A 288,358-nucleotide genomic window follows, 5' to 3' on the forward strand; every position below is an offset into this window, starting at 1 on the left:
CAGAATCCGGTTGAAGACTAAAGAGACTATTGCTGATTTCCAAAAGACCCTGCAGGACAGGAAACGCCAAAAGTTCATCCGTGACCAGGAGGATTACTCCAAGGATCGTGTATACAGGTGGCGGTCATCAGACAACTACCCCAGACGACCACCCGGTCCCTCTCGATATTCAGCTTCTTCAGGCTCGGACAGTGAACCATACTTTTCTCGACCCTCCAATTTTTTAGAACAAAGACAGACATCAAGAGGGCGACCAGGAGGGGGAAGAGGAAAAGCCTACACACCATATCGAGTACAGACTCGTTCACAGGTATGACCAATTTGGTGTTTAATATTTCTTCATACAACCTTTCTTTTATCGAGACACAGGTATTACAGAAAGGCTTGACGTTTTGTCCTACCCCTTCTTTTGACACCTTCCAGTTAGATCAGGAGCTTAGGCGGTTTTACAGGACATTGCGACTTAAGGCCCACTTTTCGAAAAACGAGACTGACACACTGCCGTCTAGTACCAACAACAACCTTGGCTCTTTTACTCTACATAATCTCAATCTCAGACAGCCGAGCAAGTTTAATCCCCCCAAACATTATCATCCCATAGAGACATACATATCACTGGTTTCTAGGGACATTGATATGACACTTAGGTCAATCGAGAAAGGAGATTACAGAGTAAAAAGTAACATCACGCCGGAGGAACATGAAGCTATACGTACATTAAAAAACAACACAAACATCATCGTAAAACCGGCCGACAAGGGAGGAGCCATAGTAGTCCTAGACAAGTCATACTATGTCTCCGAAATCCTCACACAATTGGAGGATAGGACTACGTATTCACCTATTTCTAGGGACCCTACTAGAGAAATACAAGTTAAGATCAAGGACATAGTGGACTACCATTTACTACACGGCTCCATAGATAACAAACTAGCAGAATTTCTGATTAAATCTGATCCGGTCATACCAGTGTTTTACACCCTACCTAAAATTCACAAGAACCTGCGGTCACCCCCTGGCCGTCCTATCGTCGCGTCCACGGATTCTGTATTGTCACCTTTGGCCATCACCATAGACAGGGTCCTCACACCATTAATCCCTACTATACCATCATACCTTAGAGACACATCAGACTTCCTCGGGCACTTACGCCAACTATCTACCATCCCAACGGACAGTTTACTAGTTACACTTGATGTAAATAGTTTATACACTAGTATCGAACACACAGACGGGATTCAAGCGGTAGACTGGTTCCTTGATCAACAGGGTTCTTTCACTACCATTCAACATTCGTTCTGTATGGACCTCATCCATCTAGTATTGGGTAACAATTTTTTCATGTTTGAAGATGCGTTTTTTCTGCAGCGCAGGGGCACTGCCATGGGGTCCAACATGGCACCCCCCCGTACGCCAACATTTACATGGCGCATTTTGAGGCCCTTTACATATATGAGAATCCCTTATGGAAGAAACACTCAGTGTTATGGAAGAGGTTCATAGACGATATTTTCATGATCTGGCATGGTGATTCCTCCTCCTTGGACACCTTCTTCCAGCAAATTAACACATACAGGACGGGCTTGACGTTTACCATACACCATGACCCAGGCTCCATCAGCTTCCTTGACACTCTTATACAACTCTCACCCGAAGGCCGGATTGATACCGACCTTTTTGTAAAATCAACAGACAGGAACAGTCTCCTTCATTTCTCGAGCTGTCATCCAGCTCACACCAAAAAAGCTCTTCCCATCTCACAACACAAAAGAGTGGAAAGAATTGTGTCCGACCCTGACAAGCGTGAGTTGAGACTCCAGGAAATGGGCTCCAAATTCATGTCCAGAGGCTAGCCAGCCCACATAGCTAACAACCGTGGGTCAAGGTCTGACACAGTACGAGCCGAAACTCCCCGTCTGGCGTGTGTTAACACCTACCACCCATTTTCACCGTTGATCAAAGGCATTATTGCAAAACATTGGCCACTACTACATACCTCATATCCCACAGTGTCCGAGTTCTCTCAGCCTCCTCTATTTTGCTACAAGAGATCCAAGAACCTAAGAGACAACTTAGTGAGGGCCGATATTGGGTCATCCACAAGAGTATCACGCCAAACCTTCTTAGGAACCCCTAAGGTTGGTAATTATCCCTGTTTACATTGTTTACAGTGTAATAACTTGACTCGGGGAGACACGTTCACCCATCCTCATACAGGCAAAGTATTTCATATTCGTGATTACCTGAAATGTGACTCCTCATTCGTGATATATCTTATTAAGTGTCCCTGTGGTCTCGGATATGTTGGGGAGACCACCCAACATATCCGAGACCGGATCAACAAACACAAATCGACCATCCGCTGCCAACAGGTATTATTACCTATTCCACATCACTTTGTAACACATGGACATACCGTGGCCCAACTCAAATACCAAATTATTGAACATGTACCTCTGATAAGAAGGGGTGGTAACAGGATTAGAACCCTCAAACAACGTGAGGCCTTTTGGATACACACTTTGAGAACCCTGGAACCCAATGGGTTAAATAGGGAATATGATGTAATCCATTAGCCTCTTTATTATATTCATGTTTGCTACCTGCTGTGCTTATGTATCTCACCTCTTATGGTTGAGTGAGAGATATATATACATATATGTATGTATGTAGATGTATAGATATACAATTATGTAGGGATGTAACTGTTTAACTGTATATGCCAGTTATAAATCACTAACTCTTCTCTTTTCACCCTTAGGTCTCCCATGTCACCTGATCGCACCTGTTTCCAGCACGTCACTTTCACTATGTTGTTCACCCCAGCATTTGTTTGTATAGTGACACTATCCCCCACTGCTCCAAACTCACGCACACTGTAGCGCGTGCACGGGGTGCCCTGCCCTGCGCGTGTTCACGAGACGCGGCATCATACTGGCGCCCCGCCCCGTTGGGCTCGCGCCGGCCGTGTGCCCCAAGATGCACGCGCTCAGGCTTCTCCAGGCGCCGACGCGAGCGCTCTGCCTTCCGTGCATGCGCGGGGCGGGGCGCCGGATTCTCGGCGTCCTGCTTCACCGCGCATGCGCGGGGCATTGCGTCATCGCGCCGACGCTCACATGATGACCACAGGTGCGTTCCACGCCACTCAGTAAGTGGACGCCCCTATTCACATTATAAATAGCCCTCTCACTGGCATTAACACGTCACCTGACGCTCCACCTGAGGCTCCCTCACCGTTAAGGTATGTACCTGCTTCCACAACTCCTAGCTCCCATACACATTTTGTCTAACTCCCTCTCCTTTCTCCACATAGTGCCTTTGGCCAGCTCACGATTAATGCTACTTGCATAGCCTGCTAGGGAGGTATGTTATGTTTCTACCTATGCACCTGATATCTCTTATCATCTCATGCTCCTTACATTGTCCTCTCATCAGTTATAACAGGTTGCATCCTCACAAAAAACATGACCCCTGATACATGACCCTGAACCTGCTTCAGACCTATATTCTATGACATTCCTAACATGAATGTCATCATTTGAGGTATGCTGTATCTCTATCCCCCCCTTTTTTTTACAACCCTTTTTTACAACATTTTGAGCTCATTAACTAACCACCTCCTCTTTTCATTCTCTCTGTTATCAGCCAATTCATGACCCTTGTGCATTTATCCTGAATACTTACGGTAACTACGATATTGCATGTAATATTTAATTCATTTGGGACCTCTCTCATGGCATCCATATTTGTAGTGGTGTTCAATCTACCCCATGTGGGATCCATTGTACTTGTTTATTGGTAGTGGTACTTCTTTCCACCCCATGTGGGAACTAACTTACCTGTTTATTCTTATTGCTACAGTAACATAAATACGGACCCACAAAGGCTCTCCCTTTGGTGAATAATACAATACTCCAGACCTTAGGTCCACCTTTCTGTATACACAAGGTAGACCCACATATGATACTCATATCACAGTAACTTTATACCATATTGTGTATTCATATATGTTTCGGTTTGGTGCATTAGATGGACTTGGTCCTTTTCTCCTCTACATCCTACTACTTTGCTTGATCACTTGACATCTAGTAAACACTGCAACAGGTATGCCCTTGATACCCCGCTATTTCCCCCCCCCTTTCCCCCCCTTTTTTTCCCTCTTGTACTCTATCTAGTGATATGTATTGACACTATGTACCTTTTATCCTCATAGCATAATTCTGATATGAGAATCGCCGTATCTGCCTGATACACCTGAGTGCTCCTCTGAAAACTCATTTAAAAAAATTCTACTCTAATTTGACATAGGTATGTCACCCACCTCTGCTCTTTGTTACGTCATAACATACTCTGTGATCTCATTAGTGTGATCTCTGTTTCCATGGGAACTCTCTATGTATATACCTGTGGAGAGCTCTTTTTCTTTTCTTTTTTTCTTTTTTTGTTCTTTTGTTTTTTTCATCTTACTAATGTAATATGTATGTCTTCCTTTCCTGTAAAATATCCATGTATATTGCATATGTATGACGATGTGTATTCTTCTTTTTTCTTGTTTTCATATGTAAAAAATCAGTCCTTGAAGAAAACCTTCGGGTTGAAACGTTGGACGATGAATACTATAAGAATATAAATTAATAAAAACGATTTTTGAGCACCATTTTGGACTTCTCTCATACATTTCTCTCAGTGTGCCGGAGTATATTTGCTATTATAGAGACTGATACAAAGACTGATACAGAGACAGACAGAGAGACTAATACAGAGACAGAGAGACCGATTATATATATTTTATATATATATATATATATATATATATATATATATATATATATATATATATATATACTCGTATATATAAAAAATGTAATTTAATTATAGATAAGATAGAAATACCTTAGATCATACTTCATCATTTTATATACAGGTATTTACTCACAGTGTTGACAAGTACATAGTATAACACTAATAAACACAGTGGTTATGTTAGGCACAGAAAGAGTAAGAGACAGACAGACATTTTATATATTTCCTCTCAGTGATTACAAGTTTACAAGTACATAGTAGATGCTGAGATTAGAGATGAGCCACCCCCCTAGCATTCGAGTTCGGTTCATCGAACGGAGGCTCCGTTCGACGAATGTTCGACGAACCGTTCGACGAACCATTCGAACCCCATTGAAAACAATGGCAGGCAAACACAAACACATAAAACCACATTATACATGTACACATACAGTTCATAAACATTGCCATAACACTTACAGGTCCCCGCAACGCGTCCTGCACTCTGTCTCCCGCCGCTTTATCTTCCGATAATCGCTGCGTCCTCCCGGTAACCAGCACTGATGATAGGACCTTCCGTGACGTCAAAAAAGCATGTGATCAGTCACGTGTCTATTATCTCATTGGCTACAGACTGGTCACATGGCTAGACATCATGCTAGGTCCTGTCAGTGCATCTCTCCGGTACACGGTGATCGTTCCAGCATCTCTGTGTACCGGTGAAATGCTCTGGCACATGGTCGGCTTCCCCGTTCTGGTACATGGTCGGCTTCCCCGTTCGTGCATGTGGGCGCTCTTTACAAAGTCAGCTTACATGCAGGGACTAGATGCCACAGCAGGTGAATAGCGGCATCTGGAATCACGTGATCGGAGATTGCCGTTGCTATAGTAACGGTGGCAGCGGTGACATCACCACTTACAGCCCGCAGCCTCTGCTCACTCACTGAGTGATTAGACTGCACAGAGCAGCAGCATTCTTCCTCCCATGCAGTGCTGTCTGATGTAGCAGAGCTGCATGGGTTGAAGGAGAAAGCAGACAGAAGACCAGGATCGTGGAGGGCTGACAGGGAGTAATAAACATGGAGTCTCTAAGTGTGTCTGTGTATTTATTTCTATTAAAGTATTTTTTCTCTGGGTGGTGTCTTTTTTTAACTCTTTATTGGAGATTCTTAATGGCCGGGTCAAACTTGCCTGACATTAAGAATCTCTGGCTTAATACTAGCTAGTAAAACAAAGCTAGTATTAACCCATTATTACCCAGCACGCCACCCGGCTTCAGGGCTGCTGGAAGAGTTAGATACAGCGTCAGATGATGACGCTTCTCTGAAAGCACCATTTTCTGGGGCAGCTGCGGACTGCAATTCACAGCAGAGGGGCCCAGAAAACTCGGGCCAAGCTGTGCTGCGGATTCTAATCCCCAGCTATCTAATTGTCCCTTGCTGGACACAAAATGGGGCGAAGCATATGTCAATTTTTTTTTTTAATTATTTCATGAAATTCATTAAAAAAGGGCTTCCCTATTTTTTAAGTTCCCAGTCGGGTACAAATAGGCAGCTGGGGGTTGGGGGCAGCCGTACCTGCCTGCTGTACCTGGCTAGCATACAAAAATATGGTGAAGTCCACGTCATTTTTTGGAGGGCAAAAACTCCTGCATACAGTCCTGGATGGAATATGCTGAGCCTTGTAGTTCTGCAGCTGCTGTCTGCTCTCCTGCATACACTAGTGATTGGAGCATGCTGAGCCTTGTAGTTCTGCAGCTGCTGTCTGCTCTCCTCCATAGAGACAGACAGCAGACAGCAGCTGCAGAACTACAAGGCTCAGCATACTGCATCCAGGACTGTATGCATGAGTTTTTTGACCCCCAAAAAATTACATGGGCTTTGCCATGTTTTTGCATGCTAGCCAGGTACAGCAGGCAGCTTCGGGCTGCCCCCAACCCCCAGCTGCCTATTTGTACCCGGCTGGGAACCAAAAATATAGGGAAGCCCTTTTTTATTTAATTATTTCATGAATTTCATGAAATCATTTTAAAAAAAAATGTCGTGGGCTTCTCCCAATTTTTGTGTCCAGCCAGGTACAACTAAGCAGCTGGGTAATGGAATCCACAACTCAGGGTGCCCAAGCTTTCTGGGCACCCCTGCTGCGAATTGCAGTCAGCTGCCGCCCCAGAAAATGGCGCTTTCATATAAGCGCCATCTTCTGGTGCTGTACCCAACTCTTCCAGCTGCCCTGGTGACGTGTGGCTTGCTGGATAATAATGGGGTTAGGGCTAGCTGTATATTATCAACTGGCCCTAAGCCCGAAATTCATGGTGTTACGCCAATATTAGACATGGCCACCATGAATTTCTAGTACAGATAAAAAAACACAACACACAGAAAAATATTTTTATTAGAAATAAAACACAACACAATTAGTGACGCCATCTTTATTGATATAAAGACCCCCCTCCGCAGTAATCCTGGGTCAAGGGTCCCGCGCCATCCAATCCGGATCCAATATCATCTGATCGGTTTGCTGGAAGGCAAAGCGATCAGATGATATGTCAGGTTCAAGAGCTTGAATCACATGACACAGCAGCTGATTGTAGAAACGGCTTTTATACAATCAGCTGATGCATCAGTGCAAAAAAAGCCCCCAAAAACTACACACTTCTGTGCAGACTCCTGTCCGACAGCATCTGATAGTTTAACCGGCCGGGCGGTAAAAAGCCGGCCTGACCGCTCGACTTATAGTGTCAGCTGATTGCGTCAGGTGACCGCATCAGCTGATCATCACCAGGTCTGAGAGACAGAGAGAGATAGAGAGAGAAAGAAGAGAAAGAAAGAAGATAGAGACAAGAGAGAAAAAAGAGAGAGAGAAAAGAGAGAGAGAAAGAAAGAGAGAGAAAAAGAGAGAGAGCGAGAAAAAGAGAGAGATGGAGAGAGAGAGAAAGAGAGAAAAAGAAAGAGAAAAAGAAAGAGAAAGAGAGAGAGAGAGAGAAAAAGAGAGAGAGAAAAAGAGAGAGAGAAAAAGAGATAGAGGAGAGAATGAGATGGAGAGAAAGAGAGAAAGAGTGAAAGAGAGAAAAAGAAAGAGAAAAAGAAAGAGAGAGAGGAAGAGAGAGAGAAAGAAAGAGAGGGAGAAAGAGAGAGAGAGAAGAGAGAGTGGGAAAAAGAGAGGGAAAAAGAGAGAGAAAAAGAGAGATAGAGAAAGAGAGAGAGAGAAAGAGAGAGAGAAAGAGAGAGAAAGAGAGAGAGAGGGAGAGAATGAGAGAGAGAAGAGAGAGAGGGAAAAAGAGAAAAAGAGACTGAGAAAAAGAGAGAGAAAAAGAGAGAGAATGAAAGAGAGAAAAAGAGAGAGAGGAGAGAGAGACAGTGGGAGAGAGAGAGAAACACAGAAAAATAGAGAGAGAGAAAGAGAGACAGAGAAAGAGAGAGAGAAAGAGAGAGAGAGAGAAAGAGAGAGAGAGAGAAAGAGAGAGTGAGAGGGAGAGAGAGAGAAGAGAGAGAATAGAGAGAGAGAGAGAGGGGGGAAAAAAGAGAGAGACACTGGACACTGAAGGAGCAGGACACTGTAAGATGAGCTCCTTATTGAACCAGAGTTTATACCTCATAATCAGCAGATTGAAGGACATAATATGGAAAGCTACAGATATGACGGAATATTAAGCGGAATACTAAGCACACCGGACAAAAATTTTAAGGATTTTAAGCAGTGACAAGAAAAATCAAAAGAATAATGAATACAAAGATGTAAAAGCAGGACAAGATTGCCTAGTGGAAACCCAGCAAACAGACCACAATCAAACCCTACCAGCACAGCGCATCCCCAAGGTAAGGGCTCCATGCTAATACACTGCTAAAATAAGAATTGATTGTATAACACGCTTTAGAAGATATAAAAGAAAGACCTTTAAAATGAAACAACATGGGGATTGCACTGTAGTCAATCCAGGAGACCTGGAGGAGGCAACTGGAGCTAGCAGGGGTCCTGACTAGAGATGAGCGAACCGGTCGCGGTTCGGCTCGAGTTCAGTTCGCCGAACGGAGGTCTCGTTCGAGTTCGGTTCGTCGAACGTTCGACGGTCCGAACTCGAACCGCATAGGAAACAATGGCAGGCAATCACATACACATAAAAAAACCTAGAAAACACCCTCAAAGGTGTCCAAAAGGTGACAAACAACTCACAACACAACACAAACACATGGGAAAGTGACAAGGACATATACTCATGCGAAAACAAAAGAGCTGGACAAGAAAAAAAAGGAGGAGACAAAGATATAGGAATAGCACGCCCTTCTAAAATCATGTAAAACACCGCAAGGTGACTCCAAGTGGAATCTCCCTTTTTTCCAAAAATTGGGCCACACACACACCCACCCCTTCAGTGGCAGCACTTGTGCCCCAGTTGTACACTTCACAGCTAGATTTGCATCAAGCACATTCAAAAATACGCCATACTTAACCGTCCCCAGGATGACACCGGGGTAGGTAGCAAAGTCTTTCCTGATCCCAGCGCTGTGCATCTTGGATCATTTTTAAAAACACAGCAAGGGTTACTCCAAGAAAAGTCTCCCTTTTTTCCAAAAATTGGGCCACACAGACATCCCATCAGTGGCAGCACTTGTGCCCCAGTTGTACACTTCACAGCTAGATTTGCATCAAGCACATTCAAAAATACGCCATACTTAACCGTCCCCAGGATGACACCGGGGTAGGTAGCAATGTCTTTCCTGATCCCAGCTCTGTTCATCTTGGATCATTTTTAAAAACAATGTAAGCAAGGGTTACTCCAAGCGGAGTCTCCCTTTTTTCCAAAAATTGGGCCACACAGACACTCACCCCTTCAGTGGCACCACTTGTGCCCCAGTTGTACACTTCACAGCTAGATTTGCATCAAGAACATTCAAAAATACGCCATACTTAACCGTCCCCAGGATGACACCGGGGTAGGTAGCAAAGTCGTTCCTGATCCCAGCTCTGTTCATCTTGGATCATTTTTAAAAACAATGTAAGGAAGGGTTATTCCAAGCGGAGTCTCCCTTTTTTTCCAAAAATTGGGCCCCACACACACCCACCCCTTCAGTGGCAGCACTTGTGCCCCAGTTGTACACTTCACAGCTAGATTTGCATCAAGCAAAATTGCAAATCCACAAGCATTTACTCTCCCCAGGATGACACAGGGGTAGTAAATTCCTTGTGGATCCATGACTTGTTCATTTTGATGAACGTTAGTCTGTCTACATTGTCACTGGACAGACGTGTGCGCTTATCTGTCAGCACACACCCAGCAGCACTGAAGACAAGTTCAGAGACAACGCTGGCAGCTGGACACGACAAAATCTCCAAGACGTAAGTGGAGAGCTCTGGCCATTTTTCAAAATTTGACGCCCAAAATGAGCAAGGCTCCATTTGAAAAGTCATGGCATCGATGTTCATTTGGAGATACTCCTGTATCATCCTCTCCAGCCGTTGACTATGTGTCAGACTTGTTGTCTCTGTTGGCCTTGCAAAGGAGGGTCTAAAAAAATTATGAAAAGAATCAATAAAATTGCTGTTACCAGCACCAGATACGGTGCTACTGGTTAGAGTTGAGCGCGGTTCGTGGTTCGTGGTTCTCCAGTTCTAGGCTCGAGTGATTTTGGGGCATGTTCTAGATCGAACTAGAACTCGAGCTTTTTGCAAAAGCTCGATAGTTCTAGAAACGTTCGAGAACGGTTCTAGCAGCAAAAAACCAGCTAAATCCTAGCTTGGTTTCTGCTGTAATAGTGTAAGTCACTCTGTGAATCACACTATTATGACATTTCAGTGTATAGTGTGCGTGAACAGCGCCTTCAGATCACTGCTGTTTCTATAATGGCGATCGCCATTTTTTTTTTTTTTTTCTTGTCTTCCTTCCCTAAGCGCGCGCGTCTTGTGGGGCGGGCCAGCATGTCAGCCAATCCCAGACACACACGCAGCTAAGTGGACTTTGAGCCAGAGAAGCAACGGCATGTGTGATAGGATGTCCATGTCACATGTCCCTGCATTATAAAACCGGACATTTTCCTCCAGCACGCCATTATCTGCCTTCTGCGTCCTTGGTGTCAGACATCACTGTCGCAGCTCCGTCCTCCTGAGTCCTATCGCCGATACAGTTGTATGCGCTGCATACACAGCGTTAGACAGCTTAGGGAGAGCACTTTATAGCAGTCCTTTTAAGGGCTCAAACCGGCAGGGTCAGAGAGCCATAGGTGACAGGTCCCGAAAACAGCGCCAGCGTCTGTGTAGCCAAGGTCAGGGATTTCCTCCCTGCATTTCACCATTAGGAGGGAATAGAAAGGCAGGCTTCCATTCCTCTACTCAGAGCACCACAATCCTGCCACTGTACCCTCCTGTCCTCTGCACACTCCAACTCATTATAACTAAGCCATTATACTAGCAAACACTCAGTGTACCTAGTGGCATCCTAAACGTGGCTATTGGACTTTGCTATAGTCCCACTAGTGCAAAGACATTTGCAGAGCACGTCTGCCTGCATTGCACACTCCAACTTTTTTAAACTAAGCTATTATACTAGCAAACACTCAGTGTACCTAGTGGCATCCTAAACGTGGCTATTGGACTTTGCTATAGTCCCACTAGTGCAAAGACATTTGCAGAGCACGTCTGCCTGCATTGCAGACTCCAACTCTTTTTAACTAAGCCATTATACTAGCAAACAGTCAGTGTACCTAGTGGCATCCTAAACGTGGCTATTGGACTTTGCTATGGTCCCACTAGTGCAAAGACATTTGCAGAGCACGTCTGCCTGCATTGCACACTCAAACTTTTTTAAACTAAGCCATTATACTAGCAAACACTCAGTGTACCTAGTGGCATCCTAAACGTGGCTATTGTACTTTTGTCTATTCACACTATTGGAACGATATTTGCAGCACGTCTGCCTGCATTGCACACTCAAACTTTTTTAAATTCAGCCATTATACTAGCAAACACTCAGTGTACCTACTGGCATCCTAAACGTGGCTATTGTACTTTTGTCTATTCACACTATTGGAACTATATTTGCAGCACGTCTGCCTGCATTGCACACTCAAACTTTTTTAAACTCAGCCATTATACTAGCAAACACTCAGTGTACCTAGTGGCATCCTAAACGTGGCTATTGTACTTTTGTCTATTCACACTATTGGAACGATATTTGCAGCACGTCTGCCTGCATTGCACACTCAAACTTTTTTAAACTCAGCCATTATACTAGCAAACACTCAGTGTACCTACTGGCATCCTAAACGTGGCTATTGTACTTTTGTCTATTCACACTATTGGAAAGATATTTGCAGCACGTCTGCCTGCATTGCACACTCAAACTTTTTTAAACTCAGCCATTATACTAGCAAACACTCAGTGTACCTAGTGGCATCCTAAACGTGGCTATTGTACTTTCTTCGGCGCTCCATTGGGAGACCCAGACGATTGGGTGTATAGCACTGCCTCCGGAGGCCACACAAAGCAATTACACTAAAAAGTGTAAGGCCCCTCCCCTTCTGGCTATACACCCCCAGTGGGATCACTGGCTCACCAGTTTTTCTGCTTTGTGCGAGGGAGGTCAGACATCCACGCATAGCTCCACTGTTTGTAGTCAGCAGTAGCTGCTGACTATATCGGATGGAAGAAAAGAGGGCCCATATAGGGCCCCCAGCATGCTCCCTTCTCACCCGCGGTGGTGCTTGTAAGGTTGAGGTACCTATTGCTGGTACAGAGGCTGGAGCCCACATGCTGTTTTCCTTCCACATCCCCTGGAGGGCTCTGTGGAAGTGGGATCTTGCCAGCCCCCAAGCCCTGAGGCCGGGCTCCATCCACAGACCCAGAGAACCTGCTGGATTCGGAGCATGAGTACAGTCAGGGACAAGGCCCTGCATCATTCAGGTACTCGGTGTCCCCGGCAGGCACGGACACTCTCAAGGCTTGCTGAGCGTTATAGTGCGCCGGGGACAGTAGCGCTGTGCGCTGGGGTTAGGTCACTGCAGCTTTGCTGAGTGACGTTACATGTTGGGAACTACTGCGCCGACCGCTCCTGGAGCGGCGGCGCAGCTGCGACTTGTGGTGCGCCGGGGACCTTGCGCCGACCGCGCTTTTACGGCGGCGGCGCTTCCATACTTTAGTACCCGGCTTCTGCGGCCTAGCGCCGCTTCGTTCCCGCCCCCACCCTGTCAATCAGGGTAGGGGAGAGACGCTGCTCAATTGGCAGCGCCGAGGGCTGGAGCTTTATTTACATGCTCCAGCCCTCTCACTAGGCACAGGGGGAAGCAGGCTTCCCGCTCTTCGTCTGTATACGCCCAGGGCCCGCCCCCCCTCTCCACAAGGACGCCGGCAGCCATTACACATGCAGTCTGGCTGGGGAAAGGCAGCAGGCTCTGGGAGACCCAGACTAAAGGGATTTCGGCGACCACACACCCGCTCTTAAGCGGGCGGTAAGCAGCATTTTAGTGCTGGCCCCACTAGTGCCTCAGTGATATATTAGTGTACTTTTTTCTTAGTACCATATATATATATATATTTATATAGTTGCACTGTAAGGTCGCTTCTTGGCTAGACACCCTGTACTGCTCTGAGGAGACAGCAACATGTCATCCGCAAAACGCAAGGGTGCCAAGGCACAGGCTGTGTACACTGTTTGTACTGCATGTGGGGCTGATCTACCGGCAGGCTCCAATGACTCACATTGTGTGCAATGTTCAGTCCCAGTGGCACTTCGCCAGCCAGAGCCTATTGTGGTGGTAGCCCAGGCAGAGCCGCCTGTGAACCCTGCCCCGGTGACGGGGACAGATTTTGCAGTTTTTGCTGATAAAATGTCTGTGACTATGACAAAAATCCTTGAGGCCTTGCAGTCCAGGCCAGTTACTCAGACCATGGACACTGCTGTGTCTATGCTCCCTGGTCCCCCTCAGTTGGAACTAATCCGTACTTCAAGGGGGTCTCAAGCTTCACAGGCTGAAGTCTCTGACTCAGATGACAGTCCCAGGCAGCCTAAGCGAGCTCGCTGGGAAAGACCCTCGACGTCATCACACTGCTCAGGGTCTCAGCGACAAGAGTCTCTCTGTGATGAGACTGAGGACGGTGCTCAGGATTCTGATCCTGAGGCCCCTCTCAATCTGGATGCCCCTGATGGTGACGCCATGGTTAATGACCTTATATCGGCAATTAACAGACTGTTGGATATTTCTCCCCCAGCCCCTTCAGCAGAGGAGGCAGCTGCACAGCAGGAGAAGTTCCATTTCCTGTATCCCAAGCGTAAACTAAGTGCTTTTTTGGACCACTCTGACTTCAGAGAATCAATCCAAAAACACGACGCTCATCCAGACAAGCGTTTCTCTAAACGTTCTAAGGATACCCGTTATCCTTTTCCCCCTGAAGTGGCCAAACGCTGGACCCAGTGTCCAAAGGTGGATCCCCCAATTTCCAAGCTTGCGGCTAGATCCATAGTCGCAGTAGAGGATGGCGCTTCACTTAAAGATGCCAACGACAGACAGATGGACCTTTGGTTGAAATCTGTCTATGAAGCTATCGGCGCGTCGTTTGCTCCAGCATTCGCGGCCGTGTGGGCACTCCAAGCTATTTCAGCTGGTTTAGCACAGGTGGATGCTATCATACATCCAGCAGTACCGCAAGTGGCGTCCCTAACTTCGCAAATGTCTGCGTTTGCGACCTATGCTATCAATGCGGTCCTAGAATCTACGAGCCGTACCTCTATGGCGTCCGCAAATTCTGTGGTTTTGCGCAGAGCCTTGTGGTTAAAGGATTGGAAAGCAGATGCTGGTTCCAAAAAATGCTTAACCAGCTTGCCATTATCTAGAGACAGACTGTTTGGTGAGCCATTGGCTGAAATCATCAAACAGTCCAAGGGTAAGGACTCTTCCTTACCACAGCCCAGAGCAAGTAAACCTCAACAGAAAAAGTGGCAGTCGAGGTTTCGGTCCTTTCGAGGCTCGGGCAAGGCCCAATTCTCCTCGGCCAAAAGGACTCAGAAGGAACAAGGGAGCTCAGATTCCTGGCGGGCTCACTCACGCCCCAGGAAAGCAAATGCAGGAACCGCTTCCAAAGCGGCTACCTCATGACTTTCGGCCTCCTCCCTCCGCATCCTCGGTCGGTGGCAGGCTCTCCCGCTTTTGCGACATTTGGCTGTCACAGGTCAAAGACCGGTGGGTAACAGACATTTTGTCTCGCGGGTACCGAATCGAGTTCAGTTCTCGCCCTCCACTTCGGTTCTTCAGAACCTCCCCACACCCCGACCGAGCAGATGCCCTGCTGCAGGCGGTGGACTCTCTAAGAGCAGAAGGAGTCGTGATCCCTGTCCCCCCTCAGGAACGAGGGCGAGGATTTTACTCCAATCTCTTTGTGGTTCCAAAAAAGGACGGCTCCTTCCGTCCTGTTCTGGACCTAAAACTGCTCAACAAGCATGTGAACGCCAGGCGGTTTCGGATGGAATCCCTCCGATCCGTCATTGCCTCAATGTCTCGAGGAGACTTCCTTGCCTCAATAGACATCAAAGATGCCTATCTTCACGTGCCAATTGCTACGGAGCACCAACGTTTTCTACGTTTTGTGATAGGAGACGACCATCTTCAGTTCGTAGCTCTGCCATTCGGTCTGGCGACAGCTCCACGAGTTTTCACCAAGGTCATGGCGGCAGTGGTGGCAGTCTTGCACTCTCAGGGACACTCGGTGATCCCTTACTTGGACGATCTACTTGTCAAAGCACCCTCTCAAGAGGCATGCCAACTCAGCCTGAAGGTTGCGCTGGAGACTCTCCAGACGTTCGGGTGGATCATCAACTTCTCAAAGTCAAATCTGTCACCGACCCAATCACTAACGTATCTTGGCATGGAGTTTCATACTCTCTCAGCGATAGTGAAGCTTCCACTGGTCAAGCAGCGGTCACTACAGACTGGGGTGCAGGCTCTCCTTCAAAGTCAGTCGCACTCCTTAAGACGCCTCATGCACTTCCTAGGGAAGATGGTGGCGGCAATGGAGGCGGTTCCGTTTGCGCAGTTTCATCTGCGCCCACTTCAATGGGACATTCTCCGCCAATGGGACGGGAAGTCAACATCCCTGGACAGGAAAGTCTCCCTTTCCCAGACGGCCAAGGACTCTCTGCAGTGGTGGCTTCTTCCCACCTCATTATCACAGGGAAGATCCTTCCTACCACCGTCCTGGGCGGTGGTCACGACAGACGCGAGCCTGTCAGGGTGGGGAGCAGTTTTTCTCCACCACAGAGCTCAGGGTACGTGGACTCAGCAGGAGTCCACCCTTCAGATCAATGTTCTGGAAATCAGAGCAGTGTATCTTGCCCTACTAGCCTTCCAGCAGTGGCTGGAAGGAAGGCAGATCCGAATTCAATCGGACAACTCCACAGCGGTGGCATACATCAACCACCAAGGGGGGACACGCAGTCGGCAAGCCTTCCAGGAAGTCCGGCGGATTCTGACGTGGGTGGAAGCCACGGCCTCCACCATATCCGCAGTTCACATCCCCGGCGTAGAAAACTGGGAAGCAGACTTCCTCAGTCGCCAGGGCATGGACGCAGGGGAATGGTCCCTTCACCCGGACATGTTTCAGGAAATCTGTCGCCGTTGGGGAAGGCCGGACGTCGACCTAATGGCGTCCCGGCACAACAACAAGGTCCCAACCTTCATGGCACGGTCTCGCGATCACAGAGCGCTGGCGGCAGACGCCTTAGTGCAAGATTGGTCGCAGTTCCGGCTCCCTTATGTGTTTCCACCTCTGGCACTCTTGCCCAGAGTGCTACGCAAGATCAGATCCGACTGCAGCCGCGTCATACTCGTCGCCCCAGACTGGCCAAGGAGGGCGTGGTATCCGGATCTGTGGCATCTCACGGTCGGACAACCGTGGGCACTACCAGACCGACCAGACTTACTGTCCCAAGGGCCGTTTTTCCATCGGAATTCTGCGGCCCTCAACCTGACTGTGTGGCCATTGAGTCCTGGATCCTAGCGTCTTCAGGATTATCCCAAGGGGTCGTTGCCACCATGAGACAGGCTAGGAAGCCCACGTCCGCTAAAATCTACCACAGAACGTGGAGGATATTCTTATCCTGGTGCTCTGCTCAGGGAGTGTCTCCCTGGCCATTTGCATTGCCTACCTTTCTTTCTTTCCTGCAATCTGGGTTAGAAAAAGGTTTGTCGCTCGGCTCCCTTAAGGGACAGGTCTCGGCGCTATCCGTCTTTTTTCAGAAGCGTCTGGCACGACTTACTAAGGTGCGTACGTTCCTACAGGGGGTTTGCCATATCGTACCCCCGTACAAGCGGCCGTTAGATCCATGGGATCTGAACAGGGTACTAGTTGCCCTCCAGAAGCCGCCCTTCGAGCCTCTGAGGGAGGTTTCACTTTCTAGACTATCACAGAAAGTGGCTTTTCTGGTAGCGATCACATCTCTTCGGAGAGTGTCTGAGCTAGCAGCGCTGTCATCCAAGGCTCCTTTCCTGGTCTTCCACCAGGACAAGGTAGTGCTGCGTCCCATTCAGGAGTTTCTCCCGAAGGTGGTATCCTCTTTTCATCTTAATCAGGATATCTCTTTGCCTTCGTTTTGCCCTCATGCAGTTCATCGGTATGAGAAGGATTTACATTTGTTAGATCTGGTGAGAGCACTCAGAATCTACATTTCCCGCACGGCGCCCTTGCGCCGTTCGGATGCACTCTTTGTCCTTGTCGCTGGTAAGCGCAAAGGGTCGCAGGCTTCTAAGGCCACCCTGGCTCGATGGATCAAAGAACCAATTCTTGAAGCCTACCGTTCTGCTGGGCTTCCGGTTCCATCAGGGCTGAAGGCCCATTCTACCAGAGCCGTGGGTGCGTCCTGGGCATTGCGACACCAGGCTACGGCTCAACAGGTGTGCCAGGCAGCTACCTGGTCGAGTCTGCACACTTTCACCAAACATTATCAGGTGCATACCTATGCTTCGGCGGACGCCAGCCTAGGTAGAAGAGTCCTGCAGGCGGCAGTTGCCTCCCTATAGGGGAGGGCTGTCTTGCAGCTCTAACATGAGGTATTCTTTACCCACCCAGGGACAGCTTTTGGACGTCCCAATCGTCTGGGTCTCCCAATGGAGCGCCGAAGAAGAAGGGAATTTTGTTACTTACCGTAAATTCCTTTTCTTCTAGCTCCTATTGGGAGACCCAGCACCCGCCCTGTTGTCCTTCGGGATTTTTGGTTGTTTTTCGGGTACACATGTTGTTCATGTTGAACGGTTTTCAGTTCTCCGACGTTACTTCGGAGTAAATTTGTTAAAACCAGTTATTGGCTTTCCTCCTTCTTGCTTTTGCACTAAAACTGGTGAGCCAGTGATCCCACTGGGGGTGTATAGCCAGAAGGGGAGGGGCCTTACACTTTTTAGTGTAATTGCTTTGTGTGGCCTCCGGAGGCAGTGCTATACACCCAATCGTCTGGGTCTCCCAATAGGAGCTAGAAGAAAAGGAATTTACGGTAAGTAACAAAATTCCCTTCTTTGTCTATTCACACTATTGGAACGATATTTGCAGCACGTCTGCCTGCATTGCACACTCAAACTTTTTTAAATTCAGCCATTATACTAGCAAACACTCAGTGTACCTACTGGCATCCTAAACGTGGCTATTGTACTTTTGTCTATTCACACTATTGGAACGATATTTGCAGCACGTCTGCCTGCATTGCACACTCAAACTTTTTTAAACTCAGCCATTATACTAGCAAACACTCAGTGTACCTACTGGCATCCTAAACGTGGCTATTGTACTTTTGTCTATTCACACTATTGGAACGATATTTGCAGCACGTCTGCCTGCATTGCACACTCAAACTTTTTTAAACTCAGCCATTATACTAGCAAACACACAGTGTACCTAGTGGCATCCTAAACGTGGCTATTGTACTTTTGTCTATTCACACTATTGGAACGATATTTGCAGCACGTCTGCCTGCATTGCACACTCAAACTTTTTTAAACTCTGCCATTATACTAGCAAACACTCAGTGTACCTAGTGGCATCCTAAACGTGGCTATTGTACTTTTGTCTATTCACACTATTGGAACGATATTTGCAGCACGTCTGCCTGCATTGCACACTCAAACTTTTTTAAACTCAGCCATTATACTAGCAAACACTCAGTGTACCTACTGGCATCCTAAACGTGGCTATTGTACTTTTGTCTATTCACACTATTGGAACGATATTTGCAGCACGTCTGCCTGCATTGCACACTCAAACTTTTTTAAATTCAGCCATTATACTAACAAACACTCAGTGTACCTAGTGGCATCCTAAACGTGGCTATTGTACTTTTGTCTATTCACACTATTGGAACGATATTTGCAGCACGTCTGCCTGCATTGCACACTCAAACTTTTTTAAACTCAGCCATTATACTAGCAAACACTCAGTGTACCTAGTGGCATCCTAAACGTGGCTATTGTACTTTTGTCTATTCACACTATTGGAACGATATTTGCAGCACGTCTGCCTGCATTGCACACTCAAACTTTTTTAAACTCAGCCATTATACTAGCAAACACTCAGTGTACCTACTGGCATCCTAAACGTGGCTATTGTACTTTTGTCTATTCACACTATTGGAACGATATTTGCAGCACGTCTGCCTGCATTGCACACTCAAACTTTTTTAAATTCAGCCATTATACTAGCAAACACTCAGTGTACCTACTGGCATCCTAAACGTGGCTATTGTACTTTTGTCTATTCACACTATTGGAACGATATTTGCAGCACGTCTGCCTGCATTGCACACTCAAACTTTTTTAAACTCAGCCATTATACTAGCAAACACTCAGTGTACCTACTGGCATCCTAAATGTGGCTATTGTACTTTTGTCTATTCACACTATTGGAACGAATATTTGCAGCACGTCTGCCTGCATTGCACACTCAAACTTTTTTAAACTCAGCCATTATACTAGCAAACACTCAGTGTACCTACTGGCGTCCTAAACGTGGCTATTGGACTTTTGTCTATTCACACTACTGCAAATCTATGTGCAGCACCTCTGCATGACAACCTCCTGCTCTGTTTTTAATAAGCTATTGTCGCGGGCGGGGAGGAGGGTGTCAGCCCACCGCGCTCACCCCTTCTGCTCGGGTCCGGCTGCCGCTCCTGGTGGCTCGAGCCGTAGGCCGGATCCCGGGGTTTCTCGAGCGACACTCCTCGCCCGTGAGTGAAAGGGGGGGTGTTGTTGGGGTGATGGGGATTGTTATAGTTCGTGACGCCACCCACGGTTGTGGTGATTGCACCACCGCTGCTCAGTGTGGGGGTCCCGGGGATGGTGATGCGGAGCAGCCAGGTGTTGTGTTGCCCCTCCGTGGGTAGGGGTTGGTGATCCCGGGGCCCAGTGAAGAGATGATTAGTGTAGGGCCTGGAGGGCGCAGGGACGCGGGGGCAGCGCTGTGCCTTGCGGCACTGTGGTACTCACTCAGCCTGAGACACGGACACAGTTTGTACGGTAAACCAAACGGCTGGTAGGACGGTCCCACAGACGGCTGCACCTGCACTCCCGGTAGGTGACGATGACGTCTCTCTTCCTTGCACCTATGTTGACTGATGGTAGCGGTGGATTCCCTCCGGTTACCCGCTCCCCGACTACAATCTGGGCCGGAGGAGCCCTACACTTTGCCCGCAGGCGCTGGCCCTGAGGAAACTGGTGCCTTGGCGGTGGCGGTGTCTCCTCGGTAATGGTTGAGCTGTTGCCGTCAATCGGGACTTTGTTGCTGGGGGATCTACGTCCCCTTCACTGACGGATTCGGCAAATTGGGCGACTCCTAGCCTTGCCGGGGTCCGAGAGGCCCCTGCCCTGGTGCTGACTGTCCTTCGGAACACTGCTCCAGACCACCGGGCACACAGCCAACGGGGTCCTTCCAGGAACTTCCGAACCGTCCCACTCCGGACAGTCACCGCCGTCGCTGACCTTGCTGTTCTAGCCCTACACACAGCTGGGCTCTCAGGCTTTGCACACTCTCTGCGCTGTCACCACTTCTTGCTTTCCTCCTTTTCCACTTTCTCCTTTCTACTTTCGCTTAGCTGTTTACTTTCCTCTAGTCCGACTACTACTCCTCACTCTTGCCCTGCCTGGGCTTCACTGCCTGGTTTCCTCCCTCCTCCAGAACTGTGACCTCCTCGGTGGGCGGAGCCAACCGCCTGGCCCACCCCCTGGTGTGCATCAGCAGTCTCTGGAAGAAGGGCAACAAGGATTTCTGTTTAGCAGATGTGCCTACCTGGAGTGTGGGGTGTGGTGGTGTTGTGACCTGTGTCCCCTGGCTTGCCCAGGGCGACACACTATAATGATAGCACAAAATACTGCCATTTAGTGGCATCATAGAACTGGCTGTTGTATTCCATTAGTGCCCCACTGGTGACAAGCTATTTCTAGCACCTCTACATCACACCCTCATGCACATTTTGCTACGCTAATGTTATAGCAAACTCATGGAATTCATTGCTGCATTTCATAATTCGGAGGGATAGAAAGTCAGGCTTCCTTTAGCTTTTCCTTCTGTTCATAGACAGCATCTCCAAGAGCAATTTCCCCTCCACGTCTAAGTGTGGAGAGGCAGCTAGTGCGCATGCGTGTGCCGATGTACCCCAGCTGCAGCATAATTACAGTGTTTTGCGTAGTGAGTATGCTCAGCCTGACTGTGTTATTCCTGACGCTAAGTCTTCTTTTCGGGATACAGCGCATGCTCCCACACTAAGTGTGAAAAGCCTCTTTGCACAGGTGCTTGCATTCCGTGCCGGGTCTAAGTCCTGTTTTGTGCCTAGACACCATGCTAAAGCTGATAGTCTTTTTTCAGAGACTGTATTTCATGCTACTGAGCATGCTCAGGCACTTCCTGCATCAGAGACTAGGTCCGGTAATGAACTCTTTGGCCCTGGCCCTGATGTGGGGGTCCCATATAGACCACAGGGCATCAGGTGTCCTCCCAAATGGCTTGCAGAGGCCCACACCTATGACTTGTCACCGCATTATTGATGGTCAGACGATGACTGGTGAGGTGTTTGGGTCATGGCAGCCATGAGGTCATCATTGAAGTTGCGTTTCCAAATAGGACGCTAGTTATGCCACTCATGACGTGTCACTCTACTTTTGTCTCCAGGAGGTGCATTGTGGTTCACCCTGGTTTGGGGCGGACCCAGGTTATAAAAGGGGCTGGAGCCAACAAGGAGGTGCGCAGTCTTCTATTATGCTCCGAAAGAGCACACCTCCATGTGTTGAACCCATTGCGGCTTTAGGCCAGAGGTAGGCAGGGATAGGGTGGTGGATGCAGGCCACCACCACAGTTGGTAACGCAGAACGGTTAAGACCAGCTCCTGTCCTACCAGTCCTGCTTGTGCAGCCCAGTGGCATTAACAGGCCTGCTGCTGCTGATGCGCCTGCTGTCCACAGGTGTGGCCCCTACGCACACGGTCAGCGTACTCAATGGCCCCTGTGTTGTTAACAGGGAGTTCCTGGGCTGGGTGGGCATGTGGACCCTGTGACGCTAACAGGGCTCACAGTCTCCAGATCCGAATGGCGTCTAACTCGTTTCAGGCTACTATTAGTTTCATAGCCACACAGCTCTGTATCCTCCACCAAACCTTCCAGTTGCCAACCTCTCCTTTTCCAACTGGGAGCACGGTGGACACTGACTGCTGATGGGGATATATACCTTTCTCTTTCTTTTCTTATTAATTTTCGTTATATAGCGGTCACAGATTATATACCACTTTATCCAAATCTGCCAGTCCCACTGTAACAGATGGTGTTTCTTCAGCAAATGTTACAGTTGCTTAACCACCAAATCCACGGACCAAAACTTTTTTCCCTTTTCCAACACACCTGTTCCCCTTTCCACCAGCATCTGTCCTTTTTCAACTCATTTTGGGATATGACCAAAAGTGCAACTGTGCAGGGACACCGTACTCAACGCCATCTCAGCACAGCAGCCATCCCTCGGTCCCTCCGATGTGGACAAGTAAAAGACCATTTCCTCCTATCCATGACAAAGCGTTGAGATTCACTCTGTGCAGCACTGGTGTTTAGTGGAAAAGTAGATCTAAGATTGCGTACCACATTCTGCAGATACTCCTGTATACGTGCGTCCATTTCTATGGCAGGAATTAGTTCGCCAAATTTTGTCTTGTACCGGGGATCTAACAGTGTGGCAACCCAGTATTCAGGATTACTTCAAATTCATACAATCCGAGGGTCATGTAGGTAGTGCAGCAAGAAGGCGCTCATGTGTCTTGTGCATCCAGGAGGACCAAGTCCTTAGTGTGTTGGTGGCAGAGAGGTGAGAATCGTGCATCCTTCCTCTGCCCTCTCCCCACAACCTCGCACAACCGAAATGTGAGCAAGCTCTCACTCATCTGCTGAGTCTTCCATGCCCATCGCCAGTTCGTCCTCCATTTCTTCATGGGCTCCTGCACTTTCATCAACACTTTTTGCTGATACTATGCGCCTTTGTTAATCCCTCTCCCTCACCATGACTGCCGCATAGGTGCCGCTGACCATCTGGACCTCGTAGATCTTGTTATCCCTTCCGCATATGACTCCTCCTGTACTTCCTCCCCTTCCTCTTGTCCCAACACCTGACTCCGAATAATAATTACAGTGTGCTCCATCATGTAGATGACCAGAATTGTCACGCTGAGAATGACATTGCCAGTGCAAAACATCTTCGTCGACATTTGTGAACTGTGTAGCAGGGTGCATAGGTCCTTGATCTGACACCACTCCAGCAGCGTGATCTGCACCACCTCTTGATCAAGTTATCCCAGGATATATGTCATACCGTATTTCAGCAGGGCTCTGCGGTGCTGCCACACACGCTGCAACATGTGCAGATTCCAATTCCTGCGTGTCGGAACATCGCATTTCCGGCGTTTAACTGCCAGACCCTAAGACTTCCGGAGTGATGAAAGTTGTTGAGCTGCTGTGTGCGCACGATGGAAGTGAGCACATAGCGAGCGTGCCCGCTGCACAAGGCCATGTAGGCCGTGATGGTGTTTTAAAAATTGCTGGAGAATTCGGTTCAACACGTGAGCCATACAAGGCACGTGTGTCACATTGCCCTGAGGATGGCCCGCAGCCAGGTTTGCATCATTGCCGCACACGGCTGTTAAGTCACCAACGGAGTCCGCTCCGTCAATTTGTACTCCGGTCGCCAGGTGACAACGTGTTCCTTTCATGAATAGTGCTGATGATGGGAGAGGAGTCGATGCCAGCGGCGCAGGTGGACGCAGGTTATGCTCACCCACTGGGCTGCATTACCTTGACAGATGCAGAATCTCTGGCTGAATGTAGCTGGTGGGTATCTCACAGATGAAATACCATCATTCAGCTACAACCAATGGGAAGACACCACACCCTTTTTTATGCCCATCCTGTCTGCAGACCACTGCCAGACATAGCTATGAACCTCTGGTTAATTTTACCCCCAGTTCAGTTTTAGGATTTTGTGTGCTTGTTACCTGACTACTTTTCCTGCTTGCTGTTTATGTACCTTGTTGGCCGATCCGCATTTCACCTCTGCTTGTTTTCTGATTAAGTCCTGGCCATCCCATTGTGTTCCTGTTCCTCAATTAATGTTTTGACCCTGCCTGACTACTATTCTCTGGAATAGCGGTGTGACTCACATTTCCCATACATTTCAAAGTAAAACTTTGACCGCCTGATGGCATTGAGCTCTGCTGCCAGCAAGGAGGTGTGTGGTAGTCCTTGTGCGCAGTTGCAAGGAAGGGTGGCCTGACCACACAGGGTTTGCGCCAAGGTGGAGGACCCACACGAGGTTGAAGAGGCTGAAGCAGTGTATTAACTTCTACATACAGAAGAAGGATTGAAACAACTCGTGGGGACGGCAAGACTTGTACAGCAGACCCTTCACCATCTATCACCATAGTTACCCAGTGCCCAGTCAGCGACATGTAACGTCCCTGTCCATGCTTACTGGTCCAAGTATCGGTGGTGAAATGCACCCGTTCACACACAGAGTTTCTCAAGGAAGCGGTGATGTTGTGTGCGACATGCTGGTGTAGCGCGGGCACACCTTTCTTAGAGAAGTAGTGGCGACTAGGCATCTGGTACTGGGGCACAGCGACAGACATAAGGTCTCTAAAATCCTGTGTGTCCACTAGGCGGAAAGGCAGCATTTCGGTAGCCAACAGCTTACAGAGGGATAGAGTCAACCTATTAGCTTTGTCATGGGTCGCAGGAAGTGGCCTTTTATTTGACCACATCTGAGGGACAGAGATCTGGCTGCTGTGTGTAGACGGTGTTGAGTAGGGTGTCCCTGGAAAAATGCAGGTTTGTGAGGAAAGTGCAGGCGGAGACATGATGTTGCCTTCATCCAACGTTGGTGCTATCGATGTTTGAGAGAGCTGTACACAATCACTTGTTTCCCCTTCCAAACCAACTGACGATCTACCAAGCAAACTGCCTGTTGCGGTTACAGTGGTGGAAGTTGTGGGTGGAAAAACAGGTGTGACAGCTGTCCCCACAGTCCTAGAAGATGACGAGCGCGCGGATGCACTGGAAGGGGCAGGCGGTGGATGGTTGGCTCCGCTAGGCCGCATTGCAGCACGGTGAGCTTCCCACCAGGCCATATGATATTTATTCATGTGACGATTCATGGAAGAAGTTGTCAAACTGCTGAGGTTTTGACCTCCAGTAAGATAACCATGCCAAATGTTACAGATCACATAATTTGGGCGATCTTTTTTTATGTCAAAAAAGGACCAGGCTAGGCAAGGCTTAGAGGCCATGCGACCTGTTGATCCACCCCGAATAATGCTCAGAGGCAGAGTGGTGGCTGAGGATGCAGTTGTAGACGTGCTACCAGTGCTCCGACTGTGTCCAGGAAGGCGCAAGGTTACTTCGACGTCGGTTGCATCCTCCTCCACCGCCTCTGTTGACCTCCTCGAGTGTCTGACTGTGGGTTGACAGTAGGTGGGATCTAGAACTTCATCATCAATTGTTGTGTTTGCACTCCCCTCCCCCTCAGACCGAGCATCTTCTTGCCCTGACCGAATATTTAAGTTGTCATCCCAATCGGGTATCTGCGTCTCATCTTCATCAGTATGTTCCTCATTGTCTATAACCACAGTTGTTGGAAAGGCAGCATTTTGGTAGCCAACAGTTTGCAGATGATGAAAGTCAACCTCCAAGCCATGTCATGACCTTCTAAAAGCATGTAAAACACAGCGAGGGGACTCCAACCACAGTCTCCCTCGTTTCCACTAACTGGGCCACACACACCCCACTTGACTGGCATCGGTTGAGCCCCCTTTTGAAAAAGAAAAAGATGCTTTGCATGAAGCACTCTCAAAAATACGCGTGCCTTTCCCGTCCCCTGGCTGACCCAGGGGAAGAAAAGTCCTCTGAGAGCCATGACTTGTTCATCTTGGTTCTTTTAGAGACACAGCGAGGGGACTCCAACCACAGTCTCCCTCGTTTCCACTAACTGGGCCACACACACCCCACTTGACTGGCATCGGTTGAGCCCCCTTTTGAAAAAGAAAAAGATGCTTTGCATGAAGCACTCTCAAAAATACGCGTGCCTTTCCCGTCCCCTGGCTGACCCAGGGGAAGAAAAGTCCTCTGAGAGCCATGACTTGTTCATCTTGGTTCTTTTAGAGACACAGCGAGGGGACTCCAACCACAGTCTCCCTCGTTTCCACTAACTGGGCCACACACACCCCACTTGACTGGCATCGGTTGAGCCCCCTTTTGAAAAAGAAAAAGATGCTTTGCATGAAGCACTCTCAAAAATACGCGTGCCTTTCCCGTCCCCTGGCTGACCCAGGGGAAGAAAAGTCCTCTGAGAGCCATGACTTGTTCATCTTGGTTCTTTTAGAGACACAGCGAGGGGACTTCAACCACAGTCTCCCTCGTTTCCACTAACTGGGCCACACACACCCCACTTGACTGGCATCGGTTGAGCCCCCTTTTGAAAAAGAAAAAGATGCTTTGCATGAAGCACTCTCAAAAATACGCGTGCCTTTCTCGTCCCCTGGCTGACCCAGGGGAAGAAAAGTCCTCTGAGAGCCATGACTTGTTCATCTTGGTTCTTTTAGAGACACAGCAAGGGGACTCCAACCACAGTCTCCCTCGTTTCCACTAACTGGGCCACACACACCCCACTTGACTGGCATCGGTTGACCCCCCCTTTTGAAAAAGAAAAAGATGCTTTGCATGAAGCACTCTCAAAAATACGCGTGCCTTTCCCGTCCCCTGGCTGACCCAGGGGAAGAAAAGTCCTCTGAGAGCCATGACTTGTTCATCTTGGTTCTTTTAGAGACACAGCGAGGGGACTCCAACCACAGTCTCCCTCGTTTCCACTAACTGGGCCACACACACCCCACTTGACTGGCATCGGTTGAGCCCCCTTTTGAAAAAGAAAAAGATGCTTTGCATGAAGCACTCTCAAAAATACGCGTGCCTTTCCCGTCCCCTGGCTGACCCAGGGGAAGAAAAGTCCTCTGAGAGCCATGACTTGTTCATCTTGGTTCTTTTAGAGACACAGCGAGGGGACTCCAACCACAGTCTCCCTCGTTTCCACTAACTGGGCCACACACACCCCACTTGACTGGCATCGGTTGAGCCCCCTTTTGAAAAAGAAAAAGATGCTTTGCATGAAGCACTCTCAAAAATACGCGTGCCTTTCCCGTCCCCTGGCTGACCCAGGGGAAGAAAAGTCCTCTGAGAGCCATGACTTGTTCATCTTGGTTCTTTTAGAGACACAGCAAGGGGACTCCAACCACAGTCTCCCTCGTTTCCACTAACTGGGCCACACACACCCCACTTGACTGGCATCGGTTGACCCCCCCTTTTGAAAAAGAAAAAGATGCTTTGCATGAAGCACTCTCAAAAATACGCGTGCCTTTCCCGTCCCCTGGCTGACCCAGGGGAAGAAAAGTCCTCTGAGAGCCATGACTTGTTCATCTTGGTTCTTTTAGAGACACAGCGAGGGGACTCCAACCACAGTCTCCCTCGTTTCAACTAACTGGGCCACACACACCCCACTTGACTGGCATCGGTTGAGCCCCCTTTTGAAAAAGAAAAAGATGCTTTGCATGAAGCACTCTCAAAAATACGCGTGCCTTTCCCGTCCCCTGGCTGACCCAGGGGAAGAAAAGTCCTCTGAGAGCCATGACTTGTTCATCTTGGTTCTTTTAGAGACACAGCAAGGGGACTCCAACCACAGTCTCCCTCGTTTCCACTAACTGGGCCACACACACCCCACTTGACTGGCATCGGTTGACCCCCCCTTTTGAAAAAGAAAAAGATGCTTTGCATGAAGCACTCTCAAAAATACGCGTGCCTTTCCCGTCCCCTGGCTGACCCAGGGGAAGAAAAGTCCTCTGAGAGCCATGACTTGTTCATCTTGGTTCTTTTAGAGACACAGCGAGGGGACTCCAACCACAGTCTCCCTCGTTTCCACTAACTGGGCCACACACACCCCACTTGACTGGCATCGGTTGAGCCCCCTTTTGAAAAAGAAAAAGATGATTTGCATGAAGCACTCTCAAAAATACGCGTGCCTTTCCCGTCCCCTGACTGACCCAGGGGAAGAAAAGTCCTCTGAGAGCCATGACTTGTTCATCTTGGTTCTTTTAGAGACACAGCGAGGGGACTCCAACCACAGTCTCCCTCGTTTCCACTAACTGGGCCACACACACCCCACTTGACTGGCATCGGTTGAGCCCCCTTTTGAAAAAGAAAAAGATGCTTTGCATGAAGCACTCTCAAAAATACGCGTGCCTTTCCCGTCCCCTGGCTGACCCAGGGGAAGAAAAGTCCTCTGAGAGCCATGACTTGTTCATCTTGGTTCTTTTAGAGACACAGCAAGGGGACTCCAACCACAGTCTCCCTCGTTTCAACTAACTGGGCCACACACACCCCACTTGACTGGCATCGGTTGACCCCCCCTTTTGAAAAAGAAAAAGATGCTTTGCATGAAGCACTCTCAAAAATACGCGTGCCTTTCCCGTCCCCTGGCTGACCCAGGGGAAGAAAAGTCCTCTGAGAGCCATGACTTGTTCATCTTGGTTCTTTTAGAGACACAGCGAGGGGACTCCAACCACAGTCTCCCTCGTTTCCACTAACTGGGCCACACACACCCCACTTGACTGGCATCGGTTGAGCCCCCTTTTGAAAAAGAAAAAGATGCTTTGCATGAAGCACTCTCAAAAATACGCGTGCCTTTCCCGTCCCCTGGCTGACCCAGGGGAAGAAAAGTCCTCTGAGAGCCATGACTTGTTCATCTTGGTTCTTTTAGAGACACAGCGAGGGGACTCCAACCACAGTCTCCCTCGTTTCCACTAATTGGGCCACACACACCCCACTTGACTGGCATCAGTTGATCCCCTATAGAATGTAAGCCCGCAAGGGTAGGGCCCTCTTCCCTCTGTACTAGTCTGTCTACTGTAACTTGTATATGTATTTTTTATGTAACCCCCTTCTCATGTACAGCACCATGGAATTAATGGTGCTCTATAAATAAATAATAATAATAATATTAATCCCCCTTTTCAAAATGAAAAAGATGCTTTGCATGAAGCACTCTCAAAAATACGCGTGCCTTTCCCGTCCCCTGGCTGACCCAGGGGAAGAAAAGTCCTCTGAGAGCCATGTCCACATTGTCAGTGGACAGACATGTGCGCTTATCTGCCAGCAGACCCCCAGCAGCACTGAAGACAGGTTCCGAGAGAACGCTGGCTGCAGGACACGACAAGATCCCCAAGGTGTACGTGGCGAGCTCAGGCAATTTATCAAGATTGGAAGCCTAAAATGAGCAGAGCTCAAGTTGCACAATAATGGAATCGATGTTTCCTTGCATATACTCATATATCTGTGTGTCCTCCTCCTTTTCCTTGTCCTGCTCTTTTGTTTTCACATGAGTATATGTCCTTGTCACTTTCCCATGTGTTGTGAGTTGTTTGTCACCTTTTGGACACCTTTGAGGGTGTTTTCTAGGTGTTTTTCTGTGTTTGTGATTGCCTGCCATTGTTTCCTATGCCGTTCGAGTTCGGTTCGTCGAACGTTCTACGAGCCGAACTCGAACGGGACCTCCGTTCGGCGAACCGACCTCGAGCCGAACCGGGACCGGTTCGCTCATCTCTACTACTGGTACAGGTAGACTGTTGAAGATGACGAGACCGTCCCATGCTCCACGCTGGTGGCCTGACCAGGCAGGCTTGGGGCGGAGGTGGAGGACCCAGATGAGTTGGAGGAGGCAGAAGCAGTGGCGGAACTTGGACAGACAGAGGATTGACACACAAGTCGTGGGGACGGCAAGACTTGCGCAGCAGACCCTTCACCATCTATCACCATAGTTACCCAGTGCCCAGTCAGCAACATGTAACGTCCCTGTCCATGCTTACTGGTCCAAGTATCGGTGGTGAAATGCACCCGTTCACACACAGAGTTTCTCAAGGAAGCGGTGATGTTGTGTGCGACATGCTGGTGTAGCGCGGGCACACCTTTCTTAGAGAAGTAGTGGCGACTGGGCATCTGGTACTGGGGCACAGCGACAGACATAAGGTCTCTAAAATCCTGTGTGTCCACCAGGCGGAAAGGCAGCATTTTGGTATCCAAGAGCTTACAGAGGGATAAAGTCAACCTCTTAGCTTTGTCATGGGTCACAGGAAATGGCCTTTTATTTGTCCACATCTGAGGGACAGAGATCTGGCTGCTGTGTGTAGACGGTGTTGAGTAGGGTGTCCCTGGAAAAATGTAGGTTTGTGAGGAAAGTGCAGGCGTAGACATGATGTTGCCTTCATCCAACGTTGGTGCTATCGATGTCTGAGAGAGCTGTACACACGCACTTGTTTCCCCTTCCAAACCAACTGACGACCTACCAAGCAAACTGACTGTTGCGGTTACAGTGGTGGAAGTTGTGCGTGGAAAACCAGGTGTGACAGCTGTCCCCACAGGCCTAGAAGATGAAGAGCGCGCGGATGCACTGGAAGAGGCAGGCGGTGGATGGTTCGCTCCGCTAGGCCGCATTGCAACACGGTGAGCTTCCCACTGGGACATATGATATTTATTCATGTGACGATTCATGGAAGAAGTTGTCAAACTGCTGAGGTTTTGCCCTCTACTAACAGAACCACGACAAATTGTACAGATCACAAAATTTGGGCGATCTTTTGCTATGTCAAAAAAGGACCAGGCTAGGCAAGGCTTAGAGGGCATGCGACCTGCTGATCCACCTCTACTAGTGCTCAGAGGCACAGTGGTGGCTGAGGATGCAGTTGTAGACATGCTACCAGTACTCCGACTCTGTCCAGGAAGGCGCAAGGTAACTTCGTCGTCAGTTGCATCCTCCTCCACCGTCTCTGCTGACCTCCTTGAGGGCCTGACTGTGGGTTGACAGTAGGTGGGATCTAGAACTTCCTCATCAATTGTTGTGTTTGCACTCCCCTCACCCTCAGACCGAGCTTCTTCTTGACCTGACCGAATATTTAAGTTGTCATCCCAATCTGGTATCTGCGTCTCATTGTCATCAGTATGTTCCTCATTGTCTATAACAACAGGTGTTACAGTTTGTGAAAAAGGGTCAACATTATGCACAGAAACTTGGTCCTCACGGCCTGAATCAGAGTCACAAAGGTTCTGGGCATCACTGCAGACCATTTCTTGGTCTGTAATCACTGTAGCTTGGGAGCAAACCTCTGATTCCCAGGCTATAGTCTGACTGAACAGCTCTGCAGACTCAGCCATCTCAGTTCCACCATACAGTGCAGGGCGGATGGAGACTTCAGAGCTGGGAGAAAGCAAGTTTGATTGGGATGACAACTCAGAGGACTGGTGTTTTTTGGATGCGGTAGTTGAGGTGGTGGAGAGGGCACTTGTTGGACCACTTAAGATCTATTCAAGCATTTTCCTTTTTTGGCCATCATCTACCTTTGTTCCAGTTGTTCGTGTCCGTAAAAAAGGGAGCACATCGGATTGTCCACAGAAAGTAGTAGTCATCTTACTTTTGCTGAAAGATGGTCTATCTTCAGCAGATGTTAATGGAGCTTTGCCACCTTCCCCACGGACAAACCCTTTTTTTCCTTTTCCAACACACCTCTTCCCCTTTCCACCAGCATCTGTCATTTTGCCACTGATTTTGATTGCGACAAGATTGTGCGCTTAAAATGTGGTAGTAAAAATTGAGAGGTGGTGTAAATTGCAGCGGTGGTCTATCTTTATTAACAGCAGAATAAACAACAATAACTATCCCTGACAATGCAACTATGGCCCTTAAACTGGCAGCATAGTTTGCTAGTATAATGGCTTAGTAACAATGAGTTTGAGTGTGCAATGCAGAGGTGATGCACATAGATTTGCATCAGTGGGACACTAATGGAAGTCCAACAGCCACTTTTAGGATGCCACTACGTTTACTCAGTGTTTGCTATTATAATGGCTTAGTAACAATGAGCTTGAGTGTGCAATGCAGAGGTGATGAACATAGATTTGCACCAGTGGGACACTAATGGAAGTCCAACAGCCACTTTTAGGATGCCACTAAGTTTACTCAGTGTTTGCTAGTATAATGGCTTAGTAACAATGAGTTTGAGTGTGCAATGCAGAGGTGATGCACATAGATTTGCACCAGTGGGACACTAATGGAAGTCCAACAGCCACTTTTAGGATGCCACTAAGTTTACTCAGTGTTTGCTAGTATAATGGCTTAGTAACAATGAGTTTGAGTGTGCAATGCAGAGGTGATGCACATAGATTTGCACCAGTGGGACACTAATGGAAGTCCAACAGCCACTTTTAGGATGCCACTAAGTTTACTCAGTGTTTGCTAGTATAATGGCTTAGTAACAATGAGCTTGAGTGTGCAATGCAGAGGTGATGCACATAGATTTGCACCAGTGAGACACTAATGGAAGTCCAACAGCCACTTTTAGGATGCCACTAAGTTTACTCAGTGTTTGCTAGTATAATGGCTTAGTAACAATGAGTTTGAGTGTGCAATGCAGAGGTGATGCACATAGATTTGCACCAGTGGGACACTAATGGAAGTCCAACAGCCACTTTTAGGATGCCACTAAGTTTACTCAGTGTTTGCTAGTATAATGGCTTAGTAACAATGAGCTTGAGTGTGCAAAGGGCAGGAGGGTACAGTGGCAGGGTTGTGGGTCTGGGTAGAGAAAAAGAAGCCTGCCTTTCTATCCTTCCTAATGGGGAAATGCAGCGAGGAAATCCCTGACCTTAGCTACACCGACGCTGTCATCTTGTGTAGCTGTTAAACTCTGTTTTCACGGACCTGACTGTCACCTATGGCTCTGACCCTGCCGGTATTAGCCCTTAAAAGGACTAATAGAAACTTCTATCCCTATTCTGTATAGCGCTGTGTATAGAGCGTACACAGCAGTATCGGAGACAGGAGCTACGCCAGCGGTGACTGACACCCAGACGCAGAAGAGATAATGGCGTCCGGACGGGCAGATACTCGTTTTTATAATGCAGGGACATGTGACATGGACATCCTATCACACATGCCATTGCTTCTCTGGCTAAAAGTCCACTTAGCTGTGTGTGTGTCTGGGATTGTCTGACATGCTGGCCTGCCCCACTACACGCGCGCGCTTAGGGAAGAAAGACAAGGAAAAAAAAAAAAATTGCGATCGCCATTATCCATACAGCAGTGATCTGAATGCGCTGTTCCCGCACACTATACACTGAAATTTCATAATAGTGTGAGTCACAGAGTGACTTACACTATTACAGCGGAAAGCCAGCTAGTAATTAGATTATCTTTTTGCTGCTAGAACCGTTCTCGAATGTATCTAGAACTATCGAGCTTTAGCAAAAAGCTCGAGTTCTAGTTCGATCTAGAACAGCCCCCAAAATCACTCGAGCCGCGAACTGGAGAACCTCGAACCGCGAACCGCGCTCAACTCTAGTCCTGACTAGAGTTGAGTGTGGTTCGTGGTTCTCCAGTTTGCGGTTCGAGTGATTTGGGGGGGTGTTCTAGTTAGAACTCGAACTCGAGCTTTTTGCTAAAAGTTCGGTAGCTCGAGTTACGTTTGAGAACGGTTCTATCACTATAAATGTGGCTTTTCACAGTAAGGCTATGTGCACATGTTGCTATCTGCATGTGTCATGCGTCCCCAGCACAATCCCTCTCCCTGTCCTACTCATCGATTACGAGCGTCTCGCTCCCCGGCTGTCACAAATCTGCAGCGTCTTTTCCTCTTTAGAAAATGGCTGCCGCTTCATTAGTCAATTAGTTATTCAGTGCTTTCCCCGCCCACCGGCGCCTATGATTGGTTGCAGTCAGACACGTCCACAAGCTGAGTGACAGCTGTCTTACTGCAACTAATCACAGCCGCCGGTGGGCGGGTCTATATCGTGCATTAAAATAAATAAATAAATTTAAAAAAAAATGCGGTTTCCCCCATATTTGATACCAGCCAGGATAAAGCCGCACGGCTGGAGGCTGGTATTGTCAGGATGGAGAGCGCCACGGTATGGGGAGCCCACCATCCTAACAATATCACCCTGCAGCCGCCCAGAATTGCCACATCCATTAGGTATATAAACAAAATCCCAGAAAACCATGCTTAAAGAAATCCCGGGGGTCCTAAGTGTCTGAGGGCCACACTGGTAGCACAAACTCATAATTACGCATAAACAAGGAGAACAAACCAGTTTTTAAAGTGCAAAGTGTACATATTTATTCAGGATGATGGTGACACAACTTGTAAGCATTAATAAAAATATATAAAACCTGGACCGCACCAGGAATTGTGTCTATGTCAAAACTAGATCACACTAAATTAGGAGAGAAAAGGTGCAATAGGGTCTTATCCGATTTACTGGGTAAAAGGTATAAGGAAATGGTGCACTCACCTGATCGGGTTGTGCCAGTCACAACCCCTTTAGTGGCATGAGCGAGTGCTTAAGTGGTCCAGCAGCAGCCCTGTTGTACAAGCGAGACATCAAATATGGAACTGGAGGAAAACAGGTTTAACACCGCGCTTGAAGACCACGGACATCAGTGTTGAACACACAATTCTTTTATTTCATTTCATTCCTACGCGTTTCGGAGACCACAACTGCCTCCTTCTTCAGGGAAAAGAAGCTTCTTTTCCCTGAAGAAGGAGGCAGTTGTGGTCTCCGAAACGCGTAGGAATGAAATGAAATAAAAGAATTGTGTGTTCAACACTGATGTCCGTGGTCTTCAAGCGCGGTGTTAAACCTGTTTTCCTCCAGTTCCATATTTGAAAACTAGATCACAGTCATTTGAAACAGTCAATTGCATATGTGCACTCAAATGCTCTATATGAGACACTGGCACTATCCCATATGTGGCAAAATATAATATATTTACCATGTGTAAGGCTTAAATAGCATAAAAGCCACATATGATTACAATGTATGACATTACAGCAATATACTGACAATGGCTGCGACACAAAACAGCAGTACAAGGCATGGCAAAGTTAATCCACCTAAGGAGGTCCGAAAATTTTCCCTCATATAATGTCACTCCTACATGTCAGGAGTCAAGCCCATATTTGCTAAATAGAGTCCTGCTTAGCTACAACATATAAGCCTTAAAAGACATAAAATTCACTGATGATTATATTATATTGCAACAATATTAAAGCAATGACTGTGGCCACCTGGTATACAAACCAGTAGTGAAAGACATTACAAGGTTAATAAACCTAAAGAGGTTCGGACACTTTCCCTCATAAGTTGTCACTCCGATAATCCAGGAGTCATACCCTTGGTTGCTGTATAAAGTCCAAAAGATGAACGGTAGATACACACTGGTGGTCCAGGGTCGTGGTCCCCAGGCTGCCCGACGTACGTTTCGATTGAAGCGTTCTTTTTTCTTCTTCAGGGGATGGGGTGCCGTGGTGTATGTTCCAAACCTGCCGGTTTTTAAATGGTGGCGCCGGTTACCGTACCCGGAAATCACGTAGTGGCGCATGCGCAGATCCGTCCAGCAAGTCTCGCGTGATGCGGTGCCGTCTCGCCAGTCCGCGCATGCGCGGGGGCGGGGGACACGTCACCATAGCCCCCGCGCATGCGCGAGGCACCAGACAGCCTCAGCAACACGGAGAGACGCAGAGGACCCGGGCATGCGCACATGAATGCCGGGAGCGGGTAAACTATATGCAATGATGGTATACATTTATCTTACAATTAAAGGGGCACCACACAAAGGGTTTTCCAGAGGATCCATGTAATTACATAATGATTTTGCCTATGAATAAGAGGAAAAGCCAAATAAAAAAAGACCGGCATTAGAACAACAGGACCAGAGAAAATTAAAATCAATAATTAAAAATACAAACAAGAATTACAGTGGGGCAATAGTGATCACTCGGAAGACATCACAATTAAGCTAAATGGGCAGCAAGCACATATTGAATCACAGGAATGGAGCAAAACTGACGGATTCATTAAGGCCCATAGGGGTCATGGTATTCAATGTAAGAATCCATTTTGTTTCACATTGCGCCAACCGCTTTCTAAGGTCACCACCCCTGATCCCCCCATCTATCACGTCAATACCTCTGATTTGTAACTGTGAGGGGTCACAGGAGTGGTGAGACTTAAAGTGCCTTGGCAGTGTTTTCAATAGTGTGGTATCTGTTATTGCCCTGGCTGCAGAAATGTCTCTAACGTGTTCCCTTACCCTAATGCGGAGCTCACGTGATGTGAGCCCCACATAGGTCAAGGGGCAAGTACAGGTGGCAAAATATACCACGTGTGTAGTTCCACACGTGATGTATTGTTTGATGTTGTAGTTTTTCTTGCCATCTGAGGAGTGGAACTGTGTACTACGAATGACATTTCTGCAGGCAAGGCAATGACCACAAGGGAAACAACCCTGTAACGGTCCCCTAGAGCCAAAGATGTTAATTTTGGGGGGAACATAATGGCTTCTGACCAAGAGGTCTCTCAAGTTTTTTGCACGCCTTGATGTCATCGATGGGCGGCCTGCGAGGTTATGGGCCAACACTGGATCGGTCAATTAGACCGACCAGTGTTTAGTTATTATATCACGCATAGTGTTCCACCTCTCATTATAAGTACCAATGAATCGTATCACTGGATCATAGGCTTCTTGTTTTTTAGGAGCCTGGACAAGTAGTTTTGCCCTCGGGGTAATCCTGGCTCTATGGTAACCATGTTTGATGGTTCTATTGCTGTAACCCCTGTCCAAAAATCGGGCCCTGAGATCGGACGATTGTGTTTCGAAGTTGTTATCAGAAGAGCATATCCGCTTCATTCTAAGGAATTGACCGGTCGGGATAGCACGGATGGTGGATGGGTTATGGGCAGAAGACGCATGCAGTAGCGCATTGACTGATGTATCCTTACGGAAAACATCAGTCTGGATTGACCCCCTGTCATCAACTGTGATTTTGACGTCCAGGAAGTCAATCATGCGACTACTGCATTTATAGGTAAGTTTGATGTTAAATTTGTTCTTGTTCAATTGCCCCATAAATCGATCAAGCTGCTCCACCTGCCACACAAAAAGAATATCATCAATAAAGCGATACCAGCACTGCACATGGGCTGAGGCCTCCACACCTCCGTCACCAAACACCAGCCTCTCCCAGTATCCCAGAAAGAGGCCGGCGTACGAAGGCACACAGGCCGCGCCCATGGCAGTGCCGCGCTTCTGTAAATAAAAATAATCTTTGAACACAAAAAAATTGTGTGTCAGGATGAAGTGGAGCAGCTCTAAGATCAATTCACCCATGTCGTCACCCCGACCGGATGCTTCCAAGAAGAAGCGGACAGCTCTCAACCCATCTTCATGTACAATACATGTATACAGACCTTCTACATCAGCAGTGACAATGGTCATATCTTCTTCTAAAAAGATACCGTCAATGCGCCTTAGGACGTCCGTCGTGTCACGGACATAGGAGGGAAGTGTTTCCACCATAGGTTGGAGATAGTAATCAATAAATTTACATATGGGGTCACACATTCCCTCCATGCCGGACACGATCGGGCGCCCAGGCGGGTTGACGGCATCTTTATGTATCTTTGGTAAGATGTAGAAGGTCGGTATTTTGGGATACTTCCTGCAAAGTCCATCATACATTTTCTTATCAATCAGTCCGATCTCAAGGGCCCTGTCAAGGATCACAGCAAGTTCACTAATATATTTCTCTAGGGGATTAGATGGAAGCCTCATATATGTTGCCTTTTCACGCAATTGTCTTGTTACCTCTCGCTCATATTTTTCAACTGACATGATTACAATGTTCCCCCCCTTGTCCGCAGGTTTTATGACAATATCTGAATAACCCTGCAGTTCAGTGAGGGCTTTTCTCTGTTTATAGGTGAGATTATCTCGTCTCCGTTTAGTGTCAATTTTCCTAAAGTCCTCACTGACCAATCTTACAAATATGTCTACTGCAGGACACAATGACAAGGGGGGGAACTTTGTAGATCTAGGTAAGAGCGATTGGGGAAACGCACCTGTTGACGGGGCCTCTTGCTCCTGGAGTAATTCTTCCAGGTTATTGATGGCTTCCCTTTCAGCTTGGCTATCCGTTACGGAATCCTTCTTGTGAAAAAGTTTTTTTAAAATTAATTTGCGTGCAAATAAGTTAACGTCTTTCAGGGCTGTAACAAGATGGAAAGAGTTAGATGGAGCAAATGTCAGGCCTCGGGAGAGGACCTCAATCTGAGCACCGGAGAGAGTACGTTCAGATAAATTAATTACCTGTAGTTTGTTCCCTTGCTTTTTATTTTTGCCAAGAGGGACGAATTGTCGATTGCGTTGTTTAACACGATCTCCCACTGTTTCTACAGGTATGTTGGAACTCTCCGATGCCCCGGAAGAGGACCCCTCACCCGAGGTCTGAGATGCCAGAGATGTAGATCTGGAACGTTGGTTCTTGCCGGGACGAGTGAACTGACGTCCTCTTGTATATTCCATTTTCCATCTATATGCCTTATTAGAAGAGTAATCTAATAAATCCCTGTTAAGTTTTTTTATTTTATATATTTTAATTTCCTTCTCCCATTTCTCTATTTCTTTTTCCATCTCTGAGTTGAATCTAGTTATAGTTGGAGTGTCACATTTATCTGTGATCATTTTATCCAAAGATTCCAGCTCACTTTCAATTTGGGTCAAAGAACGGGAATTGTGGTCACATAATAGGGCAAGAAACCCTTTTGAGCAAGTTCGTGCTAGTGTTTCCCATTTTGTTCTAAATTTATCATCTTCAACTGGGAAGGACGGGAATACTTGCACCCTAAGGCCCCTGGGAACCAAGTCCCTTTCCAGATATTTATTCAAAAACGCCCGATTCCACCATAGCTTCATTCTCTTTTTAGAAAGATCTTTATATTTATGAATAAGGACATCATCCGAGTGAGCACCAACTGACCCACTGGTAAGGTCACCATCACTTTTCATTACATCATCCAATATGGAGAGCCAGGTATTGTCTCTGGCCCTGAAATTCATGCTGGTTCTGGTATGAGCTGTGAAAAACATAGAAACAATCAGTATATAAACAAAATCCCAGAAAACCATGCTTAAAGAAATCCCGGGGGTCCTAAGTGTCTGAGGGCCACACGGGTAGCACAAACTCATAATTACGCATAAACAAGGAGAACAAACGAGTTTTTAAAGTGCAAAGTGTACATATTTATTCAGGATGATGGTGACACAACTTGTAAGCATTAATAAAAATATATAAAACCTGGACCGCACCAGGAATTGTGTCTATGTCAAAACTAGATCACAGTCATTTGAAACAGTCAATTGCATATGTGCACTCAAATGCTCTATATGAGACACTGGCACTATCCCATATGTGGCAAAATATAATATATTTACCATGTGTAAGGCTTAAATAGCATAAAAGCCACATATGATTACAATGTATGACATTACAGCAATATACTGACAATGGCTGCGACACAAAACAGCAGTACAAGGCATGGCAAAGTTAATCCACCTAAGGAGGTCCGAAAATTTTCCCTCATATAATGTCACTCCTACATGTCAGGAGTCAAGCCCATATTTGCTAAATAGAGTCCTGCTTAGCTACAACATATAAGCCTTAAAAGACATAAAATTCACTGATGATTATATTATATTGCAACAATATTAAAGCAATGGCTGTGGCCACCTGGTATACAAACCAGTAGTGAAAGACATTACAAGGTTAATAAACCTAAAGAGGTTCGGACACTTTCCCTCATAAGTTGTCACTCCGATAATCCAGGAGTCATACCCTTGGTTGCTGTATAAAGTCCAAAAGATGAACGGTAGATACACACTGGTGGTCCAGGGTCGTGGTCCCCAGGCTGCCCGACGTACGTTTCGATTGAAGCGTTCTTTTTTCTTCTTCAGGGGATGGGGTGCCGTGGTGTATGTTCCAAACCTGCCGGTTTTTAAATGGTGGCGCCGATTACCGTACCCGGAAATCACGTAGTGGCGCATGCGCAGATCCGTCCAGCAAGTCTCGCGTGATGCGGTGCCGTCTCGCCAGTACGCGCATGCGCGGGGGACGCGTCACCATAGCCCCCGCGCATGCGCGAGGCACCAGACAGCCTCAGCAACACGGAGAGACGCAGAGGACCCGGGCATGCGCACATGAATGCCGGGAGCGGGTAAACTATATGCAATGATGGTATACATTTATCTTACAATTAAAGGGGCACCACACAAAGGGTTTTCCAGAGGATCCATGTAATTACATAATGATTTTGCCTATGAATAAGAGGAAAAGCCAAAAAAAAAAAGACCGGCATTAGAACAACAGGACCAGAGAAAATTAAAATCAATAATTAAAAATACAAACAAGAATTACAGTGGGGCAATAGTGATCACTCGGAAGACATCACAATTAAGCTAAATGGGCAGCAAGCACATATTGAATCACAGGAATGGAGCAAAACTGACGGATCACTCGAGCCGCGAACTGGAGAACCTCGAACCGCGCTCAACTCTAGTCCTGACTAGAGTTGAGTGTGGTTCGTGGTTCTCCAGTTCGCGGTTCGAGTGATTTGGGGGGGTGTTCTAGTTAGAACTCGAACTCGAGCTTTTTGCTAAAAGTTCGGTAGCTCGAGTTACGTTTGAAAACGGTTCTATCACTATAAATGTGGCTTTTCACAGTAAGGCTATGTGCACATGTTGCTATCTGCATGTGTCATGCGTCCCCAGCACAATCCCTCTCCCTTTCCTACTCATCGATTACGAGCGTCTCGCTCCCCGGCTGTCACAAATCTGCAGCGTCTTTTCCTCTTTAGAAAATGGCTGCCGCTTCATTAGTCAATTAGTTATTCCGTGCTTTCCCCGCCCACCGGCGCCTATGATTGGTTGCAGTCAGACACGTCCACAAGCTGAGTGACAGCTGTCTTACTGCAACTAATCACAGCCGCCGGTGGGCGGGTCTATATCGTGCATTAAAATAAATAAATAAATTTAAAAAAAATGCGGTTTCCCCCATATTTTATACCAGCCAGGATAAAGCCGCACGGCTGGAGGCTGGTATTGTCAGGATGGAGAGCGCCACGGTATGGGGAGCCCACCATCCTAACAATATCACCCTGCAGCCGCCCAGAATTGCCACATCCATTAGGTGCAACAGTCCTGGGACTCTACCCAGCTCATCCCGAATTGCCCTGGTGCGGTGGCAATCGGGGTAATAATGAGTTTAATCATGGCAGGCGTCTCCCCGAGATACCTTCCATGATTAAACTGTAAGTGAAAGTAAAGAAACACACACCGCGAAAAGTCCTTTATTTGGAATAAAAGACAAAAAAACAACCCTGGTTCACCCCTTTATTAATCCCAAAAATGCCCCTCCAGGTCCGAAGTAATCCACACGACAAGGTCAGCTCTGCTCCCTCGGGATGTAGTGGCTCCGTAGCAATGAAGCAGAGACTTCAGTCAGCACAGCAGGCTTTAAGATTAGAAAATCTGCCTATCTCTTCCGTAAGAAGCAATAGACTAGTGGATAAAGCACCTGCCTAAGAAGCATAATGTCAGGAGTTCTACTTCCAGTAAAGAATTTTTTTTTTTTTAATTTCAAATTATAATTATTATCTATTTATAAATTGAAAGTAAATAAACACACACCGCAAAAAATCCTTTATTTGGAATAAAGACAAAAAAACACAGTTTCACCATTTTATTAAAATCCTCCAATACCCCTCCAGGTCCGACATAATCCACACGACACTGTCATCTCTGCTACAGAACACGAGCGCTCTGCATGAGCTTCACATAGCTTTAAATGAATCACGTGGTCAGCTGAGACTTCAGCAATCCAGACTTCAAGACTACCAAATGTGCCTATCATTCACATTAGAAGCAATAGCTGAGTGGATAGAGTGCTCACCTAGGGAGCATAAGGTTGTGAGTTCTAGACCCGGTAAATGTATTTATGTTTTTTTATTTTTAATAAATTATATTTATAATATATTTATAAATATAATTTAATTATATACTGAGGGGAGGAGCTGGACATCAGCTGTGAGCTCTCTCTCTCTATCTCTCTCCTTTCTTTCTCTCTTTCCCTCTCTCCTATCCTTCTCTCCTTTCTCTCTCTCCTTTCTTTCTCTCCTTTCTCTCTCTCTCCTTTCCCTCTCTCCTTTCTCTCTCTCTCCTTTCCCTCTCTCCTATCTCTCTCTCCTTTCTTTCTCTCTTTTCTCTCTCTCTCCTTTCCCTCTCTCCTTTCTATCTCTTCTTTCTCTCTTTATCTTCTTTCTCTCTCTTCTTTCTTTCTTTCTCTCCTTTCTCTCTCTCCTTTCTTTCTCTCTCTCTCTCCTTTCTCTCTCTACTTTCTTTCTTTCCTTTCTCTCTCTCTCTATCTCACTCTCCTTTCTTTCTCTCCTTTCTCTCTCTCTATCTCTCTCCTATTTTTTCTCTCCTTTCCCTCTCTCCTTTCTTTCTCTTCTTTCTCTTCTTTATCTTCTTTCTCTACTTTCTCTTCTTTCTCCTCTTTCTCTCCTTTCTTTCTCTACTTTCTCTCTCCCCTTACCCTATGTCTCTCTCTCTCTCCTTTCTTTCTCTCCTTTCTCTCTCTCCTTTCTTTCTCTCTCTTTCTCTCTCTCTCTCTTCCTTCTCTATTTCTCTTCTTTCTCTCTCTCGTTTCTTTCTTTCCTTTGTCTCTCTCTTTCTCTCTCTCCTTTCTCTCTCTCCTTTCCCTCTCTCCTTTTCCTCTCTTCTTTCTTTCTTTTCTTTCTCTACTTTCTCTTCTTTCTCTTCTTTCTCTTCATTCTCCTCTTTTTCTTCTCTCCCTTCTTTCTCTCTCTTTCTTCTCTTTCTCTTCTTTCTCCTCTTTTGCTTCTTTCTCTCTCTTCTTTCTCTTTCTCTCTATCTTCTTTCTCTCTCTCTCTCTTTCTCAGACCTGGCGATGATCAGCTGATGCGGTCACCTGACGGAATCAGCTGACACCATAAGTCGAGCGGTGAGGCCGGCTTTTTACCGCCCGGCCAGCTAAACTATCAGCTGATGCATGCTGTCGGACAGGAGTCTGCATTGAAGTGTGTAGGGTTTTTTTTGCACTGATGCATCAGCTGACTGTATAAAAGCCGTTTATACAATCAGCTGCTCTGTCATGTGAATCAGGCCCTTGAACCTGACACATCATCTGATCGCTTTGCCTTCCAGAAAACCGATCGGATGATATTGGATCTGGACTGGACGGCGCGGGACCCTTGAATCAGGATTACTGCGGAGGGGGGTTCTTTGTTTCAATAAAGATGGAGTCACTAATTGTGCTGTGTTTTATTTATAATAAAAATATTTTTCTGTGTGTTGTGGTTCTTTTTATCGGTACTAGAAATTCATGGTGACCATGTCTCATATTGGCGTGCCACCATGAATTTCGGGCTTAGGGCCAGTTGATAATATACAGCTAACCCTAACCTCAATATTACCCAGCAAGCCACCCGTCACCAGGGCAGCTGGAAGAGTTGGATACAGCGCCAGATAATGGCGCTTCTATGAAAGCGCCATTTTCTGCGGCAGCTGCGGACTGCAATTCGCAGCAGGGGTGCCCAGAAAGCTCAGGCCAACCTGTGCTGTGGATTCCAATCCCCAGCTGCCTAGTTGTACCTGGCTGGACACAAAAATATGGCGAAGCCCACGTCATTTGTTTTTTAATTATTTCATGAAATAAGAAAAAAAGGGCTTCCCTATACTTTTGGTTCCCAGCCGGGTACAAAGAGGTAGCTGAGGGTTGGGTGCAGCCCGTAGGTGCCTGCTGTACCTGGCTAGCATACAAAAATATGGCAAAGCCCACGTCATTTATTTTTGAATTATTTCATGAAATTCATGAAATATTTAATTAAAAAAGGGCTTCCCTATATTTTTGGTTCCCAGCCAGGTACAAATAGGCAGCTGGGGGTTGGGGGCAGCCCGTAGCTGTCTGCTGTACCTGGCTAGCATACAAAAATATGGCGAAACCCAAATTTTTTTTGGGGGGACAAAATGTCCTGCATACAGTCCTTGATGGAGTATGCGGAGCCTTGTAGTTCTGCAGCTGCTGTCTGTCTGTATGGAGGAGAGCAGACAGCAGCTGCAGAACGGCAAGGCTCAGCATGCTCCATTCACTAGTGTATGCAGGAGAGCAGACAGCAGCTGCAGAACTACAAGGCTCAGCATACTCCATCCAGGACTGTATGCAGGAGTTTTTTGCCCACCAAAAAAATGACGTGGGCTTCGCCATATTTTTGTATGCTAGCCAGGTACAGCAGGCAGGTACGGCTGCCCCCAATCCCCAGCTGCCTATTTGTACCCAACTGGGAACTAAAAATATAGGGAAGCCTATATTAATTATTTCACTTATTTCATGAAATAATTAAAAACAAATGACGTAGGCTTCGCCATATTCTTGTGTCCAGCCAGGTACAACTAGGCAGGTGGGGATTGGAATCTGCAGCACAGGTTAGCCCGAGGTTTCTGGGCGCCTCTGCTGCGAATTGCAATCCGCAGCCGCCCCAGAAAATGGCGCATTCATAGAAGCGCCATCATCTGGCGCTGTATCCAACTCTTCCAACAGCCCTGGTGATAGTGGCTTGCTGGGTAATAAAGGTTAATACTGGCTTTGTTATACTAGCTAGTATTAAGCCAGAGATTCTTAATGTCAGGCAAGTTTGACCCAGCAATTAAGAATCTCCAATAAAGGGTTAAAAAAAGACACCACACAGAGAAAAAATACTTTAATAGAAATAAATACACAGACACATTAGAGACTCCCTGTTTATTACTCCCTCGCATCCCTCCATGATCCGGCTCTTCTGTCTTCTTTCTCCTTCAACACATGCAGCTCTGCTCCATCAGCGCTGCATAGGAAGAAGGCGGTGCTATTCCCCGAACTGCTGCTTGTCAGCGGTGACATCACCACTGACAAGCGCGTTGCTATAGCAATGGTGATCTCCGTTATCGACCGGCTGTGGCAGCCGGTTTATAGCGGAACGGGAAAGCAGACCGGGAACCCGACCACATGCCAGAGCATGTTCTTGGTGCACTGCGATACACAAACGATCACTGCTTACTGAAGAGATGCACTCGCAGGTCCTACATGACGCGTCATTGTCATGTGACCAGTCTGTAGCCAATGAGATAACAGACACGACTGGTCACATGGCTATTTTGACGTCACGATAGGTCCTGCATCACTGCTGGCAGTGCTGGTTACCGGGAGGATTCAGCGATCATCGGATGGAGTAGCGGCAAGAGACAGAGAGCAGGACGCGTCGCGGGGACCAGTAAGTGTTATGGCAATGTTTATTAACTGTATGTGTACATTTATAATGTGTTTTTATGTGTTTGTGATTGCCTCCCATTGTTTCCTATGGGTTCGAGTGGTTCGCCGAACTGGTTCGCCGAACCGAACTCGAACGAGACCTCCGTTCGGCGAACCAAGCTCGAGCCGAACCGCGACCGGTTCGCTCATCTCTAGTCCTGACACATTAGTGATAACCTTCCCTGAGAAAGCCAGACCCAAGGAAGCTAGAAAAGCCATAAAAATGGACACTATCAAGAAAAACCCAGAGACACTACTAATAGACTTTAATGAACAGGGGGAAAAAACAAATCTGTTATTCTACTCAGGGCACCATGAAGCCTAGGACCAGACTCTCAGCAAACATTACAAGAACATTAAAACGCGGGGCATTAGCAGGGGCAAACAAATTAGAGTACAGGATGAGGAGGACCCTGAGACCTTTAATCTCTCCATAAATATTTATAGCAATGGAACTATCATGGTCCAAGGAACGGAACCAAAAATAGAGGAATTTCATCAACAATTCCAGCACATTAAAAACCAAGGGAAAACCCTAAGGCAGAAAGGAAGCATAATCACAAGTGACCAGATCACAGCAGACAGAATCTCCAGCCACACCCGAGCCCCATCTACATCCCAACCATCATAACCCCCCAGGGATATACTCAGAGACTGCTTGTCCCAATTAGAAAGCGAGCTTATTCAATTCAAAGAAGAATTTCAAAGAAGCCAAGGTGAGAAAAATGCAAATGATCAACTGAGGGGGGAAATATCAAGGGTGAAAACAGACCTGTGGGAATTGCAAAGGCCACTTCAAGGGCTGCAGAAAGAAAATGCATACCTCAAAAAAGAAAAAAGCCAGCTAAAATCCTCAACCCTACAACAAAAAACAGAGAAGGAACCTCAAAGTATAAGCACACCCCCAAAACAAATGGGGGCAGCCGTACCTGCCTGCTGTACCTGGCTAGCATACAAAAATATGGTGAAGCCCACGTCATTTTTTTGGAGGGCAAAAACTCCTGCATACAGTCCTGGATGGAGTATGCTGAGCTTTGTAGTTCTGCAGCTGCTGTCTGCTCTCCTGCACACACTAGTGAATGGAGCATGCTGAGCCTTGTAGATCTGCAGCTGCTCTCTGCTCTCCTTCATAGAGACAAATAGCAGACAGCAGCTGCAGAACTACAAGGCTCAGCATACTGCATCCAGGACTGTATGCATGAGTTTTTTGACCCCCAAAAAAATTACGTTTGCTTTGCCATGTTTTCGTATGCTAGCCAGGTACAGTAGGCAGCTTCGGGCTGCCCCCAACCCCCAGCTGCCTATTTGTACCCGGCTGGGAACCAAAAATATAGGGAAGCCCTTTTTTATTTAATTATTTCATGAATTTCATGAAATAATTTTTTTAAAAAATGTCGTGGTCTTCTCCCAATTTTTGTGTCCAGCCAGGTACAACTAAGCAGCTGGGGATTGGAATCCACAACTCAGGGTGCCCAAGCTTTCTGGGCACCCCTGCTGCAAATTGCAGTCCGCAGCCGCCCCGGAAAATGGCGCTTTCATATAAGCGCCATCTTCTGGCACTGTACCCAACTCTTCCAGCTGCCCTGGTGACGTGTGGCTTGCTGGATAATAATGGGGTTAGGGCTAGCTGTATATTATCAACTGGCCCTAAGCCCGAAATTCATGGTGTTACGCCAATATTAGACATGGCCACCATGAATTTCTAGTACAGATAAAAAAACACAACACACAGAAAAATATTTTTATTAGAAATAAAACACAACACAATTAGTGACTCCATCTTTATTGAAATAAAGAACCCCCCTCCGCAGTAATCCTGGGTCAAGGGTCCCGCACCATCCAATCCGGATCCAATATCATCTGATCGGTTTGCTGGAAGGCAAAGCGATCAGATGATGTGTCAAGTTCAAGGGCCTGATTCACATGACACAGCAGCTGATTGTATAAACGGCTTTTATACAATCAGCTGATGCATCAGTGCAAAAAAAACCCCAAAAACTACACACTTCTGTGCAGACTCCTGTCCGACAGCATCTGATAGTTTAACCGGCCGGGCGGTAAAAAGCCAGCCTGACCGCTCGACTTATAGTGTCAGCTGATTGCGTCAGGTGACCGCATCAGCTGATCATCACCAGGTCTGAGAGAGAGAGAGAGAGATAGAGAGAGAAAGAAGAGAAAGAAAGAAGATAGAGAAAAGAGAGAAAAAAGTGAGAGAAAAGAGAGAGAGAAAGAGAGAGAGAGAGAGAAAAAGAGAGAGATGGAGAGAGAGAGAAAGAGAGAAAAAGAAAAAAAGAAAGAGAAAGAGAGAGAGAAAGAGAGAAAAAGGGAGAGAGAAAAAGAGAGAGAGAAAAAGAGAGAGAGAAAGAGAAAGAGAGAGAGAGGAGAGAGAGAGGGAGAGAGAAAGAGAGAAAAAGAGAGAAAAAGAAAGAGAAAAAGAAAGAGAGAGAGAAAGAGAGAGAGAAAGAAAGAGAGGGAGAAAGAGAGAGAGAGAAGAGAGAGGGAAAAAGAGAGGGAAAAAGAGAGAGAAAAAGAGAGATAGAGAAAGAGAGAGAGAAAGAGAGAGAAAGAGAGAGGGAGAGAATGAGAGAGAGAAGAGAGAGAGAGGGAAAAAGAGAAAAAGAGAGACTGAGAAAAAGAGAGAGAAAAAGAGAGAGAATGAAAGAGAGAAAAAGAGAGAGAGGAGAGAGACAGTGGGAGAGAGAGAGAAAGAGAGAAAAATAGAGAGAGAGACAGAGAAAGAGAGAGAAAGAGAGAGAAAGAGAAGAGAGAGAATAGAGAGAGAGAGAAAGAGAGAGAGGGGGGGGAAATAGAGACTGACAAAAGAGAGAGAGAGAAAAAGAGAGAGACACTGGACATTGAAGGAGCAGGACACTGTAAGATGAGCTACTGATTGAACCAGAGTTTATACCTCATAATAAGCAGATTGGAGAACATAATATGGAAATCTACAGATATGACGGAATACTAAGCGGAATACTAAGCATACCGGAAATTTTTTTAAGGATTTTAAGCAGTGACAAGAAAAATCACAAGAATAATGAATACAAAGATGTAAAAGCAGGACAAGATTGCCTAATGGAAACCCAGCAAACAGACCACAATCAAACCCTACCAGCACAGCGCATCCCCAAGGTAAGGGCTCCATGCTAATACACTGCTAAAATAAGAATTGATTGTATAACACGCTTTAGAAGATATAAAAGAAAGACCTTTAAAATGAAACAACACGGGGATTGCACTGTAGTCAATGCAGGAGACCTGGAGAAGGCAACTGGAGCTAGCAGGGGTCCTGAATAGAGTTGAGCGTGGTTCGCGGTTCTCCAGTTCGCGGTTCGAGTGATTTGGGGGGGTGTTCTAGTTAGAACTCGAACTCGAGCTTTTTGCTAAAAGTTCGGTAGCTCGAGTTACGTTCGAGAAAAGTTCTATCACTATAAATGTGGCTTTTCACAGTAAGGCTATGTGCACATGTTGCTATCTGCATATGTCCTGCGTCCCCAGCACAATCCCTCTCCCTTTCCTACTCACCGATCATGAGCGTCTCCCCGGCTGTCACAAATCTGCGGCATCTTTTCCTCTTTAGAAAATGTCTGCCGCTTCATTAGTCAATTACTTATTCCGTGCTTTCCCTGCCCACCGGCGCTTATGATTGGTTGCAGTCAGACACGTCCACAAGCTGAGTGACAGCTGTCTCACTGCAACCAATCACAGCTGGTGGGCGGGTCTATATCGTGCATTAAAATAAATAAATAAATTTAAAAAAAATGCAGTTTCCCCCATATTTGATACCAGCCAGGATAAAGCCGCACGGCTAGAGGCTGGTATTGTCAGAATGGAGAGCGCCACGGTATGGGGAGATCACCATCCTAACAATATCACCCTGCAGCCGCCCAGAATTGCCGCATCCATTAGGTGTGACAGTCCTGGGACTCTACCCAGCTCATCCCGAATTGCCCTGGTGTGGTGGCAATCGGAGTAATAATAAGTTTAATCATGGCAGGAGTCTCCCCGAGATACCTTCCATTATTTAACTGTAAGTGAAAGTAAAGAAACACACACCGCGAAAAGTCCTTTATTTGGAATAAAAGACAAAAAAACAACCCTGGTTCACCCCTTTATTAATCCCAAAAATACCCCTCCAGGTCCGAAGTAATCCACATGACAAGGTCAGCTCTGCTCTCTCGGTATGTAGTGGCTCCGTAGCAATGAAGCAGAGACTTCAGTCAGCACAGCAGGCTTCAAGATTAGAAAATCTGCCTATCTCTTCTGTAAGAAGCAATAGACTAGTGGATAAAGCACCCACCTAAGAAGCATAATGTCGGGAGTTCTAGTTCCAGTAAAGAATTTTTTTTTTTTTTTTTTTAATTTCAAATTATAATTATCTATTTATAAAGTGAAAGTAAATAAACACACACCGCAAAAAATCCTTTATTTTAAATAAAAGACAAAAAAACACAGTTTCACCATTTTATTAAAATCCTCCAATACCCCTCCAGATCCGACGTAATCCACACGACACTGTCATCTCTGCTACAGAACACGAGTGCTCTGCATGAGTTTCACATAGCTTTAAATGAATCACGTGGTCAGCTGAGACTTCAGCAATCCAGACTTCAAGACTACCAAATGTGCCTATCATTCACATTAGAAGCAATGAGTGGATAGAGTGCTCACCTAGGGAGCATAAGGTTGTGAGTTCTAGACCCGGTAAATGTATTTATTTTTTTTATTTTTAATAAATTATATTTATAATATATTTATAAATATAATTTAATTATGTACTGAGGGGAGGGGCCGGACATCAGCTGTGAGCTCTCTCTCTCTATCTCTCTCCTTTCTCTCTCACTCTCTCTCTCCTTTCCCTCTCTCCTATCCTTCTCTCCTTTCTCTCTTTCTTTCTCTTCTTTCTCTACTTTCTCTTCTTTCTCCTCTTTCTCTCTCTCTTCCTTCTCTCTTTCTCTTCTTTCTCTCTCCTTTCTTTCTCTCCTTTCTCTCTCTCTCCTATCTCTCTCCTTTCTTTCTCTCCTTTCTCTTTCTCTCTCTCCTTTCTTTCTCTCCTCTCTGTCTCTCCTTTCCATCTCTCCTATCTCTCTCCTTTCTCTCTCTCCTTTCTCTCTTCTATCTCTACTTTCTCTTCTTTCTCCTCTTTCTCTTCTCTCTCTTCCTTCTCTATCTCTTTCTCTCTCTCCTTTCTTTCTCTCCTCTCTCTCTCCTTTCTTTCTCTCCTTTCTCTCTCTCTCTCCTTTCCCTCTCTCCTATCTCTCTCGTTTCTTTCTCTGCTTTCTCTCTCTCTCTCTCCTTTCCCTCTCTCCTATCTCTCTCCTTTCTTTCTCTCCTTTCTATCTCTTCTTTCTCCTCTTTCTCTCTTTCTCTCTCTCTCTCTTCATTCTCTCTTTCTCTTCTTTCTCTCTCTTCTTTCTTTCTTTCTCTCCTTTCTCTCTCTTCTTTCTTTCTCTCCTTTCTCTCTCTCCTTTCTTTCTCTCTCTCTCTCTCCTTTCTCTCTATCCTTTCTTTCTCTCCTTTCTCTCGCTCTATCTCTCTCTCCTTTTTTCTCTCCTTCCCTCTCTCCTTTCTTTCTCTTCTTTCTCTACTTTCTCTTCTTTATCTTCTTTCTCTACTTTCTCTTCTTTGTCCTCTTTCTCACCTTTCTCTCCTTTCTTTCTCTCCTTTCTCTCTCTCTTTACCCTCTCTCCTATCTCTCTCTCCTTTCTTTCTCTCCTTTCTCTCTCTCTTTCTCTCTCTCCTTTCTTTCTCTCTCTCCTTTCTTTCTCTCTCTTTCTCTCTCTCTCTCTTCCTTCTCTCTTTCTCTTCTTTCTCTCTCTCGTTTCTTTCTTTCCTTTCTCTCTCTTTCTCTCTATCTCCTTTCTATCTCTCCTTTCTCTCTCTCTTTTCTCTCTCTCCTTTCCCTCTCTCCTTTCTTTCTCTTCTTTCTCTACTTTCTCTTCTTTCTCTACTTTCTCTTCTTTCACTTCTTTCTCTTTTTCTTCTCTCCCTTCTTTCTCTCTCTTTCTTCTCTTTCTCTTCTTTCTCCTCTTTTGCTTCTTTCTCTCTCTTCTTTCTCTTTCTCTCTATCTTCTATCTCTCTCTCTCTCTTTCTCAGACCTGGCAATGATCAGCTGATGCGGTCACCTGACGGAATCAGCTGACACCATAAGTCGAGCAATGAGGCCGGCTTTTTACCGTCCGGCCAGCTAAACTATCAGCTGATGCTGTCAGACAGGAGTCTGCATTGAAGTGTGTAGTGTTTTTTTTTGCACTGATGTATCAGCTGATTGTATAAAAGCCGTTTATACAATCAGCTGCTGTGTCATGTGAATCAGGCCCTTGAACCTGACACATCATCTGATCGCTTTGCCTTCCAGCAAACCGATCAGATGATATTGGATCCGGATTGGATGGCGCGGGACCCTTGACCCAGGATTACTGCGGAGGGGGGTTCTTTATTTCAATAAAGATGGAGTCACTAATTGTGTTCTGTTTTATTTATAATAAAAATATTTTTCTGTATGTTGTGGTTCTTTTTATCGGTACTAGAAATTCATGGTGGCCATGTCTCATATTGGCGTGCCACCATGAATTTCGGGCTATGGGCCAGTTGATAATATACAGCTAACCCTAACCCCATTATTACCCAGCAAGCCACCTGTCACCAGGGCAGCTGAAGAGTTGGATACAGCGCCAGATGATGGCGCTTCTATGAAAGCGCCATTTTCTGGGGTGGCTGCGGACTGCAAATTGCAGCAAGGGTGCCCAGAAAGCTCAGGCCAACCTGTGCTGTGGATTCCAATCCCCAGCTGCCTAGTTGTACCTGGCTGGACACAAAAATATGGCGAAGCCCACGTCATTTGTTTTTTAATTATTTCATGAAATAATAAAAAAAGGGCTTCCCTATATTTTTAGTTCCCAGCCGGGTACAAAGAGGTAGCTGGGGGTTGGGTGCAGCCCGTAGGTGCCTGCTGTACCTGGCTAGCATACAAAAATATGACAAAGCCCACGTAATTTTTTTTTAAATATTTCATGAAATTCATGAAATATTTAATAAAAAAAAGGGCTTCCCTATATTTTTGGTTCCCAGCCAGGTAAAAATAGGCAGCTGGGGGTTGGGGGCAGCCCGGAGCTGTCTGCTGTACCTGGCTAGCATACAAAAATATGGCGAAACCCAAATAATTTTTTGGGGGGACAAAAAGTCCTGCATACAGTCCTGGATGGAGTATGCTGAGACTTATAGTTCTGCAGCTGCTGTCTGTCTGTATGGAGGAGAGCAGACAGCAGCTGCAGAACGGCAAGGCTCAGCATGCTCCATTCACTAGTGTATGCAGGAGAGCAGACAGCAGCTGCAGAACTACAAGGCTCAGCATACTCCATCCAGGACTGTATGCAGGAGTTTTTTGCCCACCAAAAAAATGACGTGGGCTTCGCCATATTTTTGTATGCTAGCCAGGTACAGCAGGCAGGCTGCCCCCAATCCCCAGCTGCCTATTTGTACCCGACTGGGAACTAAAAATATAGGGAAGCCTATATTAACTATTTCACTTATTTCATGAAATAATTAAAAAACAAATGACGTAGGCTTCGCCATATTCTTGTAATGCTGCCACCAGGGGGAGCCAGAGCTCTGCAGCAGACGACACTACACAGAGCACTGAGAACCATGAAGGAAATGCACAGCGTTCTCATGCACTGCCTAATCAGCACAGCTGAGAGGCAGAACTGCAGGGTATGTGAGGAATAGTCAGACAGGCTGGGTCAAACACCGTACGGGCAGAAGCAGGACCGGAGGAGCGAGCAGAAGCGAAGTCAAAGTCAGGCTAAGGTCAGTACCAGAGGAAGCAACCGAGTGGGGAAATATGAGGGGGGACACAGGACAGGAGGGACGACCAGGGGACAGAACACAGACAAGGGCACGGGGACACAGGAACAGACAGATCAGGATATCACTCACAAGACCAGCAATCACAGGCAAAGCAGAGCTAAGCTTATAGCCGGCGCTGGTTCACTGGAAGTGTCAGCTTTTAAGGCATCCAGGGGCCGGAAGTGAGGCCCGAGAGAAGGCTTCGCCCCCTAGCCATGTGGATAGGGAGGCGAATCATGATAGTACCCCCTCCTCAAGGGGGGGGCTACCGAACCCTCAGGCTTCCCAGGATACTTTCGGTGGAAAGCCGCAATTAACCGATCGGCCCGCACGGAACGAGCCGGCACCGAGGACCGATCCTCCGAACCGTAACCCTTCCAATGAATCAGATACTGGAGAGAACTATGAACCCAACGAGAGTCGATAATACGCTGAATTTCGTACTCCTCCTCACCGTCCACCAGTATCGGAGCCGGAGGGGTCTGAGAATCCACCACCGAAGGAACAAATGGCTTAAGCAAGGAGGTATGAAACACATTGGAAATACGCAAGGTCTGGGGCAGTTGCAACCAAAAGGCCACCAATTTGATCACTTCGATGATCTCATAGGGCCCTATAAACTTAGGACTAGAGTTGAGCGCAGTTAGCGGTTCGAGGTTCTCCAGTTCGCGGCTCGAGTGATTTTGGGGGCTGTTCTAGATCGAACTAGAACGCGAGCTTTTTGCTAAAGCTCGATAGTTCTAGATACGTTCGAGAATGGTTCTAGCAGCAAAAAGACCAGCTAATTACTAGCTGGCTTTCCGCTGTAATAGTGTAAGTCACTCTGTGACTCACACTATTATGAAATTTCAGTGTATAGTGTGCGGGAACAGCGCATTCAGATCACTGCTGTATGGATAATGGCGATCACCATTTTTTTTTTTTTCCTTGTCTTCCTTCCCTAAGCGCGCGCGTGTAGTGGGGCGGGCAAGCATGTCAGCCAATCCCAGACACACACACAGCTAAGTGTACTTTTAGCCAGAGAAGCAACAGCATGTGTGATAGGATGTCCATGTCACATGTCCCTGCATTATAAAAACGGACATTTTCCTCCAGCACGCCATTATCTGCCTTCTGCGTCCTTGGTGTCAGTCACCGCTGGCGTAGCTCCTGTTTCCGATACTGCTGTGTACACTCTATACACAGCGCTGTACAGAATAGGGATAGAAGCTTCTATCAGTCCTTTTAAGGGCTAATACCGGCAGGGTCAGAGCCATAGGTGACAGGTCCGTGAAAAAAGAGTTTAACAGCTACACAAGATGACAGCGTCTGTGTAGCTAAGGTCAGGGATTTCCTCGCTGCATTTCCCCATTAGGAGGGATAGAAAGGCAGGCTTCCTTTACTCTACCCAGAGACCCACAACCCTGCCACTGTACCCTCCTGTCCTTTGCACACTCAAACTCATTGTTACTAAGCCATTATACTAGCAAACACTGAGTGAACTTAGTGTCATCCTAAACGTGGCAGTTGGACTTCTGTATAGTCCCACTAGTGCAAAGATATTTGCAGCACGTCTGCCTGCATTGCACACTCAAACTCATTGTTACTAAACAAATATACTAGCAAACACTGAGTGAACTTAGTGGCATCCTAAACGTGGCTGTTGGACTTCTGTATAGTACCACTAGTGCAAAGATATTTGCAGCACGTCTGCCTGCATTGCACACTCAAACTTATTGTTACTAAGCCATTATACTAGCAAACACTGAGTGAACTTAGTGGCATCCTAAATGTGGCTGTTGGACTTCTGTATTGTCCCACTAGTGCAAAGATATTTGCAGCACGTCTGCCTGCATTGCACACTCAAACTCATTGTTACTAAGCCATTATACTAGCAAACACTGAGTGAACTTAGTGGCATCCTAAACGTGGCTGTTAGACTTCTGTATAGTCCCACTAGAGCAAAGATATTTGCAGCATGTCTGCCTGCATTGCACACTCAAACTCATTGTTACTAAGCCATTATACTAGCAAACACTGAGTGAACTTAGTGGCATCCTAAACGTGGCTGTTGGACTTCTGTATTGTACCACTAGTGCAAAGATATTTGCAGCACGTCTGCCTGCATTGCACACTCAAACTCATTGTTACTAAGCAATTATACTAGCAAACACTGAGTAAACTTAGTGGCATCCTAAACGTGGCTGTTGGACTTCTGTATTGTCCCACTAGTGCAAAGATATTTGCAGCACGTCTGCCTGCATTGCACACTCAAACTCATTGTTACTAAGCCATTATACTAGCAAACACTGAGTGAACTTAGTGGCATCCTAAACGTGGCTGTTGGACTTCTGTATTGTCCCACTAGTGCAAAGATATTTGCAGCACGTCTGCCTGCATAGCACACTCAAACTCATTGTTACTAAGCCATTATACTAGCAAACACTGAGTGAACTTAGTGGCATCCTAAACGTGGCTGCTGGACTTCTGTATAGTCCCACTAGTGCAAAGATATTTGCATCACGTCTGCCTGCATTGCACACTCAAACTCATTGTTACTAAGCCATTATACTAGCAAACACTGAGTGAACATAGTGGCATCCTAAACGTGGCTGTTGGACTTCTGTATTGTCCCACTAGTGCAAGGATATTTGCAGCACATCTGGCTGCATTGCACACTCAAACTCATTGTTACTAAGCCATTATACTAGCAAACACTGAGTGAACTTAGTGGCATCCTAAACGTGGCTGTTGGACTTCTGTATTGTCCCACTAGTGCAAAGATATTTGCAGCACGTCTGCCTCCATTGCACACTCAAACTCATTGTTACTAAGCTATTATACTAGCAAACACTGAGTGAACTTAGTGGCATCTTAAACGTGCCTGTTGGACTTCTGTATAGTCCCCCTAGTGCAAAGATATTTGCAGCACGTCTGCCTGCATTGCACACTCAAACTCATTGTTACTAAGCCATTATACTAGCAAACACTGAGTGAAATTAGTGGCATCTTAAACATGCCTGTTGGACTTCTGTATTGTCCCACTAGTGCAAAGATATTTGCAGCACGTCTGCCTGCATTGCACAATCAAACTCATTGTTACTAAGCCATTATACTAGCAAACACTAAGTGAACTTAGTGGCATCCTAAACGTGGCTGTTGGACTTCTGTATTGTCCCACTAGTGCAAAGATATTTGCAGCACGTCTGCCTGCATTGCACACTCAAACTTATTGTTACTAAGCCATTATACTAGCAAACACTGAGTGAACTTAGTGGCATCCTAAACGTGGCTGTTGGACTTCTGTATTGTCCCACTAGTGCAAAGATATTTGCAGCACGTCTGCCTGCATTGCACACTCAAACTCATTGTTACTAAGCCATTATACTAGCAAACACTGAGTGAACTTAGTGGCATCCTAAACGTGGCTGCTGGACTTCTGTATAGTCCCACTAGTGCAAAGATATTTGCAGCACGTCTGCCTGCATTGCACACTCAAACTCATTGTTACTAAGTTATTATACTAGCAAACACTGAGTGAACTTAGTGGCATCCTAAACGTGGCTGTTGGACTTCTGTATTGTCCCACTAGTGCAAAGATATTTGCAGCACGTCTGCCTGCATTGCACACTCAAACTCATTGTTACTAAGCCATTATACTAGCAAACACTGAGTGAACTTAGTGGCATCCTAAACGTGGCTGTTGGACTTCTGTATTGTCCCACTAGAGCAAAGATATTTGCAGCACGTCTGCCTGCATTGCACACTCAAACTCATTGTTACTAAGCCATTATACTAGCAAACACTGAGTGAACTTAGTGGCATCTTAAACGTGCCTGTTGGACTTCTGTATAGTCCCCCTAGTGCAAAGGTTTTTGCAGCACGTCTGCCTGCATTGCACAATCAAACTCATTGTTAGTAAGCCATTATACTAGCAAACACTGAGAGAACTTAGTGGCATCCTAAACGTGGCTGTTGGACTTCTGTATTGTCCCACTAGTGCAAAGATATTTGCAGCACGTCTGCCTGCATTGCACAATCAAACTAATTGTTAGTAAGCCATTATACTAGCAAACACTGAGTAAACTTAGTGGCATCCTAAACGTGGCTGTTGGACTTCTGTATTGTCCCACTAGTGCAAAGATGTTTGCAGCACGTCTGCCTGCATTGCACACTCAAACTCATTGTTACTAAACAAATATACTAGCAAACACTGAGTGAACTTAGTGGCATCATAAACGTGGCTGTTGGACTTCTGTATTGTCCCACTAGTGCAAAGATATTTGCAGCACGTCTGCCTGCATTAAACACTCAAACTAATTGTTACTAAGCCATTATACTAGCAAACACTGAGTGAACTTAGTGGCATCCTAAACGTGGCTGTTGGACTTCTGTATTGTCCCAATAGTGCAAAGATATTTGCAGCACGTCTGCCTGCATTGCACACTGAAACTCATGGTTACTAAGCCATTATACTAGCAAACACTAAGTGAACTTAGTGGCATCCTAAACGTGGCTGTTGGACTTCTGTATTGTCCCACTAGTGCAAAGATATTTGCAGCACATCTGCCTGCATTGCACACTCAAACTCATTGTTACTAAGCCATTATACTAGCAAACACTGAGTGAACTTAGTGGCATCCTAAACGTGGCTGTTGGACTTCTGTATTGTCACACTAGTGCAAAGATATTTGCAGCACGTCTGCCTGCATTGCACAATCAAACTCATTGTTACTAAACAAATATACTAGCAAACACTGAGTGAACTTAGTGGCATCCTAAACGTGGCTGTTGGACTTCTGTATTGTCCCACTAGTGCAAAGTTATTTGCAGCACGTCTGCCTGCATTGCACACTCAAACTCATTGTTACTAAGCCATTATACTAGCAAACACTGAGTGAACTTAGTGGCATCTTAAACGTGCCTGTTGGACTTCTGTATAGTCCCCCTAGTGCAAAGATATTTACAGCACGTCTGCCTGCATTGCACAATCAAACTCATTGTTAGTAAGCCATTATACTAGCAAACACTGAGTGAACTTAGTGGCATCCTAAACGTGGCTGTTGGACTTCTGTTTTGTCCCACTAGTGCAAAGATATTTGCAGCACGTCTGCCTGCATTGCACACTCAAACTCATTGTTACTAAACAAATATAGTAGCAAACACTGAGTGAACTTAGTGGCATCCTAAACGTGGCTGTTGGACTTCTGTATTGTCCCACTAGTGCAAAGATATTTGCAGCACGTCTGCCTGCATTGCACACTCAAACTCATTGTTACTAAGCCATTATACTAGCAAACACTGAGTGAACTTAGTGGCATCATAAACGTGGCTGTTGGACTTCTGTATTGTCCCACTAGTGCAAAGATATTTGCAGCACGTCTGCCCGCATTGCACACTCAAACTCATTGTTCCTAAGCCATTATACTAGCAAACACTGAGTGAACTTAGTGGCATCCTAAACGTGGCTGTTGGACTTCTGTATTGTCCCACTAGTGCAAAGATATTTGCAGCACGTCTGCCTGCATTGCACACTCAAACTCTTTGTTACTAAGCCATTATACTAGCAAACACTGAGTGAACTTAGTGGCATCTTAAACGTGCCTGTTGGACTTCTGTATAGTCCCCCTAGTGCAAAGATATTTGCAGCACGTCTGCCTGCATTGCACAATCAAACTCATTGTTAGTAAGCCATTATACTAGCAAACACTGAGTAAACTTAGTGGCATCCTAAACGTGGCTGTTGGACTTCTGTATTGTCCCAATAGTGCAAAGATATTTGCAGCACGTCTGCCTGCATTGCACACTGAAACTCATTGTTACTAAGCCATTATACTAGCAAACACTGAGTGAACTTAGTGGCATCCTAAACGTGGCTGTTGGACTTCTGTATTGTCCCACTAGTGCAAAGATATTTGCAGCACATCTGCCTGCATTGCACACTCAAACTCATTGTTACTAAGCCATTATACTAGCAAACACTGAGTGAACTTAGTGGCATCCTAAACGTGGCTGTTGGACTTCTGTATTGTCACACTAGTGCAAAGATATTTGCAGCACGTCTGCCTGCATTGCACAATCAAACTCATTGTTACTAAGCCATTATACTAGCAAACACTGAGTGAACTTAGTGGCATCCTAAACGTGGCTGTTGGACTTCTGTATTGTCCCACTAGTGCAAAGTTATTTGCAGCACGTCTGCCTGCATTGCACACTCAAACTCATTGTTACTAAGCCATTATACTAGCAAACACTGAGTGAACTTAGTGGCATCTTAAACGTGCCTGTTGGACTTCTGTATAGTCCCCCTAGTGCAAAGATATTTACAGCACGTCTGCCTGCATTGCACAATCAAACTCATTGTTAGTAAGCCATTATACTAGCAAACACTGAGTGAACTTAGTGGCATCCTAAACGTGGCTGTTGGACTTCTGTATTGTCCCACTAGTGCAAATATATTTGCAGCACGTCTGCCTGCATTGCACACTCAAACTCATTGTTACTAAACAAATATACTAGCAAACACTGAGTGAACTTAGTGGCATCCTAAACGTGGCTGTTGGACTTCTGTATTGTCCCACTAGTGCAAAGATATTTGCAGCACGTCTGCCTGCATTGCACACTGAAACTCATTGTTACTAAGCCATTATACTAGCAAACACTGAGTGAACTTAGTGGCATCCTAAACGTGGCTGTTGGACTTCTGTATTGTCCCACTAGTGAAAAGATATTTGCAGCACGTCTGCCTGCATTGCACACTCAAACTCAATGTTACTAAGCCATTATACTAGCAAACACTGAGTGAACTTAGTGGCATCCTAAACGTGGCTGTTGGACTTCTGTATTGTCACACTAGTGCAAAGATATTTGCAGTACGTCTGCCTGCATTGCACACTCAAACTCATTGTTACTAAGCCATTATACTAGCAAACACTGAGTGAACTTAGTGGCATCCTAAACGTGGCTGTTGGACTTCTGTATTGTCCCACTAGTGCAAAGTTATTTGCAGCACGTCTGCCTGCATTGCACACTCAAACTCATTGTTACTAAGCCATTATACTAGCAAACACTGAGTGAACTTAGTGGCATCTTAAACGTGCCTGTTGGACTTCTGTATAGTCCCCCTAGTGCAAAGATATTTGCAGCACGTCTGCCTGCATTGCACTCTCAAACTCATTCTTACTAAGCCATTATACTAGCAAACACTGAGTGAACTTAGTGGCATCCTAAACGTGGCTGTTGGACTTCTGTATAGTCCCACTAGTGCAGATATTTGCAGCACATCTGCCTGCATTGCACACTCAAACTCATTGTTACTAAGCCATTATACTAGCAAACACTGAGTGAACTTAGTGGCATCCTAAACGTGGCTGTTGGACTTCTGTATAGTCCCACTAGTGCAAATATATTTGCAGCACGTCTGCCTGCATTGCACACTCAAACTCATTGTTACTAAGCCATTATACTAGCAAACACTGAGTGAACTTGATGGCATCCTAAACGTGGCTGTTGGACTTTTGTATTGTCCCACTAGTGCAAAGATATTTGCAGCACGTCTGCCTGCATTGCACACTCAAACTCATTGTTACTAAGCCATTATACTAGCAAACACTGAGTGAACTTAGTGGCATCATAAACGTGGCTGTTGGACTTCTGTATTGTCCCACTAGTGCAAAGATATTTGCAGCACGTCTGCCCGCATTGCACACTCAAACTCATTGTTCCTAAGCCATTATACTAGCAAACACTGAGTGAACTTAGTGGCATCCTAAACGTGGCTGTTGGACTTCTGTATTGTCCCACTAGTGCAAAGATATTTGCAGCACGTCTGCCTGCATTGCACACTCAAACTCTTTGTTACTAAGCCATTATACTAGCAAACACTGAGTGAACTTAGTGGCATCTTAAACGTGCCTGTTGGACTTCTGTATAGTCCCCCTAGTGCAAAGATATTTGCAGCACGTCTGCCTGCATTGCACAATCAAACTCATTGTTAGTAAGCCATTATACTAGCAAACACTGAGTGAACTTAGTGGCATCCTAAACGTGGCTGTTGGACTTCTGTATTGTCCCAATAGTGCAAAGATATTTGCAGCACGTCTGCCTGCATTGCACACTGAAACTCATTGTTACTAAGCCATTATACTAGCAAACACTGAGTGAACTTAGTGGCATCCTAAACGTGGCTGTTGGACTTCTGTATTGTCCCACTAGTGCAAAGATATTTGCAGCACATCTGCCTGCATTGCACACTCAAACTCATTGTTACTAAGCCATTATACTAGCAAACACTGAGTGAACTTAGTGGCATCCTAAACGTGGCTGTTGGACTTCTGTATTGTCCCACTAGTGCAAAGTTATTTGCAGCACGTCTGCCTGCATTGCACACTCAAACTCATTGTTACTAAGCCATTATACTAGCAAACACTGAGTGAACTTAGTGGCATCTTAAACGTGCCTGTTGGACTTCTGTATAGTCCCCCTAGTGCAAAGATATTTACAGCACGTCTGCCTGCATTGCACAATCAAACTCATTGTTAGTAAGCCATTATACTAGCAAACACTGAGTGAACTTAGTGGCATCCTAAACGTGGCTGTTGGACTTCTGTATTGTCCCACTAGTGCAAATATATTTGCAGCACGTCTGCCTGCATTGCACACTCAAACTCATTGTTACTAAACAAATATACTAGCAAACACTGAGTGAACTTAGTGGCATCCTAAACGTGGCTGTTGGACTTCTGTATTGTCCCACTAGTGCAAAGATATTTGCAGCACGTCTGCCTGCATTGCACACTGAAACTCATTGTTACTAAGCCATTATACTAGCAAACACTGAGTGAACTTAGTGGCATCCTAAACGTGGCTGTTGGACTTCTGTATTGTCCCACTAGTGAAAAGATATTTGCAGCACGTCTGCCTGCATTGCACACTCAAACTCAATGTTACTAAGCCATTATACTAGCAAACACTGAGTGAACTTAGTGGCATCCTAAACGTGGCTGTTGGACTTCTGTATTGTCACACTAGTGCAAAGATATTTGCAGTACGTCTGCCTGCATTGCACACTCAAACTCATTGTTACTAAGCCATTATACTAGCAAACACTGAGTGAACTTAGTGGCATCCTAAACGTGGCTGTTGGACTTCTGTATTGTCCCACTAGTGCAAAGTTATTTGCAGCACGTCTGCCTGCATTGCACACTCAAACTCATTGTTACTAAGCCATTATACTAGCAAACACTGAGTGAACTTAGTGGCATCTTAAACGTGCCTGTTGGACTTCTGTATAGTCCCCCTAGTGCAAAGATATTTGCAGCACGTCTGCCTGCATTGCACTCTCAAACTCATTCTTACTAAGCCATTATACTAGCAAACACTGAGTGAACTTAGTGGCATCCTAAACGTGGCTGTTGGACTTCTGTATAGTCCCACTAGTGCAGATATTTGCAGCACATCTGCCTGCATTGCACACTCAAACTCATTGTTACTAAGCCATTATACTAGCAAACACTGAGTGAACTTAGTGGCATCCTAAACGTGGCTGTTGGACTTCTGTATAGTCCCACTAGTGCAAATATATTTGCAGCACGTCTGCCTGCATTGCACACTCAAACTCATTGTTACTAAGCCATTATACTAGCAAACACTGAGTGAACTTGATGGCATCCTAAACGTGGCTGTTGGACTTTTGTATTGTCCCACTAGTGCAAAGATATTTGCAGCACGTCTGCCTGCATTGCACACTCAAACTCATTGTTACTAAGCCATTATACTAGCAAACACTGAGTGAACTTAGTGGCATCCTAAACGTGGCTGTTGGACTTCTGTATTGTCCCACTAGCGCAAAGATATTTGCAGCACGTCTGCCTGCATTGCACACTCAAACTCATTGTTACAACGCCATTATACTAGCAAACACTGAGTGAACTTAGTGGCATCCTAAACGTGGCTGTTGGACTTCTGTATTGTCCCACTAGTGCAAAGATATTTGCAGCACGTCTGCCTGCATTGCACACTGAAACTCATTGTTACTAAGCCATTATACTAGCAAACACTGAGTGAACTTAGTGGCATCCTAAACGTGGCTGTTGGACTTCTGTATTGTCCCACTAGTGCAAAGATATTTGCAGCACATCTGCCTGCATTGCACACTCAAACTCATTGTTACTAAGCCATTATACTAGCAAACACTGAGTGAACTTAGTGGCATCCTAAACGTGGCTGTTGGACTTCTGTATTGTCACACTAGTGCAAAGATATTTGCAGCACGTCTGCCTGCATTGCACAATCAAACTCATTGTTACTAAGCCATTATACTAGCAAACACTGAGTGAACTTAGTGGCATCCTAAACGTGGCTGTTGGACTTCTGTATTGTCCCACTAGTGCAAAGTTATTTGCAGCACGTCTGCCTGCATTGCACACTCAAACTCATTGTTACTAAGCCATTATACTAGCAAACACTGAGTGAACTTAGTGGCATCTTAAACGTGCCTGTTGGACTTCTGTATAGTCCCCCTAGTGCAAAGATATTTACAGCACGTCTGCCTGCATTGCACAATCAAACTCATTGTTAGTAAGCCATTATACTAGTAAACACTGAGTGAACTTAGTGGCATCCTAAACGTGGCTGTTGGACTTCTGTATTGTCCCACTAGTGCAAATATATTTGCAGCAGGTCTGCCTGCATTGCACACTCAAACTCATTGTTACTAAACAAATATACTAGCAAACACTGAGTGAACTTAGTGGCATCCTAAACGTGGCTGTTGGACTTCTGTATTGTCCCACTAGTGCAAAGATATTTGCAGCACGTCTGCCTGCATTGCACACTGAAACTCATTGTTACTAAGCCATTATACTAGCAAACACTGAGTGAACTTAGTGGCATCCTAAACGTGGCTGTTGGACTTCTGTATAGTCCCACTAGTGCAGATATTTGCAGCACATCTGCCTGCATTGCACACTCAAACTCATTGTTACTAAGCCATTATACTAGCAAACACTGAGTGAACTTAGTGGCATCCTAAACGTGGCTGTTGGACTTCTGTATAGTCCCACTAGTGCAAATATATTTGCAGCACGTCTGCCTGCATTGCACACTCAAACTCATTGTTACTAAGCCATTATACTAGCAAACACTGAGTGAACTTGATGGCATCCTAAACGTGGCTGTTGGACTTTTGTATTGTCCCACTAGTGCAAAGATATTTGCAGCACGTCTGCCTGCATTGCACACTCAAACTCATTGTTACTAAGCCATTATACTAGCAAACACTGAGTGAACTTAGTGGCATCCTAAACGTGGCTGTTGGACTTCTGTATTGTCCCACTAGCGCAAAGATATTTGCAGCACGTCTGCCTGCATTGCACACTCAAACTCATTGTTACAACGCCATTATACTAGCAAACACTGAGTGAACTTAGTGGCATCCTAAACGTGGCTGTTGGACTTCTGTATTGTCCCACTAGTGCAAAGATATTTGCAGCACGTCTGCCTGCATTGCACACTGAAACTCATTGTTACTAAGCCATTATACTAGCAAACACTGAGTGAACTTAGTGGCATCCTAAACGTGGCTGTTGGACTTCTGTATTGTCCCACTAGTGCAAAGATATTTGCAGCACATCTGCCTGCATTGCACACTCAAACTCATTGTTACTAAGCCATTATACTAGCAAACACTGAGTGAACTTAGTGGCATCCTAAACGTGGCTGTTGGACTTCTGTATTGTCACACTAGTGCAAAGATATTTGCAGCACGTCTGCCTGCATTGCACAATCAAACTCATTGTTACTAAGCCATTATACTAGCAAACACTGAGTGAACTTAGTGGCATCCTAAACGTGGCTGTTGGACTTCTGTATTGTCCCACTAGTGCAAAGTTATTTGCAGCACGTCTGCCTGCATTGCACACTCAAACTCATTGTTACTAAGCCATTATACTAGCAAACACTGAGTGAACTTAGTGGCATCTTAAACGTGCCTGTTGGACTTCTGTATAGTCCCCCTAGTGCAAAGATATTTACAGCACGTCTGCCTGCATTGCACAATCAAACTCATTGTTAGTAAGCCATTATACTAGTAAACACTGAGTGAACTTAGTGGCATCCTAAACGTGGCTGTTGGACTTCTGTATTGTCCCACTAGTGCAAATATATTTGCAGCACGTCTGCCTGCATTGCACACTCAAACTCATTGTTACTAAACAAATATACTAGCAAACACTGAGTGAACTTAGTGGCATCCTAAACGTGGCTGTTGGACTTCTGTATTGTCCCACTAGTGCAAAGATATTTGCAGCACGTCTGCCTGCATTGCACACTGAAACTCATTGTTACTAAGCCATTATACTAGCAAACACTGAGTGAACTTAGTGGCATCCTAAACGTGGCTGTTGGACTTCTGTATTGTCCCACTAGTGAAAAGATATTTGCAGCACGTCTGCCTGCATTGCACACTCAAACTCAATGTTACTAAGCCATTATACTAGCAAACACTGAGTGAACTTAGTGGCATCCTAAACGTGGCTGTTGGACTTCTGTATTGTCACACTAGTGCAAAGATATTTGCAGTACGTCTGCCTGCATTGCACACTCAAACTCATTGTTACTAAGCCATTATACTAGCAAACACTGAGTGAACTTAGTGGCATCCTAAACGTGGCTGTTGGACTTCTGTATTGTCCCACTAGTGCAAAGTTATTTGCAGCACGTCTGCCTGCATTGCACACTCAAACTCATTGTTACTAAGCCATTATACTAGCAAACACTGAGTGAACTTAGTGGCATCTTAAACGTGCCTGTTTGACTTCTGTATAGTCCCCCTAGTGCAAAGATATTTGCAGCACGTCTGCCTGCATTGCACAATCAAACTCATTGTTAGTAAGCCATTATACTAGGAAACACTGAGTGAACTTAGTGGCATCCTAAACGTGGCTGTTGGACTTCTGTTTTGTCCCACTAGTGCAAAGATATTTGCAGCACGTCTGCCTGCATTGCACACTCAAACTCATTGTTACTAAACAAATATACTAGCAAACACTGAGTGAACTTAGTGGCATCCTAAACGTGGCTGTTGGACTTCTGTATTGTCCCACTAGTGCAAAGATATTTGCAGCACGTCTGCCTGCATTGCACACTTAAACTCATTGTTACTAAGCCATTATACTAGCAAACACTGAGTGAACTTAGTGGCATCATAAACGTGGCTGTTGGACTTCTGTATTGTCCCACTAGTGCAAAGATATTTGCAGCACGTCTGCCCACATTGCACACTCAATCTCATTGTTCCTAAGCCATTATACTAGCAAACACTGAGTGAACTTAGTGGCATCCTAAACGTGGCTGTTGGACTTCTGTATTGTCCCACTAGTGCAAAGATATTTGCAGCACGTCTGCCTGCATTGCACACTCAAACTCTTTGTTACTAAGCCATTATACTAGCAAACACTGAGTGAACTTAGTGGCATCTTAAACGTGCCTGTTGGACTTCTGTATAGTCCCCCTAGTGCAAAGATATTTGCAGCACGTCTGCCTGCATTGCACAATCAAACTCATTGTTAGTAAGCCATTATACTAGCAAACACTGAGTGAACTTAGTGGCATCCTAAACGTGGCTGTTGGACTTCTGTATTGTCCCACTAGTGCAAAGATATTTGCAGCACGTCTGCCTGCATTGCACACTCAAACTCATTGTTACTAAACAAATATACTAGCAAACACTGAGTGAACTTAGTGGCATCATAAACGTGGCTGTTGGACTTCTGTAATGTCCCACTAGTGCAAAGATATTTGCAGCACGTCTGCCTGCATTGAACACTCAAACTCATTGTTACTAAGCCATTATACTAGCAAACACTGAGGGAACTTAGTGGCATCCTAAACGTGGCTGTTGGACTTCTGTATTGTCCCACTAGTGCAAAGATATTTGCAGCACGTCTGCCTGCATTGCACACTCAAACTCATTGTTACTAAACAAATATACTAGCAAACACTGAGTGAACTTAGTGGCATCCTAAACGTGGCTGTTGGACTTCTGTATTGTCCCACTAGTGCAAAGATATTTGCAGCACGTCTGCCTGCATTGCACACTCAAACTCATTGTTACTAAGCCATTATACTAGCAAACACTGAGTGAACTTAGTGGCATCATAAACGTGGCTGTTGGACTTCTGTATTGTCCCACTAGTGCAAAGATATTTGCAGCACGTCTGCCCGCATTGCACACTCAAACTCATTGTTCCTAAGCCATTATACTAGCAAACACTGAGTGAACTTAGTGGCATCCTAAACGTGGCTGTTGGACTTCTGTATTGTCCCACTAGTGCAAAGTTATTTGCAGCACGTCTGCCTGCATTGCACACTCAAACTCTTTGTTACTAAGCCATTATACTAGCAAACACTGAGTGAACTTAGTGGCATCTTAAACGTGCCTGTTGGACTTCTTTATAGTCCCCCTAGTGCAAAGATATTTGCAGCACGTCTGCCTGCATTGCACAATCAAACTCATTGTTAGTAAGCCATTATACTAGCAAACACTGAGTGAACTTAGTGGCATCATAAACGTGGCTGTTGGACTTCTGTATTGTCCCACTAGTGCAAAGATATTTGCAGCACGTCTGCCTGCATTGCACACTCAAACTCATTGTTACTAAACAAATATACTAGCAAACACTGAGTGAACTTAGTGGCATCATAAACGTGGCTGTTGGACTTCTGTAATGTCCCACTAGTGCAAAGATATTTGCAGCACGTCTGCCTGCATTGAACACTCAAACTCATTGTTACTAAGCCATTATACTAGCAAACACTGAGGGAACTTAGTGGCATCCTAAACGTGGCTGTTGGACTTCTGTATTGTCCCACTAGTGCAAAGATATTTGCAGCACGTCTGCCTGCATTGCACACTCAAACTCATTGTTATTAAGCCATTATACTAGCAAACACTGAGTGAACTTAGTGGCATCCTAAACGTGGCTGTTGGACTTCTGTATTGTCACACTAGTGCAAAGATATTTGCAGCACGTCTACCTGCATTGCACACTCAAACTCATTGTTACTAAGCCATTATACTAGCAAACACTGAGTGAACTTAGTGGCATCCTAAACGTGGCTGTTGGACTTCTGTATTGTCCCACTAGTGCAAAGTTATTTGCAGCACGTCTGCCTGCATTGCACACTCAAACTCATTGTTTCTAAGCCATTATACTAGCAAACACTGAGTGAACTTAGTGGCATCTTAAACGTGCCTGTTGGACTTCTGTATAGTCCCCCTAGTGCAAAGATATTTACAGCACGTCTGCCTGCATTGCACAATCAAACTCATTGTTAGTAAGCCATTATACTAGCAAACACTGAGTGAACTTAGTGGCATCCTAAACGTGGCTGTTGGACTTCTGTATTGTCCCACTAGTGCAAATATATTTGCAGCACGTCTGCCTGCATTGCACACTCAAACTCATTGTTACTAAACAAATATACTAGCAAACACTGAGTGAACTTAGTGGCATCCTAAACGTGGCTGTTGGACTTCTGTATTGTCCCACTAGTGCAAAGTTATTTGCAGCACGTCTGCCTGCATTGCACACTCAAACTCAATGTTACTAAGCCATTATACTAGCAAACACTGAGTGAACTTAGTGGCATCCTAAACGTGGCTGTTGGACTTCTGTATTGTCACACTAGTGCAAAGATATTTGCAGCACGTCTGCCTGCATTGCACACTCAAACTCAATGTTACTAAGCCATTATACTAGCAAACACTGAGTGAACTTAGTGGCATCCTAAACGTGGCTGTTGGACTTCTGTATTGTCACACTAGTGCAAAGATATTTGCAGTACGTCTGCCTGCATTGCACACTCAAACTCATTGTTACTAAGCCATTATACTAGCAAACACTGAGTGAACTTAGTGGCATCCTAAACGTGGCTGTTGGACTTCTGTATTGTCCCACTAGTGCAAAGTTATTTGCAGCACGTCTGCCTGCATTGCACACTCAAACTCATTGTTACTAAGCCATTATACTAGCAAACACTGAGTGAACTTAGTGGCATCTTAAACGTGCCTGTTGGACTTCTGTATAGTCCCCCTAGTGCAAAGATATTTGCAGCACATCTGCCTGCATTGCACAATCAAACTCATTGTTAGTACGCCATTATACTAGCAAACACTGAGTGAACTTAGTGGCATCCTAAACGTGGCTGTTGGACTTCTGTTTTGTCCCACTAGTGCAAAGATATTTGCAGCACGTCTGCCTGCATTGCACACTCAAACTCATTGTTACTAAACAAATATACTAGCAAACACTGAGTGAACTTAGTGGCATCCTAAACGTGGCTGTTGGACTTCTGTATTGTCCCACTAGTGCAAAGATATTTGCAGCACGTCTGCCTGCATTGCACACTCAAACTCATTGTTACTAAGCCATTATACTAGCAAACACTGAGTGAACTTAGTGGCATCATAAACGTGGCTGTTGGACTTCTGTATTGTCCCAATAGTGCAAAGATATTTGCAGCACGTCTGCCCGCATTGCACACTCAAACTCATTGTTCCTAAGCCATTATACTAGCAAACACTGAGTGAACTTAGTGGCATCCTAAACGTGGCTGTTGGACTTCTGTATTGTCCCACTAGTGCAAAGATATTTGCAGCACGTCTGCCTGCATTGCACACTCAAACTCTTTGTTACTAAGCCATTATACTAGCAAACACTGAGTGAACTTAGTGGCATCTTAAACGTGCCTGTTGGACTTCTGTATAGTCCCCCTAGTGCAAAGATATTTGCAGCACGTCTGCCTGCATTGCACAATCAAACTCATTGTTAGTAAGCCATTATACTAGCAAACACTGAGTGAACTTAGTGGCATCCTAAACGTGGCTGTTGGACTTCTGTATTGTCCCACTAGTGCAAAGATATTTGCAGCACGTCTGCCTGCATTGCACACTCAAACTCATTTTTACTAAACAAATATACTAGCAAACACTGAGTGAACTTAGTGGCATCATAAACGTGGCTGTTGGACTTCTGTATTGTCCCACTAGTGCAAAGATGTTTGCAGCACGTCTGCCTGCATTGAACACTCAAACTCATTGTTACTAAGCCATTATACTAGCAAACACTGAGGGAACTTAGTGGCATCCTAAACGTGGCTGTTGGACTTCTGTATTGTCCCACTAGTGCAAAGATATTTGCAGCACGTCTGCCTGCATTGCACACTCAAACTCATTGTTACTAAGCCATTATACTAGCAAACACTGAGTGAACTTAGTGGCATCCTAAACGTGGCTGTTGGACTTCTGTATTGTCACACTAGTGCAAAGATATTTGCAGCACGTCTACCTGCATTGCACACTCAAACTCATTGTTACTAAGCCATTATACTAGCAAACACTGAGTGAACTTAGTGGCATCCTAAACGTGACTGTTGGACTTCTGTATTGTCCCACTATTGCAAAGATATTTGCAGCACGTCTGCCTGCATTGCACTCTCAAACTCATTCTTACTAAGCCATTATACTAGCAAACACTGAGTGAACTTAGTGGCATCCTAAACGTGGCTGTTGGACTTCTGTATAGTCCCACTAGTGCAGATATTTGCAGCACATCTGCCTGCATTGCACACTCAAACTCATTGTTACTAAGCCATTATACTAGCAAACACTGAGTGAACTTAGTGGCATCCTAAACGTGGCTGTTGGACTTCTGTATAGTCCCACTAGTGCAAAGATATTTGCAGCACGTCTGCCTGCATTGCACACTCAAACTCATTGTTACTAAGCCATTATACTAGCAAACACTGAGTGAACTTGATGGCATCCTAAACGTGGCTGTTGGACTTTTGTATTGTCCCACTAGTGCAAAGATATTTGCAGCACGTCTGCCTGCATTGCACACTCAAACTCATTGTTACTAAGCCATTATACTAGCAAACACTGAGTGAACTTAGTGGCATCCTAAACGTGGCTGTTGGACTTCTGTATTGTCCCACTAGCGCAAAGATATTTGCAGCACGTCTGCCTGCATTGCACACTCAAACTCATTGTTACAACGCCATTATACTAGCAAACACTGAGTGAACTTAGTGGCATCCTAAACGTGGCTGTTGGACTTCTGTATTGTCCCACTAGTGCAAAGATATTTGCAGCACGTCTGCCTGCATTGCACTCTCAAACTCATTGTTACTAAGCCATTATACTAGCAAACACTGAGTGAACTTAGTGGCATCCTAAACGTGGCTGTTGGACTTCTGTATTGTCCCACTAGCGCAAAGATATTTGCAGCACGTCTGCCTGCATTGCACACTCAAGCTCATTGTTACTAAGCCATTATACTAGTGAATTGCATACCTGCCATGAATATAAGGAAAAAGGAGATATTTAGCAATCGCATTGATCAATGTAACTGAGCCCCAAAACCTCGTCAAGGTATATCTCTATATTGGGGTCCCTAGCTCTGTGACCCTAACTGTGTGTCATTTCATTGCAATTAAAAACTGCTGTGGGTGGAGAGGGGTAACCAAGGACTTTCTTATATAGGCCATGTTTTTTTCCATCTCCTATGTAAGAAAGTCCTTGGTTACCCCTCTCCACCCACAGCAGTTTTTAATTGCAATGAGATGACACACAGTTAGGGTCACAGAGCTAGGGACCCCAATATAGAGATATACCTTGACGAGGTTTTGGGGCTCAGTTACATTGATCAATGCGATTGCTAAATATCTCCTTTTTCCTTATATTCATGGCAGGTATGCAATTCCCTATTCACATGTTCAAGTTAGCAAGTAGCATTTTTCATTGTATTTTCCAATATTTTTCCATATGCTTGAGGCATTATACTATTATCTAAGTTTGATGTGCAGCCTTTTTCTTGTATAGTATGTATTTTTTGGCTTGCACTCATAATATATATATTAGTGCTCACTTCAGTTATCCTATTCAGTTATATGTAGTTTTTTGTTTTTTTTTTTCTGAATGTGAACACACCTCCGCCTCTTTCGGACATGTTTTTTTCCATCTCCTATATAAGAAAGTCCTTGGTTACCCCTCTCCACCCACAGCAGTTTTTAATTGCAATGAGATGACACACAGTTAGGGTCACAGAGCTAGGGCCCCCAATATAGAGATATACCTTGACGAGGTTTTGGGGCTCAGTTACATTGATCAATGCGATTGCTAAATATCTCCTTAAGCCATTATACTAGCAAACACTGAGTAAACTTAGTGGCATCCTAAACGTGGCTGTTGGACTTCTGTATTGTCCCACTAGTGCAAAGATATTTGCAGCACATCTGCCTGCATTGCACACTCAAACTCATTGTTACTAAGCCATTATACTACCAAACACTGAGTGAACTTAGTGGCATCCTAAACGTGGCTGTTGGACTTCTGTATTGTCCCACTAGTGCAAAGATATTTGCAGCACGTCTGCCTGCATTGCACTCTCAAACTCATTGTTACTAAGCCATTATACTAGCAAACACTGAGTGAACTTAGTGGCATCCTAAACGTGACTGTTGGACTTCTGTATAGTCCCACTAGTGCAAAGATATTTGCAGCACGTCTGCCTGCATTGCACACTCAAACTCATTGTTACTAAGCCATTATACTAGCAAGCACTGAGTGAACTTAGTGGCATCCTAAACGTGGCTATTGGACTTCTGTATTGTCCCACTAGTGCAAAGATATTTGCAGCACGTCTGCCTGCATTGCACACTCAAACGTATTGTTACTAAGCCATTATACTAGCAAACACTGAGTGAACTTAGTGGCATCCTAAACGTGGCTGTTGGACTTTTGTATTGTCCCACTAGTGCAAAGATATTTGCAGCACGTCTGCCTGCATTGCACACTCAAACTCATTGTTACTAAGCCATTATACTAGCAAACACTGAGTGAACTTAGTGGTATCTTAAACGTGGCTGTTGGACTTCTGTATTGTCCCACTAGTGCAAAGATATTTGCAGCACGTCTTCCTGCATTGCACACTCAAACTCATTGTTACTAAGCCATTATACTAGCAAACACTGAGTGAACTTAGTGGCATCCTAAACGTGGCTGTTGGACTTTTGTATTGTCCCACTAGTGCAAAGATATTTACAGCACGTCTGCTTGCATTGCACACTCAAGCTCATTGTTACTAAGCCATTATACTAGTGAATTGCATACCTGCCATGAATATAAGGAAAAAGGAGATATTTAGCAATCACATTGATCAATGTAACTGAGCCCCAAAACCTCGTCAAGGTATATCTCTATATTGGGGTCCCTAGCTCTGTGACCCTAACTGTGTGTCATCTCATTGCAATTAAAAACTGCTGTGGGTGGAGATGGGTAACCAAGGACTTTCTTATATAGGTCATGTTTTTTTCCATCTCCTATATAAGAAAGTCCTTGGTTACCCCTCTCCACCCACAGCAGTTGTTAATTGCAATGAGATGACACACAGTTAGGGTCACAGAGCTAGGGACCCCAATATAGAGATATACCTTGACGAGGTTTTGGGGCTCAGTTACATTGATCAATGCGATTGCTAAATATCTCCTTTTTCCTTATATTCATGGCAGGTATGCAATTCACTATTCACATGTTCAAGTTAGCAAGTAGCATTTTTCATTGTATTTTCCAATATTTTTCCATATGCTTGAGGCATTATACTATTATCTAAGTTTGATGTGCAGCCTTTTTCTTGTATAGTATGTATTTTTTGGCTTGCACTCATAATATATATATATTAGTGCTCACTTCAGTTATCCTATTCAGTTATATGTAGTTTTTTGTTTTTTTTTTCTGAATGTGAACACAGCTCCGCCCCTTTCGGCCATGTTTTTTTCCATCTCCTATATAAGAAAGTCCTTGGTTACCCCTCTCCACCCACAGCAGTTTTTAATTGCAATGAGATGACACACAGTTAGGGTCACAGAGCTAGGGCCCCCAATATAGAGATATACCTTGACGAGGTTTTGGGGCTCAGTTACATTGATCAATGCGATTGCTAAATATCTCCTTAAGCCATTATACTAGCAAACACTGAGTGAACTTAGTGGCATCCTAAACGTGGCTGTTGGACTTCTGTATTGTCCCACTAGTGCAAAGATATGTGCAGCACATCTGCCTGCATTGCACACTCAAACTCATTGTTACTAAGCCATTATACTAGCAAACACTGAGTGAACTTAGTGGCATCCTAAACGTGACTGTTGGACTTCTGTATAGTCCCACTAGTGCAAAGATATTTGCAGCACGTCTGCCTGCATTGCACACTCAAACTCATTGTTACTAAGCCATTATACTAGCAAGCACTGAGTGAACTTAGTGGCATCCTAAACGTGGCTGTTGGACTTCTGTATTGTCCCACTAGTGCAAAGATATTTGCAGCACATTTGCATTGAACATCCAAGCTCATTGTTACAACGCTATTATACTGGCAATTTATTTAATATGCAAGAGGAACAAACAATGAAAAAGAAGCAGGAAAGCCACTGCATGGCACCTGTCTGAGCACACTCTGAACATCAAACAAAGACTGGAGGACAAGGAGTAAAGTGCAAATATGTTTAATAAATAGCAACTGGCACAAAGGAATCAGCGGCAAAAACAGGCCGGCAGATACAATATAGATGTACTAGATGACAATTACATATAGGGCACAAGTAAAATGAATGAATAACAGACTGGGTCAAAAACATGAACAAGGCATCCTGCACATAAAGAGCATGGTGTAAAATTTTGACAATTGTTTCACATAGACAGATGGTAAAAACCAGCACTGGATAAGCACAATGATAAAAGTGTATACTCTGAAATAACAGAGATATATAAAATATATAAAATAGGATCCAAGTCTCACTAATCACTAATAAACAGTGCTTGATACAGATGCTGGTGAAACAGCAACTTCTGAGGTGACAGAGTCAAATAGTTAAACAGTCAAAAAGCTATAAACAGATAAACAGGTTTAGCCACCATGAGGTGCTAATTGGATGCCAATGAACAGTCAGATTAAGTACAAAGACATGAATGCATGAATAGAATCCCAGCTGGTTAAATTAACATACCCATAAGTGCACAAAGCCGGCCTGATAAACAGCTGAGCAGACCCCCCGGAGAGAGCCCCAAGGTATATGTTTCACAATCTCAGCTATAAGATTATTTCATCAGGGAGAGGTGGAACACTGTGAAGCAACCATGTGTTTTTATACATGGTGCTCCCATGCTCCAGCTGCTCCACCCCCACTCTGTCAGCGAGGCCGGACCAATCACGGCCGGTAACCAGCACCGTCAGCAGTCAACGCCCCTTTTTTTTTTTTTTTTTCGTGTTAGGTAGTGCGCATGTGCAGAAAGCGGGGACGCGTCACCCACGAACCGCACACGTGCGCAGGCGATGATGACGCCGACAGAGCTGGGTCAGCAGGTCACTGATGCAGCCGTGCCGACGGGGGGACGAGGGGCGGGAGCGAGCATAAGAAGACAAGGATAAGTAAATATGCAATGTAACAGTAATAAGAGAACATCAACTGTGACATAAAGTCTTAAATGAATGTAACTTGAAAGGTCCTAGCCGTGACCCAAGAGGAAGATACATGATAAATATCAAGGATATACATAGGTAATTATGGACAATGTGCCACTGATAAAAAGACATATATTATAACATCAAACCCTCAATATTAATGCAAGTGTCATAGTCGGGGTACAGAGAGGAAGGTAATCAATGCATAATACATGAGTTCCATATCAAAGTTAAACTAAATAAATATGAACAGTATAACACATAAGGAGATCATATACTGTAGCACAGATTGTTCAATATCACAAAAAACATCCCAAGTCGTGGCACAGGAGAAGAATGACCAGTGTATAATATACATAAACTTCATGTCACAAGATGTTCAATGTAAATTGAGATCTCCTAGTCGTGGCACAAGAGGGAAATAATCATTATACAATAACTCCATGATAAAAATGAAACTATGAATATAAACACAGTGACACTGGTGAAAAAACATAAGTATAACATAGAGAATACAATATTGCTTCAGATGTCCCAGTCGTGGCACAAGAAGGAAGATAATCAATATATGAAAAAAATCCATGTCGATGTTCAATATCAGAAATGTGGTTCCAGAAGAGTGCCAGCAGAAAAAATCAGTGAATCTAAAATAAAAATACAAAAATTGTATAACATTAAAAACAAGGCACAAAAACCAGGAAGGTCAGAGAAGAGAGCAGTCATCGTAAGAAAGGCGCAAAACTCAGATGCTCATTAAGCCCCCTCGGGGACAGTGTACCTAAGGTATAAATCCAGCGTGTTTCACGTTGGGCGAGTATTTTGCGTATATTCCCACCCCTCGCCCCCCCATGTATAACATCAATACCCCTGACTTTCAGGGATGTTGGATCACAGTCATGAAAAACACGAAAGTGGCGAGGGAGGGTTTTAAGAGTGGAAATGTCAACCACTGTCCGGGCGGCAGCAATGTCCCTCACATGTTCCCTCACCCTCTTGCGCAGCTCCCTACTAGTAAGGCCCACATATATCATGTGGCACCCGCACGTGGCATAATATACCACGTTGCTGGTACCACACGATACATAGTGGCGTATATCGAAGCTGCGCAAACCATCAGCAGAGGTGAAGGAAGAAATCCGAAGAACATTGCTGCAGGCCAGACAATGGCCGCAAGGGAAACAGCCCCTAAGGGGGGTACCAAGGTTAAGAAAGGTGGTGGGTCGATTAGGAACGTAGTGACTCCATACAAGCATGTCACGTAAATTTCGTGACCTGCGAGGCGTCATTGAGGGGCTTTTGGGTAAAAGGTCACATAGAACAGAATCAGAAAGGAGAACATTCCAGTGCCTGCTCAAAATAGATCGCATATTGGACCACTCATGATTGTAGGTGGAAATAAAACGGATTTGGCTAGGATTTGAGGAACCGCCGGATTTCGCCCCACTACTATATAAAAGAGTAGATCGAGCGGTATGCTTCGCTCGTAGATAAGCCCGCTTAATACTCCTATTGCTGTAGCCCCGCTCTTGAAACCGAATTTGTAAATCTGCCGCCTGTTCCTCAAACAGAGAGTCAGACAAGCAGATACGTTTCATACGTAAAAATTGACCAGTGGGGATGGCCCGAATAGTGCACTGATCATGGGACGACGAGGCATGAAGGAGGGAGTTAACTGAAGTCGTCTTACGATAGACATTAGTCTGGATCTTCCTATCTTCACGAATTTGAATATCAATATCAAGGAAATCCAGACACCTGCTATCATATTTATGGGTTAGTTTAATCCCAAAAGAATTCATGCCAAGTCGTTCCATGAACTCGTCGAGTTGCTCCGTCCTGCCCGTCCACAAAATAAACAAATCATCAATGTACCGCAGCCAGCACTGCACATGGGCATCGGCCGGCCCGCCCCCATCGCAAAGCAAACCGTCGCAAAGCAAACCCCTCTCCCAGAAACCTAGGAAGAGGTTTGCGTACGAAGGCGCGTAGGCCGCGCCCATGGCAGTGCCGTGCTGCTGCAAATAGTGTACATCTTTAAATAAAAAGAAATTATGGGTGAGGACAAAACGGAGCAACTCAAGGATTAGGTCACACAAACGCGGCACTGCCATGGGCTGGCTGCGGTACATTGATGATTTATTTAACCAGCTGGGATTCTATTCATGCATTCATGTCTTTGTACTTAATCTGACTGTTCATTGGCATCCAATTAGCACCTCATGGTGGCTAAACCTGTTTATCTGTTTATAGCTTTTTGACTGTTTAACTATTTGACTCTGTCACCTCAGAAGTTGCTGTTTCACCAGCATCTGTATCAAGCACTGTTTATTAGTGATTAGTGAGACTTGGATCCTATTTTATATATTTTATATATCTCTGTTATTTCAGAGTATACACTTTTATCATTGTGCTTATCCAGTGCTGGTTTTTACCATCTGTCTATGTGTAACAATTGCCAAAATTTTACACCATGCTCTTTATGTGCAGGATGCCTTGTTCATGTTTTTGACCCAGTCTGTTATTCATTCATTTTACTTGTGCCCTATATGTAATTGTCATCTAGTACATCTATATTGTATCTGCCGGCCTGTTTTTGCCACTGATTCCTTTGTGCCAGTTGCTATTTATTAAACATATTTGCACTTTACTCCTTGTCCTCCAGTCTTTGTTACTAGCAATTTATGCTGCCAGTTTAAGGGCCGTAGTTGCATTGTCAGGGATAATTATTGTTGTTTATTCTGCTGTAAATAAAGCTAGACCACCGCTGCAATCTACACCACCTCTCAGTTTTTACTACCACATTTTAAGTGCACAATCTAGTCGCAATCAAAATGAGTGGCAAAATGACAGATGCTGGTGGAAAGGGCAAGAGGCATGTTGGAAAAGGAAACAAAGGGTTTGTCCGTGGGGAAGGTGGCAAAGCTCTATTAACATCTGCTGAAGATAGATCATCTACCAGCAAAAGTAAAATGTCTACTACTTACCGTGGACAATCCGATGTGCTCCCTTTTTTACGGACACGAACAACTGGAACAAAGGTAGATGATGGTCAAAAAAGGAAAATGCTTGAATGGCTCTCAAGTGGTCCAACAAGTGCCCTCTCCGCCACCTCAACTACCGCATCCAAAAAACACCAGTCCTCTGAGTTGTCATCCCAATCAAACTTGCTTTCTCCCAGCTCTGAAGTCTCCATCAGCCCTGCACAGTATGGTGGAACTGAGATGGCTGAGTCTGCAGAGCTGTTCAGTCACACTATAGCCTGGGAATCAGAGGTCTGTTCCCAAGCTACAGTGAGTACAGACCAGGAAATGGTCTGCAGTGATGCCCAGAACCTTTGTGACTCAGATTCAGGCCGAGGACCAAGTTTCTGAGCATAATGTTGACCCTTTTTCACAAACTGTAACACCTGTTGTTATAGACAATGAGGAACATACTGATGACGATGAGACGCAGATACCAGATTGGGATGACAACTTAACTATTCGGTCAGGGCAAGAAGAGGCTCGGTCTGAGGGTGAGGGGAGTGCAAACACAACAATTGATGAGGAAGTTCTAGATCCAACCTACTGTCAACCCACAGTCAGGCACTCGAGGAGGTCAAAAGAGGCGGTGGAGGAGGATGCAACCGACGACGAAGTTACCTTGTGCCTTCCTGGACAGAGTCGGAGCACTGGTAGCACGTCTACAACTGCATCCTCAGCCACCACTCTGCCTCTGAGCACTAGTCGGGGGGGCTCAGCAGGTCGCATGCCCTCTAAGCCTTGCCTAGCCTGGTCCTTTTTTGACATAGCAAAACATTGCCCAAATTATGTGATCTGTAAAATTTGTTGTGATTCTGTTAGTAGAGGGCAAAACCTCAGCAGTTTGACAACTTCTTCCATGAATCGTCACATGAATAAATATCATATGTCCCAGTGGGAAGCTCACCGTGCTGCAATGCGGCCTAGCGGAGCGAACCATCTACCGCCTGCCCCTTCCAGTGCATCCGTGCGCTCTTCATCTTCTAGGACTGTGGGGACAGCTGTCACACCTGGTTTTCCACGCACAACTTCCACCACTGTAACCGCAACAGGCAGTTTGCTTGGTAGGTCGTCAGTTGGTTTGGAAGGGGAAACAAGTGCGTGTGTACAGCTCTCTCAGACATCGATAGCACCAACGTTGGATGAAGGCAACATCATGTCTCCGCCTGCACTTTCCTCACAAACCTTCATTTTTCCAGGGACACCCTACTCAACACCGTCTACACACAGCAGCCAGATCTCTGGCCCTCAGATGTGGACAAATAAAAGGCCATTTCCTGCGACCCATGACAAAGCTAAGAGGTTGACTCTATCCCTCTGTAAGCTCTTGGCTACCGAAATGCTGCCTTTCCGCCTGGTGGACACACAGGATTTTAGAGACCTTATGTCTGTCGCTGTGCCCCAGAACCAGTTGCCCAGTCACCACTACTTCTCTAAGAAAGGTGTGCCCGCGCTACACCAGCATGTCGCACACAACATCACCGCTTCCTTGAGAAACTCTGTGTGTGAACGGGTGCATTTCACCACCGATACTTGGACCAGTAAGCATGGACAGGGACATTACATGTCGCTGACTGGGCACTGGGTAACTATGGTGATAGATGGTGAAGGGTCTGCTGCACAAGTCTTGCCGTACCCACGACTTGTGTGTCAATCCTCTGTCTGTCCAAGTTCCGCCACTGCTTCTGCCTCCTCCACCTCATCTGTGTCCTCCACCTCCGCCCCAAGCCTGCCTGGTCAGGCCACCAGCGTTCTCACTGCGCAGAAGGAATCACGCACCCCTCATTACTATGCTGGCAGCAGAGCGCAACGGCATCAGGCGGTCTTTAGCTTGACATGTCTTGGAAATAAGAGTCACACAGCGACTGAGTTGTGGGCAGCTCTGGAGACTGAGTTTAATAAATGGTTGTCTCCACTCAACCTGCAGCCTGGTAAGGCCATGTGCGACAATGCTGCAAACCTGGGTGCGGCCCTTCGCCTGGGCAAGGTGACACACGTGTCTTGTATGGCTCACGTGTTGAACCTTGTTGTCCAGCAATTTTTAACACACTATCTCGGCCTAGATGGCCTTCTGACCAGGGCACGAAAACTGTCTGCTCACTTCCGCCGTTCAACCGCCGCAGCTGAGTGACTTGCAGACTCGCTCCAGAAGTCTTTCGGCCTGCCGGTTCATCGCCTGAAATGCGATGTGGCGACACGCTGGAATTCGACTCTCCACATGTTACAGCGACTGTGGCAGCACCACCGAGCCCTGGTGCAATACGTCATGACGTATAGCCTGGGCCAACGAGATGCAGAGGTGGGGAAGATCACCCTGATGGAGTGGTCTCAGATCAAGGACCTATGCACCCTTCTGCACAGTTTCGACATGGCGACGAATATGTTTAGCGCTGACAATGCCATTATCAGCATGACAATTCCAGTCATTTACATGCTGGAGCACACGCTAAACACTATTCGGAGTCAGGGGGTGGGACAACAGGAAGGGGAGGAACTACAGGAGGATTCATATGCGCAAAACACAACAACATCACCAAGGTCCAGACGTTCATCATCACCAACGCGGCAGGCATGGGACCATGGGGGACAGGGATCAACAAGGGCGCATGGTAGCAGGCGAAATGTTGAGGAAGGTGCAGGAGAACATGAAGAAATGGAGGACGAACTGTCCATGGACAAGGAAGACTCAGCGGATGAGGGAGACCTTGTTCAAATTTCAGTTGAAAGAGGTTGGGGGGAGATGTCCTCCTCTGTGGCCTCCCTGCCAACACGCTTGCCCCTCTCCAGTCCATCCTTAACTCTGCTGCCCGACTTATCCACCTCTCTCCTCAATACCACCCCGCTTCTCCTCTCTGCATGTCCCTCCACTGGCTTCCAATCTTCCACCGTATCCAATTCAAACTTCTAACACTGACCTACAAAGCTGTGCATAATCTTTCCCCTCCGTACATCTCCGAACTACTCTCCCACTACACTCCAACACGTCACCTCCGGTCCTCCCAAGATCTCCTCCTCTCCTCCTCTCTCATTCGCTCCTCACACAACCGACTCCAAGACTTCTCCCGAGCATCCCCAGTCTCCTGGAACTCGCTGCCTCAACACGTCAGACTATCCCCTACCCTTGCAAACTTCAAACGGAACCTGAAAACGCACCTGTTCAGAAATGCCTACAATCTACAATGAACTCGCTGCCGCCCGACCACCGTGCGGAGCTGCCGCCCGACCACCGTGCGGAGCTGCCGCCTGACCTACACCCCACCTATTGTCTCCTCCCCATATTCCTATAGAATGTAAGCCCGCAAGGGTAGGGCCCTCTTCCCTCTGTACTAGTCTGTCTACTGTAACTTGTATACGTATTTTGTATGTAACCCCCTTCTCATGTACAGCACCATGGAATTAATGGTGCTCTATAAATAAATAATAATAATAATAATGTCAGAGGAAGAAAGAACGGTTAGCACCTCTATGCCACAAACACAGCGTGGACTTGGTCCGCATGGCTGCGCAAGACACATGAGCGCCTTCTTGCTGCACTACCTCCAACATGACCCTCGTATTGTCAAAATTAGAAGTGATGATGACAACTGGCTTGCCACACTATTAGATCCCCGGTACAAGTCCAAATTTTGTGACATAATTCCAGCCATAGTAAGGGACGCAATAGTAGGGAGAGAAGCTCCGCGTCACTGATAAGTAGGTGCTCTAGGGTAAAAAATATACATAGAAAGAAGATAACCCCGGCACACTACAACTCCCAGAAAAAGGCAAGATGCAAAAATTGTATGCAATATTTTTTATTAATACAATAGTTTCTTGAATGTCTTTTCAGAAAAAAATGAATGTGGTCCAACATACATGGACGTTTCGGCCACAGGCCTTCGTCAACATGGACTATTATCTGACAAATATACAAAGATTACAGTCAAAAATACATTCATAAATGAAAAAAACTTTTATACCATCCAACATCATTTTTTAATAAAAGATAAGGACATAATAGTAGGGTAGAAACATATTGTGACATATAGTGAGTATGACACCATATGTTCATAAACTAGTAGACACAGGTGGATAAATGGTGCACATTCTAGGACCTGGATGATTATATTGTGAATTCTGCCAGTGGTGAAGGTGTGAACCCAGCTTTACCTATGGAAGTCCGACCAGAGCAAAAAGGAGGAAAAAGAAAGGAAAAGAGGGAGAATATAGAAAAAGAGGTAAGAGGAAGGAGGAAATAAAGAGCAGGAAGGTAGAGACACGAAAATAAGAAGAAACTTGAAAAAAGGGAAAAAAGGGGGGAAAAAAAGGGGGGAAAAAAAACACGTAGAGTGAGAGGTAAAATGCAAGGCCATCTGATGTAGCACTCACCGTGATTATTATTAATCCCGAAACTAAAATTCTTCGACACAACGAGATGAGTCAGAAATTTGTACAGAGGGGTTATCCTAAGATGATAGCTGATGTTACACATCCTACATCCAGCCGGAGTAGCGTATCACACAATCCATTGACATGTATTACCACATATCATCCTTTCCAACCTCTAGTGAGGAAAATTATTTGCCAACATTGGCCCCTCTTAAAGTCCGCATACCCCAAGATTGAATCGTTTCATGACTTACCCCTCTTTTGCCATAGGAAATCGCCCAATCTAAGAAATCATCTTGTGCGCGCCGACATTGGGTCCACCAAAACGGTCCCACGTCAAGTCTTCCTTGACACACAGCAGAAAGGCACCTTCCCATGTCTAGGCTGCGCACAATGTGCTAATGTAACTAAAGGCAGTACCTTCACACATGCCAGAACGGGCAGAACCTTTCAGATTAAGGGCTTCTATACATGCGATAGTACATACGTTGTCTACTACGTCAAGTGCCCGTGTGGTCTCGGATATGTTGGGGAGACTACCCAGCATGTCCGAGACCGTATTAGCCGACACAAATCGGACATTAGATGCGGTAATACTCTGCTACCTATTCCCCACCATTTCTCGACAGCGGGACACCAAATCTCACAGTTGAAGTTCCAGGTCATCGATCATGTCGATGTAGCACGCGGGGGGGGGCAATAGGACTAGACGCCTGCTGAATAAGGAGGCTAGATGGATACATACTCTAGGCACACTAGAACCGTATGGTCTAAATAGGAAGTATGAGACAGCCGTTTCATTATTCTTATTAATCCTTAGGTCTTGAGCTGACCCTTATTTTCTTGGGGCTGACCAATTAAGTAAATACATCACACGTTGAAATATTCTGCAAAAACATGATATGATATGGATATGATTTCCCAATATTGTGTAATGTAATATGTACTCCCTTACGTCCAATATGATGCGGTACATTTTATCCACAGTGGATTCATGCTTGTAACATATGTATTTCTCACATATGCTTTTAAATTATCCATATGTTGATATTGTTTTCTCTTTCTTGCAGAAACGCTAATTATTTGACAAATTGGCACTTATCTACATTCACATGGACTCTGTGCACCGTTCCTGTATCTAACTAGGCACCTAGGATGAGCCAATCCGGCTTCCACCTAATAGTATGCACGGTCTGTGTGTTTTCCCAGCAATTTCCCCTCCCCATCACATGACCCAGCCACTATGACACTTGCCAGTGAAGTCGGGCCGGGAACGCGCACTGCGCATGCGCGGTGTGCGTTCCACAGTCCCGACTTCCTGTGTTCCAAATACAGGAAGTTACACTCCTAAACCCGCCCTCACTTCCCTTTTAAACCGCTTCCATGCTGGACTTAGTTCACTGTGCAGGAGACTTTACACAGAACTCACGTCCAGCGGCGGTCTGGTAAGTAGTGGCGGCCGACCTCTCTCTCTTTCCTTTATTCTTAAAATTCTTTAATTTCATGATGCTCATATGTTGCATTACCTCTGTCACCATAAGGTCCTGGCAACTTGCACCTCCAGTTCTACCGGCTCCAATTTTCCCTTTCTGCCGGACAACATAGGTATTGTAAACAATGGTAGTGCATTTTGTATGGAGGATTTCCTTTCAGGTTTTAACATTAATGATTATTCACTTCTTCCATAGAATAATCATATTGACACAGCACATGCAGGCCTGCTCACCAGCTGTTGCAACTTTTTTGTTCCACTGCCTCCTAGCAGGTAATTATTTTTACCCACGCAGTTATGTGTGATGTTGTATACTATAATGGTCATGCTTTATTGCTCATGGACATACCATTTGATGTACTTGTAGTTCGTTCCATTTGAAGCTAGGACTCAATTCAAGTGCCATTCTATGGTTATCCCTTTATGTTGTGTGACCTAGTGCACGCTGTTCCTTTTTGGCACCATACATATAGGTAAATCCTTTTATGGTATTATGTGCGTATTTTTTCTTTCACTGTGGTCCCTAACATGAGATATGATTCTCTTTATCAAGGTCTGATCCCATAGCACCATTTACTGTTGTATTCAGCATAGAATCCTTGTGCTAACACTGAGTGCCCTTGACGCATAATACTGTCTCACTTGGGGGTATGCGAACTAACGCAGGTACTATAATTTTCCATACATATAATTAATATATATCAGGGAATATTCGCATGTATATCACACGTGTATATTATGTCTGGCTAATACATATCTTTCATTGTAGTGAAATGCATATGAGACTCGATTCATTCCCATGATTACTAGCCTCTTAGCCGAATGTCTACATGCATTTGATTTTGCACGGTGAGTGCTACATCAGATGGCCTTGCATTTTACCTCTCACTCTACGTGTTTTTTTCCCCCCTTTTTTCCCCCCTTTTTTTCAAGTTTCTTCTTATTTTCGTGTCTCTACCTTCCTGCTCTTTATTTCCTCCTTCCTCTTACCTCTTTTTCTATATTCTCCCTCTTTTCCTTCCTTTTTCCTCCTTTTTGCTCTGGTCGGACTTCCATAGGTAAAGCTGGGTTCACACCTTCACCACTGGCAGAATTCACAATATAATCATCCAGGTCCTAGAATGTGCACCATTTATCCACCTGTGTCTACTAGTTTATGAACATATGGTGTCAGTCTCACTATATGTCACAATATGTTTCTACCCTACAATTATGTCCTTATCTTTTATTAAAAAATGATGTTGGATGGTATAAAAGTTTTTTTCATTTATGAATGTATTTTTGACTGTAATCTTTGTATATTTGTCAGATAATAGTCCATGTTGACGAAGGCCTGTGGCCGAAACGTCCACGTATGTTGGACCACATTCATTTTTTTCTGAAAAGACATTCAAGAAACTATTGTATTAATAAAAAATATTGCATACAATTTTTGCATCTTGCCTTTTTCTGGGAGTTGTAGTGTGCCGGGGTTATCTCCTTTCTATAGTAAGGGACGCATGTATGCAGGAGTATCAGCAGAAGCTGTTACTCGATCTTAGCTCGGCTTTTCCACCAAACAACCGTGCAGGTGCAGGGAGTGAATCTCCCAGTTGTAAATTGACAAACATGGGACGGTCTCGTCATCTCCAACAGTCTACCCGTACCAGTAGCACCGTATCTGGTGCTGCTAACAGCAATTTTATTGAATCTTTTCATAATTTTTTTAGACCCTCCTTTGCAAGGCCACCAGAGACAACAAGTCTGACACATAGTCAACGGCTGGAGAGGATGATACAGGGGTATCTCCAAATGAACATCAATGCCATGACTTTGCAAATGGAGCCTTGCTCATTTTGGGCTTCAAATCTTGAAAAATGGCCAGAGCTCTCCACTTACGCCTTGGAGATTTTGTCTTGTCCAGCTGCCATCGTTGTCGCTGAACGTGTCTTCAGTGCTGCTGGGTGTGTGCTGACAGATAAGCGCACGCGTCTGTCCAGTGACAATGTGGACAGACTAACGTTCATCAAAATGAACAAGTCATGGATCCACAAGAAATTTACAACCCCTGTGTCATCCTGGGGAGAGTAAATGCTTGTGGATTTGGAATGTGCTTGATGCAAATCAAAACACCCTGTTTGCAACTAGGGCACAAGTGCTGCCACTGAATGGGTGGGTGTGTGTGGGGCCCGATTTTTGGAAAAAAGGAAGACTCCGCTTGGAATAACCCTTGCTTGTTGTGTTTTTTAAAAGGAGCCAAGATGAACAGAGCTGGGATCAGGAAAGACTTTGCTACCTACCCCGGTGTCATCCTGGGGACGGTTAAGTATGGTGTATTTTTCAATGTGCTTGATGCAAATCTAGCTGTGAAGTGTACAACTGGGGCACAAGTGCAGCCACTGAAGGGGTGGGTGTGTGTGGGGCCCAATTTTTGGAAAAAAGGTAGACTCTGCTTGGAGTAACCCTTGCTTGCTGTGTTTTTTAAAAGGAGCCAAGATGAACAGAGCTGGGATCAGGAAAGACTTTGCTACCTACCCCGGTGTCATCCTGGGGACGGTTAAGTATGGTGTATTTTTCAATGTGCTTGATGCAAATCTAGCTGTGAAGTGTACAACTAGGGCATAAGTGCTGCCACTGAATGGGTGGGTGTGTGTGGGGCCCAATTTTTGGAAAAAAAGGGAGACTCCGCTTGGAGTAACCCTTACTTGCTGTGTTTTTTAAAAATGATCCAAGATGAACAGAGCTGGGATCAGGAAAGACATTGCTACCTACCCCGGTGTCATCCTGGGGACGGTTAAGTATGGCGTATTTTTGAATGTGCTTCATGCAAATCTAGCTGTGAAGTGTACAACTAGGGCACAAGTGCTGTCACTGAATGGGTGTGTGAGTGTGGGGCACAATTTTTGGGAAAAAAGGGAGACTCCGCTTGGAGTAACCCTTGCTTGCTGTGTTTTTTAAAAGGAGCCAAGATGAACAAGTCATGGTTCAGCAAAGACTTTGCTACCTACCCCGGTGTCATCCTGGGGACGGTTACGTATGGCGTATTTTTTAATGTGCTTGATGCAAATCCAGCTGTGAAGTGTACAATTAGGGCACAAGTGCTGCCACTGAATGGGTGGGTGTGTGTGGGGCCCAATTTTTGGAAAAAAAGGGAGACTCCGCTTGGAGTAACCCTTACTTGCTGTGTTTTTTAAAAATGATCCAAGATGAACAGAGCTGGGATCAGGAAGACTTTGCTACCTACCCCGGTGTCATCCTGGGGACGGATAAGTATGGCGTATTTTTGAATGTGCTTGATGCAAATCTAGCTGTGAAGTGTACAACTAGGGCACAAGTGCTGCCACTGAATGGGTGGGTGTGTGTGGGGCCCGATTTTTGGAAAAAAGGAAGACTCCGCTTGGAATAACCCTTGCTTGTTGTGTTTTTTAAAAGGAGCCAAGATGAACAAGTCATGGTTCAGCAATGACTTTGCTTCCTACCCCGGTGTCATCCTGGGGACGGTTAAGTATGGCGTATTTTTGAATGTGCTTGATGCAAATCTAGCTGTGAAGTGTACAACTGGGGCACAAGTGCAGCCACTGAAGGGGTGGGTGTGTGTGGGGCCCAATTTTTGGAAAAAAGGTAGACTCTGCTTGGAGTAACCCTTGCTTGCTGTGTTTTTTAAAAGGAGCCAAGATGAACAGAGCTGGGATCAGGAAAGACTTTGCTACCTACCCCGGTGTCATCCTGGGGACGGTTAAGTATGGTGTATTTTTCAATGTGCTTGATGCAAATCTAGCTGTGAAGTGTACAACTAGGGCATAAGTGCTGCCACTGAATGGGTGGGTGTGTGTGGGGCCCAATTTTTGGAAAAAAAGGGAGACTCCGCTTGGAGTAACCCTTACTTGCTGTGTTTTTTAAAAATGATCCAAGATGAACAGAGCTGGGATCAGGAAAGACATTGCTACCTACCCCGGTGTCATCCTGGGGACGGTTAAGTATGGCGTATTTTTGAATGTGCTTCATGCAAATCTAGCTGTGAAGTGTACAACTAGGGCACAAGTGCTGTCACTGAATGGGTGTGTGAGTGTGGGGCACAATTTTTGGGAAAAAAGGGAGACTCCGCTTGGAGTAACCCTTGCTTGCTGTGTTTTTTAAAAGGAGCCAAGATGAACAAGTCATGGTTCAGCAAAGACTTTGCTACCTACCCCGGTGTCATCCTGGGGACGGTTACGTATGGCGTATTTTTTAATGTGCTTGATGCAAATCCAGCTGTGAAGTGTACAATTAGGGCACAAGTGCTGCCACTGAATGGGTGGGTGTGTGTGGGGCCCAATTTTTGGAAAAAAAGGGAGACTCCGCTTGGAGTAACCCTTACTTGCTGTGTTTTTTAAAAATGATCCAAGATGAACAGAGCTGGGATCAGGAAGACTTTGCTACCTACCCCGGTGTCATCCTGGGGACGGTTAAGTATGGCGTATTTTTGAATGTGCTTGATGCAAATCTAGCTGTGAAGTGTACAACTAGGGCACAAGTGCTGCCACTGAATGGGTGGGTGTGTGTGGGGCCAAATTTTTGGAAAAAAAGGGAGACTCCGATTGGAGTAACCCTTACTTGCTGTGTTTTTTAAAAATGATCCAAGATGAACAGAGCTGGGATCAGGAAAGACATTGCTACCTACCCCGGTGTCATCCTGGGGACGGTTAAGTATGACGTATTTTTGAATGTGCTTGATGCAAATCTAGCTGTGAAGTGTACAACTAGGGCACAAGTCATGCCACTGAATGGGTGGGTGTGTGTGGGGCACAATTTTTGGAAAAAAGGGAGACTCCGCTTGGAGTAACCCTTGCTTACTGTGTTTTTTAAAAGGAGCCAAGATGAACAAGTCAAGGTTCAGCAAAGACTTTGCTACCTACCCCGGTGTCATCCTGGGGACGGTTAAGTATGGCGTATTTTTGAATGTGCTTGATGCAAATCTAGCTGTGAAGTGTACAACTAGGGCACAAGTTCTGCCACTGAATGGGTGGGTGTGTGTGGGGCACAATTTTTGGAAAAAAAGGGAGACTCCGCTTGGAGTAACCCTTGCTTGCTGTGTTTTTTAAAAGGAGCCAAGATGAACAAGTCATGGTTCAGCAAAGACTTTGCTACCTACCCCGGTGTCATCCTGGGGACGGTTAAGTATGGCGTATTTTTGAATGTGCTTGATGCAAATCTAGCTGTGAAGTGTACAACTAGGGCACAAGTTCTGCCACTGAATGGGTGGGTGTGTGTGGGGCACAATTTTTGGAAAAAAAGGGAGACTCCGCTTGGAGTAACCCTTACTTGCTGTGTTTTTTAAAAATGATCCAAGATGAACAGAGCTGGGATCAGGAAAAAATTTGCTACCTACCCCGGTGTCATCCTGGGGACGGTTAAGTATGGCGTATTTTTGAATGTGCTTGATGCAAATCTAGCTGTGAAGTGTACAACTAGGGCACAAGTGCTGCCACTGAATGGGTGGGTGTGTGTGGGGCCAAATTTTTGGAAAAAAAGGGAGACTCCGCTTGGAGTAACCCTTACTTGCTGTGTTTTTAAAAAATGATCCAAGATGAACAGAGCTGGGATCAGGAAAGACATTTCTACCTACCCCGGTGTCATCCTGGGGACGGTTAAGTATGACGTATTTTTGAATATGCTTGATGCAAATCTAGCTGTGAAGTGTACAACTAGGGCACAAGTGCTGCCACTGAATGGGTGGGTGTGTGTGGGGCACAATTTTAGGGAAAAAAGGGAGACTCCGCTTGGAGTAACCCTTGCTTGCTGTGTTTTTTAAAAGGAGCCAAGATGAACAAGTCATGGTTCAGCAAAGACTTTGCTACCTACCTCGGTGTCATCCTGGGGACGGTTAAGTATGGCGTATTTTTGAATGTGCTTGATGCTAATCTAGCTGTGAAGTGTACAACTAGGGCACAAGTGCTGCCACTGAATGGGTGGGTGTGTGTGGGGCACAATTTTTGGAAAAAAAGGGAGACTCCGCTTGGAGTAACCCTTACTTGCTGTGTTTTTTAAAAATGATCCAAGATGAACAGAGCTGGGATCAGGAAAGACATTTCTACCTACCCCGGTGTCATCCTGGGGACGGTTAAGTATGGCGTATTTTTGAATGTGCTTGATGCAAATCTACCTGTGAAGTGTACAACTAGGGCACAAGTGCTGCCACTGAATGGGTGGGTGTGTGTGGGGCACAATTTTTGGAAAAAAAGGGAGACTCCGCTTGGAGTAACCCTTACTTGCTGTGTTTTTTAAAAATGATCCAAGATGAACAGAGCTGGGATCAGGAAAGACTTTACTACCTACCCCGGTGTCATCCTGGGGACGGTTAAGTATGGCGTATTTTTGAATGTGCTTGATGCAAATCTAGCTGTGAAGTGTACAACTAGGGCACAAGTGCTGCCACTGAATGGGTGGGTGTGTGTGGGGCCCAATTTTTGGAAAAAAAGGGAGACTCCGCTTGGAGTAACCCTTGCTTGCTGTGTTTTTTAAAAGGAGCCAAGATGAACAAGTCATGGTTCAGCAAAGACTTTGCTACCTACCCCGGTGTCATCCTGGGGACGGTTAGGTATGGCGTATTTTGAATGTGCTTGATGCAAATCTAGCTGTGAAGTGTACAACTAGGGCACAAGTGCTGCCACTGAATTGGTGGGTGTGTGTGGGGCACAATTTTTGGAAAAAAAGGGAGAATCCGCTTGGAGTAACCCATACTTGCTGTGTTTTTTAAAAATGATCCAAGATGAACAGAGCTGGGATCAGGAAAAACTTTTCTACCTACCCCGGTGTCATCCTGGGGACGGTTAAGTATGGCGTATTTTTGAATGTGCTTGATGCAAATCTAGCTGTGAAGTGTACAACTAGGGCACAAGTGCTGCCACTGAATGGGTGGGTGTGTGTGGGGCACAATTTTAGGGAAAAAAGGGAGACTCCGCTTGGAGTAACCCTTGCTTGCTGTGTTTTTTAAAAGGAGCCAAGATGAACAAGTCATGGTTCAGCAAAGACTTTGCTACCTACCCCGGTGTCATCCTGGGGACGGTTAAGTATGGCGTATTTTTGAATGTGCTTGATGCTAATCTAGCTGTGAAGTGTACAACTAGGGCACAAGTGCTGCCACTGAATGGGTGGGTGTGTGTGGGGCACAATTTTTGGAAAAAAAGGGAGACTCCGCTTGGAGTAACCCTTACTTGCTGTGTTTTTTAAAAATGATCCAAGATGAACAGAGCTGGGATCAGGAAAGACATTTCTACCTACCCCGGTGTCATCCTGGGGACGGTTAAGTATGGCATATTTTTGAATGTGCTTGATGCAAATCTAGCTGTAAAGTGTACAAATAGGGCACAAGTGCTGCCACTGAATGGGTGGGTGTGTGGGGGGCACAATTTTTGGGAAAAAAAAAGGGAGACTCCGCTTGGAGTAACCCTTGCTTGCTGTGTTTTTTAAAAGGAGCCAAGATGAACAATTCATGGTTCAGCAAAGACTTTGCTACCTACCCCGGTGTCATCCTGGGGACGGTTAAGTATGGCGTATTTTTGATTGTGCTTGATGCAAATCTAGCTGTGAAGTGTACAACTAGGGCACAAGTGCTGCCACTGAATGGGTGGGTGTGTGTGGGGCACAATTTTTGGAAAAAAAGGGAGACTCCGCTTGGAGTAACCCTTACTTGCTGTGTTTTTTAAAAATGATCCAAGATGAACAGAGCTGGGATCAGGAAAGACTTTACTACCTACCCCGGTGTCATCCTGGGGACGGTTAAGTATGGCGTATTTTTGAATGTGCTTGATGCAAATCTAGCTGTTAAGTGTACAACTAGGGCACAAGTGCTGCCACTGAATGGGTGGGTGTGTGTGGGGCCCAATTTTTGGAAAAAAAGGGAGACTCCGCTTGGAGTAACCCTTGCTTGCTGTGTTTTTTAAAAGGAGCCAAGATGAACAAGTCATGGTTCAGCAAAGACTTTGCTACCTACCCCGGTGTCATCCTGGGGACGGTTAGGTATGGCGTATTTTGAATGTGCTTGATGCAAATCTAGCTGTGAAGTGTACAACTAGGGCACAAGTGCTGCCACTGAATGGGTGGGTGTGTGTGGGGCACAATTTTTGGAAAAAAAGGGAGACTCCGCTTGGAGTAACCCTTACTTGCTGTGTTTTTTAAAAATGATCCAAGATGAACAAAGCTGGGATCAGGAAAGACTTTGCTACCTACCCCGGTGTAATCCTGGGGTTGGTTAATTATGGGGAATTTTTTAATGTGCTTGATGCAAATCTAGCTGTGAAGTGTGCAACTAGGGCACAAGTGCTGCCACTGAATGGGTGGGTGTGTGTGGGGCCAAATTTTTGGAAAAAAAGGGAGACTCCGCTTGGAGTAACCCATACTTGCTGTGTTTTTTAAAAATGATCCAAGATGAACAGAGCTGGGATCAGGAAAAACTTTTATACCTACCCCGGTGTCATCCTGGGGACGGTTAAGTATGGCGTATTTTTGAATGTGCTTGATGCAAATCTAGCTGTGAAGTGTACAACTAGGGCACAAGTGCTGCCACTGAATGGGTGGGTGTGTGTGGGGCCCAATTTTTGGAAAAAAAGGGAGACTCCGCTTGGAGTAACCCTTGCTTGCTGTGTTTTTTAAAAGGAGCCAAGATGAACAAGTCATGGTTCAGCAAAGACTTTGCTACCTACCCCGGTGTCATCCTGGGGACGGTTAGGTATGGCGTATTTTGAATGTGCTTGATGCAAATCTAGCTGTGAAGTGTACAACTAGGGCACAAGTGCTGCCACTGAATGGGTGGGTGTGTGTGGGGCATAATTTTTGGAAAAAAAGGGAGACTCCGCTTGGAGTAACCCTTACTTGCTATGTTTTTTAAAAATGATCCAAGATGAACAAAGCTGGGATCAGGAAAGACTTTGCTACCTACCCCGGTGTCATCCTGGGGTTGGTTAAGTATGGGAAATTTTTTAATGTGCTTGATGCAAATCTAGCTGTGAAGTGTACAACTAGGGCACAAGTGCTGCCACTGAATGGGTGGGTGTGTGTGGGGCACAATTTTTGGAAAAAAAGGGAGACTCCGCTTGGAGTAACCCTTACTTGCTGTGTTTTTTAAAAATGATCCAAGATGAACAGAGCTGGGATCAGGAAAGGCATTGCTACCTACCCCGGTGTCATCCTGGGGACGGTTAAGTATGACGTATTTTTGAATGTGCTTGATGCAAATCTAGCTGTGAAGTGTACAACTAGGGCACAACTGCTGCCACTGAATGGGTTGGTGTGTGTGGGGCACAATTTTTTGAAAAAAAGGGACACTCCGCTTGGAGTAACCCTTGCTTGCTGTGTTTTTTAAAAGGAGCCAAGATGAACAAATCATGGTTCAGCAAAGACTTTGCTACCTACCACGGTGTCATCCTGGGGACGGTTAATTATGGCGTATTTTTGAATGTGCTTGATGCAAATCTAGCTGTGAAGTGTACAACTAGGGCACAAGTGCTGCCACTGAATGGGTGAGTGTGTGTGGGGCACAATTTTTGGAAAAAAAGGGAGACTCCGCTTGAAATAACCCTTACTTGCTGTGTTTTTTAAAAATGATCCAAGATGAACAGAGCTGGGATCAGGAAAGACATTTCTACCTACCCCGGTTTCATCCTGGGGACGGTTAAGTATGGCGTATTTTTGAATGTGCTTGATGCAAATCTAGCTGGGAAGTGTACAACTAGGGCACAAGTGCTGCCACTGATGGGTGAGTGTGTGTGGGGCACAATTTTTGGAAAAAAAAGGAGACTCCGCTTGGAGTAACCCTTGCTTGCTGTGTTTTTTAAAAGGAGCCAAGATGAACAAGTCATGGTTCAGCAAAGACATTGCTACCTACCCCCGTGTCATCCTGGGGACGGTTAAGTATGGCATATTTTTGAATGTGCTTGATGCAAATCTAGCTGTGAAGTGTACAACTAGGGCACAAGTGCTGCCACTGAATGGGTGGGTGTGTGTGGGACACAATTTTTGGAAAAAAAGGGAGACTCCGCTTGGAGTAACCCTTACTTGCTGTGTTTTTTAAAAATGATCCAAGATGAACAGAGCTGGGATCAGGAAAGACATTTCTACCTACCCCGGTTTCATCCTGGGGACGGTTAAGTATGGCGTATTTTTGAATGTGCTTGATGCAAATCTAGCTGGGAAGTGTACAACTAGGGCACAAGTGCTGCCACTGATGGGTGAGTGTGTGTGGGGCACAATTTTTGGAAAAAAAAGGAGACTCCGCTTGGAGTAACCCTTGCTTGCTGTGTTTTTTAAAAGGAGCCAAGATGAACAAGTCATGGTTCAGCAAAGACATTGCTACCTACCCCCGTGTCATCCTGGGGACGGTTAAGTATGGCATATTTTTGAATGTGCTTGATGCAAATCTAGCTGTGAAGTGTACAACTAGGGCACAAGTGCTGCCACTGAATGGGTGGGTGTGTGTGGGGCACAATTTTTGGAAAAAAAGGGAGACTCCGCTTGGAGTAACCCTTACTTGCTGTGTTTTTTAAAAATGATCCAAGATGAACAGAGCTGGGATCAGGAAAGACTTTGCTACCTACCCCGGTGTCATCCTGGGGTTGGTTAAGTATGGGAAATTTTTTAATGTGCTTGATGCAAATCTAGCTGTGAAGTGTACAACTAGGGCACAAGTGCTGCCACTGAATGGGTGGGTGTGTGTGGGGCACAATTTTTGGAAAAAAAGGGAGACTCCGCTTGGAGTAACCCTTACTTGCTGTGTTTTTTAAAAATGATCCAAGATGAACAAAGCTGGGATCAGGAAAGACTTTGCTACCTACCCCGGTGTCATCCTGGGGTTGGTTAAGTATGGGAAATTTTTTAATGTGCTTGATGCAAATCTAGCTGTGAAGTGTACAACTAGGGCACAAGTGCTGCCACTGAATGGGTGGGTGTGTGTGGGGCACAATTTTTGGAAAAAAAGGGAGACTCCGCTTGGAGTAACCCTTACTTGCTGTGTTTTTTAAAAATGATCCAAGATGAACAGAGCTGGGATCAGGAAAGACATTGCTACCTACCCCGGTGTCATCCTGGGGACGGTTAAGTATGGCGTATTTTTGAATGTGCTTGATGCAAATCTAGCTGTGAAGTGTACAACTAGGGCACAAGTGCTGCCACTGAATGGGTGGGTGTGTTTGGGGCCAATTTTTTGGAAAAAAAGGGAGACTCTGCTTGGAATAACACTTACTTGCTGTGTTTTTTAAAAATGATCCAAGATGAACAGAGCTGGGATCAGGAAAGACATTGCTACCTACCCCGGTGTCATCCTGGGGACGGTTAAGTATGACGTATTTTTGAATGCGCTTGATGCAAATCTAGCTGTGAAGTGTACAACTAGGGCACAACTGCTGCCACTGAATGGGTTGGTGTGTGTGGGGCACAATTTTTTGAAAAAAAGGGACACTCCGCTTGGAGTAACCCTTGCTTGCTGTGTTTTTTAAAAGGAGCCAAGATGAACAAATCATGGTTCAGCAAAGACTTTGCTACCTACCCCGGTGTCATCCTGGGGACGGTTAATTATGGCGTATTTTTGAATGTGCTTGATGCAAATCTAGCTGTGAAGTGTACAACTAGGGCACAAGTGCTGTCACTGAATGGGTGAGTGTGTGTGGGGCACAATTTTTGGAAAAAAAAGGAGACTCCGCTTGGAGTAACCCTTGCTTGCTGTGTTTTTTAAAAGGAGCCAAGATGAACAAGTCATGGTTCAGCAAAGACATTGCTACCTACCCCCGTATCATCCTGGGGACGGTTAAGTATGGCATATTTTTGAATGTGCTTGATGCAAATCTAGCTGTGAAGTGTACAACTAGGGCACAAGTGCTGCCACTGAATGGTTGGGTGTGTATGGGGCCAAATTTTTGGGAAAAAAGGGAGACTCCGCTTGGAGTAACCCTTACTTGCTGTGTTTTTTAAAAATGATCCAAGATGAACAGAGCTGGGATCAGGAAAGACCTTGCTACCTACCCCGGTGTCATCCTGGGGACGGTTAAGTATGACGTATTTTTGAATGTGCTTGATGCAAATCTAGCTGTGAAGTGTACAACTAGGGCACAAGTGCTGCCACTGAATGAGTGGGTGTGTGTGGGGCACAATTTTTGGAAAAAAAGGGAGACTCTGCTTGGAGTAACCCTTACTTGCTGTGTTTTTTAAAAATGATCCAAGATGAACAGAGCTGGGATCAGGAAAGACTTTGCTACCTAGCCCGGTGTCATCCTGGGGACGGTTAAGTATGGCGTATTTTTTAATGTGCTTGATGCAAATCTAGCTGTGAAGTGTACAACTAGGGCACAAGTGCTGTCACTGAATGGGTGGGTGTGTGTGGGGCACAATTTTTGGAAAAAAAGGGAGACTCCGCTTGGAGTAACCCTTACTTGCTGTGTTTTTTAAAAATGATCCAAGATGAACAGAGCTGGGATCAGGAAAGACATTTCAACCTACCCCGGTGTCATCCTGGGGACGGTTAAGTATGGCGTATTTTTGAATGTGCTTGATGCAAATCTAGCTGTGAAGTGTACAACTAGGGCACAAGTGCTGCCTCTGAATGGGTGGGTGTGTGTGGGGCCAAATTTTTGGAAAAAAAGAAAGACTCCACTTGGAGTAAACCTTACTTGCTGTGTTTTTTAAAAATGATCCAAGATGAACAGAGCTGGGATCAGGAAAGACATTTCTACCTACCCCGGTTTCATCCTGGGGACGGTTAAGTATGGCGTATTTTTGAATGTGCTTGATGCAAATCTAGCTGGGAAGTGTACAACTAGGGCACAAGTGCTGCCACTGAATGGGTGAGTATGTGTGGGGCACAATTTTTGGAAAAAAAAGGAGACTCCGCTTGGAGTAACCCTTGCTTGCTGTGTTTTTTAAAAGGAGCCAAGATGAACAAGTCATAGTTCAGCAAAGACATTGCTACCTACCCCCGTGTCATCCTGGGGACGGTTAAGTATGGCATATTTTTGAATGTGCTTGATGCAAATCTAGCTGTGAAGTGTACAACTAGGGCACAAGTGCTGCCACTGAATGGGTGGGTGTGTGTGGGACACAATTTTTGGAAAAAAAGGGAGACTCCGCTTGGAGTAACCCTTGCTTGCTGTGTTTTTTAAAAGGAGCCAAGATGAACAAGTCATGGTTCAGCAAAGACTTTGCTACCTACCTCGGTGTCATCCTGGGGACGGTTAATTATGGCGTATTTTTGAATGTGCTTGATGCAAATCTAGCTGTGAAGTGTACAACTAGGGCACAAGTGCTGCCACTGAATGGTTGGGTGTGTATGGGGCCAAATTTTTGGAAAAAAAGGGAGACTCCGCTTGGAGTAACCCTTACTTGCTGTGTTTTTTAAAAATGATCCAAGATGAACAGAGCTGGGATCAGGAAAGACATTGCTACCTACCCCGGTGTCATCCTGGGGACGGTTAAGTATGACGTATTTTTGAATGTGCTTGATGCAAATCTAGCTGTGAAGTGTACAACTAGGGCACAAGTGCTGCCACTGAATGAGTGGGTGTGTGTGGGGCACAATTTTTGGAAAAAAAAGGGAGACTCCGCTTGGAGTAACCCTTACTTGCTGTGTTTTTTAAAAATGATCCAAGATGAACAGAGCTGGGATCAGGAAAGACCTTGCTACCTACCCCGGTGTCATCCTGGGGACGGTTAAGTATGACGTATTTTTGAATGTGCTTGATGCAAATCTAGCTGTGAAGTGTACAACTAGGGCACAAGTGCTGCCACTGAATGAGTGGGTGTGTGTGGGGCACAATTTTTGGAAAAAAAAGGGAGACTCCGCTTGGAGTAACCCTTACTTGCTGTGTTTTTTAAAAATGATCCAAGATGAACAGAGCTGGGATCAGGAAATACATTTCAACCTACCCCGGTGTCATCCTGGGGACGGTTAAGTATGGCGTATTTTTGAATGTGCTTGATGCAAATCTAGCTGTGAAGTGTACAACTAGGGCACAAGTGCTGCCTCTGAATGGGTGGGTGTGTGTGGGGCCAAATTTTTGGAAAAAAAGAAAGACTCCACTTGGAGTAAACCTTACTTGCTGTGTTTTTTAAAAATGATCCAAGATGAACAGAGCTGGGATCAGGAAAGACATTTCTACCTACCCCGGTTTCATCCTGGGGACGGTTAAGTATGGCGTATTTTTGAATGTGCTTGATGCAAATCTAGCTGGGAAGTGTACAACTAGGGCACAAGTGCTGCCACTGAATGGGTGAGTGTGTGTGGGGCACAATTTTTGGAAAAAAAAGGAGACTCCGCTTGGAGTAACCCTTGCTTGCTGTGTTTTTTAAAAGGAGCCAAGATGAACAAGTCATAGTTCAGCAAAGACATTGCTACCTACCCCCGTGTCATCCTGGGGACGGTTAAGTATGGCATATTTTTGAATGTGCTTGATGCAAATCTAGCTGTGAAGTGTACAACTAGGGCACAAGTGCTGCCACTGAATGGGTGGGTGTGTGTGGGACACAATTTTTGGAAAAAAAGGGAGACTCCGCTTGGAGTAACCCTTACTTGCTGTGTTTTTTAAAAATGATCCAAGATGAACAGAGCTAGGATCAGGAAAGACATTGCTACCTACCCCGGTGTCATCCTGGGGACGGTTAAGTATGGCGTATTTTTGAATGTGCTTGATGCAAATCTAGCTGTGAAGTGTACAACTAGGGCACAAGTGCTGCCACTGAATGGGTGGGTGTGTGTGGGGCCAATTTTTTGGAAAAAAAGGGAGACTCTGCTTGGAATAACACTTACTTGCTGTGTTTTTTAAAAATGACCCAAGATGAACAGAGCTGGGATCAGGAAAGACATTGCTACCTACCCCGGTGTCATCCTGGGGACGGTTAAGTATGACGTATTTTTGAATGTGCTTGATGCAAATCTAGCTGTGAAGTGTACAACTAGGGCACAACTGCTGCCACTGAATGGGTTGGTGTGTGTGGGGCACAATTTTTTGAAAAAAAGGGAGACTCCGCTTGGAGTAACCCTTGCTTGCTGTGTTTTTTAAAAGGAGCCAAGATGAACAAGTCATGGTTCAGCAAAGACTTTGCTACCTACCCCGGTGTCATCCTGGGGACGGTTAAGTATGGCATATTTTTGAATGTGCTTGATGCAAATCTAGCTGTGAAGTGTACAACTAGGGCACAAGTGCTGCCACTGAATGGGTGGGTGTGTGTGGGACACAATTTTTGGAAAAAAAGGGAGACTCCGCTTGGAGTAACCCTTACTTGCTGTGTTTTTTAAAAATGATCCAAGATGAACAGAGCTAGGATCAGGAAAGACATTGCTACCTACCCCGGTGTCATCCTGGGGACGGTTAAGTATGGCGTATTTTTTAAAGTGCTTGATAAAAATCTAGCTGTGAAGTGTACAACTAGGGCACAAGTGCTGTCACTGAATGGGTGGGTGTGTGTGGGGTACAATTTTTGGAAAAAAAGGGAGACTCCGCTTGGAGTAACCCTTACTTGCTGTGTTTTTTAAAAGGAGCCAAGATGAACAAGTCATGGTTCAGCAAAGACTTTGCTACCTACCCCGGTGTCATCCTGGGGACGGTTAAGTATGGCGTATTTTTGAATGTGCTTGATGCAAATCTAGCTGTGAAGTGTACAACTAGGGAAAAAGTGCTGCCACTGAATGGGTGGGTGTGTGTGGGGCACAATTTTTGGAAAAAAAGGGAGACTCCGCTTGGAGTAACCCTTACTTGCTGTGTTTTTTAAAAATGATCCAAGATGAACAGAGCTGGGATCAGGAAAGACATTGCTACCTACCCCGGTGTCATCCTGGGGACGGTTAAGTATGGCGTATTTTTGAATGTGCTTGATGCAAATCTAGCTGTGAAGTGTACAACTAGGGCACAAGTGCTGCCACTGAATGGGTGGGTGTGTGTGGGGCCAATTGTTTGGAAAAAACGGGAGACTCTGCTTGGAATAACCCTTACTTGCTGTGTTTTTTAAAAATGATCCAAGATGAACAGAGCTGGGATCAGGAAAGACATTTCTACCTACCCCGGTGTCATCCTTGGGACGGTTAAGTATGGCGTATTTTTGAATGTGCTTGATGCTAATCTAGCTGTGAAGTGTACAACTAGGGCACAAGTGCTGCCACTGAATGGGTGAGTGTGTGTGGGGCACAATTTTTGGAAAAAAAAGGAGACTCCGCTTGGAGTAACCCTTGCTTGCTGTGTTTTTTAAAAGGAGCCAAGATGAACAAGTCATGGTTTAGCAAAGACATTGCTACCTACCCCCGTGTCATCCTGGGAATGGTTAAGTATGGCATATTTTTGAATGTGCTTGATGCAAATCTAGCTGTGAAGTGTACAACTAGGGCACAAGTGCTGCCACTGAATGGGTGGGTGTGTGTGGGGCACAATTTTTGGAAAAAAAGGGAGACTCCGCTTGGAGTAACCCTTACTTGCTGTGTTTTTTAAAAATGATCCAAGATGAACAGAGCTGGGATCAGGAAAGACATTGCTACCTACCCCGGTGTCATCCTGGGGACGGTTAAGTATGGCGTATTTTTGAAGGTGCTTGATACAAATCTAGCTGTGAAGTGTACAACTAGGGCACAAGTGCTGTCACTGAATGGGTGGGTGTGTGTGGGGCACAATTTTTGGAAAAAAAGGGAGACTCCGCTTGGAGTAACCCTTACTTGCTGTGTTTTTTAAAAATGATCCAAGATGAACATAGCTGGGATCAGGAAAGACATTTCAACCTACCCCGGTGTCATCCTGGGGACGGTTAAGTCTGGCGTATTTTTGAATGTGCTTGATGCAAATCTAGCTGTGAAGTGTACAACTAGGGCACAAGTGCTGCCTCTGAATGGGTGGGTGTGTGTGGGGCCAATTTTTTGGAAAAAAAGGGAGACTCTGCTTGGAATAACACTTACTTGCTGTGTTTTTTAAAAATGATCCAAGATGAACAGAGCTGGGATCAGGAAAGACATTGCTACCTACCCCGGTGTCATCCTGGGGACGGTTAAGTATGACGTATTTTTGAATGTGCTTGATGCTAATCTAGCTGTGAAGTGTACAACTAGGGCACAACTGCTGCCACTGAATGGGTGGGTGTGTGTGGGGCACAATTTTTTTAAAAAAAGGGACACTCCGCTTGGAGTAACCCTTGTTTGCTGTGTTTTTTAAAAGGATCCAAGATGAATAAGTCATAGTTCAGCAAACACTTTGCTACCTACCCCGGTGTCATCCTGGGGACGGTTAAGTATGGCGTATTTTTGAATGTGCTTGATGCAAATCTAGCTGTGAAGTGTACAACTAGGGCACAAGTGCTGCCACTGAATGGGTGGGTGTGTGTGGGGCACAATTTTTGGAAAAAAAAGGAGACTCCGCTTGGAGTAACCCTTGCTTGCTGTGTTTTTTAAAAGGAGCCAAGATGAACAAGTCATGGTTCAGCAAAGACATTGCTACCTACCCCGGTGTCATCCTGGGGACGGTTAAGTATGGCGTATTTTTGAATGTGCTTGATGCAAATCTAGCTGTGAAGTGTACAACTAGGGCACAAAAGCTGCCACTGAATGGTTGGGTGTGTGTGGGGCCCAATTTTTGGAAAAAAAGGGAGACTCCGCTTGGAGTAACCCTTGCTTGCTGTGTTTTTTAAAAGGAGCCAAGATGAACAAGTCATGGTTCAGCAAAGACTTTGCTACCTACCCCGGTGTCATCCTGGGGACGGTTAAGTATGGCGTATTTTTGAATGTGCTTGATGCAAATCTAGCTGTGAAGTGTACAACTAGGGCACAAGTGCTGCCACTGAATGGGTGGGTGTGTGTGGGGCCAATTTTTTGGAAAAAAAGGGAGACTCTGCTTGGAATAACCCTTACTTGCTGTGTTTTTTAAAAATGATCCAAGATGAACAGAGCTGGGATCAGGAAAGACATTGCTACCTACCCCGGTGTCATCCTGGGGACGGTTAAGTATGGCATATTTTTGAATGTGCTTGATGCAAATCTAGCTGTGAAGTGTACAACTAGGGCACGAGGGCTGCCACTGAATGGGTGGGTGTGTGTAGGGCACAATTTTTGAAAAAAAAAGGAGACTCCGCTTGGAGTAACCCTTGCTTGCTGTGTTTTTTAAAAGGAGCCAAGATGAACAAGTCATGGTTCAGCAAAGACTTTGCTACCTACCCCAGTGTCATCCTGGGGACGGTTAAGTATGGCGTATTTTTGAATGTGCTTGATGCAAATCTAGCTGTGAAGTGTACAACTAGGGCACAAGTGCTGCCACTGAATGGGTGGGTGTGTGTGGGGCACAATTTTTGGAAAAAAAGGGAGACTCCGCTTGGAGTAACCCTTACTTGCTGTGTTTTTTAAAAATGATCGAAGATGAACAGAGCTGGGATCAGGAAAGACATTGCTACCTACCCCGGTGTCATCCTGGGGACGGTTAAGTATGGCGTATTTTTGAATGTGCTTGATGCAAATCTAGCTGTGAAGTGTACAACTAGGGCACAAGTGCTGCCACTGATTGGGTGGGTGTGTGTGGGGCCAATTTTTTGGAAAAAAAGGGAGACTCTGCTTGGAATAACCCTTACTTGCTGTGTTTTTTAAAAATGATCCAAGATGAACAGAGCTGGGATCAGGAAAGACATTGCTACCTACCCCTGTGTCATCCTGGGGACGGTTAAGTATGACGTGTTTTTGAATGTGCTTGATGCAAATCTAGCTGTGAAGTGTACAACTAGGGCACAACTGCTGCCACTGAATGGGTGGGTGTGTGTGGGGCACAATTTTTTGAAAAAAAGGGACACTCCGCTTGGAGTAACCCTTGTTTGCTGTGTTTTTTAAAAGGAGCCAAGATGAACAAGTCATGGTTCAGCAAACACTTTGCTACCTACCCCGGTGTCATCCTGGGGACGGTTAAGTATGGCATATTTTTGAATGTGCTTGATGCAAATCTAGCTGTGAAGTGTACAACTGGGGCACAAGTGCTGCCACTGACTGGGTGGGTGTGTGTGGGGCACAATTTTTGGGAAAAAAGGGAGACTCCACTTGGCGTAACCCTTGCTTGCTGTGTTTTTTAAAAGGAGCCAAGATGAACAAGTCATGGTTTAGCAAAGACTTTGCTACCTACCCCGGTGTCATCCTGGGGACGGTTAAGTATGGCATATTTTTGAATGTGCTTGATGCAAATCTAGCTGTGAAGTGTACAACTGGGGCACAAGTGCTACCACTGAATGGGTGGGTGTGTGTGGGGCACAATTTTTGGAAAAAAAGGGAGACTCCGCTTGGAGTAACCCTTACTTGCTGTGTTTTTTAAAAATGATCCAAGATGAACAGAGCTGGGATCAGGAAAGACTTTGCTACCTACCCCGGTGTCATCCTGGGGACGGTTAAGTATGGTGTATTTTTGAATGTGCTTGATGCAAATCTACCTACCCCGGTGTCATCCTGGGGACGGTTAAGTATGGCGTATTTTTGAATGTGCTTGATGCAAATCTAGCTGTGAAGTGTGCAACTAGGGCACAAGTGCTGCCACTGAATGGGTGGGTGTGTGTGGGGCACAAATTTTGGGACAAAAGGGAGACTCAACTTGGAGTAACCCTTGCTTGCTGTGTTTTTTAAAAGGAGCCAAGATGAACAAGTCATGGTTCAGCAAAGACTTTGCTACCTACCCTGGTGTCATCCTGGGGACGGTTAAGTATGGCGTATTTTTAAATGTGCTTGATTAGAGTTGAGCGAGGTTTGCGGTTCGAGGTTCTCCAGTGCTCGAATGATTTTGGGGGCTGTTCTAGATCGAACTAGAACTCGAGCTTTTTTGCAAAAGCTCTATAGTTCTAGATACGTTCGAGAATGGATCTAGCAGCAAAAAACCCAGCTAATTCCTAGCTGGCTTTCCGCTGTAATAGTGTAAGTCACTCTGTGACTCACACTATTATGAAATTTCAGTGTATAGTGTGCGGGAACAGCGCATTCAGATCACTGCTGTATGTATATTTTTTTTTTCCTTGTCTTCCTTCCCTAAGCGCGCGCGTGTAGTGGGGCGGGCCAGCATGTCAGCCAATCCCAGACACACACACAGCTAAGTGGACTTTTAGCCAGAGAAGCAACGGCATGTGTGATAGGATGTCCATGTCACATGTCCCTGTATTATAAAACCGGACATTTTCCTCCAGCACGCCATTATCTGCCTTCTGCGTCCTTGGTGTCAGACATCACTGGCGCAGCTCCTATCGCCGATACAGCTGTATACGCTCCATACACAGTGCTGGACAGCATAGGGATAGCACTTTCTATCTGTCCTTTTAAGGGCTCATACCGGCAGGGTCAGAGCCATAGGTGACAGGTCCTGAAAACAGAGTTTAACAGCTACACAAGATGACAGCGTCTGTGTAGCTAAGGTCAGGGATTTCCTCGCTGCATTTCCCTTTAGGAGGGATAGAAAGGCAGGCTTCCTTTCCTCTACCCAGAGACCCACAACCCTGCCACTGTACCCTCCTGCCCTTTGCACAATCCAACTCATTGTTACTAAGCCATTATACTAGCAAACACTGAGTGAACTTAGTGGCATCTTAAACGTGGCTATTGGACTTCTGTATAGTCCAAGTAGTGCAAAGATATTTGCAGCACGTCTGCCTGCATTGCACACTCAAAGTCATTATAACTAAGCCATTATACTAGCAAACACTGAGTGAACTTAGTGGCATCCTAAACGTGGCTATTGGACTTCTGTATAGTCCGAGTAGTGCAAAGATGTTTGCAGCACGTCTGCCTGCATTGCACACTCCAACTCATTATAACTAAGCCATTATACTAGCAAACACTGAGTGAACTTAGTGGCATCTTAAACGTGGCTATTGGACTTCTGTATAGTCCCAGTAGTGCAAAGATATTTGCAGCACGTCTGCCTGCATTGCACACTCCAACTCATTATAACTAAGCCATTATACTAGCAAACACTGAGTGAACTTAGTGGCATCTTAAACGTGGCTATTGGACTTCTGTATAGTCCCAGTAGTGCAAAGATATTTGCAGCACATCTGCCTGCATTGCACACTCCAACTCATTATAACTAAGCCATTATACTATCAAACACTGAGTGAACTTAGTGGCATCCTAAACGTGGCTATTGTACTTCTGTATAGTCCCAGTAGTGCAAAGATATTTGCAGCACGTCTGCCTGCATTGCACACTCCATTTCATTATAACTAAGCTATTATACTAGCAAACACTGAGTGAACTTAGTGGCATCATAGAACTGGCTGTTGTATTTCATTATTGTCCCACTGGTGCCAAGCTATTTCTAGCACCTGTGCAGGACACCTTCCTGCTCTGTTTTTAATAAGCTATAATGATAGCAAAAAATACTGCCATTTAGTGGCATCATAGAACTGGCTGTTGTATTTCATTATTGTCCCAGTGGTGCCAAGCTATTTCTAGCACCTGTGCAGGACACCCTCCTGCTCTGTTTTTAATAAGCTATAATGATAGCAAAAAATACTGCCATTTAGTGGCATACAAGAAGTGACTGTTGGACTTCCATTAGTGTCCCACTGGTGCAAATCTATTTGCAGCACCTCTGCATGACACCCTCATGCACATTTTGCTATGCTAATTTTATAGCAAACTCAGGGAATTCCTTGCTGCATTTGATCATTCGGAGGGGTAGAAAGTGAGGCTTCCTTTAGCTTTTCCTTCTGTTCATAGACAGCATCTCCAAGTCCACACCCGAAGAGCAATTTCTCCTCCACGTCTAAGTGTGGAGAGGCAGCTAGTGCGCATGCGTGTGCCGATTTACCCCAGCCGTAGCCTAACTACAGTGTTTCGCCTAGTGAGTATGCTCAGCCTGACTGTGCCATTCCTGAGGCTAAGTCTTCATTTCGGGATGCAGCGCATGCTCCCACACTTGGTGCGAAAAGCCTCTTTGCACAGGTACTTGCATTCCGTGCCGGGTCTAAATCCTGTTTTGTTCCTAGACACCATGCTAAAGCTGATAGTCTTTTTTCAGAGACTGTATTTCATACTAGTGAGCATGCTCAGGCATTTACTGCATCAGAGACTAGTTCCGGTAATGAACTCTTTGGCCCTGCCCCTGATGTGGGGGGCCCATATAGACCACAGGGCATCAGGTGTCCTGACGATGTGGCCAGGCCACTCCCAAGTGGCTTGCAGAGGCCCGCCCCTATGACTTGTCACCTCATTATTGATGGTCAGACGATGACTGGTGAGATGATTGTGTCGTGGCAGCCATGAGGTCATTATTGAAGTTGCGGTTCCAAATAGGATGCTAGTTATGCCACTCATGACGTGTCATTCTGCTTTTGTCTCCAGGAGGTGCATTGTGGTCCGCCCTGGTTTGGGGCGGACCCAGGTTATAAAACAGGATGGAGCCAACAAGGAAGTGCACAGTCTTCTATTATGCTCCGAAAGAGCACACCTCCATGTGTTGAACCCATTGCGGCTTTAGGCCAGAGGTAGGCAGGGATAGGGCCTCGATGCAGGCCGCCACCACAGTTGGTAACGCAGAACGGTTAAGACCAGCTCCTGTCCTACAAGTCCTGCTTGTGCAGCCCAGTGGCATTAACAGGCCTGCTGCTGCTGATGCGCCTGCTGTCCACAGGTGTGACCCCAATGCACACGGTCAGCGTACTCAATGGCCCCTGTGATGTTAACAGGGAGTTCCTGGGCTGGGTGGGCGTGTGGACCCTGTGACGCTAACAGGGCTCCCAGTCTCCAGATCCGAGTGGCGTCTAACTTGGTTCAGGCAACTATTAGTTTCATAGCCACACAGATCTGTATCCTCCACCTAACCTTCCAGTTGCCAACCTCTCCTTTTCCATCTGGGAGCACGGTGGACATTGACTGCTGATGGGGATATATACCTTTCTCTTTCTTTTCTTATTAATTTTCGTTATATAGCGGTAACATAGTATATACCACCTTATCTAAATCTGCCAGTCCCACCGTAACAGATGGTGTTTCTTTATCAAATGTTACTTTTGCTTAACCACCAAACCCACGGACAAAAACTTTTTTCCCCTTTCCAACACACCTGTTCCCCTTTCCACCAGCATCTGTCCTTTTTCAACTCATTTGGTATATGACCAAAAGTGCAACTCTGCAGGGACACCGTACTCAATGCCATCTCAGCACAGCAGCCAGCCCTCGGTCCCTCAGATGTGGACAAGTAAAAGACCATTTCCTCCTATCCATGACAAAGCGTTGAGATTCACTCTGTGCAGCACTGGTGTTTACTGGAAAAGCAGATCTAAGAATCCGTACCACCTTCTGCAGATACTCCTGTATACGTGCGTCCCTTTCTATGGCAGGAATTATTTCGCCAAATTTTGTCTTGTACCAGGGATCTAACAGTGTGGCAACCCAGTAGTTAGCATTACTTCGAATTCGTACAATCCGAGGGTCATGTTGTAGGTAGTGCAGCAAGAAGGCGCTCATGTGTCTTGTGCATCAAGGAGAACCAAGTCCTTGGTGTGTTGGTGGCAGAGAGGTGAGAATCGTGCCTCCTTTCTCTGCCCTCTCCCCCCAACCTCGCACAACCAAAATGTGAGCAAGCTCTCACTCATCTGCTGAGTCTTCCATGCCCATCGCCAGTTCGTTATCCATTTCTTCATGGGTTCCTGCACCTTCCTCAACATTTTTTGCTGATACTATGCGCCCTTGTTAATCCCTCTCCCCCACCATGACTGCCGCCTAGGTGCCGCTCACCGTATGGACCTTGTAGATCTTATTATCCCTTCTGCATATGACTCCTCCTGTACTTCCTCCCCTTCCTCTTGGACCAACACCTGACTCCGAATAATGCTTACAGTGTGCTTCATCTTGTAGTTGACCAGAATTGTCTTGCTGAGAATGGCATCGCCAGTGCTAAACATCTTCGTCGACATTTGTAAACTGTGTAGAAGGGTGCATAGGTCCTTGATCTGACACCACTCCAGCAGCGTGATCTGCACCACCTCTGGATCAAGTTAGCCCAGGGTATACGTCATATCATATTTCAGCAGGGCTCTACGGTGCTGCCACACACGCTGCAACATGTGCAGACTCCAATTCCTGCGTGTCGGAACATCGCATTTCCGGCGTTTAACCGCCAGACCCTAAGACTTCAGGAGCGATGAAAGTTGTTGAGCTGCTGGGTGCGAAGGATGAAAGTGAGCACATAGCAGCGTGCCCGCTGCACAAGGCAATGTAGGCCGGGATGGTATTTTAAAAATTGCTGGAGAATCAGATTCAACACGTGAGCCATACAAGGCACGTGTGTCACATTGCCCTGACGAAGGGCTGCAGACAGGTTTGCATCATTGCCGCACACGGCAGTTAAGTCACCAACGTAGTCCACTCAGTCAATTTGTACTCCGGTCGCCAGGTGACAACGTGTTCCTTTCGTGCATAGTGCTGATGATGGGAAAGGAGTCGATGCCTGTGGCGCAGGTGGACGCAGGTTATGGTCACCCACTGGCTTGCGTTACCTTAACAGATACAGAACCACAGGCTGAATGTAGGTGGTGGGTATCTCACAGATGAAGTACCATTATTCAGCTACAACCAATGGGAAGACACCACACCCTTTTTTAGGCTCCTCCTGTCTGCAGACCACTGCCAGACAAAGCTATGAACCTCTTGTTACTGTTACCCCCAGTTCAGTTTTATGAGTTTGTGTGCTTGTTACCTGACTACTTTTCCTGCTTGCTGTTTATGTACCTCTTTGACCGATCCGCATTTCATCTCTGCTTGTTTTCTGATTAAGTCCTGGCCATCCCATTCTGTTCCTCTTCCTCAATTAATGTTTTTGACCCTGCATGACTGCTATTCTCTGGAACTGCAGCCTTCCACAGGTATTGATCAACTTGGGCCCTGTGTAATTCCAAATCACTGTATAGGGGTTAAAGGTTTTCAGGGTTCTGCATGTCCAGCTTGGTGAGTGGCTTGCCTCTAGCCTATCCTTTACAGCCCATCTGAGTGTGTCGATCCAGGCAGGCGTTACACCGTGCCCTCTGCAGAAGGCCATGTAGGCCGGGATAGTGTTTTAAAAATTTCTGGACAACCAGGTTCAACACGTGAGCCATACAAGGCACGTGTGTCACATTGCCCTGAAGAAGGTTCGCAGACTGATTTGCATCATTGTCGCACCCGACGTTCCCTGACTGCTGGTTGAGTGGAGACAACCTTTGATGAAACTCGGTCTCACTCTCCAGAGCTAACCGTCCACATTTCCCCTACATTTCAAAGTAAACATTTGACCGCCTGATGGCCTTGAGCTCTGCTGCCAGCATAGTAAGGAGGTTTGTGGGCTTCCTTGGGCGCAGTTACAAGGAAGGGTGGCCTGACCACACAGGGTTTGGGCCGAGGTGGAGGACCCACACGAGGTTGAGGAGGCAGAAGCAGTGGAGGAACTTGTACATACAGAGGAAGGATTGACACACAAGTCGTGGGGACGGCAAGACATGTACAGCAAACCCTTCTCCATCTCTCACCATAGTTACCCAGTGCCCAGTCAGCAACATGTAACTCCCCTGTCCATGCTTACTGGTCCAAGTATCTGTGGTGAAATGCACCCTGTCACACACAGAGTTTCTCAAGGAATCGGTGAGGTTGTGTGCGACCTGCTGTGGTAGCGCGGGCACGCCTTTCTTGGAGAAGGAGTGATGACTGGCCTTCGGCTCTTGGGGCACTGCAATGGGCATAAGGTCTCGAAAATCCTCGGTCTCAAAAGGGTGTAAAGGCAGCCTTTCTGTTGCCAACAAGTTGCAGATGATGAAACTCAACCTCTTAGTCATGTCATGCCCTTCGAAAATCATGTAAAACACAGCAAGGGGACTCCAACCACAGTCTCCCTCGTTTCCACTAATTGGGCCACACACACCCCACTTGACTGGCATCAGTTGATCCCCCTTTTCAAAATGAAAAAGATGCTTTGCATGAAGCACTCTCAAAAATACGTGTGCCTTTCGCGTCCCCTGGATGACCCAGGGGAAGAAAAGTCCTCTGAGAGCCATAACTTGTTCATCTTGGTTCTTTTAGAAACACAGCGAGAGGACTCCAACCACAGTCTCCCTCGTTGCCACTAATTGGGCCACACACACCCCACTTGACTAGCATCAGTTGACCCCCCTTTTGAAAAAGAAAAAGATGCTTTGCATGAAGCACTCTCAAAAATACGTGTGCCTTTCGCGTCCCCTGGATGACCCAGGGGAAGAAAAGTCCTCTGAGAGCCATAACTTGTTCATCTTGGTTCTTTTAGAAATACAGCGAGGGGACTCCAACCACAGTCTCCCTCGTTGCCACTAATTGGGCCACACACACCCCACTTGACTGGCATCAGTTGACCCCCCTTTTGAAAAAGAAAAAGATGCTTTGCATGAAGCACTCTCAAAAATACGTGTGCCTTTCGCGTCCCCTGGATGACCCAGAGGAAGAAAAGTCCTCTGAGAGCCATGACTTGTTCATCTTGGTTCTTTTAGAAACACAGCGAGGGGACTCCAACCACAGTCTCCCTCGTTGCCACTAATTAGGCCACACACACCCCACTTGACTAGCATCAGTTGACCCCCCTTTTGAAAAAGAAAAAGATGCTTTGCATGAAGCACTCTCAAAAATACGCGTGACTTTCGCCTCCCCTGGATGACCCAGGGAAAGAAAAGTCCTCTGAGAGCCATGACTTGTTCATCTTGGTTCTTTTAGAAACACAGCGAGGGGACTCCAACCACAGTCTCCCTCGTTGCCACTAATTGGGCCACACACACCCCACTTGACTGGCATCAGTTGACCCCCCTTTTGAAAAAGAAAAAGATGCTTTGCATGAAGCACTCTCAAAAATACGCCTGCCTTTCGCCTCCCCTGGATGACCCAGGGGAAGAAAAGTCCTCTGAGAGCCATGACTTGTTCATCTTGGTTCTTATAGAAACACAGCGAGGGGACTCCAACCACAGTCTCCCTCGTTGCCACTAATTGGGCCACACACACCCCACTTGACTGGCATCAGTTGACCCCCCTTTTGAAAAGAAAAAGATGCTTTGCATGAAGCACTCTCAAAAATACGCGTGCCTTTCGTATCCCCTGGCTGACCCAGGGGAAGAAAAGTCCTCTGAGAGCCATGTCCACATTGTCAGGGGACAGACACGTGTGCTTGTCTGCCAGCAGACCCCCAGCAACACTGAAGACAGGTTTCGAGAGAACGCTGGCTGCAGGACACGACAAGATCCCCAAGGCATACGTGGCAAGCTCAGGCAATTTATCCAGATTGGAAGCCTAAAATGAGCAGGGCTCAAGTTGCACAGTAATGGCATCGACGTTTCCTTGCATATACTCATATATCTGTGTGTCCTCCTCTTTTTCCTTGTCCAGCTCTTTTGTTTTCGCATGAGTATATGTCCTTGTCACTTTCCCATGTGTTTGTGTTGTGTTGTGAGTTGTTTGTCACCTTTTGGACACCTTTGAGGGTGTTTTCTAGGTGTTTTTATGTGTTTGTGATTGCCTGCCATAGTTTCCTATGCAGTTCGAGTTCGGTTCGTCGAACGTTCGACGAACCGAACTCGAACGGGAGCTCCGTTCGGCGAACCGACCTCGAGCCGAACCGCGACCGGTTCGCTCATCTCTATGCTTGATGCAAATCTAGCTGTAAAGTGTACAATTAGGGCACAAGTGCTGCCACTGAATGGGTGGGTGTATGTGGGGCCCAATTTTTGGAAAAAAAGGGAGACTCCGCTTGGAGTAACCCTTACTTGCTGTGTTTTTTAAAAATGATCCAAGAGGAACAGAGCTGGGATCAGGAAAGACTTTGCTACCTACCCCGGTGTCATCCTGGGGACGGTTAAGTATGGCGTATTTTTGAATGTGCTTGATGCAAATCTAGCTGTGAAGTGTACAACTAGGGCACAAGTGCTGCCACTGAATGGGTGGGTGTGTGTGGGGCCAAATTTTTGGAAAAAAAGGGAGACTCCGCTTGGAGTAACCCTTACTTGCTGTGTTTTTGTTAAAAATATACTCTTAAATATATTTTTCTTCAAATACGTAAAAGCGCATGAAAGAAAGGACTTCAAAAATGTAAAAAATAAATGTATTTTATCTATTTAAAAATGGTTGCCAGGGTTCAGTTACAGAAAGGAAAAATAATATACTTTGTCAGCTTACTTAAAAAGAGTTCATTTAGTCCATACTGATCAATGGGAAATCTTTACCCATCTCTCTTTGGCTCCTGAATGGCAAAGCAGGGGGTGTCATCCCTTAGGCCGGACAGCGTGTCTTCATCTTGCAGCACTGGAGTCTTCTGACAGCAGGCAATGTGGAGGAGCGACCAATAGCCCCCTCCATCGTGTGTTATATAACAACTGTCCAGTCCATATAGGGTGTTATAGTTAAACATAGTTCCATATGACATAATGTTCTAGAAGCTACCAGAAGCTTCTGGAAGGATTTATATATATCCTTCCATGTCATTACTCAAGTATATTCAATATGGATATTTTAATACTTATTCCTTATAAAAACTTAATTAATATACTATGCCCTCCAACATAAACAGAACTATGAACTTATATGTCCTACTATAAAATATTTGATAACTAGATGTATTAATTTTAATGTTTTTACAAACCCCCCTTGAAGCGGGTGGAGTAACCCCGAAAATTAATTAATACATCATTAAAATAACAAATCTTCTTTCCTTATTTGGTGATAATATATTAATATCAATAATAATGATGAATAATAATTAATTTGCATTATTCATGTTGTAAGTTCGATAATATAATAATGTGAATTCATGTTATGACAGGCCGTGACTGATCAATCATATAAAAAATATATATCTATACTTCACTAGACCTAAAAAGAAATGCAAAAAACAAAACCGGTCACCATATGATGTCCTCTGAGTTGATGTCTTCTTATCTCCGATGTAATCTGGTATAAGCACAGTCTCTTAGAAATAACTCCTTTGATAAAAATGAATGGTTACCGATTTAGTACAGTCCCGTATTGTGTTTATCATCGTTAGATCAAGTCCATAAACTTTATTCTTTATTACAAAGTCCATAGCCAATGTTGATAAACCACAGTTCATGAGTGTAGTAGAATAGCATAAGTCTTTGATGTCTGTGCAATGTGATTTACATTAGTCACCTTTCATGCTGCCTGTTGTCAAATCCTGGAACAGATGTTAAGACGTTCTTGGTCAGCATGACAGGGGTTAACTTTAACACGTCATTGTTCTTCTTAGTATCTGTAGGGAGGTCTTAATGCACAGACCATGTGTCATTGTCCATCCTTGAACCATAGGACCACTGTGTTTCTGTGGTGCAAACACGGTAAATATATTGTTTGTTTCACAGTCTTATTTGAGACGTTACCTTTTGGACCTTTTGCAGAATCCCTTTTAACTTTAGGAAAATTATAAAGTCTTTTTATCTTTTGTAATCTTGATTGAAGACTTCATTCCCTAATCTAAATACCAAATATGGCAATAACTATCACTAATAAATGTCACAGCGTATCATAACTCTAATACTATAATACCATGTCATTATTATTATCGTAAAAGTATTAATATAATTGATACTTAGAATGATGTAATAATACTGCATAATGGTATAGACAATAGTATTCTCATGTAATGACCTTTTTTGTCATTGGTGTATTACCCTTCCAAACCCATAGGTGGCAATGTGTTGTATGTAACCAAAATATAATATAAAATATGAAATAATGTAATGTGTACCTATAACATGTATCATATTATAAATATGAAAGGCAACAATGTGGCTTTTTAGTTAGATCATTTGTTAAATTATAAACCAAAGCAAATAACCTCTTAGAAATGACTGGATGATTCCATCAAAATACAATAATACCCATTATAAATTATTATTGATTAAAAATATAATATATATTATTTGTAAATATAGGAAGGTAAACCTAGATGTACCTTGATCTTCCATCTTTATTACTCTAATTTAATTTATTTGATTTGTCTATTATTTATTAAACAACCAACTATATATAAAAAAATGTGTAACTATAAGTAATATTTCATCCTTATTTTGTTAACATACTAATATAAAAATAATATATTGCTAGGAAATAAACAATTGTATATATTGATGAAGGAAGTATCTTTTCTTCCAAAAAGTGGAACTTTTCCCTTTTTAATATGATTCATATTTAATAAAGTAATATTCTTATATTAGATATTACTGAACTAAATATTGAAGTGTTTTCTCAATTGAGATATTTAAAATCTGAAGAAAAAATAAAAATTGTAGAATTAAGATTTTGATTAAAAATGTGAATATTAAATAATAATTAATATAAAAAATAGGAGTAGAAGGAAAAATGTAAATCGGAATAAAAAATAAAAATTGAAATAAAAATAAGGCCTTCCATATATATAACACCTATGTCTCTAATAATACATAACCTTAATGTTACCAGTATCTTATAGGATTTCCATACCTATCATATCAGTAATTAAGTCATGTAACCTTGCAAATAATACACTTCTCTTAGTATATAAATGCATTATGATATACTTCAAATATATTTTTTTTTTTTCCAATTCTTCCTTTGTACTTGAAATATTAATTATTAAGGTATCCTGTAAACACATATATTTATCAAATATAAATGTGTAATTGAGACCAAATCTCTCCCTTTCAATATCATGAAATATGATATTATAAAAATTAATATGTTTAGATTAAATTAAATTAAAATTTGTGTTGTATATCTTCAAGACCATATTATAAATATCACTTCCATATTTGAAAAGAAAAATGATTTCCAATCTATGTACCAATAAAAGAAGTGACTAACACAAAAGATATAAGAAAATCAAAACGTTATAACCTTATTCTAGAATGTAACTCTTCAGAATAAACCCTTAATAAAAAATCCTAATATCTCTATACTAAAGAAATATGTCTAAGAATAAGATATACCCAGTATAAATTCCTTCATTATTTATACTTATGTGCTATAACTTATTTATTCTAATATTATACATACATATAATATAACATATAATATAACCTCGAAGTTAAAACAAAAATTCCCCTTTTTTTTTTTTTCTCTTGGATCCAAAGTACTCAACATTGACATCTGCAGCTGCTCAAACAATCAATCATTCATAGACACATCTATGCACACAAGACTGTCATGGTTCTTTAACATATACTTCTACATAGAAACTGACAAACACATATCCCTGTTTTTCCAATTATTCTATGCGCATTTCAAAAATTATGTTACTAATTTGAAGTACTTCCCGAAAAAATACAAATTCCAATGTATTACATACTGTACATTTGACCATAGAACAAACATTTATTATTAGCTTTAGTACCAAGTCACATGCTCTGGTTACGTGCAAAGAACACCATTCCAAAACAGCAAGCAGTTTTACTACACTCCAAAGCTCAGATTACATTTCTAATAACTCTAAAGAAGATGTATATTCATAAAAGAAACGTTAAAGCAATAATACTCTGGCAATTAGTACCTGAGAAAATAATAATTATTATTAATCGTGCTTTCGCGATTAACCTTACCCAATAAAATATATGTTACCTTATTGAGGACAAGAACAAATGTATAAACAAAAAGTTAATACTTCATCAATCTGCTTTACTGATAAATTCTGAGGGAAATAAAAGAATAAAATTATTATCATATTTATGATAAAAATGAAACACTTAAAATCTGTTACTTTCTCTTATTATTTTATTTTAAATATTATTATTCGTATACAGAGATCAAATTATTAATTTGACATTAAACTATCATTTTAACTAAATGAAAATATGACCTTGATTTACTATCACTACCTTTAATATATATATATATATATATATATATATATATATATATATATATATATATATATATATATATATATATATGCATAGATTCACTGTATATGAATAAACATATTCATCAAACAATAAAATTAAATTACCCAGAAATCCACTTTATTTAGCTGATGTCCAAACCTAAATTTTTCTTCAAAGATTCGGTTTATTAGATTCATTTTAAACTTATAGGAATCTCTGAACTTATGTAATTCAAGTCTTTCTCTTAAATGAGAGAGAATGTCTCCCAGCTGCCGCTGGCTATCTAACCCAGGGAAAGAATCTGCACAAGACACCTGTTTCTGTCTTTCAAAGCTTTTACTCATCATTTGTCTGTGATCCTCAGTCCCAGTGACCAATCTATCCACTGGTGACAAGGGACACAAAGGTTTTTCCTGAGAAAAAAGATTTTTAGATGATAAAAATTGGGATGAATTGTATGGTTTATAACACGTATGCATCTTCCTTCGAATTTCATATACCCTGTCACAGAAATATCTGGATCTGGGAGACACTGTTGGTTTTTCACCGAAACTCTCCCTTTTTCGTGCTGATTTTTCAGAATTAATTAATTTCTGTTTTAATTGACTTTTTCTAACAAAGTCAATAAATGTCGTACATTCGAATAGGGACTTTTTATTTACTGCCACCGCACAAGCTGCATTATCAAGGAAATTAAATTTCTTGATGAATAAATGTATCATTCCATCCAATCTGACATTTGGAATGACCGCCCTATACAAACGTTCAAAAACGGACATAAATGAGAACGTACTCTCATTCTGTTCAATTTGTAATTCCTTCAACATCTCATAATTTGGATCAGATTCATTCCTTGCACAGAAGATGAGATTTTTCAGCCTTATGATATCGTTATCATTTGAACAATCAAATGTCTCATTGTCAGAAGACTTTTTTAATGCCAATTGTCTAAAGAAATGCTGAGGTATCCATATACGGAATAACTGATTCATCTCACCATTGGTTAAATTTAACTTCTCAACGGAACTTTCAAATACCTCTGAATTTCTGCAAACATGTAATTTAGGATTATATGCGGGAATTAATTTGCATATGTCCAATAGACTTTTTCTAAGTTTAATCCCTAAATTAGTCTGTTCTATTTTTAGAAACTGATCGTCGCCATTTTCTCTCTGCACGTGTCCTTCTCTGACAATTTTCTGCACATGTCCCACTCTGGCTCCTCCCCCTTCTGGCTTCTCTACGTCATTTCCTGCTTCTTTCCCAGCATGCTGAAAATCACCTTGATTAGGTAACACGTGTCTGTCGCCATTATCAAAATTCTGATTTGAATTACAGTCTAAATCATCCGACTTATCATTTGCAACATTACAGTCAGAATTCACAATATCACCGACTGACATTCCAGGTTCTAAGCAGTCTTTGGATTTCTCTGTCACTGACTCTCCTGACAATTCAGGTTGTCCATTTCCACCATTTTTACATTTTTCTACAATTAACTTGTGAAAATCATAGACTAAATGACAGACATTTCTGATTTTCTGTTTCTCTCTATTAAAAGACCTTGCACATTCTATACGTGAATTCTCAAGTCCACACTCCTTATAAAAGCGTAACCAAAGCTCTTCCACATTAGAAATATCTGAATAAGTGAACTGAAGTTTACTTTGCTTAACATATAAAGAGATAAAATCCATTTTCTTACCTGAAATAATCAGATGATCTGATGGATGATCCTCTAAGACTTGATTCACCTTGTTCAACACGTCCAATACTTCTTATGGACTGACTTTATCTTTCTTGCTCAAAAATACGTCAAAAGTTAACTTCTGTGGCTTTATAAAGTCTTTAAAGTTCATAAAAAACTTTCATGCAACTTGACTTATACGTATTTCCTAGGTTCTGCGTGATTTTTTTGCATATGTCTCTAATGTCTCTCTCCCCCCTTATGCAAAGTGAAAGACGAAGCACAAAAATGTAAAAAAAAAAATCACGAATTGCTGGCTCACCAAATGTTAAAAATATACTCTTAAATATATTTTTCTTCAAATACGTAAAAGCGCATGAAAGAAAGGACTTCAAAAATGTAAAAAATAAATGTATTTTATCTATTTAAAAATGGTTGCCAGGGTTCAGTTACAGAAAGGAAAAATAATATACTTTGTCAGCTTACTTAAAAAGAGTTCATTTAGTCCATACTGATCAATGGGAAATCTTTACCCATCTCTCTTTGGCTCCTGAATGGCAAAGCAGGGGGTGTCATCCCTTAGGCCGGACAGCGTGTCTTCATCTTGCAGCACTGGAGTCTTCTGACAGCAGGCAATGTGGAGGAGCAACCAATAGCCCCCTCCATCGTGTGTTATATAACAACTGTCCAGTCCATATAGGGTGTTTTAGTTAAACATAGTTCCATATGACATAATGTTCTAGAAGCTACCAGAAGCTTCTGGAAGGATTTATATATATCCTTCCATGTCATTACTCAAGTATATTCATTATGGATATTTTAATACTTATTCCTTATAAAAACTTAATTAATATACTATGCCCTCCAACATAAACAGAACTATGAACTTATATGTCCTACTATAAAATATTTGATAACTAGATGTATTAATTTTAATGTTTTTACAGTTTTTTAAAAATGATCCAAGATAAACAGAGCTGGGATCAGGAAAAACTTTGCTACCTACCCCGGTGTCATCCTGGGGACGGTTAAGTATGGAGTATTTTTTATTGTGCTTGATGCAAATCTAGCTGTGAAGTGTACAACTAGGGCACAAGTGCTGCCACTGAATGGGTGGGTGTGTGTGGGGCACAATTTTTGGGAAAAAAGGGAGACTCCACTTGGAGTAACCCTTGCTTGCTGTGTTTTTTAAAAGGAGCCAAGATGAACAAATCATGGTTCAGCAAAGACTTTGCTACCTCCCCCGGTGTCATCCTGGGGACGGTTAAGTATGGCGTATTTTTGAATGTGCTTGATGCAAATCTAGCTGTGAAGTGTACAACTAGGGCACAAGTGCTGCCACTGAATGGGTGGGTGTGTGTGGGGCACAATTTTTTGAAAAAAAGGGAGACTCCGCTTGGAGTAACACTTGCTTGCTGTGTTTTTTAAAAGGAGCCAAGATGAACAAGTCATGGTTCAGCAAAGAATTTGCTTCCTACCCCAGTGTCATCCTGGGGACGGTTAAGTATGGCGTATTTTTGAATGTGCTTGATGCAAATCTAGCTGTGAAGTGTACAACTGGGGCACAAGTGCTGCCACTGAAGGGGTGGGTGTGTGTGTGGCCCAATTTTTGGAAAAAAGGGAGACTCCTCTTGTAGTCACCTTGCGGTGTTTTACATGATTTTAGAAGGGCGTGACATGCCTATATCTGTGTCTCCTCCTCTTTTTCCTTGTCCAGCTCTTTTGTTTTCGCATGAGTATATGTTCTTGTCACTTTCCCATGTGTTTGTGTTGTGTTGTGAGTTGTTTGTCACCTTTTGGACACCTTTGAGGGTGTTTTCTAGGTGCTTTTATGTGTTTGTGATTGCCTGCCATTGTTTCCTATGCAGTTCGAGTTCGGTTCATCGAACGTTCGACGAACCGAACTCGAACGAGACCTCCGTTCGGCGAATCAAACTCGAGCCGAACCGGGACCGATTCACTCATCTCTACTTAGAACCCAACTTAGCAGACGGAACCCTGAGGCTGATATTCCGAGTGGACAACCACACTTTGTCCCCCACCTGAAAGGGGGGTCCCAGAGAACGGCGTTTGTCCGCTTGGCGTTTCTGGGACTGTTGAGCCGTCACGATGCACCGCCGTACCTCCTTCCACACCTCCCCCAGATGCTGAACGATTGAGTCGGCCCCTGGACACCCCGAATCCACTCTAGAGAAGGTCCCGAAGTGAGGGTGAAACCCGTAATTACAGAAGAAGGGAGAAGTTCCCGTAGACTGATGGACTCTGCTATTGAATGCAAACTCCGCAAGGGGCAAAAACGTACACCAATCCTCCTGCTGAGCAGAAACCAAGCACCGCAGGATTTGCTCAAGGGTCTGATTCGTCCTTTCCATCTGCCCATTGGACTCGGGATGATAGGCGGACGAGAAGGACAACTCAATTCCCAACCGCCTGCACAAGGCCCTCCAAAACCGAGAAATAAATTGTACCCCCCTGTCAGACACAATATTCAGGGGCAACCCATGGAACCGAACCACCTGGTCAATAAAGTGGTTGGCAAGGGCCGCAGCAGAAGGTAGACCGGAGAGGGGAACAAAATGTGCCTGTTTACTAAAACGATCCTCCACCAACCAGATCACAGTCATACCATTTGAGACAGGGAGGTCCGTAATGAAATCCATGGACAAGTGGGTCCATGGCCTTTCAGGAACAGGTAATGGAACCAGTTCCTCGGCCGGCTATACTGTAATACTGCCACCAGGGGGAGCCAGAGCTCTGCAGCAGACGACACTACACAGAGCACTGAGAACCAGGAAGGAAATGCACAGCGTTCTCATGCACTGCCTAATCAGCACAGCTGAGAGGCAGAACTGCAGGGTATGTGAGGAATAGTCAGACAGGCTGGGTCAAACACCGTACGGGCAGAAGCAGGACCGGAGGAGCGAGCAGAAGCGAAGTCAAAGTCAGACTAAGGTCAGTACCGGAGGAAGCAACCGAGTGGGGAAATATGAGGGGGGACACAGGACAGGAGGGATGACCAGGGGACAGAACACAGACAAGGGCACGGGGGCACAGGAACAGACAGATCAGGATATCACTCACAGGACCAGCAATCACAGGCAAAGCAGAGCTAAGCTTATAGCCGGCGCTGGTTCACTGGAATTGTCAGCTTTTAAGGCATCCAGGGGCCGGAAGTGAGGCCCGAGAGAAGGCTCCGCCCCCTAGCCATGTGGATAGGGAGGCGAATCATGACAATTCTTGTGTCCAGCCAGGTACAACTAGGCAGCTGGGGATTGGAATCTGCAGCACAGGTTAGCCCGAGGTTTCTGGGCGCCTCTGCTGCGAATTGCAATCCGCAGCCCCCCCCAGAAAATGGCGCATTCATAGAAGCGCCATCATCTGGCGCTGTATCCAACTCTTCCAACAGCCCTGGTGATAGTGGCTTGCTGGGTAATAAAGGTTAATACTGGCTTTGTTATACTAGCTAGTATTAAGCCAGAGATTCTTAATGTCAGGCAAGTTTGACCCAGCAATTAAGAATCTCCATTAAAGGGTTAAAAAAAGACACCACATAGAGAAAAAATACTTTAATAGAAATAAATACACAGACACATTAGAGACTCCCTGTTTATTACTCCCTCGCATCCCTCTACGATCCAGCTCTTCTGTCTTCTTTCTCCTTCAACACATGCAGCTCTGCTCCATTAGCGCTGCATAGGAAGAAGGCGGTGCTATTCCCCGAACTGCTGTTTGTGAGCGGTGACATCATCACTGACAAGCGCGTTGCTATAGCAACGGTGATCTCCGTTATCGACCGGCTGTGGCAGCCGGTTTATAGCGGAACGGGAAAGCAGACCGGGAACCTGACCGCATGCCAGAGCATGTCCTTGGTACACTGCGATACACAAACGATCACTGCTTACTGGAGAGATGCACTCGCAAGTCCTACATGACGCGTCATTGTCATGTGACCAGTCTGTAGCCAATGAGATAACAGACACGACTGGTCACATAGCTATTTTGACGTCATGATAGGTCCTGCATCACTGCTGGCAGTGCTGGTTACCGGGAGGATTCAGCGATCATCGGATGGAGTAGCGGCAGGAGACAGAGTGCAGGACGCGTCGCGGGGACCAGTAAGTGTTATGGCAAGGTTTATTAACTGTATGTGTACATTTATAATGTGTTTTTATGTGTTTGTGATTGCCTCCCATTGTTTCCTATGGGTTCGAGTGGTTCGCCGAACCGGTTCGCCGAACCGAACTCGAACGAGACCTCCGCGACCGGTTCGCTCATCTCTAGTCCTGACACATTAGTGATAACCTTCCCTGAGAAAGCCAGACCCAAGGAAGCTAGAAAAGCCATAAAAATGGACACTATCAAGAAAAACCCAGAGACACTACTAATAAACTTTAATGAACAGGGGGGAAAAACAAATCTGTTATTCTACTCAGGGCACCATGAAGCCTAGGACCAGACTCTTAGCAAACATTACAAGAACATCAAAACGCGGGGCATTAGCAGGGGCAAACAAATTAGAGTACAGGATGAGGAGGACCCTGAGACCTTTAATCTCTCCATAAATATTTATAGCAATGGAACTATCATGGTCCAAGGAACGGAACCAAAAATAGAGGAATTTTATCAACAATTCCGGCACATTAAAAACCAAGTGAAAACCCTAAGGCAGAAAGGAAGCATAATCACAAGTGACCAGATCACAGCAGACAGAATCTCCAGCCACCCCCGAGCCCCATCTACATCCCAACCATCATAACCCCCCAGGGATATACTCAGAGACTGCTTGTCCCAATTAGAAAGCGAGTTTATTCAATTTAAAGAAGAATTTCAAAGAAGCCAAGGTGAGAAAAATGCAAATGATTAACTGAGGGGGGAAATATCAAGGGTGAAAACAGACCTGTGGGAATTGCAAAGGCCACTTCAAGGGCTGCAGGAAGAAAATGCATACCTCAAAGAAGAAATAAGCCAGCTAAAATCCTCAACCCTACAACAAAAAACAGGGAAGGAACCTCAAAGTATAAGCACACCCCCAAAACAAATAACTGCACCAACTACCCCAATGTCAGATATATCACAGATCTGCGACAACCTCAGCCAGACGGACTCTACATACAAACCCAGCAATAACAATACAGCCCCACCAGCACAGCAAATCAGGGTATCCAGTACCCCTGGACCCAACAATACAAAGGAAACCCCTACCATCAACCCCAGCAACGAAAATGCTGCCCCATCATCACAACAAACAAGGACAACCAACACGCAAAGACCCAACACACAGAAATCAAATGGCCCAAATAAAACACTGGATCCTGATATAGTCCGAATAATAGACTGAAACGGGAAATATCTGGACACTAAGAGACTGTTTCCGAGGGCTCGGGTTATAAAAATTCGCTGCTCAACGATCCCACAAGCAGAGGAGGTGATCAGTAACCCATATTTCACAGAGCCCACACACCTCATACTACACACCGGCACAAATGATATCCACCAAGAGACAGTCACAAAGGACCTATCAAAACTCGCAATAGCAGCCCAGCAAAAATTCCCCAGAACCACAATAATCCTGTCTGCCCTGCTTCCAAAGAAAGATATACACCAACAAATAACCCAGCAAATCAACTCAGAGCTGGCCACCAGTTCTACCTCAACACCAAACATACAGCTGGCAAGACACCCTGAAATAACGCTTCATCACCTCTATGACGACAAACACCTCAATAAACAAGGAGTCAGCCATCTAGCAAAAGAGCTAAAGGACATGGTTCTAAACAGACCTCCAAGACCACAAGCAAGACACCCACCAAACAGATGGCAGCCCACAGAGATCCCCAGAGAGAGTCCACAGAGAAGGCAGAAATAGACGAGACCACATGCCCCACAACGGCAATACAAAGCAACAGAGGGCAGCAACATGGCAGAAATAAGGACATTGCTAAACACATTGTGCAGCAAACTCTTGGGACACTATTAAAATATACCACCCAAACCAACCACTAAATCCGGTTATGTCCTATGAAAATCTATCCTTCCTCATTATAAGGTATATCGACTAAATATCACATCCTTAGTTCTCAGCAGCTGGAAGATTCAAGGATTGAATGCCTCAGCTTTTGGGTCCAAGACAAATGACCCAGACTTCAAACAAAGGCTAAAGAACATTGACATCCACATCCTCCTAGAGACATGGGCCCGGGCAGAGGAGGAATCTCTTGCACCCATAGGATACAGGGAATTTTTTGTCTCCGCCCAGAAAAACAAGAACACCAAACAGGGCCGCTGCTCAGGGGGCATACTAATATGGTACAAGGAGGAGATACAAGAACATATCAAGGCAATAAAAAGAGGAGAATGCCACATCTGGATGAAGATAAGCAGCTCCATCCTCACCTCTCAGCAGGACATCTACCTCTGCGCAGCCTACATCCCTCCATCAGAATCCCCATACTTTAATTTGGACATCTACGAGGAACTTCAGAGCGAGGCTGCCGAATTCCATTCCAAAGGTAAGGTGCTCAACTGTGGAGACCTGAACGCCAGGACAGGTACAGAAAAGGACTACCTGTCACCTGACAGAAACACATACATCCTGGGAGATAAGCTCTTCTACGGAGACTCAGTACAGACAACAAGAAACAGCTACGACAGAGTGGTGAATAAATGTGGCAGAACACTGCTGAACCTGTGATGGGGCTTGGGGCTGTACATACTGAACGGGCGCACCAGGGGTGACTCATTAGGGAGATTTACACTAAACTCCCAGATAGGCAGCAGTGTAGTGGATTATGCCATAACAGACATAGACCCAGCAAACATAATTGCCTTCATAGTCACCCCCGACACCCACATGTCAGACCACAACCAGACACTGCTGTACATGAGATCCATGGACAAGTTACCCACACAAAAGCCCCACTTGAGCTGTCTCCACAGCTTGCCACGATCCTTCAAGTGCCCAAACAGTTAGCCATTGAATACACCAACATGATCAACAGAACAGAGATTAAAGAGCTGCTTGTAAACTTTCACACAAAATCCTATACATCAAACCAGCAAGGGGTCAACCTGGCAGTAAACGACTTTAATAACATCCTATATACCATGGCAGAACTAGCAAGCCTCAGAAGGACCAACTCCAAGAGACCTACAAATAAACAAGGCCAAAAATGGTTTGACAAATAATGCAAGGCACTGCGCAACTCCCTAAGGGTAGCCTCAAATCAAAAACACAGAGACCCCGACAACAAGGAGCTAAGAGCGGTCCATGACACCCTACAGAGGCAATAAAAGCAAACCCTCAAGGAGAAAAAACAAAAGCACATCTCCCACAAACTGCAGCAGCTCGAAGACTCCCTCCAGGACAACTCATTCTGGGAGACATGGAGCCATATCGGTACAAATCCCAAGCAAAGCACCCTACACATTCAAAATGGCAACATCTGGCACAGCTACTTCAAGGGCCTCTACAAGAATATCCCAGAAGAAGACCTAACTCCAGACCAGGAACATCTAATGACTAAACTGAGGGACATGGAGGAGACAATTAAGGACTTTCAAAATCCTCTGGACATACCAATCAGTGTGCTGGAAATAAAAGACAGAATCAAACTGCTAAAATGTAAGAAGGCCGCGGGCAGTTACGGCATCCTGCCAGAGATGATCAAATACAGTTCCCCTGACATTCATGCAGCACTGGCAAAACTATTCACCCACGTCCTGAGTGCCGGCTACTTCCCTCAAAGCTGGAATCAAGGTCTAATAACGCCCATCTACAAGAATGGAGACCGATATGATCCAGCAAACTACAGAGGGATCTGTGTCAACAGCATTCTGGGAAAACTGTTTAACAGCATCATTAATAAAAGGATTATCGCCTTCCTCACCCAGGGTGACATCCTCAGCAGAAGCAAAGCTGGGTTCATGCCAAACCTCCGCACCACCGATCACATCTACACCCTGCACAGCTTCATCAAGACCCATGTCCACAGCAAAAAACAGGGGAAAATATTTTCATGCTTCGTGGACTTCAAAAAGGCATTTGACTCAGTGTGGCACCCTGGCCTGTTCCTGAAACTTCTGGAGAGTGAATAGGAGGCAAAACCTATGACGTGATCAATAGCTCATACACTGAGAACTGGTGCAGTGTGAAGGTGAATGGGAAGAGGACAGCTTTCTTCCGACAGGGCCGTGGGGTCAGACAGGGCTGCAGCCTTAGGGTACGCTCACACGCGCGTGAAAATCGGACGAGTGCAATGCGAGAAATTCTCGCATTGCACTCTGACGAATGTTAGGCAATGAGGTTGAGCTGTTGGTCAGCTTTTCTCGTATCTAGATTCTGGATGCGAGAAAAGCGGCAGCATGCTGCGTTTTGCTGCTACCGCCGTATCTCTCGCACCCATTCAAGTGAATGGATGCGAGAGATACATCGGACTGCACTCGGATGTTATCCCAGTGCAGTACGATATACGCACAGGCTGACAGTGGAGGAGATGGGAGGATTAACCCCTCCCTCTCCTCCGCAGCGCCCGCACTCAGCTTAACAGCTGTGACCCAATCGCAAGATTGGGTTACAGTCACATGACACTCGGCTCACACTCGCTGCAGAGCCTGAGCCGGGGAACATTAGCATATCGCATCCAATGCTCTCGCATCGGATGCCATACGCTCGTGTGAGTCCAGCCTTAGCCCAACTCTATTCAACATCTATATAAATGGACTAGCAGCAGCTCTAGAGTCCTCCCCCACTCCTGGCCTCAGTCTGCATGACCGAGAGGTGAAGATCCTGCTGTACGCAGACGACCTCCTGCTACTCTCCCAAACCGAAAGAGGCCTCCAAGATAGCCTGGCAGTACTGGAAACATTCAGCACCACATGGGCGCTTCCCATCAACCAAAAGAAGACCAAAGTCATGTTATTTCAGAATAGGAACCAGAATAAAATATCCACTCCCACCTTCACATTAAACGGCTCCACGCTGGAGAAGACCAGCAACTATACCTACCTTGGTCTGGAGCTAAGCAATAATGGGAGCCTCAAGCAAGCATCAGAAGTCCTGAAAGGAAAAGCATGCAGAACTTTCTATGCCATTAGAAGACAGCTGTACCACCTCAAACCACCTGTGAGAGTCTGGCTCAAGATATTTGACAGCGTCATCACACCTATACTGCTGTATGGCAGCGAGGTATGGGGCCCAGCGACCTACTCAGACCACACAAAGTGGGATTCCAGCCCAACCGAAGTCTTCCACATGGAGTTCTGTAAATATCTCCTCCAAGTCCATTGGAGCATCTCAAACATAGCCTGTCGGGCAGAGCTGGGCCGATTCCCCTTATGGCTCAGTATACACAAGAGGGCGCTGTCACACCAGGCACACATACAGAACAGCAACCCCAGCTCCTATTATCATAAAGCCCTGCTGAGCCAGAGCCCAGAGCAAGTCAGGAACCCCGGCAGAAAGTACAGCCAAAGTCAGCAACACACCCTGACAAAAGCCCAAATAAAAGAGATCTCAGAGAGCTGCAAGATGCAATACATCGAGGATTGGAAGAGTGAATTAGAGAACTCCCAGAAACTCACCATCTACCGGTCACTGCGGAGGGACTACACTTTGGCCCCGTATCTTGAAAGGTTACACCACCCCAACGACAGGCAGACCCTGAGCCTCTACAGACTGAGTGCCCACAGCCTAGAGGTGGAAACAGGGCGGCACCGACAGACATACAAGCCGCGGGAGAACAGACTGTGCTAGCACTGCCAGCAGGGGGCTCTGGAGGACAAGGTGCATTTCCTGCTGCACTGTAACAAATGCTCAGCAGTGAGAGCCTCCCACTTCCAGATACTTACCACTCATACCCCGGACTTTCCATCCATGGATGAGGAGATGAAACTCCGCTTCCTACTGGGGGAAGAAGAATCAATGGTGGAGATCGCCGCCCAATATGTCACCACTTGTCATAAGCTGAGGGGAACATAAGGCCCCTAAAAGGACTTTCAGAGCCCAAATTGTGCCCCTAACTCCCTATAACCCTGATCTCCTCCCACCACACTTACTGTATTTCTCTTGCTTTGGCAATACTAATTGTATTTTGGTCTTGCCAATGAAGCATATTTGAATTTGAATTTGAGAGAGAAAAAGAGAGAGAGAGATGGAAAGGGAGAAAAAGAGAGAGAGAGAGGAGAGAGAGAGGGTGAGAGAGAAAGAAAGAGAGAGACAGAGAGAAAAGAGAGAGATAAAGAGAGAAAGAGAGAAAAAGCATGAGAGGGAGGGAGAGAGAGAGAAGAGAGAGAGGGGAAAAAGAGAGACTGAGAAAAAGAGAGAGAGAAAAAGAGAGAGAGGAGAGAGAGAGAGAGGGAGAAAGAGAGAGAGAGAGGGAGAGAGGGAGAGAGAGAGAGGGAGAGAGAGAGAAAGAGAAAGGGAGAGAGAGAGGGAGAGAGAGAGAAAGAGAGAGAGAGAAAGAGAGAGAGAGAAAAAGAGAGAGAAAGAGAGAAAGAGAGAGAGAGAGAGCAAGAAAGAGAAGAGAGAGAGCAATGCAGCCTCATTCCGTGAACTGCTCCGATTTTAGAGGTGTGTCCCACGGCTCACAGCTGATGTCCGACTCCTCCCCTCAGTCCATAATTAAATTAAATTATAATTATAAATAAGTAATAATTATAATTTAAAATAAATAAATTAAATTTTTTACCAGGGCAGCCGGGACTTGAACTCTTGAACTAATGCTTTTTAGGCAAGAGCTCTAACCATTGAGCCACTGTCTCCAATGAGAAACATAGGCAGATTTGGTAATCTTGACGTCTGCATTGCAGAGTGAAGTCCGGTGACAGCGCGGCTCACTTCAGGTTCTACGTGGAGAGGACACAGAGCGCTCCCTGTCATCTTCATGTAGCAGAGCTGACAGTGTTGTGTGGATTACTTTGGACCTGGATTGTTGTTTGGGGATTAATAAAGAGGTAAATGAGGTGTTTTTTGTCTTTTATTCAAAATAAAGGATTTTTCGCTGTGTGTGTTTCTTTACTTTCACTTACAGTTTAATCATCGAAGGTATCTTGGGGAGACACCTGCCATGATTAACTCCTTATTACCCCGATTGCCACCGCACCAGGGCAATTCGGGATGAGCTGGGTAGAGTTCCGGGACTGTCGCATCTAATGGATGCGGCAATTCCGGGCGGCTGCTGGTGATATTGTTAGGGTGATAGACTCCACATAACGTGGCGCTCCCCATCCTGACAATACCAGCCTCCAGCTATATGGCTTTATCCTGGCTGGTATCAAATATGGGGGGAACCGCATTTTTTTTTTTTTTTATTATTATTTATTTATTTTACTGCACGATATAGACCCGCCCGTCGGCGGCTATGATTGGTTGCAGTGAGACAGCTGTCACTCATCGTGGGGGCGTGTTTGACTGCAACCAATCATGGGCGCCGGTGGGCGGGGAAAGCATGGAATAACTAATTGAATAATGAAGCGGCAGCCATTTTCAAAAAGGAAATGCCGCTGGAGATTTGTGACAGCCGTGCAGCGAGACGCCCGTGATCGGTAAGTGGGAAAGAGAGAGGGATTGTGCTGGGGATGCAGGACGCATGCAGATACAAAAGGTGTGCACATACTGTGAAAAGCCACGCTTTTGGTGATCGAGCCGTTCTCAAACGTAACTCGAACTGCCGAACTTTTAGCAAACCGTTCGAGTTCGTTGAACGACTCGAACACCCCCCAAAATCACTGAAACATGAAATTAGCGAACCTCGAACATCGCTCATCTCTAGCTGAGATACATAGTAGTTGAGTTAGCCCAATGTAATTCATTAAGTCACTAAAGTCAGTCACTAAAGCCACACAGTAGAATATTCCTGATCAGTCATATAACAATTAGCTTTCTAGAACGTGTGCATACCATATATAGTAGTTGTATGCTAGGTGATCCAGGTCCCAGGCAGTCCCTCCACCCTGATGCATGTTTTACCCAGCTTCTTTCAGGTGCATATAAAATGTAAAGTGCTAATTTTTTTTAATGTTTTTTTTTTTTTAAATTTGATTAAATAAAATGTATTGATTTTATTTATTAACCATGATTAGCTGTTTTTACCCATAGGTTTCTGTACTTATCAAAGGGTTCTGGAATTAAATGCTATGCAGTTGGCAGCCATTTCCAAGTATCTGATTTTTCTCTTTTAGGAGTTTCCTTCTATGTAAGGCCCGTTTCACACGTCAGTGAAAAACAGTGACGTTTTTCACTGGCGTGTAAAACACGCACATGTCCCTGCGTGTGCCGTGAATCACGGCACACGTGGGTTGTCTAAGTGCAATCCGGGCTCCGTTATCCGTGGCCCGTGATTGCACTTAGAAATCAACTCACCTGCGCCCGCTCCCGCTCTCCATGGTGCTGAATCCTCCCGCGGTGCAGCATCCGGCCGGCAGTGACCCCCGCAGCAGCTGCTTCCGGGTCGGCTGTGTCGCGCATAATGAATATGCGCGACAGTAATCAGCCGGCTTAGAAGCAGCAGGGAGGACGGGCTGCAGAGGACATCGCAGGACGCCGGGTGAGTTAAAATGTTTATTATTTTAAATGCACGTTTTTTTCTGGCACGTGTTTCACGGACCACACCACTGCGTGGTCCGTGGAACATCAGTGATGCCAGAAAAAAATGGACATGTCTCCGTGCAGCAAACACGCACACGCGGGTACGCTGCACGGAGACACGTGCAGTGAAAAATCACTGACGTGTGAGCAGACCCATTCATTATAATGGGTCTGCGTATGTCAGTGATTCTGGTACGTTTAAAAAAAAGCAGAAACGCACCAGAATCACTGACGTGTGAAAGGGGCCTTACATAGGCTGGATGTCAGCTCTGTGTATATCCCAGGATGCTGCTGTGTTCACTTGAGTTTATGCATCACCACAGTTTTAACCCCTTAATTTCCGAGCTTGTTTTCAGCTTCATGACCCAGCCATTATTTCCAATTCAGCCAGTGTCACTTTATGATGTGATAACTCTGGAACATTTCAATGGATCCTAGAGATTCTAAGAATGTTTTTTGTGACTTCTTGTACTTCATCATAGTGGTAAATTTAGGACAATATTTTTACTGTTTATTTGTGAAAATATAGGAAATTTGGCAAAACTTTTGAAAATTTCTCAAATTTTACACTTTGAATTTTTATGCTATTAAACCAGAGTTATGGAGTTATGTTACACAACATAGTTAATAAATAACATTTCCCTCATGTCTACTTTACATTAGCGCAATTTTTGAAACATGATTTTTTTTTATTAGAAGCGTTCAAAGTTTATCAGCAATTCTATTTTTTACCAAAAAAAATACAAAACCATTTTTTATGGATCACATCACATTTCAAGTGAGATTCAGAAACCTAGGTGACAGAAAGCACCCAAAAGCTACACCACTCTAAAAACTGCATCCCTCAAAGTGCTTAAAAACCCAATCAAAAAGTTTATTAACTCTTTAGGTGCTTCACAGGAACTAAAAGCAATGTGGAAAGAAAAAATGAAAATTTTAATTTTTTTCCACAAAAATGTTACTTTAGCCCCACATTTTGCATTTTCACGAGTAACAGGAGTTAATGCACAATAGAATTTGTTGTGCAATTTAATCTGAGTACACCGATACCTCATATGTGGTGGAAATCTATCTACTGTTTGGGTGCATGGCATAACTCTGAAGGGAAGGAGCACCTTATGAATTTTAGGGTATGTGCGCACGTTGCTTTTTACCTGCTTTTTTGCTGCTTTTTCTTCTGCGCTGTTTAATGCCAAAAAGGATGTGTTCTTCTATTCAAGCAAAGTCTATGGGAATTTGGGTTTCTTGTTCACACTATGTTGTTCAAAATGCTGCCTTTTTGTGGCAGAACTTTGGTCAAAAACTCAGCTTTGCAGTGCAAAACCCAAATGGCAAAAACAATTGACATGTTGCTTCTTTGAAAAGCTGAGTTTTTGACCAAAGTTCTGCCACAAAAAGGCAGCATTTTGAACAACATAGTGTGAACAAGAAACCCAAATTCCCATAGACTTTGCTTGAATAGAAGAACACATCCATTTTGGCATTAAACAGCGCAGAAGAAAAAGCAGCAAAAAAGCAGGTAAAAAGCAGGTAAAAAGCAACGTGCGCACATACCCTAAGAGTGCAAAATTGTCTGGAATCGATAGCAGATGCCATGTCAGGTTTGGACAGCCCATGAAGTCCCTAAACAGTAAAAATTCCCCACATCGACATTAGGCCCCTCAAGGAATTTACCTAGATGTTTGGTGAGCACCTTGAAGCCCCAGGTGCTTCACAGAATTTTAGAACGTTCAGCCGCGAAAATAAAAAAATACATTTTTACACAAAAATGTTACTTTAGCCTCAAATATTTTATGTTCACAAGGGTAAAAGGAGAAAATGCACCAGACAATTTGTTGTGCAATTTCTCCTGAGTATGATGATACCTCATATGTAGTGAAAATCAACTGTCTGGGTGCATGGCAGGGATTGGAAGGGAAGGCGCGGCATTTGAATTTTAGAGCGCAAAATTGTCTGGAATTAATAGCTGATGTCATGTTGCGCTTGGACAGCCCCTGATGTCCTAAATAGTGGGTTACCCCACAAGTGAGCCCCATTGAAAATTAGATCCATCAAGGAAATTATCTAGATGTTTTGTGAGCACTTTGAACCCCAGGTGCTTCCCACAATTTTGTGACATTGAGCTGTGAAAATAAAAAAATAAATTTTTAGGTATTAAAGTCCAGCCTACGGATTGTATTCCCCAGTGGGGAAAGGTCTGTGATCTCCTCTCCCCATTTTGGGAAACAATGGGTAAGCTGTACATCAATACCTAATTAATCTTACTTACACTGACATGCATGTTTTCATAGGTTTACATTTAATTATACACTCTACCTCATTTTGGTTACATTACTATGTACATCCTATCATTGATATGTTGTTGTGATCTTAGTATCACACTGGGAATTTAAAGGACTGGTTACATAATTATTTATAATGTGCCAAATATATATTACTCTGCATAAACCCTTACTATGCCTTGGGGTGTGCTTGATCCACTTATTTATCATACCGGCACCTAGGTCTCGCTTTTAAAATATGAAATAACTTTTTTTTGTTATTGTATTGATATTTAATAAAAAATGTTTATTTTTTCTTATTATTCTGCACTTTTTGGATTTTATTGACTCCATATTTGGTATTGTAGGAAATACGGTATAATTTATTGTGCAATTTCTCCTGAGCACGCCAATACCCGATATGTGGTTGAAAACAACTTTTGCAACGCAGTGCAAAGTGAAGAAGGGAAGATACACCATATCTGAGTGTCACACTGTGTCTGGCTCAAAACTCTCAGAGTGTCAGGACTCTTTATGACGCTGTTCACACAGCAGAGTCAGACACTCCACATGATGCTGCTTTTAATTTGCACAGTCAGGCTCGGGTGTCGACCAGCTATGCATTTGTTAGTAATTTGGCTTGCAGGAGTTAATTTCTGCTAGTCTGTGGCTTAGGCCGGTGTCACACTTGTGAGTGCCTCTCGTGTATCTCGCGTGAGTCTGTGACGCCCTGGACTAGCCAGGTAGTCACATACATACCAACACACACACCCCCACCCTAGGCAGTTACACCAGCCAAACCAAAAACCCTTGTTGCCTCCCTCCAGAGTCTGATGTCCACACCAGGTGGGGCAGAGCCAGGCGGTTGGCCCCACCCACCGAGGAGTACACAGGCCTGGAGGCGGGAAAAGTGACAGTTCAGTCTTGGAGGTAAAAGTGAGAGGAGTGAACACTTGAGGTGTCTGGGTTGGAGCCCAGACACTGACAGCAAGGTTGGCAGACGGTGGTGGCCATCTGCAGGAGTTGGTGGAACTCCGAAGAGAAAAAACCGTCATAAATAATTATTAAGGGATCATAACCTGAAAACCGTGGAAAAAAACCTTTAAAAATTCACTTTTAATTAATTTAGATTAAAATAGATATCCCAAAATGAAAAAGACATACACACATATATATACATACAGATAAATAGAAAAGTGCTGCAGTGCAGAATGGGAGTGGTCAACACCCTTACACTTCTCCCTACTTAGCCTGCGGAGGTCGGCACCCTAGGTTACGTAATGGCGCCCCCGCTCAGACGTCGGCTTGCCCTCCTCTCCCTGCACTAAGTTATAAGTGCAGCTAGTCTGGGAGTATAGGAGTGCTCAAACAGGGTTTTTCTGCACTGTCAAAAAAATGATAATAACACAAAGTGCAAAAAATTGAATGTCAGGGGTAGAACCTGTTATCATTTAACACATATGTGAGTATGACTCTACAGGAATAGGGTGTAGTATCGAAACAGGCTCTGTCATATAAGGACAAAGTGCAATGGTACTAACGTGATTCAAAGGAGCCTTATGCACATATGTTAGTTGGACTGTAAACATTCCACTCAATAGCAGCATATGAATGAACACATGTTAAAGTGCTGTGCATGTAGCAGCCAAAAATAGAAAAAAGGGCTCTATCAGGCCCTGCATCAAAATTTCTGCTAGTCTGTGGCTTAGGCCGGTGTCACACTTGTGAGTGCCTCTCGTGTATCTCGCGTGAGTCTGTGACGCCCTGGACTAGCCAGGTAGTCACATACATACCAACACACACACCCCCACCCTAGGCAGTTACACCAGCCAAACCAAAAACCCTTGTTGCCTCCCTCCAGAGTCTGATGTCCACAGCAGGTGGGGCAGAGCCAGGCGGTTGGCCCCACCCACCGAGGAGTACACAGGCCTGGAGGCGGGAAAAGTGACAGTTCAGTCTTGGAGGTAAAAGTGAGAGGAGTGAACACTTGAGGTGTCTGGGTTGGAGCCCAGACACTGACAGCAAGGTTGGCAGACGGTGGTGGCCGTCTGCAGGAGTTGGTGGAACTCCGCAGAGCCATAAGGACCGGGGGCGGGCGTCGGCCAGCCGGTACCGGACTGGGGAACGGAGTGAAGCTAAGCACACAGGCAGGGCCATCGGACCCCAACCAGGCTTGGAGCCGCCGTCAATAGTCAAATCCGAATGTGACAGGAACCCCAGGGGTTTCCTAACAACCAAGTCCCGATTGAAGGCAACCGTCCACTTAGAGAGGATATACAGCCACCGCCACAGGCTAGAGATCCAAGGGCCAGCGCCTGCGGGCAAACGGGCTCCTACGGCACCTATACGCCGGGGAGCGGACTACCGGTGGGCAACCACAGGAGTCAGAACATTCTAAAAGGTGCAGGGAAAGACAGCCACCATCAGCCGTCCGGGGAGAGCACAACAACAACACTGCAGCCGGCTGCGGGACCCGTCCATCCGGCGATTTTAGTTTACCAGAGACTTTGTCAGTGACTGTCTGAGTGAGTACACCAGTGCCGCCTGGCACTGCACCGCGCAGTCCCTGCACCCCAGCCATCTGGCCTCCCCGTTACACCACCGGGCCCCGGGATCACCAACCCCCCCTACCCACGGAGGGGACAACATCTCAGCTGCACCCTACCATCTCTCCCGGGATCCCCGTTATCAGCAGCGGTGGTGCCATCATCACCACGTCCTGTGGGTGGTGTCACGAACAATCTCCCTAAAAAAAACAACCCCTTTTCACTCACGGGTGAGGAGCGCTGCTCGACTCCCCGGGTCCGGTCCACTGCTCGAGCCACCGAGCAGCAGCAGCAGAAGCCCCGGACCCGAGCGTGGCGAGCGCGTCCCCTCCGCCCGCGACAACTTGGCGTCTGCGAACAGGATAGAACTGATCTACTTACCAGTAGAAATGCGCCTTGTAGTCTCCGCCGGCGGTGTCCGGACGAAAAATTGAAAGCGCCGCCATCTTTGGCGCGTAAATCTCCCTCTCGAGCGTCTTCCCCAAGCAGGGAAGGCGCGAAAGCGAAGCCCCGCCCCCAACAAGCGGAAGTGCTAGGAAGAACCAAGGGGGGGCGGGTGAAAGCCTGCCTAATGTAGCCGAGGGCATAAAAAGCAGGGACGCCAGGACTCTGCAACATATCCGGTTCCTGGAAGTCTGCCAGCAAGCATGTCTGTCTCGTCCGGTGATGCCGAGATTCCCGAGCCCACGCCAGTAACGGCGGCGTGGGTGAAAGCCCGGACCGCACAAATGTGCTGTCGCCTCCAGACCCAGGTCCAGTTCTTGATGGAGCGCTGGGTGGCCGAGATGGAGGAAGTGGCAGCGGCTGTGCAGAGACTCGAGGTGGAGGCAGTGTTGGAGGAGCGGGTAAGCGACCCACGCAACTGTGTCCGAAGAGGACCGGCCGCTGCGGCTGAGGGGCCCGGCCTGCGTCCGCTCACCCTCCTGCCTCACCCGCCAACCGTACCGGTTAATGTTGCCCTTCCGCTCGGTCCGCTACCCTCAACATCAGTAGCGGAATCTAGCCCGTCCGCCCTAGAGGACCGGCCTGGGGGCGTTGCCCGGGAACGGCCAATATCCCTCCCGCTGCCGTGGAAGACCCCGCGGGAAGTGCCCGTCCGCGACGAGAAGCCGTCGGCCCCGGAGGTGGCCGCACCTGAGACCGTCCTGGCCCCGGCAGTCCGCCCGGCCATGGAAGAACCGGCCGCTGCGGGCCCGAAGGCCCAACCGGTGAAGCCAGCTGTCCCTGAGTCCCACGCCTTGGCTGAGGCTGCACCGGGCCGCCACTGCAAAGCTGCAGTTCAGGCCACGTCACCGCAGGACCCCCACAAAAGCGTATCGGTTGTGGCAGGTGTGGGCGCTGTCCAGCGGGGCCCGACCCGAGCGCAGGGGCATGCCAGCGCCCCTTACTGGGACAGGGAGCCAAGCCAGTTGGGCCGAGAAATCGCCGCCAGGGAGCAGCAGAGGGCCAAAGTGATGGCGTGAGTGATTAAGGAGAAGGATGCTCTCCGCAATGCCACCTTTCGGGTGCGGGGCCCGGTGTATGAAGGCCAGGTCCGGATGTTTGACCCACAAAGGGGGTTCGGCTTTATTTACGAACCGTGCCTGGAGGCCGAAGTGTTTGTAGCTCGCCGCGACGTTAACTCACACCTCCCAACGGGCCACCCAGGTCGCGATCTGTTGCCGGGCGACCTGGTAACCTACACCAGACACTGCGGGAAGAGGGGCTGGTTCGCCCTAGATGTTAAACAAAGGGAGAGCCGCGGTGTGCAGATGCGGCCCCAGCCCCCTCCTCCACCGAGCTGTCCGGATGTCGAGCTGGAAGAGGTCCTGGATGAGTGCGACCTCAAATAGTGGCAGCGGACCTCCGTTGCAACCAAGTTGTCCTCGTTGGGACCCTCAGCAGAGTGAATGAATCCGAATCAACTGAAGTTTTCACCTGATTGTCTACCGTGATTATCCCGGCCGTTGCCCTCAAGTTGTTCCCGGAGGGACTCTATGTGTTTACCAACCGCATGAGAAACTGCTCATGGACATGGCCGAGAACTGGCAGGCCACCCACGAACTTGTGGGCCTGTAAATAATTTAGTGGGCTGGTTTCCATCCGTGCCACCTCCGGTGAGGCAGATTGGAGGAAGGGCCCGCAGCAGAGCCGGCTGGGGCCCGGCCACCACCAGGACCGGTGGCCATCCTCTGGGGGTCAGGGGTCCCCCTGGACGTGGGGTCCCCTGAAGTGACAGCCGGGTGCGAGACACCGTTCCCGTTCGGGTAACCTGGACCAGGACTGGGGAAGAGGGGTGCTGCCTGTTTCTTAGGGGCAGCATCAAGGATCAGGTTATTTGGGTGGGGGAGCGGATGACCATGAACCCGTCCGTTTAAAAAAAATGTTTGAAACATTAAAAGTAATGCACCTCCCGTAAGGGAAGCCTTGAAAGTATGCTTATGTTTTATGCTTTACCGTTTTACCATGTTATTTATCTTTTTACAGTTTGAAAAATAAAACAGGTGATGGACGGGCAGTCCACGGATGGTCTGCATTTTACCAAGGGGGAATGTGATGCCCTGGACTAGCCAGGTAGTCACATACATATCAACACACACACACCCACCCTAGGCAGTTACACCAGCCAAACCAAAAACCCTTGTTGCCTCCCTCCAGAGTCTGATGTCCACAGCAGGTGGGGCGGAGCCAGGCGGTTGGCCCCACCCACCGAGGAGTACACAGGCCTGGAGGCGGGAAAAGTGACAGTTCAGTCTTGGAGGTGAAAGTGAGAGGAGTGAACACTTGAGGTATCATGGTTGGAGCCCAAACACTGACAGCAAGTTTGACAGACGGTGGTGGCCGTCTGCAGGAGTTGGTGGAACTCCGCAGAGCCATAAGGACCGGGGTCGGGCGTCGGCCCGCCGGTACCAGACCGGGGAACGGAGTGAAGCTAAGCACACAGGCAGGGCCATCGGACCCCGACCAGGCTTGGAGCTGCCGTCAATTGTCAAATCCGAATGTGACAGGAACCCCCGGGGTTCCCTAACTACCAAGTCCCGATTGAAGGCAACCGTTCACCCAGAGAGGATATACAGCCACCGCCACAGGCTAGAGATCCAAGGGCCAGCGCCTGCGGGCAAAACGGGCTCCTACGGCACCTATACGCCGGGGAGCGGACTACTGGTGGGCAACCACAGGAGTCAAGAACATTTTCAAAAGGTGCAGGGAAAGACAGCCACCATCAGCCGTCCGGGAGAGCACAACAACAACACTGCAGCCGGCTGTGGGACCCATCCGGCCGTTTTGGTTTACCAGAGACTTTGTCAGTGATTGTCTGAGTGAGTACACCAGTGCCGCCTGGCACCGCACCACGCAGTCCCTGCACCCCAGCCATCCGGCCTCCCCGTTACACCACCGGGCCCTGGGATCACCAACCCCCCTACCCACGGAGGGGTCAACATCTCAGCTGCACCCTACCATCTCTCCTGGGATTCCCGTTATCAGCAGCAGTGGTGCCATCATCACCACGTCCCGTGGGTGGCGTCACGAACAATCTCCCTAAAAAAAACAACCCCTTTTCACTCACGGGTGAGGAGCGCTGCTCGACTCCCCGGGTCCGGTCCACCGCTCGAGCCACCGAGCAGCAGCAGCAGAAGCCCCGGACCCGAGCGTGGCGAGCGCGTCCCCTCCGCCCGCGCTGCTCGAGTCCCCGTGTCCGGTCCACCGCTCGAGACACCGAGCAGCAGCAGCAGAAGCCCCGGACCCGAGCGTGGCGAGCGCGTCCCCTCCGCCCGCGACAACTCTCTCATTGAATCACCCGGCATGGACTCACACTCTCCTCATAGGAGCGTATCGGTTGTATAGAGATGCATGCAACCGATCCGCTCCTGTGAGGAGAGTATGAGGAGGCACTACTAGGTACTGCATCATGTCAAAGATGCAGGGCCTACCCCCTGGGACTTGGAAGACCAGTGCCGGTACCATCAAAACACATAACATCCTCAGTTCTCTCTCCCAATCATGGGTGACTGACTAGTTGGGGACCCAGTGGATGGCCACCTAGGGGTAGAGCCGATCCAGTCAATTAGACATCAACCTGGGGGGAGGAGTAAGACAGTAGGTCAGTCAGTAGTGACAGTAGTAATAGACAGACGTGTCTCGAGATGGAGTCATGTAGCAGTGACCTGACTGGGACAGAAGAGTGGTTGCTAGGGAGGGTACAGCGAGGTACCCTTGGAACCAAAGCACCGATGGGGCACAGGGCCATAGGTTAGGTGAACGCTTAAAGCTACCTGACAAATACCTGCACAGTGAGGGGACAATCCAGGACCTCATTGACCTAAGAATGCGGGTGCACCAGCAGTAACGAGAGAACCAAGGACCGGAATAGAACACCGACCCTGCAGGGTTCACACTCCCCGCCGTACAGACCAGAGCCTGACGACAAACAGGAGGGGACTCCCAGATGCTCCAAGCCACAGGGTTCCACAAAACTACTGAGAGGTGCAGGGGAAAGAAGCCATCGGGTTACCACACTGGCACTGGTACTTCAGGGGCCAGAGGTCTGAACCAGCTGTCTAGCATTACCATCACTGTGAGTAAACACCGGTTGCATTGCATTCCCCTCGTGTGGTCTCCGTTCTTTCCACGCCACATTCCATCATCCACCCCCTGGGCCTCAGCCCTACTTGCGAAGGGCCCAACATCCAGGATGCCATTACCACCAGCCCCAGTGGCCATAGACTGTGCAGAGATGGCTCTAACTACTTAGCCGCAACCTGCAAGTGGAGTCACAACATAAACTCTTTCATCTCCCATGTATACAACGCCTTTACAAGCAACCCCCAGGGTCACGGAACCAGGCATCGGCCATTCCACACCCGTGACATAGCATCCCCGTACATATACGGCCTGGGACCGAATACCCAATAGCCCTGGGTGGCTCAATATCACATTGGCAAAGTCCCTGAGGTGCCAAAACTGCAGAATTCCCCCACAAATGACCCATGTGTCCAATTTTACCAATTGCACCCTGCAATTAATTCATCTAGGGGTGCAGTGAACATATTGCCACCATAGGTGTGTCATAAGGTTTTATACTATTGGGCAGTGAACAAAAAAATGTTATTTTAGCCCCAGATTTCCAATTTGCCAAGGGGCATAGAGAAAAAATGCCCCATAATGGGTTACAAAATTTCTCCTCAATGTGAAAATAGCGCACATGTGACTGTATAGTTCTGTTCGGCTGCAACACAGGGATCGGGAGGGAAGAAATGCTATTTGATTTTTGGAGCACAGATTTTCCTAAAATAGTTTGTGGAATCCAGTTGCAGAGCCCCAAAATGCCAGAACAGAAGAAATCCCCTCAAGTGACTAAACTTTGGAACTTACACCCCACTGGGAATTCATCTACAGGTGTAGTGACGATTTAGTCTCGGGACAACACTCATGGAGTCAAACACAAAGAAATGTTGCAGAATTAAACATTGCAAATAATGCCTTGTCATGACCAGTACATTGCAGTGGCCATACATTGTGCCCAGCTTGTGCTTCTGGAGACCTGCACCCCGTAAATTAAGCAGGAGTTCTTCACTACAGTAATGCCAAACATGTGGATGCTAACTGTGGTTTTGGCACATTGTGGGGCTCATAAAGTAAGCAGGCATTTGGATTTCAGAGCTCAAATTTTGCTGGATTTCTTTTTTGAGGGGGGAGCTATAAAATTTTTTGAGAGCCTTTGTGTTACCAATAACATATAAGCCTCCTATGTTTCCGTTAACAGATGACGGTTTTTGTGTTTTTTTTGTGAGTGGATTTGAATTTTGGATCATTCACATTTATCCTGTGCACTTTCATACAGTGTCTATTTTAGGACATGATCATATATCAAATACCGTTTGACAACTGACTCTGACATTTGATCATAGACTCTGAGAAATGACTCTGACAATTAAGAACTGAGCTGATAACTGATAACTAACTGACTGACATCTGACAAGTGAAATCTGACAACTAATATCTGACATTTGATTTCTGACAAGTGACAACTGATATCTGACTTCTGACAAGTGACGTCTGACAAGTGACATCTGACAAGTTACCTCTAACATGTGACAAGTGACTTATTATTTTGTTATGATATATTACTTGTGGCGCCCTGGACTAGCCAGGTCGTCACAGTTACTGCAACACACACCCCCCCCACCCCGAGACAGGCACATCAGCCAGACACAAAATCCTTGTTGCCTCCCTCCAGGGGCTGATGTCCACACCAGGTGGGGTGGAGCATGGCAGTTGGCCCCACCCACTGAGGAGTTCACAGTCCTGGAGGCAGGAAAAGGAAGTCAGGGCAGATCAGTTATACAGTGTTGGAGAAGTGGAAGTGGAGGAGCAAAACTGACCGTGTCCGGGTGCGTGGCCCGGACACATACAGCAAGGTTGGCAGACGGTGGTGGCCGTCTGCAGGAGAGGCTGATCAACACGGAACCGTAGGACCGGGGACGAGCGGTGGCCCGCCGGTACCGAACCGGGGAGCGAAGTGAAGCCAGCACACACAAGCAGGGCCTACGGACCCCGACCAGGCTTGGAGCCGCCGTTAAAGGTCAAATCCATCAGTGACCAGAACCCCAGGGGTTTCCTAACAGCCAAGACCCGATTGAAGGCAATTGTCCGACCAGAGAAAGGAAATACAGCTACCGCCACAGCTAGAGTTCCGAGGGCCAGAGCCTGCAGGCAAAAGGGGCTCCTCCGGCACCTATACGCTGGGGAGCGGGTTACCGGTGGGAAGCCATCGGAGCCGAACACATAAACAGGTGCAGGGAAAGACAGCCGCCATCAACTGTCCGGGAGAAGCCACAGCAGCCGGCTGCGGGACCCGTCCATCCAGCCGTTTGGTTTACCAAAGACTTTGCATGTATCTGTTGCTGAGTGAGTACACCAGTGCCATCCGGCACCGCACCGCGCTGTCCCCACGACCCTGCACCTCGCCAGCCCTGCTTCCCCGTCACCTCACCGGGCCCCGGGACCACCAACCCCTACCCACGGAGGGGGAAAACATCTCAGCTGCTCCCTAACAACGCTCCCGGGATCCCCGTCACCAGCAGCGGTGGTGCCCACCTTCACCACAAACCGTGGGTGGCGTCACGGATCAAATCCCCAAACCAAACCACCCCTTTCACTCACGGGCGAGGAGCGCCGCTCGAGTCCCCGGATCCGGCCCACCACTCGAGCCACCGAGCAGCCGTCGCAGCAGCGCCGGTCCCGAGCGTGCAGCGCAAGCAGCGGCGCACCCTCCGCCCGCGACATTACTAACTATATATCGAATCACTAAACCTACAGAAGAAAGAACTCCATCCCAATTAAATATCAAAAATCGCTTTCTTTATTTTAAACTAGCTGTAGTACCCGGGCATTGCCCGGGATAGTAACTGTCTCTGTCTGTCTGTCTCTGTTTGTCTCTGTCTGTCTGTCTATCTCTGTCTGCCTGTCTCTCTCTGTCTGTGTGTCTGTCTCTGTGTCTCTGTCTGTCTCTGTCTGTGTGTTTCTGTGTGTCTGTCTCTGTATGTCTGTCTGTCTCTGTCTGTCTCTGTGTCTCCATATCCGTCTGTGTGTCTTTCTCTGTGTGTCTGTCTCTGTCTGTCTGACTCTGTCTGTCTGTCTCTCTGTCTGTCTCTTTCCCTGTCTGTCTGTCTCTTTCCCTGTCTGTCTGTATCTGTCTCTCTGTCTGTCTCTTTACCTGTCTGTCTCTATATGTCTGTGTGTCTGTCTCTATCCATGTCTGTCTGTCTGTGGCTGTCTTTCTATCTGTCTGTGTCTATCTCTCTGTCTCTGTATCAGTCTCTCTGTCTGTTTATCTCTATCTCTGTGTCTGTCAGTCTCTTTCCCCGTCTGTCTCTTTCCCTATCTGTCTCTGTCTCTTTCCCTCTCTGTGTCTGTCTCTTTCCCCGTCTGCCTCTGTCTTTCTCTTTGTCTCTGTCTCTTTCCCTGTCTCTTTCCCCATCTGTCTCTGTCTCTTTCCCTGTCTCTGTCTCTTTCCCCATCTGTCTGTCTCTTTCCCCGTCTGCCTCTGTCTTTCTCTTTGTCTCTGTCTCTTTCCCTGTCTCTTTCCCCATCTGTCTCTGTCTCTTTCCCTGTCTCTGTCTCTTTCCCCATCTGTCTGTCTCTTTCCCCATCTGTCTGTCTCTTTCCCCGTCTGCCTCTGTCTTTCTCTTTGTCTCTGTCTCTTTCCCTGTCTCTTTCCCCATCTGTCTCTGTCTCATTCCCCGTCTGTCTCTGTCTCTTTCCCCATCTGTCTCTGTCTCCATCTGTCTGTCTCTTTCCTCGTCTGTCTCTGTCTATTTTCCAGTCTGTCTCTATCGCTTTCTTTGTCTCTGTCTCTTTCCCTGTCTCTTTCCCTGTCTCTGTCTCTTTCCCCATCTGTTTCTTTCCCCGTCTGTCTCTTTCCCTGTCTTTCTCTGTCTCCTTCTCTGTCTCTGTCTCTTTCCCTGTCTCTTTTCTAGTCTCTGTCTCTTTCCTTGTCTCTGTCACACATGCACACATACTCTCAGCTTTATATATTAGATGACAATTACTAAACACAGCTGTGTTGTTTCAAAAACCTGTTCTATTGCCATCTAGTGCTGAATTTTGGATATTACAGAGTACATATTATATTTATGTCTTATGGTAGCTTGTTGTCTATTTTGTTGCCCTCCCTATGCTAAAATTTAAAATTGATCAATTTAATATATGAATAATTATGTGTGTGGGTAATCAATTATTTAAATGTAGTATGATTATTTTGCTAACTTATTATGCTGATTGATTCTTTTGGCAGTTATCATCATTTGGGTGCTGTAGTATTATTTAATATATGCTGACCCTATGTACATTTAACTTTTTGATATTTTTGTAAGGCTGCTTTCACACTACGTTTTTTTAACATGCGTCCTGAACGTTTTTTTTAACGCAAAAATGGATCCAGTGCAAATGCGTTTTCATTTCAATGCATTTGCAATGGACTCGCGTCAACATGCGTTCACATGTGTTTGCGTGCGTTATAGTGAGGATCCAGCGACTTGCAGTTTTTTAACATTTTTCAAAAACGCTACTTGTAGCATTTTTGAGCTGCGTCTGTGACGCCCTGGACCCCAGGGGTCACAGGTAATAACACCAGCCACATACACACACACCCCCATCCCCTGTGAGGTCACATACATGTCACCCGATAGGGAGACCTGATGCCTCCCCCAGGGCGAGTAGAGCACACCAGGTGGGCGGAGTCAGGAAGAAAGACACGCCCACCTAGGAGACTACTGTCCTGGGGCAGGAAGTTCAAACGGAAAGAGTTGAGAGTTGACAGTGACAGGAGGTGAAAGAGGAGAGACACTGTCAGGGACCCGGGTAGGAGCCTGGGCCCCCCTTAGAAAGCGTCAGGCAGGCAGGCAGTGGTGGCCTTCTGCAGGAGTACCGGTATGCAACCGGTGGAACCATACGGACCGGGCATGGGTTGGAGCCCGCCGGTCCCGAACCGGGGAGCCAAACGTGCCGCGGAGCACAAAACAGAATAAAGGTACTCAGACCCCGTCCTAGCTTAGAAGCCACTGAGTATAGGCAAATTGACTGATTGCTGGCCGGACCTCAGGGGTTCATCCACAACCAAAGTCCCGAAAGAAGGCAAAAGCCCACCGAGACCGGGTGAGCGCCAACGCCAAGGGCCAAACACCCGATGGGCCAGCGCCTGCGGGCAACCGAGGGCTCCTCCGGCAGCTCATCGCCGGGGAGCGGGCTACCACTGCTTAGGCAGGGGGGCCGAAACACAAACATCCAGAGGTGCACGGGAAAAGGGGCCACCATCAACCCCACAGGGGACAACAGCAGCCGGCCGCGGGGGCCGACCACTACCGAACTTTGGTTTACCAGTGACTCAGTGTGCATTAGTCGTGAGTACACCAGTGCCATCCGGGCACGACACACCACACCGCGGCACGGCGCCCTGCACCCCGACTACAACAACCACCATCTCCCTTACAGTCCCCCACCGGGCCCCGGGACACACCGCCCCTACCCACGGAGGGGCTAACATCTCAGCTGCAGCCGCAACACCGATCCCGGACAAGCCCATTATTACTTCAGCCGCAGCGGTGGTGCTTCTCCCGTCACCACGACCCGTGGGTGGCGTCACGACCCATTACACGACCACCATCCTCCCACCGCCTACTTCCCCTTTAACAAGAGTGACGTGGCCCCCGGTCATGAAGCGCTTGTACCACCGACTAACCCGAGCCCGGACCTCGAGCGGCTCGGCCCGAGCAAGCGGAGGAAGCGGCCGGGCCCCTCTCAGGGCGGTACACGTATACTCTTTCTGGCGTCACGAACAGGATTCAGACAGTCCACTTACCTGTGGAAAGTGCGCCTTAGAAGTTTCCATCAGCGGCGTCCAGCCGAAAAAGTTGAAGTTCCGCCATCTTGGCGCGAAAGGTTCCCGCTCGAGTCGTCTTCTCCAAGCAGGAAGGCGCGAAAAGAGAAGCCCCGCCCCCGAAGGAGGAGTGTTAAGAGAAAACCAAGGGGGAGGCGGGCGAGAAGGCTGCCTGATGTAACCGAGCAGATAAAAAAGCAGGGACTACAGGACCCTGCATCCGCTCTGTTCCTGGACCCCGCCGGCACAGAAGAAACATGTCCGCCCCATACAAGCAGCCCGAGGATCCAGAGCCCACGCCCGGAACCGCGGCGTGGATGAGGGTCAGGACAGCGGAGATTTGCCAGCATCACCGGAGCCAGATACGCCTCTTGATGGAGCGGTGGACCGCAGAGGTAGAGGCACTGGCTGCGACCGCCCGGGTGTATGAAATGGAGGCCGAGTTGGAGGAGCTGGTGAGTGACCCACACTTTTGTGCCCCTCCGGGGCCGGCCGCTGTGGCTGAGAGGCCCGGTCTACTCTTAGCCTCTATGCGGTCTCCGCCGTCACCTGTAGGAAGTGTCGCGGCTGGTCGACCTGGCTCGCTGCTTTCTGCTATGGTAGTGGGACCCGAAGTGCCGAGTCCGGAAGGCCTGGATGTCGGGGTGGATGGAAGAGCAGCCGGCCCAGAAACTACCGCAGCTGCTGGCGGCCCGCTGGCTACGGAGAGAGCCATAGTCCCGGCAGCCCGCCCGGCCCAGAGGGAGGTGAGGCCCAGCCAAGTGGGGACTGATAGCAGCGACTATTACTACTACTACTACTACTACTACTAGAGGAGGCCGACGAAAATCTTCTGGATGGCAGTGCTCCGACGGCCACGTACATCCCGCGATGCGGAGGGAACGGATACCAGATGGCCCTTTCCCCTCGGGCCTGTGGCGTTCTGGAGATGTTTGAGGTGGAGGGGGAATCCGCATCGGAGGTTGAGGAGGAGGAACCTCCCTCTGAGTAAGTGGAAAGCCATTGCAGTAAAAAGGACCCATCCCCGTTGGGACTTGTGTGATGTTAAAACCCTGTTGCGCGAGAGACTGCTCATGGACAAGGCCGTGGACTTGCCGGCCACCCAAAAACTTTTGGGCTTGTAAATATTGCCCTATCCTGCCCCCTTATCATGCCTTCCTTTTCCGTTGGCCTCCGGAGAGGCAGATTGGGACCGGTGACCATCCTCCAAGGAGCCCTTTAACAACTGCCTGGTGCGTGTGGCGCCCTGGAAAAGCCAGGGGCCACAAAGAACAACACCAACACCCCCCACACTCCCGGTAGGCACACCAAAGTCAGACAAAAAAACCTTGTTGCCTTCCTCCAGGGGCTGATGTCCACACCAGGGGGTGGAGCCAGGTGGCTGGTCTCCGCCCACCGAGTAGTTCACAGTCCTTGAGGCGGGAAAACAGTCAGTGAGAGTTTGGAGGAGAGAAGAGTTTAGTTTGGGAGGAGAAAGTGAGAGCAAGTGAAGTAGCAGTAGAGCAGACTGAAGTTGGTCCGGGTGTGTGGCCCGGACGGAGCAGCAAGGTTGGCAGACGGTGGTGACCGTCTGCAAGGGTGGCCGATTGGAGCAGACCGTAAGGACCGTGGACGGGCGGTGGCCCGGCGGTACCGGACCGGTACGCAAAGAGAAGCCAGCACCACCTAGCAGGAGTTTACGGACCCTGACAAGGCTAGGAGTCGCCGTGAATTTGTCAAATCTGTTAGCGAAGTAAACCTCCTGGGTTTCCCAGCAGCCAAGTCCCAAGAGAAGGCAACAGTCCAACCGAGAGAGGGAAACACAGCCACCGCCAAGGCTACCGTTCCCAGGGCAAGAGCCTACGGGCAAAAGGGGCTCCTCCAGCCCACATCCAAGCTGGGGAGCGGGTTACCGGTGGGAACCCATCGGAACTAAACAGTACACAGGTGCAGGGAAAGGCAGTCACCATCAACCTGCCGGGTGCCGAAAACACCGCAGCCGTCTGTGGGACCCGTCCATCCAGCCGTGTGTTTTACCGAGAACTGTGTCTTCATCATTGGCTGAGTGAGTACTACCGTGCCGTGCGGCACAGCGCTGCCCCCGCGACCCTGCACCTCACCAGGCCCCGCAACCCACCTGCCATCCATCCTACCTACCCCATCACCGGGCCCAGGGACAACCAACCCCCCTACCCACGGAGGGGAGAACCAACATCCAAGCTGCTCCCTGTCATCGCTCCCGGGATCCCCGTCCAGAGCAGCGGTGGTGTCACCAATCTCACCACAACCATGGGTGGCGTCACAGACAATATTCAATCCCCACAATCAACCCCCTTTTCACTCACGGGCGAGGAGCGCCGCTCGAGGCCCCGGGATCCGGCCCACCGCTCGAGCCACCACCGAGCAGCAAGCGAAGCAGTAGCAGTGCCGGACCCGAGCAGTGGGTGAGCGCAGTGCACCTCCTCCACCCGCGACAACTTGGCATCACGAACAGGATCTTACCGCTCTGCCGTCTCGTAGAGGTGCGCCTTGTGACCGCCGGAGTTGTCCGGCCGAAAATTTGGAGAAGCCGACATCTTGGGCGCGAAAAATTCCCGCTCTAGCGTCTCCTCGAGCATTGGAGGCGCGAAGGCCTAAACCCCGCCCCTGTAGAGGAGTGGCCGGAAAGAGACTAAGGGAGACGAGATGGCGGCTGGTCGCATGTGAGGGTGGCTACAAAAGCAGGGACGCCAGGACCCTGCGGCCATCTTGTTGCTGGTTCCTGGAAGAGGCCGCCGAAGCCATATACATGCCGTCCCGCAGCACCGTGGCCCCCGCGCCTGGAACCGCGGCGTGGGTGGAGATCCGGACCGCCCAGCTCCAACAACGGCTGCAGGTCAAATGCAACTCCTCCTGGAGGAGTGGGAGACCGACATGGCGGAGGTTATAGCGACCGTGCGGAGACGCGAGGAGGGAGTTTCGGAAGAGAGGGTGAGTGACCCACGCCCCGGTACCCCTAGTGGGTCGGTCATCGTGGCTGCGGGACCCGGTCTAAACCAGCTTGCCCTGCTACCTCCCTCACTACCTGTATTGGCTGCCGTGACCCCGCCACTAGGCCCGCTACCACCGCAACCGGTAGCGATACCCCGCACGTCCACCCAGGCAGATCGGCCTGCAGCCGGAGACCGTGATCGACCAAAGCGGCTGCCGTGGAAGGTGCCGAGACCCGAAGCGGAGCTATCTATGGAGACTTCCCCCGAGCCGGAACCGACAGACCGCTCCGTGCAGGAGGCCCGTCGGAAGAGGACCCCTATGCCCATCCCCCACACCTCGGCTGAGGTTGCGCCGGGTTGCCGCTGCAAGGCAGCGCCCCAGGCCAAGTCACCACGGGACCTTCCACCCAGATCGCCAGCGGTGGGCAGTGTCCAGAAGGTCTCGCGGGTCCCGACCCGTGCGCCGGAGCTCGCACCAGCACCGTATTGGGACAGGGAGCCGACACCGCTGAGCCCGGAGATCGCGGAAAGGGAAAAGAAGAAGGCGGAGATGGTGGCCCGTACGATCCGGGAAAAGGAGAGTCTGAGGCAAGCGACCTTCCGTGTACGGGGCCCCCTGTATGAAGGACAGGTGAGGCGGTTTGATGTCCGCCGAGGCTATGGCTTTATCTATGAGCCAGGCTTGGAGGCCGAAGTCTTCATAGCCCGGCGGGATGTTAACGCCCACCTGCCGGAGGAGCACCCGGGCCGCAACCTGATGCCAGGAGACCTGGTACAGTACACCCGTCACTGCGGGGAGAGGGGGTGGTTTGTGCTGGATGCAAAGTTAAGGAGCAGCCAAGAGGCCCGTGTGTGCACCGCGCCCCCTCCCCCGACCGATGCCGAAGAATCCCAGTGATGGCAGCGGAGTCCCGTTGCAGTTGTTCCCCGTTGGGACCACCAGAGTGTTGTTGAAAGTTTAGTGAATGATAAGTGAATGGAACCGAGAAAGTTTACCTGATTTGCTGCTGATTTGAACCGGTCGTTGCCGGCAACTGGTCCCCGTTGGGACCCCTTTACAAACCACTGCGTAGAAACTGCTAGGGACAACCCGAGAACTACCAGGGCAACCACAAACTTGTGGCATGTAAATAAAATATTTTGTTGGCTTAACCGTGACCGCCTCCGGAGAGGCAGATTGGAGCAGGCTGGGGCCCAGCCACCACCGGAACCGGTGGCGATCCTCTGGGGGCTCAGCGGTCCCCATGGATGTGGGTCCCCGGAGAAGGACAGAACCTGCTCGGATAACTTGTGCTGGACTGGGGTCAAGGGGTGCTGCCCATTTGCTTAGGGGCAGCATCAGGGCCAGGTTGCTTGGGTGGGAGAGAGCGGAAGCCGTTACTGTTAGCAACGTTTAAGAAATATGCCACCCGATGTGGGAAGAAGTTATTATAATTGTAATATGTTACCGTTTTCTCTTTTAAAGTTTGTGAAAATAAAACCGGTGATGGACGGGCAGCCCGCGGACGGTCTGCATTTTACAAAGGGGGAATATGGCGCCCTGGACAAGCCAAGGGCCACAAAGAACAACACCAGCACACCCCACACTCCCGGTAGGCACACCAAAGTCAGACAAAAAAACCTTGTTGCCTTCCTCCAGGGGCTGATGTCCACACCAGGGGGTGGAGCCAGGCGGTTGGTCTCTGCCCACGGAGGAGTTCACAGTCCTGGAGGTGGGAAAACAGTCAGTGAGTTTGGAGGAGAGAAGAATTTAGTTTGGGAGGAGAAAGTGAGAGCAAGTGAAGTAGCAGTAGAGCAGACTGAAGTTGGTCCGGGTGTGTGGCTCGGACGGAGCAGTAAGGTTGGCAGACGGTGGTGACCATCTGCAGGAGTGGCCGATTGGAGCAGACCGTAAGGACCGTGGACGGGCGGTGGCCCGGCGGTACCGGACCGGTACGCAAAGAGAAGCCAGCACCACCTAGCAGGGGTTTACGGACCCTGACAAGGCTAGGAGTCGCCGTGAATTTGTCAAATCCGTTAGCGAAGTAAACCTCCTGGGTTTCCCAGCAGCCAAGTCCCGACAGAAGGCAACAGTCCAACCGAGAGAGGGAAACACAGCCACCGCCAAGGCTACCGTTCCCAGGGCCAGAGCCTGCGGGCAAAAGGGGCTCCTCCAGCCCACATCCAAGCTGGGGAGCGGGTTACCGGTGGGAACCCATCGGAACTAAACAGTACACAGGTGCAGGGAAAGGCAGTCACCATCAACCTGCCGAGAGCCGAAAACACCGCAGCCATCTGTGGGACCCGTCCATCCAGCCGTGTGTTTTACCGAGAACTGTGTCTTCATCATTGGCTGAGTGAGTACCATCGTGCCGTGCGGCACAGCGCTGCCCCCGCAACCCTGCACCTCACCAGGCCCCGCAACCCGCCTGCCATCCATCCTACCTACCCCATCACCGGGCCCCGGGACAACCAACCCCCCTACCCACGGAGGGGAGAACCAACATCCAAGCTGCTCCCTGTCATTGCTCCCGGGATCCCCGTCCAGAGCAGCGGTGGTATCACCAATCTCACCACAACCGTGAGTGGCGTCACGGACAATATTCAATCCCCACAATCAACCCCCTTTTCACTCACGGGCGAGGAGCGCCGCTTGAGGCCCCGTGATCCGGCCCACCGCTCGAGCCACCACCGAGCAGCAAGCGAAGCAGTAGCAGTGCCGGACCCGAGCAGTGGGTGAGCGCAGCGCACCTCCTCCGCCCGCGACATGCGCTGCACTGTACCCGTTCCCGCCTGGAAGACCTACCGTGTTCCTGTTTCAGGACTGGGCAAAAGGGGTGCTGCCCATTTCTTAGGGGCAGCATCAAGGCTAGGTTGATTGGGTGTGAAAGGCGGAAGGACATGGACCCGTTCCCATTTAATAAAGTTTGAAACGTTAAAGTAAAACGCCTCCCGTTAAGGGAAGACCTGCAGTAACCATAGTTTGTACAAATGTTATTTAATTGTGTTTCCCGTTTTTCTTTTCCGTTTTGCAGTTTGAAAAATAAAAATAAACCGGAGTTGGTTGGGCAGCCCGCGGATGGTCTGCATTAAACCAAGGGGGTATGAGATGCCCTGAACCCCAGGGGTCACAGGTAATAACACCAGCCACATACACACACACCCCCATCCCCTGTGAGGTCACATACATGTCACCCGATAGGGAGACCTGATGCCTCCCCCAGGAGGGAGGAGGTGGGCGGAGTCAGGCAGAAAGACACACCCACCTAGGAGACTACTGTCCTGGGGCAGGAAGTTCAAACGGAAAGAGTTGAGAGTTGACAGTGACAGGAGGTGAAAGAGGAGAGAGACCCGGGTAGGAGCCTGAGCCCCCCTTGGAAAGCATCAGGCAGGCACGCGGTGGTGGCCATCTGCAGGAGTTCCGGTACAGCAACCGGCGGAACCGTACGGACCGGGCTTGGGTTGGAGCCCGCCGGTCCCGAACCGGGCAGCCAAACGTGTAGCGGAGCACCAAACAGAAGAAGGGTACTCAGACCCCATCCTAGCTTAGAAGCCAGTGAGTATAGGCAAATTGACTGATTGCTGGCCGGACCTCAGGGGTTCATCCACAACCAAAGTCCCGAAAGAAGGCAAAAGCCCACCGAGACCGGGTGAGCGCCACCGCCAAGGGCCAAACACCCGATGGGCCAGCGTCTGCGGGCAACCGAGGGCTCCTCCGGCAGCTCAACGCCGGGGAGAGGTCTACCACTGCTTAGGCAGGGGGGCCGAAACACAAACATCCAGAGGTGCACGGGAAAAGGGGCCACCATCAACCCCACAGGGAACAACAGCAGCCGGCCGCGCGGACCGACCATTACCGAACTTTGGTTTACCAGTAACTCAGTGTGCATTAATCGTGAGTACACCAGTGCCATCCGGGCATGACATACCACACCGTGGCACGGCGCCCTGCACCCCAACTACAACAACCACCAACTGCCTTACAGTCCCCAACCGGGCCCTGGGACACACCACCCCTACCCACGGAGGGACTAACATCTCGGCTGCGGCCGCAACACTGATCCCGGACGAGCCCGCAATTACTTCAGCCGCAGCGGTGGTGCTTCTCCCGTCACCACGACCCGTGGGTGGCGTCACGACCCATTACACGACCACCATCCTCCCACTGCCTACTTCCCCTTTAACAAGAGTGACGTGGCCCCCGATCCGGAGGCGCTCGTGCCACCGACTAAACCGAGCCCGGACCTCGAGCGGCTCGGCCCGAGCAAGCGGAGGAAGCGGCCGGGCCCCTCTCAGGGCGGTACACGTCCAAATACTGCAAATTGCTAGATCCTGAGTATACTGCATGCAAACGCATGTGAACGCTGGCATGCTGATAGACAGGATCCTGCTTGCTCTACTGAGCATGCACAGAAACAAGCCTCGGCTGATCAGTCTCTCTCTCCCCCTAACTCTCTCCCCCTCCCTCTCTGTCTCTCTCCCCCTCCCTCTCCCTCTCCTCCCTCCCCCGCCTGAGAGCTACGGACACTCGTAACCAAGGTAAATATCAGGTAACCAAGCAAAGCGCTTCTCTTAGTTACCCGATGTTTACGTTGGTTACGTGTGCAGGGAGCCTGGCTTCTGGCAGCTGCGGGTGCTCGTAACCAAGGTAAATATCAGGTATGCAAGCAAGTTACCCAATGTTTACCTTGGTTACGAGCCTCCGCAGCTGTCAGATGCCAGTTCCCAGTCTATCATGTTAAGTTCCACTGAGTACTGATCACATGACTCCAATGCCCGCCCATAAACTTAAAGTGACAGGATCCTGCAAAATAACACATGCGTTTGAATGCGTTTTTTTGCTGTAAAAGCAGGATCATCTTTTACAGCAAAAAAACTTTCATGATGCATGTTAAAATAAGTAATGTGAAAGCAGCCCAAGGAGTGTTTTATGAATTAATATTTTATTAATTCTGTCATTACCCTCTTGGGCTTTTTTTCGGCATTCTTTTTCTCTTTTGCATTCATTTTTTAAAAATTGTCATTTGAAATAAAGTGATTTTTTGATATTTAATTGTGATGGAGTTCTTTCTTCTGTAGGTTTAGTGTTGTTATTTTGAAAGATACCCAATTGTATAATCTGTTGACTGGTTGGTTGGTTTATAAATATCGAATCAAATAAAAAAGGAACCTATAGGTTAATGGTAAGGCATCTGTGTCACACATAGATTTGGTTTAAAAGTATACTACTAATAATAAAAAGTAAAGACTAGAGATGAGCGAACCGGTCCCGGTTCGGCTCGAGATCGGTTCGCCGAACGGAGGTCTCGTTCGAGTTCGGTTCGTCGAACGTTCGACGAACCGAACTCGAACTGCATAGGAAACAATGGCAGGCCTTCACAAACACATAAAAACACCTAGAAAACACCCTCAAAGGTGTCCAAAAGGTGACAAACAACTCACAACACAACACAAACACATGGGAAAGTGACAAGGACATATACTCATGTGAAAACAAAAGAGCTGGACAAGGAAAAAGAGGAGGAGACACAGATATAGGCATGGCACGCCCTTCTAAAATCATGTAAAACACCGCAAGGTGACTCCAAGCGGAGTCTCCCTTTTTTCCAAAAATTGTGCCCCACACACACCCACCCATTCAGTGGCAGCACTTGTGCCCTAGTTGTACACTTCACAGCTAGATTTGCATCAAACACATTCAAAAATACGCCATACTTAACCGTCCCCAGGATGACACCAGGGTAGGTAGCAAAGTCTTTCCTGATCCCAGCTCTATGCATCATGGATCATTTTTTAAAACAATGCAAGCAAGGATTACTCCAAGCGGAGTGTCCTTTTTTTCCACAAATTGTACCCCACACACACCCACCCATTCAGTGGCAGCACTTGTGCCCTAGTTGTACACTTCACAGCTAGATTTGCATCAAGCACATTCAAAAATACGCCATACTTAACCGTCCCCAGGATGACACCGGGGTAGGTAGCAAAGTCTTTCCTGATCCCAGCTCTATGCATCTTGGATCATTTTTTAAAACAATGTAAGCAAGGATTACTCCAAGCGGAGTGTCCCTTTTTTCCAAAAATTGTGCCCCACACACACCCACCCCTTCAGTGGCAGCACTTGTGCCCTAATTGTACACTTCACAGCTAGATTTGCATAAAGCACATTAAAAAATATGCCATACTTAACCGTCCCCAGGATGACACCGGGGTAGGTAGCAAAGTCTATCCTGATCCCAGCTCTATGCATCTTGGATCATTTTTTAAAACAATGTAAGCAAGGATTACTCCAAGCGGAGTGTCCCTTTTTTCCAAAAATTGTGCCCCACACACCCACCCATTCAGTGGCAGCACTTGTGCCCTAGTTGTACACTTCACAGCTAGATTTGCATCAAGCACATTCAAAAATACGCCATACTTAACCGTCCCCAGGATGACACCGGGGTAGGTAGCAAAGTCTTTCCTGATCCCAGCTCTATGCATCTTGGATCATTTTTTAAAACAATGTAAGCAAGGATTACTCCAAGTGGAGTGTCCCTTTTTTCCAAAAATTGTGCCCCACACACACCCACCCATTCAGTGGCAGCACTTGTGCCCTAGTTGCAAACAGGATGTTTTGATTTGCATCAAGCACATTCCAAATCCACAAGCATTTACTCTCCCCAGGATGAGACAGGGGTAGTAAATTCCTTGTGGATCCATGACTTGTTCATTTTGATGAACGTTAGTCTGTCCACATTGTCACTGGACAGACGCATGCGCTTATCTGTCAGCACACACCCAGCAGCACTGAAGACACGTTCAGAGACAACGCTGACAGCTGGCCACGACAAAATCTCCAAGGCGTAAGTGGAGAGCTCTGGCCATTTTTCAAGATTTGAAGCCCAAAATTAGCAAGGCTCCATTTGCAAAGTCATGGCATCGATGTTCATTTGCAGATACTCCTGTATCATCCTCTCCAGCCGTTGACTATGTGTCAGACTTGTTGTCTCTGTTGGCCTTGCAAAGGAGGGTCTAAAAAAATTATGAAAAGATTCCATAAAATTGCTGTTACCAGCACCAGATACGGTGCTACTGGTACGGGTAGACTGTTGAAGATGACGAGACCGTCCCATGTTTGTCAAGTTACAACTGGGAGATTCACTCCCTACACCTGCACGGTTGTTTGGTGGAAAAGCCGAGCTAAGATCGAGTAACAGCTTCTGCTGATACTCCTGCATACGTGCGTCCCTTTCTATGGCTGGAATAATGTCACAAAATTTGGACTTGTACCGGGGATCTAATAGTGTGGCAAGCCAGTAGTCATCATCACTTCTAATTCTGACAATACGAGGGTCATGTTGGAGATAGTGCAGCAAGAAAGCGCTCATGTGTCTTGCGCAGCCATGCGGACCAAGTCCACGCTGTGTTTGTGGCATAGAGGTGCTAACCGTTCTTTCTTCCTCTGACATCTCCCCCAACCTCTTTCAACTGAAATTTGACCAAGGTCTCCCTCATCCACTGAGTCTTCCATGTCCATGGACAGTTCGTCCTCCATTTCTTCATGTTCTCCTGCACCTTCCTCAACATTTCGCCTGCTACCATGCGCCCTTGTTGATCCCTGTTCCCCATGGTCCCATGCCTGCCGCGTTGGTGATGATGAACGTCTGGACCTTGGTGATGTTGTTGTGTCTTGCGCATATGAATCCTCCTGTAGTTCCTCCCTTTCCTGTTGTCCCACCCCCTGACTCCGAATAGTGTTTAGCGTGTGCTCCAGCATGTAAATGACTGGAATTGTCATGCTGATAATGGCATTGTCAGCGCTAAACATATTCGTCGCCATGTCGAAACTGTGCAGAAGGGTGCATAGGTCCTTGATCTGAGACCACTCCATCAGGGTGATCTGCCCCACCTCTGCATCTCGTTGGCCCAGGCTATACGTCATGACGTATTGCAACAGGGCTCGGCGGTGCTGCCACAGTCGCTGTAACATGTGGAGAGTCAAATTCCAGCGTGTCGGCACATCGCATTTCAGGCGATGAACCGGCAGGCCGAAAGACTTCTGGAGCGATGCAAGTCGCTCAGCTGCGGCGGTTGAACGGCGGAAGTGAGCAGACAGTTTTCGTGCCCCGGTCAGAAGGCCATCTAGGCCGGGATAGTGTGTTAAAAATTGCTGGACAACAAGGTTCAATACGTGAGCCATACAAGGCACGTGTGTCACCTTGCCCAGGCGAAGGGCCGCACCCAGGTTTGCAGCATTGTCGCACACGGCCTTACCAGGCTGCAGGTTGAGTGGAGACAACCATTTATTAAACTCGGACCGCAGAGCTGACCACAACTCCTCAGCTGTGTGACTCCTATTACCAAGACATGTCAAGCTAAAGACCGCCTGATGCCGTTGCGCTCTGCTGCCAGCATAGTAATGAGGGGTGCGTGATTCCTTCTGCGCAGTGAGAACGCTGGTGGCCTGACCAGGCAGGCTTGGGGCGGAGGTGGAGGACACAGATGAGGTGGAGGAGGCAGAAGCAGTGGCGGAACTTGGACAGACAGAGGATTGACACACAAGTCGTGGGGACGGCAAGACTTGTGTAACAGACCCTTCACCATCTATCACCATAGTTACCCAGTGCCCAGTCAGCGACATGTAACGTCCCTGTCCATGCTTACTGTTCCAAGTATCGGTGGTGAAATGCCCCCATTCACACACAGAGTTTCTCAAGGAAGCGGTGATGTTGTGTGCGACATGCTGGTGTAGCGCGGGCACACCTTTCTTAGAGAAATAGTGGCGACTGGGCATCTGGTACTGGGGCATAGCGACAGACATAAGGTCTCTAAAATCCTGTGTGTCCACCAGGCGGAAAGGTAGCATTTCGGTAGCCAAGAGCTTACACAGGGATAAAGTCAACCTCTTAGCTTTGTCATGAGTCTCAGGAAGTGGCCTTTTATTTGTCCACATCTGAGGGACAGAGATCTGGCTGCTGTGTGTAGACGGTGTTGAGTAGGGTATCCCTGGAAAAATGCAGGTTTGTGAGGAAAGTGCAGGCGGAGACATGATGTTGCCTTCATCCAACGTTGGTGCTATCGTTGTCTGAGAGAGCTGTACACACGCACATGTTTCCCCTTCCAAACCAACTGATGACCTACCAAGCAAACTGCCTGTTGCGGTTACAGTGGTGTAAGTTGTGCGTGGAAAACCAGGTGTGACAGCTGTCCCCACAGTCCTAGAAGATGAAGAGCGCGCAGATGCAATGGAAGGGGCAGGCGGTGGATGGTTCGCTCCACTAGGCCGCATTGCAGCACGGTGAGCTTCCCACTGGGACATATGATATTTATTCATGTGACGATTCATGGAAGAAGTTGTCAAACTGCTGAGGTTTTGCCCTCTACTAACAGAATCACAACAAATTTTACAGATCACATATTTTGGGCGATCTTTTGCTGTTACACGTCGTGGCTTTCTTGTTGCAAGGAATGAGGTGGTCCCCCATTCCTTGTCTGCCACGAGCCCTCATGCTCAGCAGCGCCAAAGGTCTGGGAGACTGCGCAGTCTGCAGGAGTTGCCTCTTCTTAGACACAGCAGAAGGGTGACACCTAGTGGTTCTCCCCTTGCAAGGAATGGAGCGGTCTCCCATCCCTTGCCTGCCACGAGCTCTCCTGCTCAGCATCACAGAGACTCTGGGAGGTTGCGCAGTGTGCAAAGAATAGATGCTCAGGGAAGCAGCAAGACTTCCCATGTCTCTGCACATTGTGAAACCGAGGATCCCGCCTTTATGACCCAGAGGCAGGAAGATGAGCATGTGCTCCACGTGACGTGACGTCTTATGATTCGCTCACTGATATCACACGGCCCCATGACGAGGCTGGTGATGTGCTGAATCCTGACTGGCTGGGCCAGGACGTCACGAACCCTGATTGGGTCACGCCCGTCTCGCGCCCGCCCTTGGGTGGAGCTACACCTCCTTAAAAGCTCCCCCTGCCATCATGGCGGTGCGCGACTGTCCTTCTATGTTTGGATGTCTGGCAGCGTGCTGCCACGCCACTGCTCAGGCACTATTGTCTTTTGTGGGCTTTGCCCTTGCTGCTCAGGCAGCACCTAGTTTGCAGGTCTTGCCCCTGCCTTGCTGCTCCGGCAGTATCCCGTTTAGCAGGCTGTGTTCCTGTCCCAGGTGAGCTCCTCGAGTCTCTGTCGGACTCACTTGGTTTCTGAAGCACACGTGCGTGGGCACCTCTGTGCTACCCCCGTGCCATATTCCTGTGACTCCCGCTGGCACACGTGTGTAGGCACCTCTGTGCGTCCCCGTGCAACAGGTACACCGTACGAGAAGCCCCGAGCCATACAACCCTCACGGGTTAGGGCGGACCGGTGTACATAGATCGTCTGTGACGTTCCAGACGATCACTAGCAGCAACCCGCTCACTCTTTCCTGACAATAGCAGCGGTCCATTACACCGCACAGTGGACCTTGACCGGCGGAAGCTGTCCATTTCCCATCTTGGCACGCTTCCCCGGGTCCCCCTCGTAACATTTTGCTATGTCAAAAAAGGACCAGGCTAGGCAAGGCTTAGAGGGCATGCGACCTGCTGAGCCCCCCCGACTAGTGCTCAGAGGCAGAGTGGTGGCTGATGATGCAGTTGTAGACGTGCTACCAGTGCTCCGACTCTGTCCAGGAAGGCGCAAGGTAACTTCGTCGTCGTTTGCATCCTCCTCCACCGCCTCTGTTGACCTCCTCGAGTGCCTGACTGTGGGTTGACAGTAGGTGGGATCTAGAACTTCATCATCAATCGTTGTGTTTGCACTCCCCTCACCCTCAGACCGAGCCTCTTCTTGCCCTGACCGAATATTTAAGTTGTCATCACAATATGGTATCTGCGTCTCATCGTCATCAGTATGTTCCTCATTGTCTATAACCACAGGTGTTACAGTTTGTGACAAAGGGTCAACATTATGCTCAGAAACATGTTCCTCACGGCCTGAATCAGAGTCACAAAGGTTCTGGGCATCACTGCAGACCATTTCCTGGTCTGTACTCACTGTAGCTTGGGAGCAGACCTCTGATTCCCAGGCTATAGTGTGACTGAACAGCTCTGCAGACTCAGCCATCTCAGTTCCACCATACTGTGCAGGGTGGATGGAGACTTCAGAGCTGGGAGAAAGCAAGTTTGATTGGGATGACAACTCAGAGGACTGGTGTTTTTTGGATGCGGTAGTTGAGGTGGCTGAGAGGGCACTTGTTGGACCACTTGAGATCCATTCAAGCATTTAGATTTTTTGGCCATCATCTACCTTTGTTCCAGTTGTTCGTGTCCGTAAAAAAGGGAGCACATCGGATTGTCCACCGGTAAGTAGTAGACATCTTAGTTTTGCTGGTAGATGGTCTATCTTCAGCTGATGTTAATGGAGCTTTGCCACCTTCCCCACGGACAAACCCTTTTTTTACTTTTCCACCACGCCTCTTCCCCTTTCCACCAGCATCTGTCATTTTGCCACTCATGTCGATTGCGACAAGATTGTGCACTTAAAATGTGGTAGTAAAAATTGAGAGGTGGTGTAGATTGCAGTGGTGGTCTAGCTTTATTAACAGCAGAATAAACAACAATAATTATCCCTGACAATGCAACTACGGCCCTTAAACTGGCAGCATAAATTGCTAGTATAATAGCTTTGTAACAATGAGCTTAGATGTTCAATGCAGACGTGCTGCAAATATCTTTGCACTAGTGGGACTATACAGAAGTCCAATAGCCACGTTTAGGATGCCACTAAGTTCACTCAGTGTTTGCTAGTATAATGGCTTAGTAACAATGAGTTGGAGTGTGCAGTGCAGGCAGACGTGCTGCAAATATCTTTGCACTAGTGGAACTATACAGAACTCCAATAGCCACGTTTAGGATGCCACTAAGTTCACTCAGTGTTTGCTAGTATAATGGCTTAGTAACAATGAGTTGGAGTGTGCAATGCAGGCAGACGTGCTGCAAATATCTTTGCACTAGTGGGACTATACAGAAGTCCAATAGCCACGTTTAGGATGCCATTAAGTTCACTCAGTGTTTGCTAGTATAATGGCTTAGTAACAATGAGTTTGAGTGTGCAATGCAGGCAGACGTGCTGCAAATATCTTTGCACTAGTGGGACTATACAGAAGTCCAATAGCCACGTTTAGGATGCCACTAAGTTCACTCAGTGTTTGCTAGTATAATGGCATAGTTACAATGAGTTTGAGTGTGCAGTGCAGGCAGACATGCTGCAAATATCTTTGCACTAGTGGGACTATACAGAAGTCCAATAGCCATGTTTAGGATGCCAATAAGTTCACTCAGTGTTTGCTAGTATAATGGCTTAGTAACATTGAGTTGGAGTGTGCAATGCAGGCAGACGTGCTGCAAATATCTTTGCTCTAGTGGGACTATACAGAAGTCCAATAGCCACGTTTAGGATGCCACTAAGTTCACTCAGTGTTTGCTAGTATAATGGCTTATTTACAATGAGTTGGAGTGTGCAATGCAGGCAGACGTGCTGCAAATATCTTTGCACTAGTGGGACTATACAGAAGTCCAATAGCCACGTTTAGGATGCCACTAAGTTCACTCAGTGTTTGCTAGTATAATGGCTTAGTAACAATGAGTTTGAGTGTGCAGTGCAGGCAGACATGCTGCAAATATCTTTGCACTAGTGGGACTTTACAGAAGTCCAATAGCCACGTTTAGGATGCCACTAAGTTCACTCAGTGTTTGCTAGTATAATGGCTTAGTAACAATGAGTTGGAGTGTGCAATGCAGGCAGACGTGCTGCAAATATCTTTGCACTAGTGGGACTATACAGATGTCCAATAGCCACGTTTAGGATTTTACTAAGTTCTCTCTGTGTTTGCTAGTATAATGGCTTAGTAACAATGAGTTGGAGTGTGCAATGCAGGCAGACGTGCTGCAAATATCTTTGTACTAGTGGGACAATACAGAAGTCCAATAGCCACGATTAGGATGCCATTAAGTTCACTCAGTGTTTGCTAGTATAATGGCTTAGTAACAATGAGTTGGAGTGTGCAATGCAGGCAGACGTGCTGCAAATATCTTTGCACTAGTGGGACTATACAGATGTCCAATACCACGTTTAGGATGCCACTAAGTTCACTCAGTGTTTGCTAGTATAATGGCTTACTAACAATGAGTTGGAGTGTGCAATGCAGGCAGACGTGCTGCAAATATCTTTGCACTAGTGGGACTATACAGAAGTCCAATAGCCAAGTTTAGGATGCCACTAAGTTCACTCAGTGTTTGCTAGTATAATGGCTTAGTAACAGTGAGTTGGAGTGTGCAATGCAGGCAGACGTGCTTCAAATATCTTTGCACTAGTGGGTCTATACAGAAGTCCAATAGCCACGTTTAGGATGCCCCTAAGTTCACTCAGTGTTTGCTAGTATAATAGCTTAGTAACAATGAGTTGGAGTGTGCAATGCAGGCAGACGTGCTGCAAATATCTTTGCACTAGTGGGACTATACAGATGTCCAATAGCCACGTTTAGGATTTTACTAAGGTCACTCTGTGTTTGCTAGTATAATGGCTTAGTAACAATGAGTTGGAGTGTGCAATGCAGGCAGACGTGCTGTAAATATCTTTGCACTAGTGGGACTATACAGAAGTCCAATAGCCACGCTTAGGATGCCACTAAGTTCACTCAGTGTTTGCTAGTATAATGGCTTAGTAACAATGAGTTGGAGTGTGCAATGCAGGCAGACGTGCTGCAAATATCTTTGCACTAGTGGGACTATACAGAAGTCCAATAGCCACGTTTAGGATGCCACTAAGTTCACTCAGTGTTTGCTAGTATAATGGCTTAGTTACAATGAGTTTGAGTGTGCAGTGCAGGCAGACGTGCTGCAAATATCTTTGCACTAGTGGGACTATACAGAAGTCCAATAGCCACGTTTAGGATGCCACTAAGTTCACTCAGTGTTTGCTAGTATAATGGCTTAGTTACAATGAGTTGGAGTGTGCAATGCAGGCAGACGTGCTGCAAATATCTTTGCACTAGTGGGACTATACAGAAGACCAATAGCCACGTTTAGGATGCCACTAAGTTCACTCAGTGTTTGCTAGTATAATGGCTTAGTTACAATGTGTTTGAGTGTGCAGTGCAGGCAGACGTACTGCAAATATCTTTGCACTAGTGGGACTATACAGAAGTCCAATAGCCACGTTTAGGATGCCACTAAATTCACTCAGTGTTTGCTAGTTTAATGGCTTAGTTACAATGAGTTTGAGTGTGCAGTGCAGGCAGACGTGCTGCAAATATCTTTGCACTAGTGGGACTATACAGAAGTCCAATAGCCACGTTTAGGATGCCACTAAGTTCACTCAGTGTTTGCTAGTATAATGGCTTAGTTACAATGAGTTTGAGTGTGCAGTGCAGGCAGACGTGCTGCAAATATCTTTGCACTAGTGGGACTATACAGAAGTCCAATAGCCACGTTTAGGATGCCACTAAGTTCACTCAGTGTTTGCTAGTATAATGGCTTAGTAACAATGAGTTGGAGTGTGCAATGCAGGCAGACGTGCTGCAAATATCTTTGCACTAGTGGGACTATACAGATGTCCAATAGCCACGTTTAGGATTTTACTAAGTTCACTCTGTGTTTGCTAGTATAATGGCTTAGTAACAATGAGTTGGAGTGTGCAATGCAGGCAGACGTGCTGCAAATATCTTTGCACTAGTGGGACAATACAGAAGTCCAATAGCCACGTTTAGGATGCCACTAAATTCACTCAGTGTTTGCTAGTATAATGGCTTAGTAACAATGAGTTTGAGTGTGCAATGCAGGCAGACGTGCTGCAAATATCTTTGCACTAGTGGGACTATACAGAAGTCCAATAGCCACGTTTAGGATGCCACTAAGTTCACTCTGTGTTTGCTGGTATAATGGCTTAGTAACAATGAGTTGGAGTGTGCAATGCAGGCAGACGTGCTGCAAATATCTTTGCACTAGTGGGACTATACAGAAGTACAATACCACGTTTAGGATGCCACTAAGTTCACTCAGTGTTTGCTAGTATAATGGCTTACTAACAATGAGTTGGAGTGTGCAATGCAGGCAGACATGCTGCAAATATCTTTGCACTAGTGGGACTATACTGAAGTCCAATAGCCAAGTTTAGGATGCCACTAAGTTCACTCAGTGTTTGCTAGTATAATGGCTTAGTAACAGTGAGTTGGAGTGTGCAATGCAGGCAGACGTGCTTCAAATATCTTTGCACTAGTGGGTCCATACAGAAATCCAATAGCCACGTTTAGGATGCCCCTAAGTTCACTCAGTGTTTGCTAGTATAATAGCTTAGTAACAATGAGTTGGAGTGTGCAATGCAGGCAGACGTGCTGCAAATATCTTTGCACTAGTGGGACTATACAGATGTCCAATAGCCACGTTTAGGATTTTACTAAGGTCACTCTGTGTTTGCTAGTATAATGGCTTAGTAACAATGAGTTGGAGTGTGCAATGCAGGCAGACGTGCTGCAAATATCTTTGCACTAGTGGGACTATACAGAAGTCCAATAGCCACGTTTAGGATGCCACTAAGTTCACTCAGTGTTTGCTAGTATAATGGCTTAGTTACAATGAGTTGGAGTGTGCAATGCAGGCAGACGTGCTGCAAATATCTTTGCACTAGTGGGACTATACAGAAGTCCAATAGCCACGTTTAGGATGCCACTAAGTTCACTCAGTGTTTGCTAGTATAATGGCTTAGTTACAATGAGTTGGAGTGTGCAATGCAGGCAGACGTGCTGCAAATATCTTTGCACTAGTGGGACTATACAGAAGTCCAATAGCCACGTTTAGGATGCCACTAAGTTCACTCAGTGTTTGCTAGTATAATGGCTTAGTTACAATGAGTTTGAGTGTGCAGTGCAGGCAGACGTGCTGCAAATATCTTTGCACTAGTGGGACTATACAGAAGTCCAATAGCCACGTTTAGGATGCCACTAAATTTACTCAGTGTTTGCTAGTATAATGGCTTAGTTACAATGAGTTTGAGTGTGCAGTGCAGGCAGACGTGCTGCAAATATCTTTGCACTAGTGGGACTATATAGAAGTCCAATAGCCACGTTTAGGATGCCACTAAGTTCACTCAGTGTTTGCTAGTATAATGGCTTAGTAACAATGAGTTGGAGTGTGCAATGCAGGCAGACGTGCTGCAAATATCTTTGCACTAGTGGGACTATACAGAAGTCCAATAGCCACGTTTAGGATGCCACTAAGTTCACTCAGTGTTTGCTAGTATAATGGCTTAGTAACAGTGAGTTGGAGTTTGCAATGCAGGCAGACGTGCTGCAAATATCTTTGCACTAGTGGGTCTATACAGAAGTCCAATAGCCACGTTTAGGATGCCACTAAGTTCACTCAGTGTTTGCTAGTATAATGGCTTAGTTACAATGAGTGTGCAGTGCAGGCAGACGTGCTGCAAATATCTTTACACTAATGGGACTATACAGAAGTCCAATAGCCATGTTTAGGATGCCACTAAGTTCACTCAGTGTTTGCTAGTATAATGGCTTAGTTACAATGAGTTTGAGTGTGCAGTGCAGGCAGACGTGCTGCAAATATCTTTACACTAATGGGACTATACAGAAGTCCAATAGCCACGTTTAGGATGCCACTAAGTTCACTCAGTGTTTGCTAGTATAATGGCTTAGTTACAATGAGTTTGAGTGTGCAGTGCAGGCAGACGTGCTGCAAATATCTTTACACTAATGGGACTATACAGAAGTCCAATAGCCACGTTTAGGATGCCACTAAGTTCACTCTGTGTTTGCTAGTATAATGGCTTGGTAACAATGAGGTGGAGTGTGCAATGCAGGAAGATGTGCTGCAAATATCTTTGCACTAGTGGGACTATACAGAAGTCCAATAGCCACGTTTAGGATGCCACTAAGTTCACTCAGTGTTTGCTAATATAATGGCTTACTAAAAATGAGTTTGAGTGTGCAATGCAGGCAGACGTGCTGCAAATATCTTTGCACTAGTGGGTCTATACAGAAGTCCAATAGCCACGTTTAGGATGCCCCTAAGTTCACTCAGTGTTTGCTAGTATAATGGCTTAGTAACAATGAGTTGGAGTGTGCAATGCAGGCAGACGTGCTGCAAATATCTTTGCACTTGTGGGACTATACAGAAGTCCAATAGTCACGTTTAGGATGCCACTAAGTTCACTCAGTGTTTGTTAGTATAATGGCTTAGTAAAAATGAGTTGGAGTGTGCTAAGGGCAGGAGTGTACAGTGGCAGGGTTGTGGGTCTCTTGGTAGAGGAAAGGAAGCCTGCCTTTCTATCCCTCCTAATTGGGAAATGCAGCGAGGAAATCCCTGACCTTAGCTACACAGACGCTGTCATCTTGTGTGGCTGTTAAACTCTGTTTTCACGGACCTTTCACCTATGGCTCTGACCCTGCCGGTATGAGCCCTTAAAAGGACTGATAGAAAGTGCTATCCCTATGCTGTACAGCGCTGTGTATAGAGCGTACACAGCAGTATCGGCGATAGGAGCTGCGCCAATGATGACTGACACCAAGGATGCAGAAGGCAGATAATGGCGTGCTGGAGGAAAATGTCCGGTTTTATACTGCAGTGACATGTGACATGGACATGCTATCACACATGCCGTTGCTTCTCTGGCTAAAAGTCCACTTAGCTGTGTGTGTATCTGGGATTGGCTGACATCCTGGCCCGCCCCACTACACGCGCGCGCTTAGGGATGGAAGACAAGGAAAAAAAAAAAATCGCCATTATCCATACAGCAGCGATCTGAATGCGCTGTTCCCGCACACTATACACTGAAATGTCATAATAGTGTGAGTCACAGAGTGACTTACACTATTACAGCGGAAAGCCAGCTAGGAATTAGCTGGTCTTTTTGCTGCTAGAACCGTTCTCGAACGTATCTAGAACTATCGAGCTTTAGCAAAAAGCTCGAGTTCTAGTTCGATCTAGAACAGCCCCCAAATTCACTCGAGCCGCGAACTGTAGAACCTCGAACCGCGAACCGCGCTGAACTCTAGTAAAGACTGCTGTCCAGGGACTTGAATCCAAAAACTCTACGGTCTTTAAACAGTAGACTTACCACAGAGCCATTTACTGTGTGCAAGAACATGGGTCTATTTGGTTATGTGATCTTCAGTGCAAACATGTCAGAAATTCATTGGTATTGAAATAAGAAACTAAAGCACTCTGCTATTATAGCAGTCCAGAAATCAGCACACACCTGATCCTGCACGGAACGTCCAAGGCAATGGTTTCAATTGTAGAAAGAAGAAAAAAATCCAGCGGATCACAGGCTTTTTTTTTATATAAAATGTACTTACGTCTTTATTGCTTCGTTTAAAAAGTTTCCACGTTCCGGATCCGGTCCTGGCTGAGGTGGAAACCTGGAGGAGAAGCTCCTGCCACCCCTCACAGAAACCGACTAAAAAAAAGCCTCCCCCGGACGAGCCACCGAGCAGAGAGCAGCACAGGAGGTTATCTAAAGCAGCCAGCTATGGAACGGTACCTCCTGAGAAGCGCTGGCAGCGGTGAGGGAGCCTGGAGAAGCAGTGACATGGACGGGCAGTGCAGAGAAGAAGATAACAGCATGGCGCCGACGAGCCTGATGGGGGAGGAGCCTGAGCGAATGGTGCGAGACACAGAAAAGCAAACACAGAGCCGGAGGGGGAGAGATAAGGGAGATATGAGCAAGGAATCAGGAGATAAGGGAGATACAAGCAAGGAGTCACAGGAAGACAGAGCAGGAGAAAGGTGGATGCAGGGGACTGATGAGGGTGGATCGCAATGGGAGGATGAGGGAGATATGGAGGCAGAAGGGAGAGAAGAAGATGCTGGCAAAGCAGGGGAGCTCAGAGACACAGCAGTGTTGGAGGATGAAACAGACAAACAGTACAGGGAGATTAATCCCACTCAGACACACAGGAAGTCAAATGCAAGAATTAACAGTACCCCTTACAAAGGAAACAGAAAACAGCTTGCTACACCAACATCACAAGCCTGCAAGTTATTGGGGGAGGGAGGCAGTGGCCCAGTCCAGACAAAGAGAACTAAGAAAACAGCACCACCTGCAGGCCAAGACAAGTACACACAAAAGCTTAATGTGGACTATAAAAAACTGGCTGACAAAGTGGCATCACACTTGTCAAAAGAGATTAAAGTGGCTATTGAGGCAGCCATACAAACAACATTAGCTAATATGCAAAAACAAAACAGATAAATGCCCATGCATATAGACTGGCAGAATCAGAGCAGAGAATATCTGACTCCGAGGAGACAATACTGGCTAAGCAAGCACAAATAACAGCTCTAGCGAAATCTAATGAATACTTGAAGGATAAGGCGGAAGATTTGGAAAACAGATCGAGACGCAACAACCTACGTATAGTGGGGTTACCAGAGTCGGTGTTGATTGGACAGTTGGATAATATATGCGAGTTGGAGCTACCGCAGGCCCTGGGCATAAAGCCGAAATTCAGAGTTAAAAGAGCCCACAGAGTGGGTCCACTGAGATACCAGGAGGCGAATAAGGGAGAGGGCCAAAACTCAAGCAAGAATACCTCGATAAGAGCCAGACAGGTGATAGTCAAATACCTCGATTATAAGCATAAGGAGGAAATATTGAGGGCCTTTAGAGAACGAAAGCGTCCACTACAATATCAAGGCAACAGACTGCTAATTTTTGGAGATTACTCGGCCGAAGTATCCAGAAGGAGAAAAGAATTCAGCAAAATTTGCTCATTTCTGTACAACAAAAAAGTAAAATGCCACTATTATACCCTGCTACACTGAAAGTTAGAAACCCCAATGGCTCGTTTGTATACTACAAGGACTACAAAGAAGCAGAAAACATTCTCATGGCAGAGCTCGACAAGACTAGGTCAGAAAGGCAAGAAAAAGGATCTAGTGGAGAAGGGAATAATAGAAGAGGATCCCCCACAAGCTCAGGAAGAGATGTGGGACGTCTTGGGGGACAAAAGCAAGTTGAGACCAGGGAGGAAAGGAGGCTAAGCCTGGGTCAACAACATAATTCTCGCCCGGAACACAGGAACCAACCCTTGGAGAGAAACCATGATACCTGAATTGGAACTCACTCATTATTTTTCCATTTTGGCCTGTTGTTTTTTTTTTTTTTCTTTCAAACAGGAAGAGGCATTGAGTAGGATGCATTAAGGAGAGAGGGATGGGAAGGTGAGAGGAGGAGGGGGAAAGGAGAAAAGAGAGGAAAACATCCCAAAGTCTGGGCCCTCTCCCCCCCTCTTTTTTTTTTTCTTCTCTTTTTCTTCTTCTTTCTTTCTCCATCTTCTCTCCCCTTGGTCTTTTTACTTTTTCTCCTTTGTCCAGCAACATCATCCAGATTCAAATGAAGTGGGCTTGTTCTAAGCGGACTGATGGCTACCTGGAGTCAGAGATAAGTAGGACTGGAGAATCTTGCTGAGGTTTTGACACACTGTGTTAATTTTTGCATAATTTTCAAAGGCTTATTCAAGTTAGTCCGGGGATAGAACATATATTTTATGGGGGGTGATTAGGGAGCTACATATTTTGGCTAGGAATAGGGGAGCTCACCAACGTGGCGGAAAGCACCGTAGATTTCTCGGAAGGGAAAATATGTTTTACAGTTACATGCTTTTTGTTGTATTTGTTATATTTGCAAGGTGGGGAAAGGGAGTGTCGATTTTGTGGTACCAACTGTGATTCTAGTGTCAAACATCTCGTCTTCCTTGATGCAGGGGCCCATAGGGGAGGGAGTAGTAAAAGCAGAATACACAGGTAAACATAATACAAATAACTACGTTGAATGTTAAAGGGCTGAGATCACCTAACAAACGAGCAATGATATTGAGACATCTGAAAAGACTAAAGACAGACATTGCCTTATTACAGGAAACCCACTTGGGGGGGGAGGACTTTTTCCGCATGAAGAAACATTGGGTGGGCACCGTTTACGGGGCAGCGGCACAAGGTAGAAAAGCGGGCACTATGATCCTAGTAAATAAACAACTCAGCCATGAGGTAGTGGCACATGAGGCAGACGACCAGGGAAGGTGATTAATTAATGCATTTATCCAGATTTGCATAATCAAAAAGTACTATGCTAACTCCACTACAGTATTTAAACAAAGAGAACACCGGAGTAATTGCGCATTACAATGATACAAATTTTATTACACATATATACACATGACAATGATAATACCATACATAAACATTAAAAAATAAAGTGTTCAGTGTTCAAAACACACACAGATGCAGAGGACAAAAATACAGGCTGAATCTCCGTTGCAATAAAGTAATTAATGTAATAAACAGGAAGGGCCTACATAGGTCTATTCCTCCTGCCAATACAGAGCAACAGATGTATGAGTCACCTAAATGCTATAGTTAAAGTGCTTAGTGCAAATAAGAGGTTAATGATTGCTATGTTGCCCATAGAATAATATAATCACAGTGTCTGGTCAAAAGAAAGGAATGTGAAGAATGCAATCACCATGTGTATGACCCAGTGTCCAAATTGGACAAATGGCTGGACAAAATATGGATCCACACATGTGAATCCACAATCATTATTCAAATATACCTTGTACAATCGACTTATGGCACATGTGGTCCAGATCACACAGTCTAACATAGCAAGATAATATTACCCATTATATCGTGCCATAAGTCGATTGAATCATACATCTGTTGCTCTGTATTGGCAGGAGGAATAGACCTATGTAGGCCCTTCCTGTTTGTTACATTAATTACTTTATTGCAACGGAGATTCAGCCTGTATTTTTGTCCTCTGCATCTGTGTGTGTTTTGAACACTGTAACACTTCATTTTTTAATGTTTATGTATGGTTTTATCATTGTCATGTGTATATATGTGTAATAAAATTTGACCAGGGAAGGTGGCAGCACTTAACAATCGTTAGTCCAGCGGGTAAACTCAGTATTTATAATGTCTATGGTCCAAATTCACAACAAATCACATTCCATGATGGCATAAAGGCCACCATATTAGCAGATGGGTAGGCTAACATTATAGTAGGAGGCGATTTTAACACAGTCCCAGACTCAGCTGAAGATAGGAGAAGGGGCGAGGGGACAGCTAATGTGGGCAGGAGTTTAGACAATAGGGATGTAACATTAGAAGATGTAGGACTGAAAGACATCTGGAGACTAACTCACCCACATGACAGAGAGTATACACACTTCTCTCACCCTCATTATAGCTGGTCACGTATTGATCAGTTCTGGATCTCGCAAGATTTACTGAGTGGAACGCAAGATTGTGTGATAGAGAATATGGTGATCTCTGATCATAGTCCGGTGAGATTGGGCATTAGAGAGAAATTCAGGAGAGGATCAGATATCATATGGAGATTCCCATCGTTCCTTCTCAGGCAAGATAATTTCCACAAGGTGCTACAAGAGTTTTGGGGAGAATTCACAGAGGACAATAAGGAACATAGAGAGTCCCCAGTGTTATTTTGGGAAACAGCAAAAGCGGTCCTAAGGGGCCGTCTGGTGGGGTACGCAGCCACGATCAAACGGAAAACCAATGAGAATTATAATTTACATAGTGAAGCAGTACGGGTAGCATATACAAATTATGTGACAAATAGATCTCCCATGACAAAATGCAGATGGCTGGAGGCAAAAGAGGGATTTGACGAATGGGCCAAAAAAAAGGAACAACTATTCTGGTCGCACAAGGAGGTTGACTTACATAGGTTTGGCAATAAGGCGGGGAGGATGATGGCCAATCTGGCAAGGGGCAGCAGAAAAATGACAGTGATCTCTAAACTGAAAACAAAGGGGGGAGAGGTGACTATGGATCCTAAGGACATTAATAAATTGCTGGGAGATTACTATAGAAAACTATATGGGTCAGGGAATATCGACATGATTGACGAGGCAGAGTGGCTAAGACAAGCCCAAATGCCTAGCTTGACGGAGGAAGATTTGAGTGCCTTAAACGCAGATATCACAGTAGAGGAGGTGACGAGAACAATTGGGGAGCTTAACACCAACAAGGCACCGGGACCTGACGGTTTTAACAGTGAATTCTATAAGGCTCTGAAAGATCAGATCTCTCCGGATCTAACCTCAGTCTTTAATGCTTTCCTGGGAGGGGCGGAAATACCCAAAAATTCCAACATAGCATATATTAAATTACTCCCCAAGGGAACCAAGGACCTGGATGATCCCTCTAGTTATAGACCTATATCACTCATAAATCAGGATTTAAAAATTATGTATAAGATCATGGCTAATAGACTGGCCGAGATCTTACCTAGGATCATTACGAACCACCAGGTGGGGTTTATTAAGGGGAGAAATGCCGTTCCCAATATCTGAAAGACAATTCTAGTGGTAGACGCGGTTAGACTGGGTCTCACTGAGGGAGGGGCTAGACCTACCCTAGTTACACTTGACGCAGAAAAAGCGTTTGACAATGTAAATTGGAGGTGGTTAGACAGGGTAATGGAGGCCATAGGGATTGTAGGCAAGATGAGACTTTACATTAGAAACCTTTATGCCAACTCGGGAGCTAGGGTACACACTCCGGGCTTTCTATCAGACATGTTCCCTTTGATGAAGGGAACAAGACACGTTGTCCATTATCTCCTCTTTTATTCAACCTGGCAATCGAGCCGTTGTCAAGAATACTACAGGGACAAAATAGCTTTAAAGGAATCAAGATAAGGGGTTCAGAAGTAAAGACAGCGCTTTTTGCTGATGACATCATACTTTATATGGGGGACCCCGGTGCAGATTTGCCACAGACTCTTGCCTTGATTGAAAAATTTGGTTCATTCTCCGGTTTCAAACTGAACAAAAAAAAGTGCGAGATAATGTTCCTAAAGGGGCATCATGGGACAATAGGGGGGCAAGTAAGGGATGGCTGTCTATGTGGAATTCCTCTAGCACAATCTTCAATTAAATACCTGGGAGTGCATATGGGAAGAACTGTGGAAACAATCTATAACTTGAACTATGGACCGCTAATCATGAAAATTATAGTTCAATTAAAGGGATGGAAAGGTCTGCCACTTCCATTACTGGCAAGATGCTACCTGATAAAAATTATGAGCTTTCCTAGGCTGCTGTATCCCTTCCAGATCATAATGCTATTGCTAAAACTAAAGGATGTGAATAAGCTCAACTCCGCGTATACAGAATTTGTGTGGAGGGGAAGGAAACCCAGAATAAAGCTGCGTACGCTGATGAAGTCAGCAGAGGAGGGAGGTCTAAACTTTCCAGATGTCCAAGGGTATAATCTTGTATGTATCATGAGGCATGTAATTGATTGGGTGAGAGGAACGAGTAGGCACTCAGATCATGCGATGGAAACTAAATATGAGTCACCGTGGGATCTAACGTCCATTCTGCACTCCCCACTATCCAGGGTTGAAGGGCACATATGGAACTCAATTATATTTCGAGACACCATGCCAACATGGAAGTCGGTAAGGAAAAAACTGGGGCTCTCATGGAAAGTGTCCAAGTACTTGAACCCCTGGGCATTCCCAAATTTTCCCCTGGGACGAGAAAACAAGCTATTTACTAGATGGAAAGAGAGGGGAGTCAGGAGAATGATATATGTTATGAATGTGGAGGACAGGAGGTGGATGACAGGTCAGGAAGTGTTGGATAAGTACAACCTTAATAGCTCACATTATCATCCAATATGAACTATTGAAACATGGAATATTAGGAGACCTTGTTGTGGTTGGAAGACAGCTGAATAGAAGTTCGATTGATGAGTTACTGGAATGTGATGTAACAAGTGTAAATGTCTCTAAAATGTAACGATCGCTAAGGGGGGTGCTTATTTCACAGGAGGATAGTCGGACTTTAACAGCGTGGGGGAAACAATTGGGAAGGGAAGAAGTGGTAGAAGATATACTGAAAGGATGGGTACAAGTGCGGAAACATATTACCAATGAGAGATGGAGAGACACTCAATTCAGAATTCTACATAGGGCCATTATGGGTTTCAACATACCAGGTTAGTTATCATACTTAGGTGGTGTCCTAAGTGTCAAAAAGAGAAAACTGATATGCTGCATGGGCTATGGGAATGTGAGACAATCGTTAGGTTCTGGAACTAAGTCAGACTATTTGCCCAGCAACATGGGGAATTTTCAGCAAACTAGACTTAATGGTGTGGATTTTCCACTCCTTTGAGGGAGGAGTAGGAGGAGGACCGAGCACGCAGGAAAAGAGGAAATACGCAATAACGCATGTGAGTTGACCATCAGGGTTTTCGGTAGGGGTACTCTGGTGCCGGGACTACGGATACTTTACTCTCGATGGCGTTATCATAGGTGGTCGGTCCCGGCTTCGTGCCCTGGGCGCTCACACTGCGGCTGTGGAATGGGGTTCAGGGATGATTTTGGGGATATATGTGACGCCACCTGTGGTGTCTGGTAAGCGGGATATACCAGCGCTGCCCGCGGCCGACCTCTTAGGTGATGGTAACGGCAGCTTAAGATCTCTCAGCTCCCCACAGGTGGAGATTTCTTACCTCAGAGTGGCGGGTCGCTGACCAGGAGGGAAGCGACCGAGCGGTGATGGCTGCCTTCTTCTCTGACGTCGCAGGGTCCTGTCGAACAGCAAAGAGACATCACACCGAGTCCACATCAGCTTAAACAAGTCCCTTTTACTGGCATCTGGTTTGTTTTGCACAGTTCACAGCAGCAACAGTTCGGTTACCAGAAGGTCAATGGTCAAAAGTTTTGGAGGAGATTTGATGACAGAGTCTCTCTCTGAGGTAACCTTTCTTTGTTTCTTTCTCGGTCTCTGCTCTGAGGGCTCTGTGACTCCCTCTTTAACCCACTCGTTAGTCTCGTCACTGGTTTTCCCAGGGGTCTGATGCTGCACGATTTCTTTATCTATCCCGCAACAGCGTCGTGAACTCGGCTTGGGGTTAGTAGTCAGACTCTTGATGGGTACCGGGACTCCTCTTATTTAGGATGCCAGGTTAACGGTCAATGGTTTTGGGGATAAACCTGACAAACCTCCTCGGTCCCGTTATACCGGTGTCGACCTGAACTCTTCAGCCGACTCTCGCCAGACCTTTAAGCGTCCACTTTCTGTCTGGGTTACCCCTTTTCCAGTGTCTTTCTTTTCTTTTGGGGTACCCTCGCTCAGGACGTCGGGCCTATGTTATTTCTAGCCCTTCTTTCAGTCATCAATTTACTCTCATCTCTCCTTGTCACTCCTTACTGACTGACTGTTAACTCCCTAACTGTCACCCAGTCATCCTGGGAACCACATCGTGTCTCACGCTCAGCTAGGCTCCGCCCCCCCTATGGACCTACTATATAAACAGTCCCAGGAATATGAAGGTAGGGGCTGCTGAGTCAATGTTACTCAATCTAATATAAGACTCTGCATTTCCTCTCTCTTTCACCTGTGACCAAAGGGCACTGCATCTTGATGTTAAGGTGCTGTAGTCCCCTGTAGCACCTAACCACAGGGGCGCTACATACCCCCTTAGTGAATCACACTCGTCCCTGAGTGTGACAACAAGGTATAGGTTAAAGAAACAAACAAAGAGCCAGCACCAATGTGCACTAAGGCATCAAATATTCCAAACTGCATTATAAAAATTTTTTTTTTTTTTTTTTTTTTGAGATTTTTGGCAAAAAATTGCAATTTCTTGAGCTGCTTCGCCACGTCACGGCAAATCTCATTTGAAGCAGTCCTACACTAAAATATTTTTATAAAATGTGCCATGCGGCCTCACATATAAATAGCAGAACTGCTCTCAGCAGCACTCACCTGGTCTATTGCAGTCCCGTACCCATGACTGAGTCATGGCTGTGGGCGGGACAGGTCCAAGCAAATGCTGCATGAAGTATATATATAGCCTGTGGACAAAGCCTGATGACCCAATGTGAACAGTCACCAAACGCCAAAATCTATACAGATGGAATACATCCCAAATTGGGGTGCATAGCAAGGTGGAGGTCAACCACCGACCAATTCAACAAAGAAACAAACAAAGAGCCAGCACCAATGTGCACTAAGGCATCAAATATTCCAAACTGCATTATAAAAATTTTTTTTTTTTTTTTTTTTTTTTTTTTTTTTGAGATTTTTGGCAAAAAATTGCAATTTCTTGAGCTGCTTCGCCACGTCACGGCAAATCTCATTTGAAGCAGTCCTACACTAAAATATTTTTATAAAATGTGCCATGCGGCCTCACATATAAATAGCAGAACTGCTCTCAGCAGCACTCACCTGGTCTATTGCAGTCCCGTACCCATGACTGAGTCATGGCTGTGGGCGGGACAGGTCCAAGCAAATGCTGCATGAAGTATATATATAGCCTGTGGACAAAGCCTGATGACCCAATGTGAACAGTCACCAAACGCCAAAATCTATACAGATGGAATACATCCCAAATTGGGGTGCATAGCAAGGTGGAGGTCAACCACCGACCAATTCAACAAAGAAACAAACAAAGAGCCAGCACCAATGTGCACTAAGGCATCAAATATTCCAAACTGCATTATAAAAATTTTTTTTTTTTTTTTTTTTTTTTTTTTTGAGATTTTTGGCAAAAAATTGCAATTTCTTGAGCTGCTTCGCCACGTCACGGCAAATCTCATTTGAAGCAGTCCTACACTAAAATATTTTTATAAAATGTGCCATGCGGCCTCACATATAAATAGCAGAACTGCTCTCAGCAGCACTCACCTGGTCTATTGCAGTCCCGTACCCATGACTGAGTCATGGCTGTGGGCGGGACAGGTCCAAGCAAATGCTGCATGAAGTATATATATAGCCTGTGGACAAAGCCTGATGACCCAATGTGAACAGTCACCAAACGCCAAAATCTATACAGATGGAATACATCCCAAATTGGGGTGCATAGCAAGGTGGAGGTCAACCACCGACCAATTCAACAAAGAAACAAACAAAGAGCCAGCACCAATGTGCACTAAGGCATCAAATATTCCAAACTGCATTATAAAAATTTTTTTTTTTTTTTTTTTTTTTTTTTTTGAGATTTTTGGCAAAAAATTGCAATTTCTTGAGCTGCTTCGCCACGTCACGGCAAATCTCATTTGAAGCAGTCCTACACTAAAATATTTTTATAAAATGTGCCATGCGGCCTCACATATAAATAGCAGAACTGCTCTCAGCAGCACTCACCTGGTCTATTGCAGTCCCGTACCCATGACTGAGTCATGGCTGTGGGCGGGACAGGTCCAAGCAAATGCTGCATGAAGTATATATATAGCCTGTGGACAAAGCCTGATGACCCAATGTGAACAGTCACCAAACGCCAAAATCTATACAGATGGAATACATCCCAAATTGGGGTGCATAGCAAGGTGGAGGTCAACCACCGACCAATTCAACAAAGAAACAAACAAAGAGCCAGCACCAATGTGCACTAAGGCATCAAATATTCCAAACTGCATTATAAAAATTTTTTTTTTTTTTTTTTTTTTTTTTTTTGAGATTTTTGGCAAAAAATTGCAATTTCTTGAGCTGCTTCGCCACGTCACGGCAAATCTCATTTGAAGCAGTCCTACACTAAAATATTTTTATAAAATGTGCCATGCGGCCTCACATATAAATAGCAGAACTGCTCTCAGCAGCACTCACCTGGTCTATTGCAGTCCCGTACCCATGACTGAGTCATGGCTGTGGGCGGGACAGGTCCAAGCAAATGCTGCATGAAGTATATATATAGCCTGTGGACAAAGCCTGATGACCCAATGTGAACAGTCACCAAACGCCAAAATCTATACAGATGGAATACATCCCAAATTGGGGTGCATAGCAAGGTGGAGGTCAACCACCGACCAATTCAACAAAGAAACAAACAAAGAGCCAGCACCAATGTGCACTAAGGCATCAAATATTCCAAACTGCATTATAAAGATAAAATAATAATAAATAAATAATAAATAATAAATAATAATAAAAATAAATTATAAACTGCTAAGAGCAGTTCTACTATTCATATGTGAGGCCGTATGGCACATTTTATAAAAATATTTTAGTGTAGGACTGCTTCAAATGAGATTTGCCGTGACGTGGCGAAGCAGCTCAAGAAATTGCAATTTTTTGCCAAAAATCTCAAAAAATTTTTTTATAAGTACAGTTTGGAATGTTTAGTGCTGTAGTGCACATTTGGTGCTGGCTTTTTGTTTTTTCTTCAAGGTATAGGTTAAGCTAAACATTTTCTTATAATTTAACCATAACATGTTGGTAATATTTACTCTACTTTTTTTTTTTTTTTTTAAAAGAGTCTTAAAAATAAAAACTACAAAAATTGAATAAGATAGGTCACCAGCTCATACAGCATTAGTCCATTGGCCGTAAGATGTTAAAGAAACTTTTGCCACACCCAGTCCTGTGGCTCGGTCTTCGCTTAAAGTGTATCAACACAAAAAAAAATATATCAACAGTTACGAGTGCTTTAGTTTAAGAGTTCTAATTGTGGTGAGGTTCCATATCAGTCATGCTCACTGTAGGCCTCTTGGCCCTGGAGTCACCTTCCTGGCCCCTATACAGCATTATGCAAACTTCCTTTACCCCTTTTATATATGAATACTATCTACCTATTCAACTATTTACATATTCCACTTTCTATATTTTATTCTCTGTATCTAAGCGGTGGACAGCCAAAGTTAATACGTGTTGACATGCGTAAAATTAGTATACTTGAGGGTCTACTTACTCTCCTAGTGGAAATGGCAGGTACACCGACTGCAGAAATCTCTGATTCCATTACAACGGGTGGGTCTTCTGCTATGGGCGTTTCACTAGGTTGTGGAAAAGTCACCATCGGTATCAAGTATACGCCATCTACTTGCGGCCAATCTGCAGGAAGTTCTCCTAAAATTGTCTTGACTGTTCTTTCTTTCTCTTCTTTTCTCTGAATAGGAACTCTCTCTACTGGTTGCAGCTGTTGAGGGTATTTCTTCAAATGATCCCTGGACACCATGTTCTTATTTCACCTTTGTCTTTACTAATCAAACAGGTTTTCTGATTGTTGAAGTTTGATGGTTGTACAGTGTAGGGTTCTGCCTCCCATTAATCATCTAACTTATGCAGTCGTCTTTTTCTCTTTAAGACTAATTCACCTGGTAGTAAGGGTGTTCCTTGAGCACTTTTGTTAAAGTTTGCTTCTTGTTTTTTTTTTTTTTTTCCAGGCTTCTCTTGACACATTCCTGTGTTTTTTGATATTGCTCCTTTCTTTTTACTTCCCAATCTGCATCTGAGGTATTTTCTCCAGGAACTATTATGTCCATCTCCAAATCCACCGGCAACTTTCCTGGTCTTCCTCTCATAAGGTATGCAGGGGTGCAATTTGTTGAGTTTACTGGAATGTTGTTATACATGTCAACTAGATCTGGTAACTTCTCTGGCCATCTGTTCCGCTCCTCCAAGGGCAGAGTTTTTAGCAGCTCTATCACAATGTGATTCATTTTCTCACACATGCCATTAGTCTGAGGATGATAAGGCGTAGTGCGAATTTTCTTGCATCTGTATAATTTACAGAATTCTTGAAACAGTTCAGTCTCAAAAGTCGGGCTTTGATCTGTTAATACCCATTCTGGATATCCATGTGGTCTGCAGAAATAGGGTTGGAATGTTTTTGCCGCTGTTCGAGCCGTTAAGTCCTTCACTGGAGCTACTACTAGGAATCTGGAATAGTGGTCCACCATGGTAAAAGCATAAGTATAACCAAATCTGCTGGGTATGAGCTTGACGGGAACAAGGACTACCAGCTCTAATGGCTGTTTGGTAATGATGGACTGTAGTGGTGCCTTCTGATTGTTACGGTCTTTTCTTCTTAATGAGCATGGTCCACAATCTCTACACCATTTCTCTATAATAGATCTCATGCCAATCCAGTAAAATCTTTCACGTAACAGGTAGTGATGAGCGAGTATGCTTGTCACTACTCGGTACTCGCACGAGTATCACTGTACTCGGGCTACTCGGCGGGTACCGAGTAATTTCGCGATACTCGTGCTGTACTCGTGGTCTTCATCCCTGCATGTTGGCACTCTTTTGAGAGCCAGCCCTCATGCAGGGATTGGCTGGCAGACCACTGCAATGCCACAGCCCTGTTAGTTGTGAAATTGTAGTGATTGGCCGGCCCGCACAGCGTGACAGAGCCTTTTTAGCGGCGGGCGCGCTGTGCTCTGCACACAGCCATCTCGTATTCCCTGCTTTCCCCACCCACAGGCGCCTATGATTGGTTGCAGTGAGACACACCCCCACGCTGAGTGACAGGTGTCTCACTGCACCCAATCACAGCAGCCGGTGGGCGTGTGTATACTGTGCAGTGAAATAAATAATTACGGGTACTTTCACACTTGAGTTGTTTTCCTTCCGTCACAATCTGCCCTTTTGGAAAACAGTGGAATCTGTTAACGGATTCCGCTGTTTCCCATAGATTTGTATGGATGACGGATTGTGCCAAAAGGACCTGCGTTGCTTCCGCTGGGCGACGGTCCGTTGCTTCCGCCCAGTGGGAGGAACGCAGCAGGTAACGATTGTTTGAGCAGCGGAATCCTTAGGAATTCACTGTGCATGCTCTCTCTGGCTCCCTGGACCCGTAACCAAGATAAATATCGGGTAACCAAGGAAAGTGCTTTACCCGATATTTACCCTGGCCACGTGTGCAGGGAGCCCGACACTTCCCCTCTCGGGTCCGCCCCCTCCCGCACTCCACTCCGCACGTATATATATATATATATATATATATATATATCTACACGCACACACACACTCACCTGTCCTCAGCGCCATGGCCCCACTCGGCTCCACCAACTCCGCACTCCTCCCCCCGCACAGATTCTCGGCGGCCGAGCGATCAGCTGATCACCCGGTGCTGGAAGCGATCAGCTGATCACCCGGCGCTGGGAACGATCAGTTTACCCTCCAGTGCTGGGAGCGATCAGCTGATCACCCGCCTGCAGGGAGCAATCAGCTGATCACCCGGCGGCCGGCTTCTGGGAGCGATCAGCTGATCGTTCACAATAGTCTGCCGCCGGTAAAACTGTAAAAAAAAATAAATAAAAAAAAATAAATAAAATAATTAAAAAAACCGGCGTGCGGTCCCCCCAATTTTAATACCAGCCAGATAAAGCCAGACGGCTGAAGGCTGGTATTCTCAGGATGGGGAGCTCCACGTTATGGGGAGCCCCCCAGCCTAACAATATCAGTCAGCAGCCGCCCAGTATTGCCGCATACATTAGATACGACAGTTCTGGGACTGTACCCGGCTCTTCCCGATTTGCCCTGGTGCGTTGGCAAATCGGGGGAATAAAGAGTTAATGGCAGCCCATAGCTGCCACTAAATCCTAGATTAATCATGTCAGGCATCTCCCCGAGAAACCTTCCATGATTAATCTGTAAATTACAGTAAATAAACACACACACACCCGAAAAAATCCTTTATTAGAAATAAAAAACACAAACCAATTCCCTCGTAACCAATGTAATAAGCCCCAAAAAGCCATCCATGTCCGGCGTAATCCACGGACCTCCAGCGTCGCTTCCAGCTCTGCTGCATGCAGGTGACAGGAGCTGCAACAGACACCGCTGCTCCTGTCAGCTTCACACAGCAACTGAGGTGAGTAGCGCGATCAGCTAAGCTGTCAATAAGGTTATCTTACCGCACGCCGTTTTTTTAAATTATTTAATTATTTATTTCACTGCACAGCACAGTATACACACGCCCACCGGCTGCTGTGATTGGGTGCAGTGAGACACCTGTCATTTAGCGTGGGGGCGTGTCTTACTGCAACCAATCATAGGCACCAAAAAGCAGGAAAGCTGAATATATGAGATTGATTAATGAGCGGCCGGCTTTTTCAAAAGAGGAAAAGCCGACGGAGTTTAGTGAACAGCTGTGCAGCGCCGTGGCAGTGATCAGGGAACGGTAAATGTGAGAGAAAGGGGAGACTGACCGACAGACTGTGAGAGGGGGACAGACAAGACAGAGAGAGACCGACAGACAGACAGAGAGAGACAGACAGAGCGAGACCGACCAACAGACTGAGGGAGATAGAATGAAAAAAAAAAAAATGACCGATATCGCTAGTAAAAAGCACAAAACGTGCGTTTTGGACATCGGAGTGCCACATAATGTTTTTACAAAAAAATTTTGTATGTTGCCATGTCATTTGAGCACTCTTCTGAGACTTTTGTGACATTTTTAGGGTTTTTACATGCTGCCGGGGGTCAATTCATAAAAATACTCGGGTCTCCCATAGGATAACATTGGGCTCGGTGCTCGGGCCGAGTACACGAGTATCTTGGGATGCTCGGCCCGAGCCTCGAGCACCCGAGGTTTTTGGTACTCGCTCATCACTAGTAACAGGATCTCCAACTTCTTCCATCCAAAATGTCCTGATTGATTATGATACATATCTAACACCATTTGGGTGTCTCGTTTTGGAACCACAATTTGCCAAACCATCTCATGTGTACTAGGATTAATATATCTTCTGCACAGTTTATCTTGATGGATAAATAATAGTGTTGAGCGAGTATGCTTGTCACTACTCGGTACTCGCACGAGTATCACTGTACTCGGGCTACTCGGCGGGGACCGAGTAATCTCGCGATACTCGTGCTGTACTCGTGGTCTTCATCCCTGCATGTTGGCGCTCTGTTGAGAGCCAGCCCTCATGCAGGGATTGGCTGGCAGACCATTGCAATGCCACAGCTCTGTTAGTTGTGGAATTGCAGTGATTGGCCGGCCCGCACAGCGTGACCGAGCCTTTATACCGGCGGGCGCGCTGTGCTCTGCACACAGCCATCCAGACAGTCAGTGCACGGAGAGTGTTGCTGCTTCAGGGAAAGGTTTGCGGCCCTTTATAGCTATTTCCATAGCAGGGCTGCAAACAGTGTGACCAGAAGTCCTTCTCAGGACTATTGTAGTTGTATACAGGCAGGCAGGGTATAGCCAGGTCGGAGTACAGAAGCAGAGTCCTTCTCAGGACTATTGTAGTTGTATACAGGCAGGCAGGGTATAGCCAGGTCGGAGTACAGGAGCAGAGTCCTTCTCAGGAGTATTGTAGCTGTATACAGGCAGGCAGGCAGGCAGGGTATATAGCCATTCCTAGTGGTGACCGTATACCAGCCTTCATCACCATATCTGGGGCTGGTGTACACAGTCTAAAACAGTCCTGATAGTGTCAGACTTCTTAGTAATTGTCGCTCCTAAAAACCTGTTAGGTTCTTAGTGCGTCCGTGCTTGCATTTAAAAACTGCACGTGTGTGCCTGTCGGTGGCAGCATACAGGTGCACTTGTGTGCGTTGTGCACAAACTTGGATATAACGCACAAGTCTAGTGAATATAATACACGTCAGTCAGCAGTGTCTGATAGTGTCAAACTTCTCAGTAATTGTCGCTCCTAAGAACCTGTTAGGTTCTTAGTGCGTCCGTGCTTGCATTTAAAAACCGCACGTGTGTGCCTGTCGGTGGCAGCATACAGGTACACGTTTTGCACAAACTAGTATATAACGCACAAGTCTAGTGAATAATACACGTCAGTCAGCAGTGTCTGATAGTGTCAAACTTCTCAGTAATTGTCGCTCCTAAAAACCTGTTAGGTTCTTAGTGCGTCCGTGCTTGCATTTAAAAACCGCACGTGTGTGCCTGTCGGTGGCAGCGTACAGGTGCACTTGTGTGCGTTTTGCACAAACTTGGATATAACGCACAAGTCTAGTGAATACACGTCAGCACAGCATTGCAAAATGCGCAAGGGCGTTGGTAACGAACAAAGGGCCACATCTAGTCGCTCGCACGTCCTGTCCCAAATTCTTGGGGACCGCAGCACTACACCGCTCTTGAACCAAGACCAGTGTCAACAGGTTGTTAGTTGGATAGCGGATATTGCTTCCAGTCAGATTGGCACCACCACAAACACTCTGTCTTCCACACGGTCAAGTGTCAGTAGCCGTGATACTGCACCGCACATTTCAGAACCTGATCCTCCATCCTACCACAAGACTAAGTACACGTCCACGGACATTACTGATCCTACACTTGGACACTCGGAAGAGCTGTTCATGTTTCCATTCGCACATTCTGGCCTCTCGCCAACTCCTGTTGAAGTGGGTCATGAGGAGATCGTATGTACAGATGCCCAAATATTTGAGCAGCCACGTTCTCACGAAGTTGGCAATGTGTCTCAACAAGGGGTGGACGATGATGAGACACAATTGTCAGGAAGTCAGGAGGAGGAGCAGGGTGCGGAAGAGGAAGACGACGTGGTGGATGATCCAGTAACTGACCCAACCTGGCAGGAGGATATGCAGAGTGAGGACAGCAGTGCACAGGGGGAGGGAGGCGTAGCATCCCAACAGGCAGTAAGAAGCAGGGTGGTGGCCCCAGGCAGAAGTCAGGCAACCGTTCCCCGGAACAACAACACGACACAAGGTGCCTGTACAAATGTTAGGTCTTCCCGAGTCTGGCAGTTTTTTAAGTTGGTTCCAGATGATTCTAAAAAGGCCATTTGCAACACCTGCCGTGCCAGCATCAGCAGGGGTACCAAAACTAGCAGCCTGACCACCACCGGCATGATCAGGCACATGTCAGCCAAGCACCCGACTTTGTGGGAGGTACAACAGAGTCGAGGAGCAGTGCTTGCTGATGTCACTGCTACGTCTTCGCTTGTTGTGCATGCGAGCCAATCCCCTGTCCATGCTGCCTGCGAACAAGCCTCCTCTGGCCCTGCACCTGCAGTTGCCTACGCAGAAATAACACCATCATCAAGCACGTCCTTGTCCCAGCGTAGCGTTCAGTTATCCATTCAGCAAACCTTTGAACGCAGGCGCAAATACACTGACAACGCCCCACATGCCACAGTTCTAAATGCTAACATTTCGCGACTGCTTGCGCTGGAAATGTTGCCTTTTAGGCTGGTGGAGACAGAAGCATTCCGCGACCTGATGGCGGCAGCTGTCCCACGTTACTCGGTCCCCAGCCGCCACTATTTCTCCCGGTGTGCCGTCCCCGCATTGCATAACCACGTGTCACAAAACATCACACGTGCCCTGAACAACGCTGTTTCAGCCAAAGTCCACCTAACCACAGACACGTGGACAAGTGCTTGTGGGCAAGGCCACTACATCTCGTTGACGGCACACTGGGTTAATATTGTGGAAGCTGGGACCCAGTCTGAGCGAGGGACGGAACATGTCCTTCCCACACCAAGGTTTGCAGGCCCTACCTCAGTCAGGGTTTCACCCACACTCTACAGCCTTGGAATGTCATGCTCCTCAGCCTCATCCTCCTCCTGCGCATCCTCATCCACTTTACCCTCCACACCAGTCCCAAGCTGGAAGCACTGCAGCACTGCCTCGGCGAAGCGGCAACAGGCTGTGCTGAAGCTAATCTGCATAGGTGACAAACCCCACAATGCAGAAGAGGTGTGGACAGCTCTGAAACAGCAGGCAGATCACTGGCTCACACCTCTGAACCTAAAGCCAGGAAAGGTCGTGTGTGACAATGGCTGGAACCTGGTGGCGGCTTTGAGGCGAGGCCAGCTGACACATGTTCCATGCGTGGCCCATGTGCTCAACCTCGTGGTTCAGCGGTTTCTAAAGTCATACCCAGAGCTGTCTGATCTGCTGGTAAAAGTTCGCCCCCTGTCTGCACATTTTCGAAAGTCACCTACTGCTTCAGCCGGCCTTGCCGGCTTTCAGCGCCGTTTGCATCTTCCAGCTCACAGACTGGTGTGTGATGTCCCCACGCGTTGGAATTCAACTCTGCACATGTTGGTCAGGATATGTGAACAGAGGAGGGCAGATGTTGAGTACCTGCATCACCTAAGCCGTCGGGAAATGGGTCAAACTCCACACATAACACCTGAGGAGTGGAGATGGCTGTCCGACCTATGTACCAGCCTCCAAAACTTTGAGGACTCCACCAAGATGGTGAGTGGGGATGACGCCATTATTAGCGTCACCATACCGCTTCTCTGCCTTCTAAAACGGTCTCTGCTCAAAAACAAACATGATGCATTGCAGGCGGAGCGCGATGAGTTGGAGCAAGAAACAGTAGTGGGTGTGGGTGATAACACACAGCCGAGCCTCGTCTCATCACAACGTGCAGTGGAGGACTATGACGAGGAGGAGGATGAAGACATGGAGCAACTGTTCGGCCAAATTGAGGATATGACATGCACACCAGTCATATCCTCGGTTCAGCGTGGCTGGCCAGAGGACAGGGTAGATGAGGAGGAGGAGGAGGAGAAGGACAGCATGTTCAGTCATCGTGTTGGTCAGGATACTGAAGTACTGGCTGTTAAGAGTCTGGCGCACATGGCTGACTTTATGGTAAGCTGCCTGTCTCGTGACCCTCGCGTTAAGAACATCTTGGCCGACAATCATTACTGGTTGGTAACACTGTTAGACCCACGCTACAAGGAGAACTTTATGTCTCTTATTCCCGAGGCGGAGAGGTCAGCCAAAATGCAGCAGTTCCGGAAGGCCATAGTCACGGAAGTAGGCAAAGCATTCCCCTCACAAAACGCTAGCGGCATAGGTCAGGAATCAGTGGACAACCAAGGCGTACAGCCGAGAGAGGCACAAGTCCAATCCGCCAGAGGTAGGGGAACAGTCTTTAAGATGTGGGACAGTTTTTTCAGCCCCTCACGTACCACAGCCCCTGAGGTGCGGGGTAGTGCCACAAGAAATCCTAAGTTTGCCCAGATGCTCAAGGAGTACCTTGCAGATCGAACAACTGTACTCCGACATTCCTCTGTGCCTTACAATTATTGGGTATCCAAGCTGGACACGTGGCATGAATTATCTCTCTACGCCTTGGAAGTCCTGGCCTGCCCTGCCGCTAGCGTTTTGTCAGAGCGTGTTTTTAGTGCCGCAGGTGGAATCATTACAGATAAACGCACCCGCCTGTCAACTGAAAATGCTGACAGGCTGACTCTGATCAAGATGAACAAGGGTTGGATTGGGCCAGACTTCACCACACCACCAGCAAATGAGAGCGGAATTTAAAGTTTGTAACGGGAATTTGCCATGTACCTAAACTCACCCATGGGTACACACTTCTGGACTTTGGATAATCGCTGGACTGCTCCTCCTTCTCCTCATGCGCCACCATGATGACCGTTACAATAGTTAGGCCGTTGTTTCAGGTATACCCCCAGTGGTAAATCTTTTCGCCCATTCTTTCAGAATGGACATTACAACGACAGGAGACCCGCTCCTTTGCAATGGGAACAATGTTTTGAGGCCCTAATGCACATCTCTATGCAGGGACAATGTGGAGCCTCCCAATTTTTGGCTGCCATGCCAAAGGGCTATACTACAATAGACCCACTTCCTTACAATGGGCACTTCTGGTTTACAGGCCCTCATGCACGTCTCTATCCAGGGACAATGTGGAGCCTCCCAATTTTTGGCTGTCCTGCCAAAGGGCTATAGACCCACTTCCTTACAATGCGCACTTCAGGTTTACAGGCCCTCATGCACGTCTCTATCCAGGGACAATGTGGAGCCTCCCAATTTTTGGCTGTCCTGCCAAAGGGCTATACTACAATAGACCCACTTCCTTACAATGGGCACTTCAGGTTTACAGGCCCTCATGCACGTCTCTATCCAGGGACAATGTGGAGCCTCCCAATTTTTGGCTGTCCTGCCAAAGGGCTATACTACAATAGACCCACTTCCTTACAATGGGCACTTCTGGTTTACAGGCCCTCATGCACGTCTCTATCCAGGGACAATGTGGAGCCTTCCAATTTTTGGCTGTCCTGCCAAAGGGCTATACTACAATAGACCCACTTCCTTACAATGGGCACTTCAGGTTTACAGGCCCTCATGCACGTGTCAGGACCGGGAGGACTGGTGGGCCCAGGAGGTGGATCCACTGGACCGAGTACGCCACCAGGTGGCAGAGTACACGGCAGCCGGAGCACTGGCGTGGCCGGGACGGTTATAACCGGGTCAGCAGGATCACAGAGTTCTATGGGATAGTGCAGGAAACAGGCACAGGTACCCGGTAGCAAAGGACAAACAGTAACAGGAGAGAGCACAAGGGGACCTGAGCATCTAGCTCTAAAGACAAGCTAAAGGTCACGTTGATCAGGCAACGCCCCTAAGGAAAGGCAAGTCTTATATACCCAGCACAGCCTCATGTCATTTCCTGCTGCAGGTGTGCTGGGCCTATAAGACCAGGAGAGTGGGCGCGGCCCGGTCCTATACAGAATCCTGAGGCCAATACTCAAAGTCAGACTCCTGAGACCAGGAGCAGGACTCAGGGGAGCAGGAGCGGGAGCGGCAGCCATGACTGGTGGACACATGGATTGGATCAGTGGGTAAGGAGTGGTGCTGGGACACGGGAAGCGTGACAGTACCCCCCCCTCTAAGCCCCCCCCTCCGAGCACAGAACCCCAGGGGCACCCCGGATCGAGACACCGGACCGGGACCCAACGCAAAGGCGGGGAAGGACCGCTGACCCCGTACCGCCTTCTTAGCTGCACGGCGCTTAGCCGATTTCCCAGCAGTGGCAACGGGGGCAACGGGAAGAGGAGGACCGTCAGAAACAGGACTGGCAGAGAAGACAACCGGCCCGGGCGTCTCGGACCGGACACAGGACAGGGACTCATCCCCGGCAGCCGTTGGCATCAGAGTCTCAATCGTCAGGGACGGTGGAACGACGCTGGAGATCGTCGTCACTTCCGGTTCAGGTGGCACCACAGGCACAGGTGCCAGGAGCTGTGGTACAACGCAGGACTGCGTCATATGCTCCTGTTCTTGTGCCATGATAGGGTCAGGTACCAGGGGCTGTGGTACAAGGCTGGACTGCGTCAAATTCTCCTCTTCTTGTGCCATGATAGGGTCAGGTGACAGGGACCGAGGAACAGGCTGTAGGCAGGTATCATGGCACGAGGGACTCCAGCGAGAGATTGCGCCAGAGCGCCAACTGATGTCAGGGTCATGTAGTCGCAGCCAGGGCAGACCCAGCAGGAGCGCAGGAGTCATTCTCGGGATGACGTAGAACGCAATGGTCTCAGTATGCTGGGCACCAATACAAAGTCTCACGGATTCGGTGGCGTACCGGACAGGTTCGTATAATTGTTTTCCGTCCACGGAGGCGAACCAGAGGGGTTTTGCCAGCGGGATGACCGGTATCTGATAACGATCCACGGTAGCTTGTCGGATGAAATTAGCCGCTGCTCCCGAATCAATGTGAGCCTCCACCGTGAACTGGGTCTTCTCGGTCGTGACCTGGACAGTCTGTGTAACCGGGACTGAAGGAATTCCGGTACCAAGGGTGGCAGTTCCCACCATCCCTTGGACTTGGGGTCTACCTGGTCTCTCCGGGCAAGAGCGGAGCAGATGAGAACCGCTTCCGCAATAGAAACAGAGGCCCCGGGCGAGTCGCTCTGCGCGGCGTTGCTCGGCTTGGCTCAGGCGGTCTATTTGCATGGGTTCCGGGAACATGTCACAGGAAGGCAGGGGCAAAGGAGCGGTAGGCCTCTGCGGGGACAAGGCGTGACGGGGTGGTAGCTTCTCCCGGAATACCTCTTTGGTTCGCTCCTGGAAACGGAGGTCAATCCGGGTGGCTAAAGATATTAAGGCGTCCAAGGTGCGTGGAACGTCACGGCCAGCAAGCTCGTCCTTGACGCGGCCAGAGAGTCCTTCCCAAAAGGCCGCCGTCAAGGCCTCATTGTTCCAGCCCAGCTCAGAGGCGAGCGTGCGGAACTGGATGGCGTATTGGCCGACGGTCAGGGTCCCTTGGCGTAGCCGGAGGAGCGAAGAAGTCACTGTGGTGGTACGTCCGGGTTCATCGAATGTACTTCGGAAGGCGTGCAAGAATTCCCGGATGTTAGTGGTCATGGGATCCTCATTCTCCCACAGGGGGTTAATCCAGGCTAGAGCTTCGCCTTCCAAGTGTGACATCAGGAATGCCACTTTAGCCTGGTCTGAGACAAACAAATGAGGAAGTAACTTGAAATGCAGGGAGCACTGGTTCAAAAACCCCCGGCAGTTCTTGGGGTCCCCAGCATAGCGAGGCGGAGCAGCGAGGCGAAGTTGCGAGGCTGCGGAGACAGCAGGTTCAGATCCGGACACCGTTTGCTGCGTGGACCGAGATGAGGCGGCAGTCTGTAACGTGTACAACCGGTGGTCCACAGACGTCAGGAACTTTAGTATGCGGTGTAAGGTGTCACGCTGTTGCACCAGTTCCTGGCGTAGTTCGGCCAGCTCGGATGTTTGTGCTCCAGCGGGATCCATGGCCTGATCAATCTGTCAGGACCGGGAGGACTGGTGGGCCCAGGAGGTGGATCCACTGGACCGAGTACGCCACCAGGTGGCAGAGTACACGGCAGCCGGAGCACTGGCGTGGCCGGGACGGTTATAACCGGGTCAGCAGGATCACAGAGTTCTATGGGATAGTGCAGGAAACAGGCACAGGTACCCGGTAGCAAAGGACAAACAGTAACAGGAGAGAGCACAAGGGGACCTGAGCATCTAGCTCTAAAGACAAGCTAAAGGTCACGTTGATCAGGCAACGCCCCTAAGGAAAGGCAAGTCTTATATACCCAGCACAGCCTCATGTCATTTCCTGCTGCAGGTGTGCTGGGCCTATAAGACCAGGAGAGTGGGCGCGGCCCGGTCCTATACAGAATCCTGAGGCCAATACTCAAAGTCAGACTCCTGAGACCAGGAGCAGGACTCAGGGGAGCAGGAGCGGGAGCGGCAGCCATGACTGGTGGACACATGGATTGGATCAGTGGGTAAGGAGTGGTGCTGGGACACGGGAAGCGTGACAGCACGTCTCTATCCAGGGACAATGTGGAGCCTCCCAATTTTTGGCTGTCCTGCCAAAGGGCTATACTACAATAGACCCACTTCCTTACAATGGGCACTTCTGGTTTACAGGCCCTCATGCACGTCTCTATCCAGGGACAATGTGGAGCCTCCCAATTTTTGGCTGTCCTGCCAAAGGGCTATACTACAATAGACCCACTTCCTTACAATGGGCACTTCAGGTTTACAGGCCCTCATGCACGTCTCTATCCAGGGACAATGTGGAGCCCCCCAATTTTTGGCTGCCCTGCCAAAGGGCTATACTACAATAGACCCACTTCCTTACAATGGGCACTTCAGGTATACAGGCCCTCATGCACGTCTGTATGCAGGGGCATTGGTGAACCTCACAATTTTGGACTGCCCTGGCAAAGGAAAATACTACAAAGACTCACTTCCTCAAAATGGGCACATTAGACTCAAGAGGCCTTCATGTACGTCTCTTCTCAGGGACATCGGAGTGCCACACAATGTTTTCACGTAAAATCTTTCATGTAATCTCCAAAAGTAACATACACCAGCTCTATCTCACTATTGGGTATGTGCCCTTAACATTTCCGCCATGAAAATTCATTTTGGTGTCATTTTTGAAGGTTTTCTGGTGAGTCCGTAAAAATGGCGTAAAACGCGGACAAAATTGTTCACAGCTGTGACTTTTGAGTGATAAATGCTTCAAGGGGTCTTCCCCATGCTGTTGCCATGTCATTTGAGCACTCTTCTGAGACTTTTGTGACATTTTTAGGGTTTCTACATGCTGCCGGGGGTCATTTCATAAAAATACTCGGGTCTCCCATAGGATAACATTGGGCTCGATGCTCGGGCCGAGTACACGAGTATCTTGGGATGCTCGGCCCGAGCCTCGAGCACCCGAGCTTTTTAGTACTCGCTCATCACTAATAAATAACCTACTTCTTTCTTTCCACAATTGCTTGGCCTCTAGTGGGGAATCTTTGTCAAGTTTGCAGCTTGGTTCGGTTACTAGCTTTTTCACTTAGACTCAATGCCGGATCACTCTCTTGGGTTTCTTTCCAATTATAGTGAGGCAACGGGTTCAATGCTATATTCTGCTGGTTTTGATAGATAACGGCCTCTGTCACTTCCCATTTTCTGTTCTTATGGAAAGCTGGGAGTTCTACTTCCTCCAAGTCATCCTCCTCTATTTCTGATCCTGGTAGATATGCCTGAGGATTCCTAGACAGGGCATCAGCATTGGCATTTTTACGGCCTGTCCGGTACTTGATGATAAAATCAAAATTTGACAATCTGGCCATCCAGCGTTGCTCCAGTGCACCGAGTTTTGCAGTGTCCAGATGCGTCAATGGATTGTTATCCGTATAGGTGACGAATTTTGAAGCAGCCAGATAATGTTTAAACCTTTCCATTATGGCCCAGTGCAAGGCCAAAAACTCCATCTTAAAAGAACTATAATTTTCAGGGTTTCTTTCGGTGGGTCGAAGTTTCCTGCTGGCATAAGAAATTACCCTTTCTTTTCCATCTTGTACCTGAGATAATACTGCTCCTAGGCCTACATTACTTGCGTCGGTATACAGGACAAATGGTAGGTTATAATCAGGATATGCCAATATTTCCTCACCAGTCAGAGCAGTCTTCATCTGTTGGAAGGAATCTTCTTGCTCTTTACTCCATACCAATGATGGTTCTGACCTTCTTCGTTTAGTTTGGCCTACCAGTAGGTCTTGTAAAGGTGCTGCCATTTTCGTATAACCCCTTATAAATCTCCGGTAATATCCTACCAAACCCAGGAATTGGCGTACTTCTCTGACGGTGGTTGGTCTCTGCCAATCTTGGATAGCTGTTATCTTCTCCGGATCTGGTGCTATTCCATCTGCGCTAACTACATGTCCAAGATATTGGACTTTTGGTTTCAGCAGGTGACATTTTGATGGTTTAAGCTTCATTCCATATTTTGCTAGATATGCAAATACCTCAGTCAAGTGTTCCAGGTGATCTTCATAGGTCTTGGAGTATACGATTACATTGTCTAGGTACAAGAGTACGGTCTCAAAGTTCTTGTGTCCCAGGCAACATTCCATGAGCCTTTGAAATGTTCCTGGTGCATTACATAATCCGAACGGCATCCTATTAAATTCACATAGGCTCATTGGTGTTGTAAATGCGGTCTTCTCTCGGTCTTCCTCTACCACGGAGACCTGCCAATATCCACTAGTGAGATCTAATGTAGAAAAATAATTATCAGTCCTCAATGCAGCAAGAGACTCCTCTATACGGGGTAACGGGTAAGCATCTTTGTGAGTGATCTTATTTATTTCCCTGTAATCCACACACATCCTCATAGTGCCATCTTTTTTTCTAACTAGGACTAAGGGTGCTGCCCAGGGGCTACAACTATCCCTTATAACCCCTGCCTCTCTCATGTCCCGCAGCATCTCTTTTGCACACTGGTAGTGTAAGGGGTGGGCAGACCCCTTACAAGGAGGTGCAGTGTCCCCCTGAGAGTTGTTAAAAATTGATGTTATTTAATAAAAATGTTTTACTGTTTTAGTGGGTTCCCCTAGTGGCCAGGTGGGACGGCTGTCCCCATAGAAACTGTACAGGAGGGAGGAGGAGCCGGCAGCTTGGGGGGAAAGGGAGTGTGTGCTGAAGGCAGTTGATTCCGGGACGGGAGAGAAGAAGCAGAAGGGGCAGAGTGTGGGAGCTGGGTGGACAGGAAAGCGAAGGAAAGGAAGAGAAGAAGTGTCCTCAAGGGTGAAGCAGAATTGGTGTGGGTCCAGTCTGTGTTAGCCGGAGTGGGAGCCTAGGTGAAGTGGAGTAGCCGGGCACATCCCCACTAGAGGAGACGTCCAGAAAAGGTTTTCCCCCAGCAGAAGTTGTGAAACCATCTGATTATTGCCTCTGTTATGAAGAAGTGTACAATAAACATGCCTTCTGGTTCAACCGACCTACGTCTGCAAAGTGTTTGTACCTCTGACGGCGTGATCTGCACCACCACACTCTGCCCCACCACGCAATCTCCTGTTCCAAAAGTGACGGCGGAGCCGGGGGTAAGCCTGACAGAAAACGGGGCCACGACTACAACCCCCGAGGCACCCCTGGCACCCCGTTACATGTGGCGTAGTCGGCAGGATCCGGATTATTGGCGAAGGGTCCCGATTCCATGGTGGGAAGAACAAGTGGTGCCTAAGGCGTTGGACCGGGCACAAGATGGCGGCAAGATGGCCGTCGTCTTAATGAACACAGTGAGCGTGTGAAGAATTGGCGCCAAAAGAAGAGCCTGGGGCTGGCCGGTGAAGAAAAAGAAGCACGGAGTACTCCGCCCAAAGAGGGGAGGTGCTGGCTCCAGGGTACTGATGAAGACATGTGAAGTGGGCGGTGTTTCGGAAAAAAAGAAGAACCGCCGCGGCTGGGTCGATCTGATGTGTGAGACTGGGGGTGGAGTGTATCCAAGAGCGGGAAAAGAAGGCCCGCCTCCACTTTCTCCAGCATCTCCACTGACCCCGACGCCTTTAGCAGAAACGCTAACTCCGAGCAAGATGGAGAACTCAGGAAGACAGCAAGCTGCGGTGGCCGCGCTAGTAGCGACTAGCCTGGGCAGAGGACGCCCGAAGCAGACTGCGGCTGCGGCTGCGGAAGGACTCACCCTTAACTTACCGGCTGTGCCCGGAGGACCGGAGCGGCCCACGAAAGTTACCTGGGTCACTACCTGGGACGCCGCGACCGGGGAGACCTCGACCGAGGTCCGAGCTACTTACACGGCACAGCTGCCGTCGGGAAACAGACTCCTGGGAACTACACACCAGTGTCCGGAGGTGTCCCCGCCAGTCGAGGTGGGATCTCCAACCCACACAACAGTTCCGGCCCCGGAAGAGCAACATGCCCGGGAGCTAGAAGAAGACGAGTGGGGATTCTTCTGGGACCCAGTGAAGCCATCACCCCTGCCCCAGCAAAAGTCCCCATCGCCTGAACCTGATCCGGTGCAGGAGAGATTGCTGGCCGAGACCGTGGCCCGTGAGATAATGGCCGGTCCCCTCAGCGACGAATTTGAGCAGCAGTGCACTGTAGGCACCGTAGTCAAATTTAATCAAAAAGAAGGCTATGGATTCATTAAAGATGAAGAGACCGGAGACCATTTTTTCTACAACCGGGTGAACCTGGACACTGAGGGCTTACCACAACGCCTTCATACTCTATACCCGGGAGAAAAGGTGAAATTCCGAAGGGAAGTGGGATGGGCCTATTTGCCGTAGGAGTGACCCGGATACCCACTACACAGGAGGCTGCACAGTGGCAGCAAGAAATCGAGTGGGAAGAGTGCCAACACCGGAGACGTACCCAAAAGAGACTGGTGTTGGCTGAGACTTCCCGGTCGAGAACCACGCTGGCGGTATCGCCCGAAGTCAAGACAGGACTGGGTGCTGACCCCGAGCAGGGAACGCCGGCGGTGTTGGCAATTCACCAGAATCTGGTCACACACCCGGTGATTGTCGTGGGCAGTCCTCAGCCGTCCCGTTCGGCGACTCCGTCACCCCCGTCGGGGGTTGAGGAAGCAAAACCGGAGACAGAGGCGCCAGAACCACCCGTCAACTACGAACCGTTCCGGAGGCTGCGCCGCTTGCCAGGTCAGTCCCTTTCTGATTATGTGAGGGCTCAGCGGGCCGAATGGCAGCGCGCTTATCATCCCGAGTGACCCGTAACGACCGGAGGTAATGGAACTGTTCATGTTGAGTACCGGCATTGTTAAAAGAGCCGGAGAAGTTCTATAGTTTGCAACCAGGTTTAAGCTACCGAGCCCGGAAGGAGCCTGATGCTGGACTGAGCCAGGGGCTCCCTCCGTGTTGTTAAAGAAGACTTTGTTGTTTGGTGCTCCTATCTACCAAGACCGGGAGGGCTGTGAAAACCTCCGGGCAGAAGACCTGCAAAGACCGGGAGTGCCTGTTGGAGGTCTCCGGGCACACTATCTACTAAGACCGGGAGCTCCCAGGAGGGACTCCGGGCGCCAGACTCGTGCGCCCCTTGAGTGTGCCTTGAGGTGTACCTGTTTAGAGTTTCTATAAAAATGACTTTGCTGCTAAAATGTGTTTTTTAGGTTTATGCCTTGCCGGGAGGCTTAGGCAGAAAGAGGGGAGGAATGTAAGGGGTGGGCAGACCCCTTACAAGGAGGTGCAGTGTCCCCCTGAGAGTTGTTAAAAATTGATGTTATTTAATAAAAATGTTTTACTGTTTTAGTGGGTTCCCCTAGTGGCCGGGTGGGATGGCTGTCCCCATAGCAACTGTACAGGAAGGAGCAGGAGCCGGCAGCTTGGGGGGAAAGGGAGTGTGTGCTGAAGGCAGTTGATTCCGGGACGGGAGAGAAGAAGCAGAAGGGGCAGAGTGTGGGAGCTGGGTGGACAGGAAAGCGAAGGAAAGGAAGAGAAGAAGTGTCCTCAAGGGTGAAGCAGAATTGGTGTGGGTCCAGTCTGTGTTAGCCGGAGTGGGAGCCTAGGTGAAGTGGAGTAGCCGGGCACATCCCCACTAGAGGAGACGTCCAGAAAAGGTTTTCCCCCAGCAGAAGTTGTGAACCATCTGATTATTGCCTCTGTTATGAAGAAGTGTACAATAAACATGCCTTCTGGTTCAACCGACCTACGTCTGCAAAGTGTTTGTACCTCTGACGGCGTGATCTGCACCACCACACTCTGCCCCACCAAGTCATCTCCTGTCCCAATAGTGACGGCGGAGCCGGGGGTAAGCCTGATAGAGAAAGGGGCCACGACTACAATCCCCGAGGCGCCCCTGGCATCCCGTTACAGTAGTGTTTTGGTGGCACGGGTCTATGTCTCAGTCTAATTGGGGGATGATTCCCTGTGGATATGTGATGACGTACCCCTTCCACCTTCCCAAAGTCTAACAGATGCTTACTAAACACCTGTTCGAATTCTCGTGCTACCCGATAGATTTTATGTTTTTGATAGGAAGGGGTGGTATCAGTCCCTACATGTAACTGCTGACACCATTCCTCCAGCTGTCCCTTGGAGTTGTTGTCCTCCGCTTGATTTGACGGGGGCAAAGACTTTATCGCCTGTATATGGCTGTCACAGACAGTATACAGCTTTGCTACTGTAGAAAATCTGGGTAATTTTCCTTCCTCTTCCCCACAGTTTATGATACGAATTGGTACTCTTACTTAGCGTACATCCACCACCCCTCTGGCTGTCAGTAGCGTAGCTCTGTGCTCTGAGTATACCGGTTCTACAACTACCTGGTATTCCTTTCCTCTAAGACCGATAGCTGCTCAACACCAGATCATCATTTCACTTTTAGGTGGTAACATAATAGGAAATTGGTCTGTAACCCGTACACTGCCAATTTCCCCTCCAGACAGATTTACCTGTTGTCTGTGTGTCAGGACTCGAATCTCACAATGTAGCACTCTCCTCTGTCCATGATCAGCAGTCACAGCAATCTGTCAGAGCAAAAACAATACTTCCCCAAGGCAGTTTTCAATTACATTTGTTCCAAGTACCATGGAGGGGCATTTGTTGTTAGGGTCATCTTCTACCACACATAATCCTTGGTCTTTTAACTCTACTCTCACCAGTTTTAATGTGACTTCCCTAAACCCAACCTGGTTTAGTGGTAGTCCATTGGCTGCTAGTATAACTAAACTAGAATCTGGGGGTCTAAGATCGTCATCAGACCAATAGTGTTTGTACAATGTATGTGGGATGGTGGTTACTTGTGACCCAGTGTCCAAAAGAACTGACATGGGGATTCCTTCTAGTGTAATATTAAGGTACGGGCGGACTCCCACGTAACGACTACGCCAGTCTTTCGGGGCCGAGTGTCTTAATCCTGAGGCTCGGCCCTGGGCCCCAGGAATCGCCAGTTTAAAAGACATCCTCTTGCGAAATGGCCTGGCTTGTTACAACAAAGGCAGACGGGTTGTCCTAAAGAATCCGTGTGGTCCATGGCTCTGCGTTGGAATGGTGCATTGGTCCCCTGAACGGGCGACTTGTTGGTCCCCTCCACGGGCGACATGTTGGTCCCCTCCACGGGCGGCATGTTGGTCCCCTCCACGGGCGGCATGTGCCTTTTCTTCATCCATGGAACATCCTCAGGAGAATCAGCTAACTGTATTTTACTGGGTAGTTGTGACCCTGGCTGGTTCTGCAATAGTGTTAACACAAAGTCCATCTTTTTAGTCAGGTGTTGTACTTGGTTGCTCAAATCATCCTCTCTGCTTGATGTATCAGCCACCTTTACAACCTTTACCAAATCTTTGGAAGCATTTGTTATGCCGGCGAGAGAAGTATCAATCTGCCAGGATGGGTCCACTGACTTGGCCGGGAACTTGTATTGTAATACTGTTATTGCTCTATCTTTTATAGCATCAAAGTCAACATCAGGGTGATCTAAGACCCACATGTGCACCTGCTGACGACTGACTCCTGACATCAAGCCAGCTATGAACTGTTCGGGAAGCATTTTATCCTCGTCGTCCACACTTGCTGGATCCAATTGCTTTAAGGACCGGAGTGCTACCTGTAAACGTAAGGCATAATCTCTGATGGTTTCCTTTGGCCCTTGTTCACATTGGTAGAATATCATCCTCAACTCAGCCCGGGTGCATTTCTCAAAAGCAGCTTTTAACTTGGCAAATACATTTTCTACAGAGTCTCTGTCAGTATCTTTCCATGACTCCACCTCCAGCTCTGCTGCACCGATAAATTGTCCTAGCACCATAGCGGCTCGCTGTTTCCCGGTCATAGCATACATATCCAGCACCGCACATATTTTCCTCTTAAAAGCTGCCAGAGTGCCTGGTTTCCCTTCATAGATAGGCAACCATTTTGCTCCGGGCACATATGGCAAGGTTATTGGCATTATTGAGGCTACTGGCGCGGCTCCTCCTTCTGCAGGGACCCAGGAATCGTTGTCCTCACTCATGGCGGTGCCCCCTTAGTTAATTGCCGCTAGTTGCAAAGCCTTTAGATACAGTCAAAGTTCAGCACTCACTAGGCTTTTGCATAGACAGACCCGCCTTTGTCAGTTCTCGAGTCTTTTCGGAACCAGCCACTGCACTTTGGGTAGTCTGAGCAGAGCGCTGAGGGGGACTTATCCTCGCTTTCCTTTTTACCTGTTGTGTGGCGCAGCTTCAATTTCTGTGGTAGCTCGCGCCTATTTCAAATCAATGAGCAACGGCGTTTAATTATAATGACTATGGCGGTTCTGTGCGCACTTTACATAGCCAATAAAGTCTTTTTAGGCACACATTGCTGGTTTTTAAGTACGATCCTGTTCGTGACGCCAATTGAGTCGACCATCAGGGTTTTCGGTAGGGGTACTCTGGCGCTGGAACTACGGATACTTTACTCTCGATGGCGTTATCACAGGTGGTCGGTCCCGGCTTCGTGCCCTGGGCGCTCACTCTGCGGCTGTGGAATGGGGTTCAGGGATGATTTTGGGGATATACGTGATGCCACCTGTGGTGTCTGGTAAGCGGGATATACCAGCGCTGCCCGCGGCCGGCCTCTGAGGTGATGGTGATGGCAGCTTCCCACAGGTGGAGATTCCTTACCTCAGGGTGGCGGGTCGCTGACAAGGAGGGAAGCGACCGAGCGGTGATGGCTGTTGCGGCAATTCTGGGCGGCTGCTGACTGTTATTGTTAGGCTGGGGGGCTCCCCATAACGTGGGGCTCCCCATCCTGAGAATACCAGCCTTCAGCCGTATGGCTTTATCTGGCTGGTATTAAAATGGGGGGGGACCGCACGCCGGTTTTTTTAATTATTTATTTTACTGCACTGTATAGACACACCCACTGGCTGCTGTGATTGGGTGCAGTGAGACAGCTGTCACTCAGCGTGGGGGGCGTGTCTGACTGCAACCAATCACAGGCGCCGGTGGGTGGGGAAAGCAGGGAATACGAGATTGATTAATGAGCGGCCGGCATATTCAAAGTAATTGTTGCCGCGTATTCTCTGCACAGCTGTTCCTCGCCGCGCTGGTGATCGGGGAGCGGTAAGTTTAAGAGAGGGCTGCTAACTTCAGTCACTCGGGGGATTAGCGGTCACTGGTGAATCCTTCACAGGTGACCGCTAATCAGTACGCGGCACACAGACAGAGCCGCGGCATGACAATGAAGTCGTGTGAAGTTCACCCGAGTTCATTCTCATCGCGCAACTCTGTCTGCTGTCAGACGACATGTATCAACGACATTGTGCAACACACAAACGGACATTCCACACGGACATTCCACGTACACATACACGGGCATTTTACACACAAACACGGACATTTTACACGTACACACGGCTCTCATACGCCATCACACGGATGCCATACGTACCGGAGAAACGCCCGAAAAAAAACGGATCACGGACCCGAAAAACGAACCGTGTCACACGGACGTTTTTTTTGCGGAAGTCTGTTTTAGGCCTTAGTGCGTTTTACCTATATCTGAGATATGGCGTCTGATGCGGTTCTTCAGCGGTCCGACCGTACAGTCTACATACTGTTTAAAACATATTGTTCAGTCAATTAACTCCTTCACGACCTTGGACGGATCTATCCATCCAGGATCGTGTCCCGTTAAGCCCCGCCCCCTGCCGCGGGCAGGCGGCGTGGATCGGCACACATATCAGCTGTTTTCAACAGCTGACATGTGTGCCTGCTAGCCGCGGGTGGAATCGCTTCCACCCGCGGCCATTAACCCCTTAAATCTTGCTGCCAAAGTCTGGCAGCAAGATTTAAATGCGCGCGGCCATGTTTGTTACTTACCGCCGCCCCCACCGGAAGTCACGTGTGTTATCACGTGACTATCGGTGGTTGCCATCGTAGCACAGGGTCATGTGATGACGCCTGCTGCTATGATGTTTTACTTTCATTTTCCCTCGGCCGAGAGCAGAGGGAAAACCAAAGTGACTGAATCTGCTGATTACAGCTGTATAGCTGTGATTAGCAGATAGCGATCAGCGATCGGATTGCTGATTGCTATAGCCCCCTAGGGGGACTAGTAAAATAAAAAAAAAAAGTAAAAAAAAAAGTTTTAAAAAATAAAAAAAAAAAAAAAAACCTAAAAGTTCAAATCACCCCCCTTTCCCCCCATTGAAAATTAAAGGGTTAAAAAATAAATAAATATACACATATTTGGTATCGCCGCGTTCAGAAATGCCCGATCTATCAAAATATAAAATCAATTAATCAGATCGGTAAACGGCGTAGTGGCAAAAAAATTCCAAACGCCAAAATTACGTTTTTTGGTCGCCGCAAGTTTTGCGCAAAATGCAATAACAGGCGATCAAAACGTAGCATCTGCGCAAAAATGGTACCATTATAAACGTCAGCTCGAGACGCAAAAAATAAGTTATCACTGAGCCATAGATCCCAAAAAATAAAAACACTACGTGTTTCTGAAAATGGCGCAAAACGTGCGCCACTTTTATTGGACAAACTTGTGAATTTTTTTTAACCCCTTAGATACAAGTAAACCTATACATGTTTGGTGTCTACAAACTCACACCGACCTGAGGCATCACATAGATACATCAGTTTGATCATATAGTGAACACTGTGAATAAAACATCCCAAAAACTATTGTGTGATCACACTTTTTTTGCAATTTTCCAGTACAATATATGGTAAAACCTATGGTTTCATTTAAAAGTACAACTCGTCCCGCAAAAAACAAGCCCTCACATGGCAAGATTGACGGAATAATAAAAAAGTTATGGCTCTCGGAAGAAAAGGAGCAAAAAACAAAAACGCAAAAACGGAAAGTGCCCGGGGGCTGAAGGGGTTAAATATATTACACCTTCGGTTGTACAATTTAAATGTCTCTGAATTTTTTATTGTATTTCAATTGAAAAAGAGGTAAATGTATCTCCCCTATCCACAAAATTGCAAACTTTACAAGGAATATGGCCACATTTGTAAAAACCTTTATAATAGCCATGTACATTCATTATTTATTGTTTTTCGTGAAAAAAACTTGGGGATAAAATATTACCCAAAGTTACTGCTCTTCTGATACAAACCTAATTGACATTTGAACATGATTAAGACCTGAGCGTCGAAACGCGTTGTTCTGTAAGCCATCCGACATATGCTGTACCTGCTGTTTTTTATTTTATTTTTTCATAATAAAGTGGATTTTTAATTAAGCTTTTCCTGGCGCTGGAAATTTGCTGCTTTAAACCTAATTGACTGTGCATTTATTAAATTAGAAAAAGTAGAATTCTGATGAAGAATAGGCAAATACTTTTTTATTATCTGAGTGATTCTAAAAAATTGCAGACTATATCTAGTTGAGAAGGTCACTGCTACATTATTAAATTGACTACCTGTATGCTTTTGATTCCTTTTATTTTTATTTTTCAATAATTCCTGTCTATCTATTTTATCCACTCTGTCTATAGCTCTAATGAGTGTCCAATCTGGATATCCTCTTTCATATAGCGGTTTGCATACCATATTTTTTTCTGTTTCAAATTTATACAGATTGCTACAGTTACGTTTGGTTCGTATCATCTCTCCTATTGGAATATTATTTTTTTTATATGGTGAGGATGACACGAGCTTGCATCCAGAATATCATTATTATTGGAAGGTTTTCTGTACGGACTTCAATAGACCCATTTTCTATGTGCAGGGCCGGCGCCAGCACCCGGCAAACCCGGTCAAATGCCGGGGCCCTGAGCTGCCGGGGGGGGCCCACTCGCGGTGGCAGGAGTGGCACACCGCTACTCAGGGGGACCCGGTGGCCGCGCTGTCACCGCCCCCCGCCGAGGATCGCGCTTTCAATTGCATCGGCATCGCAGGTGCGGATACAATTGAGAGCAATGATGAGAGAGTGAGCGGCGCGCTCTCTCTCTTATTCTCCCCGCTGTGACTGTCGGCGTTCTTCTGACAGCTCTGCAGAGGACCGCGGTGACGTCATCACTGCGCGCCTGCTGACAGGTCAGAGCGAGCGACAGCAATGGATGACGCGCCGAGGAGACCGGATCAGCAGGGGAACGAGGAGAAGTGAGCCGCCCCTCTACTGACACTGGGCTCCCCTGACTCACAGGCCGGCCACTACACAGCGGCACTAGTAGACATAGGGGCCCGGCAGCCGCTCTGCAGAGCCGGCTGCCGGGCCCCTATGTGTAGTGCCGCTGTGTAGTGGCCGACAATGCAACCGTCAGGGGGCCGGCCTGTGAGTCAGGGGAGCCCAGTGTCAGTAGAGGGGCCCCTGACCTGGAGAAGCCACCAGCCGTGTCTGAGCTGCAGCAGAGCAGGAGTGACCTGCACAGAAGACGGAATAAGCCATCCTGCAGGACCTGCGATGATGTCACGCCCATGTGACTGTGTGGGAGGAGACACAGGATGCCGGGCAGAAAGCAAGAATCCTGACGGAGATTTGGACACATGACTGGTAATAAGAAAAGAGGGGACATGAAGGGAAAGGGGGCTGCAGGGTGAGTGGCATATGAGGGCTGCAGACTGTGACAGAAGGATGTGAAGGGTGCAGAGTGTTTGAGAGGGGTAAGTTGGGGTACAGGCAGGGTGAGATGTGTGGGCAGGGTGTTTGAGATATGGGGGTGTAGGGTGTGTGATCTGGGGGGATGCAGGCTGTGTGAGATGTGGGGGTGCAGGCTTTCCCATGCTCTGCTGTACATCTCTCAGCACCCAGCTTTCCCATGCTCTGATATGGGAAAGCTGGGTGCTGAGGGAAAGATGTATAGCAGAGCATGGGGAAGCTGGGTGCTGAGGACAAGTTGGATATCAGAACATGGGAAAGCAGGGTACTGATAGAGGGATTTCAGATCATGGGAAACCTGGGCGCTGAGGGTAAGAGCCAAGTGTCAGTATCATTATCCTGTACCCCAAGTGTCAGTGTCATTATCCTGTACCCCAAGTGTCAGTGTCATTATCCTGTACCCCAAGTGTCAGCATCATTATCCTGTACCCCAAGTGTCAGTGTCATTATCCTGTACCCCAAGTGTCAGTGTCATTATCTTGTACCCCAAGTGTCAGCATCATTATCCTGTACCCCAAGTGTCAGTGTCATTATCCTGTACCCCAAGTGTCAGTGTCATTATTCCGTACCCCAAATGTCGGTGTACGTGGAGGGGGGCCCCGGTCCAAATTTTGCACCAGGGCCCATCAAACTCTAGTTATGCCACTGAGTATTAATCACTGTATTCTACATGAGGGTGCCTACTGCTATCTGGCTCTGCACTGTGCTGTATACAGGCTCTGCTACGTTATATAGCACAGCCTGTATATAGCACAGTGCAGAGCCAGATAGCAATAGGCACCCTCATGTAGCATACAGCTTGTATATAGCCTATATACAAGCTGTATGCTACATGAGGGTGCCTATTGCTATCTGGCTCTGCACTGTGCTATATACAGGCTGTGCTATATACAAGCTGTATGCTACATGAGGGTGCCTAATGCTATCTGGCTCTGCACTGTGCTGTCTGGGTCTGCACTGTACTATATAGGTATGTGTACTACATGAGGATACCTAATGCTATCTGGCTCTGCACTGTGCTATATAGGTGCTGTGTACTATATGAGGGTGCCTAATGCTATCTGGCTCTGCACTGTGGTATATAGGGGCTGTATACTACATGAGGGTGCCTAATGCTATCTGACTGTGCAATGTACTATATAGGGGCTCTGCACTACATGAGGGTGCTTAATGCTATCTGGCTCTGCACTGTGGTATATAGTGGCTTTATACTACATGAGGGTGCCTAATGCTATCTGGCTCTGCACTGTGGTATATAGGGGCTGTATACTACATGAGGGTGCCTAATGCTATCTGACTCTGCAATGTACTATATAGGGGCTCTGCACTACATGAGGGTGCCTAATGCTATCTGGCTCTGCACTGTGGTATATAGTGGTTTTATACTACATGAGGGTGCCTAATGCTATCTGGCTCTGCACTGTGGTATTTAGGGGCTGTTTACTACATGAGGGTGTTTAATGCTATATCTGTCTGCATTGTGCTATATGTGGGCTGTATACTACATGAAGGTGCCTAATGCTATCTAGGTCTGCATTGTGCTATATGGGGGCTGCTTAATGTTATATGGGGGCTGCATAGTGCATATGGGGGCTACATAATACTATATGGAGGACAATGGGGGCTTCATAACACAATATGGGGGCTGCAAACTACTATACCCCCAGAGTTGTATGTCCCCTCCACCCAGGTGCTGTATACCCCCTCAGAGCTGTATGTTCCCTCCACCCAGGTGCTGTATACCCCCTCAGAGCTGTATGTCCCCCCCCACCCCAGAGCTGTATACCCCCAGAGCTGCATGTCACCCCCCACCTCACAGCTGTTTGCCCCCCCCCAGCTCAGTCACTGCCCTCCTCTAGAGCTGTATGCCCCCCATTGCTGTATACCCCTTTCCTCAGTAATATATATTCCCCCAGTAATGTGTTTGTCCCCAGCCTCTCTTGTGATGTATATACAGCAGTGTTAGTGTGCTCTATGTGCGGCCATGTCTGTTAGACAAGCCGGGAGGTGAGTGAGGCTGTTGCCGGCTTCCCAATATTAGAAATATATATACAGGATAAATATATAAAAATAATGTGTGTGTGTGTGTGTGTGTGTGTGTGTATGTGTGTGTATGTATGATGTGTATCTATGTATGTCAGTGTATATGACTGTGTCTAGATTTATGTCTATTTTTGTGTTTTTGTGAATTTCTCTTTAAATAAGTATGCGTATGTATGCCTGTATGTGTATGTATCTGTGCATGTCTATGTGTGGATGGGGCCCACTGAGACTCTTTCGCCCAGGGCCCACAAAAACCTGGAGCCGGCCCTGTCTATGTGTCCAGTGAAAATAACATCCAAAAAACATATTTCTTTTTTTTGTAGATTATATGTAAATTTTAGATTAAATTGATTTTTATTGATGTATTTTATAAACTGGTTACAAGAACAAGAATCTCCATCCCAAATTATAACTATATCATCTATAATGCGTCCATAAAGGATTATATTATTTTTAAAAGGATTATCAATATTAATGATGTTCTTCTCTTCCCAAATAGCAACCACTATATTAGCTAATGAGGGGGAAAATTTCCCCCCCATGCTGACGCCCTGTTTTTGTATATAAAATTTATCATCAAAAAGAAAATAGTTATGCGTCAGTAAATATTTTATAGATAGAAACAAGAACTCGTTAATTTGAATGGTATACGAGCTATATTTTTCCAGAAAGATATTTAAACTATTTAGAATGACTTCAAACGGGAGAGAGGGATATAATGTCACAATATCACAGCTTAACCAATTATAATTTTGAGACCATGTAATATCCTGTAGACCATTAATTATTGCTTTTGTATCCCGTATATATCCTGGGATAGCACAAACAAGAGGCTGTAGGTAATGGTCCACCCAGGATCCTAAATTCTCATTCAAGGAACCAATGCCTGCAATTATAGGTCTAAATGGAGGAGGGAATTTATTTTTTTGAATTTTAGGGAGGGAATGGTAAATAGGAGTAACGGAAATCTACACGCAGATATTTCATCAGATCCTCATCTATAGCACCTAAATACAGTTAGGTCCAGAAATATTTGGACAGTGACACAATTTTCGCGAGTTGGGCTCTACATGCCACCACATTGGATTTGAAATGAAACCTCTACAACAGAATTCAAGTGCAGATTGTAACGTTTAATTTGAAGGTTTGAACAAAAATATCTGATAGAAATTGTAGGAATTGTACACATTTCTTTACAAACACTCCACATTTTAGGAGGTCAAAAGTATATAATATTGAGCGTTAGCCAAACTTCAGTAAAAATCCACTGCTCAGGTATTTACTGAAGTTTGGCTAACGCTCAATATTATAATGATGTTATATTTGGAAAAATGATGTAGTGTTTAACATTTGAGTCTTGCGGTGATACGTGATACTGCCGGGTATTATTGGGAGTTTACATTGGTTACGGCCACACTTATTGTAGCCTTGTGTGGCTTGTGGATGCCTACGGTTTTACTAGCCGATTGACAGATAGAGGTCTGTTATTGTTTCATATGCCTTATTTTAGGTAAAATCGCAGATACTGTCTGTCTATCGGCTGGTAGTAGGATCTTTTTGCCGGAGAAGCACTTTGAATATAACATTTGATTGTGTGGTATTGAAACCCTCTCTTAGTGGTCCGGCTTTATCTCTAGACATATGTCTTTAATATAGATACCGATGCCCCATGCCCCTATTCACTGCTTTATAGGTAAAATTCAGCTGTTTAAAAAAAATTCACAAACGGATTAATGGGTAGATACTGACTTCACTGACAAAATTGCTATTCTTAGAGGAAGAATCAAGAAATTCCGCGTATTTGTCTATAGATAGGAATAGTGTTATTTTTTGCATTTTATTCTCAGATTCTTTCCTATATTTAATAAAAACTAGCAAGACGGTGAAGCATTATTAAGCAATCCAAATAACGAAATTAAAGTTTGAGGATGATTAGGATTGACTATAACACTATATTGTTATATAGATGAGTGTATTTTTTTGCCAGTATGATGAGCTGTTGCACCGTATGAATTAATATAAAATTGAAAAATCGATGTTATTGCTCACTAGGACATGTATTGCCGAACTTTTTCTAACCCGAGGCAGTTTTGGATGTAACACGATCTCCTTTGTGGTGTGGTTTATGTTTGAATAAAAAATGATGAAATAAAAATATTTGAATTTATTCTATGATATTTGCATTATTTCTTAGCGTTGCTTCAAAATACCCAGGTAGTTTACCTAAGGGTACTTTTTGTAATATAATCACTGACTTAAGTCTGGAACCCATGGACATCACCAAACGCTGGGTTTCCTCCTTCTTAATGCTTTGCCAGGCCTTTACAGCCGCAGCCTTCAGGTCTTGCTTGTTTGTGGGTCTTTCCGTCTTAAGTCTGGATTTGAGCAAGTGAAAAGCATGCTCAATTGGGTTAAGATCTGGTGATTGACTTGGCCATTGCAGAATGTTCCACTTTTTTGCACTCATGAACTCCTGGGTAGCTTTGGCTGTATGCTTGGGGTCATTGTCCATCTGTACTATGAAGCGCCGTCCGATCAACTTTGCGGCATTTGGCTGAATCTGGGCTGAAAGTATATCCCTGTACACTTCAGAATTCATCCGGCTACTCTTGTCTGCTGTTATGTCATCAATAAACACAAGTGACCCAGTGCCATTGAAAGCCATGCATGCCCATGCCATCACGTTGCCTCCACCATGTTTTACAGAGGATGTGGTGTGCCTTGGATCATGTGCCGTTCCCTTTCTTCTCCAAACTTTTTTCTTCCCATCATTCTGGTACAGGTTGATCTTTGTCTCATCTGTCCATAGAATACTTTTCCAGAACTGAGCTGGCTTCATGAGGTGTTTTTCAGCAAATTTAACTCTATCCTGTCTATTTTTGGAATTGATGAATGGTTTGCATCTAGATGTGAACCTTTTGTATTTACTTTCATGGAGTCTTCTCTTTACTGTTGACTTAGAGACAGATACACCTACTTCACTGAGAGTGTTCTGGACTTCAGTTGATGTTGTGAACGGGTTCTTCTTCACCAAAGAAAGTTTGCGGCGATCATCCACCACTGTTGTCATCCGTGGACGCCCAGGCCTTTTTGAGTTCCCAAGCTCACCAGTCAATTCCTTTTTTCTCAGAATGTACCCGACTGTTGATTTTGCTACTCCAAGCATGTCTGCTATCTCTCTGATGGATTTTTTCTTTTTTTTCAGCCTCAGGATGTTCTGCTTCACCTCAATTGAGAGTTCCTTAGACCGCATGTTGTCTGGTCACAGCAACAGCTTCCAAATGCAAAACCACACACCTGTAATCAACCCCAGACCTTTTAACTACTTCATTGATTACAGGTTAACGAGGGAGACGCCTTTAGAGTTAATTGCAGCCCTTACAGTCCCTTGTCCAATTACTTTTGGTCCATTTAAAAAGAGGAGGCTATGCATTACAGAGCTATGATTCCTAAACCCTTTCTCCGATTTGGATGTGAAAACTCTCATATTGCAGCTGGGAGTGTGCACTTTCAGCCCATATTATATATATAATTCTATTTCTGAACATGTTTTTGTAAACAGCTAAAATAACAAAACTTATGTCACTGTACAAATATTTCTGGACCTAACTGTATATCCCCTCCTCCAATAAATCTACAAGTTCTTTTTTAAATTTTTCCATAGGATCTGATTCAATCTGCGTGTAAATATCACTGTTAGCTAACATTATGATTACATTGTAAATACAGTTCAGTGTCTATAACCACAATTCCACCTCCCTTATCCGCTGGTCTAATTATTACATTTTTAATGTATCTAAAGCTTCCAGTTGTTTTTTATTCAAATTATTACAGCTATTTGAAGACTGCTTATCTAATTCTATCAATTCCCTTTCTATCAAATCCTGGAATTGGTCTAAAACTGGTGGTCTTGATTTCACTGGATAAAATTTAGGATTTGGTTTAGAAACATTTTTATTCAATTAAATTTTTTTATCCAGGCTTTCCACCTCTAATTCCCTCAGATTAGACAAATGAATCAATTCCTTGAAAGAAAAAAATTCTTTATCAATTATATTATCTGAAGTCACATCATTTTCAACCATCACATTTTCCACAATATCTAATTCTCTATTCTGCTCAAAGTGGCACCTGAGAGTGAGATTTCTGGCTAATTTATTGACATCTAGCAACTTCTGAAAAATATCAAATTTTTTACATGGAGAAAAGCCAAGTCCTTTTGAAAGCACTTCAATCTGTTCAGCTGTCAAAATTTGTGCAGAGATATTAATCACAGGGCAGTTTAGTACACCTTCCGATTTCTTGGCGAGCTTCTCAGCGCTCCTGTGTTTCCTCCCTGCGCTCCTTTTACGTTTTTTTTGCGTTGGTTTTTGGATAATGGTAGAAAAATTTTTTCATATGACACTTCTGCTGAATCCACACTTTCTTCTGTATTTTCCCCAGAAGCATTTGAGGAAATATCCGAAAAATTAACTCTCCTTTTATCTTGTCCTGAATATTTAAGAATAGCCTTTCGTGGACGTAATAGTTTCCATGAGTATATATTATTCGATTCATAATCCTTAATGTCTTGTTCATATTTGCGTTTTTTTTATTTCCACAATTTTTCCTTTGATTTTTTTTATATTAATTTCCATCTTCTCCTTTAATTTATTTATTTCATCAAACTGTTCTTGCTGTTCCAATTTAGTATTAATATCCGAAATTTGTTTGTTAACATTGTCCATTTCAATTTTGTCATATTTTATGATAAGCCCCATCAATTTAATAGAACAGGCAGAAAGCATATCATTCCATTCTTTTGTAAATTGTTCCGGATAAGCCGTTGTAGCAGTTTTATTTAACCGGAGACCTCTTGGTATCATATTGCGGTCAATATAAGACTGTAAAGTCGTTGCATTCCACCATAGTTTCATCTCCTTGGTTTTATATGTCTCTAATGATTTACAAAGTGTAGAAATATCATTGGTATTACCTGAGTCTGTGGTCCCTGTATTCACATCCTGCGCTTCACGATTAAATATCGCAGCTAATAGTCCCATCTTGCTGGCGTGTGCTTCCATTTTTGCATAAACAGCAATTTATTCCCGGCTTTTGATAGCAAATAAAGTCCGGATATCTTTGGTGGGTGCACAGAAAAAAGCCTTTAGCATATATATTGAAATAAGAAACTCCAGTACTCCGCTATTATAGCAGTCCAGAAATCAGCACACACCTGATCCTGCACGGAACGTCCAAGGCAATGGTTTCAATTGTAGAAAGAAGAAAAAATTCCAGCGGATCACAGGCTTTTTTTTATATAAAATGAACTTACGTCTTTATTGCTTCGTTTAAAAAGTTTCCACAACGCAGGTGGGATCCAGACAAGGCATCTATATCATCAGTTTATCCAACATGTTTCGACCCAGAGAGTGGTCATATAGACTTAATCATGGATGTTTTAGAGTAGGTACTGATTAGAGTTGAGCGCGGTTCTAGGTTCGAGGTTCTCCAGTTCTAGGCTCGAGTGATTTTGGGGCCTGTTCTAGATCAAACTAGAACTCGAGCTTTTTGCAAAAGCTCGATAGTTCTAGAAACGTTCGATAATGGTTCTAGCAGCAAAAAAACAGCTAATTCCTAGCTGGCTTTCCGCTGTAATAGTGTAAGTCACTCTGTGACTCACACTATTATGAAAATTCAGTGTATAGTGTGCGTGAACAGCGCCTTCAGACCACTGCTGTTTGTATAATGGCGATCGCCATTTTTTTTGTTTTTTTCCTTGTCTTCCTTCCCTAAGCGTGCGCATCTTGTGGGGCGGGCCAGCATGTCAGCCAATCCCAGACACACACACAGCTAAGTGGACTTTTAGCCAGAGAAGCAACGGCATGTGTGATAGGATGTCCATGTCACATGTCCCTGCATTATAAAACCGGACATTTTCCTCCATCACGCCATTATCTCTTCTGCGTCCTTGGTGTCAGACATCACTGGCGCAGCTCCGTTCTTTGTCCTATCGCCGATACTGCTGTATGCGCTCCATACACAGCGCTGGACAGCTTAGGGATAGCATTTTCTATAAGTCCTTTTAAGGGCTCGTACCAGGAGGGTCAGAGCCATAGGTGACAGGTCCTGAAAACAGAGACAGCGTCTGTGTAGCTAAGGTCAGGGATTTCGTCGCTGCATTTCCCCATTAGGAGGGAATAGAAAGGCAGGCTTCCTTTCCTCTACCCAGAGCCCCACAACCCTGGCACTGTACCCTCCTGTCCTCTGCACACTCCAACTCATTATAACTAAGCCATTATACTAGCAAACACTCAGTGTACCTAGTGGCATCCTAAACGTGGCTATTGGACTTTTGTCTAGTCCCACTAGTGCAAAGATATTTGCAGCACGTCTGCCTGCATTGCACACTCCAACTCATTATAACTAAGCCATTATACTAGCAAACACTCAGTGTACCTAGTGGCATCCTAAACGTGGCTATTGGACTTTTGTCTAGTCACCACTAGTGCAAAGATTTTTGCAGCACGTCTGCCTGCATTGCACACTCCAACTCATTATAAGTAAGCCATTATACTAGCAAACACTCAGTGTACCTAGTGGCATCCTAAACGTGCTATTGGACTTTTGTCTAGTCCCACTAGTGCAAAGACATTTGCAGCACGTCTGCCTGCATTGCACACTTTAGCTCATTATAACTAAGCCATTATACGAGCAAACACTCAGTGTACCTAGTGCATCCTAAACGTGGCTATTGGACTTTTGTATAGTCCCACTAGTGCAAAGATATTTGCAGCACATCTGCCTGCATTGCACACTCAAACTCATTGTTACTAAGCCATTATACTAGCAAACACTCAGTGTACCTAGTGGCATCCTAAACGTGGCTATTGGACTTTTGTCTAGTCCCACTAGTGCAAAGATATTTGCAGCACGTCTGCCTGCATTGCACACTCAAACACATTATAACTAAGCCATTATACTAGCAAACACTCAGTGTACCTAGTGGCATCCTAAACGTGGCTATTGGACTTTTGTATAGTCCCACTAGTGCAAAGATATTTGCAGCACGTCTGCCTGCATTGCACACTCAAACTCATTGTTACTAAGCCATTATACTAGCAAACACTCAGTGTACCTAGTGGCATCCTAAACGTGGCTATTGGACTTTTGTCTAGTCCCACTAGTGCAAAGATATTTGCAGCACGTCTGCCTGCATTGCACACTCCAACTCATTATAACTAAGCCATTATACTAGCAAACACTCAGTGTACCTAGTGGCATCCTAAACGTGGCTATTGGACTTTTGTCTAGTCCCACTAGTGCAAAGATATTTGCAGCACGTCTGCCTGCATTGCACACTCCAACTAATAACTAAGCCATTATACTAGCAAACACTCAGTGTACCTAGTGGCATCCTAAACGTGGCTATTGGACTTTTGTCTAGTCCCACTAGTGCAAAGATATTTGCAGCACGTCTGCCTGCATTGCACATTCAAACACATTATAACTAAGCCATTATACTAGCAAACACTCAGTGTACCTAGTGGCATCCTAAACGTGGCTATTGGACTTTTGTCTAGTCCCACTAGTGCAAAGATATTTGCAGCACATCTGCCTGCATTGCACACTCAAACACATTATAACTAAGCCATTATACTAGCAAACACTCAGTGTACCTAGTGGCATCCTAAACGTGGCTATTGGACTTTTGTCTAGTCCCACTAGTGCAAAGACATTTGCAGCACGTCTGCCTGCATTGCACAGTCCAACTCATTATAACTAAGCCATTATACTAGAAAACACTCAGTGTACCTAGTGGCATCCTAAACGTGGCTATTGGACTTTTGTATAGTCCCACTAGTGCAAAGATATTTGCAGCACGTCTGCCTGCATTGCACACTCAAACTCATTGTTACTAAGCCATTATACTAGCAAACACTCAGTGTACCTAGTGGCATCCTAAACGTGGCTATTGGACTTTTGTCTAGTCCCACTAGTGCAAAGACATTTGCAGCACGTCTGCCTGCATTGCACACTTTAGCTCATTATAACTAAGCCATTATACGAGCAAACACTCAGTGTACCTAGTGGCATCCTAAACGTGGCTATTGGACTTTTGTATAGTCCCACTAGTGCAAAGATATTTGCAGCACATCTGCCTGCATTCCACACTCAAACTCATTGTTACTAAGCCATTATACTAGCAAACACTCAGTGTACCTAGTGGCATCCTAAACGTGGCTATTGGACTTTTGTCTAGTCCCACTAGTGCAAAGATATTTGCAGCACGTCTGCCTGCATTGCACACTCAAACACATTATAACTAAGCCATTATACTAGCAAACACTCAGTGTACCTAGTGGCATCCTAAACGTGGCTATTGGACTTTTGTATAGTCCCACTAGTGCAAAGATATTTGCAGCACGTCTGCCTGCATTGCACACTCAACTCATTGTTACTAAGCCATTATACTAGCAAACACTCAGTGTACCTAGTGGCATCCTAAACGTGGCTATTGGACTTTGTCTAGTCCCACTAGTGCAAAGATATTTGCAGCACGTCTGCCTGCATTGCACACTCCAACTCATTATAACTAAGCCATTATACTAGCAAACACTCAGTGTACCTAGTGGCATCCTAAACGTGGCTATTGGACTTTTGTCTAGTCCCACTAGTGCAAAGATATTTGCAGCACGTCTGCCTGCATTGCACACTCCAACTAATAACTAAGCCATTATACTAGCAAACACTCAGTGTACCTAGTGGCATCCTAAACGTGGCTATTGGACTTTTGTCTAGTCCCACTAGTGCAAAGATATTTGCAGCACGTCTGCCTGCATTGCACATTCAAACACATTATAACTAAGCCATTATACTAGCAAACACTCAGTGTACCTAGTGGCATCCTAAACGTGGCTATTGGACTTTTGTCTAGTCCCACTAGTGCAAAGATATTTGCAGCACATCTGCCTGCATTGCACACTCAAACACATTATAACTAAGCCATTATACTAGCAAACACTCAGTGTACCTAGTGGCATCCTAAACGTGGCTATTGGACTTTTGTCTAGTCCCACTAGTGCAAAGACATTTGCAGCACGTCTGCCTGCATTGCACAGTCCAACTCATTATAACTAAGCCATTATACTAGAAAACACTCAGTGTACCTAGTGGCATCCTAAACGTGGCTATTGGACTTTTGTATAGTCCCACTAGTGCAAAGATATTTGCAGCACGTCTGCCTGCATTGCACACTCAAACTCATTGTTACTAAGCCATTATACTAGCAAACACTCAGTGTACCTAGTGGCATCCTAAACGTGGCTATTGGACTTTTGTCTAGTCCCACTAGTGCAAAGACATTTGCAGCACGTCTGCCTGCATTGCACACTCCAACTCATTATAACTAAGCCATTATACTAGCAAACACTTAGTGTACCTAGTGGCTTCCTAAACGTGGCTATTGGACTTTTGTCTAGTCCCACTAGTGCAAAGATATTTGCAGCACGTCTGCCTGCATTGCAGACTCAAACACATTATAACTAAGCCATTATACTATTAAACACTCAGTGAACCTAGTGGCTTCCTAAACGTGGCTATTGGACTTTTGTCTAGTCCCACTAGTGCAAAGATATTTGCAGCACGTCTGCCTGCATTGCACACTCAAACACATTATAACTAAGCCATTATACTAGTAAACACTCAGTGTACCTAGTGGCATCCTAAACGTGGCTATTGGACTTTTGTCTAGTCCCACTAGTGCAAAGACATTTGCAGCACGTCTGCCTGCATTGCACACTCCAACTCATTATAACTAAGCCATTATACTAGCAAACACTCAGTGTACCTAGTGGCATCCTAAACGTGGCTATTGGACTTTTGTCTAGTCCCACTAGTGCAAAGATATTTGCAGCACGTCTGCCTGCATTGCACACTCCAACTCATAACTAAGCCATTATATTAGCAAACACTCAGTGTACCTAGTGGCATCCTAAACGTGGCTATTGGACTTTTGTCTAGTCCCACTAGTGCAAAGATATTTGCAGCACGTCTGCCTGCATTGCACACTCCAACTCATTATAACTAAGCCATTATACTAGCAAACACTCAGTGTACCTAGTGGCATCCTAAAAGTGGCTATTGGACTTTTGTCTAGTCCCACTAGTGCAAAGATATTTGCAGCACGTCTGCCTGCATTGCATACTCAAACACATTATAACTAAGCCATTATACTAGCAAACACTCAGTGAACCTAGTGGCATCCTAAACGTGGCTATTGGACTTTTGTCTAGTCTAACTAGTGCAAAGACATTTGCAGCACGTCTGCCAGTATTGCACACTCCAACTCATAACTAAGCCATTATACTAGCAAACACTCAGTGTACCTAGTGGCATCCTAAACGTGGCTATTGGACTTTTGTCTAGTCCCACTAGTGCAAAGATATTTGCAGCACGTCTGCCTGCATTGCACACTCAAGCTAATTGTTACTAATACATTATAATACCAAAAATTGAGTAAACTTAGTGGCATACAAGAAGTGGCTGTTGTACTCCATTAGTGCCCCACTGGTGCCAAGCTATTTCTAGCACCTCTGCATGACACCCTCCTGCTCTGTTTTTAATAAGCTATAATGATAGCAAAAAATACTGCCATTTAGTGGCATCATAGAACTGGCTGTTGTATTCCATTAGTGCCCCACTGGTGCCAAGCTATTTCTAGCACCTGTGCAGGACACCCTCCTGCTCTGTTTTTAATAAGCTATAATGATAGCAAAAAATACTGCCATTTAGTGGCATCATAGAACTGGCTGTTGTATTCCATTAGTGCCCCACTGGTGCCAAGCTATTTCTATCACCTGTGCAGGACACCCTCCTGCTCTGTTTTTAATAAGCTATAATGATAGCAAAAAATACTGCCATTTAGTGGCATCATAGAACTGGCTGTTGTATTCCATTAGTGCCCCACTTGTGCCAAGCAATCTCAAGCACCTCTGCATTCTACCCTCATGCACATTTAGCTATGCTAATTTTATAGCAAACTCAGGGAATTCCTTGCTGCATTTGATCATTAGGAGGGATAGAAAGTGAGGCTTCTTTTACTGTCCTGGTACCCACAGAACACGGCCCCTGTACCCATCTGTCCACTTTTGCCACGCTATTTAATTTGCCCAAAGAGCTGACTCTTTTTCTGCCATCCTAAAATTGTCTGGAATACTAAGTTAGTGTTCCTTTACTGCCAAGCAAGGTACAACACATGTGCATTCTACACTCCTTTCCATTTCTGGAATGCAATTATTAACTGCAGGTAGTCCAGCCAATCTGTGACGAAGGTGCAGGCATGGATATAATGTAGCCTGCATCCAATGATGGTTCTCCCGATGTCTGACAACTCAACAATACCTTCTGTTTCCACTTCCAAAACAAGTGATGACCTGCCAATCACACTCCCTGTTGCGGGTAAAGGAGTGGAAGTTCAGTGTGAAAAACCCATGTGTGACTGCTGTCCCCACAGTCACAGATGATGAAGAGCACGCAGATGCACTTGATGGGGGCAGGCGGTGGTTGCACAGGCACGCTAGGCCGCATTGTAGCACAGTGAAATTCACATTGCGACTTATGCTTCATTTTAAGTCGTTGTACAGGGTGGGCTCCCCAGTATGCAGCAAAACCAGGCAACAGGAAAAGGACTCTAGGCAGTTGGGTTGATAAATTGATTGTTTAACTTTACCAAAACAAACAATAAGAACCATGCATACAATTTAAATAATTGAACAATCTATTCTGTTGCCTACTACCTGCTAATCCCTCTGTGTAGCAGTAATTGTGTGTTTGTGCGTGTGTGTGTGTGTGTGCGAACACGAACTTACCAGTGGCGCATCACAAGAGCTTCCAAGTTACCTACCTAAACATAGACAAAACACATTACCCCCCTGAATACCCTTGTTAGCTGAAGCCTCACAGATAATGCAGATGATAACAGTGTGAATGCAAACCACACAGCTCTGCAACACAGTCATGGAAATCTTGAAAAGCAACAGTCAATGCAAACATGTGTTGCTGTCCCTCTATGATTTAAACTGTATGTGACAATTTGACAGTGCAGAGGCAGCAAGTCTTATTGTCTATAAATAGTCGGCCTACCCAGAACAGATATGTGTTTTGCTAATAAAACAAAGTGTTGCGTGCCCCGCATTATTGTCTGGGCACAGCCTACCGTACCCGGGTACTCTGATGTCCAGTTGCCAGAAATACAGACTTACGCTCCTCTCACGGTAAAACAGTATAGACAGCACTGTAAGAATGTTGGTCTGTGGCACAGGATGCTGCTCACTGGCATTACGGGGCTCATCATCAAAGTACAACATGACTCCCCTCACAATTGAACGAAGTGTTTCTGCGGTGGCTCCTTGCTGTAACACACACCTTTAGCTTTTCCTTCTGTTCATAGACAGCATCTCCAAGTCCACACCCGAAGAGCAATTTGATATTGCTATAGTGGACCAAACAAAGGCAGATCCAAAATAACAGCAGCCCCTTGTGTGTAGTCTGCAACAATGCATGCAATGGAAAATTAGCATGTTGCATTGACAGTGGCTAAAGCTGAGCAATACACCTTCATGCTATCAATTCATATCCATGTGACACTTCATGGAGGAACTACTCAAAGGTGTGAGTTTTTGCCTTCTACTTACAGATTGTTGACAAATCTTACAGATTCCATGACTTGGGTGATCCTTTGCGATGTCAAAAAATTCACAGGCTAGGCAAGGCTTACAGCCCATGCGACCTGCATAGCCAACACGACTTCTGCTCCAGAGTCAAAGTTGTGGTCCAGGATTCAGTTGTTGACGTGCTTCCAGTACTTTGTCTCTGGCCAGGAAGACGCAACGTAACCTCGTCGTCAGTAGCATCCTCCTCCACCTCCTCTGCTGACCTCATCGACTGGCTGACTTTGGTTTGACAGTAAGTGTGGTCTCCAACCTCATCAATAACCCTGTGTGTTTTCATTCCCCTCGTCCTGAGTCCTCCGAGACAACCTCTTCCTGCCCTGACCGAATAGTAAAGTTGTCAATCCAATCAGGTATCTGTGCTCCTCATCATGTTCCCCATTGTCTCCACCAGGAGGATTTACTTTTTGGAAATGAGGGTGTAGATTAGGCTCAGCACCTTCTTCATCGGGGCCTGGATCACACTCACAAAGCTTCTGGCCATCTGCGCAGATCATTTCCCCTGTCTCATGGAACTCGCTACCTCAACACGTCAGATTATCTGCTACACCCGCAAGCTTCAAACTGAATCTGAAAACTCATCTGTTCAGAAATGACTATAACCTTCAATGACACCACCACCATACGTACTTGACGCTCAACCTAAACCACTCCTACTGTCTCCTCCCAAAAATCCTTTAGAATGTAATCCCGCAAGGGGCAGGGCCTTCTTCCCTCTGTACCAGTCTGTCTATAGTTACTTGTATATGTATTCTGTATGTAACCCCCTTCTCATATACAGCACCATGGAATCAATGGTGATCTATAAATCAATAATAATAAAAATAATAATAACTTCCTTGTCTGTACTCATTGCAGCTTTGGAGCAGACCTCTGATTCCCAGGCTATAGTGCGACTGAACAGCTATGCAAACTCAACCATCTCTGTTACCCCATACTCAGCAGGGCTGGTGGAAACTTGAGAGCTGTTAGGAAGCAAGTGCGATTTGATTGACACCACAGAGGAATGGAGTATTTGGGATCTTGAAATTGGGGTGGAGGAGAGGCCACTTTATGGAGCACTTGAGATCCATTGAAGCAGCTGCTGTTTTGGCCTCATCTACATTTGTTAGCGATGGTTGTGTCAGTGAAAAAAAGGATCATATCAGATTATCCATGGGAAGAAGTACACCTGTTCTTTTGGATGGTATTTGTTGTTACAAAACCTGTAACCTGAAGCCTGCTGCGGTTTCATTTGCGCCCAGGCGTCAGCTGCCATTTAGGGCTGTGCCTTGGGTTGTCCAGCTGGCTACTTTCTCCTCCACGTCTAAGTGTGGAGAGGCAGCTAGTGCACATGCATGTGCCGATTTACCCCAGCCGCAGCCTAACTACAGTGTTTCGCCTAGTGAGTATGCTCTGCCTGACTGTGCCATTGCTAAGGCTAAGTCTTCATTTCGGGATACAGCGCATGCTCCCACACTTAGTGCGAAAAGCCTCTTTGCACAGGTACTTGCATTCCGTGCCGGGTCTAAGTCCTGTTTTGTGCCTAGACACCATGCTAAAGCTGATAGTCTTTTTTCAGAGACTGTATTTCATGCTACTGAGCATGCTCAGGCACTTACTGCATCAGAGACTAGGTCCGGTAATGAACTCTTTGGCCCTGCCCCTGATGTGGGGGTCCCATATAGACCACAGGGCATCAGGTGTCCTGACGATGTGGCCAGGCCACTCCCAAATGGCTTGCAGAGGCCCACCCCTATGACTTGTCACCGCATTATTGATGGTCAGACGATGACTGGTGAGGTGTTTGGGTCATGGCAGCCATGAGGTCATCATTGAAGTTGCGGTTCCAAATAGGACGCTAGTTATGCCACTCATGACGTGTCACTCTGCTTTTGTCTCCAGGAGGTGCATTGTGGTTCACCCTGGTTTGGGGCGGACCCAGGTTATAAAAGGGGTGGAGCCAACAAGGAGGTGCGCAGTCTTCTATTATGCTCCGAAAGAGCACACCTCCATGTGTTGAACCCATTGCGGCTTTAGGCCAGAGGTAGGCAGGGATAGGGTGTCGATGCAGGCCACCACCACAGTTGGTAACGCAGAACGGTTAAGACCAGCTCCTGTCCTACCAGTCCTGCTTGTGCAGCCCAGTGGCATTAAAAGGCCTGCTGCTGCTGATGCGCCTGCTGTCCACAGGTGTGGCCCCTACGCACACGGTCAGCGTACTCAATGGCCCCTGTGTTGTTAACAGGGAGTTCCTGGGCTGGGTGGGCATGTGGACCCTGTGACGCTAACAGGGCTCCCAGTCTCCAGATCCGAATAGCGTCTAACTCGGTTCAGGCTACTATTAGTTTCATAGCCACACAGCTCTGTATCCTCCACCAAACCTTCCAGTTGCCAACCTCTCCTTTTCCATCTGGGAGCACGGTGGACACTGACTGCTGATGGGGATATATACCTTTCTCTTTCTTTTCTTATTAATTTTCGTTATATAGCGGTAACATAGTATATACCACCTTATCCAAATCTGCCAGTCCCACTGTAACAGATGGTGTTTCTTCAGCAAATGTTACTGTTGCTTAACCACCAAATCCACGGACCAAAACTTTTTTCCCCTTTCCAACACACCTGTTCCCCTTTCCACCAGCATCTGTCCTTTTTCAACTCATTTTGGTATATGACCAAAAGTGCAACTCTGCAGGGACACCGTACTCAACGCCATCTCAGCACAGCAGCCAGCCCTCGGTCCCTCAGATGTGGACAAGTAAAAGACCATTTCCTCCTATCCATGACAAAGCGTTGAGATTCACTCTGTGCAGCACTGGTGTTTAGTGGAAAAGCAGATCTAAGATTGCGTACCACCTTCTGCAGATACTCCTGTATACGTGCGTCCATTTCTATGGCAGGAATTATTTCGCCAAATTTTGTCTTGTACCGGGGATCTAACAGTGTGGCAACCCAGTAGTCAGGATTACTTTCAATTCGTACAATCCGAGGGTCATGTTGTAGGTAGTGCAGCAAGAAGGCGGTCATGTGTCTTGTGCATCCAGGAGGACCAAGTCCTTGGTGTGTTGGTGGCAGAGAGGTGAGAATCGTGCCTCCTTCCTCTGCCCTCTCCCCACAACCTCGCACAACCGAAATGTGAGCAAGCTCTCACTCATCTGCTGAGTCTTCCATGCCCATCGCCAGTTCATCCTCCATTTCTTCATGGGCTCCTGCACCTTCCTCAACACTTTTTGCTGATACTATGCGCCCTTGTTAATCCCTCTCCCTCACCATGACTGCCGCCTAGGTGCCGCTGACCATCTGGACCTCGTAGATCTTGTTATCCCTTCCGCATATGACTCCTCCTGTACTTCCTCCCCTTCCTCTTGTCCCAACACCTGACTCCGAATAATAATTACAGTGTGCTCCATCATGTAGATGACCAGAATTGTCACGCTGAGAATGACATTGCCAGTGCTAAACATCTTCGTCGACATTTGTAAACTGTGTAGCAGGGTGCATAGGTCCTTGATCTGACACCACTCCAGCAGCGTGATCTGCACCACCTCTGGATCAAGTTATCCCAGGCTATATGTCATAATGTATTGCAGCAGGGTTCGGCGGTGCTGCCACAAACGCTGCAACATGTGCAGATTCAAATTCCTGCATGTCGGCACATCGCATTTCAGGCGTTTAACCACCAGACCTAAAGACTTCTGTAGCGACGAAAGTTGTTGAGCTGCTGTGTGCGCACGATGGAAGTGAGCACATAGCGAGCGTGCCCGCTGCACAAGGCCATGTAGGCCGGGATGGTGTTTTAAAAATTGCTGGAGAATTAGGTTCAACACGTGAGCCATACAAGGCACGTGTGTCACATTGCCCTGACGATGGCCCGCAGCCAGGTTTGCATCATTGCCGCACACGGCTGTTGAGTCACCAACGGAGTCCGCTCCGTCAATTTGTACTCCGGTCGCCAGGTGACAACGTGTTCCTTTCATGCATAGTGCTGATGATGGGAGAGAAGTCGATGCCAGCGGCGCAGGTGGACGCAGGTTATGCTCACCCACTGGGCTGCATTACCTTGACAGATGCAGAATCTCTGGCTGAATGTAGCTGGTGGGTATCTCACAGATGAAATACCATCATTCAGCTACAACCAATGGGAAGACACCACACCCTTTTTTATGCCCATCCTGTCTTTAGACCACTGCCAGACATAGCTATGAACCTCTGGTTACTTTTACCCCCAGTTCAGTTTTATCATTTTGTGTGCTTGTTACCTGACTACTTTTCCTGCTTGCTGTTTATGTACCTTGTTGGCCGATCCGCATTTCACCTCTGCTTGTTTTCTGATTAAGTCCTGGCCGTCCCATTCTGTTCCTGTTCCTCAATTAATGTTTTGACCCTGCCTGACTACTATTCTCTGGAACTGCAGCCTTCCACAGGTATTGATCACCTTGGGCCCTGTGTAATTCCTAATCCCTGTATAGGGGTTAAAGGGTTTCAGGGTTCTAGGGGTCCTGCTTGCTGAGTGGCTTCCCTCTAGCCTATCATTTACAGCCCATCTGAGTGTGTGGATCAAGGAAGGCGTTACACCGTGCTCTCTGCAGAAGGCCATGTGGGCCAGGATAGTGCTTTAAAAATTGCTGGACAACCAGGTTCAACACGTGAACCACACAAGGCACGTGTGTCACATTGTCACAGCGAAGGGCCGCACCCATGTTTGCATCATTGTCGCACCCGGCCTTCCCTGGCTGCTGGTTGAGTGGAGACAACCATTGATGAAACTCGGTCTCCAGAGCTAACCGTCCACAACTTCTCAGCGGTGTGACTCACATTTCCCATACATTTCAAAGTAAACCTTTGACCGCCTGATGACATTGAGCTCTGCTACCAGCACAGTAAGGAGGTGTGTGGTATTCCTTGTGCGCAGTTACAAGGAAGGGTGGCCTGACCACACAGGGTTTGCGCCAAGGTGGAGGACCCACACGAGGTTGAAGAGGCAGAAGCAGTGTATTAACTTCTACATACAGAAGAAGGATTGACACAACTCGTGGGGATGGCAAGACTTGTACAGCAGACCCTTCTCCATCTCTCCCCACAGTAACCCATTGCCCAGTCAGCGACATGTAATGCCCCTGTCCATGCTTACTGGGCCAATTATCTGTGGTGAAATGCACCCTGTCACACAGAGTTTCTCAAGGAATCAGTGATGTTTAGTGCGACATGCTGGTGTAGCGCGTGCACGCCTTTGTTGGAGAAGGAGTGGCGCCTGGGCATCGGCTCTTGGGGCACTGCGATGAGCATAAGGTCTCGAAAATCCTCGGTTAAAAAGGTTGGAAAAGCAGCATTTTGGTAGCCAACAGTTTCCAGATGCTGAAAGTCAACCTCTAAGCCATGTCATGCCCTTCTAAAAGCATGTAAAACACAGTAAGGGGACTCCAACCACAGTCTCCCTCGTTTCCACTAACTGGGCCACACACACCCCACTTGACTGGCATCAGTTGACCCAATTTTCAAGATGAAAAAGATGCTTTGCATGAAGCACTCTCAAAAATACGCGTGCCTTTCCCGTCCCCTGGCTGACCCAGGGGAAGAAAAGTCCTCTGAGAGCCATGACTTGTTCATCTTGGTTCTTTTAGAAACACAGCGAGGGGACTCCAACCACAGTCTCCCTCATTTCCACTAACTGGGCCACACACACCCCACTTGACTGGCATCAGTTGACCCAATTTTCAAGATGAAAAAGATGCTTTGCATGAAGCACTCTCAAAAATACGCGTGCCTTTCACCTCCCCTGGCTGACCCAGGGGAAGAAAAGTCCTCTGAGAGACATGTCCACATTGTCAGTGGACAGACACGTGTGCTTATCTGCCAGCAGACCCCCAGCAGCACTGAAGACAGGTTCCGAGAGAACGCTGGCTGCAGGACACGACAAGATCCCCAAGGCGTACGTGTCGAGCTCAGGCAATTTATCCAGATTGGAAGCTTAAAATGAGCAGGGCTCAAGTTGCACAGTAATGGCATCGATGTTTCCTTGCATATACTCATATATCGGTGTCTCCTCCTCTTTTTCCTTGTCCAGCTCTTTTGTTTTCGCATGAGTATATGTCCTTGTCACTTTCCCAAGTGTTTGTGTTGTGTTGTGAGTTGTTTATCACCTTTTGGACACCTTTGAGGGTGTTTTCTAGGTGTTTTTATGTGTTTGTGATTGCCTTCTATTGTTTCCTATGCAGTTCGAGTTCGGTTCGTCGAATGTTCGACGAACCGAACTCGAACGGGAGCTCCGTTCGGCGAACCGACCTCGAGCCGAACCGGGACCGGTTCGCTCATCTCTAGTACTGATACCTCTATATAGCTTACTAGAACTCCCATCATTCAAGTAGTTTCTAATTAGGATAATCATCCTACACATGTAACAAAGACTTGTGCACAGATAGGAAATTCTAGTGCTATAATTCACAGATACATAAAACACATAAAAAACATTATTATTCATATTGTTATAAACATTAAAACCATTTTTACATGAATAATTTAATTATAATGGACAATCATGTCCTGCCTTATATTCATACTATGTGGAATGCGAGTATTTAACTTAAATATCCAAAAGGATTCTCTATTTAGAACTTTACGTTGGAAGTCTCCCCCTCTGGCCATTTGTTGAACTTTTTCTATCGCTCTAAATTTAAGACCAGAGATATTACCGCCATGACACAAAGTAAAATGCCTAGAGACCGCTGAAGAACCGCATAAGTGTGTTTTACCTATATCTGAGATATGGCGTCTGATGTGGTTCTTCAACGGTCCGACCATACAGCCTACATACTGTTTAAGGCATATTGTGCAGTCAATTATTTATATTACACCTTCGGTTGTACAATTTAAATGTCTCTGAATTTTATATTGTATTCCTGTTGAAATAGAGGTAAATGTATCTCCCCTATCCACAAAATTGCAAACTTTACAAGGAATATGGCCACATTTGTAAAATTCATTGTAGAAATTCATTGGGACTTCTTTCACACTCATATCCTCCACACCAAATTCAAATGATGTTTTAGGCTAGTTTCACATCTGGCATTTCGCTGAATTGCTGGAATTGGCACACTCCAGTACAGTATAATACTGTGCAATGGCATCGCAGCACCTCCTGTCACATGCTGTCACGTGACCGGAGCTTGCTAACCACACCCATTTCACAGTCACGCCCATATCCACTCCCCATCCACACCCATTCAGCACGGACACGCAGGCAGCCGGCGGGCCTCCAGCACGGACACGCAGGCAGCCGGCGGGCCTCCAGCACGGACACGCAGGCAGCCGGCGGGCCTCCAGCACGGCACGCAGGCAGCCGGCGGGCCTCCAGCACGGACACGCAGGCAGCCGGCGGGCCTTCAGCACGGACACGCAGGCAGCCGGCGGGCCTCCAGCACGGACACGCAGTCAGCCGGCGGGCCTCCAGCACGGACACGCAGGCAGCCGGCGGGCCTCCAGCACGGACACGCAGGCAGCCGGCGGGCCTCCAGCACGGACACGCAGGCAGCCGGCGGGCCTCCAGCACGGACACGCAGGCAGCCGGCGGGCCTCCAGCACGGACACGCAGGCAGCCGGCGGGCCTCCAGCAGGGACACGCAGGCAGCCGGCGGGCCTCCAGTACGGACACGCAGGCAGCCGGCGGGCCTCCAGCACGGACACGCAGGCAGCCGGCGGGCCTCCAGCACGGACACGCAGGCAGCCGGCGGGCCTCCAGCACGGACACGCAGGCAGTCGGCGGGCCTTCAGCATGGACACGCAGGCAGCCGGCGGGCCTCCAGCACGGACACGCAGGCAGCCGGCGGGCCTCCAGCACGGACACGCAGGCAGCCGGCGGGCCTCCAGCACGGACACGCAGGCAGCCGGCGGGCCTCCAGCACGGACACGCAGGCAGCCGGCGGGCCTCCAGCACGGACACGCAGGCAGCCGGCGGGCCTCCAGCAGGGACACGCAGGCAGCCGGCGGGCTTTAGCACGGACACGCAGGCAGCCGGCGGGCCTCCAGCACGGACACGCAGGCAGCCGTCGGGCCACCAGCACGGACACGCAGGCAGCCGGCTGGCCTCCAGCACGGACACGCAGGCAGCCGGCGGGCCTCCAGCACGGACACGCAGGCAGCCGGCGGGCCTCCAGCACGGACACGCAGGCAGCCGGCGGGCCTCCAGCACGGACACGCAGGCAGCCGGCGGGCCTCCAGCACGGACACGCAGGCAGCCGGCGGGCCTCCAGCACGGACACGCAGGCAGCCGGCGGGCCTCCAGCACGGACACGCAGGCAGCCGGCGGGCCTCCAGCACGGACACGCAGGCAGCCGGCGGGCCTCCAGCACGGACACGCAGGCAGCCGGCGGGCCTCCAGCACGGACACGCAGGCAGCCGGCGGGCCTCCAGCACGGAGACGCAGGCAGCCACAGTGAGGCGGCGGGCCGCCCGCACAGACAGGCGGCGGGCCGCCGCACAGAGAGGCGGCCGGCCGACCGCACAGAGAGGCTCCGGCCGGGAGGGGAGGGGAATCAGCGCTGAGGAGATTCTACATACCTTAGCAGCAGCACAGAGCAGACAGAGACTAGTTTCGGGCAGCGTGCTCCTCTCTGTTATGCCACGTCACGTGTTAGGATGGTAGGAGGGAAAAGCAGGGAGGCGGGGAGAGAGTGGGTGGGCGGAGCCCGGGAGACGGCCGTCCCGCCCGTGGCAACGGGACAAACAATGCAAAGCGTGATAGTCCCGCTGTATCCGGGACGGTTGGGAGGTATGCACTCACTCTGCTCTGTCCTCCTGCACTCACTCTGCTCTGTCCTCCTGCACTCACTCTGCTCTGTCCTCCTGCACTCACTCTGCTCTGTCCTCCTGCACTCACTCTGCTCTGTCCTCCTGCACTCACTCTGCTCTGTCCTCCTGCACTCACTCTGCTCTGTCCTCCTGCACTCACTCTGCTCTGTCCTCCTGCACTCACTCTGCTCTGTCCTCCTGCACTCACTCTGCTCTGTCCTTCTGCACTCACTCTGCTCTGTCCTCCTGCACTGACTCTGCTCTGTCCTCCTGCACTGACTCTGCTCTGTCCTCCTGCACTGACTCTGCTCTGTCCTCCTGCACTGACTCTGCTCTGTCCTCCTGCACTCACTCTGCACTATCCTCCTGCACTGACTCTGCTCTGTCCTCCTGCACTGACTCTGCTCTGTCCTCCTGCACTGACTCTGCTCTGTCCTCCTGCACTGACTCTGCTCTGTCCTCCTGCACTCACTCTGCTCTGTCCTCCTGCACTGACTCTGCACTGACTCTGCTCTGTCCTCCTGCACTGACTCTGCTCTGTCCTCCTGCACTGACTCTGCTCTGTCCTCCTGCACTCACTCTGCACTATCCTCCTGCACTCACTCTGGTCTGTCTTCCTGCACTGACTCTGCTCTCTCTCTGCTGCTGCTCTTACCTCAGTTGCAGAACAAACGAAGCAGCCGCTGTGGAGAGCCGGTCACATGTGAGAATCCTGGGCAGAAGAGGCAGGCAAAGGGGGCATGGCCAGCATAGAGCGAGCAGCAGGAGGGGACAAGGAAGACATCCCGAGGAGTGTATGTGTCCAGCATTCAGAGGGGGTGTGGACAACAGCAAGCGGCGTGCCCAGCAGCATAGATGCCATGGAAGGCATCCAGAGAGTGTGGCCTGCATCCGGAGGGGGCGTGGTCAGCAGAGTGCGGGGGCGTGGCAGCTGCCTCTCACTACAATGCGGGATTACGGAGCTCCCGGGCGTGAGAACGGGACTAGACTATAAAATCGGGGCTGTCCCGCTGTATCCGGGACGGTTGGGAGGTATGACTTTAACACTAGAACTACTGGACTCGTGACACCTATATAGAAATACATAGTGCAAAGTAGTCAAAATGACTACCTCAGTAGTTCTAGTGTTAATACATGAGGAAAGTCACATATCACACATCAGAATGAGAATCAGTAGGACTTTCACACAGCCTGAAAAGTTACATGGTTTATCTCATAAGGCAAGAAAGACACAGCCAGCCTTCATCTGTTTAGCCTATGGCTGAGTGGTAAAGCACCTGTCTCTGGAATTTGGTTCCTGGGTTCAAGTCTTAAGAATGGAAAATTAAACTAAGTGTTTTTTTCTTTCCTTTTTTTTAATTTTTCTGCTAGTGTGGCGCACCTGGGGTTTCAGGCGCATCTCATTTAGGGTGCAATGCTTACCCCGTGTGATGAAGGAGTTAACCATTGGTGTCTTTTCACTTACAAAACATCCAGCCAGTGAGTCAGCCAGTTACATAACTCAGGAAACCAGCCAGCCTGGGAAATTCTCAGTTGCTGGGACAACCACTAGTGAGTCATCAGAAAGGTGGGGGCTGCACTGAGGGAGTAGGACACACAGACACTTTTCAGATAGGAATAGTTTGAGACTCTGAACAACACAGACGCAAGAGAGAGTGCTTGAGAGATTTTCCTGCTAGAACCGGGCAGTCTGGAAAAGGGCTAGTGGCAACCGGTGGAGCTAGTGAAACAAAGGAGAACATGATAGCTGGAGGTCGAGCCTAACCTTTCCCACAGTGCCGGCGCTGGACAGGGTGCAGAGCCCTAGAGTGGGACATATTCCATGTTGGACCACCAGAATCTGCTGGGGATAGGGATTCCAAGTCCCATTGCGCACCACCCATTTCCCCGGAGCACACTGACACATAGGGTTTGGGACGATGCTGAAGTTGGTTTCTTATTCGTCCAGTTTCTTATTCGGGGCTGAAGTTGGTTTCTTATTCGTCAGTTTCTTATTCGGCAATTTAGTTTTTTCAGTTTTTTATGCATTTAACAACAAAAACAACACATCTCAATAATAAACTACAATGCACTGATGTGCCCTAATATACATACACTCTAAACCAGCTGCAAAAATTATAAAACTGGCAAAAAAAAGGGCATCAAAGTGGGCACCGAAGTATGTTAGTGAAAGGGTTAAATGGCTTTGGGCCACTGATCTCACACCACAATTGCATATCTAGTGATGCCTCTAATCAAACTCAAGTGTCTCCAGCCTGACCCAAACAGGTTCTGGGCATCAGAACTGGCATCAAAATGGGCACACAGCCAATTTTCACAGATTTGAATAAGTAACCAGTGTTTTTGAGGGGTTAAATGGCTTTGGGCCACTGACCTCACACCACATTTACATACCTAGTGATGTCCCACATCAAATTCAGATCACTCCAGCCTGGCCCAAACAGGTTCTGGGCATCAGAACTGGCATCAAAGTGGGCAAACCCCCAGTTTTCACAGATTTGAATAAGTAACCAGTGTTTTTGAGGGGTTAAATGGCTTTGGGCCACTGATCTCACACAATATTTACATACCTAGTGATGCCACACATCAAATTCAGATCACTCCAGCCTGGCCCAAACAGGTTCTGGGTATCAGAACTGGCATCAAAGTGGGCAAAACCCCAGTTTTCACAGATTTGAATAAGTAACTGGTGTTTTTGAGGTGTTAAATGGCTTTGGGCCACTGATCTCACACCACATTTACATACCTAGTGATGCCTCACATCAAATTCTGATGACTCCAGCCTGGCCCAAACAGGTTCTGGGCATCAGAACTGGCATCAAAGTGGGCAAATGGCCAGTTTTCACAGATTTGAATAAGTAACTGGTGTTTTTGAGGGGTTAAATGGCTTTAAGCCACTGATCTAACACCACATTTACATACCTAGTGATGCCACACATCAAATTCAGATCACTCCAGCCTGGCCCAAACAGGCTGGAGTGATCTGAATTTGATGTGTGGCATCACTAGGCATGTAAATGTGGTGTTAGATCAGTGGCTTAAAGCCATTTAACCCCTCAAAAACACCAGTTACTTATTTAAATCTGTGAAAACTGGGTTTTTGCCCACTTTGATGCCAGTTCTGATGCCCAGAATCTGTTTGGGCCAGGCTGGAGTGATCTGTATTTGATGTGTGGCATCACTAGGTATGTAAATGTGGTGTGAGATCAGTGGCCCAAAGCCATTTAACCCCTCAAAAACATCAGTTACTTATTCAAATCTGTGAAAACTGGGGTTTTGCCCACTTTGATGCCAGTTCTAATGCCCAGAACCTGTTTGGGCCAGGCTGGAGTGGTCTGAATTTGATGTGTGGCATCACTAGATATGTAAGTGTGGTGTGAGATCAGTGGCCCAAAGCTATTTAACCCCTCAAAAACACCAGTTACTTATTCAAATCTGTGAAAATTGGCTGTGTGCCCACTTTGATGCCAGTTCTGATGCCCAGAACCTGTTTGGGCCAGGCTGGAGTGATCTGAATTTGATGTTTAGCATCACTAGGTATGTAAATGTGGTGTGAGATCAGTGGCCCAAAGCCATTTAACCCTTCAAAAACACCAGTTACTTATTCAAATCTGTGAAAACTGGGGTTTTACCCACTTTGATGCCAGTTCTGATGCCCAGAACCTGTTTGGGCCAGGCTGTAGTGATCTGAATTTGATGTGTGCCATCAATAGGTATGTAAATGGGGTGTGAGATCAGTGGCCCAAAGCCATTTAACCCCTCAAAAACACCAGTTACTTATTCAAATCTGTGAAAACTGGGGTTTTGCCCACTTTGATGCTAGTTCTGATGCCCAGAACCTGTTTGGGCCAGGCTGGAGTGATCTGAATTTGATTTTTGGCATTACTAGGTATGTAAATGTTTTGTGAGATCAGTGGCCCAAAGCCATTTAACCCCTCAAAAACACCAGTTACTTATTCAAATCTGTGAAAATTGGCTGTGTGCCCACTTTGATGCCAGTTCTGATGCTCAGAACCCTTTTTGGCCAGGCTGGAGTGATCTGATTTTGATGTGTGGCATCACTAGGTATGTAAATGTGGTGTGAGATCAGTGGCCCAAAGCCATTTAACCCCTCAAAAACACCAGTTACTTATTCAAATCTGTGAAAATTGGCTGTGTGCCCACTTTGATGCCAGTTCTGATGCCCAGAACCCCTTTGGGCCAGGCTGGAGTCACTTCAGTTTGATTAGAGGCATCACTAGATATGCAATTCTGGTGTTCGATCAGTGGCCCAAAGCCATTTAACCCTTTCACTAACATACTTTGGTGCCCACTTTGATGCCCATTTTTTTGCCAGTTTTATAATTTTTGCAGCTTATTTTGAGTGTATTTATATTAGGGCACATCAGTGCATTGTATTTTATTATTGACATGTGTTACTTTTGTTGTTAAATGCATAAAAAACTGAAAAAACTAAATTGCCGAATAAGAAACTGACGAATAAGAAACCAACTTCAGCCCCGAATAAGAAACTGGACGAATAAGAAACCAACTTCAGCATCGTGGGTTTGGGGTCAAGATCACGGTCGGGCCCCATGGTGGATCCGAGCCACTTGCATACAGGACAGAACACTTTACAAGAACACTGGGGTCCCCAAGTTACTTCAAGCCACGGGGATCCACAAGTAAGTCCAGAGGAGGAAGGTCTCAAACTCCACAGACACCGGTGATTGCTTCTGATTTACCCAGGACCGGCTAGAGCCCATTGTGGTGGAGAGTGGCACAATTGGGGCATCTTACAAACTGTGAGTAAAAATAACTTTGAACAACAACCCCGGTGTCATCCTTGTCATTGTCGGCACTTCGCGCTTCGGCACCACCAGCCGTCCCCACCGCCCTCATCCTCCCCGGGGCCCACTCCACCTGTGGGGAGCAATACCATCTTTGCTGCTATTGTCATCCACCCCGGAGGACAGCGACAGCAGCAGCGGCTAATCCCTGGCCGCGTACCGCAGGTGGCGTCACAACAAACATCATTCCCAACCTCACCTTCCCCTTTTATTGTAGACACCTCGGGGCATGAAGCCGGGCAGTGCCACCCAAGACATCCCTGAAACCGATATCACCGTCACAGCGGTAAGCACAGTAAGATTAACCCCCTGCCCCCTAGGTGCCACACTAGCACACAAACTCCAGTGATGTTTTATGTGTTAAGTAAGTCACATATCACACATCAGAATCAGAATGACTTACAGACACACTGAGTGTTTTTGCATGTTTAATCTTATAACCAAGGGTAATCACCAGCCAGCATTTCTTTAGCAATGGATGAATGGAAAGGTTCACAGTATGGAAAGTCTCCTGAGAATGTCGCTTTCCGTGGTCAAATTGAACAAAAAAAAAGTTTTAATTTTTGAAATTATGAAGGCTAGCACACAAACTTTTAATGTCTGACATTATGATTGTCATTGTGATATGTTAAAGGGAACCGGTCATCAGGATTTTCTCTTGTAAGCTGCGGCCACCACCAGTTAGCCAATCAGCCCTTATATGCAGTATTCTACAATACTGTATTTCAGAGCCCAGGCAGCACTGTATAACATAAAAAAGACCTTTATTACACTAACCGAGGGGGTGGTCGGGTCCAATGGATGTTGCTGCTCTTGGTCTGGCGCCTCCTCTATCCTGTGTAGTCGACATCCTCCTTCCCAGCTCTATGTGGATGACGCGTCCTACATCATCCACACAGAGGCCACCATTGCGCTCCTGCACACTTCTCTATCCCCTGTTGAGGGCACAGGAAAGTACTTTAGTGCTCATGCAAGGGTGGTCCCCACCACAAGAGGTAGTAATGGCAGATGCTATAACAGCTTTTAAAAAAGGGCTGGATGATTTCCTCAGTACACACAACATTGTTGGTTATAAATGACTAAGTGACCAAATGTAGAACTGGTGGAGGAAGGGTGAACTAGATGGACCTAGGTCTTTTTTCAACCTAAGTAACTATGTACAGTAACTATGTCTTTGACCTTTCTCCTCGACTATGCATTACAGTACTTTGCATTGCCCTCAGCAGGGGAATGAGAAGTGCGCATGTGTAGGAGCGCAATGGAGGCCTCTGTGTGGATGACATAGGATGCGTCATCAACATGGAGCTATGAAGGAGGACAGCGACTGCACAAGATAGAAGAGGCATCAGACCCAAGAGCAAAGATGACCATCGGACCTGATTGCCCCACAGGTGAGTTTAATAAAAGCTGTTTTTTACATTATAGAGCTACCTTGGAACTTGCATACAGTATTCTAGAATACGCTAGAATTAAAGGTTTCCCTTTAATAGTTTCAGACACGCTGTGCAGTTATATGTTAAATCACATAGCCAAAGCAAATTGGGTGGGAGGAAGGCCCCCACTGATAATCTGGAACAGCGGGCGGGCCGCAGTGTAAATATGCATAGTGGGCCACTGCAGCCATGGTGCCTGCTCGGTTGGCTGCTGGCCATTTAAGACTGCAGTGTAGAGCCCTATGCACCTTGTGAGAGCCTGTTTCAGAGCGCTCACACTCAAAAGGCTCTGTGCCGGAGTCTAAAAAGGCCAGCAGCACATTTTGATGCTCAATGCCACTGGCCCTGTACCACCCAGCCTGTTTTCAGTTTCATGACTCGGGCATTTTTTTAAATTCTGACCAGTGTCATTTCATGAGGTTATCACTAGAGATGAGCGATGTTCGAATCGAACCGTTCGCCAATTTCAAATTCGAGTGATCTATTTCATGATCATGTCCTTATGTATAAACGATAAATAGATGACATTTTTATGATTTTTACGGGCTCTCAGATACAGTTTAACGACTTTTTTGAGTATCTTAATACACGAGTACAAGGTTTATCCTTTACCCAGCATATTGATAATTCTACTATCAGCTTTCTGGATACTCTCATACAGATTGATTCTATGGGTATTGTCACATCTGATTTGTATACAAAACCTACTGATCGTAATAGTTTACTCTATTACACGAGTAGCCATCCACGTCATCTTAAAAATTCTTTACCTGTTTCCCAATACAAAAGAGTATCTAGGATAGTTACATCGCATGCCCAACGTCAGATTAGACATGAAGAGATGACATATAAATTTTTACAACGTGGTTATCCCTTACCCGTCGTTAATTCTGCTCTACAACAAAGTTTACAAACTACCCATAAGTCTAAAAGGGATGGTCCATTTATTTCCTTTGTGCATACATTTCATCCCTTCCATTCCATAATTAAGAAAATTATATTGAAACATTGGCAGGTTTTATCAAGATCTTACCCTCAGATATTGGAGTTTTCCTCTTTACCTTTATTCAGCTATAAACGCTCCTCCAATCTTCGTGACCTATTGGTCAGGGCGGATATAGGGTCTACGCCCCTCAAGTCCCGTCAGACATTTCTATCTACTCCTAAACAGGGTAATTTTCCCTGTCTTCATTGTCCCCACTGTTCCAACATTATTAAAGGTAACCAATTCACACATCCCCGTACTGGTAAAGTTTTTTATATTAAGGAATTTTACACTTGTGACACTTCATATGTTGTCTATTTAATTAAATGTCCATGCGGTCTCGGATGTGTTGGTGAGACTACCCAACATATCCGAGACCGTATAGGAAAACATAAGTCCACTATCAGGTGCAAGTTGACTATGTTGCCTATCCCATTTCATTTTATTCAGTGTGGACATTCGATTTCGCAATTGAGGTATCAAGTTTTGGAGCATGTTCCCCCGTTGAGACGCGGGGGGGATAGGGTTAAAAAACTAAAAGAAAGGGAATCCTTCTGGATCCATATGCTTAATACCCTTTCCCCTCACGGTCTCAACAGGGAATATGAGAATTACTGACCAGGAGGTATGAGGTCCGTTCTGCCTGATGACCCTATATACTTATGATTTTTTTCTATGATGTTATGTTTGGAGGTTGGAGTACACATACATATGGACTCATGCATGATAATAAATATTGTAATATTGGAGGTAAATCGTCTACAAAGGTTAGGTTGATAGGTGTATGTATGGGCCTATTTGTATGTGTGCACCGGTACATACATGTATTATATATTATATATGTATGTATCTTTCATATTTTATATTAGTAAATATTGCTTCTCTTATATGCTTTTTCCAGCTGTTGTATTATATCCTGCCGTTTTCTTGTTTATCTTACAGACACGCACTTAATAGCGTTCCGTTTGGAGTCTCAAGGTGTCTGAGCGCTTGTAATCACATAAATGCTTCTGCGCATGCGCGCACTTCCGGATTCCTCTGCGCACGCGTAGCGTGCGTCTCACCGTGCGTTCCACGATATAGGAAGTGATTACTATGACCCGCCCCTCTTTCACATATAAACCCCTCTCGCGGTCATATGTTCCACATTCACCGCTGATCACCGGCTGCACAGGTAATGCACTGCGTCTGTTTGCACCCTTTGGTATGTTTCTATGGGACTTTATCTTTGCGTTTTTACCCTGTGGTTCTTGTTCCTCACTTTTAGTGAGATGTCCTAAACAGTTTCTCTCTCTTTCCTTTTCCTATACATAGCGACTTTGCCACTTTATCACTGCCCCACTGGGAGATAGCAGTCATTCCCTTTTTTTCCCTAATTAAGGTAATATATATGCTTATATAATGAATTATCTGTTCATATAGATGTGGTTTTCAATTTGAAATTGTATTATTTGTCCCGTAGATATACTCTTTATTCATATTATCCGAAATTGAATATCCTCATATATGGAGCCATATATTGTGAGCTCTCATTAGGTATGTTGTATACTAATTTTCACTACTAGAATTTTGTTCTAGATTAATTTTTTTCATTGTTACATTTGGTTGTTTTCTCATTTTTACTTCAGATATACTGTACAAAAGTACACTTGAGGTTCTTCCTATATAGAGCTTTTTTCATCTATTAGGTAAAACATTTTTTCTTTTTCCCATTTTTGATATTATATGGGATTACCGATGTATAGATATATGAGAATATATATGTTTATGGTACTGATATATGTTTTTTACTTTTATTGAAATTTCCAGTTTATGAAGAAGGCATTAGCCGAAACGTTGTTTAATTAATGGATATGCAATAAAGGACTAAATTATTTTCATCATAAATGAGTGCCGGAGTTTTTTGATTATCTTTTCATAGTGTTCTCCTGAGCACCACCTACACAGTGAGCCAGACCATCACGGTTTTTCATACATTAGGACAGAGGTAGGCAGGGATAGGACGTCGGTGCTGGACGCCACCACACTTGGTAACGCGGCACGGTTACAGCCAGCTCCTGTCCTACCATTCCTGCTAGTGCAGCCCAGTAGCATTAACTGGGCTGCTGCTGCACCTGCTGTCCACAGGTGTGTCCCCTACGCACACGGACAGCATACCCCAGGGCCCCTGTGTTGTTAACAGGGAGTTCCTGGGCTGGGTGTGTGGACCCTGTGACGCTAACAGGATTCACAGTCTCCTGATCCGAGTGTCATCTACCTCGGGTCAGGCTCCTATTAGTTTCAGAGCCACCCAGCTCTGTATCCTCCACCTAACCTTCGGGTTGCCAGCATCTCCTTTTCCATCTGGAAGCACGGTGGACCCCGACTAGCGATTGGGATATATTCCACCTTATCCTAATCTGCCAGTCTCCCCGTAACAGATGGTGTTTTTTCAGCAGATGTTACTGTTGCTTTACCACCAACCCCATGGACACAAACTTTTTTCCCTTTCCAACACGCCTGTTCCCCTTTCCACCAGCATCTGGCCTTTTTCCACTCATTTTGTATATGACCAAATTTGCAGCTCTGCAGGGACACCCTACTCAATGCGGTCTCAGCACAGCAGCAAGCCCTCAGTCCCTCAGATGTGGACAAGAAAAATACCATTTCCTCCTAGCCATGACAAAGCGGTGAGATTCATTCTGTGCAGCACTGGTGTTTAGTGGAAAAGCCGAGCTAAGATTGCGTACCAGCTTTTGCTGATACTCCTACATACATGCGTCCCTTTCTATGGCAGGAAATATTTCACCAAATTTTGACTTGTACCGGGGATATAAGAGTGTGGCAACCCAGTAGTCAGCATTAGAGATGAGCGATGTTCGAGGCTCGAGGTTCGCCAATTTCATGTTGGGGTGATTTTTGGGGCTGTTCGAGACGTTCGACGAACTCAAGCTTTTTGCTAAAAGCTCGACAGTTCGAGTTACGTTCGAGAACGGTTCGAGCACCAAAAACGTGGCTTTTCACAGTAAGGCTATGTGCACACGTTGCTGCCTGAATGCGTCTTGCGTCCCCAGCACAATCCCTCTCTCTTTCCTACTCACCGATCATGGGCGCCTCACTGCACGGCTGTCACAAATCTGCAGCGTCTTTTCCTCTTTTGAAAATGGCTGCCACTTCCTTATTCAATCAGTTATTCTATGCTTTCCCTGCACACCGGCGCCCATGATTGGTTGCAGTCAGACACGCCCCCACGATGAGTGACAGCTGTCTTACTGCAACCAATCACAGCCACCGGCGGGCGGCTCCATATCATGCAGTAAAATAAATAAATAAAAAAAAAATGCGGTTCCCCCCATATTTGATACTAGCCAGGATAAAGCCGCACGGCTGGAGGCTGGTATTGTCAGGATGGGGAGTGCCACGTTACGGGGAGCCCACCACCCTAACTATCACCCAGCAGCCGCCCGGAATTGCCGCATCCATTAGATTCGACAGTCCCGGGACTCCACCCAGATCATCCCCAATTGCCCTGGTGCGGTGGCAATCGGGGTAATAATGAGTTAATCATGCCAGGCGTCTCCCCGAGATACCTTCCATGATTAAACTGTAAGTAAAAGTAAAGAAACACACACAGCGGAAAAACTTTTATTTGGAATAAAAGACAAAAAAAAAATCCTCTTTCACCATTTTATTAAAATCCCCAAATACCCCTCCAAGTCCGAAGCAATCCACACGACACTGTCAGCTCTGCTACAGAACACTAGTGCTCTGTGTCCGCTCCATATAGCACATGAAAAGAATTGCGCTGTCACCTCAGACTTCAGTCTGCATTGCAGACCTCAAGACTACAAAATCTGCCTATGTTCCTCATTGGAGCCAGTGGCTGAATGGATAGAGCGCTCGCCTAAAAAGCATAACTTCATGAGTGCAAGTCCTGGCTATGTCGGTAAAGATTTTTTTTTATTTTCAATTTTAAATTAATTAATTATTATTCTTTATTTATAATTGTATTTTAATTATGCACAGAGGGGAGTAGCCGGACATCAGCTATAAGCCGCTTCACGGAATGAGGTTGCATTCATTCATTCTCTCTCTCTCTGTCTTAATCTCTCTCTGTCTTTCTGTCTTTCTATCTTTCTGTCTTTCTTTCTGTCTGTCTTTCTTTCTGTCTTTCTTCCTTTCTGTCTTTCTTTTTATCTGCCTTTCTTTCTTTGTTTCTTTCTTTCTGTCTGTCTTTCGTTCTTTCTGTCTTTCTTTCTTTCTTTCTTTCTTTCTGTCTTTCTTTCTTTTTGTCTTTCGTTCTTTCTTTTTTTTATTGCACTGATGAATCAGCTGATTGTATAAAAGCCGTTTATACAATCAGCTGCTGTGTCGTGTGATTCACGCCCTTGAACCTGACACATCATCTGATCGCTTTACCTTCCAACAAACCGATCAGATGATATCGGATCCGGATTGGACGGCGCGGGACCCTTGACCCAAGATTACTGCGGAGGGGGGTTCTTTATTTCAATAAAGATGGAGTCACTAATTGTGTTGTGTTTTATTGGTGGCCATGTCTAATATTGGCGTGACACCATGAATTTCAGGCTTAGGGCCAGTTGATAATATACAGCTAGCCCTAACCCCATTATTACCCAGCGAGCCACCCATCACCAGGGCAGCTGGCAGAGTTGGATACAGCGCCAGAAGATGGCACTTCTATGAAAGCACCATTTTCTGGGGCAGCTGCGGACTGCAATTCTCAGCAGGGATGCCCAGAAAGCTCGGGCACCCTGTGCTGTGGATTCCAATCCCCAGCTGCCTAGTTGTACCTGGCTGGAAACAAAAATTGGGCGAAGCCAACGTCATTTTTTTTTTAAATTATTTCATGAAATTCATGAAATAATTAAAAAAAACAGGGCTTCCCTATATTTTTGGTTCCCAGCCGAGTACAAATAGGCAGCTGGGGCTTGGGGGCAGCCCGTAGCTGCCTGCTGTACCTGGCTAGAATACAAAAACATGGCAAAGCCCACATAATTTTTTCAGGGGGCAAAAAACTCCTGCATACAGGAGGATGGACTAATGGAGTAAGCTGAGCCTTGTAGTTCTGCAGCTGCTGTCTGTTTATATGGAGGAGAGCAGACAGCAGCTGCAGAACGACAAGGCTCAGCATGCTCCATTCACTAGTGTATGCAGGAGAGAAGACAGCAGCTGCAGAACTACAAGGCTCAGCATACTCCATCCAGGACTGTATGCAGGAGTTTTTGCCCACCAAAAAAATGACGTGGGCTTCGCCATATTTTTGTATGCTAGCCAGGTACAGCAGGCAGGTACGGCTGCTCCCAACCCCCAGCTGCCTATTTGTACTCGGCTGGGAACTAAAAAAATAGGAAGCCATTATTTTAATGATTTCATAAATTTCATGAAATAATTAAAAAAATTATCGACATGAGCTTCACCACATTTTTGTGTCCAGCCATGTACAACTAGGCAGCTGGGGATTGGAATCCACAGCACAGGTTGGCTTGAGCTTTCTGGGCCCCTCTGCTGCAAATTGCAGTCCGCAGCCGCCCCAGAAAATGGCGCTCTCATAGAAGCGCCATCATCTGGTGCTGTATCCAACTCTTCCAGCAGCCCTGAAGCCGGGTGGCTTGCTGGGTAATAATGAGTTAATACTAGCTTTGTTTTACTTGCTAGTATTAAGCCAGAGATTCTTAATGTCAGGCAAGTTTGACCCGGCCATTATGAATCTCCAATAAAGGGTTACAAAAAAAGACACCACACAGAGAAAAAATACTTTAATAGAAATAAATACACAGACACATTGGAGACTCCATTTTTATTACTCCCTGTCACCCCCCCACGATCCATGGTCTTCTGTCTTCTTTCTCCTTCAACCCATGTAGCTCTGCTACTGTGACGCCCTGGATTATCCAGGTCATCCCAGGTAGACACAACAACACTACACACCCCCTTCCCAGTTAGGTAACAGCAGTCGAACTTAAAAGCCTTGTCACCACCCTCCAGGTTTGATGTCCACACCAGGGGGGTGGAGCCAGGCGGTTGGCTCCACACACCGAGGAGTTCACAGGCCTGGAGGCGGGAAAACGGAGAGTTGAAGTGTAGCTCTGGCTCTGGAAAGAGTCAAGTTCAAGTCCAGAAGCAGACCTGTGCTCAGGCCTGCCAAAGACTACTCCGGTGGCTGGGTTGGAGCCCAGTCACCATTGGCAAGGAGGCAGACGGTAGCGGCCTCCTGCAGGAGACTGAAAATATTATGACCGGTGGAACCGTAAGGGACCGGGACAGGGTAGTGGCCCGCCGGATCCGAACCGGGGAGCCAACTGGATACCGGAGCACCAGGCAGGGTACTCAGACCCCAAACTAGGCTAGAAGAGACCACCATAGTCAAATTAACTGATTGCAGTCTGGACCTCAGGGGTTCATTCCCACCTAAGTCCCGATTGAAGGCAACAGCCCAACCATTCCGGATAAGTGCCACCGCCAAGGGCCAGAGATCCAAAGGGCCAGCGTCTGTGGGCAAACGGGCTCCTACGACAAATATACGTCGGGGAGCGGACTACCGGTGCCTAGGCACAGGAGTCAAGATTCACATACAGAGGTGCAGGAGAAAAGCGGACATTACCAGCCTTATCTGGGAAAAGCTGCAGCCGGTTGCGGGCCCCGTTCATCACTCCGTTTGTTTTACCAGCGACTCCAGTGTCTTGTGTCAGAGTGAGTACACCAGTGCCATTAGGCACCGCGCCGCTCTGCACCGCAACACTACACCCGGGCCCCGGCCCGCCGTACCCCGGGACCAACATTCCCTACCCACGGAGGGGTCAACACCTAGCTGCGCTACTACACCGCTCCCGGGGGCCCCCCACACCTTCACCGCAGCGGTGGTGTTTATAATCACCACAACCCGTGGGTGGCATCACGAACTATCAATTTAAACCAAACACCCAAATCAGCGCGTGTAGCGCCAACTCCCTTGCAGAGCGACGTGACCCCCGAGTCCGTGAGAGGCTTGAGCCACCACCCGCAGTACGAGCACGGATCCGAGCGGCTCGGCGGTTGCAGCCGGGCCTGCGGGGCGGTACACTACATCAGACAGCGCTGCATGGGAGAAAGACGCTGCTGCTCCCCGTGCAGTCTATTCACTCAGTGAGTGAGCAGAAGCTGCAGGCTGTAAGCGGTGACGTCACCGCTGACAGGCGGGTTGCTATAGCAACGGTGATCTCCGTTATTGACCGGTTGTGGCAGCCGGTGAATAACGGAACGGGGAAGCAGAATGGGGAAGCCGACCATGTGCTAGAGCATCTCGCCGGTACATGGATCACCGCGTACCGGAGAGATGCACTGACAGGACCTAGCATGACGTCTAGCCATGTGACCAGTCTGTAGCCAATGAGATAATAGACACGTGACTGGTCAAATGGCTATTTTGATGTCACGGAATGTCCTATCATCAGTGCTGGTTACAGGGAGGACGCAGCGATTATCTGAAGGAAAAGCGATGGCAATGTTTATTAACTGTATGTGTACATGTATAATGTGTTTTTATGTGTTTGTGTTTGCCTCCCATTGTGTTCAATGGGGTTCGAGAGGTTCGTCGAACGATTCGTCGAACGGTTCTCGAACGGGGCCTCCGTTCGACGAACCAAACCGAACTCGAGCCTTCAGAGGCTCGCTCATCTCTAGTCAGCATTACTTCTAATTCTGAAAATCCGAGGGTCATGTTGCAGGTAGTGCAGCAAGAAGGTGCTCATGTGTCTTGCGCATCCAGGAAGAAGAAGTCCTTGCTGTGTTGTTGGCGACAAGGTGAGAATCAGGCTTCCTTCCTCTGCCCAAGGGTGCATAGGTCCTTGATCTGATACCACTCCAGCAGTGTGATCTGCCCCACCTCTGGATCTCATTAGCCCAGGCTATACGTCATAACGTATTGCAGCAGGGCTCGACGGTGCTGCCACAGACGCTGCAACATGTGCAAATTCAAATTCCTGCATGTCGGCACATCGCATTTCAGGCGGTGAACCGGCAGGCCAAAAGACTTCTGGAGCGATGCAAGTCGTTCAGCTGCGGGGTGTGAACGGTGGAAGTGAGCACATTGCGAGCATGCCCTCTGCAGAAGGCCATGTAGGCCGGGATAGTGGCTTAAAAATTGCTGGAAAACCCGGTTCAACACGTGAGCCATACAAGGCACGTGTCACATTGCCCTGGCGAAGGGCTGCACATAGGTTTGCATCACACGGCTGTTACGTCACCACGGGAGTCCGCTCCAGCGACTTGTACTCCGATCGCCAGGTGACACCGTGTTCCTTTCGTAGATAGTGCTGGTGATGGGAGAGGAGTCGATGCCAGTGGTGCCGGTGGGCGCAGGTTCCGCTCATCCACTGGGCCGGGTTACCTTGAGATCTGCAGTACCACTGGCTAACTGTAGGTGGTGGGTGTCTCACAGCTGAAGTACCATCATTCAGCTACAATCAATGGGAAGACACCACACCCTTTTTATCTCCCTCCTGTCTGCTAACCACTGCCAGACATAGTTCTGAACTTCTAGTTCCTGTTCCGCCTAGTTCTGTTTTGTGATTTTGTCTGCTGACTACGTCTCCTGCCTGCTGTTTATGTACCTCGTTGCCCGATCCGAATTTGACCTCTGCTTGTTTTCTGATTACGTCCTTGCCGGCCAATTCTGTTCATGTTCCTCAATTCATGGTTTGACCTTGCCTGAATACTGCTCTCTTGGACTGCAGCCTTCCACAGGTATTGATCACCTTGGGCCCTGTGTAATTCCAAATCCCTGTATAGGGGGTTAAAGGGTTTCAGGGTTCTAGGGGTCTTGCTTGGTGAGTGGCTTCCCTCTAGCCTATCCTTTACAGCCCGTCGGAGTGTGTGGATCCAGGCAGGCATTACACCGTGCCTTCTGCAGAAGGCCATGTAGGCCGGGAAAGTGGTTTAAAAATTGCTTGGTAACCAGGTTGAACACGTGAGTCATACAAGGCACGTGTGTCACATTGTCCGGGCGAGGGCCGCACCCAGGTTTGCAGCATTGTCGCACATGGCCTTCCCTTGCTGCCAGTTGAGTGGAGACAACCATTGCTAAAACTCGGTCTCCAGAGCTAACCGTCCACAACTCTTCAGCGGTGTGACTCACCTTTCCCATACATTGCAACGTAAAGACCGCCTGATGATGACGTTGATCTCTTCTACCAGCATAGTAAGGAGGTGTGAGGGATTCCTTGTGCAGTTACAACGCGGGTGGCCTTACCAGACAGGATTTGGGTGGAGGACCCACATGAGGTTGAGGCGGCAGAAGCAGTGGAGGAACTTCTACATACAGAGGATTGATGCACAACTCATGGGGACGGAAAGACTTGTACAGCAGACCCTTCTCCATCTCTCACCATAGTTACCCAGTGTCCAGTCAGCCACATGTAACGCCACTGTCCATGCTTACTGGTAAAAGTATCCGTGGTGAAATGCACCCTGTCACACACAGAGTTTCTCAAGGAAGTGGTGATGTTGTGTGCGACATGCGGGTGTAGCGCAGGCACACCTTTCTTGGAGAAGTAGTGGCTACTGGGCATCTGCTCTTGGGGCACTGCGATGGACATAAGGTCTCGAAAATCCTCTGTGTCCACCGGGCGGAAAGGCAGCATTTCTGTAGCCAACAGCTTGCAGATGCTAAAAATCAACCTCTTAGGCATGTCATGCCCTTCTAAAATCATGTAAAACACAGCAAGTGGACTCCAACAAGAGTCTCCATGTTTTCCAAAAATTTGGCCACAGACACCACTTAAGTGACATAAATTGTCCCCCAGTTGCAAACTTAAAATGTTGATTTGCATGAAGCACAATCAAAAATACACAAGCCTTTACTTTCCCCAGGATGACACAGAGGTAGAAAAGTCCTTGCGGATCCATGATTTGTTCATCTTGATGAACGTTAGTCTGTCCACATTGTCACTGGACAGATGCGTGCGCTTTTCTGTCAGCACACACCCAGCAGCACTGAAGACACGTTCCGAGAGAACGCTGGCTGCGGGACACGACAAGATCCCCAAGGTGTAAGTGGCGCACTCAGGCCATTTTTCCAGATTGGAAGCCCAAAATGAGCAAGGCTCAAGTTGCATAGTAATGGCATCGATGTTCACTTGTAGAGGTAGATGAGTTACATGAGTAGGCATGTTCCTCTGAGACCCTTGCCACTACAGACAAGACACAACTTAGAGTCTCCACATTTCCAAAAATTAGGGGTAGACACCAGGACAGTGGCATCAATTGCCCCAGAGTAACCATAATGTTTTGGCCCAGCAGTGCGGCATAGGCCATTCACCAGACAGGGTCTAGCCCAGAATTTATAGCTTTCAAATGAAGAGGTAGATGAGTGACAGGAGTAGGCTTATTCCTCTGAGATCATTGCCACTACAGTCAACACACAACTTGGACATCCAACTTGAAATTTCCACATTTCCAAAAATTAGGGGCAAACACCAGGACAGTGGTATAAATTGCCCAACAATAACCATAGTATTTTGGCCCAGCAGTGAGGCATAGACTATGCACAAGACAGAGTGTGGCCCAGAATTTACAGCTTTGAAGTGAAAAAGTGGGTGAGTGACAAGAGCTGGCCTGTTCCTCTGTTGACCCCAGCCACTATAGATAAGACACAACTTGGAGACCAACCTAAAGGCCCTGTCACACACACAGATAAATCTGCGGCAGATCTGTGGTTGCAATGAAATTCTGGACAATCAGTGATAGGTTTGTGGCTGTGTACAAATGGAACAATATGTCCATGATTTCACTGCAACCACAGATCTGCCAAAGATTTATCTGTGTGTGTGACAGGGCCTTTAGAGTCTCCACGTTTCCAAAAAATTAGGGGCAGACACCAGGACAGTGGCATAAATTGCCCCAGAGTAACCATGGTGTTTTGGCCCAGCAGTGCGGCATGGGCCATGCAACAGACAGGGTCTGGCCCAGAATTTACAGCTTTCAAGTGAAAAGGTGGGTGAGTGACAGGAGTTGGCCTATTCCTCTGAGACCCCATCCACTATAGATTAGACATAACTTAGAGTCTCCTTATTTCCAAAAATTAGGGGCAGACACTAGGACAGTGGCATCAATTCCCCAACAATTACAACAATTAGTATTTTGGCCCTGCAGGGAGACATGGAGCATGCACCAGACAGGGTCTGGCCCAGAATTTACATCTTTCAAAAAAAGAGGTAGAGTAGTGATAGGAGTAGACCTGTTTATCTGAGACCCCAGCCACTATAGATAAGCAACAACTTGGAGACCCAACTTAGAGTCTCCACATCTCTAAAAATTAGGTGAAGACACCAAGACAGTGGCATCAATTGCCCCAGAGTAACCATAGTGTTTTGGCACAGGATTGATGCATAGGTCATGTACCAGACTGGGTCTGGCCAAGAATTTACAGCTTTCAAATAAAGAGGTGGATGAGTGGCAGGAGAAGGCCTGTTTCTCTGAGACCCCTGCCACTACATTCAATACACAACTTGGAGACCCAACCTAGAGTCTCTACATTTCCAAAAAATAGGGGCAGACACAAGGACAGTAGCATCAATTACCCCACAGTACCCATAGTATTTTGGCCCAGCAGTGAGGCATGGGCCATGCACCAGACAGGGTCTGGCTAAGAATTTACAGCTTTCAAATGAAGAGATGGACAGGAGTAGACATGTTCCCCTGAGACCCCACCCACTACAAACAAGACACTACTTGGAGACCCAACTTGGAGTCTCCACATTTTTAAAAATTAGGGGCAGACACCAGGAAAAGTGTCATCAATTGCACCAGAGTACAAATAGTGTTTTGGCACCGCAGAAAGACATGGGCTATGCACCAGACAGAGTCTGGCCTAGGATTTACAGCTTTCAAATTAAGTTAAAATTAATAGGTGGGTAGAGTCAAAAATGGCCGCCAACAGGAGCAGACATGTATGAGGGACCTACGGCAGAGGGAAAGCTAATCCATTAAACCTAGCTACTGCCATGCCCTGTGTGACAACCTTACACTTGTGGGGTGCCATTATACAAAAGGGAGAACATCACCCCTGCAATCTGGACCCAATCTGACCATCCAAATCTGCCTGGTCCAACACTGCACAATAATGCCTAGCAGAGACCTGCAGGCTCCCTGAGTGGGCCAAACCCAGGTGACTCTTGCTCCTCACCTCCAAGTGGAATAGAGAACTCCAGCGGGCTCCCACACTGCCAGCAGCTTGAGAGGAAAAAGCTTGAGCGGATGCAGCTCAGAGCTCCAGGAAGATGCCGCCGCCAGTGCCATCTTGGACCTCAGGAGGTCAGGTGAGCACCTACCTGTGCCCGTGATAAGCATGGCAGCCATGACCTGGATCCCATGCTGGGTCCAGGGCAGAGCGGATGCCATGCTCTGGAGTGGAGGGGCTATAGAAGTGACTGCCGCAATCCTGCAGAGCAGTAAAGGGACAGTGAGGCCACTGATAAGAGGGCTCAGCCAGGGCCTGTATTCCGATCCAATGCCCTTATCAAAAGACAGCAGGCAAACCTAAGAATAAGGAGCTGCCGGCCAGAGCAGAGAGCATATATTTCCACAGCCAGAATCAGGTGAGACTGAAGCACCCACGGCGCCTTCGGAATACTCATCATCACCTGACCGGTGAGGGTCAGGGGATGTCACGGGTGGCCCCTCCCGATTTCGTGCCCCCGAGGTGTCCACGAAGGGATGGATTATGGGAGATAGTGGGATAATGAGGATGGAGGGGTTGAGGATGTTGTCTCGTGACGCCACCTGTGGTGTGTGGCTAGGAATTAGCCGCCGCAGCGGGAGCTGTCCTCTGAGGTGGATGGTGTCGCAGCTCGGATGGTTCGGCTTCCCACAGGTAGAGCCAGGCCCCAGCGGTGGATGATGGTGTTGGTAATGGCCATTGGCGCCGAAGCGCGGGGCGATGGCACCGGCAAGGACAGGCTGACACAGTGGTTGCAGTTAAATGTCTTTACTCACTGTATGTTAGCTGCCCACGGAGTGCCGGTTTCTGACGTGATAGGTCTCAGCTGATCCTGGATAATTCCATGTGTGGTTTATGAATGTGAGAAACACCAGCGATTAACCTCTTCCTTACCGGGATGAGTACTTCACATTAAGTGAGATGTAATGCCCTGTGGCGACCGAAGCCTCAGGGGCACCACCTTTCCCACAGCAAATCACAGCACTCCCGGGCTGCAATAAAATAACAATGGTATACCGCAGTTTTGTTATGCAGAAAACATGTAAACAATCTTCCCTTTATGGGAGGCATTATCAACTCAAACATTTCAAACATTGAACTTTTACCGGTTTGCAGTGTTTTCAAATGCAACTAAACATCAACATCTGCATAAGACAACATTTACTACTTCTTGGCTGCTAGTGGTACCAGACAGCTAGTCCCAGCCCCCTGGCTTTGGATATGTACCGCCCTGAGAGGGGCCCGGCCTGCTTCTCCGCTGCTCGGGCCGAGCCGCTCGAGGTCCGGGCTCGGGTTGTCGGTGGCACGAGCGCCTCCGGACCGGGGGTCACGTCGCTCTGTTAAGGGAGAGGCAGTGGGGGGTGGTGGTGGTGCGGGACGAGGTGCGGGACGAGGTGCGCAGCCGGGGAGGGCCGCGTTGTCATCTCACGGGTCGTGACGCCACCCATGGGTCGTGGTGATGGGATGCACCACCGCTGCGGCTGAAGTTATGGCGGGCTCGTTCGGGATCGGTGTTGCGGCTGCAGCCGAGATGGTAGCCCCTCCATGGGTAGGGGCGGTGTGTCCCGGGGCCCAGTTTTGGGGGACTGGAACGCTGATGTTGTTGTCGGGGTGCAGGGTGCCGTGGCGTGGTGTAGTATCGTTCCCGGATGGCACTGGTGTACTCACGATTAATTCACACTCAGAGTCACTGGTAAACCAAAGTTCGGATATGGTCGGTTCCCACGGCCGGCTGCTGATGTCACCTGTGGGGTTGATGGTGGCCCCTCTCCCGTGCATCTCTGGTTGTTGTGTTTCGGCTCCCCTGCCTGGGCAGTGGTAGCCCGCTCCCCGGCGTTGAGCTGCCAGAGGAGCCCTTGGTTGCCCGCAGGCGATGGCCCGTCGGGTGTTTGGCACTTGGCGATGGCGCTCACCCGGTCTCGGTGGGCTTTTGCCTTCTTTCGGGACTTTGGGTATGGATGAACCTGTGAGGTCCAGCCAGCAATCAGTCAATTTGCCTATACTCAGTGGCTTCTAAGCTAGGACGGGGTCTGAGTACCCGGTTTCTGGTGCTCCGGTACACAGTTGACTCCCGGGTTCAGGATCGGCAGGCTCCAACCCAGGCCTGGTCCGTACGATTCTGCCGGTTGCTGTACCGGTACTCCTGCAGGGGGCCACCACCGTCTGCCTGCCTGATGTTTCAAGGGGCCCAGGCTCCTACCCGGGTCCCTGACAGCTCTGCTCCTCTACCACCTCACTCTCCCTCACTCTAGACTAGACTGATTGTATTTTCTGCCTCAGGGCAGTAGTCTCCTCAGTGGGCGTGCCTTTCCGCCTGACTCCGCCCACCTGGTGTACCCTACTGACCCTGAGGGAGGCATCAGGTCTCCCTTTCGGGTGACGTGTGTGTGACCTCACAGGGGGTGGGGGTGTGTGTGTATGTGGTGGTGTTGTTACCTGTGACCCCTGGGGTCCAGGGCGTCACAGATACACATGGGACATCCTCTAATGTCCAACCTGCTTACAACAGTGACAAACCGGTATTAGGATGCTGGCTTTCTGATCCTCCATTATAGGGTTCACCAAGAATAAACTGTATAGTCTCTCAAAGTCAGTCAGGGTATACGCCTCACTGGAATACTGGGGTAGCCATGTTGCTCCCGGGAGGTATGGCACGGTAAACGGCATCACAGGAGTTGCTGCTACAGCTATGGGAACAGCCTCTGCTTCCTCATCAGTGGACATATCCTTGCAGGCACATGGTTTCCTGCTGGTTTCCGGCAGTAGAGCTCTCATTCGCGCTCTTTCTTGGCTCCACTGACGATGACACACCCCTTGTTTTCCCACGCGTAATGGTTAATGGCGACTGTCTTTTTCATGAAATACGTTTTAGCACAATTCTGTAAGGCATACAGTACCCGTGGTTGCAGGCACCGAATCCTGCTCGTGATGCCACGTGAAGCACCCCACGGGACCTTAGGAATACTCATTGTGACGCCCTGGGCAAGCCAGGGGTCACAGGTCATGACACCACCACACCCTACACCCTGGATAGGTACACCAAAGCTACACCAGAAATCCTTGTTTCCTTCCTCCAGGGGCTGATGTCCACACCAGGGGGTGGGCCAGGCGGTTGGCTCCGCCCACCGAGGAGTTCACAGCCCTGGAGGCGGTAGAACCAGGGCAGTTAGAAGTTAGAAGTTAGAGTTGAGTGAAGGAAGAGTGAAGTGGTAGAGGAGCAAGCAAGAGGAGTTGAAGTGGAGGAGAAAGTGACAGTTAGCAGAGCCTGAAGTTGGTCCGGGTGTGTGCCCCGGACTGAGACAGCAAGGTTAGCAGACGGCGGTGACCGTCTGCAGGAGAGGCTGATCGGAGGTTGCCGAAAGGACCGTGGACAGGTGGTGGCCCGGCGGTACCGGAGCGGTATACGAAGAGAAGCCAGCACCATTGGCAGGAGCCTTTCGGATCCAGGCAAGGCTAGGAGTCGCCGTGAATTTGCCAAATCCATCAGTGAAGGGGACCTCCGGGTCTCCAAACAACTAAGTCCCGATTGAAGGCAACAGTCCAACCGTGAAGGGGAGACACCGCCACCGCCAAGGCACCAGTTTCCCAGGGCCAGCGCCTGCGGGCAAGAAGGGGCTCCTCCGGCCCATATCCAAGCCGGGGAGCGGGTTACCGGTGGGAACCCATCGCTACCAACATAGACTTAGGTGCAGGAAAAGGGACCGTCACCGTCAACTACCGGGGAAGAGCAAAAGCAGCCGTCCGTGGGAACCGTCTTTCCAGCCGTGTGTTTTACTGAGAACTGTGTCCCTGTCTCAGGCTGAGTGAGTACCACAGTGCCGTGAGGCACAGCGCTGCCCCCGCGCCCCTGCACCCCATCAAGACCTGCACTGGCCCCGCCATCCCTCATCCCTCACCTCATCACCGGGCCCCAGGACAACCAACCCCCTACCCACGGAGGGGAGAACCAACAACTTTGCTGCTCCCTGTCACCGCTCCCGGGATCCCCATACAGAGCAGCGGTGGTGTCCACACAATCACCACAACTGTGGGTGGCGTCACGGACAATAAACAATCCCAAAAACCAACCCCCTTTCACTCACGGGCGAGGAGCGCCACTCGAGTCCCCGGGATCCGGCCCTCCGCTCGAGCCACCGAGCAGCAGCAGGCCGCAGCAGCAGCGGCAGCCGGACCCGAGCAGTGGGAGAGCGCGGCGTCCCCTCCTCCGCCCACAACATCATCACCAGGCCGGTGAGGGTCAGGGGATGTCACGGGTGGTCCTGCCCAGTTTCATGATTCTGAGGTGTCCACGAAGGGATGGATGGTGGGAGATAGTGGGATGATGAGGATGGATGGGTTGAGGATGTTAGGAGTAGTTGTCTCGTGATGCCACCTGTGGTGTGCGGCCAGGGATTAGCCGCTGCTGCGGGTGCTGTCCTCTGGGGTGGATGGTGTTGCAGCTTGGATGGTTCGGCTCCCCACAGGTAGAGCCAGGCCCCAGGGGAGGATGATGGTGGTGGTAATGACCGTTGGTGCCGGCAAGGATGGGCTGACACAGTGGTTGTGTGCCGCCCCGTGGCCCCGTTACCTTCAGGTCATCTCAGGGTCTTCAGTGATGGCACATCCTGGGTCCTTCTGGTCACAGGTAGGTTGACTTCTATAGGATTCGTGACGCCACTTTCGGTATTGCAGTCAGGGCGACCGCCACTGCAGATTAGGGGACGCCTGGGGCTGATGTTGAATGCAGTTAGATGTAGTGGCCTCCCGAGAGTGAGGCTGGCCCCAGGGCCCAGTTTGGGTGTGTGGAACCACAGGTCGCAGAATGACTCACACGCACAGCAAGAACGCCTTTCAGGGTTTTTACTCACTTTCAGGGGTGAGTAACCCGGGCGAAGCTGTGATAAACAGGTGGAACCAGGAATTCCATCAGGCTGACTTGTGAGGGTGGCTACTGACTCGCCTTCCTAGCCCTTGTGTTTTTGTGGTGACCCAGACTTGTAGTCCTACAGGGTCACCCAGGGAAGTTGCTTCTGCCTGTTCTCCCCTTTTTTGGCCCGTCTGCTTGTAGCCTGGACCAGGTCACTCCGGCTGCTTGCCTCCTGTGAACTATGGGCCCTCTCGTTGCTACATGGCTCAGGACTCTGTGGTGTTATGGTGGAGGGTATGAAGTACCCCCACCTGCAGGTTGAGCAGGCAAACTGAATGGGCCCCTGCTGTGGGGACCTGTAACCCTGTGTGGCCTGGTCCTCTCCTGGCAGTCCCCGTACTCAGCCATTCCTTTGCACTCCAGCCTTTGGGTGGATTTCGGGCGGCACTACCAGGTGACCGTTCTTCTCTGTCAGTAGCCACTGCACAAGCGGTGTCTGACTAGTGACAGCCTCCAGGTCTCCTCCTTTGCGACTGCTCTCCCTGAGCTTTACTTCAGACTGACTCACTACTTCCTCCCCTCTGTGTCTGCCTACGCAACTTAGCAACCAGGCTCTCTACCAGACCCCTTGAGTGGAGATGGAGGCCACGCCCCCTCCTGGATTCCCCAGGGGTCCCTTCAAAGGTCCATGTGGGGGACCTGATTACTATATGCCTGTGTAACCACACCTTGGTCAGCCTTCTCGATTACCTGTATTGTACTGCCCCCAGCATGGGTGCAGTACTCAGTGGTGCCTGACCAGGTCAGGGGCGCCACAGTTGCGGTTCAAGGTCTTTACTCACTGTATGTTAGCCGCCCGTGGAGTGCCGGTTTCTGCCGTGATGGGTCTCAGCCGATCTCGGACAATTCGGAGGTCACAACCAAGGTTCCCACTGTGTGTCCTTTCTGGTCGGGGTCCCTGCAATCCCGAGTATGGAAGATGGAATGGGCTGCGGGTGTTTCCTGCACTCTCTGCAGACTCTGGAATCCCCTGTAGCTGTAGAGAGCCCAGGCTGAGCTGCCTGCTCAAAGCCACAGGTCTTGTAGTGCTCCCAGAAGTGTAAGGTCATACCTGGACTGAGGTCCTGACTGTGCTCCTCACCCCAAGCTGTGCCCGGGGGGGTAACTCCTCAAGTGTGAAGATGCATCTTCCTTTTCCCCAAGTGATGCCCGCCCCCCAGGTGGTTGTCCTAGTGACTGGGAAAATCCCATGCCTCTCGATGGTCACCCCTCTATCTACCCTAGGCCATCCCCGGTGGGAAAGCACCTACCTGTGTGTGGTTTGTGAATGTGAGAAACACCAGCGATTAACCTCTTCCTTACACGGGATGAGCACTGCACCTTAAGTGAGATGCAATACCCTGTGGCGACCGAACCCACAGGGGCGCCACAAGAGCACCAGAATGGGACTGCAGCAGCTTCAGCCAACCTTTACCGTCTCTGCCCCAGAGGGCCTAGGAGAAAAAGCAGCAAGATCTCCTGGGGTTAATGTCTTTGCGTAGTGCAGTACCCATCACCTCATAGCACTGTGAGCCTCCCCATGCCACTCTCCTTTGAAAGCTCCCATACCCTTCCTAGAAGGTCTCAGCTCTGATACCTGGGGGGCAGGGCTGTATTTTGCCTTTATGCTGCCCTAGGCACTTTAAGTGGTCGCACCACTTTTGTGACAACGTAAAACTGAGTTTTCGCACACGACATCTGTTTAAGGCAGATCTACTCTGTAAAACACTTTAAAAAGTATCAATGAGAAATGAAGGGCACTAACCCCCCCCAATGGGGATCACCACAGGCACATCAATTCATAGCATGAGTATAAAATATTCCCACCACACCGTCCCCACTTATATACTGTGACTGTGACACTGCCCCTAATAAACTAAAACACCACACTGTCCTCACTTATAAATTATGCCCACCACACCTTCCTCGATTATGAAATATGATCTGCACACTGTCCTCACATCATGCTGCCCCCTCCTCACAATGCCCCATGCATGCTGCCCCCTCCTCACAATGCCCCATGCATGTTGCCCCCTCCTCACAATGTCCCATGCATGCTTCTCCCTCCTCACAGTGTCCCATGCATACTGCCCCCCTCCTCACAGTGTCCCATGCATGCTGCCCCCTCCTCACAGTGTCCCATGCATGCTGCCCCCTCCTCACAGTGTCCCATGCATGCTGCCCCCTCCTTACAGTGTCCCATGCATGCTGCCCCCTCCTCACAGTGTCCCATGCATGCTGCCCCCTCCTCACAGTGTCCCATGCATGCTGACCCCTCCTCACAGTGTCCCATGCATGCTGCCCCCTCCTGACAGTGTCCCATGCATGCTGCCCCCTCCTCACAGTGTCCCATGCATGCTGCCCCCTCCTCAGTGTCCCATGCATGCTGCCCCCTCCTTACAGTGTCCCATGCATGCTGCCCCCTCCTCACAGTGTCCCATGCATGCTGCCCCCTCCTCACAGTGTCCCATGCATGCTGCCCCCTCCTCACAGTGTCCCATGCATGCTGCCCCCTCCTCACAATGTCCCATGCATGCTGCCCCTCTCCATGAGCTCCTAATGCTGCCTTCCTCTTTTTAATAATGACACCTCCATGTTGCCCCACTCATGCTAAGACCACCACACTAACGTTTATGCTGAGACACCCCCTACACACACTACCCCACTCTTGATATTGACTCCCCTACATTGCTCCACGCCATACTGATCCCACACATGCTGCCTCTTCTCCATAATGAGCTCCCAATGCTGTCCTCCTCTTATTTTGAGTCCTTACACTCCCCCCACCCAATCGATTTTGTCATTGCACTATCCCTCAACCCTTGTACTCTCTCTCTAGCATCAGCCCCTCTCTCCCCCAGCATCAGCCCCTCTCTCCCCCAGCATCAGCCCCTCTCTCCCCCAGCATCAGCCCCTTTCTCCCCCAGCATCAGCCCCTCTCTCCCCCAGCATCAGCCCCACTCTCCCCCAGCATCAGCCCCACTCTCCCCCAGCATCAGCCCCTCTCTCCCCCAGCATCAGCCTCTATCTTCCCTCAGCATCAGCCTCTATCTTCCCTCAGCATCAGCCTCTCTCCCCCAGCATCAGCCTCTATCTTCCCTCAGCATCAGCCTCTATCTTCCCTCAGCATCAGCCTCTATCTTCCCTCAGCATCAGCCTCTATCTTCCCTCAGCATCAGCCTCTCTCACCCAATCTCAGCCTCAGCCTCCCTCCAGCCTCCCCCCAGTCTCAGCCTCAGACTCTTCCAGTTTCAGCCTCAGCCTCTCTCACCCAATCTCAGCCTCAGCCTCCCTCCAGCCTCCCCCCAGTCTCAGCCTCAGCATCCTCCAGTCTCAGCCTCAGCCTCCCCCAGTCTCAGCCTCAGCCTCCCCCAGTCTCAGCCTCAGCCTCCCCCAGTCTCAGCCTCAGCCTTCCTCCAGTCTCAGCCTCCCTCCAGCCTCACCCCAGTCTCAACCTCCCTCCAGCCTCCCCCCAATCTCAGCCTCTGCCTCCCTCCAGCCTCCCCCAGTCTCAGCCTCTGCCAACCTCCAGCCTCCCCCCAATCTCAGCCTCTACCTCCCTCCAGCCTCCCCCAGTCTCAGCCTCTGCCTCTCTCCAGCCTCCCCCCAGTCTCATCCTCTGCCTCCCTCCAGCCTCCCCCCAGTCTCAGCCTCTGCCTCCCTCCAGCCTCCCCCAGTCTCAGCCTCTGCCTCCCTCCAGCCTCCCCCCAGGCTCAGCCTCTGCCTCCCTCCAGCCTCCCGCAGTCTCAGCTTCTGCCTCCCTCCAGCCTCCCCCCAGTCTCAGCCTCCCCCCAGCCTCTCCCCAGTCTCAGCCTCTGCCTCCCTCCAGCCTACCCCCAGTCTAAGCCTCTGCCTCCCCCAGTCTCAGCCTCTGCCTCCCTCCAGCCTCCCCCTAGTCTCAGCCTCTGCCTCCCTCCAGCCTCCCCCCAGTCTCAGCCTCTGCCTCCCTCCAGCCTCCCCCCAGTCTCAGCCTCTGCCTTCCTCCAGCCTACCCCCAGTCTCAGCCTCTGCCTCCCTCCAGCCTCCCCCCAGTCTCACCCTCTGCCTCCCTCCAGCCTCCCCCCAGTCTCAGCCTCTGCCTCCCTCCAGCCTCCCCCCAGTCTCAGCCTCTGTCTCCCTCCAGCCTCCCCCCAGTCTCAGCCTCTGTCTCCCTCCAGCCTCCCTCCAGTCTCAGCCTCTGCCTCACCCCAGCCTTCCTCCAGTCTCAGCCTCTGCCCCCCTCCAGTCTCAGCCTCTGCCTCCCTCCAGCCTCCCCCCAGTCTCAGCCTCTGCCTTCCCCCAGTCTCAGCCTCTGCCTCCCCCCAGTCTCAGCCTCTGCCTCCTCCCAGTCTCAGCCTCTGCTTCCCCCCAGTCTCAGCCTCTGCCTCCCTCCAGCCTCCCCCCAGTCTCAGCCTCTGCCTCCCTCTAGCCTCCCCCCAGTCTCAGCCTCTGCCTCCCTCCAGCCTCCCCCCAGTCTCAGCCTCTCTCTCTCCCAGTCTCAGCCTCTGCCTCCTCCCAGTCTCAGCCTCCCCCAGCCTCCCCCCAGTCTTAGCCTCTGCCTCCTTCCAGCCTCCCCCCAGTCTCAGCCTCTCTCTCCCCCCAGTCTCAGCCTCTGCCTCCCCCCAGTCTCAGCCTCTGCCTCCCCCCAGTCTCAGCCTCTGCCTCCCCCAGCCTCCCCCCAGTCTCAGCCTCTGCCTCCCTCCAGCCTCCCCCCCAGTCTCAGCCTCTGCCTCCCCCCAGTCTCAGCCTCTGCCTCCCCCCAGTCTCAGCCTCTTTGTCCCTCAAGCCTCCACCCAGTCTCAGCCTCTGCCTCCCCCCAGTCTCAGCCTCTGCTTCCCTCCAGCCTCCCCCCAGTCTCAGCTTCTGCCTCCCCCCAGTCTCAGCCTCTGCCTCTCTCCAGCCTCCCCCCAGTCTCAGCTTCTGCCTCCCCCCAGTCTCAGCCTCTGCCTCCCTCCAGCCTCCCCCAGTCCCAGCCTCTGCCTCCCCCAGTCTCAGCCTCTGCCTCCCTCCAGCCTCCTCCCCCCAGTCTCAGCCTCTGCCTCCCCCAGTCTCAGCCTTTGCCTCCCCCCAGTCTCAGCCTCTGCCTCCCTCCAGCCTCCCCCCAGTCTCAGCCTCTGCCCCCCTCCAGCCTCCCCCTCCCTCTCCCCCCAGCCTCAGCCTCTCTCTCTTCCCAGCCTCTCCCCAGCCTCTCTCTTCCCAGCCTCCCCCCAGCCTCAGCCTCTCTCTCTTCCCAGCCTCCCCCCCAGCCTCAGCCTTTCTCTCTTCCCAGCCTCCCCCCAGCCTCCGCCTCTCTGTCTTCCCAGCCTCCCCCCAGCCTCAACCTCTCTCACTTCCCAGCCTCAGCCTCTCTCTCTTCCCAGCCTCAGCCTCTCTCTCTTCCCAGCCTCAGCCTCTCTCTCTTTCCAGCCTCCCCCCAGCCTCAGCCTCTCTCCCCCGAGCCTCCCCTCAGCCTCTCTCCCCCAGCCTCCCCTTGCATGATTATAGTGGACAAAAAGAGGCATCGCAACGATCACCAACTAACCTGTAAGGTGCCCATACATGCTAGGCTCTGCCTTAGCGCATACCTGCTCCGGTGCCCGCTGCACTGCTCTGGTGATTATCCTCTTCTGACTGGCTTCAGCTTCAGTCGCATCCTCTTCTGCGGCATGTGTCGTCTGCAGCATTGGACGCTGCAGCACGGGGCAGTGAGCTGATTGGCGCGCCCACGCGCCCCTGACCCCGGAAGTGCAGGCGCTGGAACTTCGGGGGTCAATCAGCTCACTATGCCTGGCGCCCGGCGTATATATAAATAGACAGAAGTGCGCCTCTGCTCCCACTCAACCCCCCCTCGAGAACACAGCGGATTCACTAAACTGTGTAACGGAGGGAGGGGCGGGGGGGCGGGGATGCTAAAGAAAAAAAAAAAAATATATATATAATAATTTATTTTTTTTTTGCTGTCAGAAAGTGCCGCCCCCCACAACATTCCGCCCCAGGCACGGGACCACGGGTGCCTAGTGGCAAGTACGGCCCTGCTGGGGGGAATATTGGGGATGTACCGCACCTACTCTCTATATAACTGCAATACAGATATAAGGGCATCAGATTGCAACCCCTGTCTAAAGATATCTGGCGACTTTTTACCTGTGTCATTAACATCGCTGTTACGATGGCAAGCCTGGTAGGCCACAATAGGTCGACTGTTGAATAAAAATAAACAGAGAAAAATTTCCAATCTACATCATATTAGCGCCAAAGCCAGCCATTCTCAATACCAAGCTTTTTTCTGTTTTTCCTGTTTGATTTTTTGTATTACAAACTCGAGTAATACAGGCAACAAAACTCTCTGCTGCCATCTGCTGACCATTAGGCTAAACAGCACAATACACTGCGGATTTCTTTATCTGTAAAGAACTGTAAACTGTATACTCACCCACACGTTTATCTGGCAAAAGCTTCTACATAACCATCTAGTAATACTATTCAAGTAAGCAATGTCATTATAACTGTATCCCATGTTCTTGTGGTGATCTTTTTGCTGACATGCTTATATTCAAAAATGGTGAAACCAAGCAAAGAGAGTGTCAAAAGTTCTACAGATAAAAGTACTCCCTCTAAACACAGAGAACTTGACAAATTCCTAAGTAAAAAAAAACTCTTGAACCAGCAAACTCCTACTAAAAAAAAGCTCCAGATGCCAATTGCAACACATAAATATGAAAAAGACTTAAGGGATGAAGACTCCATTAGCGAATCGGACACTAGCAACATGGCTCCTATCTCCATAAACCTCCTAAAAAAATCCTTGGCCCAAGGTATGAAATCGCTTCTGGAAGAAATCTTATTGATGCGTACGGACCTAAAACAAATAGGCCATAGAGAGGAATCTCTGGAAGCTTCCCAGCTGGAATTTTGAAATAACAGACCATCCGGCAACAACATCAGCTTAACTCTGCCATACTAGCCACAGAAGACCAAGAAAATAGGAGCAGACGGAAGAACATAAGAATGAAGGGAATCCTTGAGTCCTTTGCCAAAGAAGCTCTGAAAAAGGTGTTTCAAAAAAAATCTTCTTTTCCATATTGGGGCAAGATAGAGCGGAGGTGGTGGTTAAAGAATGGGTCCATAGAGCGCTTTGCCCCAAACCGAAACCTTCCAACCCACCCCGAGATGTCACCTGTGGGCTACTAATCTTTGTAGACACCTCAATGATCTCAAAATCAAGAGAGCAGTCACCTCTCTCCTAAGACAAATCCCCATCCAAACTTTCCATGACATCTCTCCTACCACGTTAGCAAAACGGAGAAAACGAAAGCTACTCTTGGAAGTCCTAAGGTATAACAGCCTGAATTACAGATGGCTATTCTCTTTTGGTGTGGGGATCCTCAAGGGTGGAAAGCTAATTACCATCCATACTCTGGATAATTTCCAAAAAGCCTGGGAGATCCTACACATCCCCCAAATTAAAGTGCCCTCTTGGATGCTGATAGACACTAGCTGGGTGCTTCCCCCTCCTTCTCATGCCAGAAGAGTGGATTGTTAAAAAAAATCTACTTCTCCCAAGAAGAACATTGGAATTTGCCACCCTCCTACTTGAATGCATTCTGGTGCAAGTTTTCCCACATTCTATTGTTGAAGATCATCACCCTCAAGAACTTTGATATTGGGGACATCTTCATGTGAAGAATTGATTTACCTTCTCTCTCAGCTTAAACCTTTATCATCATTCATTTTGCTCTTTGCCTTTTCCCCTTACCCCTTCTACTCTTTCTCTCTCTCTCTTTCTTTCCTTGTCTTTCCCTCCTCCTTTCTTCTCTCTCCCGTCCCCACCACCTTTTTCCTCACCTTTCTTACCCTACTCCAGCCTTGTTGCACTCCTCTGGAGTTTGCTTATTCCATGATCAAAATTGGTTAAATGTTAACCTTATATTCCCTGCATTGTTAATTCAGTTCGATCACCACTCACGTTCACCCATGTACACATGTGTTCACATGTCTGCATGTTCCGAACTGTCCCCCATCCCCAAGCTGCAGATGACATTACTGATGAAATTAGTTATTTGTTCGGTTTATTTGTAGTTATCCTCGGGTGAGACTTGGACTCATCGAGTGCACACGAAGGTGACCACCATGACTAATAAGATGATTCCTGACTCCATAACAGTGGCCTTTTTCAACGTGAAAGGTATAAACTCCCTGGCCAAACGCTCACAAATTACGTCTCTTCTCCACAAACAACACATGAAAACTGCATTTATACACTAAACACATTTAGAAAAAGGACGGGCACCTGACATGTCTCATTCAATGTATCTTACGTGGTTTAAGACCTGCAACTCCTCAGCTTCCAAAGGAGTGAGCATTGCTATATAAAAGGGACTAGAAATCACATTGAAAGATACCCTGTCAAACCCGAAGGAACACTATATTCTGGTAAAGGACCATATCACGAGCACATTAGTGACACTATGTAATGTAAATTCCCCGAATCAGCGCAAAGCCTCCTGGCTTGTGAAAACACTAGATACATTATCTCTTTTCAAAGAAGGCTTAGTTATTGTAGGAGGAGATTTGAATCTACCCTTAAACCCTCACCTAGACACCTCCACTGGCCACACCGTGCACTCTTTAAGGTCCATCAGCAAACTTCACAGAGAATTACACGCTCTTAACTTAATCGACCCCTTGAGACTCTGCAATCCCACAGTTAAAGACTTCAACTTCTCATGCCCTCATAATTTATATCATTGCTTAGACTATCTACTTATACAAAGTAATTGCCTACAATTAGTAAAATCAACGTTAATTGGCTCTATTTCCATTTTGGACCACGCACCAGTCTTCTTGGATACACTCCCTCGCCCAGTCACTCACCACCTAGAGATTGAACTAAATTTTTATTGATAACCTCAAACATTAATCCCCACTAACAAATATCTTAAATCTATTTTTCAAAGAAAATGTGAACTTGGGCCCATCAATCTCAATGGTGTAGGAAACACACAAATCAGTGTTACAGGGTGAATTGATAGCCCTGAGATCACATGTCAAAAAGGAAAGAGAGAAGTCCATTACTTCCATCTTACACCAGATTAACACCTTAGTACACATCCAAATGCCGTCAATAGCCAAAAATATTCAGACCGAGTTCTCCAACCTCAGAACCCTCCTAAAAAAATCATTCTAAGCGTACAAACAGCTAAAATATACCAGAGGTGATAATAAAAGTTCTATATGTGTCGCGGACGGGGGCACAGGCCACGGCCAGTGGGGAACTACTCGAGACGCTCGGATCGGGGATTGTGGCTGTGGCTCGAGTGGCAGCCAGATCCAGGGCTCGCACAGCAACCCATCGCCCACAACAATAAAAAGGGGTTATTTACAGGGAGAGTTTGTCAGTGACGCAACCAGTGGGTTGCGGTGATTTGTTGGTGGCACCACTGCTGCCTTTGTATGGGATGCCCGGGGCTGATGGAGCAGGGCAGCAGGATGGTAAGATATACGTTCATATGATTAAATAAAGCAGGATGGTATCCCCTCCACGGGTAAGGGAGGTGTTGTCCCGGGGCCCAGGTGTAGGTGGAGTGAAGTGCTGAGGCGCCGTCTGCAGGATGGACCGGATGACACTGGTGTACTCACTGTGTAGGAATAAATCAGTCAAAGTCCAAGTAGTAAACCAAGTGCCGGATACCGGTAGCCTCCGGAGGGGTGTGCTCGGGTCCCACACACCGGTTGACAGGACAGGGGCCCTTCCTCCTGCACTTCAGTGTTTTGTCTTGTGTGTTGACTAGTCCGCATGAAACGGGAAAAGTCCGCTCCCGGTGTCTTTGCTGTGGGAGCTGTTGCCCACGAGAACTGACCCTTGGGATATTTGCAGGCACTTGCAGATGCCCTATCCCCCACGTTGGGCTTCCATCTCACTCTATCTGGGCTCTCTGGTGGGAAAAGACATGGAATCTTGAAACCTGCTGGCTAATTGATGGCTTGAAGCTGTCCTCGCCCTAGGGTTCAGGCACCCCGACTGTGAACGGCCTCCGGACCGGTTTCCCGCTGTCGGCACCGGTGGGCTACAACCCTGCCCCGGTCCACTTAAGGTCTCCCGTGACCGAATCTCCATCGCCTGTGGCCCTGCTCTGCCGTCTGCCACCTAGTCAGCTCAGGTAGACCGGTAGTCCAGGTGTTACAACCCCCGACTACATCTTCACTCCTCTCACTTCCACTGTCAGCACTGATCTGTCTTGTTTCCTTCCCTGACACCTCAGAAACCCTAGTTGGGCATCACCATCTGCCTGGCCCCGCCCACTGGTGTGTCCCTATTGTCCTTGGTGGGGTGATTAGGCTTTGTGGCTGGTGTTGTACCTATGTGTGGGGTGTGTTGGTAGGACAAGGAGGATGGAGTCCTACACCTGGAAGATTTGTGCAGTCTGTGTGACAACCTGGTTTTGCCAGGACGTCACACTCCCCCTTGGTAAACCACAGCCCATCCTCCGGCTGTCCGGCACCGGTATTTATTTTTTTGGAACTGTAGAAAAAGGGTAAAAACATAACATGTAAACATTGCATAAAACTGTAAACACTTCTTCCCTTACAGGGAGGCACTTTTTCTTAAACGTTGCAAACTTCACCTTCCCCCTTCAACCCACCAACCAAGAACACCTGAACACCTGGTGCCACCGCTAGCTCTGGTGTCACACCACCCCGAGTTTGTATCAGTGTCTCTGGTGTCCAGATTGAAGTTCCTCTCCCACCAGTCCATCCCAAAGAGTCCCAAAGTTCTGGAACCCTCTGGCCTGGAGGTTAGCCAACGATTTTGCTGGTGACTGGGCCTCGGCTGACTCCACAACAGGCTCTTCCTCCAACTAGTCTTCTCCAGTGGGTGTTGCAGTCCTGGTGGTGGGGTAACAAGAAGGTAAATGGGGATACATACCATGACCCAAGAAAGTTTTTGGGTGGCCTCTGCCAGTCTTTAGGCCATGGTCCATGAACAACAGGGGAAAAGCTGGGTTAAAACAGGGAAAGGAGGTAGCCGGGTCCCGCTAACTATTCACTATTCTATCAGACAATCGGGGGTGAGTGTGGAGGCCGGTACTATCTTCCCCACTAACAGGGTATACTGATCACCTTCCCAGGCGTACCGGCTCCATTTTCCACACCGGTGGCAACATATGTTTGTTACTTCTGGCACCAAACTTCTGTTGGGGTACAGCTTCTTCCGGTAGGTTCGGGCAACCACATCTGCCCTTTTCTTCTCCCGAGCGGCGATTTATTTGCGGAGCTGCAACTGCTGCTGCTCCCAGCATGGGGCACGGATCCTGTGCTCCTCCTCCTTAGGAGCCAGGCCCACTCAGATGCCCTCGGCGCCGGCTACGATCGGCCTTTCATACTGCTGTGGGCCCCACCAATCGGTGGCCTGCTCCACTTTCCTGCAGGAACACTCCGGCTGCTCCTCAGCCAGTCTGGGGTGCTTGGGAGTGGTTGGTGCTGTAGCTGGGGTAAACATGAAGACGGGTGTCGCCTCCATAGCGGCCGGGCGGATAGCCGGAGCCGACGTCATCACCAGTGTGGCCAGGCTCGGGGCCGGTAAGGACATCACGGGCAGTGCGGCCTAGCTCGGGGCCGGATGGGATGTCGTCAGCGGTGCCGGAGCGATGGTGACGATAAGGCCTGAGGACCCAGCAGCTGGGTCCTCCCCCGCAGATGTTACGGGCTCCGCTACCACGGACTAAGGCAATGGGTCAGTCGGGGCGTTGGCTGCGGACACGGGTGATGATGGAGGCGGCGTGGCAGACGGGAGCGGATTGGACGCCTCAGCCGGGCAGGCCGGTTCCTGGGGAACATAGGGGTGTGGGTCACTGCTTAACCGCTCCTCCGACAGGGTACTTTGTCCTAAATCCAACACCACTGCATTTAGTTTCAGTTTCCACATACTTATATTACATACATATCCACCCCCAATCCAACACCAACATAACATAGTTTGACATTCAGGGCACCAGACTCGGTCCCATAGGGATTCCTATCCCTTTTCAAATTCACAGATAAGCAATACAATTTGGCGGCCGGCCACTTTCTTGGCACCCGGGTGCTTCTGGGCACTCATAGGCCCCTCATTCCCCTGACGGACGTCACACTAGCATGGACCAAGTCATTATAGCTCCTAAGCCCTTCTATCCCACCCACAGGGATTTGCATGCTGACTGGAAGGGACTTACAGCGTGATTCTCTTCGGCTATGCTCCTGGCCGGGACCTGACGTACCCTTCTCCGGAGGGCGGAACTGATCTTCAGTCGCCAGGGGGGTTCTTACAGTTTCTGCAGCAGGGGAACAGTCGCCTTCCTGACCGGCCAGAATATACCCAAGGCAGGGCAGAAATGGTGCATCCAAATACTCAATGTGTACACACACCCTTAGGACTTGTTAACTTTCAGTTGTGTACATTGTACATCTAGTGTCTAATATAAGCTGCCCTAGAAAGAGCTACTCATCCAAGATTTATTGATGCTTTGGTCTTTTGGTACTTGGATATTGTCCATTTGTACAGTGTAATAGCGACTAGTTTCTACTCTTATTGTATGGAATTTCATTGAAATTCTATGCTTAAAACATTCATAAAATCATAGAACAAAACAACTGCAGCACAAAAATGAATATTATCAAACTCAAATATCGTTTATATAAAAAGTACAATGATTACAACAGAATATAAATCAGAATATGATCAAACAATCCAAACTCGCCTAGGTGACATAGGTCACTTGTAGAAGATTAGATTTATTTTCTCTGTCAATTAAAACTAAACAATTACCTGCCTCATATAAGGTTACTCTGAGCTCTATAAAGACTATTCTAACATAATAAATCATAACTTTAACAAAGAATCTAAAATAAACTTGGTCACTGGGTATAGTTGGGGTTTTTTTTCAACCTCTTCACCCCGAGCCTGATTTTCACCTTCATGATCAAGTTAATTATTTCAATACTGACCAGTGTCACTTTATGAGTTAATAACTCTGGAACGCTTCAGCAGATCCCAGTGATTCTGAGACTGTTTTTTTTTCTGGACATATTGTACTTCAGGATAGTCAAAAATATTGGACAATGTTTTTTGCATTGATTTGCGAAAGCATTGGAAATTTGGCGAATATGTTGAATATTTCGCAATTTTCCCCTAAACTAGAGAGTAATGTCACATAAGATTATTAATAAATAAAAATACCAAAATATTTACTTTGCATCAGCACACTATTCGAAACATTATTTATTTGTTAGGAAGTTAGTAGGGTTCAAAGTTTATCAGCAGTTTCTCATTTTTCCAACAAAATTTACAAAACCATTATTTTAGAGGCCACATTACATTTGAAGTGACTTTGAGATGCTTAAGTGACATAAAATACCTAATGTGACACCATTTTAAAAACTGCACCCCTCAAGCTTCTCAAAACCACATCCAAGAAATGTATGAACCCTTTAGGTGCTTCACAGGAAATAAAGCAATATGGAAGGAAAAAAATGAAAACTTTACATTTTCATTTTTAGCCACAAATTGTATATTTTAACAAGGGTAGCAAGAGAAAAAGCAGCATAGAATTTGTTGTGCAAGTTCACCTGAGTATACTGATATCACACACAGGGTTCAGAGTTACCCACTTCAATTTTGGAGCACCAAATTGGCTCTAATCATTAGCAGATGCCATGCTGCATTTGGAAAGCACCTAATGGGCCTAAATACTGGAAACACTCCCCCAGATGTGAACGCATTTTGGAAACTAGACCCTTCAAGGAATTTGTTCAGATGTTTGATAAGCACCTTGAACCTCCAAGTGCTTCATTGAATTTTATAACGTTGAATCGTGAAAATGAACAAGAAACACTTTTACCACAAAAATCTTGTTTAACCCCAAGTCTTTCATTTTCGTAAGGGCAAGAGGAGAAAATACACTCTACAATTTGTTGTCCAGTTGCTCCGGTGTATGCCAATACCCCATATGTGGTAGAAAACTAATGTTTGGGCGCACAGCAGGTCTTGTAAGGGAAGGAGCGTTATTTGACTTTTTGAACGCAATATTGGCACGAATCATTCATTTGGTCAGTAAGGAGAGCTCAGAAGGAAAGGAGCGCTATTTGACTATTTGAAGGTAAAATTGTCTGGAATCGTTATCAAACACCATGTTGCATTTGGAGAACCCCTGATATGCCTAAACAATGGAACATTCCCACAGGTGACCCCCTGGAAACTAGACCACACATGAAATTTATACAGATGTTTGTTGACCAATTTGAACCCCCAGGTGATTCACAAAATGTTATAACTAACATTGAGCAGTGAAGATGAAAAAATATATTTTTATCCACAAAAATGTTGCAGTAAGCACACATTTTTAATTTTACTAGTTAACAGGAGATAATAAACCATATAATTTATTGCATGATTTCTCCTGGGTACGCCAATGCCCAATACCTGGTTGAACACTACTTTTGAGGCACAGTAAAAAGTGAAGGAGGGAAGGAGCACCATATTTGAGTTCAGATTTAATTGGAATGGTTTGTGGGTGCCATGTCACATTGGCAAAACACCTGAGGTACCTAAACAGTAAAAAAATACCCCACAAATGACTCCATTTTGGAAACTATACTCCTGTAAAAATGTATCTAGAATTTAGCGAGTACCTTGACCCCCCCTTCCCCCAGTTTCTTCACAGAATTCTATAACATTCAGCTGTAAATATGAAAAAAATACATTTTAACCACAAAATGTTGCTTTAACCCTATTATTATATTATTTTCACTAGGCTAAAATTAAAGAATGGACCTTGAAATTTGTTGCGCCATTTCTTCTGAGTATGACAATACCCCATATGTGGTCAAAAACTTCTTAAGTAATTAAGGAGCGCCTTATTTGAGTTCAGATATAGTTGGAATGGTTTGGAGGTACCATGTCATATCGCGCGGAGCCTCTGAGGTGCCAGAACAGCAGAAATGTCACACAAATCACCCCATTTTACAAACTGCACCCTTCATTGAATTCATCTAGGGGTCCAGTGAGCATATTGACACTACAAGTGTGTAACAAAACGTTATACTATTGGGTGGTGAAAAAAAAATAGTTACATTTTTACCAGTAGACTGTTGTTTTAACCACAGATTTACAAATGTCATCAGGCAAATAGGTAAAAAATAATATGCTCAACAATTTCTTCCAAATGTGGCAGTACCCCACATGTGACTGTACAGCACTGTTTGGCTTCAGTAGTTTGCAGACTGCATTTGCAGAGGCCCTAAGTGCCAAAACAGCATAAACCTTCTGAAGTGACCACATTGTGTAAATTACGTCTCTCTGGGAGTTCATCTATGTCTGTACTGATGATGTAGTTTCTGGAAAACACCCATGGAGTCCAAGTAAGCTCTTGTAGTGCCCAGTACATTGTTGTGTCCAGCTTGTGATTCTGGAGAAACACCCCATAAATTTAGCGGGCTCTCCTCACTACAATAATGCCAAACATGTGGACATTAGCTGTGTTTTTAAGCACATTGTGAGGCTCAGAATGGATGGGAACATTTGCATTTGGGAGTGCAGATATTGTTGATTTTCTTTTTTAAGGAGAGACATAGTGTTTTTCCAGGGCATTTGTGCTACTAGTAATGTGGAAGTCCCCTATATTTCCATTAACAGATAACTGACTTGAATAGGGACTTGTGTTTTTGTAGGTTGAGTTGAATACTATTTGGTGACAATTTGGTGTACAGAACATTTTGGATCAGTCCACATTTATCCTGTTCTCTATGCTGAGCACTTACATCAGGGACTCTATCTACATCTCCAAAATACATGATTCAGGGGAAACCCATGACGGATTAATTCACTATAATAAGGAAGAAGCGTTAATCTGGACTCTGTTTGGCCTCTGTCCAGTGGTATCTGTGTTTCCAAAGGTGAAGAAAACTGTTGTTTATCACACTTTTGTGAATGTCTAAAAAGACTCATAAAAACATAGATACTGCTGGACCACAGGACAGGTGACAGTTCAAAGTGAATCACTGTGCCTCATTACAGTAAATTTTTTGTTGAGAAATTTGTCTGAATCACATTCTTCAGAGATTTACACTTTTCCTTGTCGTAAATGCTCAGTGTAGAGCACTGGATAAATGTGAGCAATCTTTGGGAGGCAGAATGAACAAAATCAACAGTTGTTGAATATTTGGCTTTATTTATTTATTTTTTACGCCGTACGCCATGCGGTATAACGGATTAGGTGGCTTTATTCTTCAGATCAGTAAAATTACAGTGATACCAGATTAATATACCGTATTTTTCGCTTTATAAGACGCACTTTTGTTCCCCCAAATTTTGGGGGAAAGTAGGGGGTGCGTCTTATAATCCGAATATACGGGGGGGGGGGGTGTATATATATATACACACACTACAGAGTCCAGGGGAGGTGCGGGCAGCTCTGGAGCTCTGCCGGGGAACTTGTGAAAGCTGGGAGCAGCAGCGTTTTGATCTCCTGCACCCGCTCATATAATATGCACAGCCGCTGTCCACCACCATGGTGCTGAAAGTGCACCACGGCGATAGGCTTGTGCAGCAGTGTATATTATATCTGCCTGCGCCCTTCTTTGATTGCACATGCCCCCTCCCCCGTGTTAGCTATGGCCCCCATGCTGCTGCAAACAGTAAAATAATAAACTTTTTACTCACCTCCTCCAGCGTGTCTGCCCGGCCTCCCTCCTGCTGCTATGATAAGGCACAAGAGATTTCACTCTTCCGTGCCGATCACATGACCAGCCGAGAACCAGGAAATGCAGGAGGCCGGAGTTCAACCCCGAGGAGGGGGACACAGACAGGACAATGCTGGAGAAGGTAAGGAAAGTTTTATTTTACTAAAAGCAGCAGCATGGGGCGATATATAACACAGGGAGCTGTGTGCCAGCAATAGTGGGCCGTGTGCCGCCACATGGGGCCGTGTGCCGCCACATGGGGCCCTGTGCCAGCAATAGTGGGCTGTGTGCAGCCACATGGGGCCGTGTGCCGCCACATGGGGCCGTGTGCCGCCACATGGGGCCGTGTGCCGCCACATGGGACCATGTGCCAGCAATAGTGGGCTGTGTGCAGCCACATGGGGCCGTGTGCAGCCACATGGGGCCGTGTGCCGCCACATGGGGCCCTGTGCCAGCAATAGTGGGCTGTGTGCAGCCACATGGGACCATGTGCCAGCAATAGTGGGCTGTGTGCAGCCACATGGGGCCCTGTGCCAGCAATAGTGGGTTGTGTGCAGCCACATGGGGCCGTGTGCCAGCAATAGTGGGCCATGTGCAGCCACATGGCCCCATGTGGCGGCACACGGCCCACTATTGCTGGCACACAGCTCCCTGTGTTATATATCGCCCCATGCTGCTGCTTTTAGCCGTGTGCCGCCACATGGGGCCGTGTGCAGCCACATGGGGCCGTGTGCCGCCACATGGGGCCGTGTGCAGCCACATGGGGCCGTGTGCCGCCATATGGGGCCGTGTGCCGCCATATGGGGCCGTGTGCCGCCACAATGGGCCGTGTGCCGCCACAATGGGCCGTGTGCCGCCACATGGGGCCGTGTGCAGCCACATGGGGCCGTGTGCCGCCATATGGGGCCGTGTGCCGCCATATGGGGCCGTGTGCCGCCATATGGGGCCGTGTGCCGCCACAATGGGCTGTGTGCCAGCCATAGAGGATGTGTGCCAGGCATAGGGGACATGTGGCATCGCTGGGCCATATCCAGATTCAGAGGGCTAATTTTAGGATGGGGGGGGGGCTATGAGGGACATATACCCTATATGATTTGTCAGACGGACACTGGCATTATAAGACGGACCCCATTTATTAAAAAATTCTCTATTCCTTCACCAAATTTGGGGGTGCGTCTTATAATCAGGTGCGTCTTATAAAGCGAAAAATACGGTTTTAAGTTTGGCTACTATCACGCTAAAACAATGCTTTTTTACAACGTAAAGGTTTTTTGCATCATATAGCTTGCATCAGATTTCTGCACCAAATTTGCATCTCCTGGCAAAAAAAGCACCAAAACAGGGTCAATACCATTTTTGTGTGTTTTTTTGCCAAGAAAAGCAGATGTGGTAGTGAAATTTAAACATCATATTCCTGCACCAAATCTGCTTCTCCTGGCAAAAAAAAAAAATTGCATCAATATCACAGTAAATCATTGTGTTTTGATGTAGGTTTTTTGGCAGAAGATGCAGATTTGGTACAAGAATATGGTGTATAAATTTCAGCACCAAGTCTGCATCTCTAGACAAAAAAAGCGGCTTTCTGACATGAGATGCAGTTCTGTGAAGAACTCAGTGACCTCACCTAAGGTAAGGTCACTGAGTTCAATCAGGTCACCTGTGGTCAGTTTACCTGCGGTCACAGGTGGGGTACCGTGGAAACTCCAGCTGTGATCGCAGATAAACTGAGTAATGTCACCGCGCACAGCTGCGTCTCAGTCAGTGCCTGCCTGAAGCCACAACATGCAAACATATACTGTGTCCGCGCACTGTGACTTCAGTATGAAGCAGAGCCAGAATCGGCATTGGATCTCGTGTGGATTACTATGGAACCAAGTGTTTGACTTAACTTGACTTGATTAAACTTGAGAAAGAGGATGTGGTTTTTTGTATTTTATTTCAAATAAAGGATCTCAAAGACCCATACTCATTACTAAAATAGGGCTTAGTAGCAGCTGTGAGCTGTCATTAACTCTTTATATTACCCCGATTACCACCGCACCAGGGCAATTGGGATGAGCCAGGTAAAGTGCCGGGATTGTTACATCTAATGGATGTGACAATTTTGGGAGGCTGCAGACTGCTATTTTTAGGCTCAGAGGGCCCACTAACCATGGGTTTCCCCAGCCTGAGAATACCAGCCGCCAGCCATTGGCTTTATCATGGCTGGGTATCAAAATTGGAGGGACTACATGCCATTTTCTAAAATTATTTATTTAAATAATTAAAAAAGCGGCATGGGGTCCCTCCTATTTTAATACATAGCAAAGCTAAGCATATGCCTGGGGGCTGCAGCCTGTAGCCATATGCGTTTTCAGTGCTTGGTATCATAATATGGGGGGACCTTATGCCATTTTTTTGTATTAATATTTACTATTACACTACTGTAGAGAAGCAGACAGCTCTGTGCTTGAAATCAATCACACATCGTCACACAGGCTGAGAGCGCTGTCTGACTGCAACCATTCAGGGACGCCAGGACTGCCGCTGTGCATGGGCATTTTAAATATGTATGAGGGTAATGAGTGGCCCTGGAAGTACTGTTACCGCCGTGCAGGAGACTCGATAAGTATAACACTCTTGCTCTAATCCCCCTAGCCCTTTCTACCACCATTTTAAAGTACAATATTCGGGTCCCCATAGGCTTATATAGGGATCGGTGTCCGGGCAGATATTTAAAATTAATTCAGGTCCCGAACCGTTTTAAAAAAAATAAATAAAAATCTTGTTGGACCACCCAACCCTAAATATCTGCAGATTCGCCCATCACTAATCACTATCCTACTTAGTTGGAATCTTTTGATAAGGTATTCCCTTTAATAATAGACTAGATCCTATTAATATACTTCCTTTTGTATACACTCATTTTGATTGGCTTTGATGGGCTTTATCATTTATGGTCAATATGTTTTTACCATTTTAAATGTCATTTAATAAATGTTATGATTTTATATTTTTTTTCTGACTAATCCAGTTAAGTGGTTTATAATTAGAGGACAATTTGAGTCTTATAGGTTCTCAACAGGAAATTCAAGGGTATACACAGCTCAACATCTCAGATCTGCTAGATCTGCAACAAAGAAAACAGTGATTATATCACAACTGCTGTACCAAGTAAACTAAGTGATACAACACTGTAATCAGGATCACTGTCCCTACCTCCTGCTGCTGTCAGATTACATAGCAAAAATTGGCTGATTAGAGATGAGAGAACTCGTTGAAGTTCAGTTCGACAGACTTTATTTAAAGTTCGGTTCTGGACCCGGATTTGACCTGAACTTCATTTGAAGTCACTGATTCGCAGTTTGGGTCTCCGCTGACATGCAGACAACCATAAACAGATCATTTCCAGGGTAGGGAAGGCAGGCATTTTCCATTTTTTTGTTTGGTGCACTCTACATCTGATCACACTGTTGATACCCGCAGTGGGAGCCGATCAAACACTGCAAGCAGCTCGCACTGGGTTGAGCATTGAGCATACCCGAGCACAGCAATGCTCACACAAGTGGTGTTCATACATACAATACTAGCGATTCAATCGCTTTTCCCACAGCACTCTCTTCCTGCACCCAGCGTGGCTTCTGGACTGGTGAGTCACTTAACTCTATCACTACCATTATGTTGTTCCAACTGCCTGTCTCCTTCACAGCACTGCATCCAGCCCTGGGTCACTCCCACTGACCTGCAGTGAACTATTCCTTGTTTGACTTTCCTCACAAGCACTACTCTAGGTCATTCTCTATTTTTATCATGCCACTCATATAATGCTGCTGGTTCTTGTCCATTTATGTATATACTAGATGGTGGCCCAATTCTAACGCATCGGGTATTCTAGAATTTATTGTGTAGTTAATGTATGATTTTTGTTATATATATAGATGTTGTTGCGTGTAGTTGCCAAGTGTTTATGTAGGGCGCTGTAAATGTTCTGGGTGTTGTCTGGGTGTGTGTGAGAGCGATGTGGTTTGTGTGTTGCGTTGTGTGTGTTGCATTGTTTGTGGAGTGCTGTGTGTCTGCAGCCTTGTGGGCATGTGGTGCTGTGTGTGTTGTGTGGTTTGTGTGAGTGTGTGTGTGTGGGGTACATGTGTGTGTGTGTTTTGGGGGGAGGTATGTTTTGTGCAGTGTGTGTGTGTTGCGCAGTGTGTGCGTATATTTGTGTGGGCCGCGGTGTTTGTGTGTTGGGTGTGTGCGGCGTTGTCTCTGTGTGTGGGTGTCTGTGTAGGGCAGTGTTTGTGGTTCCTAGTGTGTGTGTGGTGTGTTCTGCGGTGCATGTGTGGCGGTATGTGTGTGTGTTTTGGGGGTAGGTGTGCACCCCCATCGTGCTCCATCCCCCATGCTGCACACCCCTCAACGTGCTTCATCCCCCATGCTGCGCACCCCCTTCGTGCTTCATCCCCCCATGCTGTGCACCCCCCATCGTGCTTCATCCCCCCCATTGTGCTTCATCCCCCCATGCTGCGCACCCCACATCGTGCTTCATCCCCCCCATGCTGCGCACCCCTCAGAGAGGAGTATAATAGGAGGATTATAATAGGAGGAGTATAATAAGAGGAGTAGTCCTGAGGGGAGAGGAGTATAATAGGAGGAGTAGTCCTGGGGAGAGAGGAGTATAATAGGAGGAGTAGTCCTGGAGGTGAGGAGTATAATAGGAGAAGTAGTTCTGGAGGTGAGGAGTATAATAGGAGGAGTAGTCCTGGGGGTGAGGAATATAATAGGAGTAGTCCTGGGGAGAGAGGAGAATAATAGGAGGAGTAGTCCTGGGGAGAGAGGAGTATAATAGGAGGAGTAGTCCTGGAGGTGAGGAGTATAATAGGAGGAGTAGTCCTGGGGGAGAGGAGGATAATAGGAGCAGTCCTGGGGAGTGAGGAGTATAAGAGGGTGAATAGTCTTGGGGAGAGAGGAGTATAATAGGAGTAGTCCTGGGGGAAGAGGAGTATAATAGAAGGAGTAGTCCTGGGGGGAGAGGCATATAATAGGAGGAGTAGTCCTGGAGGTGAAGGGTATAATAGGAGGAGTAGTCCTGGAGGTGAGGAGTATAATAGGAAGAGTAGTCCTGGGGGAGAGGAGTATAATAGGAGGAGTAGTCCTGGAAGGTGAGGAGTATAATAGGAGGAGTAGTTCTGGGGGAGGGAGGAGTATAATAGAGGAGTAGTCCTGGGGGGAGGGGTCTAATAGGTGGAGTAGTCCTGGGGGAGAGGAGGATAATAGGGGGAGTAGTCCTGAAGGTGAGGAGTATAATAGGAGGAGGAGTCCTGAGGGGAGAGGAGGATAATAGGGGGAGTAGTCCTGAGGGGAGAGGAGGATAATAGGAGGAGTATTCCTGAAGTGAGAGGAGGATAATAGGTGGAGTAGTCCTGGGGGGAGGTGTCTAATAGGTAGAGTAGTCCTGGGGGTAAAATGTCCAATAGGTGGAGTAGTTCTGGGGGGTAATTGTATAGGTGCGCAATGAGTGCGGGGGCGGGGCCGAGCCGAGCGGCCAATGTGTGCATGGGGCGTGGCCGAGCCGAGCGGCCAATGTGTGCGGGGAGCGTGGCCTAGCGGCCAATGTGTGCAGGGGGAGTGGCCTAGCGGGCAATGTGTGCGGGGTGCGTGGCCGAGCGAGCAATGTGTGCGGGGGGCGTGGCCAAGCGGGCAATGTGTGCGGGTGCGTGGCCAAGCGGGCAATGTGGGCGGGTGCGTGGCCGAGCGGCCAATGTGTGCGGGGCGTGTGGCCGGGTGAGCGGCCAATGTACTGGGGGGGCGTGGCCAAGCCGAGCGGCCAATGTGTGCGGGGGTGTGGCCGAGCCGAGCTGCCATTGTGTGCGGGGGGCGTGGCCGAGCCGAGTGACAAATGCGACGATTGTCACTGTAATGACTAGAGTTGAGCGCGGTTCGCGGTTCGAGGTTCTCCAGTTTTAGGCTCGAGTGATTTTGGGGCCTGTTCTAGATCGAACTAGAACTCGAGCTTTTTGCAAAAGCTCGATAGTTCTAGAAATGTTCGAGAATGGTTCTAGCAGCAAAAAAACAGCTAATTCCTAGCTGGCTTTCCGCTGTAATAGTGTAAGTCACTCTGTGACTCACACTATTATGAAATTTCAGTGTATAGTGTGCGGGAACAGCGCCTTCAGATCATTGCTGTTTGTATAATGGCGATCGCCATTTTTTTTTTTTTTCCTTGTCTTCCTTCCCTAAGCGCGCGCGTGTAGTGGGGAGGGCCATTATGGCAGCCAATCCCAGACACACACACAGCTAAGTGGACTTTTAGCCAGAAAATCAACGGCATGTGTGATAGGATGTCCATGTCACATGTCCCTGCATTATAAAACGAGTATCTGCCCGTCCGGACGCCATTATCTCTTCTGCGTCCTTGGTGTCAGACATCACTGGCGCAGCTCCGTCCTTTCTCCTATCGCCGATACTGCTGTACGCGCTCCATACACAGCGCTGGACAGCTTAGGGAGAGCACTTTCTATCAGTCCTTTTAAGGGCTCGTACCGGCAGGGTCAGAGCCATAGGTGACAGGTCCTGAAAACAGAGACAGCGTCTGTGTAGCTAAGGTCAGGGATTTCGTCGCTGCATTTCCCCATTAGGAGGGAATAGAAAGGCAGGCTTCCATTCCTCTACCCAGAGCCCCACAATCCTGGCACTGTACCCTCCTGTCCTCTGCACACTCCAACTCATTATAACTAAGCCATTATACTAGCAAACACTGAGTGTACCTAGTGGCATCCTAAACGTGGCTATTGGACTTTTGTATAGTCCCACTAGTGCAAAGATATTTGCAGCACGTCTGCCTGCATTGCACACTCCAACTCATTATAACTAAGCCATTATACTAGCAAACACTGAGTGTACTTAGTGGCATCCTAAACGTGGCTATTGGACTTTTGTATCGTCCCACTAGTGCAAAGATATTTGCAGCACGTCTGCCTGCATTGCACACTCAAACTCATTGTTACTAAGCCATTATACTAGCAAACACTCAGTGTACCTAGTGGCATCCTAAACGTGGCTGTTGGACTTTTGTATAGTCCCACTAGTGCAAAGATATTTGCAGCACGTCTGCCTGCATTGCACACTCAAACTCATTATAACTAAGCCATTATACTAGCAAACACTCAGTGTACCTAGTGTCATCCTAAACTTGGCTATTGGACTTTTGTATCGTCCCACTAGTGCAAAGATATTTGCAGCACGTCTGCCTGCATTGCACACTCAAACTCATTATAACTAAGCCATTATACTAGCAAACACTCAGTGTACCTAGTGGCATCCTAAACGTGGCTATTGGACTTTTGTCTAGTCCCACTAGTGCAAAGATATTTGCAGCACCTCTGCCTGCATTGCACACTCAAACTCAATGTTACTAAGCCATTATACTAGCAAACACTCAGTGTACCTAGTGGCATCCTAAACGTGGCTGTTGGACTTTTGTATAGTCCCACTAGTGCAAAGATATTTGCAGCACGTCTGCCTGCATTGCACACTCAAACTCATTATAACTAAGCCATTATACTAGCAAACACTCAGTGTACCTAGTGGCATCCTAAACGTGGCTGTTGGACTTCTCTATCGTCCCACTAGTGCAAAGATATTTGCAGCACGTCTGGCTGCATTGCACACTCAAACTCATTATAACTAAGCCATTATACTAGCAAACACTCAGTGTACCTAGTGGCATCCTAAACGTGGCTGTTGGACTTCTGTATCGTCCCACTAGTGCAAAGATATTTGCAGCACGTCTGCCTGCATTGCACACTCAAACTCATTATAACTAAGCCATTATACTAGCAAACACTCAGTGTACCTAGTGTCATCCTAAACGTGGCTATTGGACTTTTGTATCGTCCCACTAGTGCAAAGATATTTGCAGCACGTCTGCCTGCATTGCACACTCAAACTCATTGTTACTAATACATTATAATACCAAAAATTGAGTAAACTTAGTGGCATACAAGAAGTGGCTGTTGTACTCCATTAGTGCCCCACTGGTGGCAAGCTATTTCTAACACCTCTGCATGACACCCTCCTGCTCTGTTTTTAATAAGCTATAATGATAGCAAAAAATACTGCCATTTAGTGGCATCATAGAACTGGCTGTTGTATTCCATTAGTGCCCCACTGGTGGCAAGCTATTTCTAGCACCTCTGCATGACACCCTCCTGCTCTGTTTTTAATAAGCTATAATGATAGCAAAAAATACTGCAACTTAGTGGTATACAAAAAAATGCCTGTAGGACTCCTTTATTGTGCCACTTGTGCCAAGCAATCTCAAGCACCTCTGCATTCTACCCTCATGCACATTTTGCTATGCTAATGTTATAGCAAACTCAGGGAATTCCTTGCTGCATTTGATCATTAGGAGGGATAGAAAGTGAGGCTTCTTTTACTGTCCTGGTACCCACAGAAAACGGCCACTGTACCCATCTGTCCACTTTTGCCACGCTATTTAATTTGCACAAAGAGCTGACTCTTTTTCTGCCATCCTAAAATTGTCTGGAATACTAAGTTAGTGTTCCTTTGCTGCCAAGCAAGGTACAACACATGTGCATTCTACACTCCTTTCCATTTCTGGAATGCAATTATTAACTGCAGGTAGTCCAGGCAATCTGTGACGAAGGTGCAGGCGTGGATATAATGTAGCCTGCATCCAATGATGGTTCTCTCGATGTCTGACAGCTCAACAATACCTTCTGTTTCCACTTCCAAAACAAGTGATGACCTGCCAATCACACTCCCTGTTGCGGGTTAAGGAGTGGAAGTTCAGTGTGAAAAACCATGTGTGACTGCTGTCCCCACAGTCACAGAGGATGAAGAGCACGCAGATGCACTTGATGGGGCAGGCGGTGGTTGCACAGGCACACTAGGCCGCATTGTAGCACAGTGAAATTCACATTGCGACTTATGCTTCATTTTAAGTCGTGTACAGGGTGGGCTCCCCAGTATGCAGCAAAACCAGGCAACAGGAAAAGGACTCTAGGCAGTTGGGTTGATAAATGATTGTTTAACTTTACCAAAACAAACAATAAGAACCATGCATACAATTTAAATAATTGAACAATCTATTCTGTTGCCTACTACCTGCTAATCCCTCTGTGTAGCAGTAATTGTGTGTTTGTGCGTGTGTGTGTGTGTGTGTGTGTGTGTGTGTGTGTGTGTGTGCGAACACGACTTACCAGTGGCGCATCACAAGAGCTTCCAAGTTACCTACCTAAACATAGACAAAACACATTACCCCCCTGAATACCCTTGTTAGCTGAAGCCTCACAGATAATGCAGATGATAACAGTGTGAATGCAAACCACACAGCTCTGCAACACAGTCATGGAAATCTTGAAAAGCAACAGTCAATGCAAACATGTGTTGCTGTCCCTCTATGATTTAAACTGTACGTGAATATTTGACAGTGTAGAGGCAGCAAGTCTTATTGTCTATATAGTCGGCCTACCCAGAACAGATATGTGTTTTGCTAATAAAACAAAGTGTTGCGTTCCCGCATTATTGTCTGGGCACAGCCTACCGTACCCGGGTACTGTGATGTCCAGTTGCCAGAAATACAGACTTTACGCTCCTCTCACGGTAAACAGTATAGACAGCACCGTAAGAATGTTGGTCTGTGGCACAGGATGCTGCTCACCGACGTTACAGTGCTCATCATCAAAGTACAACACAACTCCCCTCACAATTGAACGAAGTGTTTCTGCGGTGGCTCCTTGCTGTAACACACACCTTTAGCTTTTCCTTCTGTTCATAGACAGCATCTCCAAGTCCACCCCCGAAGAGCAATTTTCTATTGCTATAGTGACCAAAGGCAGATCCAAAAAAACAGCAGCCCCTTGTGTGTAGTCTGCAACAATGCATGCAATGAACGGCAAATAAGCATATTGCGTTGACAGTTGCTAAAGCTGAGCAATACACCTTCACGCTGTCAATTCATATCCATGTGATACTTTATGGAGGAAATACTCAAAAGTGTGAGTTTTTGCCTTCTACTTACAGATTGTTGACAAATTTTACAGATTCCATGACTTGGGTGATCCTTTGCGATGTCCAAAAATTCACAGGCTAGGAAAGGCTTACAGCCCATGCGACCTGCATAGCCAACACGACATCTGCTCAGAGTCAAAGTTGTGGTCCAGGATTCAGTTGTTGACGTGCTTCCAGTACTTTGTCTCTGGCCAGGAAGACGCAACATAACCTCGTCGTCAATAGCATCCTCCTCCACCTCCTCTGCTGACCTCATCGACTGGCTGACTTTGGTTTGACAGTAAGTGTGGTCTCCAACCTCATCAATAATCCTGTGTGTTTTCATTCCCCTCGTCATGAGTCCTCCGAGACAACCTCTTCCTGCCCTGACCGAATAGTAAAGTTGTCCTTCCAATCAGGTATCTGTGCTCCTCATCATGTTCCCCATTGTCTCCACCAGGCGGATTGACTTTTTGGAAATGAGGGTGTAGATTAGGCTCAGCACCTTCTTCATCGGGGCCTGGATCCCAGTCACAAAGCTTCTGGCCATCTGCGCAGATCATTTCCCCTGTCTCATGGAACTCGCTACCTCAACACGTTAGATTATCTGCTACACACGCAAGCTTCAAACTGAATCTGAAAACTCATCTGTTCAGAAATGACTATAACCTTCAATGACACCATCACCATACGTACTTGACGCTCAACCTAAACAACTCCTACTGTCTCCTCTCAAAAATCCTTTAGAATGTAATCCCGCAAGGGCAGGGCCCTCTTCCCTCTGTACCAGTCTGTCTATAGTTACTTGTATATGTATTCTGTATGTAACCCCCTTCTCATGTACAGCACCATGGAATCAATGGTTCTCTATAAATCAATAATAATAAAAATATTAATAACTTCCTTGTCTGTACTCATTGCAGCTTTGGAGCAGACCTCTGATTCCCAGGCTATAAAGCGACTGAACAGCTATGCAAACTCAACCATCTCTGTCACCCCATACTCAGCAGGGCTGGTGGAAACTTGAGAGCTGTTAGGAAGCAAGTGCGATTTGATTGACACCACAGAGGAATGGAGTATTTGGGATCTTGAAATTGGGGTGGAGGAGAGGCCACTTTATGGAGCAATTCAGATCCATTGAAGCAGCTGCTGATTTGGCCTCATCTACATTTGTTAGCGATGGTCGTGTCCATGAAAAAAGGGATCATATCAGATTATCCATGGGAAAAAGTACACCTGTTCTTTTGGATGTTATTTGTTGTTACAAAACGGTGACGCCTTAAACGCAAGCAGCCTGCTGCGGTTTCAGTTGCGCCCAGGCATCAGCTGCCATTTAGTCCTGTGCCTCGGGTTGTCCAGCTGGCTGCTTTCTCCTCCACGTCTAAGTGTGGAGAGGCAGCTAGTGCGCATGCGTGTGCCGATTTACCCCAGCCGCAGCCTAACTCCAGTGTTTCGCCTAGTGAGTATGCTCAGCCTGACTGTGCCATTCCTGAGGCTAAGTCTTCATTTCGGGCTACAGCGCATGCTCCCACACTTAGTGCGAAAAGCCTCTTTGCACAGGTACTTGCACTCCGTGCCGGGTCTAAGTCCTGTGTTGTGCATAGACACCATGCTAAAGCTGATAGTCTTTTTTCAGAGACTGTATTTCATGCAACTGATCATGGTCAGGCACTTACTGCATCAGAAACTAGGTCCGGTAATGAACTCTTTGGCCCTGCCCCTGATGTGGGGGGCCCATTTAGACCACAGGGCATCAGGTGTCCTGACGATGTGGCCAGGCCACTCCCAAATGGCTTGCAGAGGCACGCCCCTATGACTTGTCACCTCATTATTGATGGTCAGACGATGACTGGTGAGGTGTTTGGGTCATGACAGCCATGAGGTCATCATTGAAGTTGCGGTTCCAAATAGGACGCTAGTTATGCCACTCATGACGTATCACTCTGCTTTTGTCTCCAGGAGGTGCATTGTGGTCCACCCTAGTGTGGGGCGGACCCAGGTTATAGAAGGGGCTGGAGACAACAAGGAGGTGCGCAGTCTTATATTATGCTCCGAAAGAGCACACCTCCATGTGTTGAACCCATTGCGGCTTTAGGCCAGAGGTAGGCAGGGATAGAGCGTCGATGCAGGCCGCCACCACAGTTGGTAACGCAGAACGGTTAAGACCAGCTCCTGTCCTACAAGTCCTGCTTGTGCAGCCCAGTGGCATTAACAGGCCTGCTGCTGCTGATGCGCCTGCTGTTCACAGGTGTGGCCCCAATGCACACGGTCAGCGTACTGAATGGCCCCTGTGATGTTAACAGGGAGTTCCTGGGCTGGGTGGGCGTGTGGACCCTGTGACGCTAACAGGGCTCCCAGTCTCAAGATCCGAGTGGCGTCTAACTTGGTTCAGGCTACTATTAGTTTCATAGCCACACAGCTCTGTATCCTCCACCAAACCTTCCAGTTGCCAACCTCTCCTTTTCCATCTGGGAGCACGGTGGACACTGACTGCTGATGGGGATATATACCTTTCTCTTTCTTTTCTTATTAATTTTCGTTATATAGCGGTAACATAGTATATACCACCTTATCCAAATCTGCCAGTCCCACCGTAACAGATGGTGTTTCTTCATCAAATGTTACTTTTGCTTAACCACCAAACCCACGGACCAAAACTTTTTTCCCCTTTCCAACACACCTGTTCCCCTTTTCACCAGCATCTGTCCTTTTTCAACGCATTTTGTATATGACCAAAAGTGCAACTCTGCAGGGACACCGTACTCAATGCCATCTCAGCACAACAGCCAGCCCTCGGTCCCTCAGATGTGGACAAGTAAAAGACCATTTCCTCCTATCCATGACAAACCGTTGAGATTCACTCTGTGCAGCACTGGTGTTTAGTGGAAAAGCAGATCGAAGATTGCGTACCACCTTCTGAAGATACTCCTGTACACGTGCGTCCCTTTATATGGCAGGAATTATTTCGCCAAATTTTGTCTTGTACCGGGGATCTAACAGTGTGGCAACCCAGTAGTTAGCATTACTTCGAATTCGTACAATCCGAGGGTCATGTTGTAGGTAGTGCAGCAAGAAGACGCTCATGTGTCTTGTGCATCCAGGAGGACCAAGTCCTTGGTGTGTTGGTGGCAGAGAGGTGAGAATCGTGCCTCCTTCCTCTGCCCTCTCCCCCCAACCTCGCACAACCGAAATTTGAGCAAGCTCTCACTCATCTGCTGAGTCTTCCATGCCCATCGCAAGTTCGTCCTCCATTTCTTCATGGCTACTGCACCTTCCTCAACAATTTTTGCTGATACTATGCGCCCTTGTTAATCCCTATCCCCCACCATATCTGCTGCCTAGGTGCCGCTTACCGTATGGACCTTGTAGATCTTATTATCCCTTCTGCATATGACTCCTCCTGTACTTCCTCACCTTCCTCTTGGACCAATATCTGACTCCGAATAATGCTTACAGTGTGCTCCATCATGTAGATGACCAGAATTGTCACGCTGAGAATGGCATTGCCAGTGCTAAACATCTTCGTCGACATTTGTAAACTGTGTAGAAGGGTGCATAGGTCCTTGATCTGACACCACTCCAGCAGCGTGATCTGCACCACCTCTGGATCAAGTTATCCCAGGCTATATGTCATAACGTATTGCAGCAGGGTTCGGCGGTGCTGCCACAAACGCTGCAACATGTGCAGATTAAAATTCCTGCGTGTCGGCACATCGCATTTCAGGCGCTTAACCACCAGACCTAAAGACTTCTGTAGCGACGAAAGTTGTTGAGCTGCTGTGTGCGCACGATGGAAGTGAGCACATAGCGAGCGTGCCCGCCGCACAAGGCCATGTAGGCCGGGATGGTGTTTTAAAAATTGCTGGAGAATTAGGTTCAACACGTGAGCCATACAAGGCACGTGTCTCACATTGCCCTGACGATGGCCCGCAGCCAGGTTTGCATCATTGCCACACACGGCTGTTAAGTCACCAACGGAGTCCGCTCCGTCAATTTGTACTCCGGTCGCCAGGTGACAACGTGTTCCTTTCATGCATAGTGCTGATGATGGGAGAGGAGTCGATGCCAGCGGCGCAGGTGGACGCAGGTTATGCTCACCCACTGAGCTGCATTACCTTGACAGATGCAGAATCTCTGGCTGAATGTAGCTGGTGGGTATCTCACAGATGAAGTACCATCATTCAGCTACAACCAATGGGAAGACACCACACCGTTTTTTATGCCCATCCTGTCTGCAGACCACTGCCAGACATAGCTATGAACCTCTGGTTACTTTTACCCCCAGTTCAGTTTTATGATTTTGTGTGCTTGTTACCTGACTACTTTTCCTGCTTGCTGTTTATGTACCTTGTTGGCCGATCCGCATTTCACCTCTGCTTGTTTTCTGATTAAGTCCTGGCCGTCCCATTCTGTTCCTGTTACTCAATTAATGTTTTGACCCTGCCTGACTACTATTCTCTGAAACTGAAGCCTTCCACAGGTATTGATCACCTTGGGCCCTGTGTAATTCCTAATCCCTGTATAGGGGTTAAAGGGTTTCAGGGTTCTAGGGGTCCTGCTTGGTGAGTGGCTTCCCTCTAGCCTATCATTTACAGCCCATCTGAGTGTGTGGATCAAGGAAGGCGTTACACCGTGCTCTCTGCAGAAGGCCATGTGGGCCAGGATAGTGCTTTAAAAATTGCTGGACAACCAGGTTCAACACGTGAGCCACACAAGGCACGTGTGTCACATTGTCACAGCGAAGGGCCGCACCCATGTTTGCATCATTGTCGCACCCGGCCTTCCCTGGCTGCTGGTTGAGTGGAGACAACCATTGATGAAACTCGGTCTCCAGAGCTAACCGTCCACAACTTCTCAGCGGTGTGACTCACATTTCCCATACATTTCAAAGTAAACCTTTGACCGCCTGATGGCATTGAGCTCTGCTGCCAGCATAGTAAGGAGGTGTGTGGTATTCCTTGTGCGCAGTTACAAGGAAGGGTGGCCTGACCACACAGGGTTTGGGCCAAGGTGGAGGACCCACACGAGGTTGAAGAGGCAGAAGCAGTGTATTAACTTCTACATACAGAAGGATTGACACAACTCGTGGGGACGGCAAGACTTGTACAGCAGACCCTTCTCCATCTCTCCCCACAGTAACCCATTGCCCAGTCAGCGACATGTAACACCCCTGTTCATGCTTACTGGGCCAATTATCTGTGGTGAAATGCACCCTGTCACACAGAGTTTCTCAAGGAATCAGTGATGTTTAGTGCAACATGCTGGTGTAGCGCGTGCACGCCTTTGTTGGAGAAGGAGTGGCTCCTGGGCATCGGCTCTTGGGGCACTGCGATGAGCATAAGGTCTTGAAAAGCCTCGATTAAAAAGGTTGGAAAGGCAGCATTTTGGTAGCCAACAGTTTCCAGATGCTGAAAGTCAACCTCTAAGCCATGTCATGCCCTTCTAAAAGCATGTAAAACACAGTAAGGGGACTCCAACCACAGTCTCCCTCGTTTCCACTAACTGGGCCACACACACCCCACTTGACTGGCATCAGTTGACCCCCCTTTTGAAAAAGAAAAAGATGCTTTGCATGAAGCACTCTCAAAAATACGCGTGCCTTTCCCGTCCCCTGGCTGACCCAGGGGAAGAAAAGTCCTCTGAGAGCCATGACTTGTTCATCTTGGTTCTTTTAGAAACACAGCGAGGGGACTCCAACCACAGTCTCCCTCGTTGCCACTAATTGGACCACACACACCCCACTTGACTGGCATCAGTTGACCCCCCTTTTGAAAAAGAAAAAGATGCTTTGCATGAAGCACTCTCAAAAATACGCGTGCCTTTCCCGTCCCCTGGCTGACCCAGTGGAAGAAAAGTCCTCTGAGAGCCATGACTTGTTCATCTTGGTTCTTTTAGAAACACAGCGAGGGGACTCCAACCACAGTCTCCCTCGTTGCCACTAATTGGGCCACACACACCCCACTTGACTGGCATCAGTTGACCCCCCTTTTGAAAAAGAAAAAGATGCTTTGCATGAAGCACTCTCAAAAATACGCGTGCCTTTCCCGTCCCCTGGCTGACCCAGGGGAAGAAAAGTCCTCTGAGAGCCATGACTTGTTCATCTTGGTTCTTTTAGAAACACAGCGAGGGGACTCCAACCACAGTCTCCCTCGTTGCCACTAATTGGGCCACACACACCCCACTTGACTGGCATCAGTTGACCCCCCTTTTGAAAAAGAAAAAGATGCTTTGCATGAAGCACTCTCAAAAATACGCGTGCCTTTCCTGTCCCCTGGCTGACCCAGGGGAAGAAAAGTCCTCTGAGAGCCATGTCCACATTGTCAGTGGACAGACACGTGTGCTTATCTGCCAGCAGACCCCCAGCAGCACTGAAGACAGGTTCCGAGAGAACGCTGGCTGCAGGACACGACAAGATCCCCAAGGCGTACGTGGCGAGCTCAGGCAATTTATCCAGATTGGAAGCCTAAAATGAGCAGGGCTCAAGTTGCTCAGTAATGGCATCGACGTTCCCTTGCATATACTCATATCTGTGTCTCCTCCTCCTCTTTTTCCTTGTCCAGCTCCTTTGTTTTCGCATGAGTATATGTCCTTGTCATTTTCCCATGTGTTTCTGTTGTGTTGTGAGTTGTTTGTCACCTTTTGGACACCTTTGAGGGTGTTTTCTAGGTGTTTTTATGTGTTTGTGATTGCCTGCCATTGTTTCCTATGCGGTTCGAGTTCGGTTCGTCGAACGTTCGACGAACCGAACTCGAACGGGACCTCCGTTCGGCGAACCGACCTCGAGCCGAACCGGGACCGGTTCGCTCATCTCTAGTAATGACGTCATTTTGGAGCAAGACAGACAGACAGACATACAGAATAAGGAAATTATATATATAGATTTTAGGTTTATATAGATAGGTTTTATGATTAAAAACTCTGCTATACATCCTGGGCTTTACTATCCATTTGATTATATAAGTCAATGTTTACAACGTTGGCAGATAATGGAAATTGGGTCATCTTTTGCAGTCTCAAAAAAGGCCAACGCTAGGCAACCCTTCCTGCAAACTGCAGACCCGCAACTGCTGATAGCCCCAGCCAGAATTATGGCTGAGATGGTTATGGCTTCTCATGGTGGCATCACTCTGTGATTGTAGGGGAATCGCCACCATAACATCCTTGCTTTCCTCCTCTTCCTCTGCTGAGCTACTCAGCTGCATGTCTCTGGGTTCACACCAAGTGGGATCTACAATTTCATCGTCATGCTATATGTTGTCCCCCTTCTCCTCCTGGCCTGACATCACAGCAAAGTATGTGTGCGCCTCTCAAATCTTAGTCTCATCATCATCACCTCCACCCCTGAGGGTTATCAGTTGACGAGAGTTGAGATAATGCGAGGCCCCTACTTCATCCGGGTCAGGATGCAACTCTTACAAATTTTGGGCACTGGTGCAGATGCTTTCCTCCTCTTCAGTCTGGGAATCTTTGGAGCAGACCTCTGATACCCATGAGATAGAATGTATGAACAGATCTGCATAGTTGCATAGTTACATAGTTACTTAGGTTGAAAAAAGACCTAGGTCCATCTAGTTCAACCTTCCTCCACCAGTTCTACATTTGGTCACTAAGTCATTTATAACCAACAATGTTTTGTGTACTGAGGAAATCATCCAACCCTTTTTTAAAAGCTGTTATAGTATCTGTCATTGCTACCTCTTGTGGTAGGGCATTCCACAGTCTGACTGCTCTAACTGTAAAGAACTCTTTCCTATTTAGCTGTCGGAATCGCTTTTCTTCCACTCGCAGTGAGTGCCCGCAGATCCTTAGTATTGTCTTTGGAAGAAATAAGTCATGTGCCAGTCCTTTATATTGACCACACATGTATTTATACATATAAATGAAATCTCCTCTGAAATGTCTTTTTTCTAAGCTAAACATATCTAACTTTTTCAACCTGTCATCATATGGGAGGCCTTCGATTCCTTGTAGTAGTCTAGTTAGCCGCCTTTGAACTGACTCTAACTTCTGAATGTCCTTTTTAAAATGTGGATCCCAAAACTGGATCTCATATTCCAGATGTGGCCTTACAAGTGATTTATAGAGGGGCAACAATACGCTGGGATCACGGGTTCTAATCTCTCTTTTTATACACCCTAAAATCTGGTTTGCTTTAGCAGCTGCTGCTTGACATTGAGTGCTGCTGCTCAGCTTATTTCTCATGAGAAAACCCAAGTCCTTCTCTTGTTCTGTAGTCCCGAGCTTACTTCCATTTAATGTATACGCAGTTATAGGATTACTCCATCCTAGGTGCATTACTTTACATTTAGCAACATTAAATCTCATTTGCCAAGTATCTGCCCATTCTGACATCTTATCCAGATCTTTTTGCAATATTGTACTATCAAGATCAGTTTTTAATATCCTACATAGTTTCGTGTCATCAGCAAAGACTGACACTTTACTATCAATCCCATCCACAAGGTCATTAATAAAGAGATTAAAAAGAATCGGTCCTAGCACAGATCCCTGCGGCACCCCACTGCTGACTATAGCCCATTTAGAGAATGTACCATTTATGACTACTCTTTGTTTCCTATCTTTTAGCTAATTCCTTACCCAGTTGCATATAGTTTCCCCTAGTCCTTGCTTCTGGAGCTTTAGTATAAGGCTATTATGTGGTACAGTATCAAATGCCTTTGCAAAGTCCAAATAAATCACATCAGCTGCATTACCAATATCCAGGTTTGCACTAGAACCCCAACAGATTGGTTAGACACGACTTATCTTTCATGAATCCATGCTGTTTGTCAGTTATTATATTATTTTCTGCAATATATTTTTGCAGGTCTTCCCTTAAAAAAATGCCCTCAAAAACTTTGCATACTACTGATACCAGGCTTACTGGACGGTAGGTAGTTGCCTGGATCTACCCTCTTACCTTTCTTAAATATCGGTACCACATCAACAATCCTCCAATCCTGAGGCACCAACCCTGTTACAAGCAAGTCTAAAAAGATGAGATACAGTGGTCTGTCGATTAGGAAGCTCAATTCCCTCAATATTCGTGGTTGAATGCCTTCTGGCCCTGCGGATTTGTCAATGTTTAATTTACTCAGATGTAGGCGTACTTCATCTTGTGTTAAATTAATTATATCGGGTGGTGAACTTTGATTATTCACTTGTTGAATGATCCCTGGTACAGTCAGTTCCTTTGTGAACACAGATGAGAAATGCCTATTTAATATCTCAGTCTTTTGTTTGTCCTCTATAACTAACATGTTATTATATTTTAAGGGGCCGATACTATCCTTTGTTTTTCTTTTGGCATTAATGTATTTCTAAAAGATTTTGGGCTTTTTATTAATGTCATTGGCGATTTTTGTTTCAGTAGCTAGTTTTGCTTGTTTGGTTTCTTTTTTACATTTCCTATTGATAAATATCAATATTATTATGTATATTAAATATGATATTATTAATAATAATAAAAAGCTCCTGTTTTTACACAACGCGTTTCAGCAAAATCACTGTTGCTTTCCTCATGTATAACAGGAGTAGAGTTGAGCGCGGTTCGCGGTTCTCCAGTTCGCGGTTCGAGTGATTTTGGGGGCTGTTCTAGATCGAACTAGAACTCGAGCTTTTTGCTAAAGTTCGATAGTTCTAGATACGTTCGAGAACGGTTCTAGCAGCAAAAAGCAGGGCTTTTTACAGCTACAGTGTGCAGGAGCCATCGCTGGCAGCCTGCCAGAAGCTGGTAACCAAGATAAACATCGGGTATCCAACCAAAGCGCTTTGGTTAGTATCCCGATGTTTATCCTAGTTATGTGCAGGAAGCCCACACTTCCTCGCTCAGCTCACTCCGCCCCCTCCTGCATGCGGCATGTACACACACACACACACACACTCTGCACACATGGTCCCGCTCGGCTTACCTGCGGTGATGAAGTCCCGCCATCCCGACCTCAGCGCTGTCACTGTCCTCCATGGCCGCCGCTTGTCACATCACCTTCTCTCACTTCCGACCCGAGACTGACTAGCGGTGACGTCACGGGCCTTTCGTGATACTTGGCTGTGAAGGCGGCGTTCATTGAACTCAGTGACAGGTGCTGTCAGCAGTGCAGGAGATCAGCGCAGGTAATGTACCTCGCTGACAGCAGCACTTGTCATCCCCTGCAGTGACCTGGGCTGACCCATTGATGTTAGCTCAGGTCACTGCACTGCTCACCCAGCCAATGGGGAACATCCTGCTCTTCATTGACTGGGACAGTGTGGATCGTCATGGCAACCCCTTGGATTACACCAGACCTGGATTTGTTTTTCTTTCTAATAAATTGATTAAAGAGGGAATGTATTGGGGAGTGTTTTTTCAAATAAAAATGTGTTTGTCGTCTATTTTTTTTTATTACTGACTGGGTTGGTGATGTCGGGTATCTGATAGACGCCTGACCTCATCAACCCCAGGGCTTGATGCCAGGTGACATTACACATCTGGTATTAACCCCATATATTACAAGGTTTGCCACCGCACCAGGGCGCGGGATGAGCTGGGGCGAAGCTCCAGGATTGGCACATCTAATGGATGCGCCACTTCTGGGGAGGCTGCGGCCTGCTATTTTTAGGCTGGGGAGAGTCCAATAACCATGGGCCTC

At 47.1% G+C, this 288,358-nt stretch overlaps 1 protein-coding gene across 1 annotated transcript; it reads right to left on the reverse strand.

Annotated features, from left to right (window-relative positions):
• Positions 1 to 35,778: 35,778 nt before the first annotated feature.
• LOC142295626 (uncharacterized) lies at positions 35,779 to 174,522 on the reverse strand. The gene is made up of 2 exons (XM_075338727.1): positions 174,446 to 174,522; positions 35,779 to 40,506 (listed from the first exon to the last, which is right to left on the reverse strand). Exon 2 carries the CDS (start codon positions 39,379 to 39,381, stop codon positions 36,787 to 36,789), a length of 2,595 nt encoding a protein of 864 aa, XP_075194842.1. The 5' UTR covers positions 39,382 to 40,506; positions 174,446 to 174,522; the 3' UTR covers positions 35,779 to 36,786.
• Between the last annotated feature and the right edge of the window lie 113,836 nt (positions 174,523 to 288,358).

This window comes from Anomaloglossus baeobatrachus, chromosome 3 (genome assembly GCF_048569485.1).
Source record: "Anomaloglossus baeobatrachus isolate aAnoBae1 chromosome 3, aAnoBae1.hap1, whole genome shotgun sequence".
In the NCBI taxonomy this organism is placed as follows: domain Eukaryota; kingdom Metazoa; phylum Chordata; class Amphibia; order Anura; family Aromobatidae; genus Anomaloglossus; species Anomaloglossus baeobatrachus.

Bases quoted from the DNA above. Each gene is read 5' to 3' on its own strand.
- LOC142295626 (XM_075338727.1), bottom strand. From the start codon at position 39,381: ATGAGTTTGTGCTACCCGTGTGGCCCTCAGACACTTAGGACCCCCGGG.